This window comes from Dermochelys coriacea, chromosome 10 (genome assembly GCF_009764565.3).
Source record: "Dermochelys coriacea isolate rDerCor1 chromosome 10, rDerCor1.pri.v4, whole genome shotgun sequence".
Classification (NCBI taxonomy): Eukaryota; Metazoa; Chordata; order Testudines; family Dermochelyidae; genus Dermochelys; species Dermochelys coriacea.
The window spans coordinates 38,837,924-39,126,281 of record NC_050077.1 but is presented as its reverse complement, the minus strand read 5'-3'; the positions used below and the strand labels follow the sequence as shown (position 1 = coordinate 39,126,281).

The 288,358-nt window shown below is 46.9% G+C and overlaps 5 protein-coding genes and 1 long non-coding RNA gene across 58 annotated transcripts; 3 read left to right on the top strand and 3 right to left on the bottom strand.

Annotated features, from left to right (window-relative positions):
- Positions 1–7,533: 7,533 nt before the first annotated feature.
- On the bottom strand, positions 7,534–19,088 carry NUBP2 (nucleotide binding protein 2). Of its 3 annotated transcripts, none has more exons than XM_038420121.2 (7): positions 18,975–19,088; positions 13,153–13,271; positions 11,650–11,848; positions 10,285–10,439; positions 9,876–9,986; positions 9,297–9,366; positions 7,534–8,563 (listed from the first exon to the last, which is right to left on the bottom strand). In XM_038420121.2, exons 1-7 carry the CDS (start codon positions 18,988–18,990, stop codon positions 8,418–8,420), a joined length of 816 nt encoding a protein of 271 aa, XP_038276049.1. In that variant the 5' UTR covers positions 18,991–19,088; the 3' UTR covers positions 7,534–8,417. The 3 variants fall into 3 exon arrangements, with proteins under 3 accessions (XP_038276049.1, XP_038276053.1, XP_043350321.1); XM_038420125.2 differs by lacking the exon at positions 18,975–19,088 and adding an exon at positions 15,081–15,995; XM_043494386.1 differs by lacking the exon at positions 9,876–9,986.
- Positions 19,089–19,304: 216 nt separating this feature from the next.
- On the top strand, positions 19,305–47,590 carry SPSB3 (splA/ryanodine receptor domain and SOCS box containing 3). 3 transcript variants are annotated; one of them, XM_043494385.1, is made up of 8 exons: positions 19,305–19,364; positions 28,412–28,560; positions 30,125–30,302; positions 31,595–31,782; positions 33,574–33,676; positions 34,518–34,643; positions 35,108–35,456; positions 47,347–47,590. In XM_043494385.1, exons 1-8 carry the CDS (start codon positions 19,319–19,321, stop codon positions 47,369–47,371), a joined length of 1,164 nt encoding a protein of 387 aa, XP_043350320.1. In that variant the 5' UTR covers positions 19,305–19,318; the 3' UTR covers positions 47,372–47,590. The 3 variants fall into 3 exon arrangements, with proteins under 3 accessions (XP_043350320.1, XP_043350319.1, XP_038273802.2); XM_043494384.1 differs by lacking the exon at positions 47,347–47,590 and adding an exon at positions 42,225–42,728; XM_038417874.2 differs by lacking the exons at positions 19,305–19,364; positions 47,347–47,590 and adding exons at positions 19,369–19,491; positions 42,225–42,727.
- Positions 47,591–55,334: 7,744 nt separating this feature from the next.
- LOC119862028 lies at positions 55,335–64,700 on the bottom strand. The gene is made up of 2 exons (XR_005295122.2): positions 63,826–64,700; positions 55,335–56,426 (listed from the first exon to the last, which is right to left on the bottom strand). It is a non-coding gene; the product is annotated as an uncharacterized LOC119862028 (long non-coding RNA).
- A 9,191-nt stretch (positions 64,701–73,891) lies between these two features.
- MRPS34 (mitochondrial ribosomal protein S34) lies at positions 73,892–78,871 on the top strand. Its single transcript, XM_038417873.2, has 3 exons — positions 73,892–74,846; positions 75,559–75,601; positions 77,513–78,871. The coding sequence occupies exons 1-3, from the start codon at positions 74,529–74,531 to the stop codon at positions 77,794–77,796; spliced, it is 645 nt and encodes a 214-aa protein (XP_038273801.1). The 5' UTR covers positions 73,892–74,528; the 3' UTR covers positions 77,797–78,871.
- Positions 78,872–84,429: 5,558 nt separating this feature from the next.
- NME3 (NME/NM23 nucleoside diphosphate kinase 3) lies at positions 84,430–92,668 on the top strand. 3 transcript variants are annotated; one of them, XM_043494381.1, is made up of 6 exons: positions 84,515–84,738; positions 86,880–86,921; positions 87,093–87,223; positions 89,088–89,189; positions 89,528–89,640; positions 92,458–92,668. In XM_043494381.1, exons 1-6 carry the CDS (start codon positions 84,693–84,695, stop codon positions 92,573–92,575), a joined length of 552 nt encoding a protein of 183 aa, XP_043350316.1. In that variant the 5' UTR covers positions 84,515–84,692; the 3' UTR covers positions 92,576–92,668. The 3 variants fall into 3 exon arrangements, with proteins under 3 accessions (XP_043350317.1, XP_043350316.1, XP_038276488.2); XM_043494382.1 differs by lacking the exon at positions 89,088–89,189 and having other exon boundaries at positions 84,430–84,738; XM_038420560.2 differs by lacking the exon at positions 86,880–86,921 and having other exon boundaries at positions 84,522–84,738.
- Positions 92,669–113,236: 20,568 nt separating this feature from the next.
- On the bottom strand, positions 113,237–264,042 carry MAPK8IP3 (mitogen-activated protein kinase 8 interacting protein 3). 47 transcript variants are annotated; one of them, XM_043494348.1, is made up of 33 exons: positions 263,503–264,038; positions 222,139–222,259; positions 220,904–220,974; positions 220,316–220,407; positions 210,860–210,883; positions 196,728–196,872; positions 190,797–191,043; positions 185,363–185,465; positions 179,620–179,738; positions 173,534–173,545; positions 172,048–172,065; positions 169,359–169,416; positions 167,455–167,607; positions 163,375–163,456; positions 150,376–150,524; positions 147,289–147,345; positions 146,579–146,749; positions 139,575–139,734; positions 136,907–137,002; positions 134,590–134,751; positions 132,977–133,142; positions 131,956–132,141; positions 131,087–131,273; positions 130,330–130,452; positions 129,984–130,064; positions 128,896–128,963; positions 127,248–127,396; positions 126,086–126,257; positions 125,838–125,951; positions 123,811–123,849; positions 117,437–117,616; positions 116,957–117,100; positions 113,237–116,321 (listed from the first exon to the last, which is right to left on the bottom strand). In XM_043494348.1, exons 1-33 carry the CDS (start codon positions 263,818–263,820, stop codon positions 116,200–116,202), a joined length of 4,089 nt encoding a protein of 1,362 aa, XP_043350283.1. In that variant the 5' UTR covers positions 263,821–264,038; the 3' UTR covers positions 113,237–116,199. The 47 variants fall into 47 exon arrangements, with proteins under 47 accessions (XP_043350283.1, XP_043350285.1, XP_043350286.1 ...); XM_043494350.1 differs by having other exon boundaries at positions 150,376–150,506; XM_043494351.1 differs by having other exon boundaries at positions 150,376–150,527; positions 163,402–163,456.
- Between the last annotated feature and the right edge of the window lie 24,316 nt (positions 264,043–288,358).

The following is a 288,358-nucleotide window of genomic DNA, read 5'->3' as shown; positions in this document are numbered from 1 at the left end:
AAGATCCTCTTGAGCTAGGGGAGGAAAGTCTGGGCCACAGTGATAATTAGTGGGAATGCTGGCAGTTAAGTATCATTGCCCTTGAATCACCCCAGTTGTGACTAGCTAATGCAAACAGGGGCTTCATCTCATCCGTACTGCAGTAGCTTGGAGCAGTGGTTGCCAACCTTTTCCATTCTGCGTAACCCTGTGTTGCAATGCAAAAAAAGTTTCAGGAACCCATAAAGCATTCTGTGATTGTACAGCACCACACAATGGGGCCTGATCCATAACTAGGGCTCCAGGTGCTACCATAACCCAACCTGTAGTTTTAGGAGAGCAGAGCACACGTGACAAGCTTTTAACAGGTTTAAGAAAAACAATGCACATCAACGCCCTGATAAACCACAGCAGGCAAATAAACCTTTGGAGCTACCACAGCTCATCTTGTAAGTGATTTTTTTTTTTTTAATTTGTGCCTCACGTAGATAGAATTCTTATAAAAAAAAACAAGTTGTGCTAGTGAGCAGCGGACACTGTTTAAAGTCTGAGTCTCTTGCCATTTCCTGCCTACCTTAAAAACTCCACCACAAGCAAAGCTAGAGCTTGTTACAGTGAAATTGCTTTCATACTTCATAATTCAAGTTTGATAATGGGTTTTTACAAAGTGGTGAAGTGACTTAGGTTCACAAAGCCTATTGACTTTTAGTGGGACTTGTGTTCCTAAATCACTTGGGCATTTCTGAGAATCCTATCCTGAGTTCAATTACAATCAAAAAGATGAGAGTGGTCTGATCCTGCTCCCACTGGAATCCATGACAGTTTACAAAATCAGCTCCTCAAGGAGTCACACTTGGATGCAGATTGCCAGGCAGATCACCTAGGTTGCACCCGATAGGCTATAAAAAGGTGTAAACTGTTATGAAATGATCTCAGCTAACCAGAGTGTAGGGATACTTGTCTCATTATTGCCCACAGGTGTTTAATTATGCAAATCCCTGCACTTTGATTGGTAAAGGAAGGTGCGAGTTGCAATAATAGTTTGGTTTTTTTTATAACCGCAATGTGCTCTAATAGAGTGCACGTATCTGCAATGCTGTTCTCCTAGCTGCTCGCAGAACTCCACCTGCACATATTCAATACAAATGGCTGGCTCACCCCTGCAAACTAGTACCCTGCCCCCTTCACTCAGATGCTTATTACTCCTGACAAAAGCTAAACCCACTCCCCAACCGTTTACCCTGTTGGTTTATTTCAGGGAGTACTCATTATGTACTTGACCCTTTCTAAGCAGCAGGCCCAGGTCATGCCCCAAGGACAAAGTGTAAAAGTGTACAACATACTGAATAAGTAGAGTGGGCAAGGTGGTGCTTGACAATCTCTTGGTAATAGAAAGAAATGCCTGCTGCTGACATATGCAGGACTCTGAAGGAGGAGATGAGAAGCTTGTACTTGATGGAGTGGGAGACAATGGGAATATTCACAAAGGGAGAAACATACACAGAACAGATAAGGAAGAGGATCTTAGCAGCAGTGTTTTGTCTGGAACGGACGGAATCAGGTGTGTGCCAAGAAAGCCAGAGAGGTTTCAGTAGTCAAGGCAAAAGATGCCAAGGCACGGACTAGAATTTTAGTGACATGGGACAGAAAGAAAAGGCTGGATCTTAGCGATATTACAGAGGAAGGATTCAGACCCAGCCTGGCAGTGTGGAGTAGGGTAAAGGGAGGAGGCAAAGAGAACCAGAGATTATAGGTTTGAGGTAGCAGAGGCTGGTGGTAGATAATGGGGTAGCAGAGAGGAGTTGGAAGAAGGTAAAGTTCAGTTTAAGCTAGCAATGAAACAGTCAGATGATAGAAACAACGAGTAGTACTTGTGGCATCTTAGAGACTAACAAATTTATTTATTTGGGCATATGCGGGAATGGGTATTGCAGGACGGGAGCAGGATTAAATATGCCCAGATAAATTTGTTAGTCTCTAAGGTGACACAAGTACTCCTCGTCGTTTTAGCTGATACAGACCACCACTCTGAAACCAGTCAGATGATAGAAATGAAGACTTAGAGTCTGTCTACACAAACATTTAATTCACTGCAAGCTGGGGTGTAAATCTACCCACACTAGCCTACCACATTTTTACAGTCTGTGCGAACGCTGGTGATATGCACTTTGGTCTAGTCCTGTTTCAAAGAGGACCAAATCAAAGCACATTAATGAACTGCTACCATGCAGCAGCAGCAGCAGGGGGGTCCACATAGTCAGTCAGTCCACAGCAGGCTAGTGTGGTGGAGAGTCACTCTAGAGCCCTGCCTGAGACTATTTTTTTAATCCTGCTCCTGTCCTGCAATACCCATTCCCACCCACTCCCACTTTGTTTCTTGTATTTTTATCCCACCCAGAAAAACCTTAGATCCCGCAAATCCCACAAGAGAGAGATTCCCTCATGCTGCTTAAAAAGTTTTTTTTATATATATATTAGAGCTGTCAAGTGATTAATCTTGTGATTAATTTTTTTTAATCATGCTGTTAATAGAATACCATTTATTTAAATATTTTTGGATGTTTTCTACATTTTCAAATATATTGATTTCAATTACAACACAGAATACAAAGTGTATAGTGCTCACTTTATATTTATTTTTGCTTACAAATATTTGCACAGTAAAAAACAAAAAATAGTATTTTTCAATTCATGTAATACAAGTACTGTAGTGCAATCTCTTTATCGTCAAAGTTGAACTTACAAAAGTAGAATTATGTAGAAAAAAATAACTGCATTCAAAAATAAAACAATGTAAAAAAAAAACAAAAAAACTTTAGAGCAAGGGTGGGCAAACATTTTGGCCTGAGGGCCGCATCGGGTTTCTGAACTTGTATGGTGGGTCAGTTAGGGGAGACTGTGCCTCCCCAAACAGCCAGGCATGGCTCGGGCCCTGCCCCGATCCGACCGCCCCGCTTTTTGCCCCATGCCCCATCCACCCCCCCCACTCTCGGTCCCCTGACCGCCCCTTGATCCCCCACCCCTAACTGCCCCCTGCTGCCCCATCCAACCCCCCCTCCTTCCTGACTGCTCCCCCAGGACCCCTGCCCCATCCAACCACCCCTTCTCCCTGACCGCCCCCGGACTCCTCGCCCCTAACTGTTCCCTGCCCCTAACTGCCCCCCACAACCCCATCCACCCCCCAATCCATCCCCTGACTGCCCCTCCCAGGACCCCTGCCCCATCCACCCCCCCTTCTCCCTGTCCCCTGACCGCCTCCTGCCACCCCATCCAACCCCTCTTCTCCTTCCCGACTGCCCCTCCAGAACCCCTGCCCCCATTCAACCCCCGTTCCCCACCCTCTGACTGCCCCGACCTCTAGCCACACCCCTGACTGCCCCTGACCACCCCCCGAACTCCTCTGCCCTCTATTCAACCTCCCCCCACTCCCTGCCCCCTTACTGCACTGCCTGGAGCACCGGTGGCTGGAGGTGCGGCAGCACCAGGACAGGCAGCCGTGCCACACAGCAGAGTACCAGATCAGGCCGGGTTCTGCAGCCCTGCTGCCCACAGTATAGCACTGCGCGGCAGCGTGGACAGCAGGACGGTCCCATGGGCTGGATGTGGCTTGCGGGCCATAGTTTGCCCACCTCTGCTTTAGAGCCTACAAGTCCCCTCAATTCTACTTCAGCCAATTGCTCAGACAAAGAAGTTTGGTTACAATTTTCAGGAGATAATGCTGCCCACTTCTTGTTTACAATGTCACCTGAAAGTGAGAAGAGGCGTCGCATGTCACTGCTGTAGCCAGCATCGCAAGACATTTACTTGCCAGATCTGCTAAAGATTCATATGCCGCTTCGTGCTTCAACCACCATTCCAGAGGATATACATCCATGCTGATGGGTTCTGCTCGATAACGATCCAAAGCAGAGCGGACCGACACATGCTCATTTTCATCATCTGAGTCAGATGCCACCAGCAGAAGGTTGATTTTCTTTTTTGGTGGTTGGGTTCTGTAGTTTCTGCATCAGAGTGTTGCTCTTTTAAGACATCTGAAAGCATGCTCCACACCTTGTCCCTTTCAGATTTTGGAAGGCACTTCAGATTCTTAAATCTTGGGTTGAGTGCTGTAGCTATTTTTAGAAATCTCACATTACTACCTTTCTTTGTGTTCTGTCAAATCTGCAGCGAAAGTGTTCTTAAAACGAACATGTGCTGGGTCATCATCTGAGACTGCCATAACATGAAATATATGGCAGAATGCAGGTAAAACAGAACAGGAGACATACAATTCTCCCCCAAAGAGTTCAGTCCAATGTTCCTTCTAATTTTTTCCATCCATGTGCAGAATAAATTTTGTTATGTGCACCAAGGTATGTGCACCAACAGTAGAAACAAAAACCTAGATATCATATATACTTTTAAAAAGTTACCATAGAGATAATTACTCCAGCCAGAACAGGTATTTTAGAACTCACTATTCAAAGAACTAAATTCAAGTGTAAGAGAAATAAAAATTATGAAATGCATAGACCTGTCAAAAAACTAAAATGTGTGCGCGTGTTGGCTGCTGGGGAAGTTTCTGAGAGATGCCATGCACTGTCTCTTTAAGGCACTCACTGAAAGCTCTCCTGCTCTGTCCTAAGCCCTGTCTCCCCTCCCCAGCTCTGCAGAGATGGGGTAGATGGGCAGGAGGGAGTGGGACAGGGAGGGAGAGAGCAAGTGGTGCTGGGGAAGTCTCAGAGACCATGTGCTGTCTATTTAAGGCACTCACTGGGAAGGGAAGGCTTCAAGGCTCATTCAAACCTCAGATCACAGCAGCTGTCTCCTGCTGAGTCCTGAGCAGAGGTGAAAGTGGTCTGGTATGGTGTACTGGTAAGAAGCCGGTACCAGCCTGTACGCAGCCCATGTTAAAGCGCTGGGGGGGGGGGGAGAGGCAGCAACATTAAAGCACTGTCATGGCAACACTTTAAGGGTGGTCCTTTGCCGCAGCAGAGCTTTAATGTTGCTGCCCCTTTTGCCTCCCACGTCGCCAGTAAAGTCCAAACCAGCAGGGCGACCGACAGAGGAGAAGGGGCAGTGATGTTAAAACGCTGCTGCGGCAAAGGACCCTCTTTAAAGCATTGCCATGGCAGTGCTTTAACGTTGCTGCCCCCCCTCCCATCGGTGGCAAAAGGCACAATGATGTTAAAGCACTGCCCAGCGCTTTAATGTCATTGCCCCTTTTGCTCCCCAGTCCACAAACGGGGGAAGGGGGGCAAAAAAGGGCAGCTGCCCCAGGGCCAGCGATTTAAAAGGGCCTGGGGCTTGTGGCAGCAGCCGGAGCCCAGGGCCCTTTTAAATCACTGCTGGAGCCCCGGGGACCAGGAAGCGTGGCTGGGCTGGCTGGGGGAGGCTGACTCACCCCAACCCCGCCCCTTCTGTCTGAGATCCCACCCCTTTTGAGGGCCAGAGCCGGCGCCCGTACCTGTAAGAATTTAATATTACTTTCACCCTTGGTCCTGAGCCAGGCCCTCCCCTCTCCCCTGCTCTGTGGAGATGGGGTACAAGGACAGGGAGAGGGGGACACCCTGACATCAGAACCTCCCTCCCCTCCTGCTCTGCACAGCCAGCAGGAGGGTCCTGGGAGCAACATGGCTGCAAAGCAATGGGGGGAGGGGCACCTGAACACATACTGCTGGATGTGTGCAGCTCTGCTAATCAAGTGTGTGGCACTTGAATCCCTTCTGGGCAGCTGCCCAACCATACTTAGAGGGAACACAGGTTCAGTCAAATTTAATTAATGCATTTTTTTTAAACGAGCATCAGCAGCATGGAAGCATGTCCACTGGAATGGTGGTCGAATCATGAAAAGGCATACAAATGTTTAGCATATCTGGCATGTAAATACCTTGCAACGCTAGCTACAAAAGTGCCATGCAAATGCCTGGTCTCACTTTCTGGTGACATTGTAAATAAGAAGCGGGCAGCATTATCTCCTGTAAATGTAAACAAACTTGTTTGTTTTAGTGGTTGGCTGAACAAGAAGTAGGACTGAGTTGACCTGTAGGCTCTAAAGTTTTACATATTTTGTTACATAACTGTACTCAAAAACAAAATCTACATTTTAAAGTTACACTTTCACAATAAAGAGATTGCACTACAGTACTTGTATGAGGTGAAATGAAAAATACTATTTCTTTTGCTTATTTTTACAGAACAAATATTTGTAATAAAAATATAAAGTGAGCACTGTACACACTTTGTATTGTGTTGTAATAGAAAATATATTTGAAAATGTAGAAAAACATTAAAAATATTTAATAAATTTCAATAGGTATTCTATTGCTTAACAGTGAGTAATCACGATTAATCTGTTTGAGTTAATCATGTGAGTTAATTGCGATTAAATCGACAGCATATAAACAAACAGAATTTAGACATAATTTTTACCACTAAAAGAATAGAATAAATCTTGCTTAAACCATGTAAAAACAAACAAACAAACAAACAAACAAACAAACCCCACGCTTTAGCTCCTGTTATAATAGACATCAAATCTCTTTCTATCCCTTGCTTATATTTAAGTATTAAAAGTTTTCAAATGTTTTCCTGCAAATTACCGCCGTCTGGCTTTTTTGCCCATCCTATCCCACCCGCAAAGTACATTTTGGCAGCACTATTTTGCCCTATTATGGCAGTGGGTCCTGTGGGACCCCAGTCCTGCTGCAAGGCTCTGATTCACACCCTAGCTTGCTGCGAACTAAATGTTTGTGTAGACAAGCCCCGAGATACAACCTCGGACAGTCACCAGCATTTGACAGCAACTTCCTCCCCCTCGGAATCTTACTTACTCTAAATATCCTCAAGGGGACATACTTATCATGGAAATCCATCCACTGATGCTCAGTATACGTCTCAATGCAATCCATTTCCTGTGACCCTTTACTTCCTTCTTCTCATCAGAGCAATTCTCACCCCTTCTGTGTGTGTGGGGGGGGCAGGGAATGGCTCCCTTCAGAGCCCCTCAATACCAATTTCATTGGATGTCACAAAGGAAAGCCTGATCAGCAAGGCACATCAGAGCTTGCTCCCTGCCTTTGCAGCACTTCTAGTGAGAAGGCAAGCTGGGATCAATTATATGAGTTCCACATCTGCATATCCATCATCTCGCTCCCAGGAGCACTACAATGGGTGGTCACCAGCCTCTGGAACATCCATCGTGCTGGGGAGAGGAGGCTGCTGTTCAGAGATTCTGTGGAGGTAGTGACTCAGGATCTCCCTTGCACTTAGACCAATGACTATTTTGATCGGGTAGCCCAGATGCCTCTTGAGACTAAGACAGAAGTGATGCTAGACTTGATTTAGAGGACCATCTTCTCTAGCCATAAAGGCCAATGTAGCACTTCCTTAATCTTAAAATAAACAAAACAAAAACAAAAACAAACAAAATAAAAAACAAACAAACGGCCAGCAGAGCAGAACCATTATTTGCTACCAAATACAGACAGGGTGTAGGAAGGAAACTAGGATTCAGCTGGGGGGAAGAGGACAACCCCCACCCCCACACACACACAAAATGCAATGAGACATTTAGATGGTAAGAAAACGTTATTTAATGTCTGTAGCCTTTACAAATATTCCTGAGCTCTGACACCTTTCAGGGAGCCAAAAGACGGTGTGTTCCTTAGGTAAGTGACAAGACACAGACTCAGTAAACAGACTTCAGAGCTCCTGTAGAGACTTGATGTCATCACACACGCCTTCATAGTCATATTCTGTACCAAATACTTGTGGCTTCAGAGTGAAATGGCTCGGCTAGGCTCTAGGGTCAGAGGGTCTGGCATGAAGCTGACAGCAGTCAGTGTGAACTAGGAAGTACCATGTGTGCAGCATTACAGAAGCCACTGGAGGAAGGTAGTAGCAGCAGGAGTGGGGGGGGGGGGCGGGTGGAGATTGCTGGTGCTATTCAGTTCAATAAGGGAAGGGTTTTCTGTCCTGGATCACTACCAGTATTTGTTGCAGAGACCAATGGCTACACACAATTTACAGCGCCAAGAATACTGCAGAAATGAGGAGGAGCACAGCCTGGGAGTGGCCATCTTCACAATGTCTAACTTTGCAGGAGTTCATGGGCAGATGAAACATTCTCTGTGTGGCTAGAAAAAGCTGCATCACCTGTGCCCCCATAGCCCATTCCAGGATGGCCATAGTGCTCATCTATTCTGAAGGCAAATGGTGTTGCAAATGTACATTCCCCCTTAGAGAGCAATGATAAGCTCCAGCAAGGTCTCTTCAGGGCTTTAGTAGTGACAGTGTCACTTCCCTTTCCCAGATCTCTGAAAACTGGTACCAATGACACCTTCTCCCCCACAAAATGTTTTAAAATAGCTTTGACATTCCCCATTGCCCATCGGCTTGGTCCACGCTGACAGTGCTGCAAAGAGGTGACCAACGCGAGTCCAGCCTTAGAAACACACTCAGGAGCCCTGAGGGGACGTCCTGTCCAAGATCTGCTGGGCGATGTGAACAAGGGCAGGGAAGGCAGAGCTCTTGGGAAACTCCTGGATGAAATCTCTGCCTTCCTCCAAGCTCTGGGTGAGCTGGGGATCAAGGGGAACACACCCTGTGTGGGAGGGCAAAGGGAGAGAGTGACTGTGAGACCATTGGGATGAATTACAGAGATGAGAGTATACACATGAAAGTCAGAGACACAGAAAGGTGGGAGTGAGACACCCACATCAACCAAAGGAGAGACAGAATAAGACAACACAAACAGGACTGAGCATTATTAACCTCCTTACTGCACACCAGCAAGACTACATTCTAGATGTGCAGCACCATACCAGACATTTTCTTGGTAGAAACGAGCTATAAGTGCTTCTAGCACCACAATCAGCAGAGATTTACCCTGGCATCACTGTCAAGATTATTGCTCCTTGATTAGGGGGAGGAATAAATAATTAAGGAGGTTTAAATAAATTCCTCATTTCCCTCACAGGAGCTCCGCTGGACTCTCAGTGGTGCTGCCTGTATTTGCCGTTACCTGACAGCAGGCAACTAGGATCGCTCCAAATCTCCCATCATATGCAAAGCCAGACTGGACTGCCAGGTTCTCTGCCTGTGTCCTCTACTGGCCAGACACACAATAACCACATCCCTTTGGCAGCTCTATGCTCCTCTCCCAAACTAGGTTCTCTTCAGACCTCAAGGAGAGATGCCCCTCCTTAGCTTGCAGTTTGGTTTCTGGATCCCATTCCATTCTCCTTGTGGCACTGTGTTCTCACCATTCACCAACCATTTGCTCTTCTGATCTACCCCTCCCCCGAGGGAGGGCTCTGCATTCAAAAGACACTTACCTAGGAATGGGACTCCGGCATACCTGGCCAGCTCTTCACCGCCCCCTTTGGAAAAGAGGTTTGTGCACTCCTGGAAGAGCAGAAGAAACAGTATTTAGTCACCAGGAACTTCCCAGAGCAGCAGTTCTGCAGACGGCTGGGCATCAAAGATGGCCAATATGATTGTTTATCTGGGTACATTTAATGCAGAGAATGATACGGTTATCTGAGCAAGCAACACTCATTTGCCTCTGGCAGCTGCTGATTCCTCCCTCCCCCCACCCCCCCAACTTCATGCACTTCCTCAAATACATTCTTACCCCTCATCACCCACTAGAAAGACAAAAGAGCTGCCTCTCCTGAACCTACCCCAACAGCCAGCCAATGAAGGAGGGCAGGGTCCACAAAGCGGTACAGTCAGCCGCTTGCCTCCAGAGACCTACCACATTACCTTCATGGCTTTCCCTGGTGTCCCAGCAGCCAATGGACCACAGTCAAGAAAAGACAATTCAAATCCCAGGCCTCAAGCAGAACAATGTAGCAGATTGCCACCCTTGAGGAAGGAGGTGCTCAGCTGTGGGTCAATTTTAAAGGGCTCACCAAACAGTGCGGGCAGACGAAACCACTCATGTTCTCTACAATCCCGATCACTCGCAATTCTGTCTTCTTACAGAATGTCAGCTCTCGTCTGACATCCCCTATAGACACCGCCTGTGGGCACAGAGTCATGGGGTATCAGTGATAAAGGGCCAGCAAAATCAGAGAGGTGCATGTCTGTCTTTCTGCCCATTCATCAGTGCTGCCAATCCTTGAAATTAGGTCAGGGTACACAGACAGGTTGGAGGGATGAAGGGAGTAGAAATGCAGAACTAATAGCCATAGAGACACACTGACATTCATACAGGTCATGTAAACACAAACCTAAAGGCATAATGGGGTCGATAAAATATTAGTTTGGTGTGACCACAGGGCAGGGTGTGGAAACATCTGCCCAGCAAGCATCACATACCTGTGGCGTCGTGACAAGGACTGCCCCGAGGGGCTTGTATTGGCGAAGGGATTCCACCGTGGAGATATGCTCATCCGAGGTCCCCGGAGGCGTATCCACAATAAGGAAGTCAAGTTCTCCCCAGGTCACATCGGAGATAAATTGCTTTATCAAAGCTGCCAAAACAAAACGGAGGAAAATCTTTGCTTTCAGCAGAGGTGCGGTCTGTAATCACAACAGTGTGGTAGCAGCAGTTGTTAGATATCAGATCACTACATTGTGCGAACAGATAGGTTCAAAAGAATAAGCCTTTTATCAACAGAAGCAGTGGCAGTGCCATCTTCCCTCAGGGTCTCTATCCTGCCCTACAGGGAGTGCATCTACAAGGAGTGGCAAGAGGGTAGTTCAGTCTCCAAGGCCATAGAGATTCTGTTCTGTGCCAACAATAGTGATCATTATAGACATCTGTCCAGAGAGCACAGGACAGATCTAACAGCTCATTCCCCAGGGCTCGTTTACACTACCTAGTTAGATCGACATAAGGCAGCTTATGTCGACCTAATTATCACACTACAGCCGTGCTCCTGCAGATGTAAGCCCCATTATACTGACCTAATAGCTTCACCTCCACGAGAGGCATAAGGCTTATGTTAATGTAGTTAGGGCAATGCAGTGTCTGTGTAGACACTGCGTCCCTTACCTCAGTTGTCTTGTCAATTTCACAGCAGGAGCCATGCTCCTGGCTGGGAGTTGAGGTATGAAGCCCAGGGTGGCTTCGGATGCCGATCCCAGCTGGGAGTCAGGGCAAGAAGCCGGGGGGAAGGGGAGCTTCAGATGATGACCAGCCTAGATTGAAAGCAACAACCTAGAGGTCAAAGGCTGCCTACACCTAGTCTGTCATCCAGCCCTAGTTCACCTGCTCAAACATAGCAAGAACTACAGACTGCAACCCATACCTAAGCACAAGGGGATAATGAGCAATAAGCAAGACAAGACCAGCCTGTAAGTAAGGCAAGCATGTGTTTCAACGAGCTTCATCTTTGCAGGAGATGCCCTTGCTGTAGGGCAGTGGTCCCCAAACTGTGGGGCACCCCACTCCCCCCAAGGGGGCATGGAGCCCCGTTCCACCCCCAGCCACAGCTCCACTCTGCCCCCTACTCCGCCCGCAGCCCAGCTCTGGCCCCGGCTGCAGCTCCACCCTGCCCCCAGGCCGCTTCTCCTCTTGCCTCAGCTTTCTTCCCCTGTTTCCCCCCAGCTCTGCTTCAGCCAGAGCTCCTTCACTGAGGATGGAAGCCTTGGCTGTACACTAATGGCGAGGGGGCGCAACAGGAGAAGTTTGGGCACCACTGCTGTAGGGTCACTACCAAGAGTAAAAGCCATGTGTACCGTTTTTCTTGGGTCCTCTCCAAACCACAGCATCGCCTGGCTTCTCCAGCAAGAAGCCAATTGACATGAGAGAGATGCTTTTGTCCTGGTCGACGAAGACAGGCACCCAGCCACTGTCACACTGGTGCACACCCTTGCCTTGGACTTTGAGCATTTGAGGGATGCTGGGGCCGCATAGATCCACATCCAGGATCCCCACCTGCCAGTAAATATGGGGAACCATTCAGACAATCCCTTAAACTAAGGCAGCACAGAGGGCCACTACAGTGGCAAAACATAACTCCTCACTGATTTTTACAGCCCAGATCTTAAGGAAAGGATGGCTTAGAAGCCTACACATCAAATTTGAAATACACAGGAACCACATGTTCAAATCCCAGATGAGTTCACACAACCCTTCCCCTTTCCAAGGGAGATCAGCGTGTTGTCACTGAACATCCTGGACAGAGATCTTTCAAATGAGACCTTAAAAACCATGGCCCATCTGCTCTGCAGGACTTTAAAGAGCCTTTGGGACATTTTGTTTGCCCTGTGTCCTCAGCCACAATTCCCCACACCACTGTTGTTATGCTGGGTGGCTGTCCCTCCCTCCCCGCAAGAGGCCACATTTTAGTGAGAGAAAGAGAGAGAAAGTGTGTGTGTAAAGTGCTTTGAGAGCCTTCACCACAATGTAAATTGCAAACATTCATATAGCTCATGTTCTGCTTATATGCACAGGAGGGCCCCTCCCTGTTCCAAATCATTCTCTCTGCCTTTCCATAATTAAAGCCCAATGTCCTCTCAGACCCCTAGAAACCTTTAGAGGGATTTTGCCTCCCCTTTCTTTTTCCTACTCATACTCATGCCCTATAACTCGGCATTGCCCACACAACAGCTGCCCTGAAGCAGGACAGGCAAGACAACAAGAGGCCTTGGACAGCAATGACAGCAAAGGTCAAGGACTAAACCTTCATGGTCTCCATCCACACAGCAAGTGAGAGTATCCCAGTAGCTTTTAACACAGAGTGTAGTATATCAAAGCCTGCCAAGCCCAGGGCAGACATTACTTAGGAAAGGGAGGCAACATGGCCTAGCAATTTCATTGAGGTCCAAGTATCAAGGAACCTGCATTCTACTCCCGGTTCTTCCACTGTCTCACTGTGTGACTTTAGACAAGTCACTTCCCCACTCAGTGCCTATTTTCCCATTAGCATAATGTGGACAATTATAATGAACAAGTTTTGCACAGCACTTTCATCATATTTTGCACATATATAGCATCTTTATCGGAGGACCTTAAAGATGGACTTTGCAGCTTTTTTTGTCAAATAAATGCAGAAAAATCTGAAATCTTATCGTAAAAATAACTTTTGCTCAACCTCAGTAGGATCTTAATGACTAGATAAGCATCTTGTAGCATTTTTGCTAATATCTACATTATGAGCGTACAACCCCACACTAGAATCTTGGGTGCACATGAGGAAGGAGAATACATTCATGACTGCCACATGGAAGCTTGCTCACCTTCTTCCCAGCATGCCGTAAAGCCAGAGCTAGCTCGGTGGAGATGGTACTTTTCCCCACGCCTCCTTTTCCTGAGAGCACCAGAAGGATGTGTCCAACTCCAGCCAGGTTACCTCTCTCTGTGAAGGACAACGGAACAACTCTGAGGCATCCCTGCACCTCTACACAGCATCATGCTGCACTAAGGATGTATGAATAGCAATGCCGTAGGCAGCCAGCTGAGTGACTCCTCACATTTCACAGCTAAGACATCATTCCCACTAAAGGAGTTATCACCATGTAAGGTACAGAAAAGACATTTTGGCTAAGGTGTTGCAAAATGTTTACAAGTAGTGGGGCAACCTGAGTCAAAATGTGATGGTGGATTCTGAGTAGAGAATTATCCACTAGGAACAGGGCTGTGACTCATCAGCTCAACATACAGCCAGTGGGTGGTAAGGACTTTGACTCTGATTCAGCAAAGTACTTAAACTGACCTCAGTGGGACTTAAGCACATGCTTAAATGCTTTTGTCACGACTGCTCTGGGCCAGATTGCAATTTGGGACATGGTGAAACGCTCTGGGCCTTCCCTCTCCTCAGCCATCCAGTCCCCTAGGAGTTTCCTGCTTTCTGTGCTGTGTAGATCTTGTTTTTCTGGATGTGTCAGTGTCTTGTTTTAAATTTTCTTTGGTTTGCTTTCAGCACTGTCAGTGTTTGCTCTGGTCTAAGCAACCTCTGTTTATGACTCATACACAGTGTGCTTTCATTCCCCAGGGAAGGGATGTGAACACATTCTTCTGAGATTCTTTAAATGGAGTATAGCTAGAGGGCCTCAAGGGGTACTGGCAGAGGCAGAGCTGGGAGAAAATCTGAAATTTGTGATCTAAAGATCCATCTAGAGCCAAGAACTACACAGCTCTGAAAGCAAGAAAAATTCAAAATGGAGATAAAGCCCCAGCAAACCTGCATTAACACACTCATTTCACCACTGTAATGACACCAGGGGGAAATTATACCTTTGAACCATCCCGAGACTGAAGTTCTGTATTGAGTCACAGCACAGATAAGTGGCAGTGCAAGATTCCTCACCAATGGAATTCAACCTTGACCCAAGGGGACCAGCTCTACACATGAGAGGAGGAGGAGGAGGAGGAGGAGGATGGGTATTGTTACAGGTTTCTGGAGCTCAGGGCAAATGAAGCTGCCTCTTGGCAAATTAGGGACCTTGGTTAGTTTCTGAACTCACATGCTATATTTGGTAGCGGGCTGGAACTTGCTGTACCTCCAGGACCAAAGATCACTGACAATTTTAAGGACCAATGTCTCATGAACCATAAGAAACAAAGCTTATACACCACAGGTTTCCAATAAACCCATCTTTCCAACGGCAGATCTCTCGGATCTTGTGTTCCAGCAACGGCCTTTACTGCTAAAAATCAAATCTAGATTGTTATGTGGTAGTGGGGAAAAGAAGCAAGTGAGCAATAAGAGTAACCTGATTTTACAGCAAGAATGTCACCTAATTTTGTTTTAGATATGTTTTGTTATGGATAGTTACTTTAAGTGTTTCATAAACAAAGTTAATATCAGCACCTCTGCCGCGATTTGCAAATTTGGCACAGCTTCCTGAAGATTTTTTCTAAGGCCCTAATTATAGGTAAACTATCTCCATGAATCTTTACATTATCTGTACTTCTGCACTAGTGGGACCAGGTGTCCAATGGAGAACTCCCTCACCTGACTCAGAGGTAACAGAGGACTATTTGAATTCCAATGGCTCCTCACACTCCTGAATGGTCAGTAACACATTCTGGAAACCCTAAGGACTCAGACGAAAAGGTAAACACAATTCTTAGTAAATCCAGGAAAAAACAGGAATAGCTAGAAATAGTTAACATGAATCATCAAGGAATTTCCTGAAGCTTCACGTATCAAAGCGGGATGTACCTCAGACTGGTTCTGTTCGCTGAACCTGAACCATCAGAAGCAGCACTTGAAAAGAAGATGTGGTCTCCTGCTTCAGAGGGGTTTTCCAGTGTTTCAGGAAATATAAAATAGCAATCAAACAAGAGGAAGACTTCATTTTACTGAAGAACAAGCTGAGTGAGAAAAACAGACTTCATCTTGAGACGGAGCCTGCTTTGATCATGGGAGAAGTAATCAGGAACTCAATCAAAGGTAACTCATAGCACAGATCTCTGCTTTCTTTCTCCTTTGTAATGAAAGGAAGAAATTGCAAGACGTTTCCATAGGTGTTTAATATCTAACATCCTTTTATGTAGGTTCTCTGTCCCATAATTTTTAAAACCTCTTTGGTTGTATACAGATGAATTGTCTATTGTCATATAGCTGGGGAGCATTTTAGGTGGCATTTAAAAGGGTAGCATTGTTACTGTTCTCTCAAAGGGGCCAAGGACTAGAGAAAGCAGCAAGTTCCAAAGGCTAGATCCACAAAAGGACATAGCTTTAGGTACCTAAAATGGCAGCTAACACGTGGGAGGACTCTGAGATCCTCAAACCCCTATTCAACTGCTATCTAACCCCATAGGTGCCTACATCCCTCCTGGTGGACGCACAAAAAACCACTGTGGTCCTGACACTGCCAAGCTGCTCGGTGCCTTAGGTCATGCTTAAGCCCTGCCAAGGCTGATTCCCCACTCTGGCACTTTGAGTGCAGAAGTGGGGCCCACAAGGATTCTAAAAATTAATACTGGCCACTCCAGGCTTGTATTAAACTCCCATGGTTACAGCTTTTCTCTGACCTTGGATGGGTAGATGCTACCATCACCCAAGTGCAGAAACCCCATTTTGAGAACCCAGAAAGGTGCACTTGGGAAGTCCTTCCTGTGGAGTACTCTCAAGCCCTTTCACCCCCCTCCGGGGAAGAGCCGAGAAAGCAGAAACAAAGAAAATAAGCTGTTGCAACCAGCTAATTAAACAACATATGCACAAACCTCTTAGGACACAAAAATTCTAATCCTGTTCTTAAAAAAGGTAATTTTATTAAAAACAAAAAGAAAGAAAATACATCTGTAATTTAGGATATTGCTAGATTTAAAAAGAGCAAATATAATAATTAAGCATCAAGAATGGTTTTCTTGAGCTTAATGGTTACAAGCAAAACAAAAGCATTTGGGTGTTAGCACAGAGAAGCGGAAGCCATAAAGAAATAAAAGAAATAAACCTAATCGTGTCTTCCTAGACATTTTCTGATCTACTTACATAACTGGGGTTTCAAATGAGTAATTTCTAGGTATGATTTAATGATTTTTCATACCTGGTGCAAGCTCTTACAGCATAGTCCAGCCCTGTCCCTGCTCTCTGGGAGAATAACCACAGACAGACAAAAGCGGAGTCTTGTTTCAATTTTAAGAAGTTCTAGCCTTCTCATTGGGTCTTTTGGCTAGGTGCCCAGTCACTTCTTTTACCTATACATGCAGTCAGACTTTTTAACCTTTTACAGGTAAAACAAGTAGAGAACTGCTACCAAGAGGGATTTCACAAGCTAGGTGAAATCCCTTCCCTCCCATCTCAATTGCAGGGCCTGATCCAGCAGGTGTTCTCTGAAGCCCTCACACAAGAGACAGCTGGGTGGCATGCAGGAGAATGCCCAATAACCTAGTGGTCAGGGCTCTCACCTGGGAAATGACAAGGACCTGAATTGGGATCACTCATATTCCAGGAAAGTGCCCATCCCCATGTGATGGGGTGTTCTGGGGCAGGTCTCCCACAGCCACTCCTGCTGGAACTGAACCACTTTGTATGAATAATTAACTATTCATTGGGCGAGAAAGAGATTGATTCTACAGCCTAGTGGTTAGGTCACTCACCCAGGATGTGGGAGTTCCAAATTAAATGTTCATTGGAGCAGGAAATGGAATCATTTATACAACCAGAGAGATTGAGAGAGACCCACCCCAAAACACCCAATAGCATGGGGGTCAATCCTCCTCAGGGATAGATGCCCAAATCGGACAGAGCAGGGATTTGAAAATAGGTCCCCCGAGTGCCCTAAACTCTAGGCTATTGTTTATAATGGGGTGACCATCAGTCTCCATCTCTCATGCACACACACCTGAGCAAAACAGAGACAGAGGGCTGACCTGGCTTAGAGCTTTATCTATATTTGAAATGCTGCAGCAACACAGATGTAATGCTATATTGTAGACACTACCTACACCGACAAAAGGGATTTTCCCATCAGCGTATGTAATCCACCTCCTTTCTAGAGTACGCAATCCAGCATATGTAATCTATTTCTTCCATTGACCTATCTACATGGGTATTTAGGCTAGTTTAACTATGTCACTCAGGAATGTGGATTTTTGACACCCCTTGTCGACATAACTGGGTCCATCTAATTTTCTAGTGTAGACCAGCCCTTAGGTGCCTAAATCCAGGAGCAGGATGACAGCTGTGAATCCCAAGCAGAGATCTGTGCCTCCCTCTGGACCAAAGTAGGTACCTATTGACATTTTGTTTACATCCCACCCATTTGCTTGGCATTTTTGATTGGCTAATTTATTCAGCTTCAAGCTTAGCATGCTAAGCCCCATTCTGTCAGTCCTATTCTTAGGTGCCTAACTCTCCCCATGCCTGGGCACCTAACTCTGGGATGAGGATTCCAATGGGCAACAGGACATCCAAAGGTTAGGTGCTCCAATGCTCAGTGTTGCAACATCTAAGCCCTTTTCTGGATTTAGTCCCAAGTTACTGGTTATAGAAGAGAAAATGTAGCAGGAGTAGGACTGATCTAGGTGACTAGTACTGTGTCACGCCACAAATTCTTGGCAGTTTCATCAATTTCTGCAAAGTCCATGTGGTAGGGTTGAGAAAGATAGCCTCCTTGCACATGGGAACTGGTGCTGTACTGTTTTAGGTACTGTCTATGCTACAAAAAACCACCTAACACCTACTGTATAATTGTCCCCAAGATACAGTTAGGCACAATCTGCTCTGAAAGGCTGTGTTTTCACTGTGCTGGTGACCAACCATGTCCCTGACACAGCTGATTTTGTACCAAGTTGTAGACAATGAGTAAAGGAACTAGTCATAGTTCTCAGCACATCAATGATCCCTGTCTTTGTTTTACATCTGTTCTCTGTGCAATACTAGATGGAGTTCACTGTCCTAGTCCTCATCTTTAAACCTCACGTGAGAGTGGGGAGTACAGAAAAATCCCTATAACGCCACACCTCTCCCAGAGTGCTACGGTCAATCGGGAGAAGAGAGCTGGCCAAAGCCAGGTCTTAGCATCCTCAGCGCAACCCCCAGCTGCCAAACACCACAGTACTAAGCCAGGAAGAGCACGTGTCTGGTCTTTATACCTAGGCCTTTCCTCTCCAGAAGCAGATATACACTGGCCAAAGGATGACATGTCCTCGCTGTCACGGGGAAGCGGAGGGGGGAGCGATGGACCCCGGCTAGGAGCCACCCCCAGTCCCAGCGTAGCCAAAGCCCCGCCCCACCCATAGCTGGCGGAGCAGAGCACAGCAGGCCTGGTCAGCAGCGGCTCTGAGTCACGCATGTTGCCGCTAGGTGCCACAGAAACACGGTCCAAGCAGCCTCTGTACAACGACGCCCCTCGCCTTGGGGGGCGGCTCCCGGGAGCCCATCGCTCCCAGTGCATAGCGCCGGGCAGGGACCGGGGGAGGAGGGCCATCGTGAGCGGCTGAGCCTCGCAGTCCCCACGGCTCGGGGCTTTCCCAGCCTCCTTGGGCTCCGTCCCAGCACAGCTGGGGAGAGGAGAGGAGAGGAGAGGAGGCCGCCGCGGGAGCCCTCGCTACAACCCCCCGCAGAATAGCCCCGCTCCTTCTGTCCCTCCAGCTCCCCACTACTCACCCCCAACTACCTCCATGCTGCTTCAACCGTACTCCTGCACTTCCGAGTACCCCGAGATCACGCCCCCAGCAGCGCCACGGCCAATGGGAAACTGAGCTCTGGCTGTAATCCCGCCCCATAAACTAATATTGGCCCCAACCTGACCTTCCTGACTGACGTTCCTCTCAGCCAATGGCCTCTCCGTTTCCTATCTGTTACGTGATCATGCTCTAAGCGCCTCAGTGTCTGAGTTAGAAACTTTCCTCCAATGGTGTAGTCCTTTGAGGACTGACAGCCCATTTGACCAATGGTATGAGATATTAATGATTTTTATCCCCGCCCTCTGATCTGTGAGCGAGGGGAGCATGGTCCAACTGAGAATGTCGGATGAGGCGAGGCCCCGTTTCCTGGGCAAGTTGCGGCCAATGGCGCGGAAGGGGCGGTGCAGAGCGTGGATTGTTTATACCTTGGGAGGAGGGGAAAGTAGGTCAGAAGGAGAGCGAGGGGGCCTAGCTGCTAAACCCGCGCTGCGGAATAGGTAAGAGGGAAGCGGGAGGAAGGTGCGACCGTTCTCTGGGCGGGGGAGTGGGGTTAGCCTGTTCCGAAGCGGGGGGATGCGGTTGCGACTTGTCCCCGGGCTGGGGAGGGGAATGAGCCTGCGGCCGGTCCCTGGGTGGGTGAATCTGTGCAGGGAGGGTGAGCCAGCAGCTTGTTCCTGGGCGGGGGGATCTATGCTCTGTTGGGGGGCTGCTGTCTGTGGTAGGAGGAATCAATCTGTGTGTGTGTGTGTGTGTGTGTGTGTGTGTTTAGGGAAGGGATGTGGATCTGTGGCCTGTGGGTGCTTTAAAAACTGTCTGCCTCTGTGAGATCAGTCTTTGTCCTGTGTGGGACGATGGGGAACCCCATACTGCTCGCTAGCCACCCCCATTCCCCTCCCCTGGCATAGCCAGGGTTGGTTCTAGTCTGGGCTCAGTCCCTGGTTCTCCGAACGCCTGCTGGGTTTGTATTGGGGTCAGTCGTGTTCTCTGGCCAGGCTGGGCTTCCTATGAGCATAAGGGAGTGAAGTGGTGTCTGGAACTGGTCTGGTCCCAGCCATCTCTAGCAGATAGGAGCCAATCTGTGTCATCACTGAGGGATTGATGCTCCCTTGGATACCATAGAGATGAGTCTGGTGTAAGAATCTCAGAAGTACAGAATTGTTGTTTGTGGTGCTGGTCTGTACTTGAGAGCTCTAGGCAAAGTCACTCACTCTTAAAACCCACAGGCTTGAGTATCAATTGCACACTAATGACATCACCCTACCCCTCTTGTGCCCCAGGGATTCTGCAGTTAGAACCCTGGCCTGGACAAATGGCTGATTCTGCCAGCTGTAGCCATATGGCTACCTTGTTTGCATCCTAAGGGAACAGAATCTGTGTAGCTAGGTAGACAGGGTCATTGTTATTGAGCTGCTCTTTCTTCCTTAGTGTCCCTGTGCATTTGGGAAACTTTCTCAGAGGTACTTTGCATCCTGGCATCACTCTTTGCTCTCATGGTGTGTTGAGTGTGACTTGAACGTGGCACTTGTAATTGTGCAGGTTGCTCCTTTATTTATCCCATGCTGACCTCGCAGCAGCAGCAGTAGCATCATCTGCCCTCCTGACTAGGAAGCTCAGTTACTCTAATTCCTTCCTGACAGGGTAACTCTGTCACTTACTTACCTGCTGAGCAGATTGTAGGAGATAATTTGCTTGCTGCTCTGAGCAACCATCATCATATTACATTGATCCTGGCATTCTTTGTTAGCTGCCAATCAAGTGCCACATAGACTTGAAACTGGTACTGCTGGGCCTTGGAACCTTGCATGCAAATCAGCTAAAGCTTCATTCTAGACTTCTTCAGACCTCGTACTGCCCCAGATATCTGTGATCATGCGCCACCTGGCTTGTGGCAATCCCCCTGACTTGGGTCAGTATGACAATGGGCCTGTGCTGTGATGGGCCCTCAGCCATGGGACTTGCTCTTCCCTGAAATCTGTCTGAGTCCTTTGTGCATGACTTCTAAAAATGTGTCTCAGCTTTTCTTTCTCCCTCCTAGATGACTGAGTGTAGCCACTCTTGAGTCTATATTAACCTTTCCTTCTTTTGTGCTGTTTTCTGTTCTCTTCTGTTTCTAAGATGCCTCAAATTGTTCTTATTTCTCTCTTTTTATGACTATGGCTTTTAATGCTTTATGCAGTGGCTTAAAATATATTGTATTGCCCAGTATCTTTACAAATCCTGTTTTTAGTGTCTGCCACTGGAAGTCAATCTTTGCCTTTCCCTGTGGAGTATCACCCCACCCACACCTCCACAATTCTCCCTCACCTATGGGCTAAATCCATGCCTCTGGGTTTTTGGCCCTCTAGCCTTACCCTAGTATCTTTCTTCTTCTCACAGGCTCTGCTTTCAAACAGGTTTAACGTCTGATGTGTAAGATCAGGCTAGCTTTTTCTGTGTCAAGCTAACACTTCTCTCTTATCAGCTTGGGCACCAATAATGAATCTTTTCCATTCTCCCCTGGAGATCTCTGATCTCCTCTTCCTGTGTAGTAGCAATGTTTAAACAACTTGGCGTTCTGCTGATGCTTAACAATTAACAGTGGGTGCAGATTTTCCATTAATCTATTTAGGGTCCAATCCTGTTCCCACATGAATCACTGGCAAAACTCCTTGACTTTAACTCCTTTAATCTTTGCTCACTAATTGAGACTTGCTCTCCCTTCCCCATCACAGGTTAGATCCAATTATAATTTTATGGAAAGGAAGGAGAATGGTTCTCAAGTCTTTGCTGAATAAAGACTAAGCTGGTTCTTGGGGTTGTTTGTCAATAATTGGGCTTTGTCTGACTTGCATACTTCCTGCTGCCTGCAGTCTCCCTGGGCTAGAAGTAAATCACATTTGGATATGGACGTTCTCTTCTTTCTCCCCTCCTTCTAAGGTACCTGATTGGGTGTTAGTCTAGAGGTACAGATTGACTCAATCTCAGTTTCTACGTTTCCACCCATCCCTGGGTGTGTTCTTTTACGTCCCCAGCACTCACCGGTGTTGGGAAGTGGAGCACCGCGTCTGGGAGCTGGTGGAAGTGGAGCGGGCTGGGGCCACGTTGCTCCGCTTCTGTCGCTGCCAGTGAGTGCTTGTCAGGGGGCAGGGGTGTGGGTAGGGCTTGGGGCAGTCAGGGGACAGGGAGCAGGGGGGTTGGGTAGGGGTGGGGTCCTGGGGGTGTTTAGGGATGGGGGTCTCTGGAGGGGATGGTCAGGGGACAAGGAGCAGGGGGGCCAAAGCAAGTTCGATATAGCACGGTTTCACATATAATGTGGTAAGTTTTTTTTTTTTTTTTTTTGTTTTGGTTTGGTTTGGTTTGGTTTTTTTGGCTCCCACAGGCCGCGTTATATCAGGGTAGAGGTGTAGTTATACTTGGAACTGATTCTCAGGAATAAAATATTGACCTCTGTCTCCCCTCCCATTTAGAACTCTGGCCATAGATTGCAAATTATATGAACTGCTCCAAAATCAGGTGTGTGTGGAAAGAGTAGGAAGCTGGTATTATACCATAAGGGTTTCCACAGGGTCTCCTGGGGCAGGGCTGGTGTGATAGTCAGCATTTTCTTTCCTGCTTTAGGAATAGAATGAGGAATCAGAGTGCCTGTGCCTTTCAGAAGGGGTAGACTGGGAATAGACTCACAGAATCATAGGACTGGAAGGGACTTTGAAAGGTCATCTAGTCCAGTCCCCTGCACTCATGTCAGGACTAAGTATTATCTAGACCAATCATTCTCAGGTCCCTCACTGTCAGCAGTGCTCTGAACCAAATCTCTGGGCATCCCACAGGGAGGTAGAAATGGGTCATAGGGAAGAACAGAAAATCACCTGAATCTCAGATGTGTGTGTTGTGTAAAATGCTGGTAAATACCACTTATTTTTCTTTACTCCTTTCCTCTAACTCAAAACTGAGGAGTCTGTGGCAGTACAGTATACAGGCAGCCCCCTTTCCACAGATCTGTTAAAGAGGCTAAGAGATGGATCTTTCTCTCTTAGAATGGGGGTGGGAGAGTATAGTGAATGATAAAGTGGCAGGCTTAGGCCAGTACCTTTTTATTTCATTAGCAAAAGATAGTTAAGAGCTGCATAGGCCAGGGAGACCCCTCAACAGCAGGGCTGTGTGGGGCAAGGAGCTCTCTAGCATGTTTGCTCTAAAGGAACTTGACATTTTCAGAACTAGAGGGATTGCACATGAGTTTAAGGGTATGTCTACACTACAAAATTAGGTTGAATTTATAGAAGTTGATTTTTTAGAAAGCAATTTTATACAGTCGATTATGTCCCCCCCCCCCACTAATGCACTAAGCACATTAAGTCGGTGGAGTGTGTCCACAGTACTGAGGCTAGCGTCGACTTTTGGAGCGTTACATTGTGGGTAGCTATCCCGCAGTCTCCACCGCCCATTGGAATTCCAGGTTAAGCTCCCAATGCCTGATGGGGCAAAAACATTGTCGCAGGTGGTTTTGGATAGATGTCGTCAGTCGTCCATCCCTCTGTGAAAGCAACGGCAGACAATCATGTCGTGCTTTTTTCTGTGTGGGCTCCATACTGCTTTCAGCAGACGGTGCAGTAGCACTGCTAACCATCGTCGTCATCCACCGCTTCCGCTGGCACTCTGCTCTCCTGGTGGTCTCGCAGGGCCACTTCCACTGCAACTCTGCTTGGCTGCTCTTGTCTCGCCATACCACAGCAAGTGTGCAGCCCACTCAGCTGTTGTGTCCTGGCAGCAGTAGGTCTGCAAAACTGGTCATCCAACCACCGCTTCCCCTGAAACTCTGCACTCCTGCAGACGCCATACCACAGCAAGCATGGAGCCCGCAAAGATCACCACAGCAATTGTGAGCATTGTAAACACCTCGCGCATTATCATGCAGTATATGCAGAACCTACAAAAGCAGGCAAGGAGGCAATGGCAGCGCGGTGAGGAGAGTGATGAGGACATGGACACAGACTTCTCTTAAACCACAGGCCTCGGCAATTTGGCCATCCTAGTGGCAACGGGGCAGGCTTATGCCATGGAACGTCGATTCTGGGCCCGTGAAACAAGCACAGACTGGTGGGAACGCATAGTGTTGCAGGTCTGGGATGATTCCCAGTGGCTGCGAAACTTTCACATGCATAAGGGCACTTTCATGGAACTTTGACTTGCTTTTCCCCTGCCCTGAAGCACCAGAATATCAAGATGAGAGCAGCCCTCACAGTTCACAAGCAAGCGACGATAGCCCTGTGGAAGCTTGCAACGCCAGACAGCTACTGGTCAGATGGGAATCAGTTTGGAGTAGGCAAGTCTACTGTGGGGGCTGCTGTGATCCAAGTAGCCAATGCAATCATTGAGCTGCTGCTACCAACAGTAGTGAGTCTGGGAAATGTGCAGGTCATAGTCGATGGCTTTGTTGCAATGGGATTCCCTAACTGTGGTGGTGCGATAGACGGAATGCATATCCCTATCTTGGGACCAGACCACCAAGGCAGTCAATACATAAATCGAAAGGGGTACTTTTCAATGGTGCTGAAAGCACTGGTGGACCACAAGGGACGTTTCACCAACATCAACGTGGGATGGCCAGGAAAGGTACATGACGCTCGCATCTTCAGGAACTCTGGTCTGTATGAACAGCTGCAGGAAGGGACTTGCTTTCCAGACCAGAATGGGGATGTTGAAATGCCTATAGTTATCCTTGGGGACCCAGCCTACCCCTTAATACCAGGGCTCATGAAGCCATACACAGGCAGCCTGGACAGTAGTCAGGAGCTGTTCAGCTATAGGCTGAGCAAGTGCAGAATGGTGGTAGAATGGGCATTTTGACGTTTAAAAACACGCTGGTGCAGTTTACTGACTCAGACCTCAGCAAAACCAATATTCCCATTGTTATTACTGCTTGCTGTGTACTCCACAATATCTGAGAGTAAGGGCTGAGACATTTATGGCGGGGTGGGAGGTTGAGGCAAATAGTCTGGCCGCTGATTACGCACAGCCAGACACCAGGGTGGTTAGAAGAGCACAGCAGGGCACGCTGTGCATCAGAGAAGCTTTGAAAACCAGTTTCATGTCTGACCAGGCTACAGTGGGAGAGTTCTGTTTGTTTCTCCTTGATGGAACCCCCCCCCCCGCCTTGGTTCACTCTACTTCCCTGTAAGCCAACCGCCCTCCCCTCCCTCCTTCGATCACTGCTGGCAGAGGCAATAGTCGTTGTTTCAAATTCATTTTTGCATTCTTTCTTAAATTTGTCACACAAATAGGGGGATAACTGCCAAGGTAACCTGGGAGGGGTGGGGTGAGGGGGGAGGAGGAGGGAAGGACAAGGTCACACTGCATTTCAAAACTTATTGAATGCCAGCCTTCTGTGCTTGGGCAGTTCTCTGGGGTGGAGTGGTTGGGTGCCCGGAGGGCCTCCCCCCGCCCCGCGTTCTTGGGCATCTGGGTGAGGAGGCTATAGAACTTGGGGAGGAGGGCGGTTGGTTACACAGGGGCTGCAGTGGCAGTCTGTGCCTTTCCTGCACCTCAGCCATACGCCAGAGCATATCAGTTTGATCCTCCAGTAGCCTCAGCATTCCATCCTGCCTCCTGATTCCGCCACCTGTCCTCTCGTGCGTCCCTCCTGTTCTCGTGTTCATTTTGTGCTTTCCTGGACTCTGCCATTGTCTGCCTCAATGCATTCTGCTGGGTTCTTTCAGTTTGGGTGGACTGCATGAGCTCAGAGAAGATTTCATCATGAGTGTGGTTTTTTTCGCCTTCTTATCTGCGCTAGCCTCTGGGACGGAGATGCTAGTCGCAGTGTTGAAACATTTGCAGCTGCGGGAGGGGAAAATAGGGAGAGTAAAATTTGAAAAAGACACACTGGCCATTTAAAAGGAGGGGCTGATGTTTTCGGGTTAACGTGCAGCACAAACCCAACTAAGCCCCCCGCCCCCCGCACCCAATTCTCTTGCATGATCGCTTCACCACCACCCCCCACCGCGTGGCTAACAGCAGAGATGATTTCTTTTCAGGTACAGGCAAACAGCCCAGCAGGAATGGCCACCTCTGAATGTCCCCTTAATAAAATTCCCCTATTTTAACCAGGTGACCATGAATGATACCACTCTCCTAAGGATAACGGAGAGAGAGAACGGATGTTGCTTGAATGCGAGCAAACACTGGGATAACGCTGCCATGCTTTCTTATGCAATGATTCCAGACTATGTGCTACTGGCCTGCCGTGGTAAAGTGTCCTACCACGGAGGACACAATAAGGCTGCCCTCCCCAGAAACTTTTTGCAAAGGCTTTGGGAGTATTACCAGGAGAGCTTCACTGAGATGTCCCTGGAGGATTTCCATTCCATCCCCAAACGTGTTAACAGACTTTTCCAGTAGCTGTACTGGCCGCGAATGAATCCCAAGTCTTCAGGGCAAATTAATCTTTCTCTGCCTTCGATGTCCGGGAGCCCGGGTTGGGAGGATACTGTCTCTGGGGTGATAAACAGCTCCTGGCTGTGAGGGAGAACAGTTTCTCCGCTTCCCTGGTATGCGCTATCTTCAACCTCCCCCTCTTCATCATCTTCCTCATCCCCAATATCCTCATCCCTGTTGCATGAGACTCCCTTGGAGGAGTCCATGTACAGGTGTGGGGCAATTGTAGGGGCACCCCCTAGAATTGCATGCAGCTCATCATAGAAGCGGCATGGCTGGGGCTCTGACCCCGAGCAGGCGTTTGACTCTTTGGTTTTTTGGTAGGCTTGCCTCAGCTCCTTAAGTTTCACGCGGCACTGCTGTGGGTCCCTGTGATAGCATCTGTCCTTCATGCCCTTGGAGACTTTTTCAAATATTTTGGCATTTTGTCTTTTGGAATGGAGTTCTGATAGCACGGGTTCATCTCCCCATACAGCGATCAGATCCCGTACCTCCTGTTCGGTCCATGCTGGAGCTCTTTTTCGATTCTGGGACTGCCTGGTCACCTCTGCTGATGAGCTCTGCCTGGTGACCTCTGCTGATGAGCTCGCCACGCTGGCCAAACAGGAAATGAACTTCAAAAGTTTGCGGTGCTTTTCCTGTGTACCTGACTAGTGCATCTGAGTTGAAAGCGCTGTCCAGAGTAGTCACAATGGAGTACTCTGGGATAGCTCCCGGAGACCAATACCGTCAAATTGTGTCCATGCTAACCCAAATTCGACCTGGCAATGTCTATTTCAGCGCTAATCCCCTTGTCGGGGAGGAATACAGAAATCGATTTTAAGAGCCCATTAAGTCGGGGAAAAAAATAGCTTCGTTGTGTGGACGGATGCAGGGTTAAATCTGTCTAATGCTGCTAAATTTGACCTAAACTCGTAGTGTAGACCAGGGTAAAGAGATGTTTGGAAGAGGTGTGGAACCCATGGAAAGCTCTAAGGAGGAGGGAGGGGTTTTTTGTTTATGACATACTTAAAGGAGATTCTAGGGGGGGAAAGGAGGGGATTGAGCAGCAAGAACTGGCTCTTCTGTTTTCGTATGTGAGTTTTTGCTGTAATGGCTAGAAACTTGTTCTGGTCTGTCTGGGGGAAATAGAACCTCCCCAAACCTGGTCTCTGAGATGCAGCTAGCTAGAATTCAGAAACACGCAAGAAGTTTTGTTCTTGAGGAAAGTAGGGACAAGCTGATGAAAAGATCATTTTCTCTGTACAGCAAGAGGTTGGTCTTTCTTCTCCTCTTCCCATTATAGTCAATTAGTCAAAGATGAGCAGACAGGCACACACAGATCAACTTGTGTAGTGACTGTAGAGCCAGGAGGCAATGCCATAGACAGCTAAGAATGGGAGAGTTTAGCATCAGAACTTGGCTATGCACGGTGTAGTTACTAGACCCACAGCAGCCTGCATATATCAATTATTGTTGATCTTCATCTCTTTTCAGGACAAAGGTGAGGGTGTTGGGTGGTTCGTGCAGTAGCCGTTCTCCTTTATGTGCTAGTGCAGGGTAGCACTGCCTCCCCCCTTTGTGCTTCCAGGAGTATTTCTGGTAACCCAGTTCAAGGTGTTGGGTTCAAAGTGAAGTAGATCCTAGTATTTCTCTCAGCCAGTTTGGGCTGGGAGCTCTGCAGAGGTGGTGAGCTTGGCTCCTAAGGGTAGGTTTATGCTTGTATTGCTCAGCAGCAACCCCTGCTGGCCAACAGGTGTAGCATTGACCATGCTATGAAAGGTGTGTCTTACTAGTCTAGCCAGAGAGTAGTGGTGTGAGAGGCATGGTTCCATAAGCGAAGGCCCCGGTTTTACCTGAGCCTGGCTATCCCAAACCTATTCGCAAGGTGGCCAGGAGAGGCGGTAGAGCCAGATGACCACTGTAAGGAGTTGGGGAAACCGGTCACTGGAAGGAGGTGGTGCCCAAATAGATCCTTTCCGGTTGACTCTGCTGCTCTGGGTAATCTTTTCTTCCCTTCCCATTTTGCAGATTATCTGTATCAAAACACCATGGCACGACGCACACGCAACAGCAGGGCCTGGCACTTTGTCCTGAATGGGGTACGCCGGGATGCAGATGCACGGGCAGTAGCTTTGGCCTCTGGAGCCCATGGATGGGGCTATGACTCTGATGGGCAGGTAGGTTGGAATATTAAGGATCTCAAAGTTAAAACATGCTTTAGAAGAGGATATTTTTAAACACCCATTAAGGAAACCTTTCCTCCTCCCATGATGCAGGTGACTAGTGGCTTGAGGGCTAGGTGCCCAGTGTGGCAATAGCATGCACAGTGGACCATATTGAGACAAGATTCCAGTAGCCTAAGCTTACAGGGCATCTAAGATGATGCAAATTGGACTCTCACCCAGTTACCAGCCTGTAACTTACAAGTCCCCTTGACACACCACTTCTAAATTTGTCTCACTTCGTATAAATTGATGTAGAAGAGCTGGAAGGTGGGAATGAAGGAGGAAAAGAAATAGAACCATGTAAGAAGGGATAAATTAAAATAGCTGCTGACCTCCTTCAGCTTGCTTTCCCCCAGCTCCTAGTTATACAGGCTAAACTCCCTAGCAAGGTGCACATTGGTATGAGGATAAGATTGACTCAGACACCTGATTGGCCCAGTGAATTCAGAGGGACAATGTATAATTGTTTTCCTTTAGTCCTGTCAGAGTGGCTTAAAGTTTCTACAGTGGAAACGTTCTCTATAAATTCTGCTAGGTCACTTCTGTGGAGGGGAAAGAGGAGAAGAAAAAAGGCAGAAATGTGTCTTTCTAGATGTTTGGCCTGAACATCGAAACAATTTGCAGAGGACGGGAGAGCACTGGGGTGGGCTGAGCCAGAGTTGTACAAAATCCAAGTGTCATTGTAGCCTTTAAGCATGACTTTCAATCTGGGCAATGGAGCAGGAATACATAGGAAACAGTGGGCTAATTATCTAACACCAGTGTAAATCTAGAATAATTTTACTGAAGTCATTGAGATTAGAGTCTGGCCCTGTATCTTGTATGAAGTACAAATACTGCATAAAAGAAATCAGTTTAGGTTCAGCTGTTTGATCTGCTGGCATATAGGGATAGTAATGTTTAGGTGCTGTTGTAACTAAATGTCTTCTGTGCCCATACACCACAGTAAGCAAAAGCTTTTTAATGAAAGTATCTTGAGTGTGAGGCCTTCCAATCATCTGTCCTCTAGCACAGAAGCCAACATGGAGTGTTGCCCTCTCTTCCACATGAGGAGCAGCAGCGGTTACTGCTTGAAGCCACCATTCCCTCACTCCTGAAATGCACTCTACATTTTCCCCCTTGCTTGCTATACTACTGTGGGTGGTATCCTAGTCCCTTCTTCCATGTCAATCCCTCAGCTGCCCAATCTCGCTCTCCCTACCCTGTGTCTATCCCTTTTCCCCATCCTGTGGTTTCCTCCTTTCAACCTCATACATCCCTAAATCGTGTCAGTGATGTAAAATCAAGACCTGGAATGCAGTGTGCTTATTGTCATCTTCCTTCATTTTGCTTGAACTTTGCATCCTTCCCCGTCCACTCATCTGTGTGGGCTCTTTTGGGCATGTGCCCGCTGGGACCTTTGGGTATTACTGCAATACAAGGAGTGTCAAGCAATGGCTTTGTAAAGCACTGCTCAAGCTATGGGATGGCCCTCAAATTTTAGCTTTGATGGTATCCTTCTGCTTTTCCATGGCAGCACAGTGACTCCGACTCTGAGCCAGAGTTTCCTTCCCTCTCGCCCTCCATCCCCAGCGCCATCCCTGTGACAGGAGAGTCCTACTGCAACTGTGAGAACCAGAATGAAACTCCGTACTGCTCCAGTCTGCACACCATCCATCGTGTCAAGGACTGCCAGTGTGGTGAAGAGGATGAGTGTATGGAAGCAGCTCTTAAACTGCACTTGCTATTCCTCTGGGGTTTGAACTGTGCTGCTTTCTTTTGCCTATATGTTTCAGGGTCCCCTCATGTTATGCAGATGGTGGTGCCACTTGCTCATCTGTAGAGAATGGGGAGGGGACCACCACTGCATGCTTAGTGGGGAAAATATAACCTGTGCTATTCCTGCATGGGGTGCTGTTTTGTTCTTATGACCTACTCCGTAGGGAAACTGGGAAATAACGAGTATATTATAACCTGTATGATTCACAAGCTAAACTCTAAAGATGTTAATGCACCAGATCTCACCTGTGGGGGCCTGGTTTCAAATCCAGCTTAGGCCACAAGTGAAACTGAACTTCCTGGTTACATTCCAGGGCATGTCTACACTGCCCCGCCATGAACTTCTGGGGTGTGAATAGCAGTGCACACCAATGTGCTGTAATTCCCCCATGTGGATGCTGCAGGTACAAATTAAATGGTTCCTACTTCACATGAATGTAATCTAGTGTGCATTGCTGTTCACACACCTGTAGTCTGAACTGTGGGGCAGTGTATATGTAACAAGGATCAAACTCGGCACAATTCAGTACAATTAGCAAACTGGTCAAGTAGTAAGGAGTATTTAAGATCAGGCTTACTGTGCCTTCGGAGAGCTACATAAAATCTGGTCCTAGCCAGATGGTGGGGGTGTTCATATGTCAGGAATGAGAAGGCAGAACACTGCTTACCCTCTGGCTATAATTTCATGAGCCTAAAGGGAATAAAAATGGGATTCTCCAAAATTCAAGGACGCTCTAGAAGTGTCTTAAATTCTCATTTTCCCAGATTAGACATCATCTAGGTCATTTCCTGCCTGTCTTTCAGATTGACATTGCTGTTTGTAATAAATACTAAGGCAACATTACTCTGTCTCATTCATGGCCTGGATTCCATCCCAACCTCACATGCTAGCTGACAGCTGTTATGTAGGTAGGTTAGATGTTAGGTAACTGCAGTTGTAGGACAAGTTGCTTGCACATCTGAGCTCTGGTGTAACCCCAAAATGAGAACCATTGTTTTGTTGATGGTGACAGATGTGGTTAAGGAGGGACCACATTGGCATGACATCCCTAGCCAGAATACAGCAAGAAGGTCTTGGGCTTTAACAAGCTGACTGTTCAACTAACCAGCTTGGTATTTAGCCTGCTAGATTAAAAAAATCTTAAAGACTGTTAAACTGTTACATTTCTGGGTTGTTGCGATCTCATATAGCCCCACCTCCTAAAGATGCTGCCTTTTTTCTGAACAGACTTTGAGTGGGTGTGGGATGACATGAACAAATCGACTGCAACCCTCCTGACCTGTGACAACCGCAAGGTGAACTTCCACATGGAGTACAGCTGTGGCACTGCTGCTATCCGTGGGAACAAGGAGCTGGCAGAGGGTCAGCACTTCTGGGAGATCAAGATGACCTCTCCAGTCTATGGCACTGACATGGTATGGTGAGCCAAGCTCTTTAGGAACACATAGGTGCACAGATATAGATGAGCTTTTAACAAAACAGTACTTGACAGCATGCCTCATCAATTGCTCTCAAAGTACTTCACGAAAACTGGAATCCTCCTCAGCTACCAGACAGGGAAACTAACAGTTTAATGCCTGAAGGGACCATTAGATCATCTATTCTGACCTGCGTAGCACAGGCCATTAAATTTCTTCACAATACCCCAATATTGAGCCCAAGAACTTGAATTAGACAGAAGGAGAAAAGTTAAGTGACTTACTTGAGATCTCGGAGTCAGTGGAGGTCATGTATAGGACTCGCATCTCCTGGCTCTCCTTCATGCCTTTTGTTACATCATTATTTGTAGGTCACCAGTGATTGTCTCAACATGACAAAATAAAGAGATGGGCCCTGCCGCACAGTGCTTGGAGTGACAGAATGCAGAGAAATGCCTGTCCAGTCAGACATGCATGGTTTTCTGACTAGTTCCTAACATGATGAACGCTGGAACATCACTGGAGCATGTAGATAAAGAAGTTACTATTTAGCTAACAGTCACCATTTTCCACTCCCCCTTTGGTTGGCTTTTGATGTGGCCATCTCCTGCTTTGCCTGCCTCACTCAGATAAATAGTAAACTCCTAGAGTGCAGGAATAAAACCTGTAACTTGCCCAGAGATTCCGATGGAGCCTATTGGGACATGCTAATAAAGGTAGCAGAGGGAGAGACCCAAAGATGCAATTCCTTGTGACGTTCCCCTCTGGTGTTGTCTGGACTGGTGATCTGCTAGGTGACTCCAATCTTTGACTCTGGGAGGCAGCCTTACCCTGCTCTGCTGTGAGAACCCCCACTCCTGGGGTGTTCGCACACAGCCTCTGGCATGTAAGCTACTCCTTGGATTGTGCAACCGAATGACACTAGCCAATACCTCTGATCCCAGCCACAACCCTAGGAACCTCTGTCTTGCAGTATCCAGTTATGCCCGCTGGACACTGCAAGCTTATGAGTCTAGGGAGTCTCCGACACGCTTCAAACCAAAAGCACTGCTTCAGGTAGAATAAACAAACAGATTTTTAAGTGATTATAAGTCAAAGCATAACAAATCCGATTTGGTCAAATGAAATAAAAGCAAAACGCATTCTAAGTTGATCTTAACACTTTCAATGTCCTTACAAACTTAGATGCTTCTCACCACAGGCTGGCTGGTTGCTTTTCAGCCAGGCTCTCTCCTTTGATCAGCACTTCACTTGCTTGGTGTGATGTCTGTAGATGCAGGTGGAAGAGAGGGGAAGAGCATGGCAAACATCTCTCCCTTTTTATCATGTCCTTCCTTCCCTCTTGGCTTTGCCCCTCACTCCTCCTTTCAGAGTCAGGTGAGCATTACCTCATTGCAGTTCCAAACTGACCAAAGGAAGGGGGGGTTGACTCCCTCGAGAGTCTAACAGATTCTTTTGTTGCTGCCTAGGCCAGGATCCTTTGTTCCTGTGAGGCTGGGCTGGGTTTGTCCCATACCTGCCCGGGTGAGGTGTGAACTACCTCTCTGCTCTTGGAGAGTTTTTGCATCATGAGCCTTCCTAAGATACCCAACATGACCAACTTTACATTGAATACCAAATAATCATTTTATAAAGATGAACATGGGGGTGTAGCATGTTCCTCCGAGATGCAGAGCGTCACACTCCTGTATTGTGTGTCACTGCTATGCTGTGCTTAAAGCCCTGAGTGGTTCCATGGCGGAAACAAAGATCTTGTTTTCTTCTTTGGCATGGGCTATCTCTATCCAGATGGTGGGAATTGGGTCTTCAGATGTGAATCTCGACAAGTACCGCCACACATTCTGTAGTCTGCTGGGCAAGGATGAAGACAGCTGGGGACTCTCATACACAGGTAATACAGGGTAAGGAGAGGGACTGCTGCCTTTCGAGTTCATGGGGAAGGCTCATGGATATGAAGAAACCTAATCCTAGTAATTGTGGAAGTGCTCTGAGTGATGGGAATAAGACTGAAATGGTCACCTGGACTGTGAATCTGCTCTGATATCCCTAATGGACTTGGACTGAAACTGCTGCCCATAGCCAGCTTTCCATTTGGGCAGTGGAGAGAATCAATGCATATTGCCGGTGTTGCTGTTTTCCCATCAGGATTGTCTCCGTCATTTAAAATCTCTCTTTAAATACAGTGAAGTAACTTCCTTAGCCGGATACATAGACTGACCTAAAGGCTGAATGTTGTCCATGCCCCACCTCCTCTGTAGATAACAGCATAAAACCACCACTCCTCCCCCCCCCCCCCCAAAAAAAAGTGTCTCCACCTGAAAAAGGAGTGAAGGAAATCTAATCTCTGTTGTTCTGTATTTGCTCCATGGCTGAGACTGCCAATAAGGTTCCCTCCCCACCGCCTTGGTGAGAACACCTAACTTATTTCCCTTAGACTGTCACACCACAGAGGGGCAACAACTTTCAGTCTTTAACACATTTGGCCTATACTTGACCATGGGTCTAGAGGCAAGAGTATATTCCACCATTGGCTGTCTCCTGAGCTGCCAAAGACCCTTCACGTGCTCTGGGATGGGGGGCAGCAAAATGGTGGTCATGGGGAAATCTAGGGTTTTTTAATTAAATGGCTGACTCCTTCAGTCTATACAAAATAGGAAGAGATTGTGGAAGATGGGATGGATCTAAAGAGTGTAGGATTGCTTCTTAATCTGCTGTCTGTCTGTCTGTCTAAGGATTACTCCACCACAGGGGAGATAAAATGAACTTCTCCTCAAGGTTTGGCCAAGGCTCCATCATTGGGGTTCATTTGGACATGTGGCATGGAACTCTCACTTTCTTCAAAAACAGGAAATGCATAGGTAAGAGTTGGGACAAAGTGGGCATCATCCAGCCAAACCCACCCTTAAGCACAACAAAGTGATAGGACAAAACATCCAGGGAGGGAGGGGTGTATGAATTATGGAACATTGACCGTTTGGGTGGCTCTTCAGCTTGTTGCTGCCTCTTGAAAGTCTCAGTGCCGTCTGTTTTGAAGTTGGGGATAGTTAGTGGGCTTCTGTAAATGGCAAACTATAGGAAGATTAAGTGCATAAAGCAGAGTGTCTCTAAAACAACTATTCACTTCTTCAACAGGCCTGCCTTCAAATATCTTCTGCTTTCCAGATCTCTATCCATATGTTTGTAGACCCCACATTTAGGTGGGAGAAGGGGTGATAGTTCAGATCACAGATACCTAGAAACTGTATCCCTGCATTATAGGTAATTACCTAATTGTGCCCTTGCCTATGACTAACACCACCTCCTTGATTTTATTTCCTCCCAGGAGTTGCAGCTACCAAACTGCAGAACAAGAAATTCTTCCCCATGGTGTGCTCCACTGCAGCCAAAAGCAGCATGAAGGTGATCCGCTCATGCACCAGCTACACATCGCTCCAGTACCTCTGTTGTTACCGCCTCCGCCAGCTGTTGCCCAACTATGTGGATACGCTGGAAGTGCTGCCATTGCCCCCAGGTCTTAAGCAAGTTCTACACAACAAACTAGGCTGGGTGCTGAGTATGAACTGTAGCACATTGAAGCCTTCCACTTCTTCTTCCTCCTTGTCGGGAAGCGACTCAGATAGCTCCTGCGGCTCGGATGCAGAGGCATGCCAAAGGAAGAGATGCAGGAGGACGTAAGTTATTTTCAAACAAACTGCCTTGTGGGGTGGTTTCCTTCTCTATCTCTGAGGGTGATCCAGGCCAGACACCTCTTCATGGGGACACCAACTTCTAATCAAGTTTGCAAAGACTTCTACCCGCTTGAAATCTTTTAAGCTACACAATCAGCCACTTGCATTGAAAACCTATCCCAACTGAGGAGAGAGTGACTTCTTTGAAATAGGCAGCCCAGATAACCTACAGCAAAATTTTCTAGCCTCATTCTCCTACTCAGTACCACCATCACTAGCTGATCTCTAGGGAGTAGACTGTTCCAGGAGAGATGCAAGTTTTCAAACCGGCTTCCTGGCTTCAAAATGTGCGTCTCTTCTAGCAGGCTTTATGATCCAATAAATGACTTGACTCCCATCTAAAGACAAAGCCAGTTACTACTCCACCCTTCTCCTAACTGTTATGTGTTGGTTTGGCATCTGCAATGAAGGCATCAGGTCACTGGGACATGATCTAGAACAGCAGTGTTTCGAGAGTGTTTCGGCTGCTACTCTGAAACCAGTGTTTCGAGAGAGGCTCTTAAAATTGCATCTATATGCTTTACTGTTGGCACTGTTGTGAATGAGGTGGTTACTTGCTAGAGCGGATCTGTAAATGATCTCATTTGAGTCCTGTGACTTCTTTAACTGCTTTGCATGTTGGGTACTACTACTTTTCCTGTATCAAAGACTATTAACTGGTAATAAACATACTGTTTACTTTAACTGCCCATGAAGGTATGAGCCAAAGTGTGGCTCTCAAGAATATTGAAAGTATCATAATGAATCTTTGAAGGGCTATTAAACCTCATTCTTCAGGATTTAAGCCAATCTCTATTAGAACCAGGAGGAGACTGTAACAGGTTGGATTTCCCCCCCTTTCGGGATGCCACTGAATGTGCTGGGGTCCCATTGAGGCCGCCTGTCCTACCAGCCTAGGTTTCCATTGCACTGTGTTGCTGTGATGGGCTCTCAAGCCCCTTAACTACAAAAGGTAAATTTTTAAGTGATTATAAGGGTTAGCAAACGGATCAAAGCAGGTTACTGAGCAACTCAAAACATGCAAACTAGTCTTAATAAAATAGTAATTTCTCACTGTAAATATTGCTGTATGTAGGTTGCAGAGTTTCTTGAAGGTAAACGACACTGTTTGCAGCTTAAATCTCCAGGTGTACCCTTCAGAGGCTTGCCTTTTTCTGCCTGGGTCCTAGTCCTTCTCCCCTAATCAGTCCTTAGGTGTTTACAGCAGTCATCCTATGAAGCAGGACTCAGTGAAGAACCAGCAACCATGATTAACACATGCTCCAGCCTTAAATAGAATTTACATATTGTGGGAATCTTTTGTTTCCCAGGCTGATCCCCACGTGCCCTCTTAATGGAAAAACTCTAAAAGTCCAAGATGGGGGTCTAGTACCAGGTGCCACAATGTGACCCTGTAGTGTCAAAGCAGCAACCCAGGAACCTTTGCAGGAAGGCAGGATTAATTAGTATCTTCAAAGTCTTATTGTTCTTCCTCATGGCCCATTCAGGCTGAGTGTATACTGTCTGGTGAGCATTCCCCAAGTCCACACACAGTTGTGATTGTTACATAGTCAATATTCCTAACTTCAGATACAGAAATGATACATGCACACAAATTGGATAATCAGCAAATCCTAACCTTTCCAATTATACCTTACATGACCTATCTTCCATAAAACATCTTAGTTATGCCATATTCATATAATCATTTTTATGAAGAATGAGGTGTAGTGTCATAAAGATGTATTGGAGGCAGATTATCTCACATCTGCCTTGTAAGGTTCTTGCTTTTTCCTCTGAAGTATCTAGTACTGGCCATTGTCAGACAGGATACTGGATTAGATAGATCTCAAGGCTGATACACTATGGTAGTTAGGTGCACCTTTTATGCAAGATGAGGAGAAAGGAGGGATCTGACTTGCTGCCTCCTCTATTAATCAAATTAATAACTGAGACTCTGGTTTTATTGCCCCAAAGAATGGATGAATAATGTAGGGCTCCTAGTAAGTCGGACAGGGGGATCCACATAGCTCTCACTTGATCTATTAGTGTGACAGGCCTGGTATCAGGCACCTGATTTGAAACTCAACACAACTTTATCAGCAGTAATTTTGCATAATCATCATGCAAAATTTGCAAGCTGACTGTAGCAGGCCAGAAAGTATGTTCCTCTTCTGGGTATCAGAAAGAAATACTCCTGGATTAGGGACTGACAAGGGGCTGGATCTTTTGTCAGAAAATAATCCACATGTGGCCTGAAACTGTTCCCACTGACCTTCAGTCAGGGAAGAACCTATTTCTCAGCTCAGAAGTGACCCTGATCTATAAGACTTTAAACATCAGTGAGGAAAAAGTGTACTGTTACCTTGTAACTATAGGCACCATCTTGATAACTAGCAAGTCAGGACACAAAGTGGTGGGAACAGGTTATTGAACATGTAACAGATACACATGGTAAAACATCAGGCATGTCCTGTAACAGTACCATGCCTAGAGTTGTAAGGACTGACTGGCTCAGGGTACTAAGATAACAAAGCCAATCTCAATTAGGGTGCTAAATTGAAATAGAAATAAGTGGTTCTCTTCTGCTGTCTAATGCTTATGCTCCCTGTGGCAAAGTAACATCAGACCTGCCACAAGGCTGGGGCAAGTGAACTCTTTTCCCCTCCAACCAAACATGGGGAGGCACAGTGCCAGGAAAAACTTGCGTGCTCCTCCTTCCTCTTGTGCCTGTTTGTGAGAGCTGTGGAGCCTGCTGTCTTCATTATCCACAATCTCACATGCCAGCAGGAAATGAACTCCCTCTCATTCCCAGCCTCTCCTCAGAGGGAGCTGAGTTAGCAAATGACTTCTGGTTAAGGTTCTTCCTCTTGCAAAGCTCTAATCTTACCCCTGAAGTAGCTAGATGCAGGTGATTTGGAAGACTCTTGTCTGAACTGGCGCTATCATGAAGGAGTTTACATGCATATGGTGGAGGCTGAGACCTTCAGCTTTCAATATCAACTGTGCTGAACTAAGTCTGGAAAGCACTACAGAGTGCCCTTTAACGTTCTAAGAACAGCTGTGGGAGGAAACGAAGTACCCACATGTCCACAGTGATGCTCCTTTAAAAGTTCCCATACTACCTACATGCATTCTCTGTGATGAGCCCAATACCATCCAATGTGATGAAATCGTTATGGGAACTGGACTTGCTTTTCCAGTCACGGAACCTGGAACATCTGTTAGATGAGAAGCTTAACGACTTGCTCGCCTATATTAGGACACATTATTGTGGTTGAACAAAGAATTTCTTTGGCAACACAATGACCTGACTGGCTGGTTTACTTAAATTAGTTTATTGGAAGAATGTATCACCATGGAATAGCCATTGATAACAAGGATTTCTATGCATCTACTGTCCCTTCCTAGTTTCCCTCCTCCAAGTAAGTGAGCAATGCTATCTGGAGACCCACTGAAGCAAGAGGGGATTCTCATTTCAACATGGAGACCCAAAGGTAAAGAGCTAGGGCCTTATTTTCAGAAACATTCAAAACCCACAGATCCTAGAGTCAAGGAGAGCTGGGACTACCAAGCACCTACCAAAATTCAAACACAAGTGGTCAAAGTTTAGGAACCCAATGAGAGGCCATTTTTAAAGCTTTTGACCTTAACATCTCTGGGATGGGAGGCAAGAGAATAATACACACTCCCTTTTTGTTCAAGAGTTTTCTCTAGCTAGTTTGGCATTGACTGGGCTGGGGAGCCCAGCTATCCAAGTGCAGATGATTTTACTGATTTTAGTGTGGTCCGCTCTCTCTCAGCTAAGCTACTCCCCTCTAGGGAGTCAAGACCACGGGTTAATTCTCCGCCCCCCAGCCTTCCCTACCTGGGCCTCTATACAGTTTTGCCCCTAACCGCCCTAAGGTGACTAGGTGTCCGGTTTTCAACTGGAACACCCGGTCAAAAAGGGATCCTGATGGCTCCTGTCAGCATTGCTGACCAGGTCATTGATTGTGCAGTTGGCGGTGCCATGCAGCAGGGCTGGGAGGCTCCCTGCTAGCCTCTGCGCCACACAGCTCCCGGAAAGAAGCTAGCATGTCCCCCCTCTGGCTCCTACATGTAGGGGCAGCCAGGAAGTACTGCATGCTGACCCCATGCCAAGCACCGCCCCCCGCAGCTCCCATTGGCTGTGATTCCCGGCCAATGGGAGCTGCAGGGGTGGCGTCCGCAAATGGAGCAGCACGCAGAACTACCTGGCCTCACCACCACGTAGGAGCCAGAGGGGGGACATACCGCTGCTTCTGGGAGCTGCTTGAAGTAAGTGCCAGCGGGAGCCTGCCTGGTGAAAATGAGCGAGTGAGTGAGGGTGGGGATAGTGAGCGACGGAGGGAGGGGGAACGGAGTGAGCGGGGAGTAGGGGCCTTGGAGAAGGGGTGGGGCATGGGCAGGGCCTCTGAGGAGGGGCAGGGCCGGGCGGGGAGGCAAGGACATTCAGTTTTGTGCGAGTAGAAAGTTGTCAACCTTACTCCCTAGTTCACCAACACACTAGGATCTTCCCCGCCCTCTCACAACCCTGCACCCCCCAGAGACCCATTCCCCCATGCCCTGCATCCTGGCCACACTCACCGACCCTGCTGGGAGGCGACTCTGTCTGCTGGGCTGAGCCGGCAACGCAGCCAGGACTGGTCCCGGGGTGGGGAATCACTCCGTCCCTGTGGGAGTGGTGTGATCAGCCAGGACAGGGCCTGTCCCTGCTGGGCCCCCCCAGGACATACTTGCCTGGAGGGGTCCAGCCAATCCCCTCAGACTTTCTCACACACACACACACACACACACACACACACACACGCAGCTGAGACTGGCCAGGCTTCTGCACCAGTCCCAAGCGGCTCAGGTCCAGGGAGACAGGTGGGGCCCCGCAGGTGGTGGGAAGCAGAGACCTCTGCCAGGGGGCCGAGAAGCTGGCGCGTGGGGCCAGGGGGCAGAGAGGAGCTCTCGGCCAGCAGGCAGGCAGGCCCAGAGGAGCAAGTAGTGGGGGGGAGCCAGTGAGGTCTCGGGATGCAGCGCAAGTGGAGCAGGCCGGGGCCCCTTCTGGGCACAGGCCCGGTTCCATGGAGCCAGTGGTGCCATTTAAACCTGGCACTGGGCTTGGGGAAGGGTATGCTGCTGCTATGGCTACTGCCACAACAGGCTGACTGTTAAACTGCTGGATTTGTCTCTTCCACGGCTCTTGCAGTCCTGTCCTGTCCTTCTCCACCCATATGCCGCTGCACCAGCCCCCTTCAGTGCAGAAGGGGAATAGTTGGGTCTCTAGCTGTTTGCTGCAGGAAGAGATGCAAGGATAGGATACGCAGTGGTGCACGTTTGGGAGATCACATCTTTCCTGCAGCCTCTGTAATAGAGTTTCTGGCTAGTCCACCTCTGTTCCTCCAGGACCAGCATTTTTCCTCCATTAGCTCACAACCCTTTCCATCTTCAGAATGGTCCCCTCCCTCTGGCTGCTAAGAGGGCATGTCCTACTGTCATCTAACTTTCCTCATCAGCTCTTATTTCTGAGCCTATACCTCTTATCCCACAATCATCTAGATGGCAGAGCACAGTGTACTGAGTGTGTGAATGGCAATGGAGGAGGGGAAAGAGCCAAATAACCGTACAGAGAAAGTCATGAAATGAACATTCCTACATCCAGTCTATTCTGGATACCCTGACAGGAGACAACTTGGGTTCCCCCACCCCCTCCACATGTTGCCCTTTGAAACATCATGGCACTGAGTTCAAGGTGTAAGGCTTTCTCTATAAGGATCTGCCACGGGAGCAGCATCAACCCTGCTCCCACAGTGCGTCAGAGTCACAACCAGAACAAAGAGTGATGCTGATGTTCTGGGCTTGGGATTCGGTTGAGAGTTGAGAGCACCTGCCTGGGTGACACAAACTTACTTGTATCGCATTTTGCTATTGTCTTGGTCAGCGCAGAAACATGCTGGCTCAACTCATGCCATGTGTCCAGGAACCAGACCTCAATGTTAGCCAGAGCTGTAGCACCATCAGCCCCTGGAGGAGAATTAAAATGAGCAAAACATGCAAGACACAGAGGAAAGCGATCCCAAGCTGAGAGCAGGCTTGTGCATACCAGCCACAGGCACCTCAACACACCTCACCAAAGGCACTCACCCTGCTCAGACTTCCAGCTCGCAGGGGTCAGCCTCTTAGAGGCCCCTCTCTGACCCTGACAGAGAGGAGCAAGGAACGAAAACATACATCTGGGCAGAACAAGGCCCTCCACCAGCTTATGCTGGAAGGGATGGGCTAAGTGCATTATCTCTGTTTACACAGCACAGCAGTAAAGCCTGCTCATCCCCTCTTAGTTCCCAGTGAGTCATAACCCACTCCAGGGCATGGAATTCATTTCAAGGGACACTGACAAGGTTTTGTGAGGAACCTTCTTATTATAAGTCTCTTATTAGACAAGAATGTACTTGGTCACCAAGACACTTATAAACCCATTCTGTGACCATGGTTTCCACAGGGCACACCAAGAAGTGGGTGTGCAGTTAAGACCCCACCTACCCTTTGGTTGCTTGGTCTGTTTAGATTGTATGCTCTCTAGGACAGGAACTGTATGCATCCGATGAAGTGAGCTGTAGCTCATGAAAGCTTGTGCTCAAATAAATTTGTTAGTCTCTAAGGTGCCACAAGTACTCCTTTTCTTTTTTTAGGGCAGGAACTGACTCTTGCTCTGTATATGTACAGGGTTCAATGGGGCTCTGATCCCCGCTGGGGCCTGGAGGTGGTAATGGAAGAGTCACAAACTCCAATCACAAAATATCTTGCTAGGCACTGTATTATCTGAGCCTTCACCTCAATAAAATGGCACAGATGCAAAGAACTACCGCAAGGGTCATCACAGAGTCAACATTTGCCAACAATTACCACAGCTATCTCCAATTGTAAGTACTGGAAAAAGATTTTGGTTGTCTTAGATACAAGCATGCTATAATCACTAGCAAATGCTGGCTTTTTGACAGCGACCACTATAAGCAAGACAGATGAATGCTGACTTCGGCTTCATTACAGAAATGGCTGGGGAGTAGGGGAAAATATGTCTGTGATGTTGCACTCCATATGATTATATGAAAATATGCTAATGAGTGTGAATATAATGCAACTGAAATATGCTTCATGCGAAAGGTATAATTACAAATCTATAATCTACTGAGTGTGATATCTGAAACTAGAAATATAAATTATAACTCTAAGGTCCTATTTATTTGCGCATAAGCTTTCGTGAGCTACAGCTCACTTCATCGGATGCATTTGGTGGAAAAAACCAAAACCAAAAAACCCAAATTTTTCCACCAAATGCATCCGATGAAGTGAGCTGTAGCTCACGAAAGCTTATGCGCAAATACATTTGTTAGTCTCTAAGGTGCCACAAGTACTCCCTTTCTTTTTGCGAATACAGACTAACACGGCTGCTACTCTGAAATCTAAGGTCCTATTGTAATTATGCAAAGTGTGGGCCATTAATGGTGGTTTGGAATCTTGATGGCTCCCATCAGCTAGGACAATTGGTTGTAAATGGCTCTGCTTACTTGTAAGCCGAAGAATGAAGGCTTGGAGTCTCACAGGACAGGTGACCATGTCACCTAGTACTGAAATCCATCTTAAACCTGGTGCTTTTCCATTTAGGAGAGGTGGAGACCCAGAGTTGGGTCGTCCCTAGACTTTGTGGTGCCCTATGCAGCCCTCCTGCGGCGGGGGGGGGGGGTGTTTGGCCCCAGGCCTCCGTGGGGGGGGGCGCTGCGCCCAAGGTCTGTGCGGGGCAGGAGCAGGCTTGGGGGGCAGGGGGGAACCTCCCCCCAGCATAAGCCGGAGGAGGCTGGGGTCAGGTCACTCTACTTCCCACCGCCCGGTGAATACAGGGTGTGCCTGACCCCTGCTGCAATCCCCCGGGACGTAGCTCAGGGGAAGGGGTGGAGTGGGGGCGGAGCTGGGGCAGAGCAGTGGTGGAAAGAGGCGGGGCGGGGACAGAACCGGTACTATGCGGAAGGGGTGGAGTGGGCACAGGGCAGGAGTGGGGGCATCTTTCCTGGCTGTTCAGCCGGCCACGGGATCAGGCTGGCTACTGGAGCAGCACGCAGCTGCGTAGGGCACCAGGCAATTTGGGGCAAATTTCCTGGTGCCCTACAGAGCTACAGAGTGTGCATATGGGTAAGGGCAGACAATTTGAGTTTACCCTGTATAAGCTTTATACAGAGTAAAACAGATTCATTTGGGGTTTGGATCCCACTGGGATGTGGGTGTCTGGGTCCTGGAGACAGGAACACTTCTTAAGCTGTTTTCAGTTAAGTCTGCAGTTTTGGGGCATGTGGTTCAGACCCTGGGTCTGTGTTGGAGCAGACTGGCATATCTGGCTCAACAAGGCCGGGTTCTGGAAGTCCAAATTGGCAGAGAAAATGGGCTCAGAGGTAGTCTCAGCACATCAGACGACAGTCCCAAGGGGGTTTCTGTGATTGAACCCGTCACAATGTCTATCAGAGGAAAGGACACAAGCAGTGGGGAAAAAATACTTCCTCCTCACCCGCATGGGAATGATGGCCAGTGTTCACCGCTGCTTCCTCCCTCCACCGTTCATCCAAACGCAAAACTCGCTAGCCCACACTCCATATCTGGGCACTCTGCATCTTTGTCCCGGCTGCCCACATCGCCAGCAGACCAACTGTCCTGGGCGACTAGGGGCTCCCTTAATCTCCTTTCTTTTCTCAGGGTTTCTTCCCCAGTCCAGGTCCTGGCCTGTTCAACCCTCCTTTCAAGGAACATCTGCCTCTGCATATTCCTTGGTCAATTTGACAGCAGCCTCTACCATATTTGGCTGATGCCACTGGACCCAGACTTGCATATTTTCTGGGAGGCCCTTCACAGATTGTTCAAGAAGCACCCTGTCCATCATTTCTCCCACCATCTGGGTGTCCGGCCTCAACCACCACAAGGCCCAGTCCGTAAGCTTCCAGGCAAAAGCTCAGAGCCGCAAACCCCCTGTCCACCACGCCGTCCGAAACTTCTGTCTGTACTTTTCCACAGACAGTCCCATCCAGTCTAGGATGGCTGCCTTTACCGCATCGTAATCTTTGGCCTGTTCATCACTTAAGGCCATCTAGGCAGCCTGCGCCTCACTGGCCATATAGGGGGCCAGTCTTAGGACCCAGGTTGCCTTGTCCTATTGGGTGCTCATGGCCACCCACTCGAACATACAGAGGAAGGGTCATTGGCGGGGCCCATCTTACAGAGCCCCAAACCTGGTGCAGGGCTGCCATCACCTCCAGGGGGACTGACCCATTGGTGCAGGAGCTGCGGCTGTACACTGGCCTACTCCCGGACGAAACCCTGGAATTTCTTCTTTTGTTCGGCCTGCAAGGCAAGTAGGACCTGCAGCTCTGCCTGGTGGGATTGCTGGAAGGCCTGCAGGGTTTTCTGAAGCTCTTCTTGCTGTTTAGCTAGTCACCGCACGGTTCCCTCCATCCTTGGGTAGCCATGCGCTGGCAGTGGTTTTGGATCCTGGATGAGCCCCCACGTGCAATGGGGGCACGCTGTGCCCTTCTGGTTCAGCCCTTCTCCTCCTCTTCTCAGAGGCTCAGGGAAACTTCAGGCTAGTGCAACACCTGTGCTCTTTATTTGTGATCAAGTCCCCAAGACTAGTTTCCACCTGTATACAGGCTTTTTACAACAGCTTGGCCTACCACAAGGCTGGCCAGCAACAGACTAGGAGACTCCCACCTCCCTCTGAGCCAGACATTCCCCCCCTAGTCTCTGCCCCCCCTGCCTCTCCACTTCCTCCTAGCCTTATAGCTCCTGCTAACAAGGCTGGCAGGTGTGGTCAGTTACCACGCAAGCATCAAGTTATCTACCCAGCCCCAGATCAATCCTCCTGATTGGGGCCGGGGTGGCAGGGGCTGATTAAGGCCTCTCTAGCAACACTCTGCCACACCTAGCCATTAGGCATTGGGCTGAGCCTGACAATTCCTTTCACACAGGCCACTGCACAGCCTTGTGGAGGGGGTGGCCTCCACCAACCTGGGCTAGATCTTGAGCCAGCATCCTAGGGCTCAGAAGCTCCAAATCCTCACTACCAATCTCCTGAGTATCCCTGTTATGCTATACAAAGCACATGAGATTTTTTTATAGGGGAGAAGGCAAAACGCTGCATTTATTGAGATTATAGCAGTTAGCATATGCTTTTCAGTCTCACACACACACACACACACACACACACACACACACACACACAGAGTACTGCCAATCAATGTTTATAGTTACCAGTCTGGAGTCTAGATTAATCAAGTGGCCAGCCAGATTGGTCACAGAGGGGAACCGGGCTCTGTAGGTCATGATCCAATGCTGCGGGAGTAGTGGCAAGACGAACCCAAAGTCCCATGACAAAGCACCCTGTTCTTATAGTCTTTTTTGTTGTTGGATTTTGGTGTGTCGGTCTGTGACTGATTACTCTTTAATCGGTATTATCTTCTGATGTTAACATTCCAAAGCACCTCCGAGAGGGCCATTCTGTTCTTTTGATTTAATTAATTGTTTTGTCTTTAAGGGTGCCAGCCTCCACCTCAGGGTCATCAATCTGCCTTCCCTCAATCATGGATGTGCATTGATTGTTCTTTGGTGTCGATAAGTCTGTTAAATTTCTTCACTCCTCCTCCCTTGACCCTCTGGCTCCGACAACGGCCTTCACAATGGTCTTATCTTTTTCTGATGCATGCATTCCTCATTCACACATACAGTCTTTTACAGAGACCTTTGAGAATACAAACAGCAGTATTTTATATCGAGTGAAAAGACATTGTAAATTAAACCTTGCTAAATTTTATAACCAAAACAATTCACATTGAGGCCCAGGCCTTCAACGTTCCTCTAATCTACTTAACATAGATACAATACAGGATCCTGTCTCTTATTAACTAAACACTACAACAAAAAACTTAAAGGGCCCAATTTGTAAAGGGTATGGGAAACAGAATCCCATAGTCCCAGAGGGTCATTCCTTTCTGCTATTCAAAAAGTGTGACTGGCAGGATGAAATCAAATTAAACATTTATTCTCATAGTACAATTATAAAATCCTGCTCCTACATATCCCCCTTTAGACCCTTCAAGAACAATTTTTTAGTGGGTCATATTTTTATATAATTGTTTTATAGCCACATATTGAGAGGCAATTTGAGCTTGCAGTTGCAATTTAACAAACTTTTTTTTTATTTAGCAACACATACATAACATTTTAATTAAGCAAATGCAGGATAATACCAATACAATTAGCAATGGATGAAGCATGATTGATAGTATGCCTTTAGAGGTGGGAGACCAACCTGTAAAAACATCATACCAGTAAGCTCCCTTTTAGCATTAGCAATTTTAATTGTATTTTTATTTGTATGTGTTATTTGGAGAACTTGCTTTTTTGCATATTTTTGTTTTTTTTTTTAAAAAGTGCATTACTTTGGCTTTTAAAAGCAGATGAGATATGGAGAAATTAACCAATTAATCATGGTACTTTGGGCTTTTTTAGCTTAGGAAGGTAATAAGTGTGGTTCTTAGTGTATAAAATGCTTGCATTGCATCTACACTTATTTACCAGTGGCTGGCTAATGCTGTCATTCTCCCGAAATATTATTTCCCAGGATACAACACATACAGATTGTCCATTATATACCACACGGGTTATATTTTTTAGTTTATTTTAGACACGTGCCTAGCGATGTGTCCCTACTGCATGGTTCTATGATGGTAGGCAGGGAGAGGCATACCCATTTGCGAGGGTCCCACTCTATACACTGTTGTGTGTTTAATAATATTTTCTTTTTTTCCAGCCCACTGCCCCATAATGCGCGGTAACCAGAAAGATCCCATGGCCAATTTCAGTAGCGGACTGACTTTTTATAGCTTTGCCTCCACAGATTGTTGATGGGCAATTTTAACAATAATTTTTTCTAGTAACAATTCAGGCTTAACCTTACTGGAGACATCCAGTATGAATGCATCCGATGAAGTGAGCTATAGCTCACGAAAGCTTATGCTCAAATAAATTTGTTAGTCTCTAAGGTGCCACAAGTACTCCTTTTCTTTTTGCGAATACAGACTAACACGGCTGCTACTCTGAAACTTGGAGACATACTGTATTTATTTATGTTTATATGTATTAAATAAAGATTTTTGTTGTTGTTTTAAAAGGTGTTCCAGTACTTTTAATGTTTTCTGATATTACCCAGAACATTTCATGTTCGATTGATGCTAAACTGAGAATCTGCATTTCAGTGCATCCCATGGCTAAGGCAGTTTTATTTTCAAACTTTAGCTGTTTCTGTGATGTTCATAAGGTGAACCCTAAGTCCCACTTCCCCATCCCAGGCATAAATACTGTACTGGTATTTCCTAGTGGCCTCAGAATTTGATTTGTATTTTTATTGTATGATTTTAGAATTATAGAATATCAGGTTGGAAGGGACCTCAGGAGGTCATCTAGTCCAACCCCCTACTCAAAGCAGGACCAATCCCCAACTAAACCATCCCAGCCAGCGCTTTGTCAAGCCTGACCTTAAAAACTTCTAAGGAAGAAAATTCCATCACCTCCCTAGGTAACGCATTCCAGTGTTTCACCACCCTCCTAGTGAAAATGTTTTTCCTAATATCCAACCTAAACCTCCCCCACTACAACTTGAGACCATTACTCCTTGTTCTGTCATCTGCTACCACTGAGAACAGTCTAGATCCATCCTCTTTGAATCCCCCTTTCAGGTAGTTGAAAGCAGCTATCAGATCTCCCCTCATTCTTTTCTTCCGCAGACTAAACGATCCCAGTTTCCTCAGCCCTCCTTATAAGTCATGTGTTCCAGTCCCCTAATCATTTTTGTTGCCCTCCACTGGACGTTTTCCAATTTTTCCACATCCTTCTTATAGTGTGGGGCCCAAAACTGGACACAGTACTCCAGATGAGGCCTCACCAATGTCGAATAGAGGGGAACAATCACGTCCCTCGATCTGCTGGCAATGCCCCTATTTATACAGCCCAAAATGCCATTGGCCTTCTTGGCAACAACGCACATTGTTGACTCATATCCAGCTTCTTGTCCACTGTAACCCTTAGGTCCTTTTCTGCAGAAGTGCTGCCTAGCCATTCGGTCCCTAGTCTGTAGCAGTGCATGGGATTCTTCCGTCCTAACTTCAGGACGCTGCACTTGTTCTTGTTGAACCTCATCAGATTTCTTTTGGCCCAATCCTCTAATTTGTCTAGGTCCCTCTGTATCCTATCCCTACCCTCCAGCATATCTACCACTCCTCCCAGTTTAGTGTCATCTGCAAACTTGCTGAGGGTGCAATCCACACCATCCTCCAGATCATAAATGAAGATATTGAAGAAAACCGGCCTGAGGACCAACACTTGGGGCACTCCACTTGATACCGGCTGCCAACTAGACATGGAGCCATTGATCACTACCCATTGAGCCCGACAATCTAGACAGCTTTCTATCCACCTTATAGTCCATTCATCCAGCCCATACTTCTATAACTTGCTGGCAAGAATACTGTGGGAGACCGTGTCAAAAGCTTTGCTAAAGTCAAGGAACAACACATCCACTGCTTTCCCCTTATCCACAGAGCCAGTTATCTTGTCATAGAAGACAATTAGATTAGTCAGGCATGACTTTCCCTTGGTGAATCCATGCTGACTGTTCCTGATCACTTTCCTCTCCTCTAAGTGCTTCAGAATTGATTCCTTGAGGACCTGCTCCATGATTTTTCCAGGGACTGAGGTGAGGCTGACTGGTCTGTAGTTCCCAGGATCCTCCTCCTTCCCTTTTTTAAAGATGGGCACTACATTAGCCTTTTTTCAATCATCCGGGACCTCCCCCGATCGCCATGAGTTTTCAAAGATAATGGCCAATGGCTCTGCAATCACATCCGCCAACTCCTTAAGCACTTTCGGATGCAGCGCATCCGGCCCCATGAATGTGTGCTCGTCCAGCTTTTCTAAATAGTCCCGAACCACTTCTTTCTCCACATTGGGCTGGTCACCTCTTCCCCATGCTGTGCTGCGCAGTGCAGTTGTCTGGGAGCTGACCTTGTTCGTGAAGGCAGAGGCAAAAAAAGCATTGAGTACATTAGCTTTTTCCACATCCTCTGTCACTAGGTTGCCTCCCTCATTCAGTAAGGGTCCCACACTTTCCTTGACTTTCTTCTTGTTGCTAACATACCTGAAGAAACCCTTCTTGTTACTCTTAACATCCCTGGCTAGCTGCACCTCCAGGTGTGATTTGGCCTTCCTGATTTCACTCCTGCATGCCTGAGCAATATTTTTATACTCTTCCCTGGTCATTTGTCCAATCTTCCACTTCTTGTAAACTTTTTTTGTATTTAAGATCAGCAAGAATTTCACTGTTAAGCCAAGCTGGTTGCCTGCCATATTTACTATTCTTTCTACATATCGGGATGGTTTGTCCCTGTAACCTCAATATGGATTCTTTAAAATTCTTTAAGGGGATTTCTGGTTCCTTTACGGGGATCCACGATTGATTAGTTAGGAGGGAAATATTTTTGACCAGGGAAGAGATTGCAGTGGGCTCCCCCCAAGATATTTTTAAATACCTGGGACATACAGGCCCCCAAGAACAGGAACTGCCAAACCTTATACTGAGGTTTTATGGATTTGGAGTAGTGGTCGAGCAGCGTCTTATGTTCCAAATCCCAGAAATTCTTTTCTGTAAAAAGTTCAAGACATTATTATTGTTGTAAAAAGGTTAATTTGTGAGACATGTACCCATTTTAATTTTCCATCCTTTTTAATATGGTTTACCAGTGGACTGAGGCAGTCCACTATGGAATAGGGTTCTGTTCATTTTGATTTCAGTGAGTGGCCCATTTTTTAAAAATTTGAGATATATGACTTGATCCTGTTTCCCACAGGACTGTTTTAGAATGCCTTTGTGCATGGATTTTTTTATTTATTTGTTTGATGGCTTGATTGACCGTATATTAAAGAATGGTTTTATTTTTTTTGCAGTTGTTTAAGCCACTGCAAATATTCACACTGTGTTACATTAGGGATCTCTTTCTGATTTTGTATTAGGTGGCTAGGGTCAATCATAAGGTGCATTGAGTGTCCAAACATGATTTGGAAAGGCTGGATTTTGGTTTTTAGCCTGTCGCTGCTGCGGATAGCTGCTAGAATTAGAGGCAGCTTGTTTGGCCAATCCCTTCCGGTATGGCTTATTACTTTTTGTAATGCTTCGTTAATGGTGCGGTTTATGCGCTCTACCTGACCTGAGAATTGTGGTCGGTATGATATATGGAATTTTTGTTTAATTCCTAAAGCTTTAAATCAGATTGTCTTTTTTCCTGGCTTATTTACAGACATTCCTTTGGAAAAGGGCCTATTTTTCCTTCAGAATAGCTGCAAAGAAACCAAGAATTCTTTTTCTCTAACACTTTTTCTTTTTAACATTTTTACAAAGTTAAATGCTTAATTCCCTCCAGCCTCTGCAGAGTTAACTTTTCACTCTCCTTCCTTAAATCACTTGTTTATCTCCCAAAATAACACCTTTATCAACTCAGATTTCACCATTTCAAGTATTGTTCTGGGCATCAGAAATCCCCATGCCTGTACTTACTTTTTTTTTTTTTTTTTTAAACTTTTGCCACTATGCCCTCAGGGCTTCCAACCTGCTTTCCATTTTTTAATTTTTTTTTTTTTTTTACTTGCCTGCCTGCCTGCCTGCTTGTCTGGGCCCAATTCTGCTTTCCTTGCTGAACTGTGCCTTTTCATGGACACAGGCTTTGTTCCACTACCAATTTAGCAAGGAGGATGGGCTCCTCAACTAGGCCCCACCCCTTCTGATCCCTTTGCTTAAACATTTCTTTCAAAATTGTGAAATCACCACAATATCACTTACAAAAAATACTACACTGCCCAAACTCCTATATCCTTCAGAGTTTGGTTTAACAGAGCATGTTTAAAAGGCATAATCTCTTGAACAAAATATCATTTTTGGATTGTTTCCTTTTAAATATTTCTTACACAGGTGCTGCCACTATTCGCCCACACTCCTATATCCTTCAGAGTTGGGTCTCACATAGAATATACCACCTGAACATATTTTTTTATGAATATTTTTTATCTTTATAACTCTTTTGTGCCATGCTGGGACTTACAAAACACAAAAGTCTGTACCCACTAAAAAGAATTCTGCCTGACAGAGCAGGAGGGGGAAACTCTAAGCCCCCTACCTTTTGGGCTCGATTTTGCTACAACCAAGGGTATATTCACTTATGCAATTTTTCCCCGACAGATGGGTAGGAGCAAGGATTGCCTCCAGAATCCCGCTGCTGGAGCCCTGGGGTAGCAGCTGCAGAGCTCCGGCAGCCATTTAAAGGGCCTGGGGCTCCTCTGCTTCTACCGCCCGGGCCCTTTAAATAGCCACTGAAGCCACGCCACCGCTACTCCTGGGCTCCGGCGGCTATTTAAAGGACCGGGGTGGTAGAAGCAGGGGAGCCGTGGGCCCTTTAAATAGCCCCTGGAACCCTGGGGTAGCAGGGGCTCCAGGGGCTATTTAAAGGGCTGGGGCTCCAGCTGCCTCTGCCGCCCCGGTCTTTTAAATAGCCGCTAGAGCCCCACCGTTTCCCCAGGGCTCCGGCGGCTATTTAAAGGACCAGGGCAGTAGAAGAGGGGAGCCCCGGGCCCTTTAAATAGCCCCCAGAGTCCCGGGCTGCTGCTGCTACCACGGTGGAGGGGGGGCACTTACCTTACAGGGTGGGCTGGGCCTGGCTCTGTCCCCCTCAACCCCGCCCCTTTTGCCCTAGGCCCTGCCCCTTCCGGGGGCCAGAGCTGGCCCCAGAGTATCGGTAAGTCACTCGACTTACTTTCACCCCTGACCCTAACCCTCCCCTTTATGGCCTGGCACCTCTACAACCGGGGCTATATATACCGAGACAGTTTGTATATATCTTATCTGTATAATTTTCCCCGACTGATGGGTCGGAGTGAGGACTCTAATCCTCCCCCTATTGCCCGACCCTGCTACTATCGTGCGTATACCCACCTTCAATTATTTCTCCCCCATCAGTCCGGGGTGGAGAGAGGAATGCTTAACCTTTCTCCTTTTCTTTTAGCTCTGCTATGACCAAGGATGTGTATACCTTTTAATCATCAAAATTCTCAATTCACAGAATACCAGCAGTGAATACAATATTAAACACAAATGGTTCCCTCTTTACTGCCTGGTATCTCTATGACCAGGGGTGTGCACACCTGAATGACTGATCGCTTTTGAGTGTATGGTATACCTTTTAGCAGTATTCTCAACAATTACAACATATTATTCTTCCCCCTTTCACAATTTGCCACCAAAAATGTTATGCTATACAAAGCACATGAGATCCTTTATAAGGGAAAGGGAAAACACTGCATTTATTGAGAATACAGCAGTTAGCACATGCTTTTCAGTTACACACACACACACACACATGCGCACAGTACTGCCAGTCGATGTTTATAGTTACCAGGCCAGAGTCTGGATTAATCTAGTGGCCAGCCAGATTGGTCACAGAGGGGAGCCAGGCTCTGTCAGTCGCAATCCGATGCTCCTGGGGCAGTGGCAAGATGAATCCAAAGTCCCATGGCAAAGCACCCTGTTCTTATAGTCTTTTTTTGTTGTTGAAGTTTATGGATTTTGGTGTGTCAGTCTGTGACTGATTACTCTTTAATCGGTATTATCTTCTGATGTTAACATTCCAAAGCACCTCCGAGAGGGCCATTCTGTTCTTTTGATTTAATTAATTGTTTTGTCTTTAAGGGTGCCAGCCTCCACCTCAGGGTCATCAATCTGCCTTCCCTCAATCATGGATGTGCATTGATTGTTCTTTGGTGTCGATAAGTCTGTTAAATTTCTTCACTCCTCCTCCCTTGACCCTCTGGCTCCGACAATGGCCTTCACAATGGTCTTATCTTTTTCTGATGCATGCATTCCTCATTCACACATACAGTCTTTTACAGAGACCTTTGAGAATACAAACAGCAGTATTTTATATTGAGCGAAAACACATTGTAAATTAAACCTTGCTAAATTTTATAACCAAAACAATTCACATTGAGGCCCAGGCCTTCAACGTTATACTTAACATAAACACAATACAAAATCCTGTCTCTTACTAACTAAACTTTAAAACTAAAACAAAAAACTGAAAACAATATCCCAAAGGGTCATTCCCAAAGGGTTATTCCTTTCTGCTATTCAAAAAGAGGGGGAAGGGATAGCTCAGTGATTTGAGCATTGCCCTGCTAAACGCAGGGTTATGAGTTCAATCCTTGAGAGGGCCATTTAGGGATCTGGGGCAAAAATTGCAGATTGGTCCTGTTTTGAGCAGGGGGTTGGACTAGATGACCTCCTGAGGTCCCTTCCAACCCTGATATTCTATTATTCTAAGGGTAACTGGCAAAATAAAATAAAATTATACATTAATTCTCGTAGTACAATTATAAAATCCTGCTCCTACATCCCTGTTCCTCCCCAACCCCTTTGTCGGTAACACCTAAGGGCTTTCTAAGGGAAAGAGACTATCCGTTTCAGGTGAGCTGTCACCTCCCCTAACATGCAAGGTGCCTGGATACATCAGGAAATGCACACACAGCAGAATACTTACAAGAAGTAGCAGTAAAAGCTATAACAAACTGTGAAAAAAAATTCAAATGTCTAGTACACAGCTTGGTCACAGACAATGCTGCAAATATATCCAAGATGAGAAGAAATAATTTAGAAGAGAGTTCCAAGCTAATAACATATGGTTGCAGTGCTCATTTGATGCACCTCCTAGCCAAAGACTTCTGTGTTCCAGAAATAAAGGCTAATGTTGTTGAAATGGCAAAATACTTCCGTAACAATCACTTTGCAGCAGCTGCTCTGAAAGAAGTGGGAGGAACCAAACTAACTCTCCCACAAGACATGCGATGGAACTCAGTAGTGGACTCTTTTGAGAACTGGCCTAATCTGATGACAGTGTGTGAACACAATCATAAAAAAATAGCTGGCCTGGTCACAGCCAAAGTTCTCAACATGGGTCTTAAGAGAAATGTTGAACACATGCTGAGTGCCCTGATGCCTGTTTCTGTAGCCTTGAACAAAATGCAGGGAAACAGCTGTTTTATTCCTGATGCTGTTGAAATTTGGAAGGAACTGAGTGAGATCTTAAAAAAAGAAATATGCATGACAGAGTTCAATTACAAGCATTACAAAAACAAATGGGACAAGCACTATCTCCAGCTCATTTTCTTGCAAATATTCTCAATACTTGGTACCAGGGTCAAATCTTAACTGCTGAAGAAGAGGCTATTCCACCCCAAAATTCTCTACATTCACATTTGTGCATTCTGTAATATAGTTCTGGAATAACCCCCTTCCACCTGTGTTCCTGTTAAAAGGCAGCTCTCCCCAGACTTCTCTTTAGACACAAGTTCAGAAATTTACACTACCTGAGTTATAGAAAAGAGACCCTTGAGAAAGTCCCTTGGATCTACCAGCACCAGCACCTCATTTTCCTCTTCAGCCTTCACCAGGGGACTATCCTAGGGGAACAAAGACAACTTCTCATGGGATATGGGCAATCATTTTTCACTTTTTGAAACTGGGATGTGCTCAAAATGAAATAAAATTGGTGGGTTTCAGCCCAGTCATAACATCTGGAATGGAAAGAGGTAATGGCTGAAGTTAGAGCTGAAAAAGCCATATGGCTTGATTAAAAGGCAGATCACATAAATACAGAGCACTGAGGGTGCAGGGAACAGAGCAGGACAATTACAGAATCCATGAAGCTAGACAGAGATGTTGAAACTGGACTTGGCTGTGCTGCCGTCTATGTTACAGCATTACCTAATTCAGCTTATTGGAGACAACAGCCAGTTATTCACAGATGGAAGGCCCAGATCAAGGTGGGAAAGCAAGCAAAAGGTTCACACTACATCTGGATTGCACACCACATCACTGGGTCACAGCACCAGCCAGCTTTTCTCCCACAACATTTAATGGGTTACCCAGAGAACCAGTCATCCAAGTACAGGACTGACCTCAACTCACCAACCTGAAATCCTTGCAGTGGGACACAGGAAAGAATAATGCCACTGTACTGATCATTACATCTTATTGGCAAGGTTCCCCATCTCCTGCTATGGTGGCATTTGGTATCAGAGAGAAGGTAACTTCACACCCTAGGATTTCCATCAGCCTATGTTCAGAAACAGCCACAGGATTTTCTAAAGAGCTCAAAGGCTTCATTCAGCAGCAAGGGAGCCTGCAGCTGGCCCGTTCTGTCTTCCCTAGCAATGCAGTTCACCTCCTCAGCAGCCATCAAGAATGCTTCGCAAACACAGAATTTGTTTTAGAAATCTTTTTCTATATGAAACCTCTCCACAATCAATGACTCACTCTGACCTCCATCATGTTTGCTGCAGAGATTCATAGTCCATCCTGGATGTGTATGTGCTTGAGACAATGACACCCAGTTGCATGAAAGTCACTCACTTTGAAATAAACTATAGGACAATCAGACTCAACTCCATTCCCTGAACTAACAGTGGTCACACAGAATTCATATATCTGAGGCTGATGACCCCATAGCCCTGCCTAGAAAGGCTACTGAAAATGTCAGCACTAATAATTAATGCAATTCAAAACTCCTTTCCCACAGTATAGCTGTTGCCAGTTTAAATGTATAAGGCATATGAGGAGGCCCCTCAGGGAAGAGAGGACAAATTGGATTCAGATAATCACAGTACTGGAGAAATTGTTAGGAGTGTTTCTCCTCCAGGTTATGCTGCAGGGAACTTCCTGAGACTCAATGTAGTATTTACATTCCAAGGAACCAAAAGCCTCCATCAAAGCATCTGATCCAGGATCTTCTAGTAGACCTGAAGAGAGAGAGAGAACAGGCCAGACATCAGGGGAGGAAAGGAAGTGGTAATAAATAGCAACTAAAACCCACACAAAGAAGGGAAATGATTGATATAAAATCATGACTAATGTGGAGAAAGTAAATAAGGAAGTGTTATTTACTCCTCATAACACAAGAACTAGGGGTCACCAAACGAAATTAATAGGCAAAAAGTTTAAAACAAACAAAAGAAAGTATTTCTTCACACAACACACAGTCAACTTGTGGAATCCTTTGCCAGAGGATATTGTGAAGGCCAAGACTATAACGGAGTTCAAAAAAGAACTAGATAAATTCATGGAGGATAGGTCATCAATGGCTATTAGCCAGGATGGGCAGGGATGGTGTCCCTAGCCTCTGGTTTGCCAGAAGCTGGGAATGGGTGATGGGGGATGGATCACTTGATGATGACCTGTTCTGTTCATTCTCTCTAGGGAACCTGGGATTGGACACTGTCAGAAGGCAGGATACTGGGCTAGATGGACCTTTGGTCTGATCCAGTATGACTATTCTTATTATTTCAAGCCTGAATGCTGAATAGCAGGTCTCTGAATACAGCATGCTGCATGTCACCTGATTATCTCATAGAGAAATTTACAACACACTGTTAATTACAATCAGCACAAGTAGGGACACCAATACTTAATGTTGCCTTATTCTTTCCCTTAGAAGACCCGGTTTACAGTTTTTTATAACTTTGCCAATCTTAAATCATACAGAGATGAAAGTTTTCACATCTGGAGCCTGTCTCAGGCTGACTTTATATGGGAAGTTTCAGCAAAAATGGTTCAGCCATTTCCAAGAACAAGACTAGGGAAAAATACATTGTTATCCATATTAGAAATTTTCCTATAACCATTTTCAACGAGAAGCTCTTATGCCCCATCCTTCAGGACAGGGACTTGAAATTTGGTAGGAGGGCTACCCTAGGTGTCAGAGACATGCCTTTTGCTATTCCTGTGAAAATTCACCCAATTTGGCCACGTAATAAGCCTCCAAAAAAAGGTCACAATTAGTACATGCTCAGTAGAGACCTGTCTGAATTTGGCACGTAAGTATTTCCAAAGATTCCCTCTACCTTGAGCATTCTTCATCTCCTCACTGTTCCTACATGGCCACTGAGCTATGCATATGCCATCGCTGCAGAACAATTGAGCATGCTCCCTCCTTTGGCTGACCAGGACCTTCTCTGCAATTGCTGTGGGACACTGTGCCACAGGAACCAAGCCCTGTTTTTCCTGTGCCCTCAATGTTCTCTCTGTTGGCAGCCAGGCACCAAAGCGGAAGGGGAGGAAGCCACCTGATTCTAATGCAGAGAGGTGAGCAACAAGAAGGGTGGGGAGGACAGAGGCAGGAGCAGAGTAGGAGGGGAAGATAGGAGCATGGGGGATATTGGCCGAAGATGGGGTGAAACAGGCAGGAGCTGGGAGGAATAGCATCAGGGGAAGAAAGGGGCAGGAGCTGGAGAGAGTTGACAGAGAAAAGTTGGAGGAGACACAGGCAAAAGAGTTACCACTAAAGCAGAGCCCCTGAGGGCCACATCAGGTTTCCAAAACTGTATGGAGGGTCGGGTAGGGAAGGCTGTGCCTCCCCAAACAGCCTGGCCCCTTCCTCCTATCTGCCCCCTCCCACGTCCCGTTCCCTGTCTGCCCCCCTCAGAACCTTCGACCCATCCAAGCCCCCTGCTTCTTGTCCCCTGACCAGCCCCTTCCAGGATCCCCTGTCCCTATCCGCCCCCACGGGACCCCACCCCTTTCATAGATTGGTCAGAAGGGACCATTCTGATCATCTAGTCCGACCTCCTGCACAACGCAGGCCACAGAATCTCACCCACCCACTCCTACGAAAAACCTCACCTATGTCTGAGCTATTGAAGTCCTCAAATCGTGGTTTAAAGACTTCAAGGAGCAGAGAATCCTCCCTCAAGTGACCCGTGCCCCATGCTACAGAGGAAGGTGAAAAACCTCCAGGGCCTCTCCAATCTGCCCTGGAGGAAAATTCCTTCCCGACCCCAAATAGGGCGATCAGCTAAACCCTGAGCATATGGGCAAGATTCACCAGCCAGATACTACAGAAAATTCTTTCCTGGGTAACTCAGATCCCATCCATCTAATATCCCATCTCAGGGGATTAGGCCTATTTACCCTGAATATTTAAAAATCAATTAATTACCAAAATCACATTATCCCATCATACCATCTCCTCCATAACCTTATCGAGTAGAATCTTAAAGCCAGATAGATCTTTTGCCCCCACTGCTTCCCTTGGAAGGCTATTCCAAAACTTCACTCCTCTGATGGTTAGAAACCTTCATCTAATTTCAAGTCTAAACTTCCTGGTGGCCAGTTTATACCCATTTGTTCTTGTGTCCACATTGGTGCTGAGCTTAAATAATTCCTCTCCCTCTCCTGTGTTTATCCCTCTGATATATTTATAGAGAGCAATCATATCTCTCCTCAACCTTCTTTTAGTTAGGCTAACCAAGCCAAGCTCCTTAAGTCTCCTTTCATAAGACAAGTTTTCCATTCCTCGGATCATCCTAGTAGCCCTTCTCTGTACCTGCTCCAGTTTGAATTCATCCTTTTTAAACATGGGAGACCTGAACTGCACACAGTATTCTAGGTGAGGTCTCACCAGTGCCTTGTATAATGGTACTAAAACCTCCTTATCCCTACTGGAAATGCCTCTCCTGATGCATCCCAAAACCGCATTAGCTTTTTTCACAGCCATATCACATTGGCAGCTCATAGTCATCCTATGATCAACCAATACTCCAAGGTCCTTCTCCTCCTCCGTTACTTCTAATTGATGCGTCCCCAACTTGTAACTAAAATTCTTGTTATTAATCCCTAAATGCATAACCTTACACTTCTCACTATTAAATTTCATCCGATTACTATTACTCCAGTTTACAAGGTCATCCGGATCCTCCTGTATAATATCCCGATCCTTCTCTGAATTGGCAATACCTCCCAGCTTTGTATCATCTGCACACTCCCAATTTATTATTAGTTTATTAGCACACTCCCACTTTTTGTGCCAAGGTCAGTAATAAAAAGATTAAATAAGATTGGTCCCAAAACCAATCCCTGAGGAACTCCACTGGTAACCTCCCTCCAGCCTGACAGTTCGCCTTTCAGTAGGACCCGTTGCAGTCTCCCCTTTAACCAATTCCTTATCCACCTTTTCATGTTCATATTGATCCCCATCTTCTCCAATTTAACTAATAATTCCCCATGTGGCACGGTATCAAATCTGTTACTTTTTCAAAAAAGGAGATCAGGTTGGTTTGGCACGATCTACCTTTTGTAAAACCATGTTGTATTTTGTCCCATTTACCACTGACTTCAATGTCCTTAACTAATTTCTCCTTCAAAATTTTTTCCAGGACCTTACATACTACAGATGTCAAACTAACTGGCCTGTAGTTACCCGGATCACTTTTTTTTCCTTTCTTAAAAATAGGAACTATATTAGCAATTCTCCAATCATTCAGTACAACTCCTGAGTTTACAGATTCATTAAAAATTCTTGCTAATGGGCTTGCAATTTCATGTGCCAGTTCCTTTAATATTCTTGGATGAAGATTATCTAGTCCCCCCGATTTCGTCCCATTAAGCTGTTTGAGTTTCGCTTCTACCTCAGATATGGTAATATCTACCTCTATATCCTCATTCCCATTTGTCATGCTACCATTATCCCTAAGATCCTCTTCAGCCTTATTAAAGACTGAGGCAAAGTATTTGTTTAGATATTGGGCCATGCCCAGATTATCTTTAACCTCCACTCCATCCTCAGTGTTTAGTGGCCCCAGTTCTTCTTTCTTAGTTTTCTTATTTATATGATTATAGAACCTTTTACTATTGGTTTTAATTCCCTTTGCAAGGTCCAACTCGACTCGACTTTTAGCCTGTCTCACTTTATCCCTACATGTTCTGACCTCAATAAGGTAGCTTTCCTTGCTGATCCCTCCCATCTTCCACTCCCTGTATGCTTTCTGCTTCTTCTTAATCACCCCTCTAAGATGCTTGCTCATCCAGCTTGGTTTACAACTCCTGCCTATGAATTTTTTCCCCTTTCTTGGGATACAGGCTTCTGATAGCTTTTGCAGCTTTGATTTAAAGTAATCCCAGGCCTCCTCTACCTTTAGATCCATAAATTCTTCAATCCAATCCACTTCCCTAACTAATTTCCTTAATTTTTGAAAGTCAGCCCTTTTGAAATCAAAAACTCTAGTTGCAGATTTATTTTTGTTAATCCTTCCGTTCAGTTTGAACTGAATTAGCTCATGATCACTTGAGCCAAGATTATCCCCTACTACCATTTCTTCTATGAGGTCCTCGCTACTCACCAAAATTAAATCTAAAATGGCATCCCCTCTAGTCGGTTCAGCAACTACTTGATGAAGGAATCCATCAGCTATCGCATCTAGAAAAATCTGAGCCCTATTATTATTACTAGCACTGGTCCTCCAGTCTATATCTGGGAAGTTAAAGTCTCCCATGATCATGCAGTTTCCATTAGTATTTACTTTATTAAAAACATTAAAAAGGGCTCTATCCATATCCAAATTAGAGCCCGGAGGTCTATAGCACACCCCAAGCACTATCATAGGAGAGGCTCCACTAGTTATCTTCCCCAATGTAATTTTTGCCCAGATGGACTCTGTCTTATCCATTGCATTGCTTCTTATTTCTTTACATTCTACCTCATCATTGATACCTGATCATTCAATACCTGTAGTCCAGTCATGACTACTATTCCACCACATTTCTGTTATCCCTATAATATCTGGTTTCACTTTCTGTACCAGTAGTTCTAGTTCCTCCATTTTGTTACCTAGGCTCCTCACATTGGTGTACAACCCCCTTATCCAACCCCCCCTGCTCCCTGTCCAGTGACTGCTCCAACCCCATCCACACCCCCCACGACAGGCCCCCTGGGACTCCCACGCCTATCCAACCCCCCCGTTCCCTGTCCCTTACCGTCCCCCGCCAGAACCTCCGCCCCATCCAACCGCCCCCTGCTCCCTGTCCCCTGACTACCTCCCGGAACCCCCTGCCCATTATCCAACCCCCCCCCTTACCATGCTGCTCAGAGCAGCAGGACTGGCAACTGCCCCGCCTGGCTGAAGCCAACCACGCCGCTGTGCTACCCGGGAGGAGCTCGCAGCCCCACCGCCCAGAGTGCTGGTAGCACAGCAAGCTAAGGCTGTGGGGAATGGGGGACAGCAGGGGAGGGGCTGGGGGCTAGGCTCCCCGGCCCACGGTCCATAGTTTGCCCATCTCTGCACTAAAGCATAACCACTAGGGAACGCTCTCCTACAGAACATGGAACTAAATTTATTATTCCTAAATCTCACCATTCCTCTACTCTCCAGAAAATAGCTGTGAAACCCAATGGCAAAGTGGGTCTCCATCCTCCTCTACTTGCAAGTTCACACAGAATATACAGCCTTCTCCTGGTACCAGTTACTCTGTTATCTTAACTAGTAGAGCACTGCGCAGTGGATCTTAAACTCTGATGCTGATGATGTTGTGGGGAGTCAATATGGTTTACAGGATGGAATTTTTGTTTTTTTAATTTTTAAAAAAACTTAAGAATTTACATTTAAAACCCTCCATTCAAAGAATGTTAAAATTGCAAAGTGAAGCTCTCAAAAGCTAGGAAATGCTTGAATGTCAGTGCAACCTTAATTTGGCCCCTTGTGCTTATGTATTATGATAGTTACAATGATCACATCCAATTTGTTTCTCCTGAATCATGCTACATCTGCAAACCTTAACTCACAAAAGTTGCCCCACTCAACCTGACTAATATTGCAGTATTGAGCTCTGTATACATACCTACAGAAAATGAAATGCAGCCAATTCTGGGGTGGAGAATGGCAATTGGCACAACAATGATCAATACTGTGACAATTTGTAAAGCTAAAATAAGACAAGACTTTTTACTACTTAGAGAATAAACTTTACAACCAGGAAAGACAAAATTCTAGTAAGTAAGAAACAGGGACCAATCCTGCAAGGGCAGGAGGATGGGCACCTCATAAGTCATTGCCATCTCTATTTTCTATGATCCTATGTCCATAATGGCTCCACATTTTAATTCCCTGCCTCCCAAACAAGATAGCTTATTTAACCCTTTAAATGCTAATGCAAGTGGATGGACTTTGTTAAATCCTCATGACATGCTTCTAAAATAAGTATTACACCCAGGGAAACAGGCACCTGTAGAGCTCTCTGAATATACTGTGCACTGCTTGGTCTAAGATAACATTGCTGGAAACAGAAACTAGCTGAAGGGTACTACCCTCTCCTCTGAGATACTGGGAGCAGGACTGGGCCCAAAAGATGGTCTGGCCTGGCATGTCAGGAGTTAACATTTCCAGACAGAGAGTTATCCACAATTATCGTGGAAGTGTCCCCAGATGTGGACTCTAGAGAAGATATAACACAGGCAATCAGCTCTGAAACTCACATTTTCTTCCTTGTCTTTTTAATAGTCTGTGCCTAGTAATGGCCAGTTTTGGGGGAAAGAACATTAACTACTTACCCAGTAGCATAGAATCCCTATGCACTGAAACTAGATCAGAGTCACACTGCCTGATGGCCTGAGAGTTTAAAAATGCAGTCAAACTAACCTGAATTTATCTCTATCTTCTTGCTAATACAAGCACTACTTCAGCAAGACACACTTTGACAGTGTGTTTAGTTGTATGAACTTGAACAAGCTGTAACGCTTGAAAATTTAAACACCAAAACACACAAAAAAGTGAATTCCAGCAAAAGTGACATTAACGAAGAACCGATTATAATAATCTAATATTTTACCCTTTTACAGTGTCTTCCAGCTGACAATCTTAAAGTGTTTTACAAACATTAATTAACCCTTGCAGCCCCTGTCATGATGTAGGGAAGCATTATCATCCCCATTTTGCTCATTGAGAAATTAAGGCACAGAGAAGTTAAAGCTTCATTTTTCACAAGTGGCCATTGATTTTGGGTGCACATCTAAAGGCACTTTGGATGTGACTGTTACAAGTACTTAGCACCCATCACTCTAACGGGAGCTGGCTTTACTCATCACCTTGAAATGGTGTCTGAAGTTGGAGACCCCAAAATGAGGACAACCAAAATCAGTAGCTAACATTGACAAATGTGCCCATAAATTACTTACTTAAGGTCATCCAGCAAATTAATGGAAGACCTGGGAATAGAACTTGGAAGCCCTGGTCACCTAGTTTAACCATGAGATAGCACTGCCTCCCATTTTAAATTAATCTCCACCTTCATAGTAGAGGATAGTATTAGCACAGTGAGATCCCTAGAATAAATGCCAGGAGAAAAATCAAAACTAGTTCAGAGACTGCCTACCTAGGTCTATGCAGACAGTCATGTACTTCAGACACTGGTCTGGCCGAAGCAGCTTCAAGGCATCAGCAGCTTCCCTTCGCCTCTGTTTTTCTAGTGCCTCCTCTGCTTTTCTCCTCTCTTTTTCTGTCTTCTTGATTTCCCTTTTGAGTTTCCTTGGTTTTACTCTTGCTTGACATGCCTCTATTTTCTCTGACGTTCTCCTTCTCCTCCTTTTATTTGGGCTTGGAGAGGATGTAGTTACTTGCTGAGGAGAGGTTGGCAAAAGTAGCTCTTTAGACTCACTGACACACACAGCTTTTCAGCTCTTCTTGTGCAACATGATCACAAATGCCATGATCCAGTGTATCAGCAGCTGGGTGCATCAGGGTAACATTTCTGGTTTGACATGATTCAACATCACTGTCTGTGTCAGAATCTGAAATTTCCCAGGCAGCAGCTCTTTTGATAACTCTGTTGATTTTGCCATTGGATTGATTCTTTGAATTTTCCTCCATGGTTTTATTTTTCTCTTCAGCATTTCTAATTACCTAAAAGACTAACATTGTTTGCTTAGAAAATGCAGACACACTCAATATTCTGTACCAATTTCTAATATATAAATGCACTAAACTTATTTATTTTAAAAATATTTACCTAAGTGATACATTTTGTTTTGCTTAGGTTAGTTTTAATTAAAAATGAAGAAAAAAGGATTAATTAAAAACCTAAATTCCTCTCATAGGAAGTAAATCCTAGTTTATGACAAACAAGTGGCTCAGGGTATGCCTACACTACGAAATTAGGTCCAATTTATAGAAGTCGGTTTTTTAGAAATAGTTTTTATATAGTCGATTGTGTGTGTCTCCACACAAAATGCTCTAAGTGCATTAAGTGCATTAACTCGGCGGAGTGCTTCCAAAGTACTGAGGCTAGCGTCGACTTCCGGAGCGTTGCACTGTGGGTAGCTATCCCACAGTTCCCACAGTCTCCGCTGCCCATTGGAATTCTGGGTTGAGATCCCAATGCCTAATGGGGCAAAAACATTGTCGTGGGTGGTTCTGGGTACATGTCATCAGGCCCTCCCTCCCTCCGTTAAAGCAATGGCAGACAATCGTTTTGCGCCTTTTTTTCTGAGTTACCTGTGCAGATGCCATATTGCACCATCTTCTGGCAAGCAGCCAGGAGATGAGGATGGCTAGTAGTCCTACTGCACCGTCTGCTGCCAGCCAAAGATGTAAAATATAGATGGAATGGATCAAAACAAAAAATAGATTTCTGATTTCACAGAGGGAGGGAGGAGCAAATGAATAGAAAACAAATGTCATCAGATTTGTTTTCTATTCATTTGCTTCCCCCCTCCCTCCCTCCCTCTGTGAAATCAATGGCCGACAATCGTTTCGGTGAGGTCTGCTAGGGGTACCTTGAAAAGTTTAATCGAGATTCAGTCCTGCCTGGAATACCAGGAAGAGGGATAGATCAGTGGCTTGAGCATTGGCCTGCTAAACCCAGGATTTTGATTTCAATTCTTGAGGGGGCCATTCTATGTGACAGTTGTTTTTGTTTTTCCTTGATGTAAAGCCACCCCCTTCATTGATTTTAATTCCCTGTAAGCCAACCCGGTAAGCCATGTCGTCACTCGCCCTCCCTCAGTCAGAGCAATGGCAGACAATTGTTCCGCACCTTTTTTCCGTGCAGACGCCATACCACGGCAAGTATGGAGCCCGCTCAGATCACTTTGGCAATTAGGAGCACAGTTAAACACTACGCACATTATCCAGCAGTATATGCAGCACCAGAACCTGCCAAAGCGAAACTGGGCGAGTAGACGACATCAGTGCGGTGCCGAGAGTGATGAGTACATGGAAACAGACTTCTCTCAAAGCACGAGCCCTGGCAATGTGGCTATCATGGTAGTAATGGGGCAGGTTCATGCCGTGGAACGCTGATTCTGGGCCTGAGAAACAAGCACAGACTGGTGAGACCACATAGTGTTGAAGGTCTGGGACGATGCCCAGTGATTCTGAAACTTTTGCATGCATAAGGGCACTTTCATGGAACTTTGTGACTTGCTTTCCCCTGCCCTGAAACACCAGAATACCAAGATGAGAGCAGCCCTCACAGTTCACAAGCGAGTGGAAATAGCCCTGTGGAAGCTTGCAACGCCAGACAGCTACCGGTCAGTCGGGAATCAATTTGGAGTGGGCAAATCTACTGGGGGGAGTGCTGTGATGCAAGTAGCCAACGCAATCAAAGATCTGCTGATATCAAGGGGAGTGAGTCTGGGAAATGTGCAGGTCATAGTGAATGGCTTTGCTGCAATGGGATTCCCTAACTGTGGTGGGGCCATAGACGGAACCCATATCCCTATCTTGGCACTGGAGCACCAAGCTGGCAAGTACATAAACCGCAAGGGATACTTTTCAATAGTGCTGCAAGCACTGGTGGATCACAAGGGACGTTTCACCAACATCAATATGGGATGGCTGGAAAAGATACATGACGCTCGCATCTTCAGGAACTCTGGTCTGTTTCAAAAGCTGCAGGAAGGGACTTTATTCCCAGACCAGAAAATAACCGTTGGGGATGTTCAAATGCCTATAGTTATCCTTGGGGACCCAGCCTACCCCGTAGTGCCATGGCTCATGAAGCCATACACAGGCAGTCTGGAAAGTAGTCAGAAACTGTTCAACTACAGGCTGAACAAGTGCAGAATAGTGGTAGAATGTGCATTTGGATGTTTAAAAGCACGCTGGCGCAGTTTACTGACTCGCTTAGACCTCAGTGAAACAAATATTCCCATTGTTATTACTGCTTGCTGTGCGCTCCCCAATATCTGTGAGAGTGAGGGAGAAACGTTTATGGCAGGGTGGGAGGTTGAGGCAAATCGCCTGGCTGCTGGTTACGCGCAGGCAGACACCAGGGCAGTTAGAAGAGTACAGGAGGGTGCAGTGCGCATCAGAGAAGCTTTGAAATCCAGTTTCATGACTGGCCAGGCTGCAGTGTGAAAGTCCTGTTTGTTTCTCCTTGATGAAACTCCCCCCTCTCCCCCGCCGCGTCTTGGTTCACTCTACTTCCCTGTAAGCTAACCACCCTCCCCTCCCCCCTTCAATCACTGCTTGCAGAGGCAATAAAATCATTGTTGCTTCACATTCATGTATTCTTGATTAATTCATCACACAAATAGGGGGATAACTGCCAAGGTAGCCCGAGAGGGGTGGTGGAGGAGGAAAGCACTAGGTGGGATCATGGAGGAGGGAAGGACAAGGCCACATAGCACCTTAAAACTTTAAAACTTATTGAATGCCAGCCTTCTGTTACTTGGGCAATCCTCTGGGGTGGAGTGGCTGGGTGGCCAGAGGCCCCCACACTGCGTTTTTGGGCATCTGGGTGAGAAGGCTATGGAACTTGGGGAGGAGGGCGGTTGGTTACAAAGGGGCTGTAGGGGTGGTCTATGCTCCAGCTGCCTTTCCTGCAGCTCAACCATACGTTGGAACATATTAGTTTGATCCTCCAGCAGCCTCAGCATTGAATCCTGCCTCCTCTCATCATGCCACATATCAGCTTCAGCCCTCTCTTCAGCCCAACACTTACTCTCTTCAGCCCGCCACCTCTCCTCCCGGTCATTTTGTGCTTTTCTGCACTCTGACATTGTCTGCCTCCATGCATTCGTCTGTGCTCTGTCAGTGTGGGAGGACAGCATGAGGTCAGAGAACATTTCATCGTGAGTGCGTTTTTTTCGCCTTCTAATCTTCGCTAGCCTCTGGGAAGGAGAAGATCCTGTGATCCTTGAAACACATGCAGCTGGTGGAGGAAAAAAAAGGGACAGTGGTATTTAAAAAAAGACACATTTTATAGAACAATGGGTACACTTTTTCACGGTAAACCTTGCTGTTAACATTACATACATAGCACATGTGCTTTCATTACAAGGTCGCATTTTGCCTCCCCCCACTGTGTGGCTAGCCCCTCCCTCCTCCCCATGGCTAACAGCGGGGATCATTTCTGTTCAGCCACAAACAGCCCAGCAGAAACAGGCACCTCTGAATGTTCCCTTAAGAAAAGCACCCTATTTCAACCAGGTGACCATGAATGATATCACTCTCCTGAGGATAACACAGAGAGATAAAGAATGGATGTTGTTTGAATGTCAGGAAACATATGCTGTAATGCTTTGTTCTGCAACGATTCCCGACTACATGCTACTGGCCTGGCGTAGTAAAGTGTCCTACCATGGTGGACGGAATAAGGCTGCCCTCCCCAGAAACCTTTTGCAAAGGCTTTGGGAGTACATCCAGGAGAGCTTTATGGAGATGTCCCTGGAGGATTTCCACTCCACCCCAGACACGTTAACAGACTTCTCCGGTAGCTGTACTGGCCGCGAATGCCAGGGCAAATTAATCATTAAACACGCTTGCTTTTAAACCATGTATACTATTTAAAAAGGTACATTCACCAGAGGGCCCTTTTCCACCTGGCGGGTCTGGGAGGCAGCCTTGGGTAAGTTCGGGAGGTATTGGCTCCAGGTCCAGGGTGAGAAACAGTTCCTGGCTGTTGGGAAAATGGTTTCTCTGCTTGCTTGCTGTGAGCTATTTACAACCTCATCATCATCATCTTCCTCATCCCCAAAACCTGCTTCTGTGTTGCCTCCCTCTCCATTCATGGAGTCAAAGCACACGGTTGGGGTAGCGGTGGCTGAACCCCTAAAATGGCATGCAGCTCATCACAGAAGCTCTTACCTGGAGGCTCTGACCTGGAGCGGCCATTTGTCTCTCTGGTAGACTTGCCTCAGCTCCTTAAGTTTCACGCAGCACTGCTTTGGGTACCTGTAATGGCCTCTGTCCTTCATGTGCGGGGAGATTTTGACAAATGTTTTGGCAATTCAAAAACTGGAACGGAGTTCTGATAGCACGGATTCGTCTCCCCATACAGCAATCAGATCCCGTACCTCCCGTTCGGTCCATGCTGGAGTTCTTTTGCCATTCTGGGACTCTATTATGGTCACCTCTGCTGATGAACTCTGCACTCACCTGCAGCTTGCCATGCTGGCCAAACAGGAAATGAGATTTAAAAGTTTGTGGGCCTTTTCCTGTCTACCTGGCCAGTGCATCTGAGTTGAGAGTGCTGTCCAGAGCGGTCACAATGGAGCACTCTGGGATAGCTCCCGGAGGCCAATACCGTTGAATTACGTCCACACTACCTGAAGTTCGACCCAGCAAGGCCGATTTCAGTGCTAATCCCCTTGTCAAGGGTGGAGTAAAGAAATCAATTTTAAGAGCCCTTTAAGTCAAAAAAAGGGCTTCGTCGTGTGGACGGGTGCAGGGTTAAATCGATTTAACACTGCTAAATTCAACCTCAACTCCTAGTGTAGACCAGGGCTCAGTGATAGACTATGGAGCCTTTCACTTTGAGTCTGCCACTCATTCAAATCCACAACAAGGCAGCTCTGACTGAAATTCACCAAGACCCAATCAAGAACTAGTCTATGAGAATAATCTGGTCTCAGTCCTACTCCTGGAGGACAGGCACCAACATCCCAAAGCACCTAATTAGTACTAATTATTTCCCTCGCTGGAAATATCAGCAGAGAGGCTAAAGACTGAATGGGCCACAGATTGAAATCCCCTCTGACTCCTATTGGTGGGCTATCCAAGTCAGTTGAGGCACAAGACAGTGTGGGAGGAAGCTTGCTCTACCATTGTCCCGGCGGTTACAATATTTAAACAGTATTGCCAACTCCACGCATTCAAAAATTATGAGTCAGGCTTAAAAAATTTTTTTTAAATTCCTCTTTTACCTGTAAGGAGTTAAGAAGCTCAAATAACCTGGTTAGCACCTGACCAAAAGGACACCAATAAGGAATGAAGATACTTTCAAATTGGCGAGGGGAGGGAGAGGTTTTCTTTGTGCTATTTTTGTTTGTTCCCTCGCTGGATGGAGAGAGGGGTCAGGGCCAGGGCCAGGGCCAGGGCCAGGCAGGAAAAAACATCTAAAACATCTAAAAACATACCTGAAATGAGCATCTAAAATTATAGAAATTGTAAGTAAGGCAAGAAAAGGCATTAGAGTATCTTTTGTTTGAGCTTGTGAATTTTCCCTATGCTAAGAGGGAGTTTTAGTCCTGTTTTTGTAACTTTGAAGTTGAGCCTAGAGGGGAATCCTCTGTGTTTTAAATCTTTTTATTACCCTGTAAAATTATCTTCCATCCTGATTTTACAGAGGTGCTTCTTTTACTTTTTCCTTTATAATAAAGTTCTTCTTTTAAGAACCTGTCCTAAAGATAAAGGGTCTGGTCTGTACTTTTATTAAAGGATTTGTGCCTTGGGGAAGTTTTAACCTAAGCTGGTAGAAATAAGTTTAGGGGGTCTTTCATGTGGATCCCCACATCTGTACCCCAGAGTTCAGAGTGGGGAGGGAACCCTGACATGGTGGGATCATTTTGAACCAGAAGCACAGACCTCAGGATTTTAAATGGACACATTTTTTTCTTTTGGCTACTTGAAAACCAGGGAGGTTTTTTTTAAAAAAGGACACTTGTTTTTTTTTAAGCTGAGAGCAGCTAGAGTTTTTTTTCTTTGCCTGAGGACAGAGTAGTTAAGTTCCTGCAAGGGAATTCACAATCTGGGATTTTTTTTTTTCTTTCTTTCTAGCTCTCAGGTTAGGCTAGGCTAAGTGCAGGAAGGCTAGGATGATGGAAAGTGAGGTCCAAAAGAAACTAGAATTAGCCAGATTGGAAGCTGAAGAGAGACAGAAAGAACATGAAAGACAAATGGCCTTAAAGTGCTTGGAGTTGGAAACGGAGGAGAGGAAAGAGGTGAAATGCTTAGAGACGGAAATGGAGACAAACCGCTTGAAGGCAAAGGCAAAACGCTTGGATGCTGAGTTAAAGCTGAAGTGCTTAGATCTGGAAAGGGCTAAGCTGGGTCTACCAGATAACCCTAACAGTCCTTCTGCAAGTACCGCTCCCCATTCCAAAAAATTCCCCACCTACAAGGTAGGCGATGATACAGAGGGCTTCTTAGAATATTTTGAAAGGCCTGCCTTGGTTACAGCATCTCTACAGTCCAGTATATGGTGGAGCTGAGGTTGCAGCTCAGTGGACCCTTAGCAGAGGTGGCAGCTGAAATGCCTAAAGAACACATGAACAGCTACAAACTTTTTTTTAAAAAAGGCCAGAATTAGAATGGGGCTAACACCCGGGCATGCCCATCGGCGGTTCAGAGCCCTAAGGTGGAAAACAGACGTGGCATCAGAACCATTGACAGCTCTGAATCCAGCGCTTGCAACCCCATCTACAACTCCAACACCAGAGGGCGCCACCGAGCCTGCCCTGGCAGCAGCAGATAAACCTAAGCAAGAGGCTCAGCCAGAGACTGAAATGAAACATAGTGCACCAGCAGAGAGCGGTCCACAGACAATGGAAACAACCCCCATCCCCTACATCGCTTCCAGAGGGACCAAGCCCAAGTCCACAATCCAATGAGAAACTGATGTCTCCAGCATCAATGGAACAGCTCCAGTCCGAGAAGGAAGCAGATGAAAGCCTCCAGGGAGCTTGGATGGCAGCACAGAGCAACCCACCGCCTCTTAGCTCTTCTAATTTATCCCGGTTTGTTGTAGAAAGAGGACTTTTATACAAAGAAACTCTTTCTGGTGGGCATCAGGAGAATTGGCATCTTCAAAGAGAGTTGGTAGTTCCAACTAAGTACTGGGTAAAGCTCCTGTGCTTAGCTCACAATCATCCTAGTGGCCATGCTGGGGTGAACAGGACCAAAGACCGTTTGGAGAAGTCCTTCCACTGGGAGGGAATGGGCAAGGATGTTTCTACTTATGTCCGGTCTTGTGAGGTGTGCCAAAGAGTGGGAAAACCCCAAGACCAGGTCAAAGACCCTCTCTTTATAATAAAGTTCTTCTTTTAAGAACCTGCTTGATTTTAGTGTCCTAAAGATAAAGGGGTTGGTCTGTACTTTTATTAAAGGCATTGGTTGGTATATTATTCTCAAGCCTCCCCAGGAAAGGGGGTGAAGGGGCTTGGGGGACTATTTTGGGGAAATGGGGACTCCAAGTGGCCCTTTTCCTGAATCTTTGTCTAAATCACTTGGTGGTGGCGGCAATACCGACCAAGGACAAGGAAAGGATTTGTGCCTTGGGAAGTCTTAACCTAAGCTGGTGGAAATAAGCGTAGGGGGTCTTTCATGCAGGTCCCCACATCTGTACCCCAGAGTTAAGAGTGGGGAGGGAACCCTGACAACTCCATTGAAAGATGTTGTTCTTACTACACTTGTAACGGATAACACTATCTCTTCAAGGCAGAGGGAGAAAAATTTTGCATTTGGGAAGCTTCACAAGGGGGTGGGGCCCAACACAAAGAGATTCCAGAGGGAGGGGCCAAGGGCAAGCATGGTTGCAGTGAACCCTTTCCTTGCCAAAATCTCAAACACATGCCTGAATTTATTTGAGCATAAGCTTTCGTGAGCTACAGCTCACTTCATCGGATGCATGCAGTGGAAAATACAGTAAGGCGATTTTATATACACAGAGAACATGAAACAATGGGTGTTACCATACACACTGTAACGAGAGTGATCAGGTAAGGTAAGCTATTACCAGCAGGAGAGAAATCAAAAACACTAACCCAGGAACCTATCCTTCCAACAAAGCTTGTTGCCAACTGTGTCCACATATCTATTCAGGGGACACCATCATAGGGCCTAATCACATCAGCCACACTATCAGAGGCTCGTTCACCTGCACATCTACCAATGTGATATATGCCACCATGTGCCAGCAATGCCCTCTGCCATGTACATTGGCCAAACCGGACAGTCTCTACGTAAAAGAATAAATGGACACAAATCAGACATCAAGAATTATAACATTCAAAAACCAGTCAGAGAACACTTCAATCTTTCTGGTCACTCGATTACAGACCTAAAAGTCGCAATATTTCAACAAAAAAACCTTCAAAAACAGACTCCAACGAGAGACTGCTGAATTGGAATTAATTTGCAAACTGGACACCATTACATTAGGCTTGAATAAAGACTGGGAATGGATGTGTCATTACACAAAGTAAAACTATTTCCCCATGTTTCTTCCCACCCCTCCCCCCGTTCCTCACACGTTCTTGTCAATTGCTGGAAATGGCCCATCTTGATTATCACTACAAAAGGTTTTTTTTTCTCTTCTGCTGGTAGTAGCTCACCTTAACTGATCATTCTCGTTACAGTGTGTATGATAAACCCATTGTTTCATATTCTCTGTGTGTGTATATCAATCTCCTCTCTGTATTTTCCACCAAATGCATCCGATGAAGTGAGCTGTAGCTCACGAAAGCTTATGCTCAAATAAATTTGTAAGTCTCTAAGGTGCCACAAGTACTCCTGTTCTTTTTGCAGATAGAGACTAACAAGGCTGCTACTCTGAAACATGCCTTAATTGAGAACCTTCTCCAAAGAGGCAGGAGAATCTGTATCTGACCACTCACTGGGGTACACAAAGGGATTGGGAAATGCAACAGACACTGAACAAGGCAAACTATGTGAACAGTGTCTGTTTGTCATAAATTGGCTGTTAATCTTGTCTTTTGCTACTCTATTCATGAGTCAAGACAAAGACATTAATACTAATGGTAAACGCTTTGAAGATGTGCTACATACCTAATTTTTGAAAAAAAAAAACTTTTGTATGTGCTAGGGAGAGTGACACCTTTTCTTTGTGGTTTTTGATCATACAGAATGCACTCAGGTCATGTTTTCAAGTTTTTAATCTGTAATCACAAGGGTAAGACATTTCTTTTTTTAAATAAAAGGAAAGCTGAGATTCTCCCATAATCCCAGGTTCTAGAGCTTTAAGAAAAACACCAAATATTGTGAAACTCTGCAATAAAATCACGGGCAACACTCCTGTAGCGTCCAGGCCTGGCATTAGGCACCTGTCACAAGTGCTCAATTCACATTACAATATTCAAGGGAAAGATCACTTTTAGAAACTAGAATTACGACTGAAAATAGCCTGAAGTGGTGCCAATAAGCGCCAAACACAGATCTGGGGCATATCTGAGCCGTGTCCGCTCTGAGACGCGTAGGGCTATGCAGGGCCTCGGGGACAGTGCCCGCAAGGAGACTGGACGTCCGAAGGGCTCTAGCTCGAAGTGGGGCCCACTGCTCGCCAGCTCCTCCCAAACAGAGTCCTCGGGCAGCCTAAGGGCGGGGCGGCGGGAACCCACTCACCGATGTACACAGACTCCCACCACCTCCCGCCCCGACATACATCCCCCTACCGACCCCTTCCCACGGAGGGAGCCCCCTTCTCCTTGGTCCCCCGCTTCGCCACTCAGACAGATCTAGACACCAGCTGTAGCGCGCCGCTTCAACCCGTCCCCCGCTGCCCCAGTGCAGCAGAAACGTTCCTCTCCGGACAGCAGCCCAGCTCGGCCCCAGCCCGCGGAGCGCGCCCCTCGGCTGAGCAGCCGAGCGCTTCCGGGGGCGCTGACGGCGGGTGTGTTTCCATTGCTACGGGAAGTTCCGGGTTAGGGAGCTGCACCGCCCGAGGGCGGCAGAGACCCGTGTGAGGGCTCGTGCGTTGGGAACTAGTCCGGGCTGGGGAGCTCGGTGCCTGAGGGGAGGAAAGAAGGGGAAGAGGAGTCCGGGGGGACAGTAGCATCAGCATCTCTCTGGTGCCGTCTGTGCTGAGCCTGCCGGTCTGGCCCGTGAGCTGCCGCTGCTATGGCTCGTAAGAAGCTGTACCGCCCAATCGCCGCCATGGCCAAGAAGATTCGTGAGTATCGGGCACTGAAGAACCGTCCCCGAGACTCCCAACGCTTCGCCCTGGATTACGAGACCATGATTCGACCCTTCACGAACAAACGCCTGCCTGTGCTGGCCTGGGAGGATGTGAAGAACGAGAACCGTCTCTTCACGCTGCTTTGCCAGCTGCGGCTCTTTGGCATCGGCCGCATGGTCACCCGCAAGTATTGGCTTTGGCAGTATGACGAGCCCTGCTACTGGGTCGTTACCAAGGTCAGGGTGGACTACACAGCTGAGGTGAGAGCCCTTGACTGTTGGCGTTGGGGTTTGAAGGCACTCAGATACTGTACTATGGTAACAGGCACCATAGAAAGAGACAAGGCCTGTGGAAATGAGGCCTTCCAGTGAGACCTGCTCTCCTGAAAGCTGGCTCTCAAAACACCATTGTGCACCTGTTGCCTCTCTTATATCACAACTCAGTATTCAAACACTTGAATCTCCTCTGGTCATGTGTGCCCCAGGAAGCACCAGGTCATGGATTCAGAGCAGGCACCATGTAATGAAAACCTACAATTTAGGAAAGCCTGAGGGAGGGTATGATAGTACCTGAGCACTGTAGAAACAATGGTATCAGTCTGAGCCACTATGCTTCAGAGTTCAGAACACTGATTAGAATTTGTAATGCAGAACATAAGGATCAGGACCTTAATGGTGGCACATGTACTTGTATGGAGTCATTACAGGGCTGATAGCAGGCAGTATATAGTATTGAGACACATTATGCTGCATTTTTCATCACAAAATTCATTGCAGGGATTGTCTAATGGCATTTGCTTAGTATTTTAGAAGGATAGTAAGTAGCCATGATTAGCAGTTATTCAGGTCCGAGGTATAGGACTCACTTTTTGTAGATCATGAGTAATAAGACTATAAAATGAGTTTGTCCGTCTTGTGAATGGGAATAGTTCTTTAACTGATCAGAGCAAATTTGTGTTTGTTTCCTTTGCAGACTTTGGATCATGGGAAAGCCTGGGGATACCTGACATTCAGAGGTAAATAGAGCTTGGTGTATGTCTCTCAAGCAGAATTAGAGAAAAAAGTTAATGCATAGGGACAGGGACTGACATGGGAGGAAAAAGGTGGTGGCTTTCTTTGCCACTCAGCAGTCCTCCTCCACTGGTAGCTCTCTCTTTCCACTCACCTCGCTAATAGGATGAAATTAAGAAAAGGAAAACTTCCTAACAGTTTGATCTAGTCCACTGTGGAATAATTTTACAAGGAAAATGATAGAAGTCAATATCTTTTTGTTCAATATCTTCGTTAATGATCTGGAGGATGGTGTGGACTCCACCCTCAGCAAGTTTGTGGATGACACTAAACTGGAAGGAGTGGTAGATACGCTAGAGGGTAGAGATAGGATACAGAGGGACCTAGACAAATTAGAGGATTGGGCCAAAAGAAATCTGATGAGGTTCAACAAGGACAAGTGCAGAGTGCTGCACTTAGGACGAAAAAATCCCATGCACCGCTACAGACTAGGGACCGAGTAGCTAGGCAGTAGTTCTGCAGAAAAGGACCTAGGGGTTACAGTGGATGAGAAGCTGGATGTGAGTCAACAGTGTGCCCTTGTTGCCAAGAAGGCTAACGGCATTTTGGGCTGTATAAGTAGGAGCATTGCCAGCAGATCAAGGGACGTGATCGTTCCCCTCTATTCGACATTGGTGAGGCCTCATCTAGAGTACTGTGTCCAGTTTTGGGCCCCACACTATAAGAAGGATGTGGAAAAATTGGAAAGCATCCAGCCGAGGGCAACAAAAATGATTGGGGGACTGGAATACATGATTTATGAGAAGAGGCTGAGGGAACTGGGATTGTTTCGTCTGCAGACGAGAAGAATGAGGGGGGATTTGATAGCTGCTTTCAACTACCTGAAAGGGGGTTCCAAGGAGGATGGATCTAGACTGTTCTCAGTGGTAGCAGATGACAGAACAAAGAGTAATGGTCTCAAGTTGCAGTGGGGAGGTTTAGGTTGGTTATTAGAAAAATCTTTTTCACTAGGATGGTGGTGAAGCACTGGAATGCGTTACCTAGGAAGGTGGTAGAATCTCCTTCCTTTGAGGTTTTTAAGGTCAGGCTTGACAAAGCCCTGGCTGGGATGATTTAGTTGGGGATTGCTGCTGCTTTGAGCAGGGGGTTGGACTAGATGACCTCCTGAGGTCCCTTCCAACCCTGATATTCTATGATTCTAAGTCCAATTACTCTCGTCATTTAAAACTAACTTGAAGAAAACCCTGGAGACTATACCATAGTGAACAATTTGTGTGGGCAAAGAAATGGAATCTATGACAAATAAGGTCTCTTCCATCTCTAACTTCTATAATAGCTAAAAACAGTGGATAAACATGCTAGCTGAATGTTCCTGCTAAAATCAATAATGAAATAGCAATGTTGTCCTTTAAGTTGCCATCATTAGGGTTCAGAATCAGTACTTCATTGAGATGAAGAGGGGAAATTCCCTGCTTTCTGAAAGCTGTTTTAGACCATGTATTAGGTTTATAATTTATTTAATAAAATTTTTCACTTCTAGTATCTTTAATTCAAGGATCTCAAAGCGTTTTATAAACATTAATGAATTCAACATCCCTGTAAAGCAGGGAAGAATTATCTTTATTTTATAGATATGGAAACTAAATCAGAGAGAGGTGAAATGACTTGTTCAAGCTAACAGAAGTGGTCAACAGCAAAGTCAGGACTACTATCCAGATGTTCTGTCAGTCAGTTGCCTGTGTTACTTGCTACACAACCTGTAGTGGGAGTGTGTAGTTTAGTAGATAGTGTAACTACCATAAAATATCCAGAGCTATGGCCAGCTGAAGCATTGGAGACATTGCACTGGCATAGTCACCAATATGGGATTTGTTGTTCATAGCATTATTTTCCTATTCATCATTATCTTTCCTTAGGCAAGACGTATAATGAAGTGAAAGAGATTGACAAGATCATGTATCATGACTGGAGGATGGTGCCCAAACACGAAGAGGAGGCCTTCAAGAAATGTACTCCAGTGTCAGTGGAAACCATTCAGTGTGTGCCATACCCCCCTCTACTCCGAGCCATGATCCTTGCGCATAGGCAGAAGGAAGGAAAGCTTAACACAGAGGAACCACTGATTGATCTGGAGAAAATCATCTCCTTCACCAAGGACTACTTTCAAAATCAGAAAAAAGCTAAGGGGATACCAGTGTGAGGGTCTAGACCTGAGTGTGATGGAGCTTCTAAAATGCTCTCTAATACTCTGTGTGTTGACAGCTCATACAGTCTCCTTAATGAAGAATAGGACCATAAGCCACATGCCCACTTCTATACCTTGGTTTCTCAGTACTGTGCATGTGCAGGTGTGCGACTTTCTCGTTTATTCAGAAAGATGTAGAGACACTCAGGATTTCTAGCAATCTTTTGTTTGCAGAGTGTCCTCCCTTTTGGTTCCCTGCCTTTTCTCCTGATGTCCAGGTCCCAATGACAGCTACCATCCTTCTGTGCAGAAAGACCACAAATGAGACTCTTTTGAAAGGAAACTCATAGTTTAGCCCCACAATTAATTTAAAGCACAATAATGGTTAGAAGAATGACTCTAAAAATGGCATCTTCTTTATCTATAGACCTTGCTACCCGTCTAATGACTTCAGTAAATACATGTTTATTTCTTTTTTACATGTTATCCCTGTAGCACAGTTGCAAGGACATGAGTTGGATTCTACTCTGTCTTGTGGACCATCAGCAGAAGTGTTAATTAAATTCCAATTTTAGAATCCTTTGCCTTGACACACAAAGGCATCACCTCAGCTGCACCCGAACCAAGCCTATAAATACCACTCACTTCAGCCAGGATTATGAAGTTGAAGGGCAAAATGGAGAGAACCCATCTTGACTTTCTGATACCACATTGTTTGCCAAGTTGGCAGCGGGAAAGAAGAACCCATCTTTTTTTCTTGTAAACTGAGTAAAAGTTCCAATTCCTTTTGAAGTCAGTGGCAAGCTACCATTTGCTTCAGTGGGAGCACTTTGCCATGGAAGTCACAGAGACAATAAACATGGAATGTCCCAATCCTATTTTTGGAGTCACTTATGAGAACAAAACTACTCTTAGACCCTCCCCCTGCAGTGTTTGCAGCATTCTAGGCCATCAGACTTCAGCCCTTGCTAGAAACCAACGAAGAAGAGCAAAGTGGATATATTTAAACCAATAACATAAATGATAAATATATTAGATTTTTACAGTCGTTTTCTGTGATATTGGTGATACAATAAAGAAATGTCCGTAACATTTTTCTTCTTCACAACAAAAAAAGGGGTATGTGGATGGGTTCACCTGTACTCGGGTACCACTGAATCCCCTGACCCAGCAGCCTGGGCTCCCTCCCTGTACCGCTGTGACAAGCTGCAAAGCCCCTGAGCCGGCACTTTCACCAGCATTCATACATGTAGGGACATACCCAGTTGCAGTTACATGCAGGCTCTCTAACCACCAGCTTCCCAGCTTGGGACCCCAGATCAGTACCATCCTGCCCTGGTTAAATCTGGCTAGTATACAGGTTTAACACCTCGTCCACCTCTTCCTCAATGTGAAGAGGACCATGCACACTTGTGGTAACCAAGCTGCGATTTCCCCCAGACACCTTAGTTGAATGCACACTGGTTTGGATTAAAACATAAAATAAGTGTATTAACTACAAAAGGATAGATTATAAGTGATAGCAAACAAATCAAAGCAGATTACCTAGTAAATAAACAAAACAACAAACTGATCTTAACATACTAATCACCCTGAATGACAAACAGGCTGGAGGATTCTTAAAGCAGCTTGGATTTTCCAGGTTTTCATAGACAGGTTAGAAATCCCTCTAGCCTGAGACAATTATTTCCCAATCTTTTTTCCTCAGGTGATTCCTGATGTGGTGTTGTACGGGTAGTGAGCCCCCCCATGGTGGCATTCTGCACCCCCCTCAACCCCCGCCTTTTATATCTACTTGCTGGAAAGCTCTTTTGCTGTGACCTGGATCAAACCGTTCCCATTGTTTAGTGCCCGGTCAAAAAGGGACCCTGGCAGCTCCGGTCAGCACTGCTGACTAGGCCTTTAAAAGTCCAGTCAGCAGGGCTAAGGCAGACTCCCTGCCTGTCCTGGCTCTGCACAGCTCCTGGAAGAGGCTGGCATATCCCTGCAACCCCTAGGCAGAGGAGTGATCAGGGAAGCTGGGGGCATGGGCAGTGCACAGAGCCCCGTGGCCCCTAGACCTAGACATGGTGGCTGCTTCTGGGAGCCAAGCCGAGCTAGGAAAGACAGGGAGTCTGCCTTAGCCCTGCTGCGCCACCTACTGGGAGCCACGTAAGGTAAGCACCACCCGGCCAGAGACCATACCCCCACCCCAATCCTCTGCCCCAGGTTGAAACCCTCCCGCACCCTAACTCCCTCCCAGAGTCCACACCCCAACCTTCAGCCCTTAGCCTGCACCCCAACTCCCTGCCTCAACTCTGACCCCCTTCCTGCACCTGAAACCTCTCATCCCTGGCCCTAACCCAGAGTCCACACCCCCAGCTGAAGCTCTCACCCCCTCCCGCACCCTTGCCCCAGGCCAGAAGTCCCTCCTGCACCCTAAGACCCTCCCAGAGTCTTCACCCCAGCCCTTAGCCCACACCTGCTCTTGCATTGCAACCTCCTGCCTCAGCCCTGAGCCCCCTTCTGCACCCCAAACCCTTCATTCCTGGCCCAACCTCACACCCCCAGCCGAAGGCCTCACCCCCTCCCAACCCCCTGCCCCAGGTTGGAACCCCCTCCTGAACCCTAAACTCCCTCCCAGAGTCTGCACTCCAGCCCTGAGCCCACACCCCAACGCCCTGCCCCCGCCCTGAGCCCCCTCCTGCACCCCAACCACTCATCCCTGGCCCCACCCCAGAGCCTGCAGCCCCACCCACTGCCCCAACCCTGAGCCCCCAAACCTCTTGGCCCCAGCCCAGATTCCTCTTCTACACCCCAAACCCCTAATCCTCAGTCCCACCCCAGAGCCTGCACCCGGAACTCCTCATTTCTGGCCCCACCCAAGAGCCCACACCCCCAGCTGGAGCCCTCATCCCCTCCCGCACCCCAACCCCCTGCCCTAGCCCAGTGAAAGTGAGTGACGTTGGGGGAGCTTGGGAGGAACGGAGGCAGTGTTTTCCCCAGGAATTGAAAGGCAGGGGTGAGACTGTGAGGGTGAAGGTGGGCTATATGGCATCATAGTAAAAACTGAACAATGTTTCATGACCATTTTATTAGATTTAACGCATGTTTTAAAATCATCACACAACTTAAAGTTGGCTACTTAAGCCTTCTATGAAGCACTACATCTACATTATTCTTGGTTTCTTGTTACAATTTTGCACAACTCTGTTAATGAACTTCTTGAATGCAATGCATTCATCTTTGGTGGCTTCTTGCGTGTCCGGTATTTCCATTCCTTCAATTGATATGCTCATTAGTTCATTCACATGATCAGGCAGAAGGCGACTTCTTTCAGAACACAAAATTCTATTACATGATGAAAAAGAACGCTCCATTGTAGCTATTGTGACTGGGAGTAGCAAGAGATGAATTTCTACTTCCTTCATCCCAGAAAACATAGCACAAAGATCGGGTTGAGCGACTAGTGATGATGAAAAAGAAGTTGAAGTCAAATCTTCATTAATTTGTCGTATGATATTCCACTCTGTGTTCAAATTCTCTATTCTATCCTGAGCACATGGCAGCCCCATTGCTGGTAGTGCCTCACTCCACTCAACTGTCTGTGTTTTATAGGAGAGGGATCTGTAAAAGCTATGTAGAGGGTGAGTAGAATGTAGAAGTCGCTGTTGTAGATTTTAAGAATGAAGTCTGTGTACTTTTTCAGTTGTCTTAACAAACTTCTTGTCCTCTTCATTTAAGGATTCAATATAAATGCCTTCATTAGTCAACTTCTGCACTTAAGTCTTTGCTTCTTCCAGTACTTTTTCAATGGATAGCTCTCTGATTGATCCAAATGTAGCTTCTATTGCTGGACAAAGGTCTACTGCTGTTGTAGCAGATGCCTGAATGGCATTGTTTAATGACCCAAGTGGTATCAACAGTAGACTTACAAGAGAGAGAATGGCAACAGTCTTCTCTGACTGTAGTAGCAAAAGTAATCCTCCAGCCTCACTACTTAGTTCCATCCCATCTTGGTAGATACTTTCCAAAGCCAGTAATAACGGCTGGACTAACAAGACAACAGCCAAGGATCGCTCATGAGAAAGCCAGAGGGTTTTCCCAGGTTGGACTAATTTGAACTTCAGTCCCAGTGTATTTTCTATATTTTCCAGTGTATTTTCTATATTTTTTGTTGAAAAAAGAATATAGGAAAGACATTAAATTTGTAGCTTTTAAAATGTCTTTTGAAGAGTCTGCAGCTCGTACTAGCGCTTGTTGGAGTAGATGGCCTCTGCAGTATGTATAGGAGAGATTAGGGTTACACTTTTCTCTGAGCAAAGCTTGTCCACCATGTCTTCCAGAGAAATTTGCAGCTCCATTAAATGCACAAGCAGCCATCTGTTTGGGGTCCAACTGACAAAGCATTTAACTCTTCTAAGATGTGGGTTGTCACAGATGCAGCTGATGTGTCTTCTCTAACTTGAACATCTAGAAATGAATCTATTGGCCTACCATGGACATCAGGATAACATACACAATGATTTAATACTTGATGCCCATTTGCATCGGTGCATTCATCAGCCATGTATGCAAATTTTTTGAATGTGGTGAGAGAGTTCTTCACTTTTTCAACTGTTTTCACTGTTGCGCGACATGCTTCTAGCCAGTCAGCTGAGTTTCTTGCAGAAAGATAGTGAGCATTTGCTGGTCTTGTTCGGAGCCAACGTTCAGCTTCAGGATGAACAAGTGACAATGCACTTAACATTGGGCTCCAGTTTGTAGTGTGTGGTATCTCTTGCTTAAATAGAAAGTATGATGCCACAGCCATGTGTGTTCGCATGAAGTATGTTGGGTCTCCAGGATTCTTAAAAGCCTCATTAACACTCTCACCGGTGTTGTACTTGGTGGAGACCCAGTGGAGACTCAGAGTTCAGAGGTGCTTTCACGAGTTCACCTCCCAGGTGGGGGGCAAGAAGGCACCTTGCTCGGTACTCCAGCTGCTCACTGTTCGCTCTGGACACTGTTGTTCATTGTGCCACCGTTTCCTCCATCGCTCTGTTGCCAATGGCCCTGCGCCATCACCTTCTGCTGCCACCTGCCACTGTGACCTCTGTGAGTTGGTCTCTTGAGGTTCCACCCAGCTCTCAGTGATTTCAGCTGAGCTCTCAGTTGGGGAACTTCACTGCTAGTGCAGACTGGGCCATCTCTTCCACAGAAACACTGTCCCACAGCAGGTCTAAAAGCACTTAGACCTGATTATCAGTGATTTCAACTGTAGTGGTCACTTAACAAAACAAAAGACTATCTATGGAGCCTAATCAGCTCTGTCTTTAAGTGGAGAGGGGCAGGTCAAATAGTACTTGTGACTCAGGCAAACCATCAAGCAAAACACCTGTCCCCACCCTCTCTCTTTATGCCCTCAATCAGCACAGGCTAAGTACAGTTCTACTGCCCTTTACTCATACAATAAGAATAAGAATAAGAATATATAATTACCCCCCCCACACATTAAAGTGATTTGTAACCCAACCCCAGCCAAAATCTATCACTTGGGCAACACAGCTCTGTTTGCTGTATACCTAGGTAGATTAGGTGTGAATGTAAATACAATGTACTCCTGAAGCCTTTCCCCACAGCCCCCAGCTCATCACTAGCTGTCAGGGAAAGCTCATTTAGACTTTGCTTACAAATCATAATTTGAAATTATTAGGTTGGCCAACATCACTGAAATGAATGCACTGACATTGTCATAAAAACAATAGCTGTATAAGGAAGCTAATTTATGTTCATACTTTTCAAATATTATACTTTTTCAGGTTTCACAGTAGCAGCTGTGTTAGTCTGTATCCACAAAAAGAACAGGAGTACTTGTGGCACCTTAGAGACTAACAAATTTATTTGAGCATAAGTTTTTGTGGGCTACAGCCCGCTTCATCGGATGCATAGAATGGAAGATATTTATATGTAGAGAGAACATGAAAAGATGGAAGTACCCATACCAACTGTAAGGTTTTTTTCCCCCTGCTGATAATAGCTTCTCTTAATTAATTAGCCTCTTGCCCTTGGTATGGGTACCTCCACCTTTTCATGTTCTCTGTATGTATAAATATCTTCTTACTATATGTTCCATTCTATGCATCCGATGAAGTGAGCTGTAGCCCACGAAAGCTTATGCTCAAATAAATTTGTTAGTCTCTAAGGTGCCACAAGTACTCCTTTTCTTTATACTTTTTCAGATACACGTATTTTATCATACACTTTATATGCTTTTAAACTGTGTATTAATGTTTCAATTTCTATTCAAATGTCCAAACAATCACTACATTGGCAACACTGCATGTAACTAGTTCACAAAAAGGGGGGGGGGAATTCGGGGTGTGTGTAGGGAAATCCCTAGACGAAGTAAGTGGGGCCTCAGGGAAGCAGCGGGGCAGGGTGTTCCGATTTGTGCTGTTAGAAAATTGGCAACCCTAGCTGTGGCCTGGTGGCTGGAGCGTTTAACAGACCTGGCCCTCTGAGATCTGGATTGACAGTGGAATAAAGGGAGTGTAGTGTACAATAAACTGGGTTTGCTCTTGGGCTTTGTTTGGCACAGTGCTAGGGGGCGGAGGGAAGGTAGTGCTCAAAAAACACAAGAACCCCACTCCAAAATCAACCCGCCAATTTCTTGCAGGCCCCGATGGGGTTTGGCACAGCCTGGGCTGAAGGGCATTTGGATGGGGGGCGGGGCGCCACCGCAACGGCCGGTCTGGTTGTGGGGATGGGCAGACCGGGCGGCTGGTAAGGCGGGAGCCCGCAGGGCGCGCGGGAAGAAGTCCGGACCCCAGGAGGAACGTGCGCGCCCTCATTCCCTCCCCCGCGGCCCGCGGCCCGGGCGCATTTCGTGCCCAGGCGGTACCGCCCACGCGCCCCGCCCCAGCCCTGTCAGCGTGCGACCGGCTGCCACCATGATCTGCTTGGTGCTTATCCTGTTCGCCAACGTCTTCCACAGCGGTGAGTGCCCCCTCCCAGGGCGTGGGGGAGCTGTCCGGGGATGCCTCCTCCCGGGGCGGGGTGAGGAGGAGGGTGGCAGTTCGGGGGTTGTCCCGCGCCAGGCAAGGGGAGGGCGGGGTCAGGGGATGTCCTTTACCAGCAGGGGGAGGGGTTGTTCGGAGGATGCCCCCTCAGGCAGGGGGAGGACACAGCACGTGTAGGGGCACTGATCCCTCCCTTCCTCACCCTTTGCCTCCCCTGACTCAGCTCCTTCAACTTTCACAGCTCTGCCTGCACTCACTCCCACGGAGCGGGGGTGAGGGGCGAATTGGCACAGAGGTGGCTGCTTTGGGCAAGATGCCTGCTCTGCTGATGAGACACTACTGAGAGCAGAGTGGTATCCAACCCTGCTCTGTGGCAGTGAATTTCACTGCAGCTGGTTCACTCTGAATAAAGCATGTAGTCAAGCTCAGGGAGGGAAAAAAGAGGCCCCATAGGAGTTTATTTTACAAGTGGGGAAACTGAGGTACAGAGAAGGGAAGGGAGTTTCCTAACGTCCCATAGTCATCCCTTAGCAAGGCTGGAAATAGAGTCTGTCTCTCTTGACTCCTATCTCTAACTTTGAGCCCACACAGTGCCTGCCTCTGTGATCTATGACAGGAGTGGCCAAACTTACTGATCCTCCTAGCTGCATATAACAATCTTCAGAAGTTCAAGAGCCTGACTGGGCTCTGGGCTTTAGCTCCATGGGAGGTGTCTGCTGGGGCTCAGGGCTTTAGCCCCACTCCTGCTGAAGCCATGAGGCTTGGCCAGTGTGCCCTGTGGGGCTGAAGCCTCGAGACTCCCCTGTCTGCTGGGCAAGAACCCCTACCCCACCAACCCGTTGCAAGGCAGAGGTCCCAAGCTCCCCAGCACTGGGTAAGTGAAAAATGGGAGGAATGTGGCGGGTTCCATGAGCTGCATTTTGACCGTAAAAATAATGAGGAGTCCTTGTGGCACCTTAGAGACTAACAAATTTATTAGTTTCTAAGGTGCCAAAAGGACTCCTTTGTTGCTTTTGCTGATACAGACTAACACAGCTACCACTCTGAAACCTTTAACAGTAAAAGAACTGTATGTGGCTCATGAGCCACACTTTCACCACCCCTGATCTATGCTCTGCAAGGTTAGGTCCCAACTATCAGCTTGCAGGTTCTGTGTAAAAGAATATCCCTGACTGCCTTCCCTAGTCTGTTTTCCACTTACTTAAAGGGTTGTAAAAGAAAACATATCCACAGCCTAACAAACCAGTGTAGACCATTGGACAGCCAAATAAGTGAAATCAGCTCTCTAATGTGGTTTAAAAAAATCATTCAGTCAGATCCCCTGATTATTTTCACAAGCCTTTTAGTTTAGATTCAAATTCAGATCGCTTTATGAGGCCTATGGTAGCTTGATTTCAAATTCAAAGGCAATATTAGGGCTGGAAAATTCCCAGACTTGTTACATGCTAACTCAGATTACATAGCATAATGTTTTGCCCAGATTTTGAAACCCAGAGCAAGTCTGTCTGTGATGGTGGATTTTTTTAATTAAAAAGACCATGCATTCAGTGGCTTTTATTTTTGTTTCTTTAATTAAGAGAAGTGGATTTATTAAAATATGTGGGACTTGATTAGGGTGCACTAAATGCTGATAAATGTAACAGCTGCTGACTCTTCATCTTCTCTGTGTTCAGTCCAAGAAGGATTGGAACTGGAGCAGGAAAGCTCACTGCTGGGTATCAGGAGGGATGTTGTCCTGACAAGTGGACCCAGATTCTCTAGGAGCAAAGGAACTAAAATCTAATGCAAGTCTGTGGTTGGATATTGCTCTCTGTAGCCACCAGGGTGTTCCACGTCCACCTCAGGAGGATGTCCTCTCCATCCCTCTGCTCTACCCCCCTACTCACCAGACTGCCTGCTACCCCTTGCAAAGGATTAATGGTTGGAAGCAACTCCTTCCCAGAGTTCCCTGTCTTTGCCAGGGGGAAAGAGGTTATCTCCACTGCTGTAACTTCCAGAGTCCCTGCTGTATGTGTGCCACTAAACCCCAGAGCGCTCCTGTCTCATTCCAATATTAGACTGCCTGTCTCTCAGTGGGAAAGGGGCTGTCTGCAAACCTCTGACTTTTGTCTCCACCAGCCTTTGCCATATATGAAACCAGTTTTACAATCCAAACTGATGGTAAGCTGTGCCCCATTCCTATTTGAGTCCCTACCTTAGCAGCATCTGCCTCTTCCCTTATCTCTGGTTTTATTTTTTAATTTTTTGATCCTGGTTGTAGTGACCCCTCTAATCCTAAATGTATGCTGAGGTTTGCTCTAGCCCTAAGTGTTCCTCCTCATCTGCTTTCAGCTTGCACTGGAGTAAATGAGCGCACCTTCCTAGCCATTAAGCCAGATGGGGTGCAGCGGCATCTCATAGGGGAGATCATCAGGCGCTTTGAAAAGAAGGGCTTCAAACTGGTGGGGATGAAACTCATGCAGGTGAGAGGAGCTGGCAGAGCAAGAGCTGTCCTGGCAACCTTGTCTGTAAAGGTCCAGTCCATGCCGCCTCACTCTATGTATGCTCTGTCTTGGGGCTTTAGATCTTTGCAGCAGGGATCTGCTTGCATCCTGCTTGCTGATGGTGCTTTGTAAGTAATACCTAGTTTTTATATAGCATTTTTTATCAGTAAATCTCAAAGCGCTTTGCATAAGTCAGTATCATGATCCCCATTTTACATATGAGGAAACTGAGGCACAGAGAGGGCAAGTTACTTGCCTAAGGCAGTGGTTCTCAACTTACTTCACATTGTGGGCTGCATATGCGGCTCACAACGTGTTAACTGGGCTGCAGGGGCTAGATATCGGGGCCAGCCAGCAGCCCGCCCCAGACTCCTGCTGTGCATCGCCAGCCAACAGTCTGCCCTGGACCCCTGCCACTCCTGTGGGATGGGCTGGCTGCCCTGACCCTGGATCCCTGCCCCAGACTGTGTGCAAATTGGGCTGCGGGTTGAGAACTGCTGGCCTAAGGTCACCCAGAGGCAGTGCTGGTAATAGAATCCATAGAAGCAAAGAAATGTGGGGCTGGAAGAGACCTCAAGAGGTCATCTAGTTTAGGCCCCTGATCTGGGGCAGGATTAAGTATGCCTGCCTCCTGAGTCACAGTCTAGTGCTTTATCCACTACGCCACGAATAACAAAGTTCAGAAATGCCTGGTATCAGAGCTGCTGCAAAGTCTCTTGCTGAGGCCATTTCTCCAACATCCCTCCCATGGGAGCTCAACGTAGTGATATATGGGGGAGGGATAGTTCAGTGGTTTGAGCATTGGCCTGCTAAACCCAGGGTTGTGAGTTCAATCCTTGAGGGGACCATTTAAGGATCTGGGGCAAAAATTGGGGATTGGTCCTGCAGGGGGTTGGACTAGATGACCTCCTGAGGTCCCTTCCAGCCCTCATATTCTATGATATCCTCCTACCACTAGATGGAGACAGGAAACGAAAGGAAAGTTCCCTAGTCCTGTCACTATGCAGGTAGTCAGCACAGCTAGAGGGATTTAATTTGGATCTTTTTCTGGCCACCACCATTCAGGGTCAAGTTTTCCAAAGCACTTTTCAAAAGTGACTTAGGCACCTAAATCTCATTGTCAGTCAGGGGAATTGAGCTCTTAAGTCTCATTTCCAAAAGCAACTTGAAGTACTTAGGATCCAAAATCGTTTAGTCACCTTTGAGAATTTACTGTCTCTCTTTTCTTTGGAGCACCCTGCCCCAATCTGTCTTGTGCAATGGACTGTCGTATAGGCTGTTCCATTGTAAGTCTGTTTTGCAGCATTTGTTATGGACCTATAATGGAAACTATTTTTTCATCATCAGTGTAATAGACACTTGCTGTTATCTAAAGGGCTGCATTGCAAATAGCCTTTTCTGAACAGAGCCTGAATTCTGTCCCTCTTGATTACCTGAATCCCTAAAGGTCCTGTGAGGCTATACACAGAAAGCGAGTGAGAACTGAACTGAAGGAAGAAAATAGGATTCCCCAGATGAGGAATGAACACTGATCCAGTTTCACCTGGCAGTTGTTCCTTCCTGGTAAGCTTGATTTCCTCTTCCCAGCTGCACTGCAGAATTCAGGAATCCAGACTTCAGAGCAGGGAGAGGTCCCTAAACGCCACTTCTAAAGTGGATTCTTCTGGCCACTAGAACAGCCATCCGATGAAGTGAGCTGTAGCTCATGAAAGCTTATGCTCAAATAAATTTGTTAGTCTCTAAGATGCCACAAGTACTCCTGTTCTTTTTAGAACAGCCATTATAAGCCACTTTAGGATAGTCCCATCTAGCAAACTAGATCACATGCTCTGTTTGTGCCCAGGCCTCGGAAGACTTGCTGAAGGAGCATTATATAGCCCTCTGTGATCGCCCCTTCTACAGCCATCTGGTGGAGTACATGAGATCGGGTCCTATTGTAGCCATGGTGAGTACTGGCCAGGGGCCCCTTTCATGTCTTGAAATGGATATCAAATGCAAGTGCAATTAGCATTGAACTTGAGGCCATTCCATCTTCCCTTCATACCCTTCTACCAGATCCTCTGGCAGAAGCGTTACATTGTTGCATGTAAAAGTGAAACCTGTGCACATCTTTATTTTATTCAAACAGATTATCATAGGCTTTCTTGATGTAGATTCTGCCCTGACTTACCTCTAGGCATACTCATACAAGGTGGTGGAGTTAGCTAGAGGGTGCTTAGGGTAGGATTTGGCCTTGCTATTCAGCAAGCTGCGGAAGCTGACTCTTGCTGTGCTGTCTTGTAGGTCTGGCAGGGGCTGGATGTGGTAAAGACGGCTCGCGCAATGATTGGAGAAACTAACCCGGCCGATTCCAGACCTGGCACCATTCGAGGGGACTTCTGCATTGAAGTCAGCAAGTGAGAGCCTTGGGTTTGTTTTTGCTGGGGAATCCTCTGTGTCCCTGTTGCAGGTGGGAGGAGGATCCTTCTGCGTTCTGCTCCATGTCCCAGTTACTCTCCCACTGACTGAGGGGGAAGATGGGGGAGTGCCTTTAGAGTCAGCTCTCAATGCTCCTGTCAAAGGATCACTTGTGAGCAATGAGCACACCTTACTTTGCCTGGCTCCCAACCTAGGCAGCAAGAGAACAAAGCCCAGATGGTCTGTGGCAGGGTGGGGTTCTTCATCTTGTGTAAAGTAGCCACACTTGTGCTGCATTTTAGGGATTTTTACCCTAATGGTATGGTCAGTTTGGAGTTAAACCTGAGATCTTCTTGTTTGGGACCAAAACTAACAACACCATGTTGTAACTATAACTCTCCTGTGCCCCCTTGAGGAGAGGATAGGCACCTCTCATGTCCGTGGTCTCTCCCTGGACCACAGCATTGCTGTGGGGTCATCCTAGAGTCCAGTCCTCTGACTGTGCAGTTTAGGAGTGGGGTGGTTGGGAAGCCACATAAAGTAGCCTAAATAAAAAAAGTCAGGATGCTGTCACATCTCACAAAAGGCAGAGTCCAGAGCCTTCTGAAGGCTAAAGGAGAAGAGGGCCTGGGCAGCAATTCCTGTTTCCTCAGCCTGGGGAGCTCTGAGTTCCAGCCCTTCTTTCTGAGTGCCACCCAAACTGAACTGGGACCCTGCCTCTCTCCAGGCTTGACAAACCTCACTGGTGTGGTGCATTGGGGTGGTGCTGATTGTGCCCCAGGAAGCTCTTTAACCCCTTCTAGACTGAGACAGCCCCATCATATACTGCTTCACACTTCCATATCAATTTTCATCTTCAGTATGCTGCCCAGGTACTCAACTGATCCTCACAACACCCTACTGAGGGAGAGAAGGATAGTCTCCTTTTTACACGTGGGGATTATGAGGCAGGGAGAGTGCATGGACCTGCCCCAGGCCACAGAGGGAATGTGTGTCAGGATTAGATGTTGGGAGTGTCTGGCGCCCAGTCCTGTGCTCAGACCATGCCCATCTCCTGTGGCAAAACAGTTTGCAGAGTACATTTGGCCATGAAGAGCCTCTTTGGTCTCAGGATGAGCTGTGGAGGAGAGCAAAGTTTATGATCTTCCTGCTGCTTTATGCTTTTTTCTATTAAAACAAAAAAGTGAGGGGTGTTCTGCATGGCTTTTACCATATAACTATCAGCAATGTCAAGCCGTTGCTTCTTGAAGCCCTGTAGTGAAGCAACAACTCACCGCTGCACGCCTCCTGCTGGTCATCTTGGAATTAGCTCTTTTCCAGCTTACAGAGCGCCCTGTGCAGGCTGGTATCTCACCTGCCGCTGGCCCCATGTCCCTCTCAGACCCCACTGCCCTTTACCCTGGGGTTCTGTCCCAGCAATACCACCACACTCTGGGTCTCCCCTCCCTGGGGAACCCCCAACCCTCTAAACCCACCTTGCCTCAGTGGCTACTGCTAGTCATCATCTAGCCCCCGTTCCCTGGGGCAGACTGCAGTGTAATAGCCACTCATCATTGGCAAGGGATTAGGACCAGCTGCCGCTGCGTATTCCCAGGCTGCCCTTCTGCAGCCCCAGTACCTTTGTAGCCTTCACCAAGGTCTGCAGCCTGGGGGTTTACCAGGCTGGAGCTCCCCAGCTCCCTTTGCCCTTCTCTAGCACTACTCTGGCTCTAGGTACCTCTCCCAGGCAGCTAGCCCTTCCCACTCCAGGGCTAGAGTGAAACTCTTTCAGCTCCTGGCCCCCAGGCCTCTTATAAGGGCCAGCTGGGCCCTGATTGAGCGGTCCACAGCTGTGGCTGCCTTCCTCAATCAGCCCAGCTTGGCTGCTTTTAATTCCTGTTCTCCAGGAGTGGGGAAGTCACCCCACTACAAGCCCCCAGAGCCATGGTGGGGAGCACTCCTAGCCATTAACTGAAGTGGTGGTAGTGCTCAGTATAATAGATGAGCTGTTCTCCTAGCCCTTAGTCAGGCATATGCGTTAGGTAGGTGTTAAAAGACAAGAAAGAGTCCTGAATAGTCTGAGGCCCTGGCTACACTAGGGGTTTGCAGCAATGAAGCTCCACCAATTGGCTAAAATCAGGGCTAATTCTCAGTGTAGCCAATGCCTAAATGAAGCTCACATCCCTCCTTATATAGGTTTCATTTCCTTGGCATCTGATGTCAAACTTACCAGTTCTCCATATAGTCTTCCAGGAGGGGAAAAACAGGGGTCAGAAGACTTGAATTTCTAATGTAAAAATAAGCAGCACTACAGGTAAAAAAGGCACTTTCAGCCCTTCATGAAGCAGCTGTTACTGTAGATTAGATTTCAGAGTAGCAGCCGTGTTAGTCTGTATTCGCAAAAAGAAAAGGAGTACTTGTGGCACCTTAGAGACTAACAAATTTATTAGAGCATAAGCTCTAATAGTAATAGTAATAAGTAGATTAGAAGAGATTATACTGTATAAAAAAATGGAGCACCCTAAGAAAATCAGAAGATGGGTTAGCTGTAGGCACTGTTGCTGCTTTGGTGACATGATCTAGGGGAGGGGACTGGTGGGAACTGGCAGCTCCCACATGCCACAGGATAACTGGCAAATCCTGCTCTCAGCCAGAAGATGGTGACTCTGGGGTAGGGCTCTGAGGAATGGTAAGGAACATGAGGATCGTTCAGGTAGGAATGTAACAAGATGGCACTTGTTCAGCAAACTTTGTTATTTTAGCCAAGATAAAATTACTTCCGGCTCTAGGTCCTCGCTGTGTCTGACTTGGAGAGTACCCATTCTCTTTCCTCACAGGAATGTGATTCATGGCAGCGACTCGATTGAGAGTGCCCAGCGGGAGATTTCACTCTGGTTCCACACAGACAAGCTGACCTGCTGGGCGGACAGCACTGAGCACTGGATCTATGAGTAATAAGAATGGTCTGGGGGAAGTGTATCTTGCTGACACTCAGGCACAGTACAAACTCATCCATTTCCATTTTTCCTTCTCTGGAGTTGCACTGGACTTTGTGATAGTGTGCTTTTTTCATTGGGTGTTTCTATCTAGGGGTAGGTGAAGGGGTAGTGGGAAGTCTATTCTGCACTGGTAATTGACTAAATTGCAGCTCTCTGGGATAGTAGCTACTTGGTGCTGCTGGTCTGCTTCTGTCGATGCTCTGCAGCATCCTAAAATCCCAAGGGGTTCAAGATGACCTGCAAAGGAAAGAAAAATGAGCTTGTGCCTTTGGCATCTTTATAATGTATAGAAAAGGCCTGAAAGTTACATTAGAATTTTAGGTCCTGTCTACTATGGAAGACGCTCTGGTGATTGGAGAACTATTGATATGATGACATCACAAGAAGTAAGAGAGTGAAAGTTGAGCAATTTGAAGATTTTGATTAGAAGGGACCCATGGGATGATCTTGTCTGACCTCCTGCATAACACAGGCCAAGAAACCTCACCAAGTTATTCTTGCATCAAGCTCATAATTTCTGGCTGAGCTGGAGCATATCCAATCTTGATTTAAAGATCATTGTTCCAATGGTTAATTACTTTTGCTGTTAAAAATGTGTACCTTATTTCCAGTCTCAAATTGTGTACCTACACTGGATCTTGTTATGCCTGTGAGATAAGACTGCTTTACTATCAGAAGTCTCTCTGGACAGGTACTTAGCAGTCGTGATCCAGTCCCCTCTTCACAAGTGAAATAGATTGCGCTTCTTCAGTCTTTCACTGTAAGGTGGGTTTTCAAGCCCTCAAATCTGTCTTGTTGCACTCTTCCAAACCCTTTCCAATTTTCCAACATCCTTCATGAGTTGTGGCACCAGAACTGGACACAATATTCCATTAGTGATTTTACTAATCCCACATTATCTTCCTAGTAAATAGTCCTATTTATACAGCCAGGGAGCATTCTAATCATAGGAACTGCAGACTGGATCAACCACTGGTCCAGCTACTCTAGTACCCTCTCTCTGACAGGGGCCAAAACAAGTTGCTTTAGAGGATGGTGTAAAAACCCTTCAGTAAGCAGATGTAGGATAATATGCCCCCTCATTGTGTAACAGAATCATAGAAGATTAGGGTTGGAAGAGACCTCAGGAGGTCATCTAGTCCAACCCCCTGCTCAAAGCAGGACCAACACCAACTAAATCATCCCAGCCAGGGCTTTGTCAAGCTGGGCCTTAAAAACCTCTAAGGATGGAGATTCCACCACCTCCCTAGGTAACACATTCCAGTGCTTCACCACCCTCCTAGTGAAATAGTGTTTCCAAATATCCAACTTAGACCTCCCCCACTGCAACTTGAGACCATTGCTCCTTGTTCTGTCATCTGTCACCACTGAAAACCTGCCACCACTAAGAACAGCCAAGCTCCATCTTCTTTGAAACCACCCTTCAGGTAGTTGAAGGCTGTTATCAAATCCCCCCTCACTCTTCTCTTCTGCAGAGTAAAGAACCCCAGTTCCCTCAACCTCTGCTCGTAAACCATGTGTCCCAGCCCCCTGATCATTTTTGTTGCCCTCTGCTGGACTCTCTCCAAATTGTCCACATCCTTTCTGTAGTGTGGGCCCAAAAGTGGACGCAATACTCCAGATGTGGCCTCATCAGTGCTGAATAGAGGGGAATAATCGCTTCCCTCAATCAGCTGGCAATGCTCCTACTAATGCAGCCCAATATGCCGTTAGCCTTCCTGGCAATGAGGGCACACTGCTGATTTATATCCAGCTTCTCATCCACTGTAATCCCCAAGTCCTTTTCTGCAGAACTGCTGCTTAGCTAGTCGGTCCCCAGCCTGTAGCAGTGCATGGATTCTTCCGTCCTAAGCGCAGGACTCTGCACTTGTCCTTGTTGAACCTCATCAGATTTCTTTTGGCTCAATCCTCCAATTTGTTTAGGTCAGTCTAGATCCTATCCCTACCCGCCAGCATATCTACCTCTCCCCCCACCTTCGTGTCATCCACAAACTTGCTGAGGGTGCAATCTATCCCATCATCCAGATCATTAATAAAGTTAGGTTTCAGTGGTAGTCTTGTTAGTCTGTATCAGCAAAAAAAACGAGGAGTCCTTGTGGCTCCTTGGAGACTAACAAATTTATTTTGGCATAAGCTTTCGTGGGCTAGAACCCACTTCATCAGATGTATGAAGTAAAAGATACAGGAGCAGGTATAAATACATGACAGGATGTGGGTTGCTTTACCAAGTGTTCGGTCAGTCCAACGAGATAAATCAGTTAAGAGGAAGTTACTCACCTTATGCCGTAATGATGGTTCTTCGAGATGTGTGTCCCTATGGGTGCTCCACTTTAGGTGTCTGTGTGCCCCTGCACCTCTAATCGGAGACTTTTGGAAGCAGTGTCCCGTTGAGCCCGTGCATGTGCTCTCCCTCCCTCATGGTCTGCCTCGAGGCTATTTAGCACTGCACTGGTGAACCCCCCTCACTTCCTTCTCTACCACAGATCCCTATAGAGAACTCCGAAGTAGAGGGGAGGAGGACGGGTTGTGGAGCACGCATAGGGACACACATCTCGAAGAACCATCGTTACTGCACAAGGTGAGTAACTTCCTCTTCTTCTTCAAGTAGTGTCCCTATGGATGCTCCACTTCAGGGGACTCCAGAGCAGTACCCACCACTGGAGGCTGGGACTTCGGAGCGGAGTCTTTTACTACAGCGAGTACTGTGGAGTCAAAGATGGTGTCAGCGGCCAAATCTTCAGTGATCGCATAATGTTCTGCAAAAAGAAAAGGAGTACTTATGGCAACTTAGAGACTAACAAATTTGTTTGAGCATAAGCTTTCGTGAGCTACAGCTCACGCTGTAGCTCACGAAAGCTTATGCTCAAACAAATTTGTTAGTCTCTAAGTTGCCACAAGTACTCCTTTTCTTTTTGCGAATACAGACTAACACGGCTGCTACTCTGAAACCTGTCATAATGTTCTGCGAAAGTATGGACAGAGGCTCCAATCATTGCTCTATAGATTGGGGAGATAGGGGTATCCCTATGGATTGTGATTGAGGTAGGAACTGATCTCATGGAGTGCATATGGACAGAAGCAAGTTGCGCCCTTGCTAAGTGATTAATGCAACTAAAGACCCATTTGGATAGTCTTTGAGGAGATATCACAGAGCTTTTGGATCTTTATGTGGATTAAAGGAAGAGTTTAGGGGATTTCCTGAAGTCCTTGGTCCTGTCCAAGTAGAATGCTAATGTCCTTCTAATATCTAGCATATGCACAATTGTCTCCCAGTTGTCACAATGTGGTTTTGGGAAAAAACAGGGAGATGGATCTGTTGATTCATATGGAAAGTGCAGAAAAAGTAGGGAGAAACCTTAGCCTTAGAGCGGTTGTTTGTTTGTTTATTTATGTAAAGACAAAGGCTGTGAATGATGGGTGTGCCATCAGGGCCACTATTTCTCCTATATGCCTAGCTGAGGTGATGGCAATTAGAAATTCTGTCATCGTGGACAGATGTAAGAGAGAACAAGTTGCCCTGGACTCAGAGAGAGGTCTAGTCCAAGCCCTGAGAACTAGATTAAAGTCCCAGGCTGGAGCCAGTGGTGTCACATGGGGGAAGAGAGTCCCAATGCCCTTAAAGAGTCTATGCATTAGTGGTTGAGCAAACTCCAAGTGGGAAGCCATTTCTGCCATGAGATGTACCTTAAGGTAGCTCAGTGAGAGTTTAAAATGTAGTGCAAAATCAGAGGGAGGAAAGATGAAGTTGGGTCTGTCCGTTTGGAATGGTACAAACTTGGAGTCATTTCCATTTTGTAGATAGGTATGTGGAGTGGTCAACTTGTGGTTGTGGTGCAACGTGTGTTTCAGCTTGTCAGAGCATTCTGCTTGTAAGCCTTGGAACAAAGAAAGATCCAAGCCTAGAGGCAGAGGACCCATGGGTTGGGGTGAAGGGTCAGCCCATTGTTTTGAGAGAGTGGGTGAGGAATAGGCTGACGTCAGAGGAACAGGAGGGCATATTGCTATCTGCATCAGGTAAGGAAGCCAGACTTGTCAAAGTCAAAAGGGGCAATCACAATAACTCTCGCTTTGTTTCATTGAATTTTCAACAGAATCTTGGATAGGGTAGGAAACTGGGAAAAGACATACAAGTGGGCCCTGTCCACTGGGAAGATGAGGGCAACTGCCAGTGAATGTTTCCCCAAAGGATGGCTATATCTTGAAGCACCTGTGAATTCAGTATATACTCATTGTCGTGAGAAAATTCCAACCGAGACTGTTGGTTATCCCGTTCTGTATTCCTTGCAGACAGACAGCTGAGATGAGCACATTGTGATGGGTGCATCAATTCCAAAGTTTGAATGCTGTCTTGCAGAGGGAGGGAGATCTGGCAGCTCCTTGGCAGTTTATACAAAACATACAGGTCACATTAAGTCCATCATAACCTTTGTGTGTTGTTTTTGATGAAAGGCAGAGTTTGTGCACAGGCACTCCTGACAGCCCCTAACCCCAAAAGAGTGATATGGAAGGTCATTTCTGTGGAAGGCCATTTGTCCTGAACCTTGTTGTTGTGTAGGTGAGCTCCCCAGCATATTAGGGAGACGTGTCCCAGGGTGGTGAATGTGGGTAGTGAGAGGAGCGCTCTTGCTTGTACTGCATCAGGTTGGTGCTGATAAAGTCCAGTCACTGTACCGGGGTTAGTATGCCGCTACAATGAAGTGAACCTTGGAGACTACCCTGCGTGGAGCAGTCTGTACCTATAATGATCCTGCCCCAAAGGTAAGCAGTAGGAATCTCCTGTGCGACGGTTATATAGTGATATGGAAGTAGGCACCCTGTAAGTTCAGGGCTAGAAATCAATCTCTTTGCTCTAGAGCTGGTCCCAACTGCTGTGAAGTAAGGTAAGGTGGCTTCTGAGTGGCGTGACAGGTGTATAGATGGCAGCTGATGCTGTAAGGTATCATTGTTCAGGCCCCCAACCAGCTCATCAAAGTGCTTATAAGAGGCAGTTTGAGAGGTTATGGACTGGGATGCAGACAGTTCTCACTTTTGAGCCCTGGGCCTCTTACACTGTGGTTCTTAACAGCACAGAGATGGTGAGTATTGAGAAGATTGTGATCTGTGGTGTGGTTGAGGGGTATATCTTCTCTTCTGTTCCACAGTGTAGATTCCTCAGGAGTGTAGTGCGGTCCGAGAATCCTTCAGGATGTGGAGAGAAAATCTTCTCCGCAAAGAGTTTGGCCCTTCACATTGGAAAGCTGTAGCTCTTTGGGCAATCTAGACAGGTGTAGCGAACAAAAAAAACCCCACAACCCACCTCAGTACCACTGTCATGGAGACTGGGCGGACAGCTGTAACAGCTACATCCAGTAATGTCTCTAGAACCGATCTGGCTATTAACTGACCTTCTCTAAGAATGGTCTGAATCTGTCCTTTTTGTGATTCCAGTAATGTTTCAGAAACATCCTGGGTTTCCCAAGATTAACAAAATTGTTCTGGCCATGACAGTTTGGTAATTTATCACTCTAAACAGTAATGTTGTTGATGAATACACCATCTTGCGAAGCCTGATCATATGGAGTTGACTTGACATTATGTTGCTTGCTTCATGCATTAACCACATCCACTGTGATGGAGTTGGATTGCGGATGTTGAAAACAAAGTCTGCCTCTTTGGGTAGAGATGTAGGGTTGTTTTTATTTACACTCTGTTGCTGGTTGGTGCAATGGAGGCTGGCTCTGCCAGATGATTTTGGTAGGATCTAGAATCAGCTCATTAATTGGGAGGACAGTTCTAGATGTGAAGGTAAGGTGCAGAATTTCCACCAACTTGTGATGTGTATCTGCCACTTCCTGTAAGGGAATCTGCAGCTTGTCTGCCACCCTCTTGGTACGATCCAGAAAGTTCTTAAATCTTCATCTAGTGATGAGGGGTGGACAGCACAGTCTCATCTGGGAGAGATGAGGAGAAGTGTGCTGAAGAGGTAGCTTCCTTTTCAGGTGTGGTTTTTTTGTTTTGTTTTGTTTTTCCCCTTCCCCCTTCTTTCCTGTTCTGAAAAAGCTTTCTCCTGTCCTGGCTCAGGTGCCAGGCTGTAACAAACCATCTGGTGGACTCTCCCTGAGAGACGGTCACACCATGTGTGTATATACCCGAAGAGTTACAATATGGCCTTCGGAGGGAGAGGAAGGAAGGCAGGCACGGGTGGTTGGCATAATGGAATTGGGGATGACCCTTAGTGATGTTATTGACTTGAACTGGGACTGTATATAACATTGTTGCAACCAAGGTCCTGTAGTAGCACCAAATCTTGTATAAAGGGGGTCAAATAAGGTGTCTAAGATGAGGTTATGGTTTGCTGGTTAGCATTATGCTATCTGTTTGCATGTATCATTTTTGTATTTAAAGATGTAAGTATTGGCTCTATACTGTCTGTATTCCAAACTTATGCTATGCTTCTGGGTGACACCCCAGCCAAGTTGGTGTCAGCTCTGCCTAGCCTGCCTGACGGCCCATTAAGGACTATCAGCTATACAAGTGACCCATTGAGAGAAGGCAGACACGCCTCATGACTCAGCAAGGTATGCAGGGACCTGCCTATGGACAGAACTCTGAGGTTTTTCCAGGCCATGTGATGGACAGCTTGTTCTTGGGAGAAAGAAAGAAAGACCACATGGCAGGAGAGTATAAAAAGCTGCTGCAGCTCCTCCATCTTGTCTTCAATCCTGCTTCTTACCTCTGTAGGAACTTTGCTACACTGAAGCTTTGAACCAAGGACTGAATGACCCATCCCAGCTGTGGATGTACTCCAGAGATTTGATTTGAACCTGCAGTTTATTCAATCACTGCTGCAAGCCTGAACCAAGAACTTTGCCATTATTGTATGTAATTGATTCCATTTAACCAATTCTAGCTCTCATCTATATCTTTTTCCTTTTATGAATAAACCTTTAGATTCTAAAGGATTGGAACAGTGTGATTTGTGAGTAAGATCTGATTTATATATTGACCTGGGTCTGGGGCTTGGTCCTTTGGGATCAAGGGAACCTTTTTTCTTTTACTGGGGTATTGGTTTTCATAACCATTCATCCCCATAACGAGTGGCACTGGTGGTGATACTGGGAAACTGGAGTGTCTAAGGGAATTGCTTGTGTGACTTGTGGTTAGCCAGTGGGGTAAAACCCAAAGTCTTCTCTGTTTAGCTGGTTTGGTTTGCCTTGGGGGGCATAGAAACCCCAGCCTTGGGCTGTAACGGCCCTGCTTTAAGCAATTTGTCCTGAATTAGCACTCTCAGTTGGGTCCCGCCAGAACCAGCCTCGTTACACCCTTGTAGTGTGGTGGTGGGCCACCTTGAGGGGCCAGGGAATGATCTTCTCCTGGCCAGCGTCAGATTTGTCAGTTGGTAAGAGTGCTGCTGACTGGGGTATTGGCAGTATACAGCCCAGTGCTAAGAGCGATTCTGGGTGCTGGGACGTGCTTGATACCAGGGTCCTGGTACCAAGTAATGGGGATTGTGTTTCTTCCCCAATCATCAGGTCTCCCGGGTACCAGAGCTCATGCAGTACCATGGCTTCTTTTGGTACCACAGAGGAGGGTCCGTGGTACGTTGTCAGTACTGATAGTTGGGCAGAGCACTCCCTAAATGAGAGTTTTGCCCAGTACAAAAAGTTCGTTGGTGCTACTTTTTTAGACAATGGTAATTGTCTCTCCCTGGGTACTGAGGCCACAGGTCTCCAGAATATCAGAGTACCTGTGTTACCATGGGCTCATCCAGAACCCCAGAGGAGTGTCTGTAATCGGTATCAGTGGTTGGGAAGGTGCAGAACACTTCCTAGATGGGAGTTTTGTTGCATCTGGTACCAAAGGGTTTCTCTATGCTGCTCTTTTAGAGATGGTATGGTAACTGTCCCCTCTCCTTAGGGATACCATTGCCTCGGAGCATGACAGTGAAAACCTCTGGTGTCTTGGTGCCAAAGCAGAGCTGACAGCAGGGCTTCTCTGTGTCGCTCTTTTAGAGATGGTACGGTAACTGTGCCCTCTCGGCAGTAGTTGCCCAGAGCAGAACTCAGAGCAGCACAGAGTTTAAGAAGCCCCTTGTCAGTGCGAGAGCAGAGCTCAGAGCAGGGCTGAGCTCACAGCAGGAAATCCCTTCTCAGGTTTCAGCTTCCAGAGCTTCAGTGTCAAACCCTAGCAGCAGCTGAGCTCACAGCAGGAGGTTCCTCTGCTGGTATTATCCTACCAAGATGGCCAGATAGCCGAACTGGGGAACACCCCTCTGGCTGGCCAGTTGCTCGGAGGAGCCTTTCCAGGGGGAGTCTGCAGTTGGCTTCTTCTTTCTCTCTCTCCCCTCTTCACCACTCGACCCTTTTGAAGTGAAGGCTCCGGGGATGATCTGGGGTCAACACCCATCGGAGTCCCCTGCAGACTGAAGTGTTTTCTCTATAGGGAGGAATTTTTACTTCAACTCCCAGCTCCTGTGAGGCTACAGTTTTAGGTGGGGCAGCTAAAGCACTTCTGTGAGGGTCTCTCAGGCAAAGTGAGTGTCTAGCCATTAGCCATTACAGGAACTGACTCCTGGCAGGAGAGGTACCACTTGGGGCAGAGAGAGCCAGTCAAGCCCCTTGAGCTGGGAGGAATATGCTGAAGAACATTTTTTTTTTATTAAACTGAAAAATAAATTATGAGTCTACTAGATGCCTGGGAAGCAGGGGAATGCCCCCAGACAGGGAAGGAAAGTGAAGGTTTTTTTCTCTTTTCTTTTTAAACCAAAGGAATAAAATAAAACAAAACACTAGCCTGAGTACTTTTAGGAAGAACAAAGGTAACAAAAAAACTACTACTTATGCTACTGACACGGATAAGGAAGGGATAACTGCTCCTTTTGTCAGAGGCCAAAGGCGGTAGAGAAGGAAGAGAGGGGTTCGCCCCTGCAGTGCTCAATAGCCTCGAGGCAGACTAGGAGGGAGGAAGAGCACATGCCCGGGTTCAATGGGATACTGCTACCAAAAATTTCCGATTAGAGGTGCAGGGGCGCACAGACACCTAAAGTGGAGCACCCATAGGGACACTACTCCAAGAAGAACAGCAGGATACCAAAGGAGGAGAAATAACTTTTGAAGTGGTAAGAGAGTGGCCCATCACAGACAGTTGACAAGAAGGTCAATAAATAATAAAGATGTTGAACAAAACCGGCCCCAGGACCGACCCCTGGGACACTTGGCTTGATACCACCTGCCAACTAGACATCCTGATTTCTAATAGAGTTTGGCTTAAGCCTTGAAGCACATGGTTTAATATTACTTCCACAACATTTTATAGTAATTAATTATGGCAACTGGATAGTCTTGATATCCATATAGTCATCTCATTTTTGGATCTTAAGTTCTTGGTCTTAGCAACTGCATGTGGCAGGGCATTCTGCAGTTTCATTTACAGATTGTTACAAAAAGTATTTCCTTTTATTGGGTTTGTTTCCTTGACTGTACCTGATTCTTGTTATGAGACAGGGAGAACAGAAGTTTCTATTCCATCTCCTTGATTCTGTTAGTTATCTGATGTATTTTTATCATGGGACCCCTTTTTTTTCAGCTCCTTTCTAAGGTAAGAGTCCTAATCTTTTTAAATTACTCTTCCGCTTAGTTTCTCCAGGCCCTTCATCATTCTTGCTGCCCTTCTCCGAGCCCTCTCTAGCTCTACAATATCCTTTTTGAGATGGGGTGACCAGTACTGCACACAGTTTTCCAGCTGAGGTTGCACCACTGATTTATATAAAGGCATTATAGTAGTGTTGAGCTACTCATTGAGCAGAGGTTTTCACTAAGCTGTCCCATTATGGTGCCCAGGTCCCTTTCTTGGGTTGATACAGTTAATTTAGAACCCTGTAAAGTGTAAGAGTAGTTTAGTAATGCAAGAACTCTCTTAGCCACAGCATTGCACCATGACTCCAATTCAGAATCACTGCTTTCCAGGATACAGGGCCAGATTTTAAAAGCTAGTTAGGGTGTCTAAAGGTGAAGAGGGGCACCTACTGGGATTTTCAAAAGCGCATTAATTCTCAGAAGTGTTAGGTATGTAGGCACTTTTGAAAATCCCAGTAGGTGCCTAAATACCTTTAAAAATGTGGCCTTTGGTCCCCCATTTTACTGTGCCCTAAATTCTTTGTTCCTATATGTATCACCTTGCATGTGACTGTATTGAATGAGCCCAGTTTACCAAGCAATCTAGATCATTCTATATACATGACCTGCCCTTATTGTGTACCTCTTCACAACCTGTCTCTTGCAAACTTTACCAGCAATGATTTTATCAATGATCTGAAGGACAGTCTGCAGATATTGACTAGTATTGGGCCAAGACCCTGTGGGACCTTATGAGAAACACAGCCATTTTAACAGTTACTTTGAACTCTATCAATTAGCCACTTTTTAATGCACATAATATGTTAGATTATAGCACTATAGTGATTTGTATTAAGAATCATAAACATTTTTGTTAATACTTATATAATTCAAATGAATAACATTTTGGAGAAAGAAAATGTTAAAGATCCGAATACTTCTGTGCCTTCAAATGGATATCTGATAGGTCTTCTAGCAAATTTAGGGGACACCAGAATGGACTCTTCTAAAGCAAAACACAGGCAGAAAACTATCTTTAAAAAATAAAAAAAGTGAACCCAAATCCCTTTCAAGCCTTTTTTATCCATTGTAAAGAAGGGGCACAAGCCCCATGTTATAAAAATTATTTGTATGTCACCTTTAATCTTGCATTCCCATCTATTTCAGGGCTGCAGCTGGACAGTAGCAGTAACCCAATGGCAAACCTAGTCAAAGCTGTAACCTGCTTAATTTTGGCAGAGGTGCTTAAACTTTACCATGCAGAGAGCTGCGCTGGCAGGAGGCTGCAGACCACATGCCATTGGCTAAGGGGCAGCTGACAGCACTTCCTTTCTGTGTTTTAATTCTGAGATGAGATAGTGACAGCATTCAAGCTGCAGCACTGAAAACTGGAAGAGGTCCTTGCGACGGGGTTAGGACTCACCACCACTGGCGCCTCCCGCTGGTTACTCTGGAAATTAGCTCTGTCCAGTCATGGAGTACCTTTTTCACATGGTGCCTTGCCCCTTGTCTGCTCTGCTGCTTTGGGGACCCTTGTTGCTCCCTGCTCAGCAGCATTCTCTTCAGGACACTGCCCTCCGGCAGTGCCCACTGCTCCAATCTCACCCCCTTCCAGGGGTTTGGTGTTATCAGCAGTCTACAATCTGCACCGGTTGTAGTGGCCGGCTGCAGCCTCTAAGTCTAGCCCCATATCACAGGGCCCAGCCACAGCCTAGATCAGGCCACACTCCTCTTCAGCCTGGTGTAGCACAAGGGGAAGGGGGAGACCCAGGCCCACCCGCTACTCTGGGTCCCAACCCAGGGACCCTCTAATGGCAGCCTCTCTGCCCTCCTTCTCTCCCCTTGCCCTGCTGTTGTCCCTGGGCCACTTCCCCTTCAGCCCTCTGCACCTGCCTGGCATAGGCCAGCAGCTTGGGGTTTTCCTTGGCCAGAGCTCCCCAGCTCCTTCTGGCCTTCCCCAGCACTGCTTTGTCCAAGACTGCATTCTTGCAGTCCTCCGTCCATTGGATCTTCTGGGGCTGCGTTTTCTTTGTTAGGTCCGTCAAGAGGGCAGCCAGTGTCAAGAAATTAGGGACAAACCTTCCAGCAGAGAAGCCAGTCCTCCTCCCTTGACCACCAAGGAGAGACTCCCCACTTCCTTCCTGGGCAGCCTTTATATATGGCTGAGTCTGGCTCTGATTGGCTGTCTCCAACACAGCCTCTGACTGGCTCCCTAGCAAGCCTTCTCTGATCGGCCGCCCACCTGCACTGCCTCCCTGGCCTGCTGAAGCCCCATCTAGGATAGGAGAGGGGTAGCCACTCCACTACACACCCTCCCCCTTAATAACGCTCTCGGGGGGGGGAGGGTTAGAGACTCCCAATAAGGGAGCCCAGGCCTCCTTCACCGGGCTCCGACCCAGGACCCTGTCATTGAGGGCGTGATCCATCCTGGGTCAGCGAGGAATCCTACTGCAACATGCTGCCCTCATTGTGGTGGGTGATACACTCCCTTCCCTTTCCTGGGTCACTTCCTACCAGTTCTCCCAATGTAGCAGTCCCTATGGCATCCGGGCCTTCCCACAGCTTCCAGTCTCTAGTCCCACTTCAGGGCCCATCAGCTCTCCTCTGTAAGAGTTGCCCCTGCTCCTGGGTTGGAGCCTCTGCTGGGTGTCCACCTTCCTCAGTTGCCACTCTGACTGAGCAGCTCTGTAGGCTTTTGTACTTGACTCTCTGTTGGAGCATGCCCAGCAGAGCCTCAGGGGCGTGGCTTCTTCTGCCAGCAGGAAAGAGTTGACCATCTCCTTCCCAGTGCGGGGCCTGTCCGCCTCGTCATGCACCCTCTCCCTTAGAATGATGGTAGGGGTTTCCCTTGCCCGGTCCCCTTCCTCGTCCTTCTTTTCTCCCATTCGGGAGAAAAAGTCTGCATTTCCGTGGGCCTTACTTGGCCTGTGCAGTACTTGAAAGGAATAGGGCTGGAGGCACAAATACCACCTCATAATTCGGTCATTTGTTTCTTTCATGCTGTTGATCCAGAGGAGGGGGGCGTGATCAGTCACTAAGAAGAAGTGGTTCCCCAGCAAGTAGTACCGCAGTGTTTCAACTGACCCCTTAACTGTGAGGGTCTCCCATTCTATGGTAGAGTAGTGCATCTCGCATGGAAAGAGCTTCCGGCTGAGGTATAAAATGGGGCGGTCTTCCCCCACTACCTCTTGCGACAGTACCGCTCCTATGCCTACTCCAGATGTGTCCGTCTGGAGAATGAAAGGCTTTGAAAAATCAGGTTGGGTTAACACCGGCTCCCTGGTCAGTTGTTCTTGGAGCGCGAGGAAGGCATTCTTGCAGTCCTCCGTCCATTGGATCTTCTGGGGCTGCGTTTTCTTTGTTAGGTCCGTCAAGAGGGCAGCCAGTGTCAAGAAATTAGGGACAAACCGCCAATAATACCTGCCAATCTTAAGAATTGTCCCTGTTTTTTGGATTTAGGGGTGGGGTAGTTCCTTAAAGCCCGTACCTTATCTACCATGGGGCATAATTTCCCTCACCCTACCGTATAGCCTAAATAAGCCACCTCCCGCTGTCCTAAATGGCATTTGGCCAGATTTGCCGTAAGGCCTGCATCTCCCAGGGCTTGTAGTACTTTGGTTAGGTGCTGAATATGGTCTCCCCAGTTGGAGCTATAAACGACAATATCGTCAATGTACGCTGCGGCGCATAAACTGTGGGGGCTTAGTACCTGGAGTTTACGAGCCGCTGGAATGTAGCCGCGGCACCATGCAACCCGAAGGGCCTCACTGTAAACTGAAAAAGGCCGAATGGCGGAGGAAAGCCTGTCTTTGCTTGTGAGGTAGGTATAAGGGCGATCTGCCAATACCCCTTGGTTAAATCCAGGGTGGAGATAAATTCTGCCTGTCCTAGTCTCTCCAGTAACTCGTCCACCCATGGCATAGGGTAGGCAAAGTGAGAGACGGCGTTCACTTTGTGAAAGTCTATGCAAAATCTTACTGAGCCATCTGGCTTGGGGACCAGCACTATGGGACTTCTCCAGTCACTCCTCGATTCTTCCACCACCCGCAGGGTTAACATTGATTCCAACTCCCTCCGCACAGTCTCCCACATATTCTTAGGGAGCGGGTGGTGGTTCTCTCTCACCTTTTGGCCGGGGATAGTGGCGATATGGTGGCTAATCACAGTCGTCTTCCCTGGTTGAGTGGAGAGTACCGTGGGGAATGTGGCTACCACCTGCCCTATCTGTTCTGATTGTGTAGGGTTGAGCTCCCGGCCAATGTCTACCCTGCCCGGCTCCTCGTACTCACTGGCCAAGGGCCCCAGCTTGGGCTCTGGGGGGTATGGGGCAATCATAAAACCCTCTCGGTCCTTCCACGCCTTCAGCAGGTTTACGTGGTATATTTGGGTGTCCCTTCATCGCCCGGTCATCCGGATCTCGTAATCAACAGGCCCCACCTGCCAAACCACCTCAAACGGTCGCTGCCATTTGGCTAATAATTTAGAATCGGAGGAGGGCAGCAGACAGCAGAACTCGGTCCCCCGGTTCGAAGTTACTCATCTTCATCCCTTGATGGTACTGGATCTGCTGATTCTGTTCTGCTTGTAACAAGTTCTCTCTGGCTCGGGTGCCTAGTTCCCAAAGCTGTTCCCTCAAATGGAGGATATACTGGACCGAACCTTTGACCCAGTCTACTATTGTTTCCTCCCAGGTTTCTTTCAAGAGGTCCAAAATCCCTTGGGGTTGTCTCCCATAGAGGAGCTTGAATGGGGAGAACCCGGTGGAAGCTTGTGGCACCTCGCGTATGGCAAAGAGGAGTGCTGGCAAGTACTTGTCCCACTGACAAGGGTCGTCCCCCATGAATTTTCGAAACATTGCCTTCAGGGTCCCGTTAAAGCGTTCTACCAATCCGTCCATCTGGGGATGGTAGAAAGAGGTCTTAAGAGCCTGGATGTTCAATAGTCTGCAGAGGTATGCCATCAGTTTGGAGATTACCTTAGTCCCCTGGTCTGTCAGTATCTCTCGTGGTGATGACAGGGGCCATAGTTGTTCGTAAGGGTACTACCTCTGGATACCTAGTTGCATAGTCTACTACGACCAGGATGTATCTATGCCCCGAGCTACTTTTCTCCAGGGGCCCCACCAGGTCGAGGCCAATCCGTTTGAAAGGGGTGCCAATCACTGGTAGAGGGACCAAGGGGGCCCTGGGTATCCCCTTTGGGCTGGTCTTTTGGCACTCTGGGCAAGAGGCACAGTAATCACGGACCTCTTGGTATTTGCCGGGACAGAAAAACTGTTGGGCTACTCATAGGAATGTCTTTTCTCGCCCCAAATTCCCTGCCCAGGGGACCACATGGGCCAGGTGGAGCAGTGCTCTTCGGAACCTTCGGGGAACCAACAATTGGCGCACCTCAGCTTGTATCTCTGGCTCTGGCCACTCGATAAAGTAAGTCATTGTAGATATCAAAATGGGGGCCTTGGGGCCGATATTGCCGAGGATGGGTCTCTCCATCCCGGCTGACCGCTTGCTCCCAGGCTCGACTAAGGCTGGAGTCCCCTCTCTGTTCCTCCAGGAAATCTCCATCAACCTCCAGCCACTTCATCTCTTCTCCTGTCGGAACGTTGGTCAGGGTTTGGCTCCCTTTGGTTACTTTGGGCCTTCTCAGTGTCCCCTCCAAGGGGCCTTGTGGCCCGGGTTGGCCCAACAATCCATGCTTCCCATAGCGGGCTCTCTTCCCCTTCCCGGGCTGACAGCTCCACCTCCGCATAAAACCGGCAAAACCCGTCCAGTCGCGACCCAAGACCACGGGATATGCTAATCTATGGGCTACCCCTACTAAGCAACGTGCCTCTTGTTGGACAACCTCCTTCATGTCCCCATGTATACATTGTAACTGTATCGGGGCCCCGGCGGGAAGGGAGTCCTCTATCAGGCCTGTGCAAATGACAGTCTGGCTGCACCCCGAGTCAACCAACGCTAAGGTTGGGGTTCCCTCCACTCGCACCGGGATCACCATCTTCGCCGGCCCGTCCTTCTGGGCTTGTCAGTCCGCTGTCAGGACCTGTCCATAATTACATGTGCCATGTAGGGGCACTCTCTCCTGAAATGCCCCTTTTGTCCGCACTGGTAGCGCCTATCGTGATTCCCCTCCAAGGGTCGGGTGCCTTGCGGTAGGCTCGATTCCCCAGACGGGTCCTCTTGGTCTCGGGACAGGCACGCTGCCGAGGGGCTCCGGTTCTTGGGGTTTGTTGGAGACCCCGACTGCCGTGTGGGCAAGCGGGGACCTCCCCCCTGGTCTTATGCACTGCTCCCTCTGGGGGTCGGACTCCCTCTCCTGAAGTCCTTATTTTAAAACCTGCTTGCTCTTCTGGCTCCGCCGCCATGAAGTCTTCAACAAGGGACGTAGCCTCTGCGAGGGTCTTCGGCCAGTGTCGCTGCACCCACTCCTTCCCCCCGGTGGGAAGGATTCGGAGGAACTGCTCCAGTGCCACAGCGTCGGCCACCTGGCAACTAGTATGGCGGTCAGGCTCTAGCCACCTCCAACAGAGGTCACAGACCTTCTGGGCTACAGCCGATGGTCTGGCCCCGAGCGGATATTTCTCTCGACACAACCTTGGTCAGTACGTCTCCGGCCTGATGCCCGTCTGGTCTAGGATGGTGGCCTTAACTGTCTCATATTTCAGTGCTTCCTGTGTGTTCAGATTGCGGTAAGAGGCCTGCGCAGGTCCCGTTAAATAAGAGGCGAGAATAGTGGCCCAGTGCTTGAGGGGCCACCGAGCAGCCATAGCTATCCATTCAAAAGTTACTAAGAAGGCTTCGGGGTCGTCCCCCAGCTCCATCTTTGTCAGCTGCACTGGTAGTCCCCCGCAGCCCGCCCCTGGCCCTCCTCTGGCTGGGTTGGGGGGAGGACTTGCTGCCATTTTCAACAAGATCGCCACCTGTTGAAAGAGTCGATCTTGACTTGCTTGCTTCTGGGCGGCTAACTCCTGAACCCGCTGTTGCTGGGATTCTTGTTGCTGTGCTGCCTGCAGTTCCTGCTGCGCCGCCAGTTGCTGCAACAGGTGTGTCTGCTGTTGATGCTGTTGTACAGCCTGTTGCTGCTGGTTTTTCAGCAGCCATTTTAGGAGCTTGTCCGTCTCCATCTTGTACATAGGGGTCTTTCTAGCAGGCCCTGGTCGATGCCCACATTCTCCACCACTTGTGACGGGGTTAGGACTCACCACCGCTGGCGCCTCCCGCTGGTTGCTCCGGGAATTAGCTCTGTCCAGTCATGGAGCACCTTTTTCATGTGGTGCCTTGCCCCTCGTCTGCTCTGCTGCTTTGGGGACCCTCGTTGCTCCCCGCTCGGCAGCGTCCTCTTCAGGACACTGCCCTCCGGCAGCGCCCACTGATCCGGTTTCACCCCCTTCCGGGGGTTTGGTGTTATCAGCAGCCCACAATCTGCACCGGTTGTAGTGGCCGGCTGCAGCCTCTAAGTCTAGCCCCTTATCGCAGGGCCCAGCCACAGCCTGGATCGGGCCACGCTCCTCTTCAGCCCAGCATAGCACAAGGGGAAGGAGGGGACCCAGGCCCACCCGCTACTCTGGGTCCCAACCCAGGGACCCTCTAATGGCAGCCTCTCTGCCCTCCTTCTCTCCCCTTGCCCTGCTGTTGTCCCTGGGCCACTTCCCCTTCGGCCCTCTGCACCTGCCTGGCCTAGGCTGGCAGCCTGGGGTTTTCCTTGGCCGGAGCTCCCCAGCTCCTTCTGGCCTTCCCCAGTCTAAGGTGCTACCTTCCAGCAGAGGAGCTAGTGCTCCTCCCTTGACCACCAGGGAGAGACTCCCCACTCCCTTCCTGGGCAGCCTTTATATATGGCTGAGTCTGGCTCTGATTGGGTGTCTGTAACTCAGCCTCTGATTGGCTGTCTCTAACGCAGCCTCTGATTGGCTCCTTAGCAGGTCTTCTCTCACCCACCTGCACCGCCTCCCTGGCCTGCTGAAGCCCCATCTAGGATAGGAGTGGGGCAGTTACCCCACTACAGTCCTCTTCACCACGTTAAAGACAAGGGCAGCCACTGGAGATGAGAAACTTGATACGCCTCACTTTGCCTACCATTGTTTTAACTGACTTGAATGTGCTTTGAAAATGCGAGGGATAGACCTGGAGTGAGACTGTTTCCTTGCCAATTCTGGCCTTGGCTTTCAGAGCTCAATGAAATGAAAACACTACTTGACAATGGGGCTAGTACCTCACAAAATTCTGCTAAGCTAGGCAGCAGGTAGTGCAAACTAGGACTGAGACCTAGTTTCAGACCATCTTTCAGTCACTGCCAATCACCCCTTCATTTCCTCGTGCAAATTGTTGCTGTCTGGGTTGGGAAAAATGTGTATAACACAGCCTCATCTTTTGAGACAGGCTTGGCAGCCCTTTGAGTGCAAGCACACCAGTTGATGGGATGTGCTGTTTCTTTTAATTTGTTTTACTCCAGTCATAAAAACCTGTGTATTCAGTCAGCTGTTAGTTCCACAGCTATTGAGAATGCATCCCACACCATGTGAGTGGAGGCAATAAACTCAGCCAGTCTCTCTAGCTGGCATGTTGACTGCAATGCCAGTGCAAAGGGGTTGTGTGAGGGCATATTACCAATGACCATTTTAAGATAAACAAAGCTGTTTTCGTGAGCTACAGCTCACTTCATTGGATGAAGTGAGCTGTAGCTCATGAAAGCTTATGCTCAAATAAATTTGTTAGTCTCTAAGGTGCCACAAGTACTCCTTTTATTTTTGCGAATACAGACTAACATGGCTGCTACTCTGAAAGCTGTTTTGAAGCACTGGCTGGTAAACAAAGATCCTTTCCACGGCACCTATATGGCACTATGCTGCTGGGTTAAAGCATGCTGCTTATCTCCAGCCCCTTCAGCTGCAGCTCTCATTGTTTACATCTATAAATATATAACTGGCTTTTATAATGGTTGTCCATTTGCTTTTTTTGTAATAAAATTTGAAAACATCCTGTCCTTTCTTTAGTTATTTCACCACGGGGACAAAGCTGTACACAACTGGGAGGACTGTTGCTGGCTTGGGAGCTTATTCAGACTGCTGGGGTGATGTGGGGTTAAGCTCAGAATGGGGGAGTTCAGGGAACTGATTTGATTGTTATACTTAACTCAATCTTAAAGCTCCATGTGCTGAGTGTCTTACATTTTCTTTCATGTGATGGGGTGTACAAACCCCACACTGGGAACAAGGGGTTAAGGGATTATTTTGGGCTCAGCCATCCACAACTTGCCACACCTCCAGCAAATGCTCCAGCTGCTGGAGGAATTAAAAGGCAGGCAATTAGCTCATTGGGGGCAGAGCTGCAGGTGAACAGACCTACAGCAGCACAGAGCAGAGGGAAGCCTAACCGACTCTGACACAGCTGCTCAAAGGGACCGTCCCTAAGGGAAGGGAGGATCCACCTCAGAGACAACCAGAGAGAGAAGGATCCTGTGGACCTTGGAAACCCCCTCTGATTTATTTTGATTTGGACTTCCCCACCAGAGGAAAGCCTTGGACTAAGCTGACTGCAGGGTGGGAACGAGAGGAAGAGGCCCCGGGGAGGGCAGCCTTGGTTGCCAGACTACTGGTAGCCTAAAGGGCCCTGGGTGGGAGCCTGGTGGAGTGGGAGAGCCCGGTCTCCCCTCCCCCCAATCTCCTTGGCACTCAGGGGTTGTGGCCATGACCACTAGGCCATCCTCCCCAACCAGACCCCAAGTGAAGACCATTACCGTGACACTGAAATGTGCTGGCAGTTGGTATTTTGCTTTGATGCTCTAGAGACTGTGATACAGCAGAGCCAGGGAGAAGTGGGAGACTGATAGAGGGGAGATATAGAAGCCCGAGGCTAATGAAGGCCCTGTCAGGAACCTAATAAAACCCCCCTGCTTCAGGTAGACAGTATGGAGCAAGAAGGAGAGAGGACTGGAGTTTGGAAGTGTGTTGTTAAGAATTGAAAGACCAGAGAAATGGAGGGGGGGGGGAAGCCTACCCAAGGGGGAAGAGGGTAAGAAACCCGCAGGGGTTTGTGGGGGTTGGACTAGATGACCTTCTGGGGTCCCTTCCAACCCTGATATTCTATGATTCTAGGGGTTGAGAGGGGCTAGGACTCAGAGTGAGGTGCAAACCCAGACCCCTTCCCTGCTTCCCTCCTCTACCACCTTCCCAGGCCACTAGCAGGGCCCTCGGTGCCCCAAGAGCAGGAGCAAGGGATGGCATCCCAGCCCCCACCCGGCCAAGAAAAGCCCAGGATCCACCATACCAACATTGGCCATTTTGTCACAAGACCCAAGACACTGCTTATAATGAAGTAGCTACCATTTGTAAAGACACAAGTCATTTAGCAGGCTAATTACAAGGGAGCATTTGTTACCATTAATTTTAATGGCTGATACTGTATAGTTGGCAAATCATGTATTCATAGCCTTGTTCACAGGACTTTTATCTAGTTTCCTATTTTATTGCCTTTTTCTCCATTAGGGCACCCAAGTCCCTCCAATTTCAGAATGGAGCTATTAACTTAGACAAGTAAGTGTCTTTTCAAACAACTGAACAAGCAAGCATGATGCACCCAGCTTCATGGAGGAGTGCCTGCATAGACAGTTGATTTTTGCCAAGACTCTTCCCATATGGAAAGAGAATTCCATTAACATGTAGTCCATTTAAAGTTAACAATTGTTAAGTGTCAGCCCCCTCTGCCACTGTGTCTCCTCATGACAATGTTTGTGGTTTGAATCATTCTATGTGCTGACACTTGCACCATAACAGCTGCGTGTTCCACACCTTTGGCACAGCACTTATGAAAATTGCTAGGAAGCTACTGCTGCAGAGCACCAACTCTGAAGTTGTGGGGATTGCAAAACTAGTATCCTGCAATCTGACTCATTGAATGACATGCAGTATAATGTTAAAGTTTGAGAATTTGAGATACTACCTGAGCAACCATTACAATAATCAACCCATTGTCACAGACTGATCAGAAATCCCAGTGTCTGTACACGCAATGAATACACGTTTCCATTGCTGATGTTAACACATTTATTACATATAGAACAGATATGGTTCACTTGTTTGATAGCATAAGGGACAAAGCATGGGAAAGTATTCATACAGCAGTCTCTTTACAGAATGCCATCTTCAGACCAAACAGCGGATTTTACAGGCCTTAAGACACTTTTTAAAATCCTTTTATAACATACAAGGATTTACATACATCACAGTGGAGATATGATAGGGAAGTGTATTTAAGCCAATCAGCTTTCACCTTGCTGCTCTGTAGGCACCAAATGAGGATGATAGGAACATGACAGCAGTGGCTCTTCACTTAGCTGTCACTGGCCCCTTTTTGAAAGTGTGCTTCTCTTGAAAGAAAATCTGCTTCAAACTGCAAATGAACCTGCTGAGATAAGGAGGTCTGGAACCTATTTTCTTAAGTAGCCATGAAATTTCAGTGGGAGACAGAGGCCCAAGTACTCTCACTTTGATAAAACAGATATAGAACATAAACTGTTAACAGGTAAAAATCTCACACCATGTTTCATAATTATCACATGGTATATTTCATTAAACTAAATAATTGGCGTCAATTACATTTTTTTAAAAATCAGCTCAAATACTGAAATTTAATTTACACTAATTAACAAAAGTTGTGAATTATTTGCTGTCTAAAGCCTTAAGTGACTTATCCTACCAGAAAGCAATTCTGGAATATGCCACAGCAGAATGAAAGCCTGACTCATTCAGAAATGTCACACGGTCAAACAGGCCTCTCTGGAATCCCTTTACAGAGGTACACAGCTGGAGGACTTGATTCAAATCCTCTCCTGACCTCTGTCTTCAGAGAGTAGTACGAGCACCTATGTAATATAACACTGATTGTAGCCAATGAATGCACTGCCAAGCCTGTCTCCCTCTAAATAGGCTGTTGGGGCCTCTGTTCTCTAGATATGTGCTGTTGCCTTCCCAGCACTCTAATGTGTGGCTATTATTTATCTCTCAGCTGTGCATGCAAAATCCAAACCCTGAAAGCAATAGCAGCATTGCTACTGCTAAAGAGAAAGTAGGGATCTGTCTTCACTGCCCTGCATTTTGGACTATGGGGGTATCAATAGCAGTGCAGTAACTCTCCAGTGTGGATGCTGCAGTCGTGACGTAAAAACATTAACGAATAGTCCTCAAACAGGACTATATTAATGCAACTAGGAACCCTTTAGTTCATACCAGCAGCATCCACCCAGGGGAGTTGACACTAGCTAGGGATTCAGGAGACCAACACAGCCACAGACTTCCTGTGTGACCTTGAGCAAGTCAGTCTTTCTGTTCTTCAGATCCCTACCTGCAAAACCCTTCCCTCCCTCACAGGGTTGATGTGAGGGATAAATCCATTACACATTGTGAGGCACTCAGATATTACAGTAATGGGGGAGATAAGTTCTGCAGCTAGACATGGGTACACTAGGTCATCTGGGATCCTAGAGTACAAAGACACTGACTGAGCCAGGAAACCAGCAAGTGAGGCAGTGCACATGTGCTCAAGGATTTAAAAGGCCAGAACAGTGAGGAGCCAGGAGGCAAACTGTGGTATCAGGGCTTTTAACCAATGGGTCAGAAGCAGGAGTGAGGTAAAAAAACTTGAGATATGTGCATAGGATTGAGCTAAGATCCCCTTTCCAGCTCTTTATAGACTGATTTAACTGCAGGAGAGCAACCATGAAACACAAATCCCGTTGTAGCGATGTGCTAACCCCAAAGCACCTCCTATCTGAGTGCCATGGCTTAGGATACACACACCTGAACTTGCATTCTCACTGGGTTGCTGTTATGTATTGGGAGAAAGTGAGACAAAATCAACATCCTGCCTTTTCTTTTCCCCAGCACTCTTCTGTTTAGAGAGCAGAGCATTTCTCCCTGCAGAAAATCAGCACCAGGATGGGAATGCATCTTCATGAGTCAATAAAACCTTGCTGGGTTAACACAGAAGCCATGTCACTGGCTACTCTTTAAAACCAACTATCACTAAACAACAGCTTGTCTCTTGAAATTTTTAAGGCTTGTAAAAATAATGAAACAAAGCATTTTTTACCTCCCCTTCCAAAAATACCACATGAACAAAATAGTACTGGCTCTTTCTTCTGCTAATCAACCAGATCCCAGCAAACTTTCATGGCAGCAGTGTCCAAGCACTCTCTGGCTTGACATCAAACACCTTTTTTGCCTCTGACTCTACCAAGAAAACAGTCCTCCCTGATTTCACGCTCACTCAGCACTACTTAATGTTACCAACTGGCCAAAAAATAGCAGAGTAGGGAGGGCTTTCTGTTTTTAGCATGCATTCCACACTCTACCCCTTTTCATGAGACTGTTGGCCCTCTATAGCCAAATAGCTGAAGTGCTTCCTGGAACCTCTATTCTCTCCTCTCTGCAGACTTCTGGTTTAACCTGGTGCTGCCTGCTCTCAGATCCTGGGATAAGATTCAATGCTTGGGACAATCTATGCAGAGATGGGATGAGAATTCCACCTGGTGAACTGGACAAAGATTTTCTTTGGGCTGTTGTGATTCATTAGCCTCATTTCATTGGAGGACATGAGGGTGATGCACTGCTTCTCATGCAGGTGGCAGTGAGGCAACCTTCCTGACAACTTGAGCTAAACCTTCCAAGACAGGCTTCTGTCTCATGCTTCTTGGAGCGAGTTATTTGCACAATACCCAACTCTGGGCTTCACTCTGAAGATTCTCTACCTTTTTTCCCCCCTTGTAGACATCAGCTTCAGAAGGAGAACAGTAATCCAACCACTCAAAGCACACGGGCCCAAAATGAAAGCTACAAGTTCAGAGGTTAGAATGGGGGTCACCATCCGATGCAGGAGCTGTTGCAGTTGTCTGGGGTTCAGTTTCCAGCAGTTGGTGTAATGCAGGCGTTCTGTATGTATATCTTGGCATTCAGATGGGAGGAGGGAGAGATATGTTGGCAGGAAAGGAGAGAATCTCATTCAGGGATGTATGAGACTTGCCAGACGATAATATGGCTCCTCTCAGCCTTAGAAAGCACTGGCTTCACTTGGGCAGTATCTTCAGCATTCTCCTCTGTCTCATCATCTTCTCCATCCCCTGCAGAGAGAATATAAACAGTAAAGATGAGCGGGAAGGGAGATCCAAAGCATTACTGCCCCTCACAAAAGGCTCATGTTACTCAGCAAAGATCATGGGCAGCATTAACTGAGCTCTTCTTTCACAGCCCGAGGACAGTTGTAATGATGGGACACTTGTACAAGAAAGACTGGTTAGGAGGGGAAAAAATAGATCTTCATAAAGAGACAAAAACATGGCCCTCCAATATCTCTGATTTCATGTACTGACCAGTTCCCCCATTCTCCTGGAGGAGCCCATCCTTACAACAACAGGAATGATCCAAAACACAACAGTTCAAAGGCTGCAGCACTTGGGCTGTTAGTAGAAAATGCTGTAGTATTTTTCTGATGACTGTCTATGGAGATTGATCTGGGTGACAGGGGTAGAGACAGCCAGTTGGGACAGATGGGGTCAAGCCAACCACGTGTCCTGGAAAAGGGTGGGTAACAGTAGAGGAAAATGCCAAAGTGCTTCCTCTAAAGCAGGAGACATGACAAGTGGAAATCATTTTCTGAACTCACTATGTAGCAACACAGTTTCATCTCAAATCCCATTGGTCCATGTTTTACCCACAACCCTTCCCACCTCACCCCTTCCCAAAAGTAGGAGCTCACCGATCCGGAAATCAATGTACCCTTCTCCTCCACTCAGCACCAGAACATTTTTCAGCTTCTGCCCCTCGGTCTCAGTGGCTGCTGTGCTGGGGTTCTCAGAAGGGCTGTCTAACACACTCCCATTCAGGGTTGCGAGAACGTTACCTGAAAGAGCACAGGGTCTCCTGTCAGCACCTCTGCCACATTCCCAGAATGCTCAGATAAAGGATACAAATTTAGGTGATTGCTCTGCCAATCCAGTCCCCGCTGCTGCAAAACTGGATTTTATTCAAACTCAGACACAAAAACCAAAGGACCTTAAAAGGGGTAACTGATCCCTACAGAGCTACAAAAGGTGCAGTGTCATCCATAGCATTCTATAGTGCGCAGCTCAGTCTCCCCTGCAGTGGCAAAGCCCACAGATGTCTTAGGGGATAAGATGGCCAAATAGAAGAATGTAAACGCAAGAATCCTCATGAGGAGGTGCCTTGGTCACCTTACCAGGAACAGAGACAAAGAACTTGACTGCATCACGGTGGCCATGGAAACAGAGCTGTGCCTGAGCCATGGAGCAGTAGGGGATGAAACTGCTGGCAGATTTGTCACTGCTGTCATCACCGTACACGTGAATGATTCCGCCAGGGCGATTCCCCTCTCCTGATGTTGGGGAGGTCTTATTGGCTGAAGACAGGGAGGAGAAAAACCCCAAGTAGTAGCTTTGTTCCCATTTATGGACCATCAGTCAGAGTGAGAAGTATGTAAGAAAAACACAAACCATGAGTCACGTAGGAAAAGCTTTAAAAGTGCAGATGCCCATTAAAGGTCCTGTTTAATGCCATCATTTGTGCATCATGGAGGAGACCCTACTAGATTATCAAGGCCCTCTCTCTCTACTGGCAAAGAGGCACAGTCATATCCACTCTTGCTAATAAACTGTGCTTCTTATAAAACGGGTAATAGGGAAATGCTCCTCTCTGGGGGTTGGTTGGAAGAGTAATCCCAGCCCTACACATGCTGGAGTAAGGATGTCCAGGGCATCTCAGTAAAGGCCTTCTAGAGCTACAATATCCATTCTTCTGAACTCAGGCTGGCTGAGTCAGTGTCTGCAGAGTCAGAGCATCAGCCTTCTGCCCAAGTGACCAGTCATGGTACGTAGATGGGCACAGTTTGCTGATGAAAGGGTTAGGATTCTTGGCCTTCATGCACCTGGAAAGTAGTGGCTGTTTCCCAGGTTGGTGAAGTTGCTCAGTTTGAAAGTCAAATCAAGGACTCATGCTAATCTGTCAGTGCTCAGGCTGGCAATACATTAGGGAAGGCACTCTCAATCCCAATAGCATTTGGGCTTGTTGAGTCAAATGGAGCAGAGTTCCTTTCCTAATCCGAGGAGAATTCTGCCACCAGCCTAAGCCCTCATACCTTGAGTTCAACCATCTGGCCACTCAAGAACTCCTCAGAGATTCTGACCATCCTTGGCTCGCATGGACTTCAATGAGAGCTAAGGATGCTCAACACCTTGGAGGATCAGGCTCTGAAGAAATGAACTCCTCCTTTCACCAGTGAAAACAGACTAGAAGTCGTTACTCAAGAAGGGAGACTCCTTCCCCCGCACGCACACCCAGGCCAGTAGAAATTTTAGAAATACAGGACCGGAAGGGACCTCAGTATGTTATCTAGTCCAGTTCCCTGCACTGATACAGGACTAAGTATTATCTAGAGCATTCCAATAGGCATTTGTCTAACCTGCTCTTTGTCTAACATCTCCAATGATAGAGACTCCACAACCTCCCTAGGCAAATTATTCCAGTGCTTAACCACCCTGACAGTTAGTAAGTTTTTCCTAATGTGTAATCTAAATCTTCCTGTGATGTTATCTGATTAAAATATGACCTTGTAGATCATTGTTGCTATGACTGTTATATAATTGCAACAAATGTTATACAAAGTGTATCAAATAAGGTGTCAACAGAAAGGGTATGATTTGCTGAAGATGATTATGCTGTGTATGCATGTATAATTTTTGTATCTGAAGTTATAAATATGAACTATGTACCTGTATTTCAAATCTTTGCTCATGTGGAAACTTCAACAAGGTGTTTAGCCAGCACCTTGTGATGGACTATTTGAGTTAAATGGCTCATCCAGGGGGACTTAACTCACAATGGACCATGGAAGATGCCTATCTAGATTTAATGGACTTTCCTGTGAATGTTCTATCTGGAGTATAGGTAATGGCTTCTGCTGTGACTAAGCAAAGAATGCATGGACATGTGACTTGCCCATGTGACTCCAAAACACCATCTTGTTACCTATAATTTTCCACAGTGAGAACAATGGGTTTCCCTTCAATTGGAAGAAGCTATAAAAGGCCCTGGAAGCATCTCCATTTTGCCCCTTTCCTGTTCAAACCTCTGGACTATGAACTTAATGGGAGCATTCTAATTAAGGGACTGGGGACCTTCCAATGACTTGGAAGCAACCAGAGACTTAACAAGCCTGCAGTTTATTCCATCACTGCTACAAGCCTGATCCAAGAACTTTGCAATTATTGTATATATTTGATTCCTTTAACCAATTTTAACTCTCACCTTTTGTGACAAAGTGGGGTTTATTCATTTTATGTTGCATGTGAGTCTTACTGTCCCATACTAATATTGCGCATGCCTCAGTTTCCCTGTGTACTGCACCAATGCTTAGGTGATGGGAATTGGGTTTGTGATTTTCGCTGAGGCCCTCGGGGCAGGTTAGGCTGCTCAGCTGTCTGCACATAGGCAATGACCAAACCAAGAGGGGGATGCGACCAGGTGACACCTTTTGCCTGGGAAGCAGGACAGACTAGGAGGAGGAGCAACGGGCATGTCGGGGGTCGGGTCACTGGAAGCTGGGCAGTCTGCTGTGGGGGACTGGAAGGGGGAGTGCAGGGCATCTGGCCCAGGATTCCCCCAAGATAGACTTGGCTGAAAGTCACTGATTTCTGTGATAATAAGTTCTGTTCTATGCCACCGAATGCATCCGATGAAGTGAGCTGTAGCTCACGAAAGCTGATGCTCAAGTAAATTTGTTAGTCTCTAAGGTGCCACAAGTACTCCTGTTCTTTTTTGTTCTACGCTGTGTTCCTGTTGACTAATAAACCTTCTGTTTTCTCTGGCTGAGAGTCACATCTGACTGCAGAGTTGGAGTGTAGGGCCCTCTGGCTTCCCCAGGAGCCCTGCATGGGCGGACTCACTGCAGAAAACGCACGGTGTGGAAAGGGATGCTGACTGCTCTGAGGTCAGACCCAGGAAAGATGAATCTGTGTAAGCTTCTTGGCCTGGTGACAGTGTGCTCAGAGAGAGGAGGCGGCTTCCCCAGAGTCCTGACTGGTCTCAAACAGAGCAGTTCCAGAGCATCGCCCAGTGACTCTGTGACACCTTTCTTTCTTTTTATAAATAAACCTTTAGATTTTAGTTACTAAAGGATTGGCAACAGCGTGATTATTGGGTAAGATCTCTGTTGTATGTTCACCTGGGTATGTGGCTGGTCCTTTGGGATCAGAAGAACCTTTTTGTTTGATTAAATTTCTTTTAAATAACCACTCATCATTAAGTCTAGTGTTTTTGGTGGTGATATAAGGATTGGCATGCCTAAGGAGACTGCTTTTCTGACTTCTTGTTAGCCAGTGTGATGAAACAGAAGTTTACATTTGTTGCTGGTTTGGTATATCCTATGGGAGAATAACCACCAGTTTTGGGGTGACAGCAGTTTGTCCTGAATTTGGTATTCTCAGTTGTGACCCACGGAGGCACAGTTACACACCCTTTCTGCAATTTGAGCCCATTGCTTCTTGTCCTGTTGTCAGTGGTTAAAGAGAACAATCTATCACCCTTCTCTTTGTAACAACATTTTCTGTGCTTGAAGATTGTTCTCATATCCCTCCCCCCAGTCTTCTCTTCTCCAAACTAAACAAACCAAGTTTTTTCAATCTTTCCTCACAGGTCATGTTTTCTAAACCTTTAATCAATTTTGTTGCCCTCCTTTGGTCTTTCTCCAATTTGTTCACATCTTTCCTGAAATATGGTGCCCAGAACAGGACAAAATACTCCAGCTGAGGCCTTATCAGTGCGGAGTAGAGCAGAAGACTGACTTCTTGTGTCCTGCTAATACATCCCAGAATGATGTTTGCTTTTTTTGTGTTACACTGTTGACTCATATTTCATTTGTGATCCACTATGACCCCCAGATCCCTTTCTGCAGTTCTCCTTCCTAGACAGTCATTTACCATTTTATATGTGGAGTACTTTGCATTTGTCCTTACTGAATTTCATTCTGTTTATTTCAGACCATTTTTCCAGTTTGTCAAAATCACTTTCATTTCTAATCTTGTATACTTGCAACCACTCCCAGCTTGTTATCATCCACAAACCTTGTAAGTGTACTCTCTATGCCATTATGCAAATCATTTATGAAGATATTGAATAGAACTGGACAGGACAGATCCCTGCGGGACACCACTCAATATGCCCTTCCAGCTTGACCGTGAACCATTGATAACTACTCTCAATGTACAGAGTACCATTTTCCAACCAGTTGTGCACCCACCTTATAGCAGTTCATCTAGGCTATATTTCCCTATGAGACAGGTCATGTGAGACAGTGTCAAAAGATTTATTCAAGTCAAGATATATCACATCTACTGCTTTCCCCATCCACAAGGCTTTAAGCCTGTTAAAGAAGGTTATCAGGTTGGTTTGACATGATGTGTTCTTGACAAATCCATGTTGACTCTTACTTATCGCCTTATTACCTTCTAGATGCTTACAAATTGATTGTTTGATTATTTGCTCCATTATCTTTCTCGGTACAAAAGTAAAGCTGGCAGGTCTATAATTCTCTGGGTTGTCCTTAGTCCCTTTTTATAGACAGGTACTATATTTGCACTTTTCTAGTCCTCTGGGATCTGTCCAGTCCTCCATGAGTTCTCAAAGATAATTGCTAATGGCTCAGAGTTCTCTTCAGACAGTCCTTTAAGTATTCTAGGAAGTATTTCATCAGCCCCTGCTGATTTGAAGACATCTAAGTTGTCCAAGTAATTATTAACTTGTTATTTCCCTATTGTAGCCTCAGATCTTAACCCATTTACACTGATGTTCACTATGTTAGTCGTCCAATCACTGCTAACCTATTTGGTGAAAGCTGAAACAAAAAAGGCATTTAACACTTCAGACTTTGCTGCATTTTCTGTTATTGTATGTTCCTCATCATTAAGTAATGGGCCTACCCTGTCCTTGTCTTCCTCTTGCTTCTAATGTATTTGTAAAATGTTTTCTTGTTACCCTTTATGACCCAAGCTAGTTTAATCTTAAGAGGGACACTGTAGTGAATCCAAAGTTTCCATTTGTGATCAGTCACTTGGAAGAACTAAAACATAATACTTAGTCCTACCATGAGTGCAGGGGACTGGACTAAATGACCTCTCAAGGTCCCTTACTGTCCTATGATTCTATCATAAGGTGGTTGCTATTTCAATCCTGCTACCACAAGGACCTATTGTTTCAATAGAGTTATATATTTTGGGCTGAGTTCTATTTCAGTTATTAAATGATGCAGAAATAATCCTGAAATCAGAGGAGATGAACAGCTAGCAGGCTCAAATATATCAGGAGGGAAGAATGAATGCTGGTCAAAAAGAGAGACCATAACAGTAAGGGCTTTCTGCATCTTTGTGATTTGGTTTGCTATGAGCAGGTACAATTGGCTGGCATCTAAGTTCCCTCTAAGCTCCATGGCCGCCTATTAAGCTCCACGCAGGGGCTCAGGGCCACAGTGGGAGAGGAGCCCCATCCCACTGGCCCCAGCGCAGACCTGTCACGGCGGGAAGAAGCGCCCCTCCCAATAAGCCCCAGTGCAGAGCTGCCTCTGCGGGGAGAGGTGCCCCTCCCCGATGACCCCAGCATGGACCTGCCCTGAACCTGCCGCGGCCAGGATAGAGGCACCCCTCCTCCAGCCCCAACACGGACCTGAGCCCCTCCCTCGGCCTGGCCCAGGCCTGCCGGAGCTGCTGCAGCTGGGGAGAGGTGCCTCTACACCCAAGCTGCTGCGGCAAGAGAGCTGGGGGGGTGGGAGGGGGAAGAGTCCTTATTCCGCACATGGGCATAAAAAATTAGAGGGAACACTGGCTGGCATCATTTAATTGTTACATAGGACCAGTCATATCAGGCAATTAATTCTTCTAGCCCAATATTCTGTCTCTAGCAATGGCCAGTATCTAATGCTTCAAAAGGAAGAGTGATCCTGGGTAATTGTGCTATGCTTCTGGGAGAAAAAGATTCCTTCCTGACCCCTGCAGATGGTCATCTTAAGCCTTGAATCATGAACTTTTCAAGATCACTGGCTTAACTTGCATACATTCAAATGATTTTTAATGCTTTTAAAAGTCCTGCTCAATTATTTCTGGATATGACGTCCCACAGTGGCAAAGGCCATAATTGTTTTGGAAAATGAAGGCGCTCAGAGAAAATCTTGCAAGACTGAGTGGACAGTCTATCCTTGTCTGCCTGGGAACATCTGGCTAAGCAGATCCCTACTGCTAGGGTTACAAAGTGAACAGTTTGGTTAATCTGAGCCACCCAACAATGAAACTAATTGGAGAGATTAAAGTACTCAATTTCACAATAAAACAAATGGGATGGCTGCCAAGAAGAGTTCAAATGTTCTCAGCCCAAGGGGAATGAGGCAATTTATATTATCTCTGGTCTTTTCTCAGTGACTGCAACTTAAAATGAGAGAGGTGAACAGATAAATGGATGAACAAAGGGATGAGAAAATGACTGGAAAGGTCGATGGGTAGACAAGGAATGACATCTGAAATCTAGAAGGAAGGTAGGTGGTGTTGGACTTACCCCGGAGCCCAAGGAGTTGGCCTCGGTGGAGGACTACGGCTAGGCACAGGCAAGAAGTGGAAAAACAGAGGGACATGGGAACAAACAGGTAGATGAGAAGAGAATAAAAAGTCAATTATTGGGAGAAACTGCAGGAAGGAGAAACATAAACTTTTAAATCTACAGAAGGCACCAATGGATGCTATCAATTCAGAGTTGCTTTGTAAGAAAACACTGCTCTTGCTTTCCTCTTTCTTAACTAAAAAGAACACACTGCAGCATCAGGAAGGGGAGAGAAAAATTCAGCTTCATAGTGAAATCTTACTGCATTTTCAAAAATCACATTTCTACACAAGTATCAGAGACTAGTGGAATTTGCTTACAATGTGAATTGACTTGAACTCACAGTTATGACAGCATCCCCAAGGGACAGGCCTTACGATATGGGCTCAGAACTGGGATTCGGAGGTTACGATCACAGAGAGTTGGATTTAATGACTAATTCATTGACGACTAGTGTCAGTGCTATTGGTGTCAATAGCAGCAGGAGTGGACAATTCCAGTCCAGTAGGACTACAGTGGATTTGCTGCTCCTTCTATAAAACAAACAGACATGCTCTATTTAGCATTCCTTTATCTGCCAGTACCATGGGAAGAAGAGGGAGCCCTGCTATTCTGACTGCAAATTCCAGTATGATCAAGTCCACTTAGGAGAAAACTTTCCACAATGGAAAGTGAGTTAGATGTGGATTGGCAGGCAAAGGGTAGAATTACTGAATGTTTAAACTAGTGCCCCTTCACCCCCAGATCTAGAGTTTTGTCTGTTGGCACTTGCTGGGTCTCCTCATTTTACTGGATAGAGTTGGCTTAAGATACTGATTTTTACTGGACTAAGTCTCTGATTTGATGTAATGAACTTTCTGCATCCTCAGCCTTGGGAGATGCTGTAGTGGGAGTTCAGCTATCTACAGCATCATGAAATGTTTTCAGAATCAGTCAACAGTTGCCAGCCACATTAAAGTCATGCTCAACTATAGGCACCAGCTTCTGCTGGTGCCGGTGTGTGCTCGAACTTGGCTGCTGGTGGGTGCAGAGCACCCACCAATTTTTCCTAGTGGGTACTCCAGCCCCTGAACACCCATGGAGTCGGCGCCTATGTGCTCAACAGCAGCCTGTGTATAGATGGAGCCATCTGCTCCTCACAGGAGAAAACAGCTTCAACTGGACTGTGAGGGCCAGCAACAAAATGTCCATTTGATCTTTACATGGGGCAAATTAACTTGTAGTGAATTCTTAATTCCATAACTAGGATGGTGTCAAACTAGATCCAGGGCTTCCCAGTGAGATTAGGCAAAATGAGGAACCTCAAACAACATCACTACATGTGAACACTGCAGAACATTTCAGACTTTCCCTTATTCTATGGCGTTAGCCTATTTCTCTCAGTCCTTCCAAGCTGAATGGAGGTTACCTCATTAGAAAGATTAATCCACAAACCAAGCCACTCTAGAACACAGTATTATAATATCCTCCATATTATTCATCATGCCATTCTTTATCATTCCTGTCGCCCATCTCTGAACCCTCTCTAATTCTGTAATATCCATTTTGAGATGGGATGATCAGTAATGCACAAAATATTCTAGAGGAGGATGTCCCACCAATTTATATAATGGCATTGTACATTTTTCTGCATTATTCAACAGCCTTATGCATTCTAACATCTTGTTAGCTTTTTTAACTGCAGCAGCACACTGAGATGAGATCTTCACTGAACTGTCCATAATGATGTCCTAGAATGCTCTAGACTGAGGCATGCATTTCTGTAACATGGTGCAAAACCAAACTAAGCTATCTTCATTGCCAGTCTCCCTCCCTTCTCCCTGAACACTGCTGTGACCAGAATTCCAGTTGTGGCACCAAAATGCACAGGATCATGGTGGAGATACATTAGTCTGCCAGAGCCACTCCTTCCTAGCGCAATTAGCAAATAAAGGCGTTGCGAACATCAAGAAAACACAGAAGAATGTCTGATGAACATCACCTACTCTCAGTCAGTGGGATGGAGATGACGACACCATTCCCTGTCCCAACCCAGAGGCGGTTGCCAGCGATAAGCAGGGCTGTGATTCGCACAAACGAGAAGCCCAGCTTTCCAGTGCCTACCAAGCATGAATGAGAATTGCAGAATCAGTGAAGACAGTATCACTTGGAGCAATGCTGCCTAACAACACTGATGCTCCATGCCCACAAGAATAACAAACAGGCCGTTTCCTGACTGGCACTGCCTTCTCACCTAGCATCTTGCTGACATAAGGCTCTATGTCCACATCCTGGAGGTGCTGATGGGTGTGGGCATGATACAGCCTCAGTGTGGAGTCCAAGCGGATGGAAACCCACACCCCATCTCCAATCCATGCCAGCTGCCGGACCTGACTCTCCCGGCGTGGGTGGGCATCGAAGGATTTCTGAAAGGCCACATAGGGGGAGCAGCGTGAGTTCATACCTGGGCTGGGGGCACTTGTTGGCTTTCAAGACTCCTGGGGCAGAGGCATAAACTAAGGAGATAGCTCTGAAACCTCCACTACAGTATGCAGAAGCTCCTCAGATCAACTGTGTGATTGGCCAGCCTGTTCCTCTGGTTTCCTCTCCCTAGAGAGAATTGTTACAATCTTAGATATTCTAATAGACTGCTTTGGAACTAGGACATTAATGAAATGGCTCATACCAAAGAGTGAAATGAAATGAAACCATTTTGCCTTATTCTGGGTACTTTGCAAACAATGCAACAGGAATCTCCCAGCACTTCTCAGTCAAGTTTTTAAAAGCACAAGGATGAGGATCTTGCTGGTGGTGAGTGAGGTGAATTTACTGGTTGTGGATTTACTGTTTGTATTCGTCCCCCTTTTATAGCAGTTGCATCCTACAGGCATTGTTACTCCTGTTACACTGTTACATTACAACGAATCACAATTTCAACAAGATGGGTTTTAAACTAGCTTCTTGCTCTTCAATAAGTGGAACCCCCACAGCTTGCTGCCCACACCTGTCTATTTTGCAGTTATATACTGCCTGCGGCCAAGCACGAGTCTGACTTCCTACCAAGTGATACACACTAGGGCCGGGTACAGATGCCCAGTCCAGCCTCATCAGTTAAATGAGAGGAAGTGCTAAACTGAGATGTGATCTGAAGATTCCATTCAGGGAGGAATGAGGGAGTGTGTCAGGAGTGCTATTCTGGCAGATTTCCAGAGTAACGTGACCTCCTGTTACAGTTCTTCCCCTACCAACATGGATCAGCAACGAGGATACAAAGGCTCTGCATTCCCTCACTTCCCTGCAGAAGAGCAGCTAGAAAAACAAATACACCGGGAGCCAGCAACTTATCTTTACTCTCACTTTCACATATGCACATGCGTGCGCACGCACAAACACATATGCACACACAGCCTCCTCACCTCAATCTGCATTGTCTTGGGCTGGATGACATGGACTTTGTTCTTATAGCCACACCAGACTCTATCATACACAACAGCCATGCAGCGGATGGAATGGTGGGTGTGACCCAGGTCCATCAGGTGATAGTTGCTGAGATCCCATTGACCATCTAGGGAGAAGCAAAGACATTAGAAGGGGTGTTGTATACTTCATCAGATGTTATGCACAACACTCATTTTCTTTTCCATTTAATTCTGGGACTGTCTCATACTTTCCTGTAAATGAAAGCTGTATTAGTTATTTAAAATGCAGCCATAGGTAATCAATATTCTTAGCTTTCTGAGTATTCACGGAGGAGCACAAGACTGGCCAAGAACCCTCAAGAATAAATTATTCAGAAATACAATTCATACCATTAGAACAAGATAAAACACAGGAGAGAAATCCTGATACATAACTGTCATAACCTGAAGACTACACAAATCTTTGTGCTGCCAAAAGTGAAAAGAATTTCTACAGGAAAACTCACATAATAAGCAACACAATGAATCACAGGTTGTTTATTATATCAAAATAGAATGTGGAGATTCTGAATGTTCATATCATTGTGTGTGAACTCCTGTTAGACTGGCAGTGAAGGATCATGGATTATAGGACACGCACACCAAGGGTTATTTTCCTTAGATCTGTTAACAGGCCATAAATTGATACTACTACTTGGGTCAGAGCCTCGTGCCCACTAAGCACATGGCAGTGCATGTGGGGTTGGGTGCTAAAACTCCCAAAATCTGGCTGATTAAAACCTCCATTCTTTTTGTGAGAAGGTGAATAGACTCCCCTAAGCTTTTTAATGAGCTACAGCAAAAAAAGCGGCGGCGGGAAGTGTGGGGAAGCAAATCCAATGGGACTATCTCAAAGCTTGTTCGAATGAATCAGTCTTCTCTGTAAAGGGGCATTATTCTCCCCATTTTACAAACAGAGAAGCTGAAGCATAGTTAAATGATTTGCCCAAAATCACTCACAGCCATGGACAGAACCCAGATCTCTCACCTCCTAGACCTATGCTCCAACTATTAGAGCAATCAGGCTTCTTCTGAAGACATATGACTTCTAGGTTAGGAAGGATTATTGTATCTTTAAAATGAATGTTCTGAATGTATGAATGATCAGACCTAAACTCCAAGTTCACATTGCCTAACCAAGCATAACAGAGGTTGAATCAAAATTGGTTTCCAGGCAAACAGCAGCCTGTCCACCTTAGTGTATTGTACTGACTCCACTGCTCTGATTACACTCAGAGAATTCAACGAGTAATTGAGAAAGAAGTCTTGCTCTGAGAACTTTGGTCACAACTGGAAACTGCTCTGAAGTTCTCAGGTGTGAATGCAGCTGGGAGCTGCAGTGTAACAGAGATGATCTCTAGGGATGCAAAATCAGCCTGCAGCTAGCAGGATAAAGATTTACAACCCAGAAGTAAAAGGAGCTGTAATGATTAGGATGATGATACTTTTATAGTAGCCATATATTTTAAGGAAATATTATTTCCCCAGCAATCTGGCACCCTGCCATCTTGAATCAGAAGGAAGCACTGACATGCTTAATTCATTTCCAGAGACTCTGCTTCTGTTTTGAAGCAGGCTAGTTCACCTTTGCTGCTTTGATCCTTACCTTCTCCTCGGTGGAAAATGGCTAATGTTCCATCTGCCAGGGCAACAAGAACCCGGCCTTTCACATGCCTGAAATAATAGAGAAGAAAACGCTCATGAGAAGGTGGCAATAACAAGAAATGCTGCTGGATTTGGATGTTTTAATGGTCTGCTTGGTTTGGGGAATGAGAGATTCCTTCTCCCACTCTCTTGGTTATAAATCATTTCCTGTATCTAGACAAATCACACATATGGTCATGCCTCTATTCCTGCTAAATCCAGCACTTGCTGGCAACATTCACCATGTGAGAGTCACACACATAGCTTCTTTATTCTATTGGTAGCACTAATGCCTTCATTATTAAACTAGCTGGGGGCTCACTAATGCCCTGCTGAGTTTCCCCTCTTCTTTTCACTGGCTTTGCAATAATGTAACTCCATTGATTTCTAATTTACACTAGAGTCAGTGAGAGGAGAATTGAGCTATTGTCCCCCCACCCCTGCTTACTTATTTCCAGTATTCAGTACAAGCCTGCAACTGGGAAAGAAGGTAGCTCAGTGTGGATATGTCTACACTGCACACTAAGCCTGAGCTCTGACTCAGGTTTGAGTCCAAGCCCCACTTCCACCTACACACAAATCAGCATAACTCAGGTTAGCAAGCACTCAGGACCTGGGTTCTAGGACCCTGCCATGGGAGTCCAAGCCACCGTCATTTTTCAGTGTGGATGCAAGTCTAGCCACAGACCCAAATCAGAAAGTCTTTGTAGTGCAGAATGGATGCATTAACACAGCTGAGAGAACCAGATCCAGCAACTATAAACCCAGATTTAAAATGCAGTGTGGTGCTCAAGCATGGGCTTGGAAACACTGAATCTGTAAGCCTGGGTCCCTAAGACCTGGGCTTAGCGTGCAGTATAGAAATATCCTCTGAAGCTTAAATGGTTCAGTGAACAGGGAGTGGGTTGAGACCCCTTCCCCACAGACCTTTACTGATTTACAGAACACTACCAGGGTGATGAAAAGATGGCCAGGCAAAGAATCAACTAATGACAAGAAAAGTAACAAATTCCCTGGTTTAGAGTTCCCAACTCAGGACCACCAACTTACACCAGGCTCAGCACAGAATCCTTCAGCTTTATCGAATGCAGACATTTCTTCCAGTTGGACACTGCCGAGTGCACATACAGCCTGGGAGAAAGGAGCAGACAACAATGGTTAGCAGGAAGGCCAATAAACCTACAAAGGCTGAACTGTGGGGTAGGGGTTGAGTCTTTTACTCTAGCATCAAAGGAATTTGCAAAGTGTGGGTGAGTTGCTCTGCCTAAGATGAACTGGGGACTCAGAACAGCTGGTGCAGCAAGGATGCACTCATTAAAGGCAATGATATCTAGTTCTATGGGGTTTTATGAATGTGGGTGACATATAGGGTTCCGTAAAATAGCAGTGAACCTACCAGCCATTCTGTGCTCCAAGCCACATCGTGGGTGCAGCACTGGTGCCTGTTCCAACAGCATCACCATTCACTTCCTGCTCTGGCAGTGTTGTGCTTGACTCTGTCTTTTGCTGCCCGTTCTCACTGCAGAGACAAAACAGACCTCTCAAGTTCGTTACAGGTCATATCTGGGGCCAGAGCCATCCCTTGGGTATGGTGAATCAGGGCAACCACCTCGGGCCCCGTGCTTTGGGGGGCCCCACGCTTTGATAAAATCATGAGTGGGCGGGCAGGAAGGTAAGGCAGGAGATAGGCAGGCGAGTGGGGTGAGGAGGCGAACAGGGAGGTGAGCGACAGGTGGGAGGGGGGTGAGGAGGCAGGCGGGCAGACAAGGAGGAAAGGAGGAAGGGGCGGCCAAACCATGACTGTTGGCTGAACCATGTTCGTTTCATTTTATTTCTTCTCTACCCTTTTATCCCATCTGTGATATTGGTTTGGCATGAAAGTGACGAGAGTTTGAATCTGCCCCAAAAAAACCAGGCTAGCTACCTCATTTTACTCATCACAAACAGCTGATGCAGGCAAAGATTGATGGTACACAACTGTATTATTGTTATTATTATTTTTTGTATTACCATCACATCGAGGACTCCTTATCGTGGATCAGAACCCTACCGTGGTAGGCGCTGTACAAACACAGGACAAAAAGACGATCCCTGCCCCAAGGAGCTTATATCTAAGTATAAGACAAAGAGCACACTCCATGCATCCAGCCTACCTGTTTTGTCTAACAGGTGCCTGAGCTGGAGCTGGATCTGTAAAGATATGCTCTGTAAGTGGACCAGGCCGGACTTGAGCTGGTTCTGTTTCATTTACACCACTCTCTGGTACCTCTGTAGCTTCTGTTGCCTCCTCCGTGGACTGGGACTGATAGATCTTCCCATTGTTGACTGCAGCCACCTCACCTAGGGAAGGGGAATATGCTGTAAGGTGGATGGGAAACAAGGAGGAACTATATATATAAAAAAGCTTCTGGTTTTATGATTATTCTTGCAAGTCAGACAGCTTTTGTGTCTGCGATTATAGATTCCCCAAGCTGTGTATAGATGAGGAGAGTACTCAAGAGAGATCTCTATTCTGAAGGAGAGGAGACAGAGTATTTTAAGGTGAGGTGTGGTCTATGTCTGGTACGGTGTCAGAAACCCTCTATGGCAGCCCGTTCCACTGAGGATCTGATCAGAGTATTTTTACTCCCGTTCCCACACTGACTTCTTTGCTCACCTCAATGAATTAGTGAGTTTATAGAAAGACATGGGTTGGGAAAGGAAAATGCTAAGAATAGCAGCAAAAGTGAGAGATCAAGAACATGTCATCTGTCCAAAAGATTCCACTCTGTTAACCCCAGTACTGTACAGCGTGATGTGGATTATTCATAGGAAGAGGAAAGGAACACTCTGGATTCTAAATAGAAGGTCTCAAAGGCATAAACAAAGGGGATGGCCAAGGTGTTTATGACTTAGACCAGACTGCAAGACTTCTTGGGGATCCCCAAGGACTTCAGGCCAGGAAGGGGAGTACTCAGATGAAGAAGGATGTGGCTACAGGGTGAAAACCAGATTATCATGAGACCTTAGTCCTGAGACTCACTCTGTCCCTTATCCAGCACAGGGGTGTCTCCACGGGAAGAACAGTTACTGCGTGGCACGTTGCACCGGGTTGCACAACCCACCAGAGTGATTCCTGCAAGGACTCCATCTGTTCCAGATGACTCTTCTGGATTCACGTCTCCCTCCAGAAAGATCTCGCCTGGAGGATAATCACTGTCACTAGCCGCTGAAGGGAAAGGAAGAGACTCTTCCATAAGTGTAATAGCCACTCTACTCTATTTTGGCTTAGCAGTATTCCTGAGATATCCATGGAGATGTAACATTCTGATGGTGAGTTTACCAGTCTCATGAAGATACCACAGGCCCTTGGAGAGTGTCCTGCCCAGCCTCCATATCAAGGCCAGGTTTGTGGAGCCCTTACTTACACAAAGTAAAACTATTTCCCCATGTTATTCCCCCTCCACTCCCCACTGTTCCTCAGACGTTCTTGTCAACTGCTGGAAATGGCCCACCTTGATTATCACCACAAAAGGTTTTCTTCCTCCCCCCCGCCCGCTGGTAATAGCTCATCTTAAGTGATCACTCTCCTTACAGTTTGTATGATAAAACCCATTGTTTCATGTTCTCTGTGTGTGTATATAAATCTCCCCACTGTATTTTCCACTGAATGCATCCGATGAAGTGAGCTGTAGCTCACGAAAGCTTATGCTCAAATAAATTTGTTAGTCTCTAAGGTGCCACAAGTACTCCTTTTCTTTTTTGCGAATACAGACTAACACGGCTGCTACTCTGAAATCAGCCTGGTGAGCACTTGCTTACATGAGTAGACTTCTGGAAGTCAAAGGAACTGCTTACATGAATAAGTGCTCATCAACATAGGTAAAGTCTCCACAGTCTGGTCCTACATGAAGGAAGGTTATGGGTGACCATCTGTGGACACAGTTGCTGAACTGGTCACAGCAGCTCCCACTTGTTAGCTACAGAACAACTAAGCATCATTTGCACAAATCTGAGGAGTTGATGAGTCTGTTCAAGCTTGAAAGATGCCTTTTCTCACTTACCAGGGATGCTGGAAATGCAGAGTACGTGGGCATTGCAGACAGTAAACTGATCCACCACTGTGCCGGGCTGGTTGGCATCAATGATCACGACTTTACTTGTAGAAAGGGTACTCGTGAGAATCCAGACTCGGCTGGATGTGGCATCCATCTCGTGCAGCTCCTTTGCCTGCAGGAGATAAAAATGAAGGGAGAGAATCAGCACTCCTGAGACTCTAGCTAACCATTCAATCTTTGACAACATTTGTATTGAAGAGACCAGCCTGCCAGCTCTGGAGAGCTAACACCTCTTGTTAGCATCTGAAGATACATAAAAATAGGCAGCCAAAATGCAAACTTCCACTATGCTGCTGCCCCAGCATAGCTCAGCCCAGGCCTGCAGAGACCATCTATGGGGCAAGTGGGGAGTTTGGTCCTAAGCCTCGCTTCTGAGACTTACAATTAGTGACACTGGGAACTCATTTCATAGAGGCCACCAAACAGCAGTCAGATAGTAACAACATTTAGTTACTGTCAACCTGGGCTGTACTTGAACTATCAACCTAAGTAAGGAAGGTTCTGTCTATTATGCTACTACTTAGCACAACCAATCCATTTTTAAAATTCATCACAGTTCCCCAGACATAAATCATAGAACAGCCATGCATTCCCTCTAGGTGGCTTCAAACTGTTGTAACATTGGGTTCAGTATCTTACTGGGTTTATGTTCGGTGAAAAAAGTTGCTTTCTAGAATGGGAAGTTCAGAAGCAGCAGCTTGTTCCAATAAAACCTCTCTTGCTATGGTAAAACAGGGCAAGGAATGAGCTCACCAACACACCTAGCAATAACCCCACTTCTTAGCTCAAAATACAGCTGGGAGGCAGATGGGCTTGAGGGTGAAACCCACCAGTTATTACCAGCAATAGCAGCATTATCCTCCTTCCCAGAGGATTAGCAGCCATCCTACTGTGGGAAGACATGGAAGCCAAGAGTAGCTACAACCTTGCAACGATTTACAGAGCAACCTACAGCTCTACTGCACTTTCACTAGTTATCAGTTACAAGTCAGTCATCACTGGCTCTAGCCCCTTCCATTCTCATAGCTGCTAACATTTCGCCATATGGAAAGCTGAATGAAATGAGCCATTGTGTTGCCTGCCATTACTGCATCTGTCTGCTTGATAGCTGGACAGCAAGACTTCTGTATTACAGAAGCAGCATTAGCCATCTTGCACCCAAGCTCCAATACCATGATTCTCAATACATCCTGTTCCTGCCTGAATCCTGATACTTTTTATGAAAGACTGCATTGTCATTAGGCATCAAACGATCCTTTTATTCTAATAAAGCACCTTGTATCTGTAGATCTCCAACCACTTTACAAAGGGGGAAATGGAGGCTTGGCCAGGGTATGTGACTTATCCAAGATCAGAGTCATTGGTGGAGCTGGGAATAGCACCTGCTCTTATCACTGGACAATGCTGCATAGATATTAAACCAATGGTAACAGGAAGAAAGACTATGCAAACAGCCAGTACATGAGAGACAGAGTTCTAATACTATGATGATGAGTGTGCCATATAAGGGGGGCAGGGACAGAAAGAGGGGGAGAGAATCAGAGGGTCTCTTTTCTGACCTTTTTCTTTTCTGGAGATGTGTGGTTACTCTTGGTGTTCTCTCCTTCCACCTCCCGGTCACAGGTGAGAGGATCACGTCCAGGATCTGACTTCTGTCCACTCCCAGAATCCTGTTCAAAGGGCTTCCACCCCATCAGGTTGACTCCAGCTGCACACCACAACTAAATGATCAAAGCAGAAATCTAAACAGACTAAGAACTATTTGGGGACCAGAACCTTAATCAATTCAAATACCCCTGCAGAGCATTCCATGCACATACCCAACACCTACAAAAATGTAGGTTGATTTCTACCAGAAACCACAGTTAATTTAGGGGAGAAAGGAAAGAGGAAATCTGTTGTCTAGTAGAAGCCACTGCATTTCCAAAGAGACAATTTAGCAAATATGATTAGCAGATATTAAAAGAGAAAGAAAATAATAAACTCTGTGTGTGACCTAAAATCAAAGCATTGAAAATCAAAATCCACAGCATTGCAGTCCCCAGACTCTCCCAGGTGGAGAAGCAGAATGTTTTCTTTACATGTCAATAACCAGAACTGGCAGCACTAACAGAGTCCACAACTGGAAACAGGGCTGTTAGGACAGGACTCTGCAGTACACATGCAGACAAAAAACAGATTTGTCTTCGATTTGCGTTAAGCATGCATAACAAATGTAGGATTGGGCCCTGAGAAACAGGTTTCCTGCAAGTTTGAAGTGACTTGCATCTTCTCCTGTGCTAGAAACTACCTAATCCACTGTAAGCCACATTGTTTTTATGAGAATGTTGGGGATGGAATCCTATCCCCAAACACTAGGACAATCAACAATCTCTGGGGAAAAACAGACCAAAACAGAAGCATCCCCATAGGTCAGGCTATGCTGAGAATCTCAGACCACAAACAGCCAGCAATGTAAGAATTCTCTTACCATTTAATATCCAACTGCAGTCTGAAAATCAACTCTGAATATGAGAGACAAGGTGGCGGAGGGAATATACCTCTACCCCGATATAACGCGGTCCTCGGGAACCAAAAAATCTTATCGTCTTATAGGTGAGACTGCATTATATCAGGGTAGGGAGAGGAACTGCTCCCCACCCTAGTTCACCTCTACTCCACCTCTGCCTCCTCTCATGAGCACGCCACTGCTCCGCTTCTCCTCCCTCCCAGGCTTGCCACGCCAATCAGCTGATTCGCGGCAAGCCTTGGAGGGAGGGAGGAAGTGGGGGAGAAGCGGAGTGGCAGTGGCACAGTCGGGGAGGAGGCGGAGGCGAAGTGAGCTGGGGCGGGGAGCAGTTCCTCTGCACCCTGCCCCACACCCCTCGGTTACTTGCTGCGGCGCTCCCTGAGCCCCCCGCCCCAGTTCACCTCCACTCCGCCTCCGCCCCTGAATGCGCCACTGCCACTCCACTTCTCCTCCTGTTCCTTCCTCCCTCCCAGGCTTGCTGCAAATCAGCTGATTGGCACGGCAAGCCTGGGAGGGAGGAGAAGCAGAGAGGTGGCATGCTCGTGGGAGGAGGCAGAGGCGAGCTGGGGCAGGGGGGCTGCAGCAAGTAAGGGGGGGGCGCAGAGAACCGCTTGCAGTAACATGAATTTGAATATAACGAGGTAAAGCAGCCCTGCTCCCCAGAGCGCTGTTTTACCGAGTTATATCCAAATTCGCGTTATATCGGACCACACTGTATCGGGGTAGAGGTCTTTTACTGGACCAACATCTGTTCGTGATAGAGACAAGCTTTTGAGCTCCACAGAGCTCTTCTTCAAGTTTGCGAAAGATACTCAGAGAGTCATAAATTCAGGCCTGGCATAAGCAGACAATTCCAGAGAAGTCTATTGAGTTACAAACACCAAAGCTAAATTTGGTTCAGATTGGCGATTTCTAATCAGTCATGGAGGTTAAAGAAATATGTTCATAGCTGCCTTCAACTGCTCTTGCTGATTTTTTATATCCTTTTACTGTACAATGCTCTAAGGCTTCTTTGTAAGGGGAGCTTTATAAACTCAGGTGGTTGCTGATCCTGTGTAAGTCATGCATAAAAACAAGCAAAGAACCTAGGAAAGAACCACAGTCTCCTGGCAACCAAAATTTGCTGCCAAATATATCCTTAGAAACAGATGTACTGTTGTCCTATATGCATTAGAAATAAGCCATTCCAAAGGCAAAGCAGGAGTAGAAGTCTTCAGATTTAACAGAAACTTTGAACAATTGGGCCATGTCAAAAATTTCAAACAACCTAAAAATTGCACCAGTAATTTGACCATAATCCATACCCGGGGATGTGCACCACTCACAATCACAATGGTATATAGAACAGTCTATAGCTGAATGTTTACCTTCATGGTGGGGTCCTTCTCCACTAGAGGGCGACAGTACACAGGGACAGGGACATTTTTCATGCGGGTGTCTTCCTGGCCACCATTGGGACTCAGCTTTGGGGGAAGAGGAGACAGAGAAAGACAGTACAAGAGTGTGATATGATTATAAGCCAGCTACAACAATAGACCTATAGCCATAAAGGTGTAACAAGAAACATTAGCCTTAGAAAGACCTTGCAGTTACTCACTGCCAATGCCTGCGTATGCTTCATCATACACCTTGTATGGAATGAAGCCTCAAATGGCCTGGAACCAGTATACCTGTGAGACCACCTCTCTTACCATGATACACTGCCAGAGTTATAGTGTCACTCTAACAGCATTCCAATGCAAGAGGGCCAGGGGCTCACTGTATCTGGTAGTGAGTGAGTTACAGCTGGCATGACTAGTTAAGTGTACTCCAACTCACTAAAGTCATAAATTGTATCCAAAAAGTGTCATGTACGCTATCAATAGAAATCACTGATCATTAATATTACTGTTTGGTGTAAGTACAGAACACCAGTAGGAGCATTGCCAGCAGATCGAGGGACGTGATCGTTCCCCTCTATTCAGCATTGGTGAGGCCTCATCTAGAGTACTGTGTTCAGTTTTGGGCCCCACACTACAAGAAGGATGTGGAAAAATTGGAAAGAGTCCAGCGGAGGGCAACAAAAATTATTAGGGGGCTGGAGCACATGACTTATAAAGAGAGGCTGAGGGAACTGGGATTATTTACTCTGCAGAAGAGAAGAATGAGGGGGGAATTTGATAGCTGCATTCAACTACCTGAAAGGGGGTTCCAAAGAGGATGGGGGGGTGAGGGATAGATCAGTGGTTTGAGCATTGGCCTGCTAAGGGTTGTGAGATTAATCCTTGAGGGGGCCATTTAGGGATCTGGGGCAAAAATTGGGGAGTGGTCCTGCTTTGAGCAGGGGTTTGGACTAGATGATCTCCTGAGGTCCCTTCCAACCCTGATATGCTATGATTCTATGAACACAAACTCAAAATTACAAACATATTGGAAATTGTGTGTCCTGCCAAGCAGAGCTAAAGTTATTCCACTCTAGACAAAGGGAGATGCCTTCTAGGTGGCTGAATGACATTCAATGTACATTAAGAGATAATGGGAATGCAAACAACATAGAAGATAAACAAGACCATCAAGACAGCAGGGGGAGGAGATTGCAGGAAAGAGAATAATTTGCATTTTACCAAACACTGCGGGAAGGGAGGGAAGAAACCAGCATGGAGCTTCCTCCACCACCAGACTCCATGTTGCCTTCCTAATAGCTTAATGAACTTTACTTTGGTGGGTAATCTTCAGAAAAATTCACTAGGCTATAAAAAAAAAAGGGGGAAAAGAACCCCCAGTTATTTTTCACCTGAGACGATTAAGGAATTGAGTACTTTGAACTTTGTGGGAGATCTTGACCAGAGGAGTGGTCAGCCATCTTGCTGAAAGATAGATTGGTAAGAATAAAGGCCTGAATAAAGGCTGCAGATTGTTTTATTAAGCCTTAGCTGCTAGAAGGCATTTTTCACTGGTATTTGCTTGCAACCATTTCTAACTCTACCCTTTATACTTGAACTCACTTAAAATCCAATCTTGTATTGTTAATAAACTTGTTTTACTTTTAATCTAACCCAACCCACTGCTGTGTTTGAATTAAAGTGAATGTGAACTCTAGTTAATGTGACAAGCTGTTGGATATTGTATCTTTAAAGGAACAAACAAACCTTAAATCGCTCTGAATAGTCAAAGAGAGAGCTGGACATTGCAGAGCACACGGTTTTGGAAAAATCTGGGATTGTGTTGGGGTCATCTTGCCAGGTGTAACCGGAGCATGGCTGCTGGAATCACAGACACTCAGTGCAGGCTTGTCTGCTGGCTAGAAACATCCAGACAAGACCACCACAGAGCAGAGCCTTTTAAAGCACTTAAGAGTTACAGGGCAAGCAATGACACAACACCTCACTGGTCTAGATTGCCTCCCCAGAATGTGACATATGGTCAGCACAGACACTACTGGTATATTCCCCCTTGATTTAACGAGAGCAGGTGGCTGGCAGAGAATTCTGTAAGGGCTCCAGGACACTGGAATGCCCTCCCACCCAGCTCCAAAGCAGCCTGGGGATTTGTCAACTTTCAGGGCACATTGCAGCACCCATTTCCATCACTTGCCCTTTGATGAGAGGTAGGTGGGGTTACGGTGTAAGCCAATATATTGGGGTGATGGTATTTGATCTTGCTGCTAGGCAGACCAGAGAGCTAACTGGGTTTGTAATTTTAAATAATTGGCAGGGTGCTCAGAGCCTGTGTATGGACTAAATTGAAAAAAATAAAGTAAATAAAAATAAGAATGGGCTCTGGTGGAGGAAGAATTATTGCTACTTCCAGAAGGAGTTCTTTCAGAAACTTCCATGCAAGAGAACTTCCCCTCCAATGATTGCAGAGGGCATATAGAAAGGATGAATTTGACCCAAGCCCACCAGACAGACAGCATGTGTCTACAATATCTTTAATTCAAATGCTGTACCAATAAAAAGTATATTTACCAATTGGGGGAGTTAGGTCTCTACTGGTTTCATTTCGGATTGTAATCACCTGTTCTTTCCCCTTAGCCTTGCAGCAAATGGTTCCTACCTGCTTGTACTTGGCGGGAAGGCTCCACCCACAGGCCTGTAATCGACCGTCATCATTCCGCACATGCTCTCGGACCTGGCGGTACTGCTCACGCTTCTGTTCACGACGTGTGGATGACGTACAGTCACTGAGGAGAGAAGCAACAGTGTTACTTCTCAATCTATGGTTAAAAACAGAGGCAGAGGGTCAAGGAAGCGTTGCCATGGAAGGTGGAAGAAAAACAGTCAGAGGTCAAAGAATACAAAGCAGGAAATAAAAGTGTCTTTGACAAGGAGAAAAGGAGGAGCAGAAAACAAGAGAGATAAAAGTACTGTTGAGAGGTGGACTCAGGGAAGCCCTAATCTCTAGCTCCCTTCCATCTCACCCATTGTGGTAGGACAGGTCCTTGGGAACACACCTAGAAACCTTCAGAGATGAAGAATCAGCTTTCTTGGAGACAAACATTCATGGGAGACCCTAAGATTATCATCTTAGGTTCCTTTGCATTTTACTGACCCCATGACCTCAGGTGGAAGATATTCCTTCTTTCATTCCAATCAACTGTTTAATCTTTTCCACATCTTAAAACCCTCTCTGTTGGCTTGCTGAGAAGGTGAGCAGCTCCTTTGAAACTGCAGAACAAGTGGCCAGCAAGTAGAGGGTGCAAAGCAAGGCCGGATTTCCAATTAGGCACAGTAGGCACATGCCTAGGAGCGCTTAGAAGTCAAAAGTGGGTTAAAAGTTAAAAAATGTAATACATACAGCTCCCCTGTGGGCAGCCAGGCTCCTGGCACGGGTGGTGGCTGCCCCGCCTGTGGGGCTGGAGCAGGGTGAGCGTCTGAGTCAGGCGCCTGGAGGAGCTGAGCCGCAGCCAGGCGGGACAGCTGCTGCAGGTGCTGGGAGCGTCCCAGTCCCTTCCCAGTCTCGGCTGCCCCACTGCCTCTGCCCAGTGCCAGGAAGGGAAAGGGAGGGAGGTGGCCAGTGCCCCATTCACTTGCACAGGCAGAGCCATGGGGAAAGGTACAGTCCCCCCCATGTGCCTCACCTGGGGTGGGTGGGCTGCTCCCCACCTCAGGCTGGGAGCACCATGCATACTGGTGGATCTCGTGCCTTCCTGGAGAGGCTGTGTTTATATATTTTTTTTTGTTTAATTTCTTATGGAAAACACGAAGGGCAGCTGTAGGCAGGGGAGGCACTGAAGACGCTGTGCCTAGGGACGCATGAGGTGTAAATCTGACCCTGGGTGAAGAAGTGACATGTCTTCATCTCCAGTTCAGAAGCCAAGAACATCACCTCCATGATGCTCCCAGTCCCACCTGATGTGAGGAATCAGGTTGTGGTGGTCACCAGAGTGGATAAAAATCAACAATTAAAAAATAAATAAATTAAAAAATCGGATCTAAAGATAGTTTTAATAAAGATATATTATAGCTCAAAGATATCTCATCATCGAGTAGGGATTATAAATTCTAATTATATAGTATGAGACAATATATTCATGTAATGTTTAAGAAAAGTTTTGTAAATGAGTTCCAAGAGTTCATGCATTAGGGATTTTATGGGATTCCAGGGGGCTTCTGTTTAGATTATTTAGGTTAATCTTTCTATTTACCCAATGGGATTTAGTGCTCAGTCTAGAAGATTCCATCGGAGATGCTTAGTTTTGCAGTTCTCGGATTGTGGATTTGTGTCTCCAGAGAGAACATGCTTATTAACAGCAAAAAATGTTTTAAATAAATAAATAAATAAATACTATATTGAGGTGAGACATAACAGACCTCAACCCTAGTGTCCCTCTGCAAATGTGTGTACACAGAGTCAATCCCTTACCTCTCTCTAAAAGTGCAAAGTTTCAGAAAGTTCAATGAATAGAAGATTGTTGGGGGCGGAATAGATCTGGACAAGGAGAAGAAGTCTGGAGATAAATGTGAGAAGGGAGGGACAGGCAGTAGAAACAAAAGTGAAACTGTTTGAGCAGCATATTCCAGAAGCCTTGAGGTCTTTCTAAGTGTAGCCTTCATTGATTTGAGATCTACCATACCATTCTCTCACTAGAAAGGAAAACCTATGATGGCAGCAGGCTGTAAAAGAGACCCAGTTTGGGAATATTTTAATTAAATAATGAAATACCCCTCTACTTGGGAGTAAGACAGGCACGCGTGCAAAATGCAAACAGTGCAACAAAGAAATGCAAGGCCTGGTTGCCCGAAAGAAACAACATCATGAGAAGTGTTCCTTCTCAGGAGGAAGCTGTGTTGAAGATGATGAAAGGAACATGTCTGAACCTGCAGGATCTTCAGGTTGATAAACTTTTTTATTTCATACTTCTTTCTTAAGGACTGCCTGTCTTCCTTCTGGACTATTCTTGAATTCTCATGTTTGAGCAAAAAATATAGTTGTTACTCTATGGTACTATGATTTTAGATGCAGTTGTGATAAAAAATAAATAGCTGAAATAGGCAGATTTTCCTTTTACAATTTCACCTTTAAAATAGTCCTGAGTGTCTGTGAATGCAATGAATAATATTAAAGGAGCAGTACGGTAATAATAATTAACTAACTCCATTGATTTATTTGGTCTGAAGATTATCCACCTTCAAGATCAGAGTTATTGGCCAATTATAGTGTTTCAGTCACATCATGTATGTCACATAGCCACAGTATATCACGTGCAGCAAAAAGAAAAAAAAAATCTCCATCATCCAGAAACAACCATAGATAAGTTTGTGATAAGAATCAGCAGAAAAACAAAAAGAGGCAATTGATTAAAAAATTGCACAGTTTGTTAATGCAATAAACTCTCCTTTCCATACGTTTGAGAACCCACACTTCATTAACATGGTTCAGTCATTAAGACCAGGATACAGTCCACCCAACAGAGCTGATGTTGCAGGCCAATTGCTGGATAAAGTGTATGAAAGAGAAATTGAACAGTGTGCAAAAGGTCTAGAGGGTAAAATTGTTAACCTCAGTCTTGATGGGTGGAGCAATGTCCACAATGATCCTGTTATATGTGCTTGTGTGACAACAGAAGAAGGGAATGTCTTCCTTACAGAAACAATTGATACATCAGGAAATGCACACACAGCAGAATACTTACAAGACATAGCAGTAAAACCTATAACAAACTGTGAAAAAAAAATCAAATGTCTAGTACACAGCTTGGTCACAGACAATGCTGCAAATGTATCCAAGATAAGAAGAAATTATTTAGAAGAGAGTTAAGAGAGTCCAAAGCTAATAACATATGTTTGCAGTGCTCATTTGATGCAGCTCTGAGCCAAAGACCAGTGTTCCAGAAATAGAGGCTAATGTTGTTGAAATGGCAAAATACTTCCGTAACAACCACTTCACAGCAGCTGCTCTGAAAAAAGTGGGAGGAACCAAGCTAACTCTCCCACAAGGTGTGCGATGGAACTCAGAAGTGGACTGTTTTGAGCACTATATCAAGAACCGGCCTAATCTGATGACAGTTTGTGAACAAAATCGTGAACAAATAGCTGGCACTGTCACAGCCAAAGTTCTCAACACTGGGCTTAAGAGAAATGTTGAACACATGCTGAGTACCCTGAAGCCTATTTCTGTAGCCTTTAATAAAAAGCAGGGAAACAGCTGTTTTATTGATGACGTTGCTGAAATTTGGAAGGAACTGAGTGAGATCTTAAAAAGAGAAATATGCAATGACAGAGTTAAATTACAAGCATTAAAAAAAAGAATGGGACAAGCACTATCTCCATCTCATTTTCTTGCAAATATTCTCAGTATTGGGTAACAGGGTCAAACCTTAACTGCTGAAGAAGAGGAATTGGCTATGACATGGACATCCAGCAATCATCCCTCCATAATGCCAACTATAATAAACTTCAGAGCTAAGGGTGAACCATTCAAGAAATATGTTTGCTGATGATGTTTAAAGAAAGTCACACCAGTGAACTGGTGGAAGTCACTTAAGCACTTGGATGCAGAGACTGTTGAAGTGATAACTGCAATTTTAATAGCAGTAGCTTCTTCTGCCAGTGTAAAAAAAGAATATTTTCTTCCTTTGGACTATTCATTCCAAATTGAGAAATCATTTGGGACGTGAAATAGCAGGAAAGCTTGTTTTTCTTTTCCAGATTATGAACAAACTGGAAAATGAAGGTGAAGACGACTGAGTTAGCTGGAGAAGCCAATATTTTAAGTTTCTCATGTTGACCTGGCTGACACAGTAGATTTAATTTTTTTTTAATATTTCATTTAACTATTTTAGTTAAAAATAATGTGAATAAAAACAAACCTGATTTAAAAAAACTTGAATGTTTAAATTCAAAAATTCATATGTTTGTTTTGTTAAAATATTATATGTTTGCTGTTCTGGATTTTTTTCTTCAATACATAACGTTGTTTTAGTTAAATAAAACAATTTAAATGTCTGTCTGGTAATGGTCTCCTCCTAATACAGCATGGCAAAAAAATCCTCCAAATATTAATGATTAACCTGTTGAATTGGAGATAGTTTATCTCCCAATGACTTCATCAATATCTGCTTCAATTATCTTTGGTAAATGAAATAACCAAACAATCATTCATTTTCTGATATAGCTGTAAAACTAATCTGAAAAGTTTTCAAAATAAATCACTTAAAAATGTATAATGTGTACCTTCTAAAAATGAAACCTACATCCATCTCTAAATTGTGAAGAATATGTATTAAGGTTATAACAAAAAACAAGAATGCACTTTTATGTAGAAATCCATGATTAAATCGAGTCTTCCTGACTAGTGATTTAAATAATGATTTAAATCAATTTGATTTAAATCAAATCCACGCTGGCGGTCATCCTCTCATGTGGGTCTCCCCTGAGACAGCACATGACACTGTTTACTGAAGCCCAAATTGTGATCTTAATCACACAGATGTAAATCTGGGAAATTCCATTGACTCCAGTGGAGTAACTCCTGATTTACACTGGCATAACAGGGCAAAATTTGGCCTTTGGCTATATTTTACTAATAATAGAGGCTTTTTGAACATCAGTCCCAACTCTCAATGGGCTGTTTTTATCATTCCAACGTACAAACAAAAGCAGCAAAAGAACACTCTGGACAGCATGAAACTAACAGGAATCTATAACATAGCAAAGGGGTTCTGTAGCGGGGTGGATACCCTGCTCGGCCCAGAGGGGTTTAAAACAGTCCTGAGAGAGGGCTGTTTCAGAAGAAAGGCATTGGGGCTGATTGGGGAAGCAGCCTCAGCCTCAGCTGCAGCATGCCCCAGTCAGGGCCCATCTGGCTCTATAAAGGCTGTGAGCCAGAGGCCCAGAGAGCACTCTCTCTCTAGCTCTGAGAGGGAGGGACCTCACTGTAGAGACTGGAATAGAGGACCTAGTTTGGAGCAGGGCTGGGGAAAGGCCAAGGGAGCCAGGGAGCTCTGGCCTAGGAAAGCCCCAGGCTACAGGCCTGGGAAGGCCTATCAGGTATGGGGGTTGCAGGGGCAGCCACGGGTAGGAAGAGGCAGCAGGTCCAAACCCAACCTTGCCTGTAATGAGGGCTCATACTGCAGTCTGCCCTAGGGCACAGGGGCTAGCTGGTGACTGGCAGGAGCCTACGACCGAGGCGAGGTAGGGATAGTGGGTGGGGGATTCCCCTGGGAGGGGGAGACCTAGAACTGTGTGGTACTGCCAGGGGGCAGCACCCAGTGAAAGGGGCACCGGGGTCCTGGGAGGGACATGGGCGCCAGCAGCAAGGTGATACACTGACCTGAAGAGGGTGCTCTGGAGGCTGGAATGCTAATTCCCTGAGACAACCAGCAGGAGGCACCGCCGGTGAGTCTGTGCCCCATGACAGGTTCTCAAACATCATTGCACTGCTAACCCCATTCTGACAACAAAGTCAGTATATGACCTCGGGGGGGGGGGGGGTAGGGGATGCACAGCCCGAGCCCCGCCATCCCAGGTGGGGGTGAAACTTGGGCTTCAGCTTCAGCCCCAGGTTCCAACAAGTCTAATGCTGGACCTGGCGATCCCATTAAAATGGGGTCATGACCTACTTTGGGGTCCACAGTATGAGAACCCACACTTCATTAACATGGTTCAGTCATTAAGACCAGGATACAGTCCACCCAACAGAGCAGATGTCGCAGGCCAGTTGCTGGATAAAATGTACGAAAGAGAAGTTGAACAGTGTGCAAAAGGTCTAGAGCTTCACAGTCAAGAGAGAACCTCTTCCATTCCTGATCCAGTGCCCTTCCAACAAATCCCTTGTAAAGCTGCATAGGGAACAGCACTCTACTGTCACATAATCCAAACTCCTTCCACAAAACACAACTCCTCAAAAACTAAAAGCTGAAAATCACAGACCACATGCAATATAAACAAAGCATTAAAAGTCCACAGTAGCAGAGGCACAAAGAGGGAGGGGGCAATTCTGCAGCAGCAACAGCTGAGTGGCCCTCTTCCAGCACTGTAAGTGTTAAAATCAAATACAGTAGCCTGGGCAGTGCTGCTGAGAAAGCACCCAGGAGTCTACAGTTGAGCCCTGGAGGGGACAGAGGAAAGAGGCTGCTGGTGGAGTCCTCAGTATCTCTACCAAAGCCCTTCTTCATCCTCCCACATAGCCAGTGCAGACAATAGTATTCAGGACTTGATCCAGACCTGGTGGGCAACTGAATCACAGCAGGGTCACTTTGCTTCTGGCTCATCTAGATGAAATCTCATCATGGCCTACAGAGCACAAGATAAAACCAAAAACACATTTGGGAAGATAAGAGCTCATACTGCTAATCTGCTAAGCCTGCCCCAGGGAGAAGTGAGGGGTGAAAGGTCAGGTGGATATACACAAGAGCCTGGCGAGATTCCACAGCTAAGTACAGATTTAAACACTATCCTTAACAGGTAACACAGGTAGGGGATCCATCTTCTTCATTAAACTGATTAATGTAACATTTAAGCCACAGTCCTCTGAGAAAAAGCCCATTTTAAAACAATTTGGTTGCCACTTGGCTGATCTGCAGAGGGATCTGGCTTTGCGCATAGCAGGTGACTCACTCTTCAGGGAAGAATTCAAGGGTGCGGCTGCCAGAAGAGATCTGGCACATGGTATGGCTGCGGCGTTGACTGAACCCAGCTGCTGTTGGAGACTTATAGTGGATGTTCATTGACGGGTAGTTCCTCTTTGCAGGCGGGGGACTGGAGGAAGAGCTGAATAGGCGACTAAAGCTGGGAATGGAGAGAAGCCAACAAATAAGGAATGAGAAGAGCAGAAGGACAATCTGCAACACAAATTCAAAATACAGACGAAACAAGACCAAGAACAGGAGTCCTGAAAATCCTTCCATGGAATTGCCCAGGTTTGAGCGCAGTGATCCTTAGCACTAGAGATGGGCTTGTGTCTGTGTTTGGTTTCACCAGTGGAGGCTACCCTGTTCTGAATCAGTTTTATTATGATTACTGTCCCTTGCTGTAAACTGATTCTGAGTATATGTGAGAGAGTCCGTTACACCTCTCCAGTCTCAGATGTAAGTAATCTTCACAGGATTTGTAAAACAAAAGCCATATGTAGTTTAGATTTGATTTCCATTTTACCTGGACCTGGACCTGGACCAGGAGGTTTTTGGGGTATAGTGGTTCAGATAACAGCTTACATTTTTGGCTCATCTCTACTTCAGTTCTGCTTCTCGTGCTATCAGGCTGGTGCCTAAAATAGTAACAGCAACACTATCCTCTTTTAAGTCTGCACAGACCATCCAGTAACTTACAATTGCCAAATGGTGGACTTCTTCTTCTCCTGGACAGATGGGTGCTCCCGGGAAGCTCTAAGGACAAATGTTTCAGATAACCATTAATTTCAGCATCATACCAAGGAGATGTTTCCCTTTTTACCCAGCTTCAGGGCAGCTGGCTGGCTCCAGCTGCAAAGAGGGGAGGGGGCAGACTTGGAGTCCTCCATTCAAGAATTTATTCTGACAATATGATTCAAAGGATGACATGAACAAAAGGAGTTGAGGTACAGCCATCTTGAGTAATGAAAGGAGGCTGGAGTAGATTGTGTCTCTATGCGTGTATGATGTGGAAACAAATGCTGTCAATTTAAAGTGGTATCAGCTCAAATCATTACCAGGGCCACAGTCAGCCCCTGGTAACTGGGGGCTCAGATATTATTTTTCATTTTTCGCTGCAATCACAGAGATTCATTAGATTAGGGAAAAAAGAACAGGAGTACTTGTGGCACTGTAGAGACTAACAAATTTATTTGAGCATAAGCTTTCGTGGGCTACAGCCCACTTCATCGGATGCATGCAGTGGAAAATACAGTAGGACAATTTTATATACACAGAGAACATGAAACAATGGGTGTTACCATACACACTATAACAACAGTGATCAGTTAAGATGAGTTATTACCAGCAGGAGAGGAAAAAAAAAACCCTTTTGTAGTGATAATCAAGATGGGCCATTTCCAGCAGTTGACAAGAACATGCGAGGAACGGGGGGGGGGGGGGGGGGGCAGTTTTACTTTGTGTAATGACACATACACTCCCAATCTATATTCAAGCCTAATGTAATGGTGTCCAGTTTACAAATTAATTCCAATTCAGCAGTCTCTCGTTGGAGTCTGTTTTTGAAGTTTTTTTGTTGTAATATTGCAACTTCTAGGTCTGTAATTGAGTGACCAGAGAGATTGAAGTGTTCTCCGACTGGTTTTTGAATGTTATAATTCTTGACATCTGATTTGTGTCCATTTATTCTTTTACATGGAGACTGTCCGGTTTGGCCAATGTACATGGCAGAGGGGCACTGCTGGCACATGATGGTATATATCACATTGGTAGATGCGCAGCTGAACGAGCCTCTGATAGTGTGGCTGATGTGATTAGGCCCTGTGATGGTGTCCCCTAAATAGATATGTGGATACAGTTGGCAACGGGCTTTGTTGCAAGGATAGGTTCCTGGGTTAGTGTTTTTGTTGTGTGGTGTGTGGTTGCTGGTGAGTATTTGCTTCAGGTTGGGGGGCTCTCTGTAAGCAAGGACTGGCCTGTCTCACGAGATTTGTGAGAGTGATGGGTCATCCTTCAGGATAAGTTGTAGATCCTTGATGATGAGCTGGAGAGGTTTTAGTTGGGGGCTGAAGGTGATGGCTAGTGGCGTTCTGTTGGGCCTGTCCCATACTAGGTGACTTCTGGGTACTCTTCTGGCTCTTTCAATCTGTTTCTTCACTTCAGCAGGTGGGTACTGTAGTTGTAAGAACGCTTGATAGAGATCTTGTAGGTGTTCGTCTCTGTGAGGGGTCGGAGCAAATGCGGTTGTATCATAGAGCTTGGCTGTAGACAATGGATTGTGTAGTGTGGTCTGGATGAAAGCTGGAGGCATGTAGACAGAGACAAACACCTACAAGATCTCTATCAAGCATTCTTACAACTACAATACCCACCTGCTAAAGTGAAGAAACAGATTGATAGAGCCGGAAGAGTACCCAGAAGTCACCTACTACGAGACAGCCCAACAAAGAAAGTAAAAGAACACCACTAGCCGTCACCTTCAGCCCCCAACTAAAACATCTCCAGTGCATCATCAAGGATCTGCAACCTATCCTGAAGGACGACCCATCACTCTCACAGATCTTTGGAGACAGGCCAGTCCTTGCTTACAGAGAGCCCCCCAACCTGAAGCAAATACTCACCAGCAACCACACACCACACAACAAAAACACTAACCCATGAACCTATCCTTGCAAAAAAGCCCGTTGCCAACTGTGTCCACATATTTATTCAGGGGACACCATCACAGGGCCTAATCACATCAGCCACACTATCAGAGGCTCGTTCACCTGCGCATGTACCAATGTGATATATGTCATCATGTGCCAGCAATGCCCCTCTGTCATGTACATTGGCCAAACCGGACAGTCTCTACGTAAAAGAATAAATGGACACAAATCAGACGTCAAGAATTGTAACATTCAAAAACCAGTCAGAGAACACTTCAATCTCTCTGGTCACTCAATTACAGACCTAGAAGTTGCAATATTACAACAAAAAAACTTCAAAAACAGACTCCAACGAGAGACTGCTGAATTGGAATTAATTTGTAAACTGGACACCATTACATTAGGCTTGAATAAAGACTGGGAATGGATGAGTCATTACACAAAGTAAAACTATTTCCCCATGTTTATTCCCCCCCCCCCCACTGTTCCTCACATGTTCTTGTCAACTGCTGGAAATGTCCCATCTTGATCATCACTACAAAAGGTTTTTCTTTCTCTTCTGCTGGTAATAGCTCACCTTAACTGATCACTCTTGTTATAGTGTGTATGGTAACACCCACTGTTTCATGTTCCCTGTGTATATAAAATCGTTCTGCTGTATTTTCCATTATATGCATCCGATGAAGTCAGCTATAGCCCATGAAAGCTTATGCTCAAATAAATGTGTTAGTCTCTAAGATGCCACAGTACTCCTGTTCTTTTTGCTGATAGAGACTAACACGGCTGATACTCTGAAACCATTAAATTAGGGGCCATCTTCACTCCTCATTTCCCATGTTATAAGGCACATACAGGGAACTCTGCAAGATTCACCTTAGCCAGCAGGACCAACCCTAAACAAAACCACTCAGGGCCTCCATGTATCTTTGACAACTCACACACTCATTCCCAGCCCCAGCTACAGGAACCAAAAGAACAGGTTTTAAGCATCAGAGACCTCGCTATGTTCTGAGAACCTTCGGCAATTCACAACCTAATTTCTTTATTTGGGCCCCACAAATTGTAAGGTCCGACCTACAGGCCAAACGCGTGACCAGATTGTACCCCAACCCTATTGTCCAGGAACTCCCAGCCTCACCTGATCATCTCTGTCCACCTGACAGCTTCCTGTAGCTCCATTAGCCTCTCTTTGTACTGGTTGCGCTCCATCAGGACACGGGCCATCTCTACACGGGTAAAGCGGCGGCGCTGTGCTATGGGAATGTTGTCCTGCAGGGGGGAGGAGCACTGCTTCAGCCAACAAGAAATGGAAAGGGGTTGAGGTTAGTAAAGAGGAAGTCAGGAAATGAAAGACATAATTGTCTGCTAATAACAGGTTTCACAGTAGCAGCCACGTTAGTCTGTATTCGCAAAAAAGAAAAGGAGTACTTGTGGCACCTTAGAGACTAACAAATTTATTTGAGCATAAGCTTTTGTGAGCTACAGCTCACTTCATCCGATGAAGCTCACGAAAGCTTATGCTCAAATAAATTTGTTAGTCTCTAAGGTGCCACAAGTACTCCTTTTCTTTTTTATAATTGTCTGCCTATCTTGTGTAATGTTTCCCCTCCCACTTGAGGCTCTACCTGTAGCCAAATGGCTCCAGCAGCAGTTTGGGGACAAAAAGCAGGGAGCACCATGTAACAGCATTTGTTCATAATGGAGGGGGAAGAGATGGGAGGCATCCTGCTCACTTTCAATAAGAAGAGAAAATGGTGGGGTAGGGGGAACTGCTGCTACAGATCACCAAGGAAAACGCTTTCCCTAGTCACCTGGCATGACTGCACTCACCTGCTCTCTCTCTGAGTCTGGCTGATTCTCTGGGGAGGATGCCAAGGAGGCACTTCCTCCCACTAACCCCTGTGCAGCATGGGGAAAAGGACATGGTCAAAATTCCCATGTGCAGTAATTCCCCAGCTAACCAGTGCTAAAGGCTAAAGGTTAGGATGGGGCACAACAAGCATTTTGGGTTAGAAGGTGTACTCAGCTACCAGGACCAGGAAGGAAAAGCCATTTGTAAGGGGAGGATAGAATGTTGCTTATGATTCACTAGACACAGACCTGGGAGAAACATGGGCACATAATCCCTGCACTCAAAGAGCTCCCCAGCACTAGGCTTTTACAGACTGAAATAAACTAAGTGGTTCAACCCTCAAAATCTAAAATTCCAATGTTCTTAGTGGTTACCTGTGAAGTTCGAAAAAATGAGTCACTGGAAATGCGAGGCGCATGCAATTACTGACATTTGAAAGACAAGAGAATTTCTGTGTGGCTCAGGAGAATTTCCTGCCATATGGAGATTGTTCAGGTAAGATATCCAGCAAGTCACAAGCGCAGGGCTCAAGCTGGTTAGTTCCTCTCTGCCAACTCCCAATAAGAAAAGGTTACTGACTGTAACTGGTTCTTCAAGATGTGATGCAGACGTGTATTCCACTTACACCCAGCACACCAAAGCCAGAGCCTTTTGCCTAGCAGTACCCGTAGAGGAGTGGCGCTCATGGCTGTGGCTCCTGCCCTGACCTCCCTCAATTCCTTCGCACTGAAATCCCAGGAGAGGAGACTCCGATGCAGAGGGGACGGAGGGTGGGTCATGGAATACACGACTGCATCACACCTTGAAGCACCACAATTACAGTAAGTAACCATTTCTTCTTCGACTAGATGCAGACATGTATTCTGCTTAGGTGACTCACAAGCAGTACCCCAATCTGGAGCCGGGCTCCGAGTCTACTGAAATAAAGATCACAGGATCGCTCTTCTGAGGCCTGTGCTTGCTCTGGAAGATGAGGTAATAGCACAGTGGTCCATAAATACAAGTATGGATGACCACATGGTGGCCCTGCAAATGTCCAGTATGGAAATGTCACCGAGGAACACTATTGATGTTGTTTGTGCTTTGAGCATGAGGATGAGCTTGAAGAATGACCGGAATAGGTGGAAAGCATACAGAAGAGTCAATCACCAGCTGCAGTGGAAAATGTTGGAAGGAGCCTGGGTGGAGGCCCTGTCGAGAGCAGAATAGCCAACACTTCCTGTATTTCCTCGTCAAAAGCGGTTGATCCTGAGGATACCCCATGTTGCAAAGACAGCCCAGAGACCACTCTCCTTCAGAGACCACTCATGGCTCAGGGAGAAAACCCAGCTGAGATGGTCCATTAAGATGATTATGCTCCCCTGACAAATGGGTTGCTACTGCAGTGATGTCTCCTTCAATGCAAAATTGCCACAGGTTGATCGCCTCCAGGCAGAGTAACCTGGAATATGCACCTCCCACCCCTCGCTTGTTCACATAGTACATTGCGGTGGTATTGTCAGGGAATATGTGAACCAGTGATCAATGGCTCCATGTTAGTGATCAATGGCTCCATGTCTAGTTGGCAGCCGGTGTCAAGTGGAGTGCCCCAGGGGTCGGTCCTGGGGCCCGTTTTGTTCAATATCTTCATAAATGATCTGGAGGATGGTGTGGATTGCACTCTCAGCAAATTTGCGGATGATACTAAACTGGGAGGAGTGGTAGATACGCTGGAGGGGAGGGATAGGATACAGAACGACCTAGACAAATTGGAGGATTGGGCCAAAAGAAATCTAATGAGGTTCAATAAGGATAAGTGCAGGGTCCTGCACTTAGAATGGAAGAATCCAATGCACTGCTACAGACTAGGGACCGAATGGCTCGGCAGCAGTTCTGCGGAAAAGGACCTAGGGGTGACAGTGGACGAGAAGCTGGATATGAGTCAGCAGTGTGCCCTTGTTGCCAAGAAGGCCAATGGCATTTTGGGATGTATAAGTAGGGGCATAGCGAGCAGATCGAGGGACGTGATCGTTCCCCTCTATTCGACACTGGTGAGGCCTCATCTGGAGTACTGTGTCCAGTTTTGGGCCCCACACTACAGGAAGGATGTGGATAAATTGGAAAGAGTACAACGAAGGGCAACGAAAATGATTAGGGGTCTAGAGCACATGACTTATGAGGAGAGGCTGAGGGAGCTGGGATTGTTTAGTCTGCAGAAGAGAAGAATGAGGGGGGATTTGATAGCTGCTTTCAACTACCTGAAAGGGGGTTTCAAAGAGGATGGCTCTAGACTGTTCTCAATGGTAGCAGATGACAGAACGAGGAGTAATGGTCTCAAGTTGCAATGGGGGAGGTTTAGATTGGATATTAGGAAAAACTTTTTCACTAAGAGGGTGGTGAAACACTGGAATGCGTTACCTAGGGAGGTGGTAGAATCTCCTTCCTTAGAGGTTTTTAAGGTCAGGCTTGACAAAGCCCTGGCTGGGATGATTTAACTGGGACTTGGTCCTGCTTTGAGCAGGGGGTTGGACTAGATGACCTTCTGGGGTCCCTTCCAACCCTGATATTCTATGATTCTATGATTCAGTGTGTGTCTGATGTGGTCTCAGAAGGTACAACATGTATTGTGGATGGCGCAAAGTTCCAACATATTGATACGGAGTGAGATTTCCTGTTCCAACCACAGGCCCTACACCCTCAATGAGTCCAGATATGTCCCCCAACCCAGAAGGGAAGTATTGGTAACAACAGACTTGGTCGGGGAGGGCCTCATGAAGGAGACTCCTTGGCACACATTGCAAGGATACTTCCACCAGTGCAAGAAATCCAGGACTGGTGGAGGAAGGTGAAGCAAACTGTCTAGAGCATGCAAGGCAGGACAGCAGACAATCCTGAGCCACATCCGAAGAAGGCAAAGGCACAACCTGGTGAACTGGACCACTTGCATGCAAGCGGACATGTGGCCCAACAGGCTCATACATACATGGACTATCATGGAAGGCTGAGATTGCACAGTGAGGCAGAGCCGTTGAATTGCCTCGGTTGGCAAGAATGCCCTCATCCTCCTGGAATCTAACAGGGCCCTGATGAACTCGATTTTTTGAGTGGGAGCCAAGATTGACTTTGCAGTGTTTTAAAATGAGTCCCAGATGGTTGAGCAAACCCAACGTGGTGTCAATGTGGGCAAGAACCTCCTCTCTGGAGCTTCTCTTCAGCAACCAGTCATCAAGGTATGATAACTCCCTTCCTCCTGAGATATGCCATGACCAACACCATGCATTTGGTAAAGACTCGGGGGCCAGAAGAGAGCCTGAATGGGAGAACCGTATAGTGAAAGTGGCATTCTCCTATCACAAAACACAGAAACTTCCTGTGGTTCAGTAGAATTCCCACATGAAAGTAAGTGCCCTGAAGGTCCAGAGCAGTGAACCAGTTGTTCTGAGACAGTGCAGGAGGATAGCCAATAGAATGACCCTACAAAATCTCACGTACTTGATGAATTTGTTGAGGCCACAAAGGTTGAGAATCCTGCTCTTGAATTTCAGTATCAGGAAGTACTGGAAGTAAAAACTGTGCCCCCGGTGTTCCGGAAGAACCTCCACCACCACTCCAGTCTTCAACAGAGAGCTGACCTGTTTCATGAGGAGGTGAGAGAGGTCCCTGCAGAGGACAGAAGGGATGTGGGAAGGGAGCATGGAGGTGAACTGGATTGCGTAACCTGATCTGATACTGTCTAGGACCCAGCTGCTGGAGGTAATCAAGTCCCAAGCATTGTAAAAGGGGATGGAAAGGGTGGGGTAGTCACTGGACCAATGCTCTGGACTACAGAGTCAAAAGCCTGCACTGAGGGAGGACATGTGGACTGTCTGAAGCCTGAGCCCAACTGCTTCCTTTTGTGGGCTCTATCCCTCTTTCTAGGGTAGTCCTGCTATTTCAGAGGGAAAGGAGCGCTGTGGACAATACTGTTGCTGCTGCTGCACCCCATAGTGGCATCTTTGTGCAGAGAGCATGTACACTCCCAAGGATCTCAAAGCAGCCATGGAATCCTTGAAGGAGTGCAAAGTGTCATCCGTCTTGTCCAAGAACAAGATGTGGCGGTCAAACGATAAGTCCTCAATGGCTTGCTGGATGTTCAGAGTGGTCCCCAGAGCGGTCCCAGAGTTTTGCAGCCAGGAAGTCTTCTCTCATAGTTACTGCTGAGGCCATGATCTTGCCTGAGGTGTCTGCATCATCAGGGGCAGACTGCAGGAACATTCTGGCCACCAAACAGCCTTCCACAATGAATGCCCGGAACTTCTCACATGAGGCCTCAGGCAACTAGTCCTCGAATTTAGCCATGGCTGACCAATTGACAAAATCAGACTTGCCTAGCAAAACCTGTTGATGGGCGATCCTCATCTGTAGGAACAACAAGGTATGGATCTTCCTGCCCAGAAAATCCACAGCTTGGAGTCTCTGTCCTTGGGGGTAAACTTGAACCTACCCTGCTGAGCCCTGTCGTTTACCACCATTATGACCAGGGAATTTGGGGCTGTGTGGCAATAAAACTCCTCAAATCCCTGCATGGGAACCAAGTAGTGCTTTTCCATGCACTTAGCCACCAGCAGTACCAATGCCGGTATACTCCACAGGGCTCTCCTCAGCTCAAGGAGCACATCATTGATCGGGAGTGCCACTCTCCTGGGGATGGCAGGCTTAAAATGTCCACCAGATTGTGTGTGTTCTCTTGGAGAAACTCCACCTGGATGCCCAGGGGTGTGGCTACACAGAGTAAAAGGTCCTGGTACACCTTCCAGTCCTCCAGAATAGAAAGGGAGGATGAACCCGGCAGCACAGCATCATCTGGCAACGAGGACAAAGGTCTTAGCTGAGCCAGAACCAGCTCTTGCTCCCAGGAAGATGTACCCGGGATGGAGGTCTCTGGTAGCTCCGCAGGGAGGAAGACCACTGCTGCCTGGGCCTGTGGCTCATCCAAGGCCACCACCATCGACCTAGCAGGTGACTTTGGCTTTGAACGTGACAAAGAGCAGGATCTCCATGAATGAGGAGTGTCCCACTGAGTCCAAGGCCACTGATATGGATAGGGCATTGGAAGCCAGTAGGAGCCAGGTAAGGGACCTCCATCCCGGCCATAGGACACACGCCAATCCTGGAAGCCACACTGGTCCATCGGTGGCCCCTGGAATTCATTACGTGATGCAGAGCAGGAGGATGATGACTCCGACTCTGAATCAGAGCCTAGGATCTCAGTGACATGGGCGGAGTAATGCCCAATGAAGCCAACAGCTAGTCCAATTCATCCATTGCCCAAAACAAGGCGGGAATCAACACCTCCGATGAAGGCAGTACTGTTAATATGTAGCATGCCGGTGCCACAGGCACTGTTGGTCCCAGCACAAACAGCAGTATCGGAGTGCTCGAATGTTGAAGGCAGTGAGAGGTGCCATGGGTGCACTTGCAGCATCAAGTGCAGTGGAGCCGAAGAGGGTCCCAGCGCCGACATCCCCTGCACTGATTCTGGTACCAGCTCCATGCCCATTATGGGGAGGGGAGCATCTAGATGTGGTCCCGAGGGGCACGAAGGTTCGGCGGCATACTCCACTAGAGGGGCTGCTGAAGGAGGGAGCCTCAGAAAGTCCTGGATCAACAGTGAGGACAAAATGGAAAGGCAGAGCAGATCTCCTGCAGCCTGATTCGTTGACACAGTGGTTAATTGGTACCAGCATCGCCCTCATTGACACCAGACTAAACAGACACCCAGAGGCTGGAACCAGAGTCAATGGTATCGGGTTTCTGCCCTTCCCAATTGGAACCGGGAAAGGGTCAGAGGTACTCGCACCATCCCGTGCGCCGGAGCCAGCTTTCCCTGAGGAGGCAGAGGAGTCACCCCACGACCTGGAGCAGTTCTGATTGGTCTTACGAGACCTCTTCCTTAGCACTGATCACAGAGAATCACAAAATCATAGAATATTAGGGTTGGAAGAGACCTCAGGAGGTCATCTAGTCCAATCCCCTGCTCAAAGCAGGACCAACACCAACTAAATCATCCCAGCCAAGGCTTTGTCAAGCCAGGCTTTAAAAACCTCTAAGGATGGAGATTCCACCACCTCCCTAGGTAACCCATTCCGGTGCTTCACCACCCTCCTAGTGAAATAGTGTTTCCGAATATCCAACCTTGACCTCCCCCACAGCAACTTGAGACCATTGCTTCTTGTTCTGTCATCTGCCACCACTGAAAACAGCCTAGCTCTATCCTCTTTCGAACCCCCCTTCAGGTAATTGAAAGCTGCTATCGAATCCTCCCTCACTCCTCTCTTCTGCAGACTATATAAGCCCAGTTCCCTCAGCCTCCCCTCATAAGTCATTTTCATTGCCCTCCACTGGACTCTCTACAATTTGTCCACATCCCTTCTGTAGTGGGCGGGGGGAAACCAAAACTGGACGCAATACTCCAGGTGTGGCCTCACCAGTGCCAAATAGAGGAGAATAATCACTTCCCTCAATCAGCTGGCAATGCTCCTACTAATACAGCCCACTATGCCATTGGCCTTCTTGGCAACAAGAGCACACTGCTGACTCATATCCAGCTTCTTGTCCACTGTAATCCCCAGGTCTTTTTCTGCAGAACTGCTGCTTAGCTAGTCAGTCCTCAGCCTGTGGCGGTGCATGGGATTCTTTCTTCCTAAATGCAGAACTCTGCACTTCTTCTTTTTGAACCTCATCAGATTTCTTTTGGCCCAATCCTCTAATTTGTCTAGGTCACTCTGGACCCTATCCCTACTCTCCAGCGTATCTACCTCTCCCTCCAGCTTAGTGTCATCTGTGAACTTCCTGAGGGTGCAATTAATCCCATCATCCAGATTATTAATAAAGACGTTGAACAAAATCGGCCCCAGAACCCACCCCTGGGGCACTCCACTTGATACCGGCTGCTGACTAGACATCGAGCCATTGATCCGTACCTATTGAGCCAGACAATCTAGCCAGCTTTCTATCCATCTTATCATCCATTTATCCAATCTATACTTTTTCTAACTTATTGGCAAGACTACTGTGGGAGACGTATCAAAAGCTTTGCTGAAGTCAAGATATATCGCATCCCCGTATCCACAGAGCCAGTTATCTCATCATAGAAAGCAATCAGGTTGGTCAGCCATGACTTGCCCTTGGTGAATCCATACTGACTGTTGCTGATCACCTTCCTCTCTTCCAAGTGCTTCAAAATGGATTCCTTGAGGACCTGCTCCATGATTTTTCTAGGGACTGAGGTGAGGCTGTAGTTCCCTGGCTTCTCCTTCTTCCCTTTTTTTAAAGATGGGCACTATGTTTGCCTTTTTCCAGTTATCGAGGACCTCCCCCGATTGCCAAAAGTTTTCAAAGATACTGGCCAGTGGCTCTACAATCACATCAGCCAACTCTCTCAGCACCCTTGGATGCATTAGATCTGGACCCATGGACTTGTGCATCCAGCTTTTCTAAATAGTCCTTAGCCTGTTCTTTCACCACTGAGGGCTGCTCACCTACTCCCCATGCTGTGTTGCCCAGTGCAGTAGTCTGGGAGCTGCCCTTGTCTGTGAAAACCGAGGCAAAAAAAGCACTGACTGCTTCAGCTTTTTCCACATCGTCTGTCACTAGGTTGCCTCCCTCATTCAGTGAGGGTCCCACACTTTCCCTGACCACCTTCTTGTTACTAACATACCTGTAGAAACCCTTCTTGTTACCCTTTACATCCCTTGCTGGCTGCAACTCCAGTTGTGCATTGGCCTTCCTGATTACATCCCTGCATGCTCTAGCAATATTTTTATACTCCTCCCTAGTCATCTGTCCAAATTTCCACTTCTTGTGAGCTTTCTTTTTGAGTTTAAGCTCCTCGAAGATTTCACTGTTAAGCCAAGCTGGTTGCCTGCCATGTTTGCTATTCTTTCTGCACTTCGGGATGGTTTGTTCCTGTGCCCTCAATAAGGCTGCTTTTAAATACAGCCAGCTCTCCTGGACTCCTTGCCCCCTCATATTAGTCTCGAAGGAGATCCTGCCCATTAGTTCCCTGAGAGAGTCAAAGTCTGCTTTTCTGAAGTCCAGGGTCCGTATTTTGATAATCTCCTTTCTTCCTTTTGTCAGGATGCTGAACTCAACTGTGACAAAGTTCCTTCCTCCTCTGCCTTGGTGGGTCCTGCGCTTATTGGCGGATTTGCTCGCCTCAGAGATTTATGGCAGCCCTCAGTTTGGCCACTTTTGCTAGTGGCTCAAACCTGCCATTCATTCAGCTAACCTCATCACTGGCCAGCATGGGCAAAGGGAGGAGAACAATCCCTGCAGTCTCTGCTGTCCCACCTAGTGGGTTGGTGGGGATAGGCCAGGGACCTTCCCCTCTGTGGGACCCACAGTCCAGGTCACCTTCTCTTGTCACAAATAGGGAGTTGAGGGGAATGGGGAGAACCTGGGCTCGCCCTTTACTCTGGGTTCCAGCCCAGGGCCCTGTGGATCACAGCTGTCTACAGTGTTTCGTGTAACACTTGTGTGACAGCTACAACTCCCTGAGCTACTTCCCCATGGCCTCCTCCCAACACCTTCTTTATCCACACCACAGGACCTTCCTCCTGATGTCTGGTAACGCTTGTACTTCGCAGTCCTCCAGCAGTATGACTATGCACCTCTCAGCTTCTTGTGCCTCTTGCTCCCAGCTCCTTGCACGCATCTCACTAACTGAAGTGAGGTCCTTTTTAAACCAGGTGCCCTGATTAGCCTGCCTGTCCTAATTGATTCTCATAGCTTCTTAATTGTCTCCAGGTGTCCTAATTATCCTGCCTTAATTGGTTCCAGCGACTTCCTGATTGTTCTGGAACAGCCCATTATTTTACTCAGGGAAAAGGGACCTGCTTAATCTGGGGCTTATATATATACTTTCTATCACTCTCCTGTAGCCATCTGGCCTGACCCTGTCACACAATAATCTCATGGTCACTGCTGCCTAGGTTGCCACCCACTCCTACTTCCCCTACCAATTCTTCCCTGTTTATAAGCAGCAGGTTAGGAGGAGCATGGCCCCTAGTTGGTTCCTCCAGCACTTGTACCAGGAAGTCGTCCCCAACACTCTCCGAAAACTTCCTGGATTGTCTGTGCACTGCTGTATTGCTCTCACAGCAGATGTCAGGGTGATTGAAGTCCCCCATTAGAACCAGACCCTGTGATCTGGAGACTTCAGTTAGTTGTACGAAGAAAGCCTCGTCTACCTCATCCTTCTGATCCAGTGGTCTATAGCACATGCCCACCATGACATCATCCTTGTTGCTCTCGCCTCTAAACTTAACTCAAAGACTAACAGGCTTTTCTCCAGTTTCAAACTGGAGCTCTGAGCTATCATATTGCTCTCTTACATACAATGCATCTCCTCCACCTTTCCTCCCATACCTGTCCTTCCTGAACAGTTTATACCCACTCATTACAGTACTCCAGTCATGTGAACTGCCCCACAAAGTCTCTGTTATTCCAATCACATCATAGTTCCTTGATTGTGCCAAGACTTTCAATTCTTCCTGCTTCGTTCCGGGCTTCTTGCGTTTGTGTACATGCACCCAAGAAAACTAGCCAATTGCCCTACTTTCTCAGTATGAATCAGGAGGCTTCCCGTCCTGTACCCTCCTCCTTGTGTTTCCTCCTGGTATCCCACTCCTCCATTCCCTCTGGTCTTAGGTCATCATCCCCCGGCAAACCTAGTTTAAAGCCCTCCTCACTAGGTTAGCAAACCTGCCGCGAAGATGCTCTTCCTTCTCTTCGTTAGGTGGATCCCATCTCTCCCTAGCAATCCTTCTTCCCAGAACAACATCCCATGGTCGAAAAATCCAAAGCCCTCTCTCCAGCACCACCTGCTTAACCACGCATTCACCTTCACAATTCGACGATCCCTACCTGGGCCTTTTCCTTCAACAGGGAGGATAGACGAGAACACGACTTCCTTTACCCTTCTTCCCAGAGCCACGTAGTCTGCAGTGATCCGCTCAAGATCATTCTTGGCAGTATCACTGGTGCCCACGTGGAGAAGTAGGAAGGGGTAGCGGTCCAAGGTCTTGATCAGTCTCGGCAAACAGTCCGTCACATCCTGGATTCTCCTCCATCTCTTGGGAGAGGCAGCAGTACTCTCTGAGCCCAAGGGTAATCTTCAGTCCAAGGAGGCCTTGGTACCAGATCAGGCTACATAGTCTATTCAAGCAGGAGCTGCTTGAGGCAAAGGTCCTGCGCCACCTGAATCCAGTTCTTGAATGATTTACAAATCAAATTACTCTCTTTAAAATGGGGCTTGCTGAGACAAAGCAGGCACCACGTGAGGTCGCTGTTGGAAATTGCCCCTCCACACGAAGAACAATGTTTAAACCACAGTGAGCGCATTACCAGGGGATGCTATCTACTGACTATTAACTACCACTAACTAACTATATACAATCAACTAGGCTAAGATTAAATGCAAGGGTGGGAGTCTACAACCAAGCAGAGCTCTGAGTTCAGACGCAGGCGGTGAGAAGGAACTGAAGGGGGTCAGGGCAGCACTGCCTCATATAGCCAGGAGAGGTACCATGAGACTCTAAGGGTACTGCTAGGCAAAGGTCTCCAGCTCCAGCTTCAGCTTGCTTGGTACATATACCTAAATGGAATACTCATCTGCATCTACTCAAAAAAGAATCTCAATGTCCACATTTATAAAATGGCCAAAGCCCCCGGTCCCTGCTAACAACCTTCTGTCTGATTCCCTGAGGAGGAGAACATAAGTAGGCTTTCCTTTAGTAGAGGCGAGTATGGCTGTTGTGAGCTGGTGGATCTACATATGGACCAGAAAAGGGAAAGATTTTACATGCGACACTCCCCTCAGGGGAAGAGAAATGAGAGCAATGCATGATAAGCAGCAAAGACCCCCCCCCACAGCTGGGGAAAAAGGCTGCCTACAGGAAACCTTAAATGTGCTGGAAACATGCTACCAGGAAGCAGCACTGGGTTTTGTCTATAATTGTTGATATCCCCATTTCAGCCCAAAAGGCTAATGTAGCTCTTTTGGATGGTGTAGCACTATACCAAAATGGGCTAGTGGAAACTAGCCAGCTAAAGAAACTGCCTTCTTCTCCTTGAAATTAACTCATCTGAGTGGCAGACAGAGGAAGTATGTAACTGAAAAGTAAATTACTCTTAAAAATCTAGTGGAAGTTGCATTTTTTTTTTAAACACAGGTCTATTGGCACAGTTCCGCTCAAAAAAGAACCCTTCATCCAGCATTCACAGGAGTGATTTGCAAACCTGCCACAAACTCAAAGCTTTCAATAGGCCAAATTCATCTCTGGTGTAACTTCAGTTAAATCAATGGAATTACACTAGTGATTAATTTGGCCCAATACATTTCAGCCAATAAGAACAGAACGTCTTTTCTTTGTGCTAGCATGGAGATCGTAGGTGGATCAGATTTCGTGTCACATAAGAGGTGACATTTCCAGGTGTTATTTCTATCATTCCTTGGTTTGTCTGGTTTTTGGCTACAGCTGGGCTAGGTTGAAAAACAGGAAATTCTTAACCTTAGCAAAAAATATCCAAAGAAATGAGCAAGAACCATCAGACTCGCCAGAACGGAGTAGATCGCTGGTCCCCCTCCTCTGGCATCCTGCATCTGGCAGTGGCCAGTGCTAGATAGTTCAAAAACATTATGAAAAAACAGAGTGTAAAAAAAGTTTTCTGTCTCAAAATTGGGAGAATGTAAAGCCATTAAGTTAAAATGGTTATTGCTATGGAACTGGCTAGAGTTTTCAGGTCAGTGCAAGACACACTGAATAAAATCCTTTCAGGCTACAACATAACTAACATAATCAAACAAGCTCATCTGTGTAAGCAAGATCATAATGGACTCCAGCACAGATTGTCCAGTTAAACTGATTGCAATTTGAATAAAAAGGAAAATTAGATGCTACGGGAGGAATACGTTAAAGAGGACAATGTTCTAGCAATGCTGAACAGAGTACTGATATACTCTGAAACTACCTCTTTGAACAGCAGGCACCCTGAGGACATGATGTGCTTAGTCACTGAGAAGTGATGCTCCCTGCCAGCCTATGATTTGACATAAACAGGCATATACAGAGGAAATCATATGTTGGAGCCCAACGGCTGGCAATGTTCATCAGTAAGAACCTAGGGTTGGCCAGCTTTGCCCTCCCCATCAACGAGGGCAGAGCGATCTGTATCTCAGCGACTTTGAGCTTCAATTCAGATAAAGTAATACAGAACAAGAATATTAACCCCCTCCCCCACAGGCATTTTAATAATGTAATATACCAATTCTGTACAGAGATAGCTGCTTACATCCTCCACCTCTTCTTTGGGTTCTCGTCGGGCAACGATCACTTCAGATTTCACTCTAGAAAACAAGAAGAAATCAAACAAATCAGAAAGTAATATGTCGGCAGCTGTTGCTGGACAGATTCCAAGTCACCCTTTGGAGCATTATACATAAAAGAGTATGAAAGTATAGAATATATTTACCAAGCCTCTTTCCCACTGTGACCTGTACAAACAAGCCACCATGGGCCTGATTCTGTGAACAGTTCCACTGAAATCAATGGGTCTACTTGCAGAGCAAGGACCTATTGACTTCTGCAAGATCCATCCCTGGTTCCTCCTAAGATATGTCTAAGTTATGACCTGGAGTGTCATGTGTGAAACTGGGCATTACTCCAATGCACTTTGTGAACATCTCACACCAAGCGTAATATATTTACCTCATATTTAAAAAGAAACATTCCACTGCTGGGTTTGCAACCCCAATACGGAAGTGCTGTGCCAAAGTGAAACTGACCAAAAGAAGTATGAAACTAACTAGTCCAATGTCATTGCACAAGCCAATAGATGTGAAAAAAAAGCAAAAATCCAGTATAAATAGCAAAGAATATATCAGATTTTTTTTAAAGAACTGAAGTTTTAGTAACCTAAAGGATTCCTAGTAAGACATGGAAACAAATTTATTTAACCTGACAATGTCCCTTTAAAGCAACGCACTCTCCACAAGATATAAGCATAAGCAAATCTACGTTCTGTATTTGGTAACCAATTCCCATCTGAGAGAAGCAATGAGGTCTGCAGTATGCCCTGAAAAATCACAATACAATTGGGATTTACCTAATCAGCCACTGTGCAACCATAGGAAAAATAGGAAACACAGCCCCAGGAGTTTTTGTTAAAGAAAGCTTCCCTCTTGTGAACCAGCTGAGCGAAGAACAGCAGAGAGGCTAACAGAGGGAGTTTGCCTGGGATGTGTCTGAGAGGAGGTACGCTAAGGGCTGCATTAGGGAGGTTCTGTTGGTGGGTATCTGAGTGTCTGTTGTGGGGACAATTTGACCGTGTGATTGACTGGTTGTTCGAAAAGTGTGAATTGGGAGTGCTTTGTTCCAGGTGACCCTTGAGTGGGCTTATTATAAAAAGCCAGTTAGCTGCAAACCAGCTGAGCGGCGAACAGCAGAGCTAACAGAGGGAATTTGCCTGGGAGCTTGCCTGGGGAGAGCCCACTGAGGCTTACATCTTGCTGGCTTCTCTGAGTAGTTACTACAATTCCTAAGGAAGCTCGTAGAAGGAAGGTAATATGGATGGGAAGTGTTCAGTTGTTGTGACCTGCACTGGATGTGCTATGTTTGTCTTTCTTCCACAGGACAGAAGCGACTTTGTCTGTACGAAGTGCAAGCTGGTCTCCATATGGGAAGAGAAGGTTCAAGGTCTGGAGAAACAAGTACTGACCCTGCGTTGCATAAGAGAAACTGAAGATTTCCTGGACAGACCTCAGGATATGCTTCTACGGGCACAATGTTCTGAAGATTCAGAGCAGGATGCACAGCGGGGACAGGAGGACGGTGAAGAAATTTGGCAGCATGTGACCTCCAGAAGAAGAAAGGGGAGCGTCCATGTACCAGCAATGCAGATACAGGTAAGCAACCGTTTTCGTGTTCTCTCCACAGGTACTAATATGGAGAGTGGACCAGATGATACATCTGAAGGAAGGGAGCAGAAGGAGACTCCGCCGATTGGAAGGCATAAAATGCACTGTCCTAGGGATGGGGGTTCTACGACCACCGCTCCCAAGAGGAGGTGGCGGGTGGTGGTGGTTGGGGACTCTCTCCTTAGGGGGACTGAGTCATCTATCTGCCACCCCGACTGGGAAAACCGAGAAGTCTGCTGCTTGCCAGGAGCTAGGATTCACAATGTGACGGAGAGACTGCCGAGACTCATCAAGCCCTCGGATCGCTACCCCTTCCTGCTTCTCCATGTGGGCACCAATGATACTGCCAAGAATGACCTTGAGCAGATCACTGAAGACTACGTGGCTCTGGGAAGAAGGATAAAGGAGTTTGAGGCGCAAGTGATGTTCTCGTCCATTCTCCCCATGGAAGGAAAAGGCCCAGGTAGAGACCGTCGAATCGTGGAAGTCAACGAATGGCTACGCAAGTGGTGTCGGAGAGAAGGCTTTGGATTCTTTGACCATGGGATGCTGTTCCTAGAAGGAGGAGTGCTAGGCAGAGATGGGTTCCACCTATCGAAGAGAGGGAAGAGCATCTTTGCAAGCAGGCTGGCTAATCTAGTGAGAAGGGCTTTAAACTAGGTTCATTGGGGGAAGGAGAGCCCTGAGGTAAGTGGGATACCAGGAGGAAGCAGGAACAGGAGAGCGCGAAAGGGAGGGTTCCTGCCTCATACTAAGAAAGGAGGACGATAAGTCAGTTATTTCAAGTGCCTATACACAAATGCAAGAAGCCTGGGAAACAAGCAGGGAGAACTGGAAGTCCTGGCACAGTCAAGGAATTATGATGTGATAGCAATAACAGAGACTTGGCGGGATAACTCACATGACTGGAGTACTGTCATGGATGGATATAAACTGTTCAGGAAGGACAGGCAGGGCAGAAAAGGTAGGGGAGTTGCATTGTATGTAAGAGAGCAGTATGACTGCTCAGAGCTCTGGTATGAAACTGCAGAAAAACTGAGTGTCTCTGGATTAAGTTTAGAAGCGTGAGCAACAAGGGTGTTGTCGTGGTGGGAGTCTGCTATAAACCACCAGACCAGGGGGATGAGGTGGACGAGGCTTTCTTCATGCAACTAATGGAAGTTACTAGATCACAGGCCCTGGTTCTCATGGGAGACTTCAATTACCCTGATATCAATTACCCTGATACCTCTTCTTGACCTGCTGCTCACAAACAGGGAAGAATTAGTAGAGGAAGCAAAAGTGGATGGGAACTTGGGAGGTAGTGACCATGAGATGGTCGAGTTCAGGATCCTGACACAAGGAAGAAAGGAGAGCAGCAGAATATTTCCCCTCCTACTGTTCTTCTAAAGTGCTGGAAATGGCCCACCTTGATTATCACTACAAAAGGTCCCCCTCCACCCCCCGCTCTCCTGCTGGTAATATCTCACCTTTCTTGATCACTCTTGTTACAGTCTGCATGGTAACACCCATTGTTTCATGTTCTCTGTGTATATAAAAACTCCCCACTATATTTTCTACTGTATGCATCCGATGAAGTGAGCTGTAGCTCACGAAAGCTTATGCTCTAATAAATTTGTTAGTCTCTAAGATGCCACAAGTACTCCTTTTCTTTTTACAGATACAGACTAACACAGCTGCTACTCTGAAAACTATGATAGACTCTGCTAGGTTCCTGGGGGTTGGCTTGGGGGAAAATAATAAATGGTGGTATCTCCCAAATGCCACCCACTTATGGCACCAAAATGAGATGTCACTTAGAGGCAACTGTGCAGATCCGTGACTCTCCATCTCACTCTGAGCAGGAGGGAGTAAATAGTAAACAATGTTGACATTTAAATATCATTACTCGGCATCTGAGATAACCCTCTAATGAAATGAATGGGGCAGTTCAGCCTTCTGAGAGCTATTGTTCCAGGCTCTTGGCATTCTCACATAGACATCTCTGCTATGGTTGCATTCTGGCCACATTTCTGAAGTTTTCTTCTGAATCATAACAGCTAGATATTCTTTGAAAGTGAAAGCTGAGTTTCTGGAGAACAAGACAGTAGCTTCAAAAAGGTGCTGGCACAATGTAAGGGCATGTGACAGTTGTGTCCGAGCCCTGGAACAATGGGTTGTTATCACTACTGAGAAATGTTAAAATCTGACAAAGTTCTCATGCAATTTAAAAAAAAAAATCAATACAAATTTTTTTTACTTAAAAAGCAAGAAAATCAATTTTCATATTTAAGCCAGGAGGTGCCCTTGAATTCCAATAATAAATTCCATGAGGGAAAAGAATTAAGCTGACAGCAGAGGTATATGAATTGGCTAGGGTTTTTTTGTGGCCTTTCTTTCCACCAATCAAATATCAGGAAGCTGTTTGGGGCAGTGGGTGCAGCACTCACCTTTTAAGCTCCTCCTCCAGTTCCTTGACTCTGTTCTCCATCTTGACTTTGGCCTGCTTTGTTGCTTCAAGCTCTCCCTTCAGCACCTCCTGCTCCCCAGATAGCTGGTCCACCTTAGCAATCAAATCATTCTTCACAACATTCAAAGCATTTCTTTAAGGCAGGGAAAGGAACAGTAAAGAGAGATGCACTGAGAACAGAAACTGCCTCCTACAGGCAGCTGAGAAAAAAAATCACACATGCCACAAAAGCGTTCAGTGTAGTGGGAACTCAAAGAAAAGTGCTGGGGTGGTGGGAGGAAGTAGATAGGAACACAGGAATTGCCAGACTGCATCAGACTATCTAGTCTGAAATCCTGTCTCGATTGGCCAGCACCAGGTGCTTCAGGGGAACAAGTGAGCACACCACAAAAGGCAGACATGGTGTAATCTGCCGCCCATGTTAGGTCACATCTTGATCACTAATAAAGTTTGGCTTAAGCTCCACAGCATGAAGTTTAATATCCTTTCTACAATTTTTTGTTATCATTCATTATAATAACTGTGGATATTCTTGATAGCCATCGGATCCATTTTTTGAATATTGTTACATTTTTAGCCTCAACAATTTAATGTGGCAGTGAGTTCCACAGTTTAATTGTGTGTTGTTTAAAAAAGTATTTCCTTTTATTGGCTCTGAATTTCCCTCCTTTCAGTTTCTTTGAGTTATGAGACAGAAAGAACAGAAGTTTCTAATCTATCTTCTTGATGTCATTCATGGCTCTATATATTTTTATTATGTCCCGTCTAATTTGTCTCCTCCTGTAATATTCATTTTGAGATGGGACGACCCGTACAGCACACAGGTATTCTATAAAAGGATGTCCCACCAACTTATGTAATGGCATTATATTTTTTTTCTGTATTATTCTACGGCCCATTTCTTATTCATTCTAACATTTGGTTAGCTTTTCTGACAACAGCTGCGCACTGAACAGAAGTCTTCTTTGACCAGTCTATAATGATGGCCAAGTCTCCTTCTTGTGTTGATACAATTAATTTAAACTCTGACAAGTATGTGAATAACTAAATTTTTTCCTTCCAACGCACAACGTTACTTTGCATTTATCAACATTGAATTTGTTTGTCATCATACTGCCTGTTCACCTAGCTTGTTCAGGTGTCTCAGGTCTGACTAACCTAAACATCTGCAAAATTTGCTATCTCACTACTCATCCACATTTCCAGATCACATATAAATGTAATAACAAAGAATGTAGTATGGAACCCTGAGTCACCCAGGTGTTAACTTTTTGCCATGATAATATCCTACTATTAGTTTCCTGTCTTCCTGCCAGTTTTTGATCCATGACAATACTTTGACTCTTACCCCATGACAACTTAACTTTTTTAGTAGCCTGTTGTGCAGGACCTTGTCGACAGGCTTTTTGAAGTCTAAATAAATTATTTCAACTGGTTCTCTTTTATCCACCACTTTGCTGATATGTTCAAAGAATTCTAAGACATTTGTGAGTCGCAGTTATGTTTCGCAGAAGGCAAACATTGCAGTGAAGAGTTCAGAACATTATAGTTTCTTAACAGTCACCTGTGCCCATTCTGGACTGCTCCAGCTGCCAACGAAGTTAATGAAAAGCCTGCCATTGGCTTCAACAGGGGGTCAGGTTCTACAACCATGTGTGTGGAATGTTCAGTCAAGTGACTGTCCTATGCATATTTCTTTTGTAAAGCCCCTCAAACATGGCTTGAGGAAGAGGAACTCCAAGGAGCCAACACCATCAAAGAAAGGTTGCCAAACCAGATGCCAACATGTCTCAATGAGGCAGGAGTTCTGACGCAGATCATTCCAAGATGACAGGAAGCGTATAAATACAGATAAGCAGTTCAGAACATGCAAAGGTTTCTTACTTGGTCTCCAGAAGTTGCGAGTTCTCCAACAGCAGATTCCCCACTTCTTTGCCCATTCCTGAAAAAAGAGGCCCGGAAGTTTTGATCTGCACCTCCAGAAACACAGAGCCTTATTTTGGACTAACTGACTGATGCTTAGGAGGAGAAATAGCTTTTGTTAGGCAGCCTTACAGCTGTGTGTCCTGCTGCAGAGTGCCTCCTGCTGAAATAATACATAACAGCAGCAAATGTGTCCATGTGTCTTTTCTGTAAACGATACTTTTTTTTTTTTTAAACCACTCACCTTCCTTGAGGGGGTGGGCCAAGGAGATGGTTGCACTAAAGCTGGTTAGGAGAAGCTGGGTCTAAGACTCCCACTCCAACCCTGACATACTACAACCGTTCCTTATAGTGACTGCTATGGAGGGAAGCTAGGAGTTCAGGGGTTCTTAATGTCCACAGATTTATAGCAATGCAGAGTGTTGTCCAACTTACAACCCATCATTGGGTGTCACAAGATTTTTGCTTTTCTTAGTATAGAAGCCAAATCCCCAGTCCTTAAATATACCTATTTTCAGAGTTCTTGTAGACAACTCCATGCTCATGAAGGCTCCCTGGCACCATCCTCCTCCCACTACTGCAATCTTAGCAGGGTTTTACATAGGGCGCCCCCTTGTTTCTTTAATTTTATTTAAGCATCTCTAAAGATATTAATTCAGAGCCACAACACTGCAGGCCCAAATTGTAAAAGGTGTGCTGCCATGGCACAAATGCAGCTCGCATACAGGGCTAGGAGGTTGCACTTTTGCATGCACATTTTTAAAGATCTGAGCCTAAGACTGAAGGCTGAGTTCAATACTTTTAAATGATGCTGAAAGGGGACCAACCCATCCAGGACAGTTTCCTGCTGGAAGGGACTCTTGGGGTTACAGCTCTAGAGACAGCCCACTCCCCAATGGGGGCTAAACACAATTCTAGGGGGTAGAAGCATAGAGACAACCCTCCTCCCCTCATGGCATGACACTGATGCTTGGATAGCATTCTCTTACTACAGATGGTGAAATACAAAGAGCTCACACAACTGCCGTGGCTTGCGTTCAAGTTCTCCATTATATTACCTTGGTGTACAAAAATTCCTTCCTTTATAACAGATATAGATATTTTTAAAGAGAAATTATTCAAGGTGTTATTTAATTCACTTTTACAGGAAAATAAACGACTCACACTTGAAGTAAATGGGTGTTAGAGAAACAACACTTCAACACACAGATCCTCTTTCCACAATTAGATGGTATGGTTTCATGATGGCAAAAGCAAATTCCCAGCAAGGATGGAGAAGAAGCAGCATTTTAAAAAGTAAAATTTACAAAATACTGAATAGACAGGAAATGAATCACTTTGATGTTTCAGGCTACGTGTTCTCAGGGTGCTGGGGGTGGGACACTATAAACACCTCAGAAGTGGGAGACAAACACTCCAGTCTGGGTGTTAACCTCCTAAAAATGTATTTCTGTTGTGGGGGAAGAGGAATGAGCAATTCTCCCTTTCTTTCCTCCTATAGATGATCACATATGTGATATGGAACTATCTACAGGGATTATGGGCATGGGACTCTGGTTATAAAGTGACTAGAGATGTAAAAGGTTAACCAGTTAACCGATGAGCATCAGCCTTATTGATTTGGGTTAATGATTAAATTCCTCTGCTGCCCTGTGCCCGGGCGTGAGGAGGCAGCAAAGCCCTGCGCCCCGGCTGGCAGCGGAGTCCCAGGCGCGGCGGGGCAGAACTCCTTAATGGTTAACTGTTTAACTGATAGAATTTTAATAGGTTAAACAGTTACTATTTTTAAACCCTACTTACATCCCTAAAAGTGACATTTCCACCCCCTCCTACTGACTTTTAGCATAAACTAAATTAAATGTATATCTAGTAGCATTTTCAGAAATGGCATAATGATGTTCCAGAAGCAGAAGGGAGGAATGGGTAATGGGAGTTCATGGTAGGACCTTCTTTGGATTAATCCTTTCTGCATTTTGATTCCCTTGCTACTTATTGGGTACTGGTGCATCTCCAATAGAGAAAGGAGCTGTGATGGAGAGGATGAGCCAATCACCCCAGAACTAGAAGCTCCACACTGCCCTAGCCACAGATATCTTCCCAGAAACTGCCTGTGTGGCACAGTGGAAACGACATGACACCTTGCCCCAGGAATGGTACAGAGGGCTATTTATGGAAATAGGGGACAGGACACAGTCTTCCCCAGAGCAGCAGAATGGTATTCCAAGACAACCTGACCTTAGTGCGCAGAGTGGGGAAGCGCTGAGAAGTTAGCAGAGGGACAATCCTATCTATATGAAGAGAACTCTGGGGTGGGATTAAAAAGAGATCTTTTCATGTACCCCTGCATACAATCAAAGTGAGGAAAAACCTAGGAAGAGAAAGAGAGATTTTATAGAGTCATCCCATACTATAGATCTTCCATATCCAGACAGACAGTCACAGTCTGAAGCATCAAAGTGGATAATCAACTACATCCAGAAACAAAAGAAAAGCCCAAATCCACAGAAACTGAGTTATTGTCTCCTGTGTCTAAGAGATAACACCACCACCACAAAAAACAAAACCAAGAGAACTCAAGAAGCATGAAGAGATGTTGGGTGGACAAAAGGAGTTAAGAAAAAACGTATTTTAAAAATGGCCTTTGCCTTACCAAAGAAATCATCCCGCACTATGAGAGCCATCCCATACGAGAAGGGGAAACAGAAAGAGATGGGGACAAAGGGGAGGAAGAAAGGAAGAGAAAAAAGCAGCCATTAAGTACCAAACTGTAAACAGCAAATAGAGCAGCTCATCAGTGTGTATGAGTGTGTGTGCGTGATACATACTATGATGTGTGTGATACGGTGATACATACTCATGTACGTGTGCATGGTGTACATTGTGATCCTCAGTAGGGGCAAGTCTATAACCTGCTCACTAGAGCTTGGCCTACCAGGGATTTAAAGCCTGAGATATCAATCTATGCTCCACAGGATTTCCATTTCCATCTTAGTCGTTTGCCCTGAGTTATGATGCATCTTTGGGACTCCCACCCTGACAACATAGGTAACTAACCAGACAGCATGGACAGGGCAAGGGAAAGACAGCAGGAGAGGGAAATTAAAATGGGGGGAAAATCATAGTTTATATCCAGGGTGCCCTTCCTCTCGATACATAGGGTCAAGCCCATTTCCTTACACAGGAACATTCCACATGCCCACTCACTTCAGTGAGGTTTTTCCCAGGGAAATATCTTAGGCTTTGGTCTTTCATGGGAGAATGATAAAGAAAATCCAGACCAAAAGAAAGGAAGACGCATGCTGCTTTCCCTTTCCTTGGCAAAGCTCTCTCAGTGTTCTGCAGGCCCAATCCTGAGAGGCACTGGCTTTCTCAACTCCCAGGGAGTTGATGGGACATGAAGTCACTTAGCATGTCTGTGCTGCCTCTAAAGACATTTGTGTCTGCACATCAACTGCCTTGGATAGGCAGTAAAGGCCCAATCCAACTTGGGAACTGGATCAGGCCCTAAGTGCACTGTAAGAGAAGGAGCAAATTCTCCAAGTGTAGGGCTCCCAGGGACTTCTTCTGATGGCAGAATGTGGCCCTAAGGCAGTGAGTTTCCTTTACAAAAACAGCGTAATAGGAAGGCACAGAGACAGCATCTGCAAAATGTTTAGCCAGGAGGACAAGGCTTCAACAAAGAGCAGAAGTTCTGCCACTTTCAAGTCCATCTCAATCTTCATTCATTTGGAGTAAGGAGAAGTACCTAAGCTAGATTTCTGTGCCCACCTGGATTGGACTTGGGGTACAGCTCCTGCCCTGACAAAAAGGAACTTTCCACCCAGACTAGAGGGAAAGACATAGTAGGGCGTTCCCATGGTCCTATTAAGAGAGTGGAGCGATCCTACAGAAAGCCACCCCCTCCCCCAAAAAAGCTTATCAAGACGTAGCAGACACGTGAGCATAAAGCAGAGATGTTCTATTATATCAGGACCTATCAATCCAAGCCAACCAAATACGAAAAAGGCAGAACAAAGGCTGCAAAGCCAACTGTGATTCGACAGCAGCAGGGGAGTATCACGTGTATACCACATCATTCAATCTAAACTCAGCAAGGATAAGGAAAATAAGGAACCGAACAGAGGAGAGATACACACCTGAGAACTCCCCTAAGGGCCATGTCCAGCGAAGCACAGAGAGACAGGGGAGAAAAGGAAGTGAAAAAAGGATCAATCAGTGACTGAAACCAACAAAATCAAAATTTTGTTAAAAAAATTAACAATGATTCAGCCATTTCAATGTCAAAACGCATGAAATAGTAAGGACAGGACCTGCCATGACTGCAGATGGCATGATTCTACATACAAAACATAAAAAAAAAAAAAATCAAGGGAAGATAACCCACAATGAACCTGGAACCACATGCCTTAGTTGTCAGTTTTGCAGACAAAAATCTGATGAGGCTGTGTCTTCCTATGCTAGATGAACCTTTGTTTTACTATGATATGTTCTATTTAAAACTGCTGGCCAAAGGCTAGTTCACACATCCCGCCCACTCCTCCTTCTCACCTAAGTGAATGATATATTTGTCTTTCCCAACCATATCTCATCGTACCAATGATGTAGTCAAAGGATGCCTTAATCTGCAAAGACAGCCATAGTATTTAAAACAGTCTTTTTACCCCAACACTGGGACTGGCTTTGTAATTTGGCTTCAACTTCTGTGATGAAATAATATATAACTTACCACTAGTATATTAGCTGAATCTCTCTCTTCATCACAAAACCCCTTTTATGAAAAGCAAGGTCGCCAAAGTAAACACCGCCAGGTCACCTAGCAGTGAAAAGAAAGACCCTCCCATAGTCCATAACCAGCATCCATTTTGCCCCTCACCCTTCACTTCCAGATTTTTATGGGCAGTGAAAACTGGAAAGGGGTGTGTGTGTGTGTGTGTGTGGAGAGAGAGAGACACACACATACTGTACCTACAGTAAATACAGTGAGATTAGAGGAGTAAAAAATGAACATGTAGGAGTAAATGAGAAAGAATGTTCATAGGGTTGTAGTTGGAAAGAGGGAAATTCAATTAACAATTATTACTAGTAAATAATTGTTTATATTCCACACGACTCTCTGAACTACATCCTTACATGAATAAATGTATATGAAGCTATAACAAAGCAATGAGAAATCTGGATTAACCAATGAATTTAGACCATTCTCCCCAAAACAGCAAAAAAGAGTGCCAAGAGATGATAGTCCAAAGCTAGCTTTGCAAACATCCAGAAAGGCAGACTGAAATCCCTCCAACCAGGACATAGATGTGCTTCCTGAGGATTGTACAAGAATAACTTCTGTAGACATCTGTTGTTTTAAAGGCTTCACAAATGACATTCTTCAGAGATTAAGAATCTTAATCCATCTGGAAAAAAATATATTTGGAAGACTTTGCACCCATTTTTGGGTCTCCATATATGAGAATCAAAGCTTGACTGTCTCATTTACATTGGTGACTGTCTGAAACAATTCCACTGGCTTTCATTGATTTACATGGTGAGAATTCAGAATCTGGTCCAAAAATAGAAAGAGTGCTTCTTAATTTCTGAATCCGGTTGAGCTCTCTCTCCACTGTTTGAACCATGTCTACATCATGCATTTTCTCTGTGATTCTTCAGGCTGTAGTCGGGCTGAAGGAAAAACAAGTGCCCCAGAGATAACAACTTGTCAGATAAGAGCAGAAAAATGGACAGATTTACTACAATCAAGCCCCTAGCTTCTTCTTGGCTAAACTGCAGCTTTATCAAAGATCTTTAGAACTTTGAGTGTGTGAGGGCAGAAGAAACAGTAAACTAAATTAGCTTTTTTGTCCGTGAGTTTGAGAAAGTATTTATAGCCAAAGCCATCTAAAACTTATGATGGATTAAATATAAAAGTATAACATCTAAAATCTTCTACCTGCCTCTCTTCCCTCACCCCGTCCTAGCAACGTGTGCCTCATATCATCCAACTCAAAACTTCCCTTAGATTAGGTGACCAGAACCCAACAAAAGGCCTAAATAGATTAACATCATTTCCAGGAAACAGATAGGCCTCACTTCATCCCATTTCCCAGGCTTGTAAGAGAATCCATAAAAACCTCCCCACCTAGCTGGCCAGCGTCATTACCACAGCTTTGAGACTGTAAGCAGTATCCATTCTCCAGCGATGAGCCACAGAGGCCTCCTGATGATTGTATGGAGTTATGTTGTTCTAATCAGAACCAGAAAATTGTCTAGGGCAGAATCACAAAAAAGCTGGCGATTGAAAAATCCTATGCTATGATCCTCAGTAAGACGGCTGGTGAGGGCACGCTTTAATATGTTTCTTGATATAACAACTTGGGTATGTAGGATGAAAAATCAGAAGCTTTCAGAGTGATCCTGGAGGTCTTCAAAATTCTTCCTTGGTGACAGGTTCATTCTCCTGGTTGATCTCTAGGAAGGACAAACCTTTCCATAGAAAAAGTAAAAACAATGAGGAGTCCTTGTGGCACTTTAGAGACTAACAAATTTATTTTGGCATAAGCTTTCATGGGCTAAAACCCACTTCATCAGATGCATGGAGTGGAAAATACAGTAGGCAGGTATAAATACACAGCATATGAAAAGATGGGAGTTGCCTTACCAAGTAGGGGGTCAGTGCTAATGAGCTAATTCAATTAAGGTGAAAGTGGCCTATTCTCAACAGTTGACAAGAAGGGGTGAATACCAAGAGAGGGAAAATCACTTTTGTAGTGCTAATGAGGCCAATGCAATCAAGGTGGCCCACTTCAAACAGTTGACAAGGAAGTGTGAGTATCAGCAGAGAGAAATTAGTTTTTGTAGTGACTCATCCACTCCCAGTCTTTATTCAGGTCTAATTTGATGGTGTCCAGTTTGCAAATTAATTCCAGTTCTGCAGTTGCTCATTGGAGTCTGTTTTTGAAGTTATTTTGTTGAAGAATTGCCACTTTTAAGTCTGTTATTGAGTGTCCAGAGAGACTGAAGTGGTTTGGAGGTGCAGACTGTGGTGGTAGGCCCACGGGGTCCAGAACGGCCACTGGTCAGGTCCCTGCCCATGTGCCTGCCATGGTCCTGCCCCCGCATCAGGGTGGCCACCGCTCGACTGGCGACGGTCTGATCCAAAAACCTAGATCCCGTTTACGGCCCCAAGGAGCTGGATTATGAGGGCCAGGACAGTGCCAAGCGAATCTGCGCTGATGAGTGGTGACGGGGAGACATGGAGCGGTGCCGCGAAGCTGGGGAGCAGTGCCAAAACCTGAAGTGGTACTGGGACGTGGATCGGCACCGTTGCCTGGAGCTAGGCCGAGATGATAAATGGCGCCAGGACCAGCGCCGGGTCCAGGATCTCCTCCATGACAGCAACCAGGGGCACGATCGGGAGCGCTGACGCGAGCTCGAACAGTGCCGCGAGTACGACCAGTGCAAGTACAACCGATGCCAGGAACGGGAATGGTGCCGAGAACAGGAACGGTGCTGAGGCTTGACCATAGGTGCCAACGGAGCCCATGGGTGGATCAACGCCTGCTTGCCCCAAGACGGTGCCGTCCGCAGGGGCACTGGGGCCTTGGCGTGAAGCAGAGGAGACCCTGATGCTATCATGGCAACAAGGTCCTTCACCGCCGCAAAAGTGTCCAGGGTAGAAGACAGCTGGACTTCCACCATGCTGTGGGTTGGGGAGTCCAGTGGCACCAGACTCAGTGGTTCCCCCCGTGTGGCCAGAATCGACGGTGCTGGGGCTATGGCCTTTGCTCTCGGGCGCTCCCCTCCAGGATGTGCCCCAGCGGCTGGCTCCAGGGAAGCAGGTCTCTGTGCAGGAGAGCTACCCTTCTCCAGCTTCTGGTGCCACTTCTGTCTCAGGGAGTGGGAGCGGTGCCGAGCCGATGTCACTGACTGCAGTGCCGGGGAGCAGCGGTGCCGCAGGTCTCAGTCAGAGTCCAACCGTGGTGCCACCTGCACTACCGAAGAGCTCGTTGCCAGGTCCTGCCACACCGAAGGAGGCTGGGGACTAAATGCTGCCTCCGTAAGGAATTCTTCAAGTGAAAGTCCTGCTCCTTTTTAGTCCGAGGACGAAATCCTTTCCAGATCCTGCACTTTTCAGATTGATGAGCCTCCCCCAGACACTTTAGGCAAGAGTCATGGGGTTCACACATTGGCATGGGCTTAGAGCAGGACTTGCAGGGCTTGAATCCCAGGCACTTGGGCATGGATCCCCGAGAAGAAAAGTCAGGGTGGAGGGTAACCCTCCAACCTGACTAACGTGAACTAAAACCAAAAACAAGAACTACAAATCAAGCTAACAACAACTATCTATAGAGCTAGGGAAACGTGGAGAACTTGCAGAGTAAGATGCCACAGTTCCAATGACCATCACGGGCGGTAGAAGGAACTGAGGGGGCTCCAGGTTGGCAGAGGTATATATTGAGCGCCATGCAGGCGCCATTCTAGGGGGCTCTGAGTATAAGCAAGAGAGGTATAAAGCAGAGATGTTCTATTATATCAGGACCTATCAGTCCAAGCCAACCAAATAAATCTTCTTAACTACTTAAATCAAGACATTGAGATTTGAGAATGATGTACATAACTATAGGCTTTGTCTATCATACCTGCACTGTATTAACTTCTATGGGACTTAATCATGTGCTTAAGTGCTCTCATGAACTGGGGCCTAGACACCCAAAGTTCTACCCCAGGAGGCACTGGGTTCAGTCTACAACCTGGGATAGATTCCCTTCTTTGGCTGTTCCAAAGTCCTGGTCAGGAACCTCAGGTGATGTGCCCAGGCTTCAGGACATAATAAGCCCCTTCCAAGATTGCCCTAACACAGGGGTGGGCAAACTATGGCCCGTGGGCCGGATCCAGCCTGTGGGATTGCCACCCCCATGGCACTGCAGGCCCCACACTGCTCCCAGAAGCAACCAGCACCACATTCTGGGGCGGGGGGGGGGGGGAACGACAGAGGACTCCACATTCCAGCTCCCATTGGCTGGAAATGGGGAACCTTGGCCAATGAGAGCTTCGGGGCAGGTACCCACAGGCAAGGAAAGTGTGCAGAGCCCTCTGCCCCCCCCAGGGTCCACAGGGACGTAGTGCAGGCCACTTCTGGGAGTGGCGCGGGGTCAGGGCAGGCAGAGAGCATGCCCTGGCCGCCATGCACGCATCTGCCACACCAGAGCCACTCCAGGTAAGTGGCACCGGGCCAGAGCCCACACCCCTCTTGCACCCCAATCCCCTACCCTGAGCTCCCTGCTGAACCCCTCCTGAACCCCAACCCCCTGCTCTGAGCCCCCAATTGCACCCCGCACCCTTCCTGCACCCCAACCCCCTGCCACACCCTGTACCACTCCTGCACCCCAACCCCCTGCCCTGAGTCCTCGCCACACTGCGCACCCTTCCTGCACCCCAACCTCCTGCCCTGAGCCCCCTGCCGCACCTCACACCCCTCCTGCACCCCAACCCCCTTCCCCGAACCCCCTCGTAAACTCCGCACCCATCCTCTGCCCCAACCCTTTGCCCTGAGCCCCTTCCTGCACACTGCACCCACTCCCACACCCTGCACTCCCTCCCGCACCCCAACCCCCTCTCCCAGCCCTACATTCATGGCCCTGCATGCAATTTCCTCACCCAGATGTGGCCCTCGGGCCAAAAAGTTTGCTCATCCCTGCCCTAAAAGGTGTACTGCGTTATTTTTTACACTCTCTACAGCAGCGTAAAACATGCAATATAGGCTATAATATTTCTATATAAAAAGAGAAATTTTTTTGAAGTTTTTATAAAATTAGAAAAATGATTACTTTCTTGCAGAACAGTGGTTTGTTTTCAAATCTATATTACTCAAAAAACCCGTCACTTCATATTCAGTTGCAAGTGTCTATAAAGTTATCTTTTGGTGGTGAAAGATAAGGAAGCACAATTGTTTTTCCAGGGAGTCTGTGCAAGAGAATCACACATAAAAATTAACCTACGCACACAGACAAAGATAGTCCTAACAAAACAAAGCCCAAAGCTATTAAAATGACTTTTTGTTAGTTTTATTATGATTATTACATATTTCATTCCTAGATTGTCCCAAATTCCATCCCAAATTGTTTTTATTGACAAGGAGCCACAATTCTGAAAGGAAGAAAGAAAATTGTCTGTTTCTAAAGCTGTCACTCAGCCCTAACTACAGTGGAGTGAACACTGTTTTTATAAATATTTTTACCTAGCAGATCTGCTCCTTCATCCACATCCCCAATAACCTCCGACCCTGCTGTGGAAAGTTCATGATACAGAGAGTCTGTGTTGATGCCGAAAGCTTTGTTCACAATCCCCTGTGTTGGGCTGTTGTTGGAGGAAATAAAAAGAAGGAATCTTGTTACCTGGAAATATTTTAGCTAGAAGATTCCTCTCCTGAATTATCGAACAAAGTAGATCACTGCAATCAAAATACAGATATCTTTTTACATATCTTTCCATTCATTCACAAAAGGGCTGAGACCATGTGAATCCCATGCACTGCTACAGGCTGAGACTTACTATGTAAGGGATAAATATACCTTACGCTTCATATCAATGATAAGTATCATTCAGGGTTTCAAATATGAAAGATATACCACCAGTGTCCCATAGATCAACATAGCAGGCCCTGCTCAGATCAACAGATTAATGTGAAACTCCTTTAAAAATCACACTGTTGTATACTTATTATATAAAAACCAGAATGTTTCTTACTAACTGGAGCTCTTAACTTGATTATTAGTATTCATTTGTTTTACCGTAGATCTTGGAGACCACCCATTCAATCCTACAATTCCATCAGTTCAGGTACATGGCAGGCACCCACTACCCACCTGTAGGGATTGTTTGTTCTCTGTTAGTTTCTAAGGTGCCACAAGTACTCCTTTTCTTTTTGCAGATACAGACTAACACGGCTGCTACTCTGAAATTTGTTCTTCTAGTGAGCATGTATGCATGGCTATATATGTGTGAGTGTATGAAGGACTTATTTAGGAAAAGATAAATCAAAGAGATGAACCTTACATTTAGTATTGGAAACAGCAAGGTCTGGGATCTTTTTTATCCTCAGTTGGGAGCAAGTTCCAGATTCTTGGTCTGATTCCTGTGAAAATTCTCTTTCCTGCACACATGAGCTTCCTCCTATTTGTTGACAGTTTCATGGCTCCAATGGAACGCAGGTGGTGTGGAAGGTCATGATCATTGAAGGAGAGCAACCTTCAGGTAACCAGAGCCAATCCCATGGACTGGTTTGAATACTGGAATAAACACCTTGAACTGCATTCTACTGTACTGGGAATCAATGCAGAAAGTGGAGCAGCTGGGTGGTATGTTCACAGCATTCTGCTAAGCAGACAGACAACAATGTTCAGTACCAAAGGAACTTATCTCAGGTTGTGTAGCTTCACTCCTAGGTATACTAAAGTTCAGTAATCTAGCCTGGAGGTCATGAATCCATGGGGCACTGTGGTCAGCTGTGTCTGACAAGATGAGGTATACTCTGCTGGCCAGTTGTAAGTCATGCCGAACCAACCTGATTGCCTTCTATGATGAGATAACTGGCTCTGTGGATATGGGGAAAGCGGTGGATGTGATATATCTTGACTTTAGCAAAGCTTTTGATACCGTCTCCCACAGTATTCTTGCCAACAAGTTAAAAAAGTATGGATTGGATGAATGAACTATAAGGTGGATAGAAAGCTGGCTAGATCATCAGGCTCAACAGGTAGTGATCAATGGCTCAATGTTTAGTTGGCAGCCGGTATCAAGCGGAAGGCCCCAGGGGTCAGTCCTGGGGCCGGTTTTGTTCAACATCTTCATTAATGATCTGGATAATGGGATGGATTGCACCCTCAGCAAGTTTGCGGATGACAATAAGCTGGGGGGGGACAGGTAGATAAGCTGGACGGTAGGGATAGGGTCCAAAGTGACCTAGACAAATTGGAGGATTGGGCCAAACGAAATCTGATGAGATTCAACACAGACAAGTGCAGAATTCTGCACTTAGGACAGAAGAATCCCATGCACTGCTACAGGCTGGAGACCAACTGGCTAAGTGGCAGTTCTGCAGAAAAGGACCTGGGGATTACAGTGGACGAGAAGCTGGATATTAGTCAGCAATGTGCCCTTGTTGTCAAGAAGGCTAACTGCATATTGGGCTGCATTAGTAGGAGCATTGCCTGCAGATAGTGATTATTCCTCTCTATTCGGCACTGGTGAGGCCACATCTGGAGTATTGTGTCCAGTTTTGGGCCCCCCACTACAGAAAGGATGTGGACAAATTGGAGAGAGTCCAGCGGAGGACAATGAAAATGATTAGGGGGCTGGGACACATGATTTACGAGCAGAGGTTGAGGGAACTGGGATTCTTTAGTCTGCAGAAGAGAAGAGTGAGGAGGGATTTGATAGCAGCCTTCAACTACCTGAAGGGGGGGTGTGATGGGGCACAGTGGCCCTGCACTGATATCGCAGGAGTTAACCCTTCCTTCCTGGCAGAGGAAGCCCCGCCCCGGAAGCCCTGCTGGGCATGCTCCAACTGGAGAACAGGTATAAAAGCCTGCAAAGGTGCTCAGTCTGGGCTGACCACCGGAAGAGAAGGAGGCACACTGCCAACTGCTGAGGAGGGACAGCCAAAGAGCCCGGATCCAGGGGCCAACCAAGCCAGGACACACCCAACATCCCAGACGGAGGTCTTGGCAAGAGGGGACGGACCAGAGGACCCCCCTCCCCAGGGTGGAGAAGATGACATTGCGAGTAGGAAGTGACCTGGGGCATTTTAGAGATGGGCAGCGTTAAAGCTGCACTGACCCTTGGCATGTTGCAGGCGGATCGCTGCCGAGCTAAGCGCGAGGGGAAACCCCGCCAATAGGAAAGTCTGGGGTCAGGACCTGATGTAGAGGGTGGGCCTAGGTCCCCCCCACCTCCCCCACACCACCATTGGGATACACTTCCCCCCCTGAGAGGAAGTTATATGGACTCTGGCTGTTGGGCCACACTGCCCCGACATGTGGGGCGAGTTATCTAGACTCTGGCAGCTAGGCCGCACCACCCCGCTTGCAAGGGGGATTGTATTGACTCCAGCTGCTAGGCCGCACCACCCCATTTGCAAGGGGGATTGTATAGACTCCGGCCGCTAGGCCGCACTGCTCCAATGTGGGGAGCGATTTATGTGGACCCTGGCCGTCAGGCCACACCACCCGATACTCAGGGCAACACATGGACTCAAGCCGTTAGGTCCCGCTACCCTGACTAAGGGGCGAGTACAGCGAAACCAGCCATTGGGCCACACTGGAACGCCCTTACAGGACGGGTGTGGGAATGTAAAAGTGGCAAGGCCCCTCCACCCCATCCTGCCACAAAGGAGCGCTGCGGTGCCAGACCCATCACAGTGGGTTCCAAAGAGGATGGAGCTTGACTGTTCTCAGTGATGGCAGATGACCGAACAAGGAGCAGTTGTCTCAAGTTCCAGTGGGGGAGGTTTAGGTTGGATATTAGGAAAAACTATTTCACTAGGAGGGTGGTGAAGCACTGGATGGGTCACCCTAAGGAGGTGGTGGAAGCTTCACCCTTAGAGGTTTTTAAGGCTTGAGAAAGCCCTGGCTGGGTTGTTTTAGTTGGTGTTGGTCCTGCTTTGAGCAGGGGGTTGGATTAGATGACCTCCTGAGGTCTCTTCCAACCCTAATCTTCTATGATTCTATGACGTGGATTTTTTTTTTACCGCCATGGCTATACTAGCATCTGATAGCGCTGAAGAATTGGAGATAAACACCAGTGCTGCAGACCAACATATTCTGAGACAGACACCCTCACTAGTGGGCAGCAAAAGCAGCAAGAGGACCACCTCTGGATTGACCAATTTAATAACTGAAACTTTAGGAAGCATTATGCATGATAAAGCAGCAAGTCCAAGGCTCAGTAACCCCATTGTACTTTGTGCTTCCAGCCGGCAGCCTCCAGCCTCCAGTCTGTCTTCTTGGTGCACAGATTTCCTTGATTAAAGGGCTCTCTCCCTGTAGATGCATCCCTGGGGTTCTTCTCTACTCATGAGATGAAGAATAATCAGTCTGAACATCAGCCACTCTCATGGCATACAACATATACAACTGGCTCTGCTACAGTGGTTCCTCCTGCTGTTGTTCTCAGAATATTACACATGCCTCTCATACATTCTGGCCATACCCCATCCTAAGAGGAAACTTCACTCCTCGTTCCTGCATCATCAAAATTCTTCATGCCTCCTCCCCTGTGCGGTGCTTGTCCAAATGAAGACCACTCACCATATGCTGTTTCATAAAACACTTGCCCTTTATTGCCTCTCTTTGCCATACATACATCTAGGCTATTATATGCCTGGCAGCGGTGATGCACCAAATGAATGGCCTTCAGGCAGCCTCACCAAAAAGGTCACTCATTGGGGGATGCCAACCTACATATGGCAAACCTATATGTGGGGGGAGGAATAGCTCAGTGGTTTGAGCATTGGCCTGCTAAACCCAGGGTTGTGAGTTCAATCCTTGAGGGGGCCATTTAGGGATCTGGGGCAAAAATTGGGGATTGGTCCTGCTTTGAGCAGGGGGTTGGACTAGATGATCTCCTGAGGTCCCTTCCAACCCTCATATTCTATGAAACCTGAGAAGGATCTGGATTTTGTAATGTAATTCAGGACCGACTGTTTACTAGACAATTGGCTTTTTCTCTTTTCATAGATTCATAGATACTAATGTCAGATATTATGATCATCTAGTCTGACCTGCTGCACAACGCAGGCCACAGAATTTCACCTACCCACTCCTGCGAAAAACCTCTCACCTATGTCTGAGCTATTGAAGTCCTCAAATCGTGGTTTAAAGACTTCAAAGGGCAGAGAATCCTCCAGCAAGTGATCCGTGCCCCATGCTACAGAGGAAGGCGAAAAACCTCCAGGGCCTCTTCCAATCTGCCCTGGAGGAAAATTCCTTCCCGACTCCAAATATGGCAATCAGCTAAACCCTGAGCATATGGGCAAGATTCACCTGCCAGATACTACAGAAAATTCTTTCCTGGGTAACTCAGATCCCACCCCATCTAACAGGCCATTAGGCCTATTTACCATGAATATTAAATTACCAAAATCATGTTATCCCATCATACCATCTCCTCCATAAACTTATCAAGTTTAATCTTAAAGCCAGATAGATCTTTTGCCCCCACTGTTTCCCTTGGAAGGCTATTCCAAAACTTCACTCCTCTGATGGTTAGAAACCTTCATCTAATTTCAAGTCTACACTTCCATGTGGCCAGTTTATATCCATTTGTTCTTGTGTCCACATTGGTACTGAGCTTAAATAATTCCTCTCCCTCTCCGATATTTATCCCTCTGATATATTTATAGAGAGCAATCATATCTCCTCTCAACGTTCTTCTAGTTAGGCTAAACAAGCCAAACTCCTTGAGTCTCCTTTCATAAGACAAGTTTTCCATTCCTCGGATCATCCTAGTAGCCCTTCTCTGTACCTGTTCCAGTTTGAATTCATCCTTCTTAAACATGGGAGACCAGACAGTATTCCAGGTGAGGTCTCACCACTTCAGCCCATAAACCCCATACCTCATTAGTCTGACCTCTCTCTTTTATCATGCCACCTTCCCTTCTCTCATTGGAGCATGGCAAACTGTACTGTGTGAAACCAATCCAACTGTGGACCATCTGGAGGAGATTTCACACAGATTTTGAGCTTGTGTTCTTCCCATGATAACAGGGAGTTTTGTGCCTGAGGGATCCTTCATTCTGCACTAGGCAGAGGAAGCAAGGATCCAATGATTGCTCATATACCAGTGTCTCCACCGCATTAACATGTATCATAGTTCCATGCAGCATTAATTACGCAAACTTTTTATCCCAGAGTCTCTCTTCAGTCCTCAAAGATACATGAAGGAGAGTAAATAGCATATTTACAAAAGATAAAAGCAAGTACCTGTTTCCAGTGTGCTCCAGTCGGGGGTCCTGGCACATGTCCAGCTCTGGTGTAGAGTCTATGATATCCTGAACATCAGACCACTCATCACTGCTACCCATTCCTACAGAAGATAATACACAGATAAGAGACAGATCCAGAAAAAAAGAAGGCCAACAGTTATTCCACGCTAGGGACTGTATTCTCTGACTGGTCTTAAGCTTCTTTGGGTATCAAAAACGGTAATGGGGAGCACTCTCAAGATTGCTATGGTACCATGTGCAAAGTGTTAAAAAAGTTAGAATGTAGATGGATTTCTAGTGAGTCACAAACTACAGGTGGGAAGGTGTGTTCCAAAATTCCTGGGGAAAGACAGAGGTGGAATCTACCATCATGAACAGTTGTGAGAAATAGGCGATTCTTGGAAGCATGCCAGTGGCAATACCATCAGCCAGTGGGGTAACTAGGCTGGGGTAATGAAGTACTTCTGGATATTAAACTTTAAAAATAACTCCAGAATTCTAAAGGTAAAATTGTTTTAAATGAGGTCATCTTTTTCGGGCACAGTTAAGGTCACTTAAGAAAGATTCAACACCAAATAATGTCCTTTTAATCTCTCAGCAAAAACCTCCCTCTCATTTTGCAACATTTTAAAAGATATAAAAACATACAGTAATTTAATTTATTCTATAACAAAAATTATTAGAGTTATAAATCATGACTGAATCACTTTAAATAGGAACAACTTGAATATACAAATTCTCATGCGGACATCTGATTTAACCGTTAATTATATGAAATTGTGAAGTGGAAGTAGCAAAGTACCGAATACATGCAACCTAATCTGTTTCTAATATGATGCATGTTCTGGAGTCGTTATTTGATGAACGAAGAAAGATGAAGCTCCAAATGACTTTTAGAGTATGCAACAAATTAAACTGTTTTAGAACCCAGTCTTTAAGTTGTTCCATACAGGCAGACTCCACATAGGCAACAGGATCTGCCTACACAGAAATTCTTGCAGGATCCAGGCCCTAGTTCATAAAGTAAACTAGAATCCCAACTGCACCAGATTTGGGGTTTATTGACCCTGTTAAACAGCTTCAGTGTGGAAGTATATAAAACCCATGATACCTTTATAGTATTTATTTTATTGCTTCAGGTTGTTAATGTGCAACACTTGGCAATATTTGTCACGTTTTAAAATGAAACATGGTGTGCATCTGTTGCCAGAACAGGGCTCCTTATACCAATGGTTCTCAAGTTTCTAATTTTTAAAAAAAGTTGAGGAAGATTTCCCCAACCATTGAAAACTATTATGATTTTACAAGGAAAATCCAGCCCCTCTCCATTCTTTTCAGAACTGGACCTCAGTTTCAGAAACCTGTCTTCTCCATTCTGCTCTGATGCACTTCTATCACCCACATTTTAACTCTAGCTGCAAAAAACACACCATATTGAAATTTCAAGTCATCTGTATTTGCCCCCAGCACTGAGTGCTGCTCCTATGTTACATTTGTTAAGGACATGGCAGAAATAACAGCTGTGGCAAAAGTTTCAACTATCAAGCTTGAACATGGTCCATAAAAAAGGTGTTCAGTTCCCTTGAATTGCTTTAGGGATGTATTAGCAGGAGAGTAGTAAGCAAGACACAAGAAGTAATTCTTCTACTCTACTCAGCACTGATAAGGCCTCAACTGGAATTACTGCATCCAATGGGTACCATAATTTGTGAAAGATGTGGACAAACTGGAGAAAGTTCAGAGAAGAGCAACAAAAATGATTAAAGGTCTAGAAAACATGATCTATGACGAAAGGTCAAAAAAAATATTTGGTTCAGTCTGGAAAAGAGAAGACGGGAGAGGGGGCAGGGAAATGTATCAGTGTTCACATACATAAAAGGCTGTTATAAACAGGAGAGTGATAAATTGTTCTCCTTATCTACTGAGGACAGGACAAGAAATAATGGGCTGAAATTGCAGCAAGGAGTTTTAGGTTAGACCTTAGGAAAAACTTCCTCTCAGAGTGGTTAAGCACTGGAACAAACTACCTCAGGAAGTTGTGGAATCTCTATCATTGGAAGTTTTTAAGAATAGGTTAGACAAACACCTGTCAATGATGGTCTAGATAGTACTTATTCCTCTCTCTCTCAGTGCAGGGGACTGGACTAGATAAACTATTGAGGTTCCTTCCAGTCCTACATTTCTATGATTCTAATATCTTCAGTAGAGTTATAGTAGGGATGAATTAGCCCCTGGGTATCAAACTATATGCCTTTAATATCCAGGCCCCAAATTCTGCCCTCGGATACATGTTGACTTCAGATGGAGTTGTACCCACATATCTGAGGGCAGATTTTGGATCCAGAAGGCTACTGAAGTCTTAATTAGGTTTGATGTCACATGCACTCCTCTATAATAGCTCAGGAGCTCATGCCCCATCGACCCCAAATTCTAAAGTCTAGTTGTCCATGGTAAAAAGCAGCAGATTTTATGCATCCATTATGGGACTGACAAGAATCTTCGGTCTCAGTGGGGTTTTTCTGGCCCATTCATTCAGATACTTTCTCCTAAGCAGTCCACGTTGATCAAATTTATCCAATCCAATGCAATTCCATTAGCCTTCATGGAAATGGAAGACATTCCTCCAGGCTACATTGATGATGACTCCCCAGTACAAACTTTCTAACCAATACCCAGCTGTTTAGCAGTAATTTTAAATGTGACTATACTGAAAATTATTTTAAAGTGTGTTGGAGCTGTAGCCTCTGCTGCTTCCTGTAGTGGACTGCAATGTATATGGCAGGGGCAGAGGGAAGACATGCTGCAAAACAGAATTATCCCAAGTCTAAATAAATTATCACCACTGGAATTACATCAGCGATGGCCTCATATGTTTACTAATAACTTTCTCTTGCTATCGACTTTCTCTTGCAATGAGTCAACAGTGTGCCCTTGTAGCCAAGAAGGCTAATGGCATATTGGGCTGCATTAGCAGGAGCATTGCCAGTAGATTGAGGGAAGTGATTATTCCCCCTCTTTGGTACAGTGAGGTCATATCTGGAATACTGTGTCCAGTTTTGGGCCCCCCTCTACAGAAAGGATGTGGACAAATTGGAGAGAGTCCAGCGGAGGGCAACAAAAATGATCAGGGGGCTGGGGCACAGACTTACAAGAAGAGGCTGAGGGAACTGGGCTTGTTTAGTGTGCAGAAGAGAAGAGTGAGGGGGGATTTGATAGCAGCCTTCAACTACCTGAAGGGGGGTTCCAAAGAGGATGGAGCTCGGCTGTTCTCAGTGGTGGCAGATGACAGAACAAGGAGCAATGGTCTCAAGTTGCAGTGGGGAAGGTCTAGGTTGGATATTAGGAAAAAGTATTTCACTAGGAGAGTGGTGAAGCAGTGGAATGGGTTACCTAGGGAGGTGGTTGAATCTCCATCCTTAGAGGTTTTTTAAGGCCCAGCTTGACAAAACCTTGGCTGGGATGATTTAGTTGGGGTTGGTCCTGCTTTGAGAAGGGGGTTGGACTAGATGACCTGAGGTGTCTTCCAACCCTATGTGACATTGCACTCCATATGTTTTATGAAAATATGCTAATAAGTGTAAATATAATGTAACTGAAATATGCTTCATGCAAAAGGTCTCTTGTAAGGTATCACAAAGCTTATAATCTATTGAGTTTCAGAGTAGCAGCCGTGTTAGTCTGTATTCGCAAAAAGAAAAGGAGTACTTGTGGCACCTTAGAGACTAACAAATTTATTAGAGCATAAGCTTTCGTGAGCTACAGCTCACTTCATCGGATGCATTTGGTGGAAAAAACAGAGGAGAGATTTATATACACACACACAGAGAACATGAAACAATGGGTTTATCATACACACTGTAAGGAGAGTGATCACTTAAGATAACCCATCACCAACAGCGGGGGGGGGGGAAGGAGGAAAACCTTTCATGGTGACAAGCAGGTAGGCTAATTCCAGCAGTTAACAAGAATATCAGAGGAACAGTGGGGGGTGGGGTGGGAGGGAGAAATACCATGGGGAAATAGCTTTACTTTGTGTAATGACTCATCCATTCCCAGTCTCTATTCAAGCCTAAGTTAATTGTATCCAGTTTGCAAATTAATTCCAATTCAGCAGTCTCTCGTTGGAGTCTGTTTTTGAAGCTTTTTTGTTGAAGTATAGCCACTCTTAGGTCTGTGATCGAGTGACCAGAGAGATTGAAGTGTTCTCCAACTGGTTTTTGAATGTTATAATTCTTGACGTCTGATTTGTGTCCATTCATTCTTTTACGTAGAGACTGTCCAGTTTGGCCAATGTACATGGCAGAGGGGCATTGCTGGCACATGATGGCATATATCACATATATATATCTACCAAAGTAAATCCAGAGTATAAGTGATTAATATCTGGGGGAGCAAACAACTGTGCATATCTCTCTATCAGTGTTATAGAGGGTGGACTATTTATGAGGTTACCCTGTATAAGCTTTATACAGGGTAAAACGGATTTATTTGGAGATCCCATTGGGAACTGAATGTCTGGATGCTGATATAGGTGACTTGCTGAGCAGATTTTGGTTAAAGTCTGCAGCTTTGGCGGCATGGATGAGACCTGAGTTTGTGTTGCAGCAGACTAGCGTGTCTGGCTCAACAAGGCAGGGTTCTGGAGACCCAAGCTGCCGTGGAAAACGGGCTCAGAGGTAATTCCAGCATGTCAGGTGACAGTCCTAAGGGGCTCTCTGTGACAGAACCCGTCACACCCTAATCTTCTGATTCTATGACAGTTCCTGCCAACCCATACAGGCCAGTGGTGGAGAGAGCTGAGACTTCTATGTCTGTCTCCCAGTGCTGATAATTATACTATGCTGGCTTAATTTACATCACTAAAAAGATACCGATTTATTGGTTAGGCACCCAGTATGTAAGTACTTCTTGAGGAACTACATTGCCTTCTGCCAGCCAGGGGACTGTGATCCTTGTAGCAAGCAGCCTGCTAATATAATTACAAAATGGGATTTCAACACTAGCATCCTCAGTCAAAGTCTACAGCACAAGATTTTTCTACCATTTTGTGGTTTCACTTTGTCAGGAACTCATTTGGGAGCTTTACAGAAGAAATTTCCTCTAAGTCAGTTGCAATAAACTTGGAAATTGGATCCATATCAATGAATCTTTTATTTTTCCTCCACAAAACATGCCACTGTCCAAAAAGCAAGCATAGTCCTACCATCAAGCATAAATGAGCATATCATCCTCCTTTAGTCCCCTACTTCCAACTGTACCCTTAATAAACAGAGAGCATTGTTTTTCAGTTGAACTAAGCTAGTTATTCCTTCACTCCCCCCAGACCTCTTCCAGTATTTAATAAAAGACATACATGGGCATTATAAAATCAAAGTAGGCATGCAACAGGTTGGCTAGCAAAGCATATATACAGATGAAAACACCTGCCATACCTATGCTGACATTCCTCATCTCCTGGGTGACCTGCACTTCCATGTTCCTGCTGTTCCGCTTTTCCCGTGCCCTCTTATTGTTTTTGGCTGTGCCACTGTAATCACTGATGGGTTGCAGACTCTCGTTTAAGGGTGTGACAGCAGCAGAGGGAACAGATGAGGTTGGTGTGTTGGACTTTGTCCCAGTGGTGCTTGGAGTGGCAGCTGCAGAAGACTGTCCAGATTCAGACATTTCATCATTTGGGCACTATGGCAATACAGAGAAGGAGAAAACAGAAAGGGAAAAGCACGTCTATATGTTTCAGATAATTTCTTATTTACTGGATTGATGGCTGCCTTTATAGCAAATTATGGGAAATGAGTACCACAAACTCAACACCCAGAGCTCATTGCGCCTGCTTGGCACTGCAAATGAACAGTAAGTTCCTGTGCAGAACTCAGCAAGCAAATCCTAGCTGGTCTAAATACTGATCCCCCTCTTCCTTTATTACCAACACAGATGGCATTTCAGGTCTTCAGAAGTTATGTGACATATGTGGTCTACTCATAAAGGAATGTGACCTGATTTTCAAAGGTGAAAAACAGCTGCAGCTCCCTTTGACTTCACAGGGATTTATGGGTGCTCAGCACTTCTGAAAATCAGGTCAATGTCTTCCAAGATACCCAGTGCAAGAAGGAAAGCACAATTATTTCTGGAAAGTGATACAGCCTTCTCTGAAGCGGCTTCATAGATACTCTGGATCCATCATTACAGTAGGTCATTGGCACAGAACTTGTTTAATAGATTTCTAATGCTACCACTTCATTTGAAGGGACAGGTAAGTATTTTTGATACTAGGCAGCTGAAGTAAAGTGGTAATCAAGCTGAAATGGTCTTATTTCACCAGTAGGGGAGAGCTACATGCCTGTATCAGCTCACGTAGAAGACAGCCAGGCATGGACCCAGGATGACAACACATGTGGTTCTCCCCAACTGGATGAAAGACAGGACCAAGAGTTCAGAAATCAAAAGACGTCATAAATAAACCCTTGAGATGTATTTCCAACCTGAAACGTGCACAACCAAGTGTTCAACATAAATTATGGTCCCATTTCTCATCCTAACACATCCTGAAAAATACAGGAAGCTTTCAAGAATACTACAGCATTTGATGCTGCACTCCCTGCTTGCCAATTAAGGAAGCACTGTTTCAGACTCAGCAAGTTCACCTTCTCATCAGCGACCAATTGGCCTCAGACCCAAATGAGATCTCCCAGGTCTTTTTGGCAGGGTTTCTAACCACACACACACACACACACACACCTCTCCCACCCCGAGGCCACTTAAAGCATTGCTTGAACTTCTAGAGCAACATGAGCAAAGTGAACTTCTAGAGCAACATACTACAATGTTTTCCAGTTGGGTGGAAAAGGCATTTGATATATACTCGCGCCTCCCGTTTCCTTACTATAGTTATTGCCATCCCTATTTGCATCTTATCTTCTGTGCAGTTGCTAGGAAGGTTCTGCTTCTACTTAGTTTGTTAATTACTCTTTAAAACTAGCTACTACCTTAGGCCTCACAGTCTTGGAACTGTAATGTTGTCTGCACCTCAGTTGTTTGGAAGTCTGTGTTCTACAGTCCTCCTTCCATATGATTTTATGATGCAACAAAACAGTTACAAGTGGGATGGGAATGAAGATAATGGAAAAAAATGGCAATGTAACCCTTGGCAGCCATGCATTATTTATTTAAAAAAAAGAAAAAAGAAAAAGTACCCGTTATTGACATACTACTTTAATTAGAAACACACTGAAGTCTCCCTGTCCATGCTCATTCCTGCAGTATACTGAAGCAAGGAAACCAAGTGTCCTGTGCCACACCCATTTCCTGATTATTTATGGTGCAGACACTGAAATTGCATTTGTTTGGTTTTTTTTACAACGTTGCTATCAAATTTTATCCACTTTTTTTGCTTGACTTTTTTGGATTGTGAGCCCAAATAGCACACCCACTTCTCCTGTATGGATGTTCAGATCATCATCTTGGTGCATTAAATTGTCATTTGTGAATCTACTTACTGATTTGGGCATCAAATTTGAAATACGAACATTTTACTTAGGCTGCTATATTTGATTAGAAGACTGCTCACAACTTTTTAAAATTCCTATTCTGGGTGCTTCCATTCTAATGTGCAAGTATCAAATCAGAGGGTTTCGTAGACAACTCCAATACATTGGGACTGACGTTACTTTGACAAACACTCCCAAGGCCTGGAAGCAAAGGGGCTAAAAATGCACCGTTATTCAGTGTAAAATGTAAATAAAACCCTGCCCCAGAAACTGAGCCTGAGACATTTGGCAGAGTTCTGGGAGTTACTGCATGCACTGTGCCTATCATCCTTCTCAATACCACAGCCTAGAAGGAGCTCATAGCTTTGAAATGGATACGTGGCCCAGTCTGAAATTCAGTCCTTATTCAGAGAAGCCACATTCAGAAACACTAAACCACCAATGCCATGGGTGCTACTCCAATTCCACCTATGTATCAAAAGCATGCCCCATGCATTGCTGCTTATTTATATAATCTTCCCTTCAATCAAAACATACTCATGGGATAACCACCATGGTCTACCACACACTGCTGGTTATGCGTCTTAATTTTCCACTTACTTATGGAATATTCTCCACAGCCAACCAGTCTGCTTTGGGAACATCCACTTCAAAACCCTTAGATAAAGCCAAGATATTCCTTTAAACCTTCCAGGAACTCTACTAGACACTGCTGAGATATTCCTTCTTCCCCTCTCTACCATCAAATCTTCCTCACTGACTAGCTATCATACAGTCCAGGGGGTGATCTCCATAATCCTTCACATACCAAAGGATACTCTCCATAGCCACCACTTACCTAGAGTCAGACCTGTGAGCCTCCTAAACTTCAGATGTGTAGCCATGACCTCCAAAATGCATTGCAAAAGCCCAAAATTCATAGGAGTAATATGTCACCATGAGTAGCCACAATTCTATGGTTTTAACACTGAAAATACAGTACATAAAAACAAACCCAAAAGGCATTAAGGACTAAATCTCAAAAATATAAAATGTTAAATGTAAAAAAACAAAAGCAAAACAAAACCTAATCTAGTTACAAAAAGTAAGATGCAAAAACCAATAAATAATTACAAAATAACAATAAATAATAATGAAAATGTAAAAATATTTAATAATCAGACTCTTGAAGATGAAAAATCAGCTCAGAGAGTTAGAAGAAAAAAGATCAGTGTACACCTGATAGCAGTGGAACATCAGCTATGTTCCCAACACAGAAAGAGCATCACAAAAGAAAAGCATAGTAAAGTCACCATAAAATATTTGTAGCACTGCAATGCATTTCAACAGCCAAGCAAGAGCATTTATTAAATAATACTTCAAGCAGAAAGTACTGCTTAACAGAGAGCAATTAAGAGGTTTGCATACCTCCATCCTAATCAGTGAACCCATTACCCATTTAGTATCCTCCACTACCCAACACTTACTCATGCTATATCTTCCACAAGCTATGAATTATTCTGCTTTAGGATATCTACCTCAACAACCTATGTAACCAGGATTTTCCATAACCCACCCCCAAGAGGCTACCTTCCTTAAACCCAGTGTCCCATAATTGGGCTTTTCTTAACAAGCACGGAACATTTATCACTGTGTTACCTGATGGATACGCTCATAGCTGAACGTTGTCAGCAAGGCACAATATTTTCTTTCCATTATAAATTGATTTCTTTGCCTGATACAAGCATAAACAAATTACAAAAAGATACAGTTAGTAACCTCCACTGCCTGAACTCAGAATTCAAGGTTTCTATAGTTTTATTTAAATTTCTGCTGAATTTTCCTGAAATGCAGAGTGAGTTATTGATAAACTGCAGACAGCTATGGGTAAGAAGCTTTTAGTCTCTGTGCTACAGAGCAGCAGCTTCATTAAGTCTATTAAAATTGATGCAACTCCATCTTTCTCCCTACTCTCCCCTGCAAAAGATACACACAACTGATTAAATGAAAGTGTTAGGGAATGCATTGTCATGGGGATAAAGAGTGCATGCAAGCATTGGCTGGACTGTGTCTCCTAGCAGAGGTGCAGCACAGGCAGAATGCAAATTAAGTTTATAGAAAAACGTTTGTGCCATTTCTACATCCCTCCATCCTTGATCATACCAGTGCACTGTGGGACTCTTATCTCAGTTCCCAGCACAGTTCTCCAGAACAGGGGCTTTTTGGAAATTTGCAAATTATCATGAGATCTGAATGGTATTCTGGGCATGTTGGCCAAGTTTCCAGGGTCAGTGTTCCATCACACTTTTATACCATTATGCCAGTCAATCCCAAGTTTCTGGTTCTAAGGAACAGCATTGGTTGGGTTCCAAGAATTGTTTCAGTCCTACCCAAGGACCTGTGCATGTGCCCTGAGATACCATGCCCTCACACTGCTAGGCCAGTAGCCCAGGGAGCTAAGGGGAAATCAGTGGTGGTAGAGTGCCACTGAATGTGAACTAAGATCCATCTTTCATTTGGCGGCAGTATGGCCTCGTTAGGATAGCTGGAAACTCAGAGCAATTTCATTCCAATGTTCCTTCTTCGGTTTTTCCCTCAAGTGTTTGGAAATTGCTTATGAAGCACCTTCCAATGAGGATGCAATGGACAGGCCAGGGTAACATACGAGGCTGAAAATAGTATTTTCTTTCACTCTTTGCCCCATCACCCCGCCACAACATTTTAGTGTTATTTACAGCATTAGTGGTTTATAACTTTTATTTTACAAGAGAACAGCTTCCCTTTTGCCCAGTTTAATATTAATAAATGGATGTGTTTACAAAGGCATTTTATTCAAACAGATTTTTTAAAATAATGCATTCAGAGAAGCTGGTGTACTTTAGCTGACATTTTTCCAGCAGAGACAGCTATTGTCACACCTACTGGAATTGGGGGAAAATGACCAGCATGCTCCAGGCACAGCTTCACAAATACCTCAAATGCTATCAGGCCTGCTGGAAAGGATTCGAGGAAAGAGAATCTTGTGGAACCCTAGGCAAAAGGGCATTAGCTCGGGGAAGATGTTGGGGCTGATGCTAGGGATACAGTTGCTGGGGCTCGCTGCACAAATCAGTTATTGAAAGGAGAAGCACAGCATTGTAGGATGGTAGTGGGAGGGCCAGCAGCACTAGTATAGCTGCAGTGTTGTGATTTCTTGTCCACGCAAGCAGATCACCAGTGTAGACTGTGAAGGTGACATAAAGACTTGCTCCACAGTGGCACAATGCAACCAGCTGTATCAATCACTCTATAGCAGCTGAGCCATTTGTATAATGACACAAAGCATTTTCGATATACTGTAGGCATTTGGTGTTGCTACCATCAGTGGTGGTGGCAGCACCTTTTTTGTCTAGTGTAGATGAACCCAAAGACAGGAAGATTAAAACGAAGATCAACTAGAAAGGGCAGATTATGGCACAGCAGCAGAATGCCCAGCCCCAAGTGAGACACAATTCCCATGATGGAGCAGACCGGTTCCATCATTTCTGCCACCAAATGATTCATAAACAGCATTGGATCTGGGCAAGAGGGGTGCTTAACTTCTCTCTCTCTCATACTCACACACACACACACAAGGTCAAACTCCATCAGCAGAAAACACTAACTAGCAGGAATTAGAACTGAAACAAAAATCAGAAAGTGACAAAAAACATGAGTTGTGTCAAAACCAGACCTCCATCCTTCGTCAAATTTATCAGCATCTGAAGGTCTATTGTCCTACCCAGGGTTCTGTTATAAGGATCTGATGTACAAAAGGGAGAGGCTGCAAAGGGTTATGGACACATGGTGGTCTCTGTCTTTATGAAAATGTGGGATGCTATTGACAGTGGGAAACCCTTGTTCCGTGACAATCTATAAAACCTTGTAGCTGGAGTTGGACTGCAGCTGGCCGAGGTCACTCAAGTGCCAGTGGTCCACTGTGGGGATGATCTTGGCCCCTATCTGCCCACGTACCATTCCATCGGCAAGGGGGAAGACATTCAGAGAGTTAGGACGCTCCTTCCTGCTAAAGAAAGAGAGAGGAAATAATCTGTTAGCAAAACCACAGCATCTTTATGGTAAAGAAAGTACTCATCCAACACAGTGACGAATGTTTCACATGACACAAGGACTGAATCCCATTCCCACCCCTGAAGTGATGAGCTGACTCTCAACTCCCACAGCCTGAATGAGTAAGCAGCTGATTCTGTGATTCAAAATTGGGTGTCTATTGCTAGTCTAAACAGATGACCCTTATCTCTTCATTAAAAGGCACTGTCAAAGTTGGGTTGCCATACAAGAATTGTTGACCTACCAGGCCAAAAATCAAATTATAAATCACCCCCTTTGGGAGTGTTTCCTAGCATCAGATTGATCCCTCCTATGGAGAACCCATAGGAAGGGGTGAAGGGCCAGAGACTTTATAGGCTGACTTAACTGACCCCTTCTGTGGTTGGAAAAGTTAGGGTTTATAGAGGGGGCTGAGGGCACAGCCATCCAATTTAAGCAGCATTTCCCCTTGGGAACCAGAAGGCCTAGTAGGGAGATATGCCACAGAGAATATAGTCCCCTGCTTCCTCCTCCTGCCCCAATATAGTGGAGCCATGACCACACTGAGCTCTGACAGAGTGGCCTTCATGGTTTCCCAGGAACAGGCAACAGTAGAGGTGGCCCTCCCACTTCACCTTCTGTCTTTCTCATCTCAGATCTGAGTCTGTTCCAATTACAATCCAGCCTCTGATATTTTACTATACATAATCAAAATGTATGATTTCAGGTGTTAAAACAGGAAAGTGGCAACTACATGCTGTTTTCACCAATCAATGAAATGTATGAGTTACATTTTCTATGGAAAGTTCAGGACAGGTTACAGCATACATCATTCATTTGGACAGATAGCTGGAATGATCTTTCCCACCTGTTGGTTTGCAGAAGCTCTGCTAGCTTTATGGGCTGTACGTGTATATACATCTGCTGGCACAGACTGTGAGACTGAGCCCCAGTGGAGAAAAGTTATAGTAAGGGGTGCAAGTGAAAGAGCTTGCACCAGAACAAAGCATCCACAAGCTCTCTTTTGCCACGGACACATGGCTGCAGATAACCAGAGCAGCCCAAAGACCAGGGAATAGAGAATGGCCAGAGGATGCACTGATTTAGCAAATGCCCTTATCAGCCTCCAATAGCAGGACTCCTATGGAGCTCCAGATGCAAATTAAAGCTGACCCACCTTGCAGAATGAGCCCAGGAGGGGAGGCCAGTGTTGATATTGCCATCTTCCCTCCCTTGAGATTCACGTCTTTCCCCAGGGCTAGGGCCTAGTGGGCACAGGTGTGTGTGATTTACCCTTCTACATGCGAGAATTGATTATTCTGGACCCTCAAGTGTCTTTTTAAAAACACTACCAGCTGTGGTTAACCCATTAACAGAAGTACTTGGCTCAGCGGCAGGATAAGGAGACAAACTGATCAACAAACTGATATTAAGACTTAACAGAAAAAAACAAGCAAACAAGCATACAGGCTTGTTGGATTTAATACATTAAAGGCAGGGAAGGAGTAAAGGGTCAGTCTTTTCCTATCAAATACAGACATGCTTCCTTTCTCAGGCAGGCTCCATGCTGATTTTGTGGAACACTGCTCCTGTACATGGAGAACATTTCTCCTGGGACACAGCCAAGAGACCATTATAACTGCTCCACTTCTGACCTGCATGAAATGATTGTAATGGAACCTGAGGCCTCTGAGACCTGATCAAATGCACTAACACTGGAGCTGACGCAATAGGTTAAGGAGTGAGCAGGCAGCCTGGAGAGATTTAATTTCCTTGGGGAGAAAAAAAGAAAACATTCAGTAGCTCTGTCATAAACATACAGCTACGGGTAGCATAAAATCCCTCCTGAGCAGCTGTACTGAATCCTTACTTGTAAGGGGTTAAGAAGCTCAAATAACCTGGTTGGCAGCTGACCAAAAGGACCAATAAGGAAAGAAGATACTTTCAAATCGGGGAGGGGTGTTTGTTTGTTTGTTTGTGCTCTCTTTGTTTGTTCGGTCTCTGGACAGAGAGAGAGACCAGGCAGGAAAAACATCTCCTGAAAACATACCTGAAATGAGCACCTAAGATTACAAACATTTTAGGTAAGGGCAAGGAAATGCGTTAGATTATCTTTTGTTTTAGCTTGTGAATTTTCCCTATGTTAAGAGGAAGTTTTATTCCTGGTTTTTTTTATAACTTTGAAGCTGAGCCTAGAGCGGAATTCTCTGTGTTTTAAATCTTTTTATTACCCTGTAAAGTTACCTTCCATCCTGATTTTTGCAGGTGTGATTCTTTTACTTTTTCTTTAAATAAAGTTCTTCCTTTAAGAACCTGATTAATTTTTCAGTGTCCTAGAGACAAAGGGTCTGGTCAGTACTCACATTATTCTCAAGCCTCCCCGGGAAAGGGGGTGAAGGGACTTGGGGGAATATTTTGGGAAACAAGGGACTCCAAGTGACCCTTTTCCTGAATTTTTGTCGAAATCACTTGGTGGTGGCAGCAATACTGTCCAAGGACAAGAAAAGGATTTGTGCCTTGGGGAAGTTTTTAACTTAAGCTGGTAAAAATAAGATTAGGGGGTCTTTCATGCAGGTCCCCACATCTGTACCCCAGAGTTTGGAGTGGGGTGGGAACCCTGACAAGCTCTATTCTTAGCATTGCTCATATGAAAGCCAGAATATGCTGTGCTGATGTGTCAGTCCATTGTGCTGCCATGACAGCTTCTGACAAGGCAGGGAAACTGTGCTGGTTGGGAGTTGCTGCTCGCTGTGTCCCATCTGGGATTGGCAGAGGGCTGGAAGGGCATTTCCCAAGTAGCCTAGCAAAGAATTTTGGGATGCTGCTTTTTTCCCAAACAACCTCCATTATAATCTGGGCCTGAGGTTCCCATTATTCACAAATGGACAGTTCATAACAGATGGAGGAATCCTCTGATACAGACAGCACATAAATGATATCAGATTCATAGGTACATTGATTTGGTTTTGTTTTAGAAATGTTACACAAGAGGAGTCATCCTAAAATGTCTGCTACTTTCTAATGTTAGCAGACACTATAGTTATGAGACAATTTCCCAATATTGTACAGTTAAAGATGAATTGTTTTCTATCTATACAGTATCTTTTGCATACTCACCACATTAGTGATGGCATAGTCATGTGATAAACTACATTAATCACATACCTCTGGCTGCCTCACCTGCATTCTGCCCACTAATCCACTCCCCTGCGACTACTTCTATCATTCCAATCCGCTAAACAGCTTCAAATTTTAGTTTAGTTTCTCAATAACCTGCCACAGAAACACTTTTTCTCCTTAGAGACTAACAAATTTATTAGAGCATAAGCTTTCGTGAGCTACAGCTCACTTCATCGGATGCATTTGGTGGAAAAAACAGAGGGGAGATTGATATATACACACAGAGAACATGAAACAATGGGTTATCATACACACTGTAAGGAGAGTGATCACTTAAGATAAGCCATCACCAGCAGCAGGGGGAGGGAAAGGAGGAAAACCTTTCATGGTGACAAGCAAGGTAGGCTATTTCCAGCAGTTAACAAGAATATCTGAGGAACAGTGGGGTGGGGGGGGAGAAATAACATGGGGAAATAGTTTTACTTTGTGTAATGACTCATCCATTCCCAGTCTCTATTCAAGCCTAAGTTAATTGTATCCAGTTTGCAAATTAATTCCAATTCAGCAGTCCTCTCGTTGGAGTCTGTTTTTGAAGCTTTTTTGTTGAAGGATATCCACTCTTAGGTCTGTAATCGAGTGACCAGAGAGATTGAAGTGTTCTCCAACTGGTTTTTGAATGTTATAATTCTTGACGTCTGATTTGTGTCCATTCATTCTTTTACGTAGAGACTGTCCAGTTTGACCAATGTACATGGCAGAGGGGCATTGCTGGCACATGATGGCATATATCACATTGGTAGATGCGCAGGTGAACGAGCCTCTGATAGTGTGGCTGATGTGATTAGGCCCTATGATGGTGTCCCCTGAATAGATATGTGGACAGAGTTGGCAATGGGCTTTGTTGCAAGGATAGGTTCCTGGGTTGGTGGTTCTGTTGTGTGGTGTGTGGTTGCTGGTGAGTATTTGCTTCAGATTGGGGGGCTGTCTGTAAGCAAGGACTGGCCTTTCTCCCAAGATCTGTGAGAGTGATGGGTCATCTTTCAGGATAGGTTGTAGATCCTTGATGATGCGTTGGAGAGGTTTTAGTTAGGGGTTACGTAAAAGAATGAATGGACACAAATCAGACGTCAAGAATTATAACATTCAAAAACCAGTTGGAGAACACTTCAATCTCTCTGGTCACTCGATTACAGACCTAAGAGTGGCTATCCTTCAACAAAAAAGCTTCAAAAACAGACTCCAACGAGAGACTGCTGAATTGGAATTAATTTGCAAACTGGATACAATTAACTTAGGCTTGAATACAGACTGGGAATGGATGAGTCATTACACAAAGTAAAACTATTTCCCCATGTTATTTCTCCCCCCCACCCACCCCCCACTGTTCTTCAGATATTCTTGTTAACTGCTGGAAATAGCCTACCTTGCTTGTCACCATGAAAGGTTTTCCTCCTTTCCCCCCCTGCTGCTGGTGATGGCTTATCTTAAGTGATCACTCTCCTTACAGTGTGTATGATAAACCCATTGTTTCATGTTTCCTGTGTGTGTATATAAATCTCTCCTCTGTTTTTTCCACCAAATGCATCCGATGAAGTGAGCTGTAGCTCACGAAAGCTTATGCTCTAATAAATTTGTTAGTCTCTAAGGTGCCACAAGTACTCCTTTTCTTTTTGCGAATACAGACTAACATGGCTGCTACTCTGAAACTTTTTCTCCTGAATGTGGAATTTCCATTCCCTACATTATACAGGCCTGAAACACCAACACGCAATAGTCAGTTCCAGGATTAGAAATAGGACCTTCGTACCACTTGAGGGGAAACTCCCAGCTTTGCATTTAGATATACCGCACTTTTTACTCCTGAAGGTCCCAAGATCCCATACTTAAAAACAGTTTACTCTTTTTAGGTAGAGAAAAGCATTTCAGGTCACTGTTAGAGATTTTTAAAGGTTCCCTCTCCCTCAGAGTGGAATCATGGCCTAAGGAGGCTCATTTTACAGCGGCAGGGGCAAAATAAACAGGCCCCATAAACTAAGTTCCCTCTAAGTTGCACGGCTGTGCAGCTGCCTATTAAGCCCCGCACAGGGGCTCAAGGCTGCCTCAGGGAGAGATGCCTCTACCCCGTGCGGACTTGCCGTAGAGGGGATAGGTGCCCCTTCCCACCAGGCCCCAGCGAGGACCTGCCCTGGACTTGCTGCGGCCAGGGGAAAGGAGCCCCTCCCCTGCCCCAGCCAAGGCCCACTGGAGCTGCCAGGAGAGGAGCCCCTCCCTCAGCCCAGCCCAGCTGGAGCTGCTGAGCCCAGGGAGAGGTACCTCTCCCCTGGTCCCAAGTTCTGTGGTGAGAGAGGGCTGGGGGGGGGGGGGGGAGTCCTCTCTCCTCACCACAGTCCCGGGGTAGCCTGCACCCCCAAACCCCTGTGCCCAGCCCTGAGGCCCCCTCCCACACCCTGGACCCCTCATCCCCGGCCCTGCTCCAGAACCTTGACCCCTAGCTGGAGCCCTCAGCCCCTGCACCCAACCCTCTGCCCCAGCCCCGAGTCCCTGGCTCCACCCCAGAGCCTGCACCCCCAGCCAGAGCCCTCACACCCCTGCAACCCCCAAAACCCTCTGCCCCCCACCTGAGCCCCCTCCCACACTCCAAACCCCTCTGCCCCACCACCACCACCACATGAATTTTGTTATGTGCACTGTGACAGATTTTTGTTACCAATTTGCCTGAAGTGTCAGGCTGAAGCTGCAGGATTGTTAGGGGAGGAGATGACAAAGAACACCAAGTAACTGAGTTTTAAAGCTTTATCGATAAAATAATAAAACAATAGCAGAGAGCTCTGGGGCGGGGGGTTCCCCACATCACTCAGAGGAAGGAAGTAAGCTTTAGTGCCCCAAGCCCTAACCCACTTTTATACTTACACCCGCACTACCCCAGGCTGGCCAAGCCTGAGTGTAATGCAAGAAGAGAGGGGGGAGGAGTGGACTGGAGTTTTGTTCCATTCAAAGGTCGTCCAGGGTCCGCTGTTGATCTTCGACTTGCTTCAGCTTTTGAGAGGGTTTTAAGTCCTGGGTTTGGGGTGGGGGGCATTTTGTCCAGGGACCTTTGTTCCCCATGCTTTCTGTACCAATCCAAACCCACCTTTCGAGGCTTCCTTGGTTTCCCCAAAACACATTGGCTTCAGGTCGCGAGACTGTTATGTTCCTTTTTGCACCCCCCTTTCAGGTTTGTTTGGTTCGGTTTTTCTTTTCCACAGGTTTTTGGCTGTTTAGCAACATGGAGCTTGTTTGTGTGTGTGTTGGCCTTGAGCGGCAGTTTTGCCCCTTATCTTTAAGCCTAGCTAAATCATCGAGTTAACCCATTCCTTTTTTTCTCTCTCCCTCTTTGGCCTTTTGCAACCTGCAAAGGAATCTTTCACTCCACACTTACACCTTTAACCGTTCCCAAAATGCTTTGTGATGCCTGAAACAGCATTAGCAACATATGATGCTTGTCTGCCTCCCCAGGGGACCCCTGAGGGAGGGGGCCATTGGGTTGTGAAATTCCCCCCATTGATCCCAAGTCAACATTTTGTTGTGAGGGGTCACCAATTAGGTTTTCACTCTTCTTTTTGACACGGTGGCTAGGGTTACTGTTGGTTTTTTACATAAACAGCAATATAGCACAAACAAAATGGTTAGAGCAGCAACAATTGCATACATTAGCCCGTAGTGGCTTCTGGCTTTATTAGTAACATAGCATAACACGTCCCCCTGTTGGCATAGATGCCCCATCCGGATGGCTGTGGCAAAGGCAGCTTTTTTCAGATTAAACGTGTGCTGCAACACGGTAAAGAAGGCGGCATCTGTTTGGAATACGGTCAGTTGTTCCCGGGTGTGCGTTAAAGGCAGGAAAACATTGGGTGTAATTCATGAAAAATTAAACACAACATAGTTAGAGATATTGACCATACTTTGCATAACCGCGTGCCAATGCACCGAAAAAGTTGTGCCTGAGAGTGTAACAGAAAATTAAGGGGCACCCTGGGGTAGGGTGGTCCGTCAAAACACACCGCAGAGGTATTAATAAACACATGGGCCTTAGTGGGGGCATATCCCAAAGCCTCCCCTTCCCAGCAGAGGTGTTGACCCACCTCGTAAAAGCAGCCTGGCATTGCCTTTTCTTTACATATTATTTGAGGGGGCTTTATAGGCCATAATTGCCAGGTGTTGCTCTCTGCAATCCATATGTTCTGATAGTCAGAAGATGTAGTCAGCACATACCCGCTTAGCCATGTTATTGGGAAAGCCACCTCCCACATGTCGCGATGGACCACCCAATTCTAGATAATACGTGATGCCACATTCCCAAGATGCTAAGCAACAATTGCCAACCGCCGCCAATGGATAAATTGACCCTTTTTTTCCACCATGGCCAATTTTGAACAGTGGTAAAATTAATGAAGGAGGACAAAAGTGTCAGACACCCGAGGACTTCCATAGATATGTACCACCATACATACATTGTATCACACTAACAAATTCTGCAGGCCTGAAGCAGCAAGAGCGGTCCCATCACTCCTGTTCAGGGTGTCCCAGGGTTTTGCGCTATACTGCCTTGTTTTGTTAACAAAGTAAGAGGGAAAGAAAGAGAACAACACAAATGCACCTATTTGGGGAAACTGAGGCACAGATGAAAAACTTCCTAAATTATTAGTTGTCCCGTTACAGCCCTTCCTGGCTTTTGTTATGGATGTTGTTTGCCTGGTTTAGGAGGTTACAACAACAATATTACATTTCGAGATCAGTAATTGCTATTGCTTGCCAAAGGACTTTCCATTCCAGTTTTACTTCAGGCCACCACAGGAGGAACAGGGTTTGTCCCCATGGGATTCAGGGGAGGTTCAGGGCCACCCACCAGGTATTTTGCTGTGGCTCTGCTGTGTTTATTTGGACTATGCACTGTTTTCAAGGCACCTTTCCTTCAGCCTTACGCTACACTATGGTTCAGGCCCCATTAGCAGCTCAAGCCAGGGAGAGCCTTTGGAGGTATTTTCCATCCTCAGCATTATAATTATTCAGATAATTCCATGGACAGCTGGAAACCCGGATGGTTCAAGCAGGTGGCTGGTTTACAACCGAGGCCCACAACGCCATGAACAGAAATCTAGGGAGATACGTATGTTTTGAGCTGATTGGCATGCGCCCATTTTAGTTTACCAGGTAGCTGAAGCTGGTACACTACCGGGGAGATGTGATTCACAATGGGGTATGGACCCACTCACTTGACGTTTAAAGCATGGGCCTCCTTCCCCAGCTTTTGCAACATTACCATATTTTTAATTTGCCATTCCTGGATGTCTTTAACAATGATTTCCTTACACTTGGCCTTTTTATTTAATTTAAAGTGGACTTTATGGCTTTGTGAGTTTTACATAGCTTTTCCCTTAACTGGGCAAAGCTGAGACTTTTTTGGTTGTGGCAAACAGTAAATGTGATTATTGGTAAACATAGTACTTACATTACATTTACATTTGTTTACTAGCTGGTTGCTAACATTTTCATTCTTTCAAAACATTTTTTCCCAGGAATTAACATGTACACATTGCCCATTATACAGTACTTTGGTTTTATTATTTAATTTATTTTACATACAGGATTTTAGTGAAATGTCTTTACTACAGGGCTTTGGAGCAACAGGCAAGGACAAGTACACCCACTTTTGAGGAGTCCACTTGGTACAACCCCTGGTGTCCAATAGCTTCCCTCCCTCCCCAACCCACTGGCTCGAAGTCTAGGGTAGCCAGAAGGATTTTATGTGCCATATGAGGAGTGGGCTAACTTTTTATATTTTTGCTTTTAGAGCTTGTTGGTGTGTGTTTTTAACAACAATTTTTCCACTTTAAAGGTCTGGCCTTACTATGCCAGAAATATACTGCAGTCATTTGTATTGATAAGTATTAAACAGTGATCTTTTGCTTTGCTTTAGCAAGTGTATCAAAAGCTTACGTAGTGTTTTTTGATATTACCCAAAACATTTTGTGTTCCAAGGTGGACAAAGCAAGTATTTGTATTTTAGTACATTCCGGGTGCAATAGCAATATGATTTTTTATTAGGCTGTCCTGTAGCTGGGACAGAGATTTAATTTATTGTTAATTACCTTCAAGTCTACAGTATTTATAATCCCTGCTTCAAAACCAATTTTTTTTAATATGGTGTTTGCTACCTGAGGAGGTTTTTCTGCAGCATTTGATACACAACAGTGTAAACAACAAGACAAACACCACAAAACAAAACACAGAACACAAAACATAATTTTTATTGTGACAGCAGATGTATGGTATTTTGGGTTGCTTTTTAGCTAGTATCAGCTTTTTTGTGTGTTTTTGAAAAACAAAAAACTAAAACATTTTTACCCCTTTGGGGGTGGCAGATTATTGCTTAAAATATTTTTCTTTTTAAAATATTTTTGCTGATTGCAGGCAAAACAGAGGAATTACCCCCATATTTTTTGCATTTGTTTTATAGACAGGCCAGGTTTTAATGGCTTCTACCTTTATCAGTTAGGTAATTTGCATTAACACAGGTGCTTTTTGGCTTGCTTTTGGGATTTAAAGCCATTAGCAGCTCAAAGACTTAGTCTTAAAAGGGACGCAATTAACTTTTACCAGAGTTTTGATTACTTTTTACTTTTGGAGCCCTAAAAGGATTTTAATTAAGTAGCATGGTATATTTGCTTTTTTTTTTAACCCCTTTTACAATGTACACTGCTCATTTCTTTTACACTGCTTTGCTTATTTCCTTTATACATTTGGGGCAGTTAAGTTTTAATAGAACCACCTTACATTTTTTTAGCAAATTTGACTAAATTGTTTATAGTCAAATGATTTTAATTAGATAGTTTTTTTGCCTGGATTATTTACAGACATTCCTTTGGAAAAGGGCCCCCCCATTTTTTTTTAGAATGGCTGAAAAGAAAACAAGAATTTTTTTCTATAACACTTATAACACTGTTACGACGTTTAACTGCTTAATTTTCTTCAGCCTTTGCAGAGTTCACTTTTTACTTTTTTTCTTAAAATTACTTGCTTATTTTCCAAAATTTTTCATTAACTTAGGTTTTACCATTCCATATACTATTTTAGGGGTCTGAATTTTCTATGTTTGCACTTACTTCTTTTCTTACTTTTGCCACTATGCCCTTAGGGCTTCCAACCTGTTTTTAATTTTTTTTATTTGTTGCCTGCTCACTTGTTTGGGCCCGATCCTGTTTTTCTCACTGCACAGTCCCTTTTTATGGACACAGGCTTTGTTTCTCTACCAATTTAGCAAGGAGGGTGGGCTCCTTAACCACCCCTCCTGGTCCCTTTCCTTAAACAATATTACTTACAAGGGTTACCCCGTGAGGCTTGCCACCTGGACAGAATGCATGCCAACGGGCGTTTTAACTGTTTAATTTTCTTTTTATGGTGGACACTCTGCTGTTGAGGCGTATTCCGGTATGAATGGTCAAATCTTTGATGAGTCCCTGAAGGACTGGTACTTGCTTAGCCAGTGTTTGCAGCGGGGTGCATTTCACCTTTTCTGCCTGGAAGTTTTGTTTTAAGGCCTGCAACTTATTCTGGGCATAGGCTTGGGTTACTGCCTGGTTAGTAATTTGCACTTTTAGTTGCTCAGTTTTTACAAGCTGTTTACACACCTCTTCCCTTCTTCCTTTTTTTGCCCTGACAACATTTCACACCACGTGGCTGCCGCAGTCCATATTAATTTCGCAGCTGGCCCTAGATTTTTACCCTTTTGCTTTTTATACTTGGCATATGGGTCTAACAAATTTTGCCAAGTATGCACGCTTCTTTGCAGCTCTGCCACAGAACCTCAGGGATTGTATCCCATTTTGGTGAAAGCCCTCTCCAAACGGCAGATGTCCTCACCCCCCTTTGAAAGGGGCTAAATGATTCTGTCCCTTTTTGCTGCCTCCCCTGTGGCACGAGCATCCAGTCCCCCAGTCTTCCTGGACCCCACCGTTCATGCCATCGCCCACAACTGCAGGACTCTCGAGTCCACAGCTGTACCCTTCTGTTTCCTGAACATATTATCACAAACCGTTAGTACCACTTTGAAGGTCTTTTTATTACTTGAGATTTTACGCCGCCCACACTGGCACCAGGGCTTACAATGCTTACCCCCCCCCCGGGGAGAGGCTAAGCCTCCCTCCATATTAGTCGGTCATGCTACGACTGAGGGTCCATACACCAAATCCAAAACCCGTCCCGGGCAGAGTGAGAGACCTTAAGTTTTCCTCTTCTGTTCAGTCATACTACTACTGAGGGTGTATGCACCGAGGATTCCTTTTGCGTGGAGTGGGGGTTTTTAAGCCCTCCTCCTATTGCCCGGCACTTCTACGGCCAGGGGTAGACCCACCTGCAACCTTCCCCTGCCGACTGGGGTGGAGAGAGGAATGCCAAACCTCCCTCCGTTTCTCAGTCATACTATGACTGAGGGTGGGACTCACCTTTAATTATAAAATCCTTAAAATGTAAAACCAACAGTGCCGGACGGAGCAAACATGAAATACCAAGGGACAAAGCAGTTGGTGCACTCCACCCCTCCGCAATTCTCCACCAAAACGGTGACAGATTCTGTTACCAATCTGCCTGAGGCATCAGGTGATCAGGCTGAGGCTGCAGGATCGTTAGGGAGGAGATGACGGAGCACACCAAGTAACTGAGTTTTAAAGCTTTATTGATAAAATAATAATATAACAGCAGAAAGCACTGGGGGGGGGGTTCCCCACATGACTCAGAGGAAGAAACAAAGAGTAGTACCCCAAGCCCTAACCCACTTTCATACTCACACCCGCAATATCTTGAGGCTGGCCAAGCCTGGGTGTAATGTAAGAAGAAGAGGGGGAGGGTGGACAGGAGTTTTTGTTCCGGATCATCCAGGGTCCGCTGTTGATCTCTGACTTGCTTCAGCTCTTGGGAGGGTTTTAAATCCTGGATTCTTCTGGGGGCATTTCGTCCAGGGACCTTTGTCCCCCGTGCTCTCTGTACCAGTCCAAACTGGCCTTTTGAGGCTTCCTTGGTTTCCCCAAAACACATTGGCTTCAGCGTCGCAAGACTGTTATGTTCCCATTCTGACCTTTGCATTCTTACTAGTTTTGCACCCCTTTTCAGGTTTTTTTGGTTCAGTTCTCCTTTCCCACAGGCTTTTGGCTGTTTAGCAGCAGGGAGCTTGTTTGTGTGTGCGTTGGCCTTGAGTGGCAGTTTCACCCCTTATCTTCAAGCCTAGCTGAATCGTTGAGTTAACCCATTCCTTTTTTTCTCCCTCCCTCTTCGGCCTTTTGCAACCTGCAAAGGAATCTTCCACTCCACACTTACACCTTTAACCCTTCCCAAAATGCTTTGCGATGCCTGCAACAGCACTAGCAATAAACAATGCTGATCTGCCTCCACAGGGGACCCCCTGAGGGAGGGGGCCATTGAGTTGTGACAGCACCAATATGAAAGTGATGTGTCACACATCACCTCCATATTAATGCACATAACATTTATTCTGCATGTAGACATAAAAAATTAGAGGGAATACTGCCAATAAGGCTCTAAAATATTTTTTTTCTGCAAAATAAGTGGTAGCACTAGAAACCTGACAGTGCAATAGAAGAGATTTTATCTGCACTCCTTTAGGATGGCTTGCATAGCTCATTACCAGCTTTGCCACTCATGAGCAATGCAACCTTCCCAAACACATGCTGATAAAGCCGTTACATCACACTCCATTACGCAGTCTCTCGAGATTTCTGTTTGAAAGCCACATCTTATTATATAGATAACATTGTAAACATGCCCAGTACTTCACAGTAGTCTATGCTAAACAAAGAACAGAAGCCCAGATTCCCAGCTAGGGAGGGAAAGTGAACTACAGAGGAGTTTGTAGCAGCTCTCCAATCCTGGGTCTGATTTTCCATCAGCCAATCCCCAGGGAAGTTTAAAGGTGCATCTACTCAATAAAGGAGCTAAGTTACTTAGACTTGGAAATCAGGAGGCTCTCCCAATAAAGTTTGAAAGTTTAATGAAATGGCTGTTTATCTGGCAATGTTTAAAAGACTGAAAGATATCTCAGTCACACACATATAACACACTTTATAAATTCAGATCACAGAATTCCATTTTCCAGGCTATACTCAGAGGTAGTGAATTGAAGTGCATTCTGGGAGGTATTGAGAATGAAACACATTACAGTGAAACCCCATTTATGCGATATAATTGGGACCAGGGCCAAATCAGATCACCAAAAATCCGGATAATCCGGAGAATGGGCTTCACCCCCAGATGGCAGATCTCAGACTTCGAGAGCCCCGCCACCCAGGGGCCTGAAAGCACAAATCCCGCTGCCCAGGGCTTGAGCCGTCAGCCCCATTTCAGTTAATACGGAGAGCCGGATAACGTAGGCTCAGATAAACAGGATTCTACTGTATATGTCTCACTCAGATAGTGTCAATGTTTTGCCAGTGTGTGGTAAGAAAGGTTTATAGGTTTGGGAGAATGCAGAAGCCCCTCAGAACAGTCTAGGACAGTAAACACAGACACACTGATCACCTCAACACGCTGGGCTCATTTGATTTTTTGGATTCAACCTCTGAATCTTCTGCTCTTGAAAACATACGCCTCTGCATGATGTGCTAAAGCAGCAGTTTGACTGGCTTTCTCACGTACCAATAGAAGGAACTGTCATGTATATTAACCAGTTTAATGTATATATCAGTAGGGGTGATGACACACAAGCCAGGACATTATATTCCCAGAAGTCAGACAGCTGTTACTCAACCCCAGTCTCCAAAGTGACAGTTTTAAAAAAAATGCTGTATAGGATTTACCTTTTCCTCCATGACTGGCGATGACTGCAGTGACAAACATAGCAGCCAAAACAGAGTGGCAACCGCACAAGAAGCGAGACAAGAAAACAACCATTAGAGAGCAAAAAGTCATGCAAGCACATGTATGTTTATGTGCTCACACAAATACATACCTGAGCAGTGGAGACACTTACAGCCTCATAAGCATGCAGCCATACAGCAGACCCATTACATACATGCACTCAATCACACAATGTGGAAACACACACACTCTCTCCGTATGTCTCTTGTGCATACATGTACACACTATTCTGTGCTTATACAAACTTCAGTCATAGTGACAAGCAAACATACCAAGTGTATGTATGGGCTCACACAAATATGCCCCTATCTAGCATATCACACAAAATGAACCTATGACACTGCACACCATATTCTTCACAGAGATATTATTATGATACGATTATGACATAATTATGATGTATGTTATGCAAGATAAGTCATGTGAGGTGTCATTGGAAAAGTTAAGATTTGCTTAATAGGATTATCCTATTTGGATGCATCTAGCATTTTTGTATCTGAAGTTATGAATATTGACTAGGTATATGTATTTCAAATGTAGTTACACCTGGGTAATGCCAACTAGACAAGATGCTTTCAGTCTAGATAGTAAGTGGGGAAGGACCTACTCAGGGCAATGGACCATTAGGAAAAAATAATAGGCTTTAGGAGAAGCTTATCTCCCATCTGGTGAGCCTTCCTGAGAACACTACAGACAGGCTCCAAGTAATGGTTGCTAGGACTCTACAAGGACATGTGACCAGGCCACATGTCTCTGGACACCATCTTGGGATAGTCAGTATTTTTCCACGGACTGGACTGGGAACCAAGCTTTGGGAACAAAGGTTTCCCACCGTATGCAAAAGCTATATAAGGCAGGGAGTGACATCATTTGGGGTTCTTTACTCCCCACACAAGAAGGCTCCTGGAAACACCTGAGGAACAAAGACTGAACTGGGGGAAGTGCTGGACCCAGGTTAGAGGGATTTCTAGCCTGTGAATGAAACAGCTGAGGATTCCAAACTGTAAAGCAAGTGCAGGTTGCCCCTTAAGAATCTGCAGCCTGCTTGTATAATCTCTTATACTATTATTCTAGGGTGAGAATTTGCTGTTCATATCCAATCTATTTAGTATATTAAGCTTAGTTTGCGTTTATGTTTATTTGCAAGGTAATTTGCTTTGATTTGTTTGCTATCACTTAAAATCTATCTTTTGTAGTTAATGAACTTGTTTTTGCTTTATCTGAACCAGTGAGTTGGAATGAAGTGTATGGGAATCATAACTCAGGGCAAAGGCTGTTGCATATTCCTCTCCACATTGAGGGAGGGAGCGAATTTTATGAGCTTACATTGTACAGTTCCCTGTGCAGCACAAGACGGTATAATTTGGGGTTTATACTCCCTAGGGGATGTGCGCCTGGGGAGCTGGGAGTTGCCTTAACTTACTCCCGGGGAATTATGCACCACTGCATGTGTGCAGAGTTCATGTCCCCTGCAGATTTTTTTGCTTCCCTGCAGAAAAATGACTTTCTGACATGGAAGCAAAGGGAAGCTGCAAGAACAGTCATGCACCATTCCCTAGCTACGCAGGTACATTGTTTCAGGCAGCCAGCGGAGAGGTAAATCACTTCAGTGCTGGGGACACCCCAGCAAGTGACTCCTACCCTGAGTTAGGATCAGCTGCTAATCCCGGCTGGGCTGGAGGCAGGAGGCGACGGGACTTCCTCTTCCCCTGCTAGAAGTATCTGGGGTGGCGTCAAACCCAGCTCCAGAAACCTCCCCCAGCTGCAGGAAGCTCAGCATCCTCCCCTGCTTCCTGCCCCCATCGCTCCTCATCTGTGGGGAGAGGTGTCACCATATGGGGAGCTGCTCCCCCATCCGCTCAACCCCCATACATCTGGATCTCCTATACCCAGACACCCCTGTCAAGCCTCACCCTTACATCCAGAAACCGCCTAGCCCTCCATACCCAAACCCCACCCCACTGAACCTCAACCCCTGCATCTGGAGCCCCCTGCAGCCAGACTCCTTGCCTCTGGACTCCCACCCCTGCACGCAGACCACCCCCCACGGAGCTCCCTGCACTCAAACCCCACCCTGACGTGTCCCACCCTGAGCCCCCACATCCAGACCTCCATGCCACTGACTCCAACTAGCTGCATCCAGACCCCCACCCCATCAAGCCCCACTCCCCCTGCACTCAGGCCCCCCTGCTGAGACCTGCACACCCACAATGCTGAGCCCCAACCACCTTCACTTGGAAGCCCCGGCAGAATCCCACTGCAAACCCGGAACACTCCACCCCCACGAGCCTCTGTGCATTCACATCCCCCCACACCTAGACCCCCCGATAGAGCTGCCTGCTGCCCACACAGATTGCCCCACACAGAATCCTCTCACCCCACACCTGGATCCCTCCACACTGAGCCCCTCTACATTTGGATTCTTGCCTGGTTGAGCCTGCCTGCCCCACACCTGGAGTGCCTAGTGCAGAGGGGCAGGGCCCGCGATGTTTCTGGAGCAGGCCCAGGCCTTGTGCTGTGTCAGGTGCAGCCTCACTGCTGAGTACATGTCCTGGGGGCGAGGGGCTGCAGGGTGATCTCCCACCTTTGAGCAGCCAGTGGCATTCGCTCCCTATTGCCAAGCTGGAGCCTCCATATCTATTGACAAATAAAACCTGCAGAATTTTAAAATATTGTGCGCAGAATTTTTAATTTTTTGTCACAGAATGCCCTAAGGAGTATTATCTGTAGCCTATCTATGCAGGAGCTAGTCAGAGAGCCTGCATGTAACTGCAGCTGGGTGTGCCCCTACCTATATGTGTGCTGGTGAAAGTGTAGGCTGGAGAGCTTTGCAGCTTGTCACAGCAGTAGTGTGAGAGGGAGCCCAGAGTGGCAAGTCAGGGGGCTCCAGTGGTACCCCAGTTCCAGGTGGGACCCCTGCGGGGAGCTCATCACAGCACCCACCCACCAAAACACACAGGTGAGCTCATACAAAAACCCATGAATGCAGTGAGAGATGTACACTTATGGTTCCCACAAATACACACCACTTCAGCAAAGCACACAAAATATATGTGCTCATTTATACTCATCCATTATTTATACTCCCAACGCAGAACATACCCAAACATAAATACATATGCTAACATGAATGTGTACCATAGTGCCACACACACAAGGGCACAATGCAAAGCTTGGAATGAAGAAAAAAGGCCTCTTTCAATTAATGGTTTGTACAAACTCAGAAGGAGCCACGGGTCACAGACACATGATGCATGGGTCTCTTTTTTTCTCCTCCCAAGAGGCTAGCAACACACCAGCACTCACATTGCTACTTGTGCAGTACAGAGCAGGAAATCCATGCTGACAGTTTTGTCCCTCCCCACAGTGAGCAGACAGATTGTCACAATTCTTGAAACTTTCCATCATGCATCCTTTCCCCAGTGACAGCACAAAGCCACATTTAACTAATGTTTCTTGGACTTTGGGAAGGGGAAATGTGAGCAGAATCAATTCAACCTGCATCATGCAGCCATGCTCATATCACTCCCTATCTAATTTTGGAAGATGCCAATGGCAGGAACAACCACTCAGAATACAGAAGGCCTGATTCTGCTGTCACATACAGTGGTTTTACACTTCAGAATGCACTGACTTCTATGGAGTTTCTCCTGTTTACTTTAGTATAAGTGAGAGAGAAATCAAGCCAAAGGTGTCTAATTCCTCGCACTACACTTGTGACATAAGGATCTGGGGGGAAGGATAGCTCAGTGGTTTGAGTATTAGCCTGCTAAACCCAGGGTTGTGAATTCAATCCTTGAGGGGGGCATTTAGGGATCTGGGGCAAAAATTGGGGATTGGTCCTGCTTTGAACTGGGGGTTGGATTAGATGACCTCCTGAGGTCCCTTCCAACCCTGATATTCTACGATTGGGCTATGAAAGTATACTGTAAAGCTTTCCCAGTTCTCATAGGTCAGAAAATAAGAGAGAGACAAAACAGACTAATGTAAAGGAGAGTTTTATACCAGGACATCTGCTCCTCCACCCACGGAAGTGTCTATGAGCTATTGGTTCTTTAACTACACAGTGAATTAAAGACTTATTAGGCTCCTGTTCCAAAGCTCACTGAAGTCAATGAGAGTCTTTCTATTAACTTCAAAGGGTTTGGGATCTGGCTGTTTAAATGTGTAATACTTGCAGATTTCTAATGAGTACTTGAATAGGCATTAGGAAGTTATGGAGAGGTGGGAATAGCCCTCTCTCTCCATGACTCTAGGGAACAAAATCTGTCAAGAGTTGCAGTGAGAACTTTCTTTAAAAAAGAAAGATTATTTTTAAAAAGATTATATACATTTTATGTTGCATTTGAAGTCTATCCACCCTACCTGTTCCACCTCTCTACTGCAGCTGTCATGAGACTCTAGCTTCAGGCTTGTCAGGTGAAGTGGATACAATTTGAGATTATCTACAGTAACTCCTCACTTAACGTTGCAGTTATGTTCCTAAAAATGTACTTTAAGCCAAAACGATGTTAAGTGAATCCAATTTCCCCATAAGAATTAATGTAAATGGGGGGAGGTTAGGTTCCAGGAAAATTTTTTTTGCTAGACAAAAGGCATATATACATTTTAACAATTTAAACAAGCAATTTAATACAGGTATTAAACAGGCTGGCAGCCCCCGCATCAGCTCCCCTACTCGCCCGCCCCCCCAGCGCCTCCACCCCGCCAGCAGACCTCGTGGATAAGCGCCTTCCCCCTGCTTCCCCCACTCCTGCCCAAGGCAATCAGCTGATTGGGGCATTCAGGAAGCTGAGGGGAGGAGCAAGGGCACGGTGCGCAGCCTCCGTCTTTCCCTCCCCTGCCTCCTACCTGCTCAATCAGCTGGATTGCGGCATTCAGGAGGCAGGGTAGGGATCCGTGGGGTCTGCCAGCAGGCGGGGAGACACTGGGGGGGGCACGTGGGGGGCTGCCAGCCGTGGACAAAGCGGCAGCCAAACAACATTAGGAAAGCACTGAACACTTTAAAAGGCATGTTCTGTAATGGACACGGTCGTAAGATCGAAAAAACGTTAAGCGAGAGGACGTTAAATGGGAATTACTGTACTTGGATGCTGCATTCAAACTAGGCAAGGGTCAAGCCAGGAGGATTGGCACGTAGCACAAAACATGATCTTCTGATCTCATTTGTTCCTGTTCTACTGACACAGAGTAATTTAAAGTTTCTGCAGAAAGGGTAACCTACAAGTGACCCTTACATCAGTTAATCCATTTACAAGAGGCCACAGAGCACTTTAATTCCTCTATAGCAGATATACCATATCAGATATTTTCTCCAGAAGGAGCAACTGACTCCCACCAAATAAAGGGTAAAACATCCCCATCCACTTAGAAATAATTGTGGCTTATCTTTGTGTACGTATATTCTGTAGCACCTTTGGTAGCCTTACAAATAGAAAAGGTTGGAATCTGTATCAACCTGTTCTGCCAAAAGAAATCTGATGAGGTTCACAAGGACAAGTGCAGAGTCCTGCAACTTAGGACGGAAAAAGAAAAGGAGTACTTGTGGCACCTTAGAGACTAACAATTTATTAGAGCATAAGCTTTCGTGAGCTACAGCTCACTTCATCGGATGCATTTTCCACCAAATGCATCCGATGAAGTGAGCTGTAGCTCACGAAGCTTATGCTCTAATAAATTTGTTAGTCTCTAAGGTGCCACAAGTACTCCTTTTCTTTTTGCGAATACAGACTAACACGGCTGCTACTCTGAAACCTGTCATTAGGATGGAAGAATCCCATGCACCGCTACAGACTAGGGACTGAATGGCTAGGCAACAGTTCTGCAGAAAAGGACCTAGGGGTTACAGTGGATGAGAAGCTGGATACAAGTCAGTATGCCCTTGTTGCCAAGAAGGCTAATGGCATTTTGGGCTGTATAAGTAGGAGCATTGCCAGTAGTTCGAGGAACATGATCATTCACCTCTATTTGACATTGGTGAGGCCTCATCTGGAGTATTGTGTCCAGTTTTGGGCCCCACACTATAAGAAGGATGTGGAAAAATTGGAAAGCGTCCAGCAGAGGGCAACAAAAATGATTAGGGGACTGGAACACACGACTTATGAGGAGAGGCTGAGGGAACTGGGATTGTTTAGTCTGCGGAAGAGAAGAATGAGGGGGAGATCTGATAGCTGCTTTCAACTACCTGAAAGGGGGTTCCAAGAGGATGGATCTAGACTGTTCTCAGTGGTAGCAGATGACAGAACAAGGAGTAATGGTCTCAAGTTGCAGTGAGGGCAGTTTAGGTTGGATATTAGGAAAAACTTTTTCACTAGGAGTGTGGTGAAGCACTGGAATGCATTACCTAGGGAAGTGGTGGAATCTCCTTCCTTGGAGGTTTTTAAGGTCAGGCTTGACAAAGCCCTGGCTGGGATGATTTAGTTGGGGATTGGTCCTGCTTTGAGCAGGGGGTTGGACTAGATACCTCCTGAGGTCCCTTCCAACCCAGATATTCTATGATTCTGCCTCAAGCTAGAGTGGGAAACTGGCACTAATTGTTGTTTCAAATATAAATGTTTCATACTGGAAGGTCATATCCATGGAAGACTAAAATAAGTTTGAAAGATCAATCGTATAGACCTTGAATCCTTGGGATTTCAGTACAAAACCCAAGAGAGGAACTGGTTCAGAAACCACTTAGCCTAATTCCCTACCATCTGGAAGAGATGAGTCAGAAATGCACAGCAAAGCTGAGAGAGGCTGTGGGAAAAACCGTGTGCATTCTGTAGGAGTCAGCCTGCCTCAAGCACTGAAAGCCTGAAGGAGAGGGGAAAACTCTAACGCTGATCTCATTGCCCTTTCCATGTAGTTAAACCATCTAGACTATGAAAATTCATTTAGGCTGAGCTGCCCTTCATAGGAGCTAAATAAGATGGAAGGTTACAGTCATGACACACCTCAGACTATGTTGCATCACGGTTGCACATAACTCCACCAGCTCCAAATCCAGGAAATATAAATAGCAGAATGATATAAGTGCATGTCAGCATGGATATTCTCCTTCCTGTAGCACATTTCACCTCTTTCAGGCAGGAGGGAAATTACAGTAGGATTGAAAAGGCTTTGTCCAGCCCCAGAACAGTTTCAAGTAATTGTTTTCTTGTTATTAAGTGAGTCCTTTCTTTCAGCATCCTCACTTCTTTCCTGCATTGGGGTTGTGCTGTATATTCTGTGCACTGTAATGGTGCTGTACTACCAATTGCATTTGCGACAATAAATCCATGTTAACAGTAAGTATCCAATCCCAGCATGCACTGTCATGCCATCAGTGTAGAACTGGGAGCTGGTGCTAGGTGCCACACTGCACATTCCTTCACAGCCTTCTAACGTTTCTTGCCTTCCGCTTGTGCCATGCGGTTTTGGCAGAAGACGAATTGTTAGATAGAAAAGTAATGTCAAAGCTGCAGGAGAGCTGGCAAAAGTCCTGGCATATTTACAGAAGAGCCTGACAACAGATGCCCTGAGTTAGTCTCAGCTGCTCTCCACACCATTCCTCCTTCACAGGGTCTCTCACTCTCATTTACAATGTGGAGTCGACACTTAGGCTGTACTCAGACTGCCAGTTTTAAATTAGTTCAAAGTCCAGTAAAGGAAGCTATAACAGACACAGGGTGTTTAAATCCCTTATGCCGGGAGCTGGGATTTTTCTCCCACTTAGCACAATGCACAACAATCTACATCAGGCATTTCTAGCCAACTAGCACTCTGGCATCAATGGGTATATCTACACAGCCCACAGCAGCAAGCCTCCAAGCCCAGGTCAATGGACTTGCACTACTGTGCTAAAAATAGCCTTGTAGACATTGTGACTCAAGCTGGAGCTTGGGCTCTGAAGCCTAGGACGGGAGTGGACTTCAGAGCCTGATCTGCAAAGTCTATACAGCTATTTTTAGCGCATTAGCATGAGCCTAAGTCTGTCGACCCAGCGTTGGAGACTTGCTGTGCCCGTACATCAGTTTACAAGGCTCTAAAATATCCAAAAGGGAATCCATCCATAATTCCAGAATATTTTCCCTGTCTGTCTCATTTACCGCTTTGTTCTCCTCATCCTTCATCATCCCTATCAGACTACACTACTCCTCTATTAAACTCTCTCACTGATTCCTGCTTGCCCATTATTTCTTGTCCAGTTCACCTTCTTTGCTTTGCCAACAATGCCAGCTTTGCTTCCTCTGTAGTTTCCTTCTCTCACTCCCAACATCTTCATGCCTTCTTTCCTGTCCTCTCTATGCACAGTCCAATCTGCCAGCCCCAATGTGTTAGGGACCCACTCTTGCCTCAGTCATATCCCTCCCCTGAAGACTTCTTTCCTGAGACTCTCAAACATTAACCCACACCAAATGCCTTCTATAGGAGAGAAGGAAATGCTTACTCAGCTAGCAACTCCCTCTGGGTCTCCCAGTGTATCTTGTTTTAGGTGTGTCTACCATTTAGGTTATAAACTCTTCAGGGAATGTCTTTACAATGCTAAGTACATTGTTGGCAAATAATGAGTAATAAAAAATTGTTTGACATTAGTTTAAAGTCACATAGAGAATATTTTTCTCTTCACTGAGTTACTGGATAGTTTGTGATCAAATTGAGTGGATTTGAGTTATGTCCCTCAAGCGGTACTGGGTAATCTATCACTTCACTAAATCATATTCTTTAGGAACTCACTTTCTTCATTCCTCACTCTGAAGGCACTATTACTGGAGTGTAAGATCAGTACAGAGAATCCATTTGATGCTCCTCTAACTGGTATAAATCATGAGTTATTGCATTAAAGTCCATGTAATTATAGTACTTTAAAACTAGTGTGAGAAGAGAATAAGGACCCATAATGATTCCACACTGCTGGCTTCTGATTCTCACTGATTTGGATATGGGAAGATGAACAAAAAAACCCTCACTATCTTGGGTTCATCAAAACCTTGGGCAAAAAAAGAAGTCCATATGGGATGGTCTTTTTACAGAAATCTTTTTTTGAGGAGGTGGCGGGGGGTGGGGATGAAACAGAGGAAATCAGATTGTGACAATGTACTCCTGAACTGGGAAGGCATGTTTCTCATGTCCTCCATGACTCTTTTTCTGTGGACCATCCTATGTGCAGATTTTGCACTTGTCATCTAAATATAAAAGGGTAATTTATCAAAAGCCCACACAAGAGCTAGGATTGCAAATAAACAGAAAATGTACAAGTACTTTTCTGCCTACATTGAAGACTTGCCTAGAACAAAATAGCAAGGTTCAACTACAGTCCATTCCCAGTGATCTAGCAGGGGAGGAAAACTTGTTTTGGTTGCTCTCTCACACACACGCACACAGTCCATAAGCCCCTGAATGGCATATATTGCAGTGGAAGGATATGGCCATACCTCCTCCCAGGTAGACCGCCCTCAGTTTGACTATTTCCCCCAGCCTGCTGCATCTTGGACCGTTCAATGTGTTCCACATAGGTCTGGATCATCTGTGAAGAGGGAAAAACCCATGAGCCACACAGACGTGAAAAGATGACAGGTTCCTCTTCTGTTTAATCTTCCTCCAGCACCCATTTCTCTCTCTCCCACCCTCTTTTTTTTTTTTTTTGCATAACTATATCTGTCATTGCTATTCTTTAAGGCTGATGACACAGTGAATGAGCAGTAAGTCTAGATCTAATATGAAAGCGAGTGGGGCCAAATAAATACCAAACCTCAAGCCCAGTACAATGGCAGAAGGTCTGTGACAAAACATATGCAGAAAAACAATGAAAAAAAGCTTCTTGGAAACTAGACAGCAGTGGTAGCCTCTTGAAGCTTAGAGGAAATGGGATAACAGAGCATTTCACCTCATGGGGGCTGAAGGGGGCTTAGCAGCTACAGACACCTCTTGTTTTTAATCATTCAAATAGTCTTTTCTAAAATATGTTTGTAGATCCACATGTAGACTAAGAGAATGATACTTACTTAGAGATGATAACCTACCTCTGTGTGGCGTTGGTGCAAGGCATTGTACTCTTTCTTCATTTCTGATTCACGTTCCTCCAGCCGTGAAACTGGAAAAGAAAGTATTCCACCCAACAGAGAGCATTTGTGTTAGACCCCAAAATGAACACCAGATAATTCTCAAGGAAGTCTCTTATATTACAGAAAATAGGTAAATGAGTTCATTCCTGTTATAAAAAGAGAAACACAATCCGATGAAGTGAGCTGTAGCTCACGAAAGCTTTTGCTCAAATAAATTTGTTAGTCTCTAAGGTGCCACAAGTACTCCTTTTCTTTTTGCGAATACAGACTAATACGGCTGCTACTCTGAAACCTGACAATAATGTCTGTATGGCATGTGGTATTACTCCCAAACACATTTCACAGGTATCAAAATGCCCTCAAGGTGAACATACAAAGTGATGCAATACTAATTTTAGAAGTGGGTCTGTCAGGGCCCAGCCCAGTACCTACCAGTAGATAAATGAGTAAACAAAGGCCAATCCAAGTTAAGCATTAGTTCTTTTCTTTGTATGTGAGCTGCTAGAGGATCCAAAGCTTCTGAAGGCTGTGTCCTCAACCCCCAGTGGCAAGGATCACACAGCTCTTTTATAACTCTTCTGACTACCTGAGGAGCAGTTGTGTTGGACATTATTGCTGAATTCTGGAGGAAGCTTTGTCCAGCCCACCACAACTGTGCACATTAGGAAAAGGAGAACAAAAACAAAAAATGAGGTGAGATATTTGGTGTTCGCAAAAAGAAAAGGAGTACTTGTGGCACCTTAGAGACTAACAAATTTATTAGAGCATAAGCTTTCGTGAGCTACAGCTCACCTCATCCAATAGTACTTCATGTAATATACCAATTTGTTTAAAACAGCTAGTACTTGCTCCACTATGAAGCTGTGGGATTCCAAGGGCTGCTGTAGACAGTAAGATAATTGATACACAGAACAGGCATGAAAAAGTTTCTGAAGCTCCATAATGTCCCCAAAGGCTGCAGTTGGCCATATTTTCTTGTAATACTAAGTGCAATGGAAACAATAAAGCTACTATCAACTTAAATGTTGAACATATTTCTCACCTTAGGCCCCTCAAAAGTTGACACTGGAGTTATGAATGTCAAACTTCCAGGCTTTGAATAAGATGCATGAAACAAAGAAACTTCAGAGCAACACCCTAGCTTCCAAGGAAGCCCAACCATATAAGCATGTTTGTTGCATTACTGTACTTACTCTGGTCTGCATAGTTTTTGGCCTTCAGCTCCAGCTGCCGGGTCTGAAATTCCAGATGCTCAACCTGGATTTGCAGGTCTTTCTTCTCCTGTTCCAGTGCATCTTCAAACTCTATAAACTTCTGTACATGCAAAGAAACGAAGAAGGAGACCAGGATGAGAAACAAACACATAGTGCACTGTTTCCCATTTTGCCTCACTTTCTGTCCCCAACAAAAATGGGAAATTGAGAGAGAAAGTAATAAAAACAGGAGATTATGTTTTAAGAGTCAGTACTGCAGATTACAGTATTTCAACCAGGTAAAGAGGACATGGATGGGTATAAACTGTTCAGGAAGGACACGCGGGGGTGAAAAGGTGGAGGAGTTGCACTGTATATAAGAGAGCAGTATGATTGTTCAGAGCTCCAGGGTGAAACTGGAGAAAAACCTGCAGAGAGTATTTGGGTTAAGTTTAGAGACAACAAGAACAAGGGTGACGTTGTGGTGCGCATCTGCTCTAGATCACCAGACCAGGAGGATAAGGTAGACGAGGCTTTCTTTGGACAACCAACAGAAGTTTCCAGATCCTGGTTCTCATGGGGGACTTCAATCACTCTGACATCGGCTGGGAGAGCAACACAGCAGTGCACAGACAATCCAGGAAGTTTTTGGAGAGTGCTGGGGACTGCTTCCTGCCGGAAGTGCTGGAGGAACCAACTAGGTAGAGGCCGTGTTCCTCTTGACCTGCTGCTCACGAACAGGGAAGAATTGGTAAGGGAAGTAGAAGTGGGTGGCAATCCTGGGGCAGCAGAGACCCGGGCTCTCCCCCCACCACCTTTGCCCCCTGTTTAATCACTGAGACTGGCAGACAACAGACACTTTTTTTTTAAAACCCCTTTCTTCCGCCACGCTGTGAACGAAATCTTACTTCTGACACCAATTGTGACAAAGCTCTGTCCTTGCCTCCCGCGTTTCCTAGCGGATTTTGCTAGCCTCAGAGGCTCACTGTGACCCTCCATGTAACCCTTCTTTCTCAAGGAGACAAGAGTCAGAGTCTACTGAGTCATTTTCATCATAAGCAAGTGAGGGAGGGGAGGAGAAGTTATCCTTCCTTGCACAGTCTCTGTTGTCTCCCAGTCTCAGTGATTAAACATGGGGCAAAGGTGGGGGGGGGGAGCCCAGGCCCACCCTCTACTCCAGGCTCCAGCCCAGGGACCCTAATAGTATCAGCTATGGTAGCTGACCTTTTAGAAACATGACATGTACAATTCCCTGGGCTACTTCCCCCATAGCAGCCCTCACTTCCTCAAGCTCCACTTCACCCTTACCTCAGGGCCTCCTTCCTTGTGCCTGATATGGTGTGTACTACTCAGCCTCTCCAACAGCGCAACTTCTTCCCACAGCTCCTGACATGCACACCCACCTGACTGGCGCATACTTCAGGAGGTGAAGGCCGCTTTGCCACCCGCTGCTCGAGTTCATCTCGACCGGGTCCTGCACGAGGGCACGCCCCGCCCACCCGCTACCCCAGGCCTGCCAGACCTTTTAATTGGACCCCTGCCCCGTGGACCCAACCGATCCCCTCACCCCTTCACTGGAAGGCGGCTGCACGAGATGCAGCCGGTCTGCTTTCAAACCGTGCCAAGAAAACATCTATACACGCTCGTGCTCCACACTCTTCACGCCCGCACCCTCATGTTCCACCCCGATACAAAATGGCGGGACCTCCTGCCACCTTTCGCGGGTGAGGAGCCCCGGTGGGCCAGCCTATATTCCACCTTAGTCCCAAGGCCCGCCGGGGATGTCAGTTGGCAGCTCCTTCACGAAGCCATGAGCACGGGTGTGTACTTGGCGCGGTTCACCTCAATCCCAGACACCTGCCCCTTTTGCGGCGTGAGGGAAACCCTGGCACATGTATACTTGGAGTGTGCCAGGCTGCAGCCCCTATTCCGGCTCCTCACCAATATTTTACTACATTTTTAGTTGCGCTTTTCCCCTCACCTTCTTATCTATGCACTCCCTATCCGTGGCTCCATGAAGTCACGGAATCTCCTAGTCAACTTCTTCCTGGCCCTAGCTAAAATGGCCATCTATAAAACCACAGTGAGGAGGTTGGCCGATGGAGTCTCCTGTGACTGTGGGGCCTATTTCCGATCCTCGGTCCGTTCACGTATCCGGGCAGAGTTCCTCTGGGCGGTGTCCTCTGACTCCCTTGACGCCTTTGAGGAGCAGTGGGCACTGTCTGGGGTTCTCTGCTCGGTGTCCCTGTCTGGTTCCCTTCATTTGACCCTTTGACCACACTCCTATCCCTGTTATTTCATTAGTTGTCCCCCCCGAATTAACTGGAATCTAGGTCCTGTGGATCCCCCTTTTAGGCTGGGGGGGATCCTTTAGCGGTTGACGGGCTTCGCCCGCCCACTTCCCGGATCCCAATAAGACTGCTCTTCCATAGCCTTCTAGCTTGGAGGGAGGTGGGAAGCTGCTACTAGGCCCTAAGGTCTCCCTGCTGCTCCAGCTGCTCCCCTGGCTGGGCCAGACACCTCTCGTTCTCTGCTACCTGGCTACTGAACCCCCCACTCTCGGGTGCTGCTACTGCTCCAACTGCAGCCCCCTGGGGGGGATGCTAGCCCACTCTCCAGAAAGGAGGAGTGAGGGACCCAGCCACTGCTGTTGTGGACACCACCACCACCACCTGAGAGGGGTCCTTTCTGCCCGCCTGGATCACCACCTGGAGTTCCTGGAGCTGCTGCTGCCGCTGTGGAGGCTGCTGCCTGGAGCTGCTGAAGCCCGAGGAGGAGAAGAAGAGGACCATCTGCCAGTGGGGGAGCACCTAGAAACTTTGCAGACCACCGTGGAGGGGGCCCTAAGACTGAGTAATTTTCAAACTGTGCTCTTGTGGTGGGCTCTTGACTGTGTTTCCAGGGACACAGGGGGTGTGGCGTGGAGCTGCCCCCCGATCCATCTGTGTGTCCCCCCCAACCCCCACCACTACTACCACCACCGCTGCCCCCTCCACCACCCCCACTGGCTGTATACCGTCTGCCTCAGCTCCTGCCTCTGGACTCAGCTGCTTGCTTGGCTTACCATGCCCTATTTCCACCCTTTGGGCCAGAAACAGCAGCCAGCCTAAACAGACATTGTGCAAGCGCACGTGGGCACATGTGCCCCCCCCAGGACTGCCCACCTCACACCTTTGCCCTTGCAACCTGCCCCATTTGCCCTTTGCAGCTTTTGTCCCCCTTATGCCCCAGCCCCTGCTTACTACCTTCAGTTTGTTTGCCTGCCCCACCCATTTCCTCCTGCAGCCTCTGTTTGTTTGCCCTGCCCCAGTCTCTGAGGCTAGCCCCTTGGTTTCCCTGCCCTACCTCCAGCCTGCTTAACCCCTTGCTCCGTGTGCCCATGCCCCCTCCCATGCGCTTGTGCAACTCCCCATTTTAGTTTCAACCCTCTTCACTGCACCTCCAATGTTGTTGTATCCCCCCCCAGTGCAGCTAGAGGAGCCAGAATCCCACCCTGTGTCGGCAACTGACCCCTAACCCCTGATTGCCCCCCATCCAGCCCACCCCTTTTGGCGCCCTCCCTCCAAGCCTGCAGCCTAGCGGGGGGTGGTCGACCTGCTTCCCCTTTCCCCTCCTTCTTTTGGTATCTCCCCTTCCCTCCCTGCTCACTATGCTGGGGGATGAGACGAGTGGGGCCCCCCCAGCAGCCCCAGCTACCTCTCCCGCACCTGCCTCTTCGTCACCCCCCCAAGCTTCTACCTCCGCTGCTGAACCATCTGCCACCGCCCCCACTGGGGCATCAGCAGCGACGGGCACCGGGGTGACCTCCACTGCTGCCACATCTCTCACCCCCTCAGATTTGGGGGAGCCCCCCCAGCCGGCAGGAAGGGCCAGGGTAAGAAGGGAAAGGCCCCGCTAAAAAGACCAGACCCTCCATGGCAGGGGCTGCCCCCAATGCCCCGGCCCCACCATCGACTGGGGCATCCCTCCCTGCTGTTCCCTCCAGGAGCTCTGCGGGTTTCCCTCCCCCGGCCCCCAAGGCGTATGCCCAGGTGGCGGCAGCTCCACCACCTGCCGCTACGTCATCTCTCCCGCCCACCGCCTCTGCTACCATCTATAGCGGCCGGGGCCCCTTTCCCACCATGACCAGGAAACACGGCGTCCGTTGCCTCCTGGTGCCCGCCTCGCCCCATGTGGAGACCTATGTGCGGGCGTTGGCGAGGGTGGTGGGGCCCATGGCCATTGTGGCGGCCTCCAAAATGTATGGCAAGGTCGTCATCTTCTTAACATCGGAGACCACCGCCCAGAAGGCGGTGGAGAAGGGCCTGGCAGTAGGGGGCGTATTCGTCCCCTGGGAGCCGCTAGAGGACCAGGGTGTCTGCCTGGTCCTGACCTCCGTCCCTCCGATTCTTCCCAATGCTGCCCTGTTACCCGCCCTCTCTACCCTGGGGAAGCCCATCTCTGTCATCAGCCCTCTCCCGTTGGACTGCAAAGACCCTGCCCTCCGTCACGTCCTCTCGTTCTGCCGGCAAATGCAGCTTCAATTGCCGCCAGTGGCGCGTGACGGAGAGGCCCTGGAGGGGTCTTTCCTAGTCCCCTACCAGGGGGCCCATTACCGGGTGCATTATTCCACAGGGGAGGCCCGGTGCTACCTCTGCCGGGCGATGGGGCACGTCCGGAGGGACTACCCCTTGGCCCGGGAAGGAGGGGCATCCGGGACTCCTGAGCCCCGGCAGGGCACAGGCCCCGTCATCGCCGGCGCCCCGGCTGCCCGGCGCCCGAAACCACCCCTTCTCCTTCCCAGTCCGCCATTGCTCCCGCTCGGGCCCAAGGGGCACTTCCCCAACTATGCCCAGACGAGCGGGAGAGCCCCGCCCCCGCTGTTTGCAATCCAGCGGGGCCTGTGGAGGAGGGTGCGGCAGGGACACCGCCGGGCATGGGAGAGGACCCGCCCCAAGGGGAATCTTCCCTCCCTTGTGCTGCCCCACCATTATCCCCTCAAGTCCCTGAGCCATCACCTCTATCCCCTGACACAACCCCTGCTAGCCAGCCCCCGGATGATGCTATGGAGGGCTGGGCCCTAGTCCAGGGGAAGCGGGGCAAGTGGAAGGCTCGAGCTCCGTTCCTCCCATCTGATGCGGAGGCCCCCTGGAAGACCAGGAAGGGGGGCACCGATGCCGAGCCTTCCGCTCTACCCACGGGTGTATTCCATTCACCGGAGCCAGCTGGAGAAGACATGGCAGTATCTCCCCTCCACGGGACTCCCTCCCCTCCAAGGTCCCCGAGGCGCCATCTGAAAACTCAGTGTGCCCCCAGGCAACGGGCGCGTCAGGTGCCGGCAGGGAGAATCCCGGGGTGGCGGAAAATGATCTCCTGTCCATATATGAGGAGATCAAGGCCCTGGGTCTGACCCCGGTCACCCAGGGGGAGGACGCCCTATGCCAGCGGGCCTCGATCTGGGCGACTTCACTCCAGCCCCCCCTTTCCCCATGTTCCCTCCCCATAACCGTTGCTTCCGCTCCCACCTCCGAGGAGCCCCTGGACTCCTCCATCAACCCGGCTGCAGAGGGCACCCCGCTGAGGACCGCCAAGCCTGTGGAGGCGATGGCCAGTGCCACGTGCCCGGGACCTGAGCCACCAGGGGCACCCCTCATTGGTGAGGAGCATTCGACCTCCTTCCCGGGAGAGGGCCCTACAGAAGAGAGTCCACCTCCTGATGCCGTGGCTGCCAAATCCACCATAGAGCCCTCTCCCCACCCAGAATCTTGCCTCTAACCCTGCCCCTGCCCCTGCCCCATCCCTATCCCATCCACCTCCCGAGATGTTATTGCCGCCCCTGGGGCTGTCTCCTTCCCTTTTCCAATAGATGACTCCCAGGGAGTGGCCTTTGTGTTTACCCGTCCCGACCCACAAGGGGCTGCTATCTTCCCTCCGCCGCCCCCATCACCCCAGGGTTCCAGGCAGGCCTAGTGACGCCAACCCATCAGGAGCCCGCACCCTTTCTGCCAGTCTCGGTGGACCACGGGGCTGTACCAAGGGCCCCGTCAGGGAGTAACCAAGAGCCCGTAACCCCAGCCCCCCATGCGCTGCGAGAGGAGTTGCAGGAGTTTTTAGAAGACGTCTGTGGCTCCCGCAACAAAGTACAGCTTGCCCTCCAGCGATGGGGGGACTTTCATCAAATGCTCCGGGCTGCAAGGGCCCTCAGGGGGAGGGTAAAAGGACCGGAGGCAGGGTGCCGCGCCCTACCAGCGGGTCCGCCTCTTCTGCGACTCCTTACTCACCTACTGGGTAGGTCATAGACTGCTGCTGGCGAGAATCCCCCCCACCCCTCCTCATGGCACCTTTTACCATTGCAACATTGAATACCCATGGCTGTAGGATGGGTCTCCGCAGGTTCCAGGTGTTCTCCTTCCTTCGGAAGTGGGGGGTACTCTGTGGTTTTCCTACAGGAGACCCATACGGATCCGACCGCCAAAGACAGCTGGCGGCTGGATTGGGGGACAAGGTCTACTTTAGACATCTCACAGTTCGTACGGCTGGAGTGGTGACCCTGTTCTTCCCTGACCTACGGCCCAAGGTGCTGGGGCTCGCCGAGGCTGTGCTGGGCCACCTGCTGCACCTCCGGGTCTGCATGGAGGGGCTTGTAGTCAATTTCATTAACATCTATGCCCCGGCAGCGAGCCCAGAGCAGCTGCAATTCTATCAGCAGGCATCCGCCTTCCTCGGCGCCTTGGATCCTCATGAGCGCCTGGTCCTGGGAGGGGACTTTAACATCACCCTTGAGGAACGGGACCACCGTCGCCGCCATCCTCCAGGAGATAGTCGAACACCACTCCCTGGTGGACGTCTGGCGCGACCACCACCCGGATGACACTTCCACGTTCACCTTTGTCCGGGTGGAGGCCCATTGGTCGCGACACTCCCGGTTGGACCGCATTTATTTATCACCATTCCATATTTCACGAGCCCACTCCTCCAGCATCCGGCCGGCCCCTTTTTCTGACCATCATTTAGCCACCGTAACAGCCTCCCTCTGCGCGGAGAGGCTGGGGCCAGCCTACTGGCATTTCAACAACAGCTTGCTGGAGGATGAGGGCTTCGTGGCGTCCTTCCGGAAGTTCTGGCTGGCCTGGCGAGGGCAGCGGCATGCTTTTCCCTCGGCGTGGCAGTGGTGGGACATAGGGAAGGTGCGCGCCCGGCTCTTCTGCCGTGACTACACCCGGGGCGCCAGCCAATGGAGGGATGTGGCGATAGAGCAGTTGGAACGGGAGGTCTTAGAGCTGGAGAGGCGTCAGGCCACCAGCCCCGAGGATCCAACCCTCTGCGGAGCGTGCCGGGAGAAGCGTGAGGAGCTCCAGGCCCCTGACCCAGTGCTCTGTACTGCACGGTGGCGCGGCTGGCTCCAGCCAGCTGGCGCGGCTGGCTCCAGCCAGCTGGCGCGGCTGGCTCCAGCCAGCTGGCGCGGCTGCCTGCCTTGGTGCTCTGGGCGGGGTGGCTGTAGCGCCGCCAGCCACTGGTGCTCCAGGCAGCGTGGTAAGGGGTCCAGGAGCAGGAGGATTAGATTGAGGGCAGGGTAGTTCAGGCTGGTGGGCAGGGGTGTGGATAAGTGTCGGGGCAGTCAGGGGACAGGGAGAAGGGGTGGTTGGATGGGGCAGGGATTCCAGGGGGAGTAGTCAGGAATGAGAGGAGGGGTTGGATGGGGCGGCAGGGGGCAGTCAGGGGTGGGAGGTCTGTGGGTGGTCAGGGACAGGGAGTGGGGGAAGTAGTTCCGGGGGGGCGGGGTTGGATGGGGCAGGAGTCCCGGGGGGGCCATCAGGGGGTGAGAAGCAGAGGTGGGTCAGATAGGGCGTGGGGGACGGGCCATGCCTGGCTGTTTGGGGAGGCATAGCCTCCCCTAACCGTCCCTCCATACAATTTCAGAAACCCGATGTGGCCCTCAGGCCAAAAATGTTTGCCTGCCCCTGCTCCAGAGGCTACCTCACCTGATATCTCACTCTGTGCATCATGGAGTCTGAATGGCTGAGAGAGAGTAAGATCCCAGGTCCACAGAGAGGTTGAAAAACAGACAACTCAGGCAGGCTGGGGGAGGAGAGTATTTACAACTGTAGCCTTTCCTAGTAAAGAAAATTCCTTACTGTGGTTTCTGCTTACCAAGCACACCTTCTTCTCCTGCAATGCTTCATGGTTCATGCAAGTTCTCTTTAGAGGTATCAAGCAGCAGCTTTTGATACAGAGCATTAATATCCATGACACGCAACAGGATTTTTATCCTGAGTGTATCAATACAGTCAGATTACAGAGTACAACTAAGCAATGCCAGCTGTTTGCCAAGAACAACCACTTCCAGCACCTGTGCTCCTCTCTGAACAACAGCCTCTTAAAAGGGGACAGTGAAAAGAACATTAAATGATACAAATCACTAGGGGAACAGCAAAAGCTGGAAAAGTCCTACTGCAGGTAAGCTACCTACTGCTAACATTAACCCAAGCAGATTTTTAGCAGAATACTGTCTTTTTTTAATTATCCAAAGCCTTAGAAACAATTAACACAGTATTAAGACCATGCGTTAAAAAAACAAAAATCACTCACTGAAATGGAGCCTTGAATATAAATATTCTAATCATTCAATATTTTCTATATTCAAGACACGTGATGAAATCCTGGCCCCAGTGAAGTCAATGGGAGTTTTGCCACTGACTTCAATAGGGCCAAGATTCGACCCTTGCAATGTGGAGGGGACGCTGTCAAACTTGAAAAATCACATTTCCGTATGAAAATTTTGTAGCTGCACACCCAAGATAGCGATGGCTGAAAGAAGTTAGAAAAAGTTTCTCTATTTCATTCAGTTTATGGATTTCACAGCACTTTGTGTACAGTTAGTTTCCCTTCTCTATCATCAGTTAGGTCCAGCTCCACCAATCAGATCCACACACACGGAGACTTATACTTGTGAGGAGCCCTCTGACGTCAATAAGGCTTTGTAAGGTGTCACAGATCCACAGGATGTGGTCTATGCTCCTGCCTGTTACCAGTCCCTTGGGAGTGACCCCTTTAGTGTGCTGAACCCCCCGTGTACACACAACTCCACAGAGGCTCCAAGACTCCAGAACTGGGTGATTCTCTCTGTGGCTCCCTGCTGTGAATCCAGCCAAGCCAGACTCCCATAGGAGACTTTTACTGTACCTCTTCAGGACGCAGTGCTCTTAGTGAGTATCTGCAACAACACCAGGCAGCCTTTTCAAAACAAGGTAACAATGTATTAGTCAACTGGCATACAGACTCTGAAAGTCCTTAGGTTAGCAGAGAGAGGCAAAGGTTAAGCCATTGCCCCTCCTAGCCTGAACATTTCTGGCTCAGGCTCAGAGGTGCCATTTCAGATTTGGTAGCGAGGGGCAACTTTAACCGTGATTCCAGGGGCTACTTAGGCATCTGAAAACTCTAGGGTTTTTTGCAGATAACTTAGAAATTAGCTAATAGGAGCACTGTATCTAATTCCTATATAAAAAAAGATTAAATAACTATTAGACCCACTCATCTCTAATACTAACATGTAGTCAAGTCTTGTGTCAAGTCACTTAAGGGACACTGGTTAGGTTTCAAATTTTAAGGTATAGTCTTTGTTACTAACTCTTGAATATATGAATTGAAACAATTGTAGAAAAATCTAGATTACTTTCTATCACTCTTTTACAGTTCATCAAGCTTGGAATAGATCCTTTAACTTTGGAAACGTCCTACTAGTGCAAGGCCCCATGTGTTTACACTGCACCTGTTTGGGGCTCTGGGTGTGTTCTCTCACTACAAGTAATAGACTAGAAACTAACTTTAAAACAGGAGTGAAACTGACACTTTCAAGTCACTTTCACAGTATTGCTAATCCCAAATGTTCAAAAAATCATGTATCAGGATCACCAAAAATCATGAAATTGGCTTTAAAATCATCAGTTTGCTTTTTGGAGCTGTTAGCTTCAAAATGTGCGCCCTTTCTCTACAGCCACAAGGGCTAGAAACTTCATTTTTCTTTAAGAATGAAGGCTGAAATAATCACATATCCACTTGACCCCAGGAGCTGCGGCTTTAAGGAAAACAATTATCATGAGGCTCATGACAAAATCATGAGAGAGTTACCAACACTGCTTTTACTTTTGTTTAAAGGCTAGTTACTTTTCAGAAGGGTCTTAAAAACAACACTACAGTGATTGACTTGCAGTTCTCACAGGAGAATATTTAAAACCAAACACCAAAAAAATTCTATATTTTAACGTGGAGGGGAAAAAAAAAAAAAACAAAAAAACCCCCAGACTTCTGAGGTATATCAGGGCCACTGCAGACAGAAAAGAAAAACAAACAGGCACAAGAGCTCTGGGCAGCACTTCCTCTAGAAAGAAAGTTGAAGAGTCAAAATCTTCTAGTCCTTAATCCAGTAAAACTTCTATTGCTATCAGTGCCTCCCCTCATAGATATTAACATGTACTTAATAACTATACACTTCATACTTAAATATCTGAGCCATCTTATCCAGGGCTACACATTTTGTAGACATTGACTCAGGGACTACATTTTCTGGCATATTTTGAACAGTGCTGAGCACCACAGATGCCCAGTGAATAATACAAATCATGATAATCGACTTTATGGACTCTGTGGATGCAGTTTCTGTTCCTTGTTCTGGAATTGGCTTGGATACAGCTGAAACCCTAAGAATTTGAGGCATAAATATGTCTGATACTTATATGACACTTTCTGATTCCTTCCTTTCCTCAGACTTAAAACAAAAAATGACAAAATGGTTTTCACTTAAAATGTAAAATTTCACAGCAGTCATTGCTCTACAACCCAGCATGGGGCAGAACCTTAGGAGTTAAGTGATCTCCTCTCATCTGACTCATGGTCCCTGTTGAACAGGTTCTGGACTGGGCAAGATCTCTGAGCAGCCAACCAGTATCGCTGGGGCCTTCACGACAGCCCTTTGTCACAGACAAGTCATGGCTTCCGTGAATTTTTGTTTCTTGTCTGTGACTTTTACTAAAAATAAAACTATGACAAAATCTTAGCCTTAATTATAGTCAGTCATATTTAAGGCCTAGACTACCAATATGAATATTTTGTTTTACAAAAATATGAAGAGTTCCAGGATCAGGAGTTATTGTAAACTGCCAATCACACATGTAAAATCAATGCACAATCTACTGACATGAGAAAACTGGAGTATGAAATTATTGTATAGAAAATTAGTCATTGTTTTCTTCCTACTGGATTCTATCCCCAGACTTCAACAATATAACTGGTTTGTAATAATCCAGGATTAGAATGCAGTAATCAGCAATGACTCACACAACAGAAGCTTGTGGCACCTTAGAGACTAACAAATTTATTTGAGCATAAGCTTTTGTGAGCATCCGATGAAGTGAGCTGTAGCTCATGAAAGCTTATGCTCAAATAAATTTGTTAGTCTCTAAGGTGCCACAAGTACTCCTTTTCTTTTTGCGGATACAGACTAACACGGCTGCTACTCTGAAACACAACAGAAGCTTTAAAGGGAAAAAATATCTGGCATAAAATCATTTTAAGGCAAAAAATAACTTTCCCTGTAAAAGTGTTTACAAGGCACCTGCAATTTAGCCCACTGGCATCTTTCCTTTACGCAGTGTCTTTCCTTTGCTGGCATCTGCCACGGAAAGATACTGACTAAATATAGCCACATACAGTCATAAACCATCATATCACACCAACAATAAATCAAGTAGAGTCTTTGGAGTTACACATCTGGGGAAATCTTACAATACAGCCTCGATCTGGAGCTGGCACAGGGTGGTAAGATAGTATTTTGCCATACATGGAGTACTAGAGGTTGACTCTCAAGTCACTGCTTCTTTCTTAATATGGTGCTGGGAGATGGAAGCACTGTGGAAGTGGCACTAGCAGTTCATGAGGAGAGGAGTAAGATCTAACAGTGACCCTTGTTGGGTGACATAAAGTCAGTTTGGAACCCTGAAGGGAGTGCAAGTCATACCCCATGTGATTTTCCTAGGGAAGTCACTGCAACATGAAAACTGTTAATTGAAGAAGAGGAGAGGAAAACTTTGCTTTCATGCTAGCAGTCTGGTTTTCCTCAGACTATTTGATGTCTAAGCCCTAGACAAGCAGTTGCTGATAAGGCTGGCCCTGCAGGAGGTTAGGCTGACAATGTTTTAACTGGAAAAAGAGAGGACAAGAGATAAACATAGTCCAGAGCAACATACTGTCATCACCTATTCCAACCCAAACCCACAATCAGACCTACATCAGTGAGTTTTGTATTTTTATTTATTTATTTATTTATTTATTAAGATGAAATGCTGTTCCATTCCCTTAACAAGAAGCCGTACTTATTTCACTCAACATTAATGTCACATGTAGTGTCATGGCCAGGTCATGCACAGCCAGACCTAGTAGCTGGAGTCAGAGTCAGCAGTCATGAGACAGTAGTCAAGAGTTGGCTGGGTGAAGATACCCAGAGGCTAGAAGCAGCAGACAAACTGGAGATCAGAAACCAGAGAGTCAGGATACCAGAGAGTGAGAGGAAGGAGCCAAGCTGGAGGTCAGGAACCACAACTCAGATGCCAGGAAATCAAGGTGGGAGAACAGGGACAGGAAGCACAAGGCACACAGTCCAGAGCAGGGTGGAGCCCAGTTCAGACAGCTTACTGTTCCTGCTGCTGGTTTAAGTAGAGCCAGCAGGTCTGTCAGCCATTCTGGGACTTCGGAAATTGGACCTCAGGGATGAAGCCTCACATTGGGGCTGGACTTCATATGTCCCAGGTAAGTGATTGTCAGCAGGTTGCCAAGTGGAGGTTTGGGGTGAGGCTACTCCCATGAATCCTACAGACCTGGGTTCAAGATTTAGGGGTCATAACACAAATTAATTTTTCACCAGGTAGATGTCTAATGTATAGTATTTAGAATTCAAATCAGCATTGCTCAGCCTCTCAGTGTGGTTCTTGTACAGCCACATCATGACATCTGAGACACCAGCAATGCTGGAGCATCATGAACTTAATTTTCATCTTCTTCCTTTAACCATCAGAAAGAGAACGCCCAAATCATGCCTTTTTCAGCCATGTGAGGCCACCAGCAGGAGGCTGGCTTTAGAGACAACTTCCATTTCAACTACTATTAACAGCTGACGCAGGGGAAAATGTGCTTCCCTCTTTATGAGCATTCAGAATGCTCCATTGACTAAAACTGATGCAGCTGCTTGTTCAAAGGTGAACTACACAGCTTTACAAAAATTAACAAGCCATTAACAAAATAAGCATATTTAAATGCTGAACTGTATACAAAAAAGAAAAGGAGTACTAGTGGCACCTTAGAGACTAACAAATTAATTTGAGCATAAGCTTTCGTGAGCTACAGCTCACTTCATTGGATGCATACACTTTTTCAACAAAATATATGAACATCAGTTTCCTCTTTCACTTACCTTGCAAGATTTAAGAACAAGATTTAGGGACTAATTCTCTTCTCTCATAGTTTTTACTCCATTAACTTCCATGGAGTTACTTCGATTTACATCAGTCAGAGGAAATTCAGACCTACTTACTGTTTCTGCTGTGACAGCTAACACACATAATATAAAACACATATTATAACATTCCCTGCCCTCATTTAAACAGATATACTCTCCACTCTTGAAAAGAAAATACAAAAACCTGCACTCAGCAGGTAAATAAAAGGCAGAAGTGATTTTTTAATATTTTGTGTTAAGTATTTGCAATTTAAATCTGTTAAAATCAATTAATGGTTTTGGATTTCACAGTAAAATGCAAAGATGTTTTGGGGGGATTGGGAACATGCATTTAAATAATCACTAGAGTTTACAAGGGGGCTCTGGTGCAGTCCACTTAATCCCCGTCTACTTCTCTCTTCCAAAACCCCAATCTGATGAACAGACTAGGCTTGGAGATGCCTCTCTAACCAAAAGATCTTCCAAGACAGGATTTGATGCCAGGAAATTTAACTATGCAGTCAAATGAACCCTCCTGACATATTATAAACTACCAGATGTGGCGGGTTCCCCCCAGCGTGCTACATGGAACTGGAGTGCCACTGAGCCCTCTGACCCACTAGCATGGGCTCCTTCTCACACTATGTTGCTGTGACAAGATGCAAAGCCCTCCAAGCTTGCAATTTCACCAGAATTCACACAGGTAGGGACACACGCAGCTTCCCAGCCCAGGATCGTCCTGCTCTGGTCAAATCTGGCCAGTATTGTGGTTTAATACCCAGTCTGCCTCTCCCTCAGTGTGAAGAGAACAATGCATACTTGAGGTAACCAAGCAGAGATTTTCCCCAAGCACTCCAAGCAAAGCTTACTGGTTTACATTAAAACATAAAATAAGTTTATTAACTACAAAAGGATAGATTAAGTGATTATAAGGGATAGCAAACAGATCAAAGCAGATTACCTAGCAAATAAACAAAAACACAATCTAAGCTTAATATACTAAAGAGATTGGATATCAGTAGCAAATTCTCATCCTGAGTGATAAAAAAGGCTGGCAGATTCTTAAGACACAACACAAGCTGCTTTGGCTCTGTAGCTTGGGTTTTCCAGATTTCATACACAGGCTAGAAATCCCTCTAGCCTGGTACCATCACCTCTCACAGTTCAGTCCTTGTTCCTCAGGTATTTCCAGCTGTGTTGCTGTAGGGAGAGTGAGGTCCCATCATGATGTCATTTCTCCCCTTTTATCTTCTTCCCACTTGCTGGAAAGTTCTTTTGCTGTGACCTGGGTCAAACAGTTCCCATTGTGTAGTGCTATCTTTGAGAGGTTTATGTTGCACACAGTTCCTGGGGTAATCCTTGTGCTTGTGTGCATTTCCTCACTAAGCCATTAACCTTGTTTGGCCTTTTTACTGTTGTACCTGAAAGGCTGCTTGTGGGTGTTTTCAACCTCACAACATGTTTCAGTAACACATACGTAGCCAAACTTCATAACTTCACATACAGTGATAACACATACAATCCAACACGATATTAATGTCTAGTAGATCAAGACTTTTAGAATGATACCTCACAAGGCACACTTTGTGCAAAACATATCCTAATTACATGACATTGGTGAGTACTGGGATGCCAGGGTGTCACATTAGGGATGAGAGAAATTCACTTTTCTGGGAATGTTTCCAACTAAACATTCACTATCAGAATCTGTTGGATGCTGAATCCATATCAGCGCCCCAGCATGTGGGACCACAAGAGAGCACAGCTTGGCACCACTAGCACACTTTACAATATTTGTACTTCTTTGGGGGGTGGGGGGTTCAATGAACCCAAACACCTTTGGATTAACTGGAATCATACCCAATTGGGTATTCACCACTTTGCTACAAACTATACCAGTTTAATTCATGCTTGGTTGTGTTTTTCTGAAGTAACAGATGAAGGGCTGGAGGGACAGAAAGGAATAGGATCATTCCATCTTTGGGGTTTACTGAGTCCAGCCTGACCTGTTGACAGCAAGATGTCAATTTATTGCCAGTGTGGCTAAACTTTGCTCAGTCTCTAACACTTTTAAAATGCATGTAACTATTAGCAACCACTGTGTGTCAGTGTACAACTAACCGAAATAAACCTTCTGTAATTCACACAAGTAATAAAAGTTTCCACCTCTCTTAAACCCTGCAACTTAAAGCGCTATGAAAATGTTCACTTTGAAAACTTGAGTACGAGCTCAATATACCAGCGCAGCAATTCTCAAACTGTGGTTGGAAGCACCTATCCTAATGGTAGGCATAAAAAACAAACAGTTACCTACTTTTCGTAACCGTCGTCCATGCTAGGTGCATGCACACTCACAGGCACAGCTGCCAGAGATTTTTAGCTTCGTGTATCCATAGGGCCGGCTCTGATGCCCCCTTGAGTGCCGCACTCATGCGCTGGTATGTGGCGCTGCTGGATCTGCGCCCTTTCAGATCCTTCTTGCCGTCAACTCCGAAGCAGGGAAGGAGGATGGAATGGAATGGACGTGAGCAACACATTCACATTTTGAAGAACAACAGTTGCGAAAGGTAGGTAACCATTTTTTCTTCTTCGAGTGCTTGCTCATGTCCATCCATGCTAGGTGACTCACAAGCAGTATCCCGTGGAAGTGGACTTGGAGTTCACAGACGTGCTGATTGCAACACTGCTCTGCTGAAACTGGCATGCTGCGCATGCTGGGTGATTAGGGTGATGCAGGGAAGAGTATAAAAATATTGCTCGGGCATGTAGGAAAGATATCAGGAGGGCCAAATCGCACCTGGAGCTGCAGCTAGCAAGAGATGTCAAGAGTAACAAGAAGGGTTTCTTCAGGTATGTTGGCAACAAGAAGAAAGCCAAGGAAAGTGTGGGCCCCTTACTGAATGAGGGAGGCAAGCTAGTGACAGAGGATGTGGAAAAAGCTAATGTACTCAATGCTTTTTTTGCTTCTGTTTTCACTAACAAGGTCAGCTCCCAGACTGCTGTGCTGGGCAACACAAAATGGGGAAGAGATGGCCAGCCCTCTGTAGAGATAGAGGTGGTTAGGGACTATTTAGAAAAGCTGGACGTGCACAAGTCCATGGGGCCGGACGAATTGCATCCGAGAGTGCTGAAGGAATTGGCGGCTGTGATTGCAGAGCCCTTGGCCATTATCTTTGAAAACTCGTGGCGAACGGGGGAAGTCCCGGATGACTGGAAAAAGGCTAATGTAGTGCCCATCTTTAAAAAAGGGAAGAAGGAGGATCCTGGGAACTACAGGCCGGTCAGCCTCACCTCAGTCCCTGGAAAAATCATGGAGCAGGTCCTCAAAGAATCAATCCTGAAGCACTTAGAGGAGAGGAAAGTGATCAGGAACAGTCAGCATGGATTCACCAAGGGAAGGTCATGCCTGACTAATCTAATCGCCTTTTATGATGAGATTACTGGTTCTGTGGATGAAGGGAAAGCAGTGGATGTATTGTTTCTTGACTTTAGCAAAGCTTTTGACACGGTCTCCCACAGCATTCTTGTCAGCAAGTTAAGGAAGTATGGGCTGGATGAATGCACTATAAGGTGGGTAGAAAGCTGGCTAGATTGTCGGGCTCAACGGGTAGTGATCAATGGCTCCATGTCTAGTTGGCAGCCGGTGTCAAGTGGAGTGCCCCAGGGGTCGGTCCTGGGGCCCGTTTTGTTCAATATCTTCATAAATGATCTGGAGGATGGTGTGGATTGCACTCTCAGCAAATTTGCGGATGATACTAAACTGGGAGGAGTGGTAGATACGCTGGAGGGGAGGGATAGGATACAGAAGGACCTAGACAAATTGGAGGATTGGGCCAAAAGAAATCTAATGAGGTTCAATAAGGATAAGTGCAGGGTCCTGCACTTAGGATGGAAGAATCCAATGCACCGCTACAGACTAGGGACCGAATGGCTCGGCAGCAGTTCTGCGGAAAAGGACCTAGGGGTGACAGTGGACGAGAAGCTGGATATGAGTCAGCAGTGTGCCCTTGTTGCCAAGAAGGCCAATGGCATTTTGGGATGTATAAGTAGGGGCATAGCGAGCAGATCGAGGGACGTGATCGTTCCCCTCTATTCGACACTGGTGAGGCCTCATCTGGAGTACTGTGTCCAGTTTTGGGCCCCACACTACAGGAAGGATGTGGATAAATTGGAAAGAGTACAACGAAGGGCAACGAAAATGATTAGGGGTCTAGAGCACATGACTTATGAGGAGAGGCTGAGGGAGCTGGGATTGTTTAGTCTGCAGAAGAGAAGAATGAGGGGGGATTTGATAGCTGCTTTCAACTACCTGAAAGGGGGTTTCAAAGAGGATGGCTCTAGACTGTTCTCAATGGTAGCAGATGACAGAACGAGGAGTAATGGTCTCAAGTTGCAATGGGGGAGGTTTAGATTGGATATTAGGAAAAACTTTTTCACTAAGAGGGTGGTGAAACACTGGAATGCGTTACCTAGGGAGGTGGTAGAATCTCCTTCCTTAGAGGTTTTTAAGGTCAGGCTTGACAAAGCCCTGGCTGGGATGATTTAACTGGGACTTGGTCCTGCTTTGAGCAGGGGGTTGGACTAGATGACCTTCTGGGGTCCCTTCCAACCCTGATATTCTATGATTCTATGATTCTATGATGGCATAATGGGACATGAAGGTATGGACTGAGGACCAAGTAGTGGCTCTGCAGATGTCTTGAATCGGCATCTGCATGAAGAAGGTTGCAGATGAAGCCTGTGCTCTGGTGGAATGGGTGGTTACAATCGCCAGCAGTGACACTTTTGCTTGTTCGTAGCAGAACCTGATGCAGGAGATTCTGAGAAGAAACCGGCCAACCTTTTATCCTCTCCGCCACTGCAATGAAGAGCTGTGTCGACTTATGGAAGGATTTGGTTCTTTCGACGTAGAAGGCCAGGGCCCACCTAACATCTAGAGTATGCAACCTGCGCTCCTTGCTGTATTTGTGACATTTTGGAAAGAACACCAGAAGAAATATGTCCTGATTAGTGTGGAACTGTGACACCGCCTTTAGTAAGAAGGCTGAGTGGGGCTGCAGCTTGTTCTTGTAGAACACCGTACAGCTGAGTTCGGCTCCAAGTTCAGAGACTCCTCAGGCTGAAGTAACTGCCATCAGGAAAGAGACCTTTCACGAGAGAAGCAGCAGCAAACAAGAACCTAACAGCTTGAAGGGGGGGGGGGTGGACCCAGGAGCTTTGACAGTACCAAGTTCAGGTCCCAAGGTGCGATAGGGTCACAAACTTGAGGATAAGTCTCTCCAGACCTTTTAGGAACCTGACTGTCATGTCATGAGAGAAGACAGATTTACCCTGGACCAGAGGGTGGAAGGCTGAGACAGCTGCTAAGTGAACTTTAATTGACAAGAGGGCCAGGCCTTGGTGCTTGGTAGGGCCAGGTAGTCCAAGAAAGAAGGAGAAAAGGTTCCGGTCTGAGGCCAAATATGTAAAGCACTTCCATTTGGCTAAGTAGGTCACCCTGGTGGAGGGCTTTCTGATTCTCATCAGGACTTGCTGAACTTGAGCTGAGCATGCTTGTTCCTCCAAATTAAGCCATGCATCAGCCACACCATTAGGTGCAGGGACACTAGGTTCGAGTGCAGCAGATGGCCAGGGTTCTATGAGAGTACGTCTCGCCAGAGCGGAAGCTCTAATGGGGTTGCTAGCAGAAGCTCTAACTGCATGCCAAACCAGTGCTGGCGTGGCCACGCTGGAGCTATCAGGATTACTTTGCTCTGTTCGCTGGATCTTCAAGAGGACTTTGTGAACCCGTGGTACCAGCAGAAAGGCATATAGTAGTGTCCCTATCCACTGAAGTAAGAAGGCATCGGATAGGGAACCTCTGGTAAGCCCACAAATAGATCAGAACTGGTGACGCTTCCTGTTCTGCCTGAACGCAAACAGGTCCACCTGGGGAGTCCCCCACCTCTGGAAGATCACACTGACCACCATCTCTGGGTGGAGTGACCACTTGTGGTGAGATGAGAAGGACCTGCTTAGAAGATCTGTTAGTGCAGCAGTCCCCAAACTTTTGGGCGTCATGACCCCTGCATACCCCTGTCCACGGAGCTGGGGACACGACTTGGGGCGGGGAAGGGTGGGGACATGGACGGGGTAAGGGGGCCGCAGCTGGGGGTGGGTCTGGGGCCGGGGCCGGGAGCAGGGCCGGGGAGGGAGCAGTCGGGCCCTTCCCCCCACAGCCTCAGCCCCAGGCCAGGAACAGAGCCATGGCCAGGGTCAAGGCTGGAGGCAGGGGTGGGGGATGGAGACTCAGCCATGCTGCAGTGGTGGCAGGCAACTGGGCCCCTGGCCAGGTGCGGTGCCACAATGAGGTGGGGGATGTGTCCAGGTGGGAGGGCCAGTGGCACTAGTGCAGCTGCAGTGCTGTGACTTCTTGTCCATGCAATCAGATCACCAGACGTGGGGCTATGGCTGGGTAAAAACAACAACACCACCACCACAAGGGGTGTGTGTGTGTGTGAGACAGTACACATACAACTGTAGGTAAATAATTTTCAAAGGGTGATTTTTAAGTTGATGGTATCACTTTACAATCCCAACTACAAACAAAGCAAAAATAAGAACATTCTGACTGAGAGCAACCAGCAAGGTAAATCTGATCACACTTTGCATTTCAACTTGCAGAGTGTCTAGAAGAGAAAAACACAAATGATGAAAGGTTTAGAAAACATGACCGATGAGGAAAGATTAAAAAAAACTTGGCATGTTTAGTCTTGAGAAAAGAAGACTGAGGGGAGACCTGATAACAGTCTTCAAAAGATTGTTATAAAAAGAAAAGTGATCAATTGTTCTCCATATCCACTGAAGGCAGGACCAATAGTAGTCAGGTAGACTTAGGAAACACTTTCTAACTACAAGGATCATAGGTGCTGATACCGTGGGTGCTCAGGGACTGGAGCACCCATGGAAAAAAAAAATACCCACCAATCAGCTCCTCCCCCACCCCGCCTCCCTCCCACCCACCAGCAGCCCTGCCGATCAGCTCCTTCTCCTCTCCCCCTCAGTGCCTTCCACCCACTGCTGATCAGCTGTTCAGCGGCAGGCAGGAGGCGCTGGGAGAGAGGAGGAGCAGGGGCAAGAAGAGGTGAAGCAAGGGCAGGGCGCACTTGGGAGAGGAGGCAAAAGGGGAGGGAAGAGTGGCACGGGAAGAGGAAGACTGGGGGTGGGGCAGGGGTCGAGTGCCACCAGGGAAATCAGAAAGTCAGCGCTTGTGACAAGGATAATTCAGCTCTGACACAGGTTACTTAGGTTGTGGGATCCCCATCATTGGTGGTTTTTAAGAACAGGTTAGACAACCCCCTGTCAGGAATGGTCTTGGTATATTTGGTCCTACCTCAGCACAGGGGGCCATCCCTTCGCAGCCCTACATTTCTATGATCCTAAGGCACTGTCAATATGAGAATATCAAAGCTTTTTACAAAATGTTAATTAAACCTCAGAACCCTCCTGAGAAATAGCCATGTCATTATCTATATTTTACAGATTAGAAAATTAAAACTAAGTGGCTAATTGATTTGTCCAAGATCATAAAGAAAGTTGGTGGCAGAACCAGAAAAATAATCCAGATTTCTTCACCCCCAATCCTGTGCTTTTAAACACTAGCAGCCTTTCTGAAGATTTTCAAAAGGTCAGAATGCACATTAGCTGCAGTTATTTTCTCATTGCAAATCAAAGTTAAATGAGCAAGTATCTCAGACTTCTATCTGCAAGCTCCCCTCATTTTTCTGCTTTACCAAACAAGAGCCATAGGACAGTGCATGTAAATCTCCTGCAGATTTAAAATGCTTAAAAGAAAGTTGCTTATAATGCAGTCAAGCCATCCATATCTCACTCCCACATAAGCCTCAGTCTCTACATGAATTATTAGACCTACCCAGAACTTCTTCAGATTTACAGTAAGTCAGTTAAATGAGTGTCTTGGAATAAAAAGGTAATTTCTTAACTGGAGAATTTGATACGGTTTTAAGATTCGCTCTGTCAACAGTCAACGTTATAGTCTTGTAAATTTTAAAAACTTGAGGTGATAATTGAATATCTATTTCATTTTCCTGAGTATGTAGCAACCTTAATGTTCTGCATTGTAACTTTTAAATATTGGGTGAATTTAGCCTTCATTAAGGTCCTGAGCCAACACAAATCTTAAATCGAAAACATAATTTCAAGCATATCAATAGTCCCACTGAAGTCAATGGAATTGCTGATGTGCTTGAAGTTAAGAACACACTTACATGCTTAGCTGGGTCATGGCTTAAAGCCAGGGGACAACCACACTAGACAGAGCGAGACATAGCATAAGCAGGTAGAGGGGCAAGCTTTCCCTCACAACTTAGCAAACGTCTTTTTGATCATGGCTGGCAGTGCTCCCTTCTAGTCTAGTCTTGACACCTCACACAGCTCTGCCAGTGCACTTCAATCTGGAGTTCACCTGAGCAAAGAGTGACAATTATGTTCAGCTGTGTGTGTGTTTGGGGGTGGGGGGGGTTTGATGGCGGACAATGGTGATTAAGGGCAAAGTTACTCCAAGCCCATTTCACTATTAACACCAGGAAGAAATGAACCTGGGGCCTCCAAGGGTACATCTACACTGGAATAAAAGACCTGTAGCATGGCCACAGCTGGTCCAGGTCAGCTGACTCGGGCTCTCAGGGCTTGGGCTGCAGGGCTAATAATTGCTGTGTAGACGTCTGAGCTCAGGTTGGACCCCAGTCTCTGGGACCCGACCCCATCATGGGGTCCCAGAGCTCAGACTCCAGCCTGAGCCCTATCATCTACACAGCAATTTTACAGACCCATAGCCCGAATCCCGCAAGCTGACCTGGGCCAGCTATGGGTGTTTAATTGCTATAGATAGACCCTGAAGGTGAAAAGCTAGTGTACTCACCCACATGTTTTCCACATGGGTTATAATAGTGGAGGAGCTCCAAGGCTCATACAAGAAAAGAATAGGAAAAGGCCTGCTGGGACAGTCACTCTCTTCTCCCCTGATCTATTTCTCTCAATCCCTTTCAGCAAACATCTCAATCTCCCTCTTCTGCAAAAAGGAATTTATAATATAAGAAATATGTGGCATGTACTGTTATACTGTGCCCTAACATTTCAAGTCCAACAGAAAAACAGCTCAGTAATTGCACAGCTCTTGCAAGAAACAACCCTAAGATTACTGGGCAACTGCAAGGTACTCTGATCAAATCCAATAGAGCTTTTCTTCTGAGATTTCCAGCAGGTGTGGCTATCTATTTCTGCTACAATATCAGCTCTTACAGAGCAGGAGTTTAGGGTCATAGCTTTGCCTTGTTATTACAGACACATCCACCTTCTCTTCCAGAGAAATATCATAAGACTCCAGAACTAGGCAACTGAGTTTTAGTCCAAATTCAGATAACTGAAACAGAGAACATAAGAAACATTAGAAAATCCACTATCTATACCCAGTAGAAAGTGGAGGACATTTTACTAACTAAGAACAGCCCCACAGGACTTTAGTGATACTATTAAGTTTAACAACAGCTAATATAACTGAAATGGAAAGTGAAGATAAACAGCATCAGGTTAAAAATAAAACACCTCAAATATGGGGATTCATGGAAGAGGCTAAGAAGAAAAAAAAAACTCCTTAATGCATCAGCCTCTTCACAGCATTTAATAAACCTTACATCTATACTTCATACAGGATTAGTCCTGAATCATAGGCGTAGTTTGATTTCTATATTTGGGGGGCAGTGCCAGTCAGGCCAATGGGGCCATGCGTGGGTGGGGGAAATTCCATGCCTGTCCACAGGGGTGCCATTTCAGATTTTTTGGAGGGTGGAGGGGCAACTTTAACCATGATTCCAGGGGCTACTTGGAAAACTGAAAAATCTAGGTTTTTTGCAGATAGTAACTTAGAAATCTCTGACAGGAGCATTGTATCTAGTTCCTATATCAAGAAAGAAAATTAAATAAATATTAGACCTACTCAGCTCTAATACTAACATGTTCTGACATCTTGTGCAAGTCACTTAAAGGCCACTGATTAGGTTTAAAATCGTAATGTAAATTCTTACTCAGATACTCTTACTAAAGTCAGAAGGGATCATCATAGAATCATAGAATCATAGAATATCAGGGTTGGAAGGGACCCCAGAAGGTCATCTAGTCCAACCCCCTGCTCAAAGCAGGACCAAGTCCCAGTTAAATCATCCTAGCCAGGGCTTTGTCAAGCCTGACCTTAAAAACCTCTAAGGAAGGAGATTCTACCACCTCCCTAGGTAACGCATTCCAGTGTTTCACCACCCTCTTAGTGAAAAAGTTTTTCCTAATATCCAATCTAAACCTCCCCCATTGCAACTTGAGACCATTACTCCTCGTTCTGTCATCTGCTACCATTGAGAACAGTCTAGAGCCATCCTCTTTGAAACCCCCTTTCAGGTAGTTGAAAGCAGCTATCAAATCCCCCCTCATTCTTCTCTTCTGCAGACTAAACAATCCCAGCTCCCTCAGCCTCTCCTCATAAGTCATGTGCTCTAGACCCCCTAATCATTTTTGTTGCCCTTCGCTGTACTCTTTCCAATTTATCCACATCCTTCTTGTAGTGTGGGGCCCAAAACTGGACACAGTACTCCAGATGAGGCCTCACCAGTGTCGAATAGAGGGGAACGATCACGTCCCTCGATCTGCTCGCTATGCCCTACTTATACATCCCAAAATGCCATTGGCCTTCTTGGCAACAAGGGCACACTGCTGACTCATATCCAGCTTCTCGTCCACTGTCACCCCTAGGTCCTTTTCCGCAGAACTGCTGCCGAGCCATTCGGTCCCTAGTCTGTAGCGGTGCATTGGATTCTTCCATCCTAAGTGCAGGACCCTGCACTTATCCTTATTGAACCTCATTAGATTTCTTTTGGCCCAATCTTCCAATTTGTCTAGGTCCTTCTGTATCCTATCCCTCCCCTCCAGCGTATCTACCACTCCTCCCAGTTTAGTATCAAATTTGCTGAGAGTGCAATCCACACCATCCTCCAGATCATTTATGAAGATATTGAACAAAACGGGCCCCAGGACCGACCCCTGGGGCACTCCACTTGACACCGGCTGCCAACTAGATGATTATGATCATCTAGTCTGACCTCCTGCACATTGCAGGCCACAGAACCTCACCCACCGACTCCTGTAATAAACCCCGAACCTCTGGCCAAGTTACTGATGTGGTTTCAAGACTTCAAGTTACAGAGAATCCACTATTCACTCTAGTTCAAACCAGCAAGTGACTCGTGCCCCATGCTGAAGAGGAAGATGAAAAATCCCCAAGGTCTCTGTCAATCTGACCCAGGAGAAAAAAGTCCTTCCCAAGTCAAAATATGGTGATCAGTTAGATATGGGCATATGGGCAAGACCCACCAGCCACATACCTGGGCAAGAATTCTCTGTCATAACTCACAGTCCTCCCCATCTAGTGTCTTGTCTCCAGCTGTTGGGGATTTTTACTACAGAAAGACACCATTGGGCCACACATCATTGTAGGCAGTCCTGTCATACCATCTCCTCCATAAATTTATCAAGCTCAATCTTGAAGCCAGTTAGGTTTTTGCCCCCACTGCTTCCCTTGAAAGGCTGCTCCAGAACTTCACTCCTCTGATGGTTAGAAACTTTCACCTAATTTCAAGTTAAACTTGTGGATGGCCAGTTTATATCCATTTGTTCTGGGGTCCACATTGGTGCTCAACTTAAACAACACCTCTCCCTTCCTCGTATTTCTCCTTTCCCTGATGTATTTAGAGAGACCAATAATATCTCCCTCAGTCTTCTTTGGTTAGGCCAAACAAGCCAAGTTCATTGAGTCTCCTTTCATAAGGTAGGTTTTCCATTCCTTGGATCATCCTCGTACCCCTTCTCTGCACCTGTTTCAGTTTAAAATCATCTTTCTTAAACATGGGAGATCAGAACTGCACACAGTACTCCAGATGAGGTCTCACCAGTGCCTTGTATAATAGTACACCTCTACCCTGATATAACGCGGTCCTCGGGAACCAAAAACTTTTACTGTCTTATAGGTGAGACCACATTATATTGGGGTAGGGAGAGGAACCCCCTCCCCATCCCAGCTCACCTCTGCTCCACCTCCGCCTCCTCTCCTGAGTGTTCCACCGCCGCTCCACCTCTCCCTGCCTCGCTCCCTTCCAGGCTTGCCGTGCCAATCAGCTGTTTGGCGTGGGAAGCCTGGACAGAAGGGAGGCGGGGGGAGAAGCAGAGCAGCGGTGGCGGGCTCAGGGGAGGAGGCAGAGTGGAGGTAAGCTGGGGCAGGGAGCAGTTCCTCTGCACCCTCTCCCCCCACCACCCCAGTTACTTGCTGCAGCCCTCCCCACGCCTCCCCCACCCCAGCTCACCTCCGCTATGCCTCCTCCCCTGAGTGTGCCGCCACTGCTCCACTTCTACCCCCTTCCTCTCCTCCCACAAGCGCGCCACTTCTCCCCCCTTCCTGTCTCCCTCCCAGGCTTGCTGCGCCAAAGAGCTGATTTGTGGCAAGCCTGGGAGGGAGAAGGAGGGGGGGGAGAAGTGGAGCGCTTGTGGGAGGAGGCAGAGCGGAGGTGAGCTGGGGCGGGGGGGGGACCACAGCAAGTAAGGGGGGGGTGCAGAGGAATTGCTTGTGGTAACACGAATTTGTGATTTTAAACACAAATTTAACACGAATTCAGATATAATGAGAGGGGCTGCTCCCCGGAGCGCTGCTTTACCACATTATATCTGAATTAGTGTTATATCAGACCGTATTATATCGGGGTAGAGGTTTACGAACACTTCCCTGTCTCTAATGGAAATACGTCGCCTGATGCACCCCAGGACCACATTAGTCTTTTTTCACAGACACATCACATTGATGGCTCATAGTCATCCTCTAATCAACAAATATACCCTACTCTTTCTCCTCTTATGTCACTTCCAACTATTATGTCCCCAGATTATAGCAAAAATTCTTCTTGTTAGTCCCTAAGTGCAAGACTCTGCACTTTGCACTATTAAATATCATCCCATTTATATTACTCCAATTTACAAGGTCATCCAGATCTTCTTGTACGATATTCCAGTCCTCCTCTGAGTCATACCTCCCAACTTTGTGTCATCTGCAAATTTTATTACCACACTCCCACTTTTTGTGTCAAGGTCAGTAACAAAAATGTTAAATAAGACTAGTCCCAAGACTGATCCCTGAGGAACTCCACTAATAACCTCCCTCTAGTTCAGTAGCTCTCAACTTATTATACATTGTGGGATGCATATGCAGTTCACAATGTGTTACCTGGGCCACAGGGGTTGGGACCCCAGACCCCACGGGGCTGTCCAGCAGTACCCCAACCCTGGACCCCAATCACGCCCTCCACCATGCAGCTGCCCCGGACCCCAGCCCATCCAGGATCCCCACCATGCAGCTGCCCCAGCTGCTGGAGCTTGCGGGGCAGGCCAGGAGCCCTAGACCCCATGGGGCCAGCCAGGAGCCTCAGACTCCGGACCCCTGCCACGTGGGGCTGGCCAGATGCCCCGACCCCGGACCACCACCGCACGGCTGCTCCGGCCCCAGAGCTCGTGGGGCCAGACAGCTGCCCCGATCCCCTACCCTTCAGGGCCAGCCCAGAGCTCCAGACCCGCAATCCCATAGGGACAGCTGGCAGCCCCAACCCCAGACTCACACCACATGGGACAGCCCGGCAGCCTGGACCCCTCCTCACCAGGCAGCCAGGAACCGGGTGAACCTGGCAGCCTTTAGCACACAGCTGAGCTGGGCGCTAATTGGGCTGCATGTAGGCCAGGGCTGATAACCACTGCTCTAGCCTGACAGTTCACCTTTCAGTATTACCTGTTGTAGTCTCCCCTTTACCCAGTTCCCTATCTACCTTTCAGTTCTCATATTAATCCCCATTTTCTCCAATTTAACTAATAATTTATTTTGTGGAACTGTATCAAATGCCTTACTGACATCCAGGTAAATTAGATCTATTGTACATCTTTTGTCTAAAAAAATCAGTTATCTTCTCAATGAAACATATTAGTGACTTTGTAGATTTTTCTACAATTGTTTCAATTGTTATATTCAAGAGGTAGTAACAATTTCTGTCATTTAGGCTACTTACTTTTTGCAGTTCACCAAGCTTGGAACAAATCATATAACTTTAGGAAAAAGAAAAGGAGTACTTGTGGCACCTTAGAGACTAATAAATTTGTTAGTCTCTAAGGTGCTACAAGTACTCCTTTTCTTTTTGTGAATAGAGACTAATATGGCTGCTACTCTGAAACTTAACTTTAGGGAACATCTTAAAAGCCGGTTTCAGAGTAGCAGCCGTGTTAGTCTGTATTCGCAAAAAGAAAAGGAGTACTTGTGGCACCTTAGAGACTAAAATTTATTTGAGCATAAGCTTTCATGAGCTACAGCTCACTTCATCAGCCCTTTCTTATCTTAATCACCTGTTAATCACTCTTTTTATAAAAAAAATTCTGACTCCCTGCCTCAGACGCACAAGCTGGTAGCAGCATGTGTCCTGTCTTCTCTGCAGAACTCATTACGTTGCATACTTAGGCTGCCTGCCTGGGGCTTGCAGTTTTGGGAGACAATGCCCCCCATGCCCGTCCATCAAACTCCAATGTCCTGAATGCTTTTTTCTACCTGATATCACTTATCCACTTAGAGATTTCTCAGACACACACACACCATTCAAAAACACTTCCCCCTGACCCATTTTAGCTTTCATACACTAAAACCAAAACTAGTCAGTTTCCTAAAGCAGAGTATCTGCAATGACCAAACCTACTTTTCACAACAGTGGACAGTTCTAAAACAAAAACCCCTATTCCTCTGCAAAATCATTCCATAGCCATCTCTTTCAGCTCCCTCCTAAAAACTAGCTTCTGCTATTCAACTACATCTTGAGGCCAGGTCTAGGTATAAAACTTCTGTCAATATATCTAAGGTATTCAGGGTGTGAAAAATCCATACTCCTGAGCACTGTAGCTATACTGACCTAACCCCTGGTGTAGATACAGCTAGATCAATGGACCTAGCTACCATCTGACCTCCAACACTCGGGGAGGTGGTGTTCCTACAATGACAGAAAAATCCTTTTCATAACACTAGACTGTGTCTATAGTATGGGGTTATGCTGGCATTGCTACAATAGCGGTGCTGCTGCTATAGTCCCTGTAGTGTAGACATGGCCTATGTCTTGGAGTGGAGGAGGAGGAGGAGGAAACAGAACCACCAAGATGCAATATGATTCCCGAGTAATCTGTGATCTTCACTTTGTCCTTCCTCTGCACATCCCCTCTGCTCCAACACACACTCACACTCATTCTTTGGGTCTGTTTATGACCTTCACTTTGTGGGACACATTGCCCACACTGTAAGATCTTTGGGGCAAGGATTATTTCTTTACTAGTTTTTGGAGGGGAGCCTGCACATGTTTGGATGCTTGACAAATCACAATGCCAGAACACAGAGGACTTGGTTGTTAGTTCAACAGAAAGAAAAGTTTGAATTTTTTCCAGGGCTGCAGTTTTTCTTTTGCAGATTAAAGTATTCTGAAATTCCAGTGCCATTGCTCTTTACAGTAGGAACACTATGAACCTGTCATCTCTGACACAATCCCCTTGGCCTGGGATTTTCAAAGGAGACTGTTTATGAATTATTTATTATTATTATTATATTATTAAGGTCTACAGTGTGCTAGAAGTGATCCACAAACAGTCTCCCCAAAGCAAACTCATTACCCTGATGTATTTATTATCATAAACAAAGGGAGTTGGTGCCAAAGCTCATTGAACTTCAGTGGGAACTGGGGGTGTAACTCCCTTTGGCTCTTTTGAAAATCTCAGCCTAAAGTTGCTAGTTTTCATGGTGATGTTTCCCCATGGATTTGCAGAGAGGATTTCTCAAATGTTTGATTTAAACTGTTTTAGAACCGATTTTAAAAAACTAGAATAGGTGAGGAATGCCACTAAGGAATTCCCATACTAGGTACTAGGTACTAGGTTGGCTCTACAGAAAGGATAATCTGGTTCATACAAATAATGAAAAATTTCACCAAATCAACATCTGAGTTGATGCTCTGTCAGGCATTTTTTATGATAATTTTTTTAATTTTATTTGGCCAAATTCATTTCCAACAGTACCATGGGACAAAGATTAAAGAATTAGAAAGCCTGCTTATCTTCTTGGCCTTTCCTTATTATCTAGTCCCTCTCCCCACACCAGAAAAATGATATGTCCCTGTTTCCTATATCTGGAATGCTCCAAAGATAACCTTGGAAAATTCACTCAGTAGTGAACAGATTGTTGCATTTCATCAAGAGAAGATGTCAGTGGAGCATATTTGGGGTTTACAGTGTGTCATATTTACTTGTGTGTGTTGAGGGGTACTTGACTATGGCTTTTGTTTATTAATGACTGGGAACACAATCATTTTGAACTGATTTTTATTTGAATTTCTAAGTTCAGATTTTAAGTAACTGTAACAATCATAAATACTAATAAAAAGACTGACTTTAAAAATATTTGTATTTAGGATCCATGCAGATGGCCCTTCATTACCATAATTTGTGAACCTTTCACACTTAAAAATAGACATTTGTTCTCTCTTCCCAGACTTGTAGGAAAAACAGCCTGATTGGTGTATGAGCTTTAATTGTATTTGTCTGTACGTTTGAGCAGGTGTGTTGTGTCCATCAGAAAACTTTGGCACTCACTAAGTCTACTCAGTATATCACAAGAGTTGCTCCTGATTGATAGGAAGTATACATCTCCCCTCTGCACACACCTAACCAGGGTGGAATATTCTGCCTCTGAGAAATTATCAATGCCCAGCCTATGCAGTGGTAGACCAAGGCCCAGAGAGCAAACCAGGGTGTTCTGTGTTTAACAAGACTTTACACTGTTGCCAAACTCAATTTAAGGTTTGAGTCTGTCCCACATATAAACCTCATCCAAGTTCTGCTAATTTTCTCCTCTCTGATCAGACAGTGCACAAACAAGGATATAAATAAAACCAAGTCAGGTATTTGAAACACACAATGGAGAGTTGGAGAGGGTAGTATGTTGCTCCCAAGCTGCTTTAGAGGCTCTTTCCATTTACCTCAAGCTGACAGGAGAGAAAGAAGGAAAGGAAGCAATTTAAAGCTGCTTCTCCAGACACTCCTTAAGCTAGTAATCGTCCCCACACCTGTCCTCACAGGGCGGGAGGGCATACCTTACTTTATTTACTTTCAGCTGAGTAATAGCACTGCATCTTTTAAGGGAGAAGAGGAATTAGTTTGATTGCTTTGTTTTTACCCTGGATAAAGAAGAAAAAAAGCAAAAAAGTAACTGACATTAACGCAACACACAATCTAATCATAGAATATCAGGGTTGGAAGGGACCTCAGGAGGTCATCTAGTCCAACCCCCTGCTCAAAGCAGGACCAATCCCTAACTAAATCATCCCAGCCAGGGCTTTGTCAAGCCTGACCTTAAAAACTTCTAAGGAAGGAGAGTCCACCACCTCCCTAGGTAACACATTCCAGTGTTTCACCACCCTCTTAGTGAAAAAGTTTTTCCTAATATCCAACTTAAACCTCCCCCACTGCAACTTGAGACCATTACTCCTTGTTCTGTCATCTGCTACCACTGAGAACAGTCTAGATCCATCCTCTTTGGAACCCCCTTTCAGGTAGTTGAAAGCAGCTATCAAATCCCCTCCCCCCATTCTTCTCTTTTGCAGACTAAACAATCCCAGATCATAGATTCATAGATACTAAGGTCAGAAGGTCTGATCATCTAGTCCGACCTCCTGCACAACACAGGCCACAGAATCTCACCCACCCACTCCTACGAAAAACCTCACCTATGTCTGAGCTATTGAAGTCCTCAAAACGTGGTTTAAAGAATTCAAGGAGCAGAGAAGCCTCCCTCAAGTGACCCGTGCCCCATACTACAGAGGAAGGCGAAAAACCTCCAGGGCCTCTTCCAATCTGACTTGGAGGAAAATTCCTTCCCGACCCCAAATATGGCGATCAGCTAAACCCTGAGCATATGGGCAAGAGTCACCAGCCAGATACTACAGAAAATTCTTTCCTGGGTAACTCAGATCCCATCCATCTAATATCCCATCTCAGGGGATTAGGCCTATTTACCCTGAATATTTAAAAATCAATTAATTACCAAAATCACATTATCCCATCATACCATCTCCTCCATAAACTTATCGAGTAGAATCTTAAAGCCAGATAGATCTTTTGCCCCCACTGCTTCCCTTGGAAGGCTATTCCAAAACTTCACTCCTCTGATGGTTACAAACCTTCGTCTAATTTCAAGTCTAAACTTCCTGGTGGCCAGTTTATACCCATTTGTTCTTGTGTCCACATTGGTGCTGAGCTGAAATAATTCCTCTCCCTCTCCTGTATTTATCCCTCTGATATATTTATAGAGAGCAATCATATCTCCCCTCAACCTTCTTTTACTTAGGCTAAACAAGCCAAGCTCCTTAAGTCTCCTTTCATAGGACAAGTTTTCCATTCCTCGGATCATCCTAGTAGCCCTTCTCTGTTCCTGCTCCAGTTTGTATTCATCCTTCTTAAACATGGGAGACCAGAACTGCACACAGTATTCTAGGTGAGGTCTCACCAGCGCCTTGTATAATGGTACTAAAACCTCCTTATCCCTACTGGAAATGCCTCTCCTGATGCATCCCAAAACCGCATTAGCTTTTTTCACAGCCATATCACATTGGCAGCTCATAGTCATCCTATGATCAACCAATACTCCAAGGTCCTTCTCCTCTTCCGTTACTTCTAATTGATGCGTCCCCAGCTTATAACTAAAATTCTCGTTATTAATCCCTAAATGCATAACCTTACACTTCTCACTATTAAATTTCACCCTATTACTATTACTCCAGTTTACAAGATCATCCAGATCCTCCTGTATAATATCCCGATCCTTCTCTGATTGGCAATACCTCCCAGCTTTGTATCATCTGCAAACTTTATTAGCACACTCCCACTTTTTGTGCCAAGGTCAGTAATAAAAAGATTAAATAAGATTGGTCCCAAAACTGATCCCTGAGGAACTCCACTGGTAACCTCCCACCAGCCTGACAGTTCGCCTTTCAGTAGGACCCGTTGCAGTCTCCCCTTTAACCAATTCCTTACCCACCTTTTGATGTTCATATTGATCCCCATCTTCTCCAATTTAACTAATAATTCCCCATGTGGCACGGTATCAAACGCCTTACTGAAATCCAGGTAAATTAGATCCACTGCGTTTCCTTTATCTAAAAAATCTGTTACTTTTTCAAAGAAGGAGATCAGGTCGGTTTGGCACGATCTACCTTTTGTAAAACCATGTTGTATTTTGTCCCATTGACTTCAATGTCCTTAACTAATTTCTCCTTCAAAATTTTTTCCAGGACTTTGCATACTACAGATGTCAAACTAACTGGCCTGTAGTTACCCGGATCACATTTTTCTCCTTTCTTAAAAATAGGAACTATATTAGCAATTCTCCAATCATTCAGTACAACTCCTGAGTTTACAGATTTATTAAAAATTCTTGCTAATGGGCTTGCAATTTCAGGTGCCAATTCCTTTAATATTCTTGGATGAAGATTATCTGGGCCCCCCGATTTAGTCCCATTAAGCTGTTTGAGTTTCACTTCTACCTCAGATATGGTAATATCTACCTCCCTATCCTCATTCCCATTTGTCATGCTACCATTAACCCTAAGATCCTCTTTAGCCTTATTAAAGACTGAGGCAAAGTATTTGTTTAGATATTGGGCCATGCCTAGATTATCTTTAACCACCACTCCATCCTCAGTGTTTAGTGGCCCCACTTCTTCTTTCTTAGTTTTCTTCTTATTTATATGGCTATAGAACCTTTTACTATTGGTTTTAATTCCCTTTGCAAGGTCCAACTCGACTCGACTTTTAGCCTGTCTCACTTTATCCCTACATGTTCTGACCTCAATTAGGTAGCTTTCCTTGCTGATCCCTCCCATCTTCCACTCCCTGTATGCTTTCTGCTTCTTCTTAATCACCTCTCTAAGATGCTTGCTCATCCAGCTTGGTTTACAACTCCTGCCTATGAATTTTTTCCCCTTTCTTGGGATACAGGCTTCCGATAGCTTCTGCAGCTTTGATTTAAAGTAATCCCAGGCCTCCTCTACCTTTAGATCCATAAATTCTTCAATCCAATCCACTTCCCTAACTAATTTCCTTAATTTTTGAAAGTCAGCCCTTTTGAAATCAAAAACTCTAGTTGCGGATTTATTTTTGTTAATCCTTCCGTTCAGTTTGAACTGAATTAGCTCATGATCACTTGAGCCAAGATTATCCCCTACAATCATTTCTTCTATGAGGTCCTCGCTACTCATCAAAATTAAATCTAAAATGGCATCCCCTCTAGTCGGTTCAGCAACTACTTGATGAAGGAATCCATCAGCTATCGCATCTAGAAAAATCTGAGCCCTATTATTATTACTAGCACTGGTCCTCCAGTCTATATCTGGGAAGTTAAAGTCTCCCATGATCACACAGTTTCCATTAGTATTTACTTTATTAAAAACATTAAAAAGGGCTCCATCCATATCCAAATTAGATCCCGGAGGTCTATAGCACACCCCAAGCACTATTGTAGGAGAGGCTCTACTAGTTATCTTCCCCTATGTAATTTTTGCCCAGACAGACTCTGTCTTATCCATTGCATCGCTTCTTATTTTTTTTACATTCTACCTCATCATTGATATACAATGCTACTCCACCACCTTTACCTCGGTCTTTCCTAAACAGCACAGACCCTTCAATACCTGTAGTCCAGTCATGACTACTATTCCACCATGTTTCTGTTATCCCTATAATATCTGGTTTCACTTCCTGCACCAGTAGCTCCAGTTTCTCCATTTTGTTACCAAGGCTCCTCGCATTGGTGTACAAACATCTTGAATTTTTGCCGTTTGGCCTCGCTCACATTTTGTACCTCATTAGGCACAGTCATTCTACAGCCAGTATAACCTATTAGACTGGTATCCACACTGCCCTCGCTCCTTATATACATTCTCCTACCCACGGCTGTATCCTTTCTTACTTCATCTTCTTCCCACTCAATGCTAAAATCTGGCGTGGAGATTACCTGGACATCTCCAACCATCTCCCCTAAATTCCTAGTTTAAAGCTCTCTTTATCAGTTGTGCCAGCCTCCATCCTAGAAGTCTATTTCCTTCCCTACTCAGATGAAGTCCATCCCGAGAGAACTGTCCTCTGTCCATGAATGCCTCCCAGTGGCCATACATCCCAAAGCCCTCCTTATAGCACCACTGCCTAAGCCATCTGTTGACAGTCATAATCTTGTCACACCTTTGTTGCCCTTCTCTAGGAATAGGCAGGATCCCACTAAAGATCACCTGAGCCTCGATTTCCTTAAGTGTCTTTCCCAGCCTAGCACAGTCTCCCTTAATACTTTCCAGCGAGAATCTAGCTGTATCATTTGTTCCCACATGAAGGATAATTAGGGGATTCTTTCCCGCTCCCTTTATGATCCTTTTCAACCTCAGGTCTACATCCCGTATCTTAGCATCTGGAAGACAGCACACCCTTCTATTCTCTGGATCAGCTCTAGTTACAGGCCTGTCTATTCTTCTCAATAAAGAGTCCCCGATCACATAGACCTGCCTTTTCCTCGTGACAGTGCTATTCTCCAGTCTCTCCCCTGTTCCCTCTGGCTGCAAGTTCTTTCCATTCCTATTTTCCCTTATAATCCTCTTCAACCCATCCTGTATCCTCCTGGGGCTCATATTTGGTGTAGTCTCCCTTGACTCTTCCCCTTTTCCTATAGGACTAGCCTCTCTTCTCTTCCTCCTTGCCCTTCCACCTTCAGCAACTACCTGCTGAGCCCCTTCTTCATTTTCCAATTCTGCAAACCTGTTCCTAAGCTCTATTTCTCCTTCACTAGCCCATCTTTTCCTCTGCCTGGTTCTTTTAGTCACATGCTTCCACTGACCACTTTCCTCACCCAGTCTCCGCTCAAAATTCCCCAGCCCTGCTTCCATCTGCAAGTCTGAGCTTTTCCCTTCAGATACCTCAAGTCTTTGCTCCATCATCTGCTCAAACCCCTTCCTAAACTCAACCAGACTTTCCACCTGCATCTCCAGACCTCCAGACCAGATCTTTTCCTCCATCAGCTCTATCAGATGGCATTTCATGCAGAAAAAACTCTTAACAGGTCCCCCCCTCCAGGATCACGTACATACCACAGCTTCCACATCCAGTCATCCTCATTGTGTCTTCCACTATAGGAGTCACTCCCACAGCTGCCTCCGTATCCGTCATAGCCTTCCCACCTAAATCTTGTTAATCTGGGAAATACAAGCCACACCAAAAAGACCACCCCCCACAACAAAAACAAACCCTAAACAAGCACCACAATACCTTCTCCTCCAACAGAACTCCCACTCAAACTCCCGTTTACAGCTCTGTTTGCTAGCTCCTGTGCCGCTGCCTGACTGGCTGGCTACCTTTATAGAACCCCTAGTCAGAAAAGCTCCGCCCCCTAATCAGGCTCAGCCTCAGTTCCCTCAGCCTCTCCTCATAAGTCATGTGTTCCAGTCCCCTGATGCTGGTATCAATCACACTATTGACTCTATGTTTGTTATTGCTAAAGGGAATAGTTACTACTCTTACTTGCCCACAACGTAAGTCAGATGAAAGGAGAAAATGAAACATTTTACCTCCACTGAATATTTATTGAGGTCTGAATTTGAAATTGCAGGATTTCCAGGAAACTTGGTTTTTTTATTACATCCAGTATTGAATTTTAATCATAACCTAGTGAACTCTAAACCAAAATACAGTTCTGACTAGAGGGACAGATAGGAAGATACTATGTTAAATACCTGACCAACGCTTGGAATTTTTTACACCATCCCATTATAGCCACTCAGTCATACTCCTTTTTATTTCTGATTAGTTGAAAGGACAGGTCACAAAATCTGCTTACGTTTGAAGTCTATAACAAGTCAGATGGAAAGTGTCGTAATTCAGAATTTAAGGTTTATACTTTCAGCAGGAAAAAATAAAATCAAGTCTCAGAGAAATTTCTCAGTGTTTTCCAAGAAATTTCCAGGATCAGTAGTCATCCTGTTTCAAGACTAAAAAGATTAAAAACAATAATGTTTAACAAAAGAACTCAAAAAGACAACATAAACACAGAGATTGTGCTGCTCATTCTGTGGGTGAAATTCAATGCACCCATCTCTCCTATTCATTTTCACTCATGTCAATGCCTGCAACCATCAGCAGCCGGTGAATAGGGGTCTGAAGAATATAAAGGGAATGGCACTTAGTTATTAGTATAGTATGATGGGCTGAGTCTCTTTTTATATAGAGAGTGTGCTAGAATGTTTTTCGTCTTTTGTGGTATGAGATCACCACCAATCTGCAGAAATTTACATCAAGCAACTATTTCTGAGGTCAGATTGTAGGATGGGGCAAGAATAAGTTCTTTCCTAAACTGTGAGATTCATATCACTGAAACAGAAAAAAACCAAGACAATTAAGAAAAAAAGTCACAAGGGAGAGAAACATATCTTTGAGTACACACCATAGGTGCAATCTGATAGACAAACTTTTTTTACTGTCTCCTAAATACCTTACAAGAAAATTAGTGTGTGGGGGATAGGGGAGACAGCGTTTAAAAGTGTCCCTCAACAGGGCAGGTAGAGCCATATTTCAAAAGGTATGTAGGCACCTACAAATGTTGATAGGAGCGTAGTGGGATTTTCAAAAGCTGCCAACTTGCTTAGGCATTTCTGAAAATTGCACTAGGAGCCTATTTGTATCTTAAGGTACCTAAATATCTTTGAAAAGCTGGCCTATAGTAACCACAGGCCAGTCTCCAACAGGTTTTAATGATACATTTATATTTTTCCCCACAAACATTTAGAAACAAACAATTGAGATATCATAAAACATTACAGAAGAACAAAATATTCAATTGTCAAAAGGTTTTTGTTTTTTTAAAAGAAAGAGGAGGACGGGGAAAATCCTAAATGGTGGCTACCTAAAATTACAAAAACACATGCCTGAAAAGTAATATTTTTATTGGCTGTGGGAACTAAGAAGGAATTGTGGCCAGAGGCTTAAGGGCAGTGAGTTCCACATATTAGTGGTAGCCCCTGCAAAGGCCCAGTCAATTGCCATTCTAGACCCTTAAAAAGGTTGAGGGGATCAGAGCACAGAAACACACACAAGAAGTCAAGAGGAGGTCTCAAAGATAGTAGCTTCCAGAGGGCTATATTTTAAAATCAACTTGTTAACCGGTTCTAGGGCGAATAGAAGGGAAAATGTCACATCACAGGCCCACTCTGGAACGGTCCTCACCAGCTCCAGTGTCAGATCTGACAGGGGTTTTGAAAGTAGGAGAAATCTTTGAGACTCTGATGGCTTGGAGAACACATGTTTCTGGTAGTGAGTTAAAGGCCATGTAATGCAAAATACAAATAGCTGAGTTTTCAGCAGGTATTTCAAGCCTGACCCTAAAGTTAAAAGCAAAGAATTAAACTAATCCTTATTTAGCTAATGCAAACAAAACCTTTCAAATGTAGCAGCTTGGAAGTTTGATTAGGCAAGAAGCGAACTTTATTGTTCAGTCACAATTGCTGAGATTGCTCATTTAAAATCAAAATGGATTTTTTGGTGGCAATTTTCCAGTGGATGCTGCTTATAGACCTTGAACTTCAGTCAAGAGAGCAGAGCATAAAAGCTTTTCACTGGAAAGTTAGATCTATCATTGATAGGTGCCAGTCCGAGTTCTGTTCTATGGAGTTCAAGAGGCTTTAACCAGTGGTGTAAGGAAAAGATGGAGTTATGGAGTCGAGAGGTCTTCTTCCTTAAACATGTTAGGAAACATTCTTGTTTTCCAAGCCCTCAGCTCTAATCACTTTTCTAGGGAGAAGACTTATACCCAACGAAGTTGGCTAACACTCTAAATCTCTGAAAGCAGGATGAAGTAGGGTGACCAGATGTCCCGATTTTATAGGGAAAGTCCCGATTTTGGGGTCTTTTTCTTATATAGGCTCCTATTACCCCCCCACCCCATCACAATTTTTCACATTTGCTTCTGGTCATCCTAGGATGAAGTAACTCCATAATGATATAATTTTGATACTAATGCACACATTTTCCTTGAGCATGAGATACTTAAAGTTCATACCAAACTGTAAAATTAAGTGGGGAATATAGTTTAAAAAGATTAAAAGTGAAATAACATGAATGATCTAGTATATTTTTGTATGCAGTGTTGTAGCCATGTTAGTCTCAGGATATTAGAGACACAAGGTGGATGAGGTAATAACTTTTATTGGACCAAATCTGTGCCGTGTGAAAGCTTGTCTCTCTCACTAACAGAAGTTGGTCCAAAATGGTAAAAAGTGGTAAAATGGTAAAAAATAAATCAACATAATCCTGGGTTAATTAAGGGACAATCATTTGACTGTTGGGGGGAGGAGGGAAGGGGCTGATGCAACTGGATGGATTTCATTCCCTATGGTTCAGAGACTGCTGTTTTGAAAAGGCTCCACAGAGTGCTTGGATGAGCTGTAAAAGCGGAGGAGCCGCTCTTGGAATTAGTAGTGGCAGGAGCACAGGCAAGAAGGAGGTGTGAAAGTGAGCTATTCTTTCCTTCCCAGGCTCCTGTTGGGTCTTAGTGATCAAGGAATTTTGCTCCTCTTTCAGCCAGGTGATTGTGTCTCTCATGAGCCACTGCCAGGCTGTTTCCCATCAACTTAATTGCACTGCTCTAGACATGACTAAGATAAGAGTTTCAGAGTAGCAGCCGTGTTAGTCTGTATTCGCAAAAAGAAAAAGGAGTACTTGTGGCATCTTAGAGACTAACAAATTTATTTGAGCATAAGCTTTCGTGAGCTACAGCTCGCTTCCAATGAAGGAGTACACAAGTACTCCTTTTTCTTTTTAAAGATAAAAGTGGAACTGGCAGCCAGCAAACCTTACATTTTGGGTTGCAGAAGCCATGTTATTAAGGCCCAAAGTGTAGGTCTGGTAAAAATAAATTCACAGAATTAGAGACCAATATCTTGAGAAGGTTGTTTTTATTCCAAATGAACATCTTATTGTTTAGTTTTAAAAGCATTTCCAAACATTACATCACTGTGCAGCCTGCTAGAGCACTAGCCTAATGAAGTGACACAGACTACCATTGTTGAACCAAATTGAGTGAAGTATAAAAAGTAAACTGATTTTTAAAAATTCTTTGTTCTAATCAGAAACAAATATTAGCAGCATAGGTTCCAAGTGGTTTATTTTGTTGTTATTTTTTAAAACTACATTCCTCAAATTCACAGAACCCCAGTTACTTTGTTTGTTAGTTTATTCTCCTCTTTCTTGCTTTTAAGTTGGCAACAATTATTTTAATAGGGAAGCTTCACCAAATGCTGACCTCTTGACTTTGTTTACTTTCATACTGATCTTCAATGGATCCTGTCTACTCACACAATACAATCCTAGATTCAGGGACAAAGGAAAAGATGATTTTCTGATTTACCTTTCTTGAAGTGAAATAAGATCAAAGTCTCCAGGATATGTTTGTAAGGTCACAGCTGTCAAGAACATTTATGGCTCTTGAATATGCGATCAGGAGTATATCTAATCACAGCTAAGAGCCAACACTTAAAAATACATGATGTATGCCACACATTGATAGCACCCTAGCTGTAGAACAAAGTGTTCTTGTAGAAAGATATTCCAGAATTATTAGGTCTTCCCACTGCACACCAAGCTTCCTTACAATCACTATTGCTTTTCCCTGTCCTGCCTTCATCCGCAAGTTTGTCCATATTGCATGCTAATGTGATGGGGGGGGGGGGGGAAATCACTATTAGATTGGAATGAAAACACTTTGACTGTCTACATTTGACTTAAGGGAGATAGGAACCAGGGCCTGCCGATATAAGAGAAAAGATTTACTCCTGCCTTGCCTATGGCCAATCCACAGAACATTTCTGCCCCCTACAATGTAGGACTCACCCGATATGACTCAACAACAAGCCGATAGTTAAAAGACTGACAATACAACCAAATGATCAAGTTACCTCACCCTAAACCAAACCTCGGAGTTGTCAATCCCTTTGAGTGGCTCAGGCAAGAATAAAAAAAGGAGCACTTGTGGCACCTTAGAGACTAACAAATTTATTTGAGCATAAGCTTTTGTGAGCTACAGCTGAAATCCATGGAGCTCCACTTCCATCACCCCAATCATTTACAGTTGGCAGACACAGCACTGCCCCTACAACAAGCAACTTGAGCTCTTGGCTCCTCTTCTAATGTTTACAAACGAGAGTTCCCACGCTAGATGCAGCAATGACACCCTGCTACTGGTACCAGAACAAGCCAGATGCTTTTCTGCCATGGCACTGTGCTCCTCGGAAAATAGTTTGCATCCATCTCCTCTTCCCCCATCCCAGCTGCACTGGAGCCGGAAAGGGAGTCCTAGGGTGGGAGGAGCCAACTGGCTGAGTCAGCCCCCAGCTGGGGGGTAAAGAATTCAGGGTACCCGGGGTCCTTGGGAAAGGAGGTCGTGTCCGCGCCGGGGATAAGAGAGACCCTGGTTGCTGTCTCGGAGGGGGCCTGGCTGGCCCCCGGAGATGGCCGGGTGCCGAGGATAAAGGAGGAGGGGCTCCAGCGGTGCGGGCTCCCTGGCTAGGATGGCGCAGGCCTCTCCCAGCCCGATCCCTGGAGGCATCCCCCAGCGGCTGGCGCAGAGCCCTCCCCCGCTCCCAGTGAATGGCCGGCGCGGCGCGGCGCGCCCCGGCCCTGCCCGGCCCGCAGGCGCCCGTCAAGCAGCGGCCCAGGCTCACCTCCTCTGCCTGCTTGCGCAGCGCCTTCTCGCGCTCGTACTGCGTGAGCAGCTGCTCGTTGTCCTCCCGCAGCAGCTCCAGCTCCACCTCGTGCTCCTGGTTGTCGGTGAGCACCGAGTCCAGGTTCTCCAGCACAGTCACCACCAGCGGCATCAGCTCCTTCACCACCTCCTCGTCGTAGCAGCGGATGAGCCGCTCGAACTCGCGGTAGATGCTGTTGGCTAGGCCCGACACCCGCTCCGACATCACCGAGCCCGAGCAGTAATCATCCCCCGGGTACCCTCCCACGCCGCCATCGTCCAGCTGGATCTCCAGCATCCTGCTGCCCGTCGGCCTGCCGGGCTCCAGGGAGAGCACCTGCCGCTGCTGCCGAGCCTGCCTCCGCTTCCCCTTGGATGTTGAGGCTAAGCCTGCCGCCGGGCTCTGCCGGTCCTCCTCTCCCTGCGCCAATGGGCACTCCCAGCGCCGCCTCCTACGTGCTGTGTCAGCGCCAGCCCCACACTCGGGGGAGGGGACCAGGCCTCTCCGGCCGAGGCTACCCGTAAGGAAGGCAACGTAATCGTACACTGAAGGGTTAAAAGTAAACTCAGATCCATCCTCACTCTCCCTCCAAAACCCCCTACTCCACCCCTTTTATGCAAGAAGACCTGCAGAAATCCTGGTAACAACAATGATCCTGGGGTAGTTTTACTAATGAAACGGGCCCCATCTGTTTAAGGAGTTAACCAAAAGGGACACAGATGGTCTGTTTGTTAATTAGAAAGCTTCAAGGGGGGTGGGGGAAGGTTATTGCAGTAAATTAAATACATGGTTCTCGATTTAAGGACTCACTATTTAGTATACTAGGTACTGTATAGCATATAGCAAAACCAGGGTCTCTATCCCCAATCTCAGCAGACTGGATGAGTTTAATCTCTACTAGAGAGTTATTATCTTTGCATTTCTGTCATTTGCACAACCACCTGTGCCCCCTCAAATATCTACGTACCAGCAGAGTCCAGTCTTGTAATACAACCCACAGGATACACTGAAGTCTACCTGAAACTAGATATTCAAGGCTTGATGGGTTTCTTGCCTCAGGGGTGCATTGAAGGGTTATCTAAACTCAAGGACTGCACACAAAATGCATGACCTGGAGTAGTCACCTGCATGTTTGCTGCAAAGGTGTGACTAAGGGCTACAAAATGAGAGATCCCCGCCATGAAGGCAGCCTAACCATTTGATTGAGATGGACCCAATGCAGCATTTTACCTGAACAGCAAAACTGTATTATATGCTGGGATCCTGTTATCATGGTAAACTACATCAGCTCTGTGTTCATGGCGAACCAGGGCACAATACCCAGCCTGTCTGACTCACGAAAGACCTTCCCTGCCTCCCAGCCTCTTCTTGAACCAAAACCAATCAGAAGAAAGACTTACAAAAAGCAATGAAAAGGCAGTGGGAGACACACCTGAGACAAGGGTGACAGGATAAGGAAACTCCCCTAGTCTCATTTGCATTGAAGATGGGACAGGGAGGCATGGAGAACAGAGATTCCAAGGCAAGAACTGCATGGAACTCTGGGACCAAAACAGCAGGGAAGTGCTGCATGATGGGGGATCTCTGCTCCAGATGTTAATGAACCCACACCTGCATACACCCAGCTCAGTAGTTATCAGACCAATTCTAGTAATAAATCCTTTATTGGTATCCAAAATAGTGAAGCTCCCTAATTGCATTGTGAACTCCCTCCAAGGAACACCGTCCATAGCCAGGAATGATCAGGGCTTATTGTCTAGCATGAACAAAACAACTTTGGTATACTCCCTTGAGCCATCAGTTTACCCATAAATAAATCTAGTGTTCTCCCTTGAACCATTGTTGTTTCCCTATAAAAACCCCTACCCATGCTCAAGTAAGTGTTCTGATGCCTGAATCCAAAATCTGCATCAGTTGCATTGGGACTTCATCTTCTGACTGATAGTGCTGGGGGCTCTGCCTGTCTCCAGCACTCTGGACCCTCAGCTACCACCACTGCCTGGGACCCCCAATTGATTCAAGCTTCACGGAGGGGTGAGAACCCAGCTCTCTCTCTCTCTCTCGGTATCGCCTTCTGACCCCAACTTGTGTGATCAGTTATAGTTTTCTAAACCTGACTTTTATAATCAAATTTAAGTTAGATTTAATATTATAACTGTTTTGTTTGTTTGGCTCCCCTATGGCAATAAATAACTTTCTTGGTTAAGCTCGTTGCTTCTGTCTCTCTCCCCCTCAGGGTGTTCTTTGACTTCCGCATTCACTGCAGCAACGCTCCTCATATCTAAGCTAAAGACCCCTGCAGTGCACAAAAATCCTGTGGGGTTTGCTCATCAAGTGGGTTACTACCAGAACAATTGTAACGTGAAAGTAGGGAGAGGGACATGCTGAACCTGAGACATTTGAGGATGACAGCTTGGAAGTGCTGCTTGACCCAGCCTGCTCAGGCATACTCTCCAGTGCAGTGCCCATGGCATATGAGAGTGACAGCTTGGAAATGCTGCTTGACCCAGCCTACTGAGTCAGCTTGGGAGTGCTGATTAACCTGGTCCTCTCTGACACGCTGTGTGTGTGTGTGTGTGTGTGTGTGTGTGTGTGATTCTGGGGCTGGAAGAACCCAGTCCTGGGGAACCTAGGTCCTACAGGATAGCGCCATTGGGAGGGAACTTACAGCAGGGAGAAGTATAGCTCCGTATGATAACATAATAATACAAGCCGTACATTGATAGAATTACAGATCTCCCCCACCCAGAAGAGTAACCCTAATAAATGAGCATACCCCCAAAGTAACGGCCAAATCTGGTAACAGTATTATATGCTGGGATCCTATTATCTTATGTTAAAGAATAAGGTAGCCTTACTGAAGCTCCAGTCTCATATTTTGGTCTTCACATTTTATCCCCATTGAAATTCAAAGCCAGTTCTTCACATCAATGTTCTGGACATCAGAAGGAAGTTGTATCAAGGCAAACAGTCATTCCAGGTCTGGAATTATAAATTAAGTTACAGAACAGAGTGGCCCTTCTAAAGAAGAGAAATATATTCTGTGTAAATAAGTTTAAATGATGTAAAGTAGGTAAAAACAAACTAATTTATACTTTTCAATTCACCACATTCTAACAAATATACAAGATATTTTACCTAAATTACCAATTACAACAAGGTTGGGAACAATCTTACCCCAGAGCAGAGAAATCAGGTACAGCAACTGATCATTGCCTTCTCTTCTGTTTTCTCGACCCAGCCAGGGCAGATTCACCTGATAACCCATCATATTTAGATGGAACCAGGAGTTAAGGTCAGGGAAAACCCTCAGCCCCTTCCCCAGAAACTAAGAGAGACCATGAAACAGGAACTCTACTCAATGCTAGCATTGGGGATGATCAAGGAGTCTTTCAATGACTGGAAAAGCCCCGTGTTATTGGTCCCTAAACCTGATGGAACCACCCACTTCTGCATTGACTTCCACAAATTCAATGCAGTATCAAAGTTCAATGCACACCTGATGCCACGCATTGATGAGCTGCTTGACCTGCTAGGAAAGGCAGAGTACATCAGCACTCTGGACTTAACAAAAGGATATTGGCAGAACCCCCTCACACCCAACTCCAGGGAAAAGACAACTTTCTCTACCCTCTTTGGTCTCTTCCAATTCAAGACCATGCCCTTCAGTTTGCATGGTGCCCCCGGCCACATTACAGCAACTAATGGATCAAGTTCTCCACCCCCATAGCTGGTATTCAGCTGCATCCCTAGACAACATGATGATTTATAGTCACAACTGTCACAACCACTTGAAATGTGACCATGATGCTACAGTCCCTCGAAGAGGTCAGCCTGACAGCAAATCCCACTTAATGTCACCTCGGTAACCACCTACCTCAGGTACATATTGGGAAAGGGCACAGTCCGACCCTTGATTAGCAAGGTTCAGGTCCTCCAGCTGTGCCTCCCCCTTCAAAGAAACAAGCATGCTGATTTCTAGGACTGGCTGGGTACTACCGCTGTTTTATTCCAGGGTTCTCCTCCATTATGGCTCCTCTTTCTGATCTTCTCACAAATGAGAGTCCCAAAAGGATCCAGTGAACCAGAGCCTGTGAGGAGGCTTTTCAAACTCTGAAAGCCCAGCTCTGTCAGGAACTCATCTTGTACAGCCCTGACTTCACCAAGGAGTTCTTGTTACAGACGAACACCTCGGATGTAGGCCTAGGAGCCATTCTATGGCAAGTAGTAGGAGGTAACAAACACCTCATACTATACATTAGCCAGAAGCTGTACCCGAAGCAGAAAGCCTACTTCCTAATCGAGAAAGAAGCCTTAGCGGTAAAATGGGCTATGGATTCATTCCATTATTAAGTTTTGGGCACGCACTTCACCCTAGTCACTGACTTTGCCCCTCTCCATTGGCTACATGCCATGAAAAACACAACCCCCTGAATCATGAGATGATACTTTTGCCTCCAGCCCTTCTTCCGCATCCAGCTCTGTGCTAGGAGACCTCATCTGAATGTGGACTTCTTTTCATGGGATGGTGGAGAGCAGTTGGGGATGGGGGGGTGACAGACCCCAAATGGAGTGATGGGAGGGAATGCGTGAGGGAGCAGAGAAACTGCCATCTGGCATGGCAGGTGTTAAAGAAAACCCTAGGGTTCAGCTAGCCCTGCCCTGCTATATCTGCAGCCAGTGCCAGGCCTGGAGGGGGGAGAAAAGAAGAGAGCTGGGCTCACCTGGGAGCTGACTAATGAGGAGGCAGGAGCTCTCTGTTTCTCTGCCCGAAAAGCACAGCCACTGGAAGTAAGTAAATCTTCACCTGCCAAGGGGAGCCTGCAGATAAGCCCCAACTGCAGGGCAACTGGACTAGTGGGGCCGTGCCCCAAACTAAAGAGACTTTAGTAGGAAGTAGCCCAGGAAAACTGGTCTTGACATACAAGTAGTATATACCTCAATTGTATTCATCACCATGTATTTTTGACAGGTTTCCACACCCCCCTTTAAGGCTTATGTCCTATCCTCTATTCCCGTTTCCATTGGTGTCAAGGCTTGGTGACATCAGCCATTTTGAAAAAAAAATAATTAATTTTTTATGTTGGAATAGGGGAACTGTTTAATTCTTGTGCTTTGATACATTTGGTTGATTGTTTAGAGCAAAAGGTTGAAAGAATAGAGTAAGAGAACTTAAAGATTAAAAAAAGAAAGGTTTGGTTAGGTTTAGAGGGAAAAAGAAAAGAAAGATTATTAAAGAGAAGAAAAGTTTCAGAGTAGCAGCCGTGTTAGTCTGTATTCGCAAAAAGAAAAGGAGTACTTGTGGCACCTTAGAGACTAACAAATTTATTTGAGCATAAGCTTTCATGAGCAACAGGTCACTTCATCGGATGCATCTGATGAAGTGAGCTGTAGCTCACGAAAGCTTATGCTCAAATAAATTTGTTAGTCTCTAAGGTGCCACAAGTACTCCTTTTCTTTTTAAAGAGAAGAAAGATTGTTTGGTTAGGTTTAGTAAGGAGAGATCATTTTTAAATAATAGAAAGAGAAGAAAAAATAAGCACAAGGCAAAGAAAAAAAGATTTTAGTGAATAAAAAAAAAAAACAATAAGAGAGGCTGTGTTACTGAACACATGCAGAGTGAAACATCCTACCCCAGTGACTGTTGGTAGTGAAATGATAACTGTTTTGTGCGTCAAACCTTGGGAGATAGTCCTGCCTTTCAGTGGACCAATCTATAGCTGTTTTACAGCTACGTCACAGAATGCACTTTTTGAACCAATCCTTTCATACCAAGATTTTAAAACAAGAGCCCTTCAGAAATGGACTATCGTGGGGTGGATTATTTGAAAAATTCTAGCCAATGAGCATTTGACCATGTGTATAAAACCATGTAATTTTTGTGAACAACGCTTTTAAAATTGGTAGCCTAGACACAAGAGCCATGTCCTTTTATAAGACAGCTACAGATGACAAGAAGCCAGAATTGCCTGTGGGTGCCACAGGTCATGATCAGTAGAGAAGACCCATTTACACTTATTTTGCTAAAGAGGCAGACCCGTTGCCGAACCCCACATTTCATCCTGAAATTGAACCAAAGAAACAGGAAGCCTTTATGGACTCAGTGCCAGTTATAAAAGAGGAAAAGGATAGTGTGAGAAAAAATTTGTTGATGGTTTTGGAGGAAGCAGACTCAAAGGCCCTTTCTATAACAAATTGATGAAAAATTACAGATGTTTTATAAATATTTATGGTTAAATATTTTTGTTTTTTATAGGTAGGAATGGAAGAAGAGTCTGTATACGAGGACATGGCAACCAAGAGACTGTCAGAGGATAGCAATGTCGAGAACTAAACGATAAACCCTGAGTCATGGAAAGATGGCGACATTGTTACAGTAAAAGCAAGTGAAAGCTTTACCAGTTGTGAAAAAAATATTACATTTATATGCTTAAAAATGATTATTTTGTTTTTTTGGACAGATCATAAAATCATAGAATATCAGGGTTGGAAGGGATCTCAGAAGCTCATCTAGTCCAACCCCCAGCTCAAAGCAGGACCAATCCTCAACTAAATCATCCCAGCCAGGGCTTTATCAAGCCTGACATTAAAAGCCTCAAAGGAAGGAGATTCCACCACCTCCCTAGGTAACGCATTCCAGTGCTTCACCACCCTCCTACTGAAAAAGTTTTTCCTAATATCCAATCTAAACCTCCCCCACTACAACTTGAGACCATTACTCCTTGTTCTGTCATCTGCCTCACCAATGTCGAATAGAGGAAAACGATCACGTCCCTCGATCTGCTGGCAATGCCCCTACTTATACAGCCCAAAATGCCATTAGCCTTCTTGGCAACAAGGGCACACTGTTGACTCATATCCAGCTTCTTGTCCACTGTAACCCCTAGGTTCTTTTCTGCAACACTGTTGCCAAGCCATTCGGTCCCTAGTCTGTAGCGGTGAATGGGATTCTTCCGTCCTAAGTGCAGGACTCATCAGATTTCTTTTGGCCCAATCCTCTAATTTCTCTAGGTCCCTCTGTATCCTATCCCTACCCTCCAGCATATCTACCACTCCTCCCAGTTTAGTGCCATCTGCAAACTTGCTGAGGGTGCAGTCCACGCCATCCTCCTGATCATTAATGAAGATATTGAACAAAACCGGCCCCAGGACCGACCCTTGGAGCACTCTGCTTGATACTGGCTGCCAACTAGACATGGAGCCATTGATCACTACCCGTTGAGCCCGACACTCTAGCTAGCTTTCTATCCACCTTATAGTCCATTCATCCAGCCCATACTTCTTTAACTTGCTGGCAAGAATACTGTAGGAGACCATATCAAAAACTTTGCTAAAGTAAAGGAATAACACATCCACTGCTTTCCCCTCATCCACAGAGCCAGTTATCTTGTCATAGAAGGCAATTAGATAAGTCAGGCATGACTTGCCCTTGGTGAATCCATGTATGTATTGTGACAAAGTTCTGTCCTTGCCTCCAGGGGTCCCGCGTTTCCTGGCGGATTTTGCTAGCCTCAGAGGCTCACTGTGACCCTCCACGTAACCCTTCTTTCTCTAGAGACAAGGGTCACAGTCTACTGAGCCATTTTCATCATAAGCCAGCGAGGGAGGTGAGGAGAAGTTATCCTTCCTTGCACAGTCTCTGTTGTCTCCCAGTCTCAGTGATTAATCAGGAGGCAAAGGTGGGGGGGGAGCCCGGGCCCACCCTCTACTCTGGGCTCCAGCCCAGGGACCCTAATAGTATCAGCTATGGTAGCTGACCTTTTAGAAACATGACATGTACAATTCCCTGGGCTATTTCCCACATAGCAGCCCTCACTTCCTCAAGCTCCACTTCACCCTTACCTCAGGGCCTCCTTCCTTGTGCCTGATATGGTGTGTACTACTCAGCCTCTCCACCACGCAACTTCTTCCCAAAGCTCCTGACATGCACACCCACCTGATTAACTGGGAGGCTTTTAACTAGTTTCAACCAGCCCCTGATTGGCTTCAGGTGTCCCAATCAACCTAGCCTTCTCCTACCTTCTGGAAAGTACTTAATTGGCCCCAGGTGTCTTAATTGACCTGGAGCAGCTGCCATTTCATTTATCCTGGTACCAGGGATTTGTTTAGCTTGGAGCGAATCTCTCTCTCTCCCACTGACGCTTGCTCAGTGCATGGGGCTTTCCAGACCTTGTACTCACCAGCGCATACTTCAGGAGGTGAAGGCCACTTTGCCGCCCGCTGCTAGGGCTTATCTCAACCGGGTCCTGCACAAGGGCATGCCCCGCCCACCTGCTACCCTAGGCCGCCGGACATTTAATTGGACCCCTGCCCCGTGGACCCAACCGACCCCTTCACCCCTTCACTAGAAGCAGGCTGCACGAGATGCAGCCAGTCTGCTTTCAAACCGCACCAAGAAAACATCTATACACACCCGTGCTCCACACCCTTCACGCCCTCACCCTCGTGTCCCACCCCGATACAAAATGGCTGGACCTCCTGCCACCTTTGGAGGGTGAGGATCCCCGGTGGGCCAGCCTATATTCCACCTTAGTTCCAAGGCCCGCCGGGGATGTCAGTTGGCGGCTCCTTCACGGAGCCGTGAGCACGGGTGTGTACTTTGTGCGGTTCATCTCAATCCCATGAGACGGGTGGGGCCCCTCCAGCAGCCCGAGCTGCCCCTCCCCCGCTGGCCCCTCTGTCACCCCCGCAAACCTCTCACCCCCCCCCAGCCTCTACCTCCACTGCTGAACCATCTGCCACCAACCCACTGGGGCACCAGCAGCGACAGGCACCGGGGTGGCCTCCATTGCTGCCACGTCTCTCCCCCCCTCAGATTCGGGGGGACCCCCCCAGCCAGCAGGAAGGGCCAGAGGAAGAAGAAGGGGAAGGGCCCCGCTAAAAAGACCAGGCCCTCCATGGCAGGGGCTGCCCCCAATGCCCAGGCCCCACCATCGGCTGGGGCCTCCCTCTCCGCTGTTCCCTCCACCAGCTCTGCGGGTGTCCCTCCCGTACGTACACCCAGGTGGCGGCAGCCCCCCTCTCCTGCCAGCCCATTGGTTTCCCTGTTCTACCTTCAGACCACTTAGCCCCTTGCTCCGTGTGCCCATGCCCCCTCCCATGTGCTTGTGCAACTCCCCATTTTAGTTTCAACCCTTTTCACTGCACCCCGAATGTTGTTGTATCCCCCGCTCCCCTAGTGCACCAAGAGGAGCCGGAATTCCACCTTGTGTCGGTGACTGACCCCTAACCCCTGATTGCCCCCCGTCCAGCCCACCCCTTTTGGCGCCCTCCTCCCCTGCCTGCAGCCTAGCGGGGAGGAGTGGTCGACCTGCTTCCCCTCTCCCCTCCCTGCTCATGATGGCGGGGGATGAGACGGATGAGGCCCCTCCAGCAGCCCGAGCTGCCCCTCCTCCGCCTGCCCCTCTGTCACCCCCACAAGCCTCTCACCCACCCCCAAGGCTCTACCTCCACTGCTGAACCATCTGCCACCGCCCCCACTGGGCCACCAGCAGCGACGGGCACCGGGGTGGCCTCCATTTCTGCCACGTCTCTCACCCCCTCAGTTTCAGGGGGACCCCCCCAGCCAGCAGGAAGGGCCAGAGGAAGAAGAAGGGGAAGGGCCCCGCTAAAAAGACCAGGCCCTCCATGGAAGGGGCTGCCCCCAATGCCCAGGCCCCACCATCGGCTGGGGCCTCCCTCCCCGCTGTTCCCTCCACCAGCTCTGCGGGTGTCCCTCCCATACGTACGCCCAGGTGGCGGCAGCCCCCCTCTTCTGCCCACCACCTCCACTACCATCTATAGCGGCCGGGGCCCCTTTCCCACCATGACCAGGAAGCATGGCATTCGTTGCCTCCTGGTGCCAGCCTCACCCCATGTGGAGTCTTATGTGCGGGCGTTGGCAAGGGTGGTGGGGCCCACGGCCATTTTGGCAGCCTCCAAAATGTATGGCAAGGTCGTCTTCTTCTTAACATCGGAGGCCGCCGCCCAGGAGACAGTGGAGAAGAGCCTGGCGGTGGGGGGCGTTTTTGTCCCCTTAGAGCCACTAGAGGACCTGGGTGTCTGCCTGGTCCTGACCTCTGTCCCTCCCTTTCTCCCCAATGCCGCCCTGTCACCCGCCCTCTCTACCTTGGGGAAGCCCATCTCTGTCATCAGCCCTCTCCTGTTGGGCTGCAAAGACCCTGCCCTGTGTCACGTCCCCTTGTTCCGCCAGCAAGTGCAGCTTCAACTGCCGCCGGTGGCACGTGATGGAGAGGTGCTGGAGGGGTCTTTCCTAGTCCCCTACCAGGGGGCCCATTATTCCACGGGGGAGGCCCGGTGCTACCTTTCCGGGCGATGGGGCACGTCCAGAGGGACTACCCCTTGGCCCGGCAAGGAGGAGGATCCGGGACCCCCGAGCCCTGGCAGGTCACTGGCCCCGTCATCGCCATCGCACCTGGTTGCCCGATACCCGAAACCACCCCTCCTCCTTGCCAGTCCACCATTGCTCCCACTCGGGAACAAGGGGCACCTCCCCATCGATACCCAGACGAGCGGGAGAACCCCGCCCCCGCTCTTTGGAATCTGGCGGGGCCTATGGAGGAGGGTGCGGCAGGGACACCGCTGGGCATGGGAGAGGGCCCGCTCCAAGGGAAATCTTCCCTCTCTTGTGCTGCCCCACCACTATCCCCTCGAGCCCGTGAGCCATCGCCTCTGCCCCCTGACACAACCCCTGCTAGCCGGCCCCTGGATGATGCCATGGAGGGCTGGGCCCTAGTCCAGGGGAAGCAGGGCAAGCGGAAGGCTCGAGCTCCGCTCCTCCCATCTGATGCGGAGTCCCCCCGGAAGACCAGTAAGGGGGGCACCGATGCCGAGCCTTCCGCTCTACCCACGGGTGTGTTCCATCCACCAGAGCCGGCTGGGGAAGACGTGGCAGCACTGGAAGGCGGTATCTCCCCTCCATGAGAGTCCCTCCCCTCCAAGACCCCCGAGGCACCATCTGAAACCCCAGTGGGCCCCGAAGTAACCGTCGCATCAGGTGCCGGCGGGGAGAATCCCGGGGTAGCGGAAAACAATTTCCCATCTATATATGAGGAGATCGAGGCCCTGGGTCTGACCCCGGACACCCAGGGGGAGGACGATCCTATGCCAGCGGGCCTCGATCTGGGCGACTTCACTCCAGCCCCCCTTTCCCCATATTCCCTCCCCGAAACCGTTGCTTCTGCTCCCACCTCCGAGGAGCCCCTGGACTCCTCCATCAACCCGGCTGCAGAGGGCACCCCGTTGAGAGCCGCCGAGCCACTTGAGGCGACGGCCAGTGCCACGCGGCTGGAACCTGAGCCACCAGGGGCATCCCTCGCTGGTGAGGAGCATTCGACCTCCTTTCCGGGAGAGGACCCTACAGAAGAAAGTCCACCTCCTGATGCCGCGGCTGCCAAATCCACCAGAGAGCTTGCGCCCGGCATCAGTGAGAGCCCTCTCCCAACCCAGACTCTCACCTCTACCCCTGCCCCTGCCCTTATCCCGCCCACCTCCCGAGATATTATTGCCACCCCTGGGACTGTCTCCTTCCCCTTTCCAACAGATGAGTCCCAGGGATTGGCCTTTGTATTTACCCGTCCCGACCCACCAGGGGCTGCTATCCTCCCTCCGCCGCCCCCTATCGCCCCAGCATTCAGGTCAACCCATCAAGAACCCCGTCGGGGGTCCGCACCCTGTCTGCCCGTCTCGCTGGGCCAGGGGGCTGTACCAAGGGCCCCATCGGGGAGCAACCAGACCATAACCCCAGCCCCCCATGCGCTGCGAGAGGAGTTGCGGGAGTTCCTAGAAGACGTCCGTGGCTCCCGCAACAAAGTCCAGCTTGCCCTCCAGCGATGGGGGGACTTTAATCAAATCCTCCGGGCCGCAAGGGCCCTCATGGGGGAGGGGAAAAGGACCGGGAGGCAGGGCGCCGCGGCCTACCAGCGGGTCCGCCACTTCCGTGACTCCTTACTCACCTACGGGGTGGGTCACGGACTGCTGCGCGGCCCGCCGGGAGCCACGAGCATCCCTACCGGCGAGGATCCCCCCCAGCCCTCCTCATGGCACCCTTTAGCATCGCAACATTGAACACCCGTGGCTGTAGGATGGGTCTCCGCAGGTCCCAGGTGCTCTCCTTCCTTCGAGAGGGGAGGTACTCTGTGGTTTTCCTGCAGGAGACCCATACGGATCCGACCGCCGAAGACAGCTGGCAGCTGGATTGGGGGGACAGGGTCTACTTTAGCCACCTCACAGTTCATACGGCTGGAGTGGCGACCCTGTTCTCCCCCGACCTACGGCCCGAGGTGCTGCGTGTCGCCGAGGCTGTGCCGGGTCGCTTGCTGCACCTCCGGGTCCGCATGGAGGGGCTCGTAGTCAACCTTGTCAACATCTATGCCCCAGCAGCAAGCCCGGAGCGGCTGCAATTCTATCAGCAGGCATCCGCCTTCCTCGGCACCTTGGATCCTCAGGAGTGCCTGGTCCTGGGAGGGGACTTTAACATCACCCTTGAGGAGCGGGACCGCTCGGGGACCGAGCAGAGCCCGGCCGCCGTTGCCGTCCTCCAGGAGATAGTGGAACACCACTCCCTGGTGGACGTCTGGCGCGACCACCTCCCGGATGACACTTCCACGTTCACCTTTGTCCGGGTGGAGGCCCATCGGTCGCGCCACTCCCGGTTGGACCGGATTTATTTATCACGCTTTCATCTTTCACGAGCCCACTCCTCCAGCATCCGGCCGGCCCCATTTTCTGACCATCACATAGCCACCGTGACAGCCTCCCTCTGCGCGGAGAGGCCGGGGCCGGCCTATTGGCATTTTAACAACAGCTTGCTGGAGGATGCGGGCTTTGTGGCGTCCTTCCGGGAGTTCTGGCTGGCCTGGCGAGGGCAGCGGCGTGCCTTTCCCTCGGCACAGCGGTGGTGGGACGTAGAGAAGGTGCGCGCCCGGCTCTTCTGCCATGACTACACCCGGGGCGCCAGCCGACGGAGGGATGCAGCGATAGAGCAGTTGGAACGGGAGGTCTTAGAGCTGGAGAGGCGTCTGGCCGCCAGCCCCGAGGATCCACCCCTCTGCGGAGCGTGCCGGGAGAAGCGGGAGGAGCTCCGGACCCTCGAGGACCATCGGGCCCGGGGTGCCTTTGTTCGATCCCGCATCCGTCTCCTTCGGGAGATGGATTGAGGCTCCCGCTTCTTCTATGCCCTGGAAAAAAAGAGGGGGGCTAAGAAACATATCATCTGCCTACTGGCAGAAGATGGCACCCCCCTCTCGGATCCGGTGGAGATGTGCGAGAGGGTGAGAGCCTTCTACGCAAGCCTTTTCTCCCCGGAGCCGACCGATCCTAACGCTTGCAGAGTGCTGTGGGAGGAGCTCCCGACGGTCAGCGTGGGCGACCGAGACCGGCTAGAGCTGCCCCTCACTCTGGCCGAGTTCTCAGAAGCCCTCCGTCGCATGCCCACCAATAAATCTCCGGGCATGGACGGGCTGACCGTGGAGTTCTACCGCGTGTTCTGGGACATCCTGGGCCCAGACCTAGTCACCGTCTGGGCCGAGTCTTTGCAGAGCGGGGTCCTCCCTCTTTCGTGCAGGCGAGCCGTGCTGGCATTATTGCCGAAGAAGGGGGACCTCCGCGATTTACGAAATTGGCGTCCCGTCTCGCTCCTCAGTACGGACTACAAAATCGTGGCAAAAGCCATCTCCCTGAGGCTAGGGTCCGTGCTGGCGGACGTGGTCCACCCAGACCAGACCTACACAGTCCCGGGCCGCAGCATCTTCGACAACCTATATCTGGTCCGGGACCTATTGGAACTTGGGTGTAGGGATGGTCTGTCGTTCGCCCTCCTGTCCTTAGATCAGGAGAAGGCGTTCGACAGGATGGATCACGGGTATCTCCTGAGCACTCTGCAGGCGTTTGGCTTCGGACCCAGGTTTGTGAATTTTCGCCGGGTGCTGTACGCTTCCGCAGAGTGTCTGGTAAGGCTCAATTGGACCATGACCGAACAGGTCAACTTCGGGCGAGGAGTACGGCAGGGGTGCCCCCTCTCAGGCCAGCTGTACGCTCTGGCGATCGAGCCCTTCCTCTGTCTCCTCCGAAGAAGGTTGACAGGGTTGGTGCTGAGGGAGCCGGAGCTGCGGCTGGTCCTGTCGGCGTACGCTGATGACGTGCTCCTCATGGTCCAGGACCCGAGCGACTTGGTGCGAGTGGAGGCTTGCCAGGCCATCTATTCAGCAGCCTCCTCTGCGCGGGTCAACTGGGTCAAGAGCTCTGGCTTGGTGGTAGGGGACTGGCGGCAGGCGATCTCCCTCCCACCCGCGCTTCAGGCCATCCGGTGGAGCACGGGTCCGCTGCTCTATCTGGGCGTTTACCTTTCTGCCACGCATCCCTCTCCGCCGGAGAACTGGTAGAATTTAGAGGGCGGGGTGATAGAACGACTCCGGAAATGGACAGGACTACTCTGGTGCCTCTCCCTTTGAGGGAGAGCGTTAGTGCTTAATCAACTAGTCCTGTCCATGCTGTGGTACCGGCTCAACACCCTGGTCCCGGCCCCGGCTTTCCTGACCAACCTGCGGACATCGATTCTAGAGTTCTTTTGCTCAGGACTGCACTGGGTCCCTGCAGGGGTTCTCCATCTACCTGTGGAGGAGGGAGGGCAGGGCCTCAAATGTCTGCTTACTCAGGTCCATGTCTTCCGCCTCCAGACCCTGCAGAGGCTCCTTTATGGTGCAGGTAGTCTGGCGTGGAGCATACTGGCGCACGCCTTCCTGCGCCGCTTCCGAGGGCTCCGATACGACCGGCAGCTCCTTTATCTCCATCCGAGAGGTCTTCCGCGAGACCTCTCCGGGCTGCCGGTCTTCTACCAGGACCTCCTCCGGACCTGGAAACTCTTTACAACGAGCAGGTCCGTGGCGGCCACCGAGGGGGCAGATCTCCTCGCGGAGCCCCTGCTACACAACCCCCAGCTCCGTTTGCAGGTGGCGGAGTCCCGCTCGGTGCACCAGAGGTTGGTCCTGGCAGAGGTCACAAGAGTCGGAGACCTCCTGGACTATGACCAGGGAGACTGGCTGGATCCCCTAACCTTCGCTCAGCGCATGGGGCTTTCCAGACCTTGTACTCCCCGACGCATACTTCAGGAGGTGAAGGCCGCTTTGCCGCCCGCTGCTCGGGTTTATCTCGACCGGGTCCTGCACGAGGGCACGTCCCGCCCACCCACTACCCCAGGCCCGCCGGACCTTTTAATTGGACCCCTGCCCCGTGGACCCAACCGACCCCTTCACCCCTTCACTAGAAGCAGGCTGCACGAGATGCAGCCAGTCTGCTTTCAAACCGCACCAAGAAAACATCTATACACACTCGTGCTCCACACCTTTCACGCCCTCACCCTCGTGTCCCAATCCGATACAAAATGGCTGGACCTCCTGCCACCTTTGGAGGGTGAGGATCCCCGGTGGGCCAGTCTATATTCCACCTTAGTTCCAAGGCCCGCCGGGGATGTCAGTTGGCGGCTCCTTCACGGAGCCGTGAGCACGGGTGTGTACTTTGTGCGGTTCATCTCAATCCCATGAGACGGGTGGGGCCCCTCCAGCAGCCCGAGCTGCCCCTCCCCCGCTGGCCCCTCTGTCACCCCCGCAAGCCTCTCACCCCCCCCCCAGCCTCTACCTCCACTGCTGAACCATCTGCCACCGACCCACTGGGGCACCAGCAGCGACAGGCACCGGGGTGGCCTCCATTCCTGCCACATCTCTCCCCCCCTCAGATTCGGGGGGAGCCCCCCCCAGCCGGCAGGAAGGGCCAGAGGAAGAAGAAGGGGAAGGGCCCCGCTAAAAAGACCAGGCCCTCCATGGCAGGGGCTGCCCCCAATGCCCAGGCCCCACCATCGGCTGGGGCCTCCCTCCCCGCTGTTCCCTCCACCAGCTCTGCGGGTGTCCCTCCCGTACGTACGCCCAGGTGGCGGCAGCCCTCCTCTTCTGCCCACCACCTCCACTACCATCTATAGCGGCCGGGGCCCCTTTCCCACCATGACCAGGAAGCATGGCGTTCGTTGCCTCCTTGTGCCAGCCTCACCCCATGTGGAGGCTTATGTGCGGGCGTTGGCGAGGGTGGTGGGGCCCACGGCCATTTTGGCGGCCTCCAAAATGTATGGCAAGGTCGTCTTCTTCTTAACATCGGAGGCCGCCGCCCAGGAGACGGTGGAGAAGAGCCTGGCAGTGGGGGGCGTTTTGGTCCCCTTAGAGCCACTAGAGGACCTGGGTGTCCGCCTGGTCCTGACCTCTGTCCCTCCCTTTCTCCCCAATGCCGCCCTGTCACCCGCCCTCTCTACCTTGGGGAAGCCCATCTCTGTCATCAGCCCTCTCCTGTTGGGCTGCAAAGACCCTGCCCTGTGTCACGTCCTCTTGTTCCGCCAGCAAGTGCAGCTTCAACTGCCGCCAGTGGCACGTGACGGAGAGGTGCTGGAGGGGTCTTTCCTAGTCCCCTACCAGGGGGCCCATTACCGGGTGCATTATTCCACGGGGGAGGCCCGGTGCTACCTTTCCGGGTGATGGGGCACGTCCGGAGGGACTACCCCTTGGCCCGGCAAGGAGGAGGATCCGGGACCCCCGAGTCCTGGCAGGGCACTGGCCCCGTCATCGCCAGCGCACCTGGTTGCCCGATACCCGAAACCACCCCTCCTCCTTGCCAGTCCATCATTGCTCCCACTCGGGCCCAAGGGGCACCTCCCCAACGATACCCAGATGAGCGGGAGAGCCCCGCCCCCGCTGTTTGCAATCTGGCGGGGCCTGTGGAGGAGGGTGCGGCAGGGACACCGCCGGGCATGGGAGAGGGCCCGCTCCAAGGGGAATCTTCCCTCTCTTGTGCTGCCCCACCACTATCCCCTCGAGCCCGTGAGCCATCGCCTCTGCCCCCTGACACAACCCCTGCTAGCCGGCCCCTGGATGATGCCATGGAGGGCTGGGCCCTAGTCCAGGGGAAGCAGGGCAAGCGGAAGGCTCGAGCTCCGCTCCTCCCATCTGACGCAGAGGCCCCCCGGAAGACCAGTAAGGGGGGCACCGATGCCGAGCCTTCCGCTTTACCCAAGGGTGTGTTCCATCCACCAGTGCCGGCTGGGGATGACGTGGCAGCACTGGAAAGCAGTATCTCCCCTCCACGGGAGTCCCTCCCCTCTGAGGCCCCCGAGGCGCCATCTGAAACCTCAGTGTGCCCCGAGGCAACCATCGCGTCAGGTGCAAGTGGGGAGCAACCCAGAGTGGCGGAAAAGGATTTCCCATCCATATATGAGGAGATCGAGGCCCTGAGTCTGACCCCAGTTACCCAGGCGGAGGACGACCCTATGCCAGCGGGCCTCGATCTGAGCGATTTCACAACAGCCCCCCTTTCCCCATGTTCCCTGCCCCTAACTGTTGCTTCCACTCCCACCTTCGAGGAGCCCGTGGACTCCTCCATCAACCCGGCTGCAGAGGGCACCCCGCTGAGAGCCACCGAGCCTGTTGAGTCGACGGCCAGTGCCACGCGGCTGGGACCTGAGCCACCAGGGGCACCCCTCGTTGGTGAGGAACATTCGATCTCCTTCCCGGGAGAGGGCCCTACAGAAGAGAGTCCACCTCCTGATGCCGTGGCTGCCAAATCCACCAGAGAGCTTGCGCCGGGCATCACTGAGAGCCCTCTCCCTGCCCAGACTCTCACCTCTAATCCTGCCCCTGTCCCTATCCCGTCCACCTCCCGAGATGTTATTGCCGCCCCTGGGACTGTCTCCTTCCCTTTTTCAACAGATGACTCCCAGGGAACGGCCTTTGTGTTTACCCGTCCCGACCCACCAGGGGCTGCTATCCTCCCTCCGCCGCCCCCTATCGCCCCAGCATTCAGGCCAACCCATCAGGAACCCCGTTGGGGGTCCGCAACCTGTCTGCCTGTCTCGGTGGGCCACGGAGCTGTACCAAGGGCCCCATCGGGGAGTAACCAGACTGTAACCCCAGCCCCCCATGCACTGCGAGAGGAGTTGCGGGAGTTTCTAGAAGACCTCCGTGGCTCCCGCAAGAAAGTACAGCTTGCTCTCCAGCGATGGGGGGACTTTAATCAAATCCTTCGGGCCACAAGGGCCCTCATGGGGGAGGGTAAAAGGACTGGGAGGCAGTCCCCCTCTTCCGTGACTCCTTACTCACCTACGGGGTGGGTCACGGACTGCTGCGCGGCCCGTCGGGAGCCGCGAGCATCCCTACCGGCGAGGATCCCCCCCAGCCCTCCTCATGGCACCTTTTACCATTGCAATATTGAACACCCGCGGCTGTAGGATGGGTCTCCGCAGGTCCCAGGTGCTCTCCTTCCTTCGGGAGGGGAGGTACTCTGTGGTTTTCCTGCAGGAGACCCATATGGATCCATCCGCCGAAGACAGCTGGCGGCTGGATTGGGGGGACAGGGTCTACTTTAGACATCTCACAGTTCGTACGACTGGAGTGGCGACCCTGTTCTACCCGGACCTACGGCCCGAGGTGCTGGGGGTTGCCCAGGCTGTGCCGGGCTACCTGCTGCACCTCCGGGTCCTCATGGAGGGGCTCGTAGTCAACCTTGTCAACAGCTATGCCCCAGCAGTGAGCCCGGAACGGCTGCAATTCTATCAGCAGGCGTCAGCCTTCCTCGGCACCTTGGATCCTCATGAATGCCTGGTCCTGGGAGGGGACTTTAACATCACCCTTGAGGAGCAGGACCGCTCAGGGTCCGAGCAGAGCTCGGCCACTGCTGCCGTTCTCCAGGAGATTGTCAAACACCACTCCCTGGTGACAATCTGGCGCGACCACCACCCGTATGACACTTCCACGTTCACCTTTTTCCGGGTGGAGGCTCGTCAGTCACGCCACTCCCGGTTAGACCGGATTTATTTATCACGCTTTCATCTTTCACGAGCCCACTCCTCCAGCATCCGGCCGGCCCCATTTTCTGACCATCATATAGCCACCGTGACAGCCTCCCTCTGTGCGGAGAGGCTGGGGCTGGCCTATTGGCATTTTAAAAACAGCTTTCTGGAGGATGCGGGCTTCGTGGCATCCTTCCGGGAGTTCTGGCTGGCCTGGCGAGGGCAGCGGCGTACCTTTCCCTCGGCGCGGCGGTGGGACCTAGGGAAGGTGCGCGCCCAGCTCTTCTGCCATGACTGCACTCAGGGGCCAGCCGACGGAGGGATGCAGCGATAGAGCAGTTGGAACGGAAGGTTTTAGAGCTGGAGAGGTGTCTGGCCACCAGCCCCGAGGATCCACCCCTCTGCGGAGCATGCCGGGACAAGCAGGAGGAGCTCCGGACCCTCAAGGACCATTGGCCCGGGGTGCCTTTGTTTGATCCCGCATCGTCTCCTTCGGGAGATGGATCGTGGCTCCCGCTTCTTCTATGCCCTGGAGAAAAAGAGGGGGGGTTAAGAAACATACCATCTGCCTACTGGCAGAAGATGGCACCCCCCTCACGGATCCGGTGGAGATGTGCGGGAGGGCGAGAGCCTTCTACGCAAGCCTTTTCTCCCCAGATCTGACTGATCCTAACGCTTGCAGAGTGCTCTGGGAGGAGCTCCCGACGGTCAGCGCGGGTGATCGAGACCGGCTTGAGCTACTCTCACTCTGGCCGAGTTCTCGGAAGCCCTCCGTTGCATACCCACCAATAAATCTCCGGGCATGGACGGGCTGACCGTGGAGTTCTACCGCGTGTTCTGGGACATTCTGGGCCCAGACCTAGTCACCGTCTGGGCCGAGTCTTTGCAGAGCGGGGTCCTCCCTCTTTCGTGCAGGCGAGCCGTGCTCGCCTCATTGCCAAAGAAGGGGGACCTCCGCAATTTACAAAATTGGCATCCCGTCTCGCTCCTCAGCACGGACTACAAAGTCGTGACAAAAGCCATCTCGCTGCGGCTCGGGTCTGTGCTGGCGGACGTGGTCCACCCAGACCAGATCTACACCGTCCCGGGCCACAGCATCTTCGACAACCTATATCTGGTCCGGGACCTTTTTGAACACAAGTGTAGGGATGGTCTGTCATTCACCCTCCTGTCCTTAGATCAGGAGAAGGCGTTCGACAGGGTGGATCACGGGTATCTCCTGAGCACACTGCAAGCGTTTGGCTTCGGACCCAGGTTTGTGGCTTTTCTCCGGGCGCTGTACGCCTCTGCAGAGTGTTTCGTCAGGCTCAACTGGACCCTGACCGAACCGGTCAGCTTCGGTTGAGGAGTATGGCAGGGGTGCCCCCTCTTGGGCCAGCTGTACGCTCTGGCGATCGAGCCCTTGACCCCTGATGAGGTTCAACAAGGACAGGTCTGATGTCTCTGCAACCTTCCTGATCATTTTGACAATTTCAATTACAGATTCAGTGGTCATGTTAAACTTTTTCAGTTTGTAGCCTTCGGTATAATTATATAGGATCTGGACCACATTCAGTTTAGAAGAAATACGTCTAACCTGGTGAAATACTTCTGAGCGACCTCAAAAGATACACGGGTGACTAAGTGGATTGGGAGCATCTACCACACAGGCTGTAGAATTTCAAAAAGCTGTTTTTTCAAGCAGTGGTAAATGGTTTTTACTACAACGGCCCTAATAATCTCAGCCATAACGTCATCTTCGCAGCTCTGGTGGTCAGCCTTCTTACATTTTACAGTCTTTTTTTTAAAAATCTTGCTTCATGCAAGAACAGCACGTGCATATCACGGTTATTCTTCTCAAAGGATGTCTCTCTTTATCCTCTTCATCCTCTGAGGATGTCTGTCAGAAGCAGAGAAAAAATATATTTTAAATTCTTTGTTGCAATCATTTAAAAATAAAAAGGAAACAGTTTACTCATGCTACCTCAATCATACCCTCATCTGATTCTGAATCATCATCATCCCTGGCTGTTATACTGTCGGGCACCGTGTCAGGTCCCTGTTATTAAACACAAACATACAGCCATGTTTAACCGCCTCCACCCCATTATATATATATATATTTCTTTCAAGATACTCTAAGTTGTTTTTACCTCATCATGTTCTTTTGGTTCTGTATTTGACAACTACTCGCTACACACGCTGGCTATGTCATTTGTTTCTGAATCACCACAGGCAGGAGTTCCATCGGTAATTGTTTCAGCAACCTATTATTAAGCACAACTGTATAGTAGCATTTAACCACCACCTTACATAGATATATTTCTTTTCTTTCAAATAATTTAAGCTGCTTTTACCTCATCATGCTCTTCTGGCTCTGCATCTGTCAGCCACTCATTACACACCAGAGAGGTGATCCTGTATGGCCCTGACTGGGTTATCTTGGATATAAACTGTTCAGGAAGGACAGGCAGGGCAGAAAAGGTGGGGGAGTTGCATTGTATGTAAGAGCAGTATGACTGCTCAGAGCTCCAGTATGAAACTGCAGAAAAACCTGAGAGTCTCTGGATTAAGTTTAAAAGTGTGAGCAACAAGAATGATGTTGTGGTGGGAGTCTGCTATAGACCACCGGACCAGGGGGATGAGGTGGACGAGGCTTTCTTCATGCAACTAATGGAAGTTACTAGATCACAGGCCATGGTTCTCATGGGAGACTTCAATTACCCTGATATCTGCTGGGAGAGCAATGCAGCAGTGCACAGACAATCCAAGAAGTTTTTGGAAAGGGTAGGGGACAATTTCTTGGTGCAAGTGCAGGAGGAATCAACTAGGGGCAGAGCTCTTCTTGACCTGCTACTCACAAACCGAGAAGAAGTAATAAGGGAAGCAAAAGTGGATGGGAACCTGGGGGGCAGTGAACTTGAGATGGTTGAGTTCAGGATCCTGACACAAGGAAGAAAGGAGAACAGCAGAATACGGACCCTGGACTTCAGAAAAGCAGACTTTGACTCCCTGAGGGAGCTGATGAGCAGGATCCCCTGGGAGAATAACATGAGGGGGAAAGGAGTCCAGGAGAGCTGGCTGTATTTAAAAGAATCGTTATTGAGATTACAGGAACAAACCATCCTGATGTATAGAAAGAATAGTAAATATGGCAGATGACCAGCGTGGCTTAACTGTGAAATCCTTGCTGATCTTAAACACAAAAAAGAAGCTTACAAGAAGTGGAAGATTGGACAAAGGACCTGGGAGGAGTATAAAAATATTGCTCAGGCATGCAGGAGTGAAATCAGGAAGGCCAAATCAACCTTGGAGTTGCAGCTAGCAAGAGATGTTAAGAGTAACAAGAAGGGTTTCTTCAGGTATGTTAGCAACAAGAAGAAAGTCAAGGAAAGTGTGGGCCCCTTACTGAATGAGGGAGGCAACCTAGTGACAGAGAATGTGGAAAAAGCTAATGTACTCAATGCTTCTTTTGCCTCTGTCTTCACAAACAAGGTCAGCTTCCAGACTACTGCATTGGGCAGCACAGCATGGGGAGGAGGTGACCAGCCCTCGGTGGAGAAAGAAGTGGTTCGGGACTATTTAGAAAAGCTGAACGAGCACAAGTCCGTGGGGCCAGATGTGCTGCGTCCAAAAGTGCTAAAGGAGTTGGCGGATGTGATTGCAGAACCATTGGCCATTATCTTTGAAAACTCATGGCGATCGGGGGAGGTCCTGGATGACTGAAAAAAGGCTAATGTAGTGCCCATCTTTAAAAAAGGAAAGAAGGAGGATCTGGGGAACTACAGGCCAGTCAGCCTCACTTCAGTCCCTGGAAAAATCATGGAACAGGTCCTCAAGGAATCAATTCTGAAGCACTTAGAGGAGAGGAAAGTGATCAGGAACAGACAGCATGGATTCACCAAGGGCAAGTCATGCCTGACTAACCTAATTGCCTTCTATGATGAGATAACTGGCTCTGTGGATGAGGGAAAAGCAGTGGACGTGTTGTTCCTTGATTTTAGTAAAGCTTTTGATATGGTCTCCCATAGTATTCTTGCCAGCAAGTTAAAGAAGTATGGGCTGGATGAATGGTCTATAAGGTGGATAAAAAGCGAGCTAGATTGTTGGGCTGAACAGGTAGTGATCAATGGCCCCATGTCTAGTTGTCAGCCAGTATCAAGCGGAGTGCCCCAAGGGTCGGTCCTGGGGACGGTTTTGTTCAATATTTTCATTAATGATCTGGAGGATGGTGTGGACTGCACTCTCAGCAAGTTTGCAGATGGCACTAAACTGGGAGGAGTGGTAGATATGCTGGAGGGTAGGGATAGGATACAGAGGGACCTAGAGAAATTAGAGGATTGGGCCAAAAGAAATCTGATGAGGTTCAACAAGGACAAGTGGAGAGTCCTGCACTTAGGACGGAAGAATCCCATCCACCGCTACAGACAAGGAACAGAGCGGCTAGGCAGGAGTTCTGCAGTAAAGGACCTAGGGGTTACAGTGGACGAGAAGCTGGATATGAGTCAACAGTGTGCCCTTGTTGTGAAGGCTAATGGCATTTTGGGCTGTATAAGTAGGGGCATTGCCAGCAGATCGAGGGACATGATCGTTGTGGTAGCAAAAATTGGACCTTGTGTATACTGTGATGGGGCAAGGCCAGATGGCTATGGAAGAGTAATCTTATTGGGATCCGGGAAATGGGCGGGCGAAGCCCGTCCACCGCTAAAGGATCCCGCACAGCCTAAAAGGGGGATCCACAGGACCTAGATACCCAAAAAATTCCAGGGGACAACTAATAAAATAACAGGGACAGGAATGCGGTCAAAGGGTCAAACAAAGGGAACCGGACGGGGACACCGAGCAGAGAACCCCGGACAGCGCCCACTGCTCCTCAAAGGCGTCAAGGGAGTCAGAGGACGCCGCCCAGAGGAACTCTGCCCGGATACGTGAACGGACCGAGGATCGGAAATAGGGCCCACAGTCACAGGAGACTCCATCGGCCAACCTCCTCACTCTGGTTTTGTAGATGGCCATTTTAGCTCCTTCCAGGAGGAGGATGACCAGGAGATCCCGTGACTTTGTGGGGCCACGGATAGGGAGTGCAGAAGGGAGGGAAGATTCCCCTTTGGGCGGGCCCTCTCCCATACTTGGCGGTGTCCCTGCCGCACCCTCCTCCAGAGGCCCCGCCAGATTGCAAACAGCGGGGGTGGGGTTCTCCTGCTCACCTGGGCATAGCTGGGGAGGTGCCCCTTGGGCCCGAGCGGGAGCAATGGTGGACTGGGAAGGAGGAGGGGTGGTTTCGGGCGCCGGGCAGCCAGAGGTGTCGGCGATGACGGGGCCGGTGCCCTGCCGGGGCTTGGGGATCCCGGATGCCCCTCCTTGCCGGGCCAAAGGGCAGTCCCTCCAGACATGCCCCATTGACCGGCAGAGGTAGCACCGGGCCTCCCCCGTGGAATAATACACCCGGTAATGGGCTCCCTGGTAGGGGACTAGGAAGGATCCCTCCAGCGCCTCTCCGTCACGCACCGTCGGCGGCAGTTGAAGCTGCACTTGCTGGCGGAATGAGAGGACGTGACGGAGGGCGGGGTCTTTGCAGCCCAACGGGAGAGGGCTGATGACAGAAATAGACTTCCCCAAGGTAGAAAGGGCGGGTAACAGGGCGGCATTGGGGAGAAAGGGAGGGACGGAGGTCAGGACCAAGTGGACGCCCAGGTCCTCTAGCGGTTCTAAGGGGACGAACACGCCCCCAACTGCCAGGCCCTTCTCCACCGCCTCCTGGGCGGCGGCCTCCGATGCTAAGAAGAAGACGACCTTGCCATACATTTTGGAGGCCGCCACAATGGCCGTGGGCCCCACCACCCGCGCCAACGCCCGCACATAGGTCTCCACGTAGGGCGAGGCGGGCACCAGGAGGCAACGGACGCCGTGCTTCCTGGTCATGGTGGGAAAGGGGCCCCGGCCGCTATAGATGGTAGCGGAGGCGGTGGGCTGGAGAAATGACGTAGCGGCAGGCGGGGGGGCTGCCGCCACCTGGGCATATGCTCTGGGGGCCAG

Coding starts and splice junctions, on each gene's coding strand:
- NUBP2 (XM_038420121.2), bottom strand. Junction 11,849..13,152: donor TACGGCATGCTGGGAAGAAG/GTGAGCAAGCTT, acceptor ATTTACTGGCAG/GTGGGGATCCTGGATGTGGA. Junction 9,367..9,875: donor TCGTCTGCCCGCACTGTTTG/GTGAGCCCTTTA, acceptor CTGCTCTTCCAG/GAGTGCACAAACCTCTTTTC.
- MRPS34 (XM_038417873.2), top strand. CDS start 74,529: ATGGCTCGTAAGAAGCTGTACCGCCCAATCGCCGCCATGGCCAAGAAG. Junction 74,847..75,558: donor GGGTGGACTACACAGCTGAG/GTGAGAGCCCTT, acceptor TTTCCTTTGCAG/ACTTTGGATCATGGGAAAGC. Junction 75,602..77,512: donor GGGATACCTGACATTCAGAG/GTAAATAGAGCT, acceptor ATCTTTCCTTAG/GCAAGACGTATAATGAAGTG.
- SPSB3 (XM_043494384.1), top strand. CDS start 19,319: ATGGTCCAACTGAGAATGTCGGATGAGGCGAGGCCCCGTTTCCTGG. Junction 19,365..28,411: donor GGCGAGGCCCCGTTTCCTGG/GCAAGTTGCGGC, acceptor CCCATTTTGCAG/ATTATCTGTATCAAAACACC. Junction 33,677..34,517: donor CTGGGGACTCTCATACACAG/GTAATACAGGGT, acceptor TGTCTGTCTAAG/GATTACTCCACCACAGGGGA.
- NME3 (XM_043494382.1), top strand. CDS start 84,462: ATGGGGGGCGGGGCGCCACCGCAACGGCCGGTCTGGTTGTGGGGATGG. Junction 84,739..86,879: donor CGCCAACGTCTTCCACAGCG/GTGAGTGCCCCC, acceptor TGTCTCCACCAG/CCTTTGCCATATATGAAACC. Junction 89,641..92,457: donor TTCTGCATTGAAGTCAGCAA/GTGAGAGCCTTG, acceptor CTTTCCTCACAG/GAATGTGATTCATGGCAGCG.
- MAPK8IP3 (XM_038418761.2), bottom strand. CDS start 263,820: ATGCTGGAGATCCAGCTGGACGATGGCGGCGTGGGAGGGTACCCGGGG. Junction 222,260..263,502: donor TGCGCAAGCAGGCAGAGGAG/GTGAGCCTGGGC, acceptor TTGCATGTACAG/AAGTTTATAGAGTTTGAAGA. Junction 137,003..139,574: donor TTCCCGCCAAGTACAAGCAG/GTAGGAACCATT, acceptor CTTCCCCCAAAG/CTGAGTCCCAATGGTGGCCA.